General features: G+C 40.7%; 7 protein-coding genes, 4 long non-coding RNA genes and 1 pseudogene across 45 annotated transcripts in view; 7 read left to right on the top strand and 5 right to left on the bottom strand.

Moving 5' to 3' along the window:
* Positions 1–500: 500 nt before the first annotated feature.
* Positions 501–17,257, bottom strand: WEE1 (WEE1 G2 checkpoint kinase). Its single transcript, XM_083725152.1, has 11 exons — positions 16,402–17,257; positions 8,870–9,078; positions 7,584–7,650; positions 7,284–7,456; positions 6,847–6,968; positions 4,982–5,128; positions 4,536–4,631; positions 4,356–4,441; positions 3,890–4,060; positions 3,653–3,798; positions 501–2,036 (listed from the first exon to the last, which is right to left on the bottom strand). Exons 1-11 carry the CDS (start codon positions 16,990–16,992, stop codon positions 1,886–1,888), a joined length of 1,959 nt encoding a protein of 652 aa, XP_083581278.1. The 5' UTR covers positions 16,993–17,257; the 3' UTR covers positions 501–1,885.
* Positions 17,258–17,371: 114 nt separating this feature from the next.
* On the top strand, positions 17,372–21,709 carry LOC310838686. The gene is made up of 3 exons (XR_014561117.1): positions 17,372–18,571; positions 18,944–19,853; positions 19,894–21,709. It is a non-coding gene; the product is annotated as an uncharacterized lncRNA (long non-coding RNA).
* Positions 21,710–24,265: 2,556 nt separating this feature from the next.
* ZNF143 (zinc finger protein 143) lies at positions 24,266–50,526 on the bottom strand. 2 transcript variants are annotated; one of them, XM_083725166.1, is made up of 16 exons: positions 48,529–50,526; positions 42,057–42,175; positions 41,695–41,787; positions 40,300–40,383; positions 39,996–40,076; positions 39,181–39,377; positions 37,787–37,861; positions 35,247–35,366; positions 34,104–34,179; positions 33,327–33,452; positions 30,401–30,580; positions 28,560–28,787; positions 27,121–27,269; positions 26,213–26,374; positions 25,508–25,654; positions 24,266–25,014 (listed from the first exon to the last, which is right to left on the bottom strand). In XM_083725166.1, exons 2-16 carry the CDS (start codon positions 42,166–42,168, stop codon positions 24,931–24,933), a joined length of 1,914 nt encoding a protein of 637 aa, XP_083581292.1. In that variant the 5' UTR covers positions 42,169–42,175; positions 48,529–50,526; the 3' UTR covers positions 24,266–24,930. The 2 variants fall into 2 exon arrangements, with proteins under 2 accessions (XP_083581292.1, XP_083581291.1); XM_083725165.1 differs by having other exon boundaries at positions 39,996–40,082.
* LOC310838757 lies at positions 41,695–49,961 on the top strand. The gene is made up of 3 exons (XR_014561151.1): positions 41,695–42,852; positions 42,934–46,374; positions 46,754–49,961. It is a non-coding gene; the product is annotated as an uncharacterized lncRNA (long non-coding RNA).
* A 2,065-nt stretch (positions 50,527–52,591) lies between the features above and the next one.
* Positions 52,592–92,258, bottom strand: IPO7 (importin 7). 2 transcript variants are annotated; one of them, XM_083724746.1, is made up of 25 exons: positions 91,933–92,258; positions 80,119–80,200; positions 78,264–78,417; positions 77,654–77,812; positions 76,802–76,958; positions 76,451–76,540; positions 75,922–76,016; positions 75,730–75,814; positions 74,473–74,607; positions 73,447–73,546; positions 72,791–72,867; positions 71,395–71,511; positions 69,523–69,612; positions 68,511–68,676; positions 67,313–67,473; positions 66,390–66,518; positions 62,917–62,983; positions 62,697–62,822; positions 62,446–62,543; positions 59,468–59,563; positions 58,746–58,966; positions 58,274–58,479; positions 57,409–57,615; positions 55,516–55,632; positions 52,592–54,653 (listed from the first exon to the last, which is right to left on the bottom strand). In XM_083724746.1, the coding sequence occupies exons 1-25, from the start codon at positions 92,233–92,235 to the stop codon at positions 54,556–54,558; spliced, it is 3,336 nt and encodes a 1,111-aa protein (XP_083580872.1). In that variant the 5' UTR covers positions 92,236–92,258; the 3' UTR covers positions 52,592–54,555. The 2 variants fall into 2 exon arrangements, with proteins under 2 accessions (XP_083580872.1, XP_083580873.1); XM_083724747.1 differs by having other exon boundaries at positions 78,264–78,697; positions 79,050–80,200; positions 91,933–92,134.
* A 7,604-nt stretch (positions 92,259–99,862) lies between these two features.
* Positions 99,863–116,375, top strand: TMEM41B (transmembrane protein 41B). Its single transcript, XM_083725928.1, has 7 exons — positions 99,863–100,342; positions 105,266–105,383; positions 107,203–107,331; positions 110,046–110,139; positions 112,134–112,238; positions 113,557–113,695; positions 115,046–116,375. Exons 1-7 carry the CDS (start codon positions 100,225–100,227, stop codon positions 115,213–115,215), a joined length of 873 nt encoding a protein of 290 aa, XP_083582054.1. The 5' UTR covers positions 99,863–100,224; the 3' UTR covers positions 115,216–116,375.
* LOC310838647 lies at positions 115,929–123,670 on the bottom strand. 3 transcript variants are annotated; one of them, XR_014561097.1, is made up of 4 exons: positions 123,642–123,670; positions 120,207–120,400; positions 117,085–118,688; positions 115,929–116,709 (listed from the first exon to the last, which is right to left on the bottom strand). It is a non-coding gene; the product is annotated as an uncharacterized lncRNA (long non-coding RNA). The 3 variants fall into 3 exon arrangements; XR_014561098.1 differs by lacking the exon at positions 123,642–123,670 and adding an exon at positions 122,038–122,285; XR_014561099.1 differs by lacking the exon at positions 123,642–123,670 and having other exon boundaries at positions 120,207–120,436.
* Positions 123,671–123,928: 258 nt separating this feature from the next.
* DENND5A (DENN domain containing 5A) lies at positions 123,929–191,104 on the top strand. 7 transcript variants are annotated; one of them, XM_083724522.1, is made up of 25 exons: positions 124,037–124,428; positions 139,571–139,642; positions 140,194–140,303; positions 141,705–142,365; positions 146,344–146,531; positions 148,115–148,432; positions 149,727–149,945; positions 152,628–152,862; positions 153,244–153,394; positions 153,889–153,982; positions 155,732–155,836; positions 156,325–156,456; positions 160,024–160,176; positions 160,986–161,090; positions 166,434–166,518; positions 167,722–167,806; positions 176,360–176,488; positions 177,908–178,029; positions 178,763–178,908; positions 179,381–179,499; positions 181,915–182,096; positions 183,792–183,874; positions 186,255–186,378; positions 186,573–186,741; positions 188,796–191,104. In XM_083724522.1, the coding sequence occupies exons 1-25, from the start codon at positions 124,299–124,301 to the stop codon at positions 188,977–188,979; spliced, it is 4,101 nt and encodes a 1,366-aa protein (XP_083580648.1). In that variant the 5' UTR covers positions 124,037–124,298; the 3' UTR covers positions 188,980–191,104. The 7 variants fall into 7 exon arrangements, with proteins under 7 accessions (XP_083580650.1, XP_083580652.1, XP_083580648.1 ...); XM_083724524.1 differs by lacking the exon at positions 155,732–155,836 and having other exon boundaries at positions 123,929–124,428; XM_083724525.1 differs by lacking the exon at positions 160,986–161,090.
* A 6,363-nt stretch (positions 191,105–197,467) lies between these two features.
* SCUBE2 (signal peptide, CUB domain and EGF like domain containing 2) lies at positions 197,468–251,209 on the top strand. Of its 5 annotated transcripts, none has more exons than XM_083724846.1 (23): positions 197,468–197,768; positions 203,507–203,629; positions 205,686–205,811; positions 208,524–208,658; positions 214,529–214,654; positions 215,983–216,099; positions 217,833–217,922; positions 219,402–219,518; positions 220,677–220,799; positions 222,904–223,020; positions 228,174–228,296; positions 228,973–229,083; positions 229,447–229,533; positions 230,594–230,698; positions 232,100–232,258; positions 232,615–232,818; positions 236,054–236,224; positions 242,405–242,572; positions 243,542–243,703; positions 244,457–244,654; positions 248,201–248,353; positions 250,169–250,248; positions 250,911–251,209. In XM_083724846.1, the coding sequence occupies exons 1-23, from the start codon at positions 197,639–197,641 to the stop codon at positions 251,061–251,063; spliced, it is 3,078 nt and encodes a 1,025-aa protein (XP_083580972.1). In that variant the 5' UTR covers positions 197,468–197,638; the 3' UTR covers positions 251,064–251,209. The 5 variants fall into 5 exon arrangements, with proteins under 5 accessions (XP_083580972.1, XP_083580973.1, XP_083580975.1 ...); XM_083724848.1 differs by lacking the exon at positions 197,468–197,768 and adding an exon at positions 203,271–203,329; XM_083724847.1 differs by lacking the exon at positions 219,402–219,518 and having other exon boundaries at positions 197,532–197,768.
* Positions 247,697–288,358, bottom strand: part of LOC310838580 — a 51,579-nt gene continuing 10,917 nt past the window's right edge. For 11 of the 18 annotated variants that reach the window (XR_014561049.1, XR_014561050.1, XR_014561051.1 and 8 more), the window contains 3 exons: positions 254,876–255,003; positions 253,757–253,872; positions 247,697–247,949 (listed from right to left, as the gene is read on the bottom strand). This is a non-coding gene — a long non-coding RNA (uncharacterized lncRNA). Of the gene's footprint in view, positions 247,950–253,510; positions 253,609–253,756; positions 253,873–254,875; positions 255,004–257,052; positions 257,188–257,601; positions 257,831–259,465; positions 259,560–267,858; positions 268,380–271,483; positions 271,567–275,208; positions 275,383–288,358 lie in introns of those variants that run through there. The other 7 variants (XR_014561055.1, XR_014561057.1, XR_014561065.1 and 4 more) reach the window with 5 other exon arrangements.
* Positions 259,554–285,153, top strand: NRIP3 (nuclear receptor interacting protein 3). 3 transcript variants are annotated; one of them, XM_083725844.1, is made up of 8 exons: positions 259,554–259,772; positions 273,692–273,871; positions 274,447–274,529; positions 278,465–278,604; positions 280,405–280,457; positions 280,564–280,658; positions 281,473–281,556; positions 281,844–285,153. In XM_083725844.1, the coding sequence occupies exons 1-8, from the start codon at positions 259,605–259,607 to the stop codon at positions 281,857–281,859; spliced, it is 819 nt and encodes a 272-aa protein (XP_083581970.1). In that variant the 5' UTR covers positions 259,554–259,604; the 3' UTR covers positions 281,860–285,153. The 3 variants fall into 3 exon arrangements, with proteins under 3 accessions (XP_083581970.1, XP_083581971.1, XP_083581969.1); XM_083725845.1 differs by lacking the exon at positions 281,473–281,556; XM_083725843.1 differs by lacking the exon at positions 281,844–285,153 and having other exon boundaries at positions 281,473–281,824.
* LOC310838476 (cilia- and flagella-associated protein 77 pseudogene) lies at positions 263,361–264,460 on the top strand (annotated as a pseudogene). The gene has a single exon. The product of its transcript is annotated as a cilia- and flagella-associated protein 77 pseudogene (transcript).

Consider the following 288,358-nt stretch of genomic DNA (forward strand, 5'->3'; position numbering starts at 1 on the left):
GTGACATGAGCTTTTTTTGTGGCTGCTCCCAGGTTAGATATGTTCTCTTTTTGCTGGCAGGCCAAGACCTTCCTGCTTAGACAAGCCTTTGGAAACCAAGGTGTATATGATGCTGATTACTGGGCAAATGTTTAAATTGCTAGCTTTATGTGAATTATGTATTTGAATTACAGTACTTTATTTTATATTTTGTAATTGATGTTTTTAAATTCTGCAAGGTACCTTGGAATCCCAGCTTTGGAGAAAGGCAGTATATTAAATAAACAAACACTGAGCAACTACCACAATAAAGAGCTCATATTTATTGACAGACTGGAAAGCACTACACCCTTGTTTTGCCTCAAACGCAGACAGACAAGAGTTTCCTCAACAGGATTTAGATGAACAAGCAGGAATGACCAGCTCAGTGTGTGTGTGCGTGCACACAAAAATATTCTTCACAGGTAGATTTATAGACCATCAATGGGATATGATACTCAAGGCTGACAAAAACATGACAAAATTTCAAAATGTCACTTTAATAATCTGATTCAATACTAATTAAGAACAAAGTTAAACATTCATATAGAAAACGTTTGTTTAAGCCAAAAAGCCTGTAATTGGTAACATCTATTTTGGCAATATCAGAACAGATCATTAGGAGGGCCAATTATATTAATTTTGCAACTAAAATTGAAATAGATTTTAGCTGGAGCTTCTGGTGTCTCAAACTACAGCTTTCAGTATCGTACACTATAACACTTTTATACATTCAGTTTGAAAATGGTAACAGTATACTTATGTACAAGTTCTAAAAATATGCCAACAGGTACACTGAAATATTAACACATAAAGGGAAGATGAGGTGAAGGGGAGGAATTAACTTTTGGAGAACTTTATTAGAAAGAATGACAAACAAACATTTACACTAATAATGTAATTCAAATATAAAATTGGTGCACTGACTGTACACAATACACTAGCTTCAGAGAATGAAGCTGCTTTCAGCAGGGCAGCTTTGATATTTTTCACATAATTTTTTTTAAAAGCCCACTAACACAATGATTGTTTTAATGCTACAGTTTTACAGCAAATACAAACTAAAAATAGCAGCAGTTTCACATGGCATGTTTCCACAGGCTTTTTCCTGTGGTCTACGCAATGCCTAACAAAGTGCTCCCAGTTGAATACACAAGTAAAATTCACAATAGTTTACCTGACACCAGGTATGGTTCAGCCTGTTGGCCTTTGGCCTCTCCCCATGTCATTTTTTCCCTCCATTCCAAATAGAGTAGTTTACTCAAAAAAGCCCATTAGACTACTAGGAAAAGATCTTTCCCCTGAAATGCATTAAGAATGAGAAGCAGCAAACCACTATAGTGGTTAACTCTGGATGGTATACTATTCAGTGTAACTAAAAGGCTTGAAAGTTAGCGTCCTGGTTTCTTTAAGGAGCAGGAGGACACATAGGGTCAGATCCAGACTTGACATTCTGCAACAGAAGAGTTTCTTCCATTCACAGAAAAGCCTGATACCCATTGGAGGCTTCTGCTGGACAAAAGCAGCAATTTTCTCCAATTCCACCCACAGCTCCCACACCACCTCCCACCATTTTCTGGAGGGTCCCTTTATCCTCTGAAGAAGATTTTCAGGAGCTGCAGGGAGGGAGGGTTGGTGAAAAATCACATTTGCTCCTTCCTGTGGTGAGAGACCTCAATGAGCAGAGTGCCACTCATAGGAAGCCTGGATCCTACAGTTATTTAACTGCATTTGGCAAAACTAAAATTGTAAAAGATTTCTTTATAACACCAATGATAGTGATTTAAAGAAACAGAATCCTCTTCCTCTCCTAAACTAGTCCAGGAATATTCCACAATCTTCTTGAAAGCTTTCTGGAATGGCCAATTCAATATATTGTCAGGCTAACTGAACGGTTCATTTTCTTTCCATTAAGACGAGTTGTTCTAGTCTGTGCTGTAGATCTAGTTGTCATTCGATCTGTAATTTGAGCTCGCTCTTCTGCTGCTGCTTTTGCCATTTGTGCTTTCTTAAGTTCCCTGGAACATAGAAAAAAAGTCATTTTGCCACCAAATAACTTGCATCCAAAATCATTCTAAAGAGACAAGAACAGTAATTCAGGATGCAAACATTTTATTGTAACATTTTTTTCTGGTCTACCAGCACTATTAGCAGAATCACACAGCTTTCTACAAGAATACACTGCAGCAGCACTGCTGGATCAGACCAAAGGCCTATCTAGTCCAGCTTTCCATTCTAGTGGCCCACATTTCTAAGTGGTGCACATAAAAAAAATAATTCACAGAAAATTGGACAATAAAAATTTATCATAAAACCAAACACTACCTTAAAATGCATGCTGGAGCAAGGAATTCTGATATTTTATTGATATAAAATTCATCTGCTAATCCTGGGTTCAAGTATTAAGAGGGAGAAAACTACTTCCTGTCCACTTTCTCCCCACCTCTATCACATCTTTCACAATGAAAGCAGATACAAAGAATTCATTCCATTTTCTGCAATCTCATCTTCTATTAGTACCTTTCCCCCAACTTAACTAGATAACAGTCATTTCCTAAACTCTGATTTTGCCTGAATGGTAGTGTGTTTTAATATTTGATATTATGCTCTCTTCACCATCCTGTAAATATACTTATGTGTTTTCCCTTTAAAGGGAGGGAAGAGAATACCTTGCATTTTGACCTCCACTTTGTAGAACCAAAAGCTGAGACCTAGTAGCTGTATTCATTAGGCATATTTAATACATAAAGTTCCCCTAGTCCTCGTCAAACTTTGTAACGTCCACTTTTTGTTACTGGCATGTTTTGTCACCTCACAAACTAATTCTGGTCAAGTTCAATCTTAATACTGAGGTGTCACCCAATAGTTTGCAACAGCATCAACTGTTGCTGCGTGGATGCACAGGGACACACACACGACACAATGCTGAGGAAGTTGCAACTAGGGCTACTAAAAATGTCCACCAGTTGAAGCTTTCAGGGCAAATATGCTGTCAAAAAACCTCTGTTCTCCCCTTCAAAAAACCCAGTAAAAAGGTTTTCAGCAATCGTTTGCCAAGACAGGCATTCCGTCAGCACCACTGAACCACACCTTTCTGGTTTAGTAGTAAACTAGGAACTACATAGCTAATGTGACTTGCATATCATCTGAACACTTTGTATGGTCTCATACAAAGGGAGAATTTGCACATATCCTTCGCATTCAGAGATGTACATACTTTCTCCTCCTGGGAACGCAAAGCTCTCCCCATGGTAAATGTTACTATATGAACCTGTTTCCTCCCCCCTGCCCCTGAGTACTTAGAAGCAGTTTTTACCAAATCAAAGTAAACACTGTAAGAACCAGAGTTTCAAGCAGCTTCCATGCAGTGTTGGTATCTTGTTAAACAATACCTAAAGCAAAAAATATGGTGTCTGCTGTACTTCAGATCACTGGTGCTACGTTCAGTGTGCTTCAAGAGAAGTTGCAAAATGTTTTATTTTGTTGCTTATGTCTGGAGTTAAATTAAGAGGTTACATAATAAAGTCTAGGTTTTCTTTTTTGTAACAAGGAACAGAGTCTTCTGCTACTTGGCTCTTAATATTATTTCCTAGATTTCTGACACTGAAGTTGCCACAGTATGGATTCAACTTACTTCTGCAACAAAGAGTTTTTGAATTTTTCAGCATTCAGTTCTATTCGTAGTTGCTCAGCACTCTTTCTGGCAGTAGATAACAATGCAGAATGCTTGACTAGAGCTACTGCTGAGGGTCTTTTCTCTGGATCAGGGTTTATCATAAGCTGAAATAGGAAAGAGATTAAAATTAAGGCTGACCACCCTTCCCTTAAAGAACATGTAGCATGATGCCAGAAACACAGATCACCTTCTTACCTTCAGTAACTCTAATAGTTCTTGACAAAGGACTTGTGGAATTCTAGGGAGTTTTCCTTGTCGAATTTCATGCCAATGATCCCCATTGGCTGGCAGTGGTTCGGCACCAGCAGCACACACCACAGTTAATGCAAGAGCAAAAATATCTGCTTTTGGCAAGTAATTGTAGTTCTGCAAAGGAAATAAAAGTTTACAAAATCCCACCAGAACAATATATCAAGGCATAGATCCTAAGTTTTCACTTTGTTCATGCTTTTACTATGTTCGTTTAAGTCACTATGAGTTCACCTTGCTGGAAAGAAGTGACTATTAATAAAGAGTTCTGCTTTCAGAAGGGGCCCTCCTGTGAATGTAACTCTCCTTCAATGAAGGGAGGATCCTTCCATTCATAATCAGAGGACCCAAACCCTAGTCATTAGTAAGATACAATTAATTATTTAACTCCCATTAGCAAAACACTGTTTACCTCTTGTAAAACTTCATTGGCCAGGAAACGACTATCTCCTTCTTCTACTTGTGGACTAGATATTCTAGTTACATGACCAAGGTCACCTACATTAAAGAAGAATGGGAAGAAGGGTTATTTTCTCAAAAGCAAAAACAAATAAAAGGTTGCACAGGAAAATGTAACTCCATGCTCCCCTACCTATTTTGAAAACAACCCTGCTAGATGTCCATTCATCATCATCGCCTTCTTCAGATATAGTAGTTGGAATTGAAGTCCTAGATATGAAGATATTACCTGTCAAGGAATAAAAATAGACATTCGTCAAAATATAATCTAGTTTCAGAATTTGCACCATCTGCTGGCTTCTTTGAATAATTAACCCAACAGCCTTCTGGGAAAGAAGCCAAATTTCAGGACAGCCAGCAAACAAGCATAATCTAACACACACAAAAAGATCCAAAATAAACTGAACAGCAGTTGGCCAGCTGTATGTTTCAGAACTGATTTCTTTCATTGTTTTCTGTATTCAGAATGAAAAAGTTTCCGTTACTAAGGTGTGGTTCACTGGTTATTTTACTACCACATATTCAATCATCTCTAAAAACACTTTCAATGCAGGAAATACCAGATCTCTGAATACTTACTGGGCTTTATATCCATGTGCACCAAGGACATTGAATGGATATACTTTAAACCACGGGCAACTTGTAGAAGCAAATCTTTCAATTCTGGTTCACTGAAATAGCGCATACTTCTATAGTTTTCGCTTATAGCATCAGCTAAACTTCCACCTAGAAGCAAAATTAAGTAATGTAAAAGAAAATTCATTTTCTTGTAGGCCAGAGGTAGCCAAGGTGGTGCCCTCAGGACATTTTGGACTCTCATTTTGTGCACACACCCTCTTCTACATTGTCCCTACTATTGGCATGGGTGAAAAAAGATGTCTGGAAGTGGTCTGGTAGCTATGGCTTTGCACAGTTCATGAATTTGATTAAATTCATGCCAGCACATCTAATGGTATAGAATGATGGGAGCTATAGTCTTGCAACATTTGGAGGGCACCATATTGCTACCTTGGTTCTAAGGCCAATGCATGCTGTGTTTAACAATACTTAGCATTTGTATAACACTTTTAAAGTGCTCAAAGCACTTAATATGTATTACCTAGATGTAGTTCTTGCAACAATAATGTAAGGCACATATAGCCAACATGGTATCTTCCAGATGTTGTTGGGTTACAAATTCCATCAACCCCAACCGCTGTGGCCAATGATGACAGGAATTGTAGTCCCAAAAACATCTGGAATGCACTGCATTGTCAAGGAGCTAGTAGGCTGTAGGGGTTCTATCCAATTCCCTGGGCCACATGTTCGAGAGGTCTAGTCTAGGGTTAAGGGACAATAACAGACAAAAGAAAAGAGACTCTAAAAAAGATACATGAGTAAAGCTATATAAGTAAAGGTAAAGGTAAAGGTACCCCTGCCCGTACGGGCCAGTCTTGACAGACTCTGGGGTTGTGCGCCCATCTCACTCAAGAGGCCAGGGGCCAGCACTGTCCGGAGACACTTCCGGGTCACGTGGCCAGCGTGACAAAGCTGCATCTGACGAGCCAGAGCCGCACATGGAAACGCCGTTTACCTTCCCGCTGGTAAGCGGTCCCTATTTATCTACTTGCACCCGGAGGTGCTTTCGAACTGCTAGGTTGGCAGGCGCTGGGACCGAGCAGCGGGAACGCACCCCACCGCAGGGATTCAAACCGCCGACCTATCGATCGGCAAGTCCTAGGCGCTGAGGCTTTAACCCACAGCGCCACCATATTAAGCAAACCAGATTATTTATATTTTTGTTCTGAAATATTCTAGACTGGGTATTGAATTTTTTCTTGGAATGAAGATCCCCAATTTATGACTCAGGAAGGAAGTCTAGTTAATCAGCTGAAATGTTTGTAAGAACATTCACTTCCTGCCTATTTATGAAGCTCACAAATTATTTGAATTTTGTTGTATCATAAATTGTCTAAAATTCATCTGATCTTAACCACATGTGTTTGACATTAATATAAAATGCTACTGATTCAGAGACTAAGATGAACAGAGCACTGCTTGTACAAACTAAGCTCCAATCCCCACTTCTGCCTCTTGCACACACCACAAAAGCCACTTCTTAAAAGGTGAATGACCCTCCAGAACAGTGTGTGATGGGGCATGGGGGGCTTCAGCAGGATGTAGCAATCAAGAAAATTTGCTAGGTTGTTTTCTACAAGCACAAATGCCTTTCTGCTCATGTAAGACATACCTGGCTGGGTCCAAGCCAATGGCTGCAATCCTGTACCCATGCTTAAATTCCATTGAAAGAAAAAGGACTTAGCAAGTGCACCATTGACTTTGTTGGCAAATAAGTCAGCAGATCTCCCTCCCCTTTCCCAGACAAGTTTAGCATCTTACTACAACTATGTTCCCTTAATAACCAGAATTCATAGTAAGGTAAATTCAATAGGAGCTTTACTTACCATTACAATACTCATTCTGTATAAGCATATGATCATCTTCTGCCCAAGCAGAGAAATATCTGACTACATGTGAATGCTGTCCCAAAACTGCATGAGCATAGACTTCTCTAAGAGCATTTTGCCTGTGGTATTAAAACAAATTAAATAAAGCTTGAAACTGGTTTAAGGAAGCAAGCATAGAATGCTGGTCACATTACAAGAGCAGTTAAGTTTTTTGAGTTGGAAGAGGTATGAACTATGGCATAGGGGTGCTGTGTTTGTTATGTACAGGTGAATGAATGATAGTTTTGCAACTATAAACATTTCAGTATTGTAGCTGCAAAGACAATACGTGAACAAATCCTTACATGCCTTGATGGGATTATTTTAAAAATGAGTATGTGCAGAGGAGTGAAATACAAGGACATAGGATAGTTTACATTTAATTTTTTACTCACTCATCAATTGAGCCAGCCAAGGGTTTCTTAGAACGCTTTATTGCATAGATGCAACCATCAAGCCTTTTCACACATTTGAATACTGAACCAAATTCTCCAGATCCAATCTTTTCCAATTCATGAAATTCTGTTGCATATCGTGATTTCATATTACTTTCTGTTATGCTGATCCGCTAAAAGGATTGAGACAAACAAGTTTGAGGAAAAGGGCTTCTTAAAAGGTTAATCCTATGGATTTCAATGGAACTTTAAAAATGCTTACTTAGGAATAAATGGGGATTGTTTTTTATTTTTATTTACCTTGGCAGGTCTCGTAGTTTCATCTTCAGGCTCTCCATCACTTGCTTCCATATCTTCACCATAGGAGCTGTGACACAAACAATAAGTAAAAGAAATGCTATGAAACCTTCACTTTCATCGATAGGTTACATCGATAAGTTACATTTTACTTTCCAAGCAATTTAATCAAATTCATGAACTGTGCAAGCCATAGCTACCAGACCACGTCCAGACATCTTTTTTCACCCACGCCAATAGTAGGGACAATGTAGAAGAGGGTGTGTGCACAAAAAGTCATGAGGGAAGCTGTGCTGCATTGAGGTGATGTGACAGAACGATTGTTTGAATAGATTATGTCAATTAATAAACATCTCACCGCAGTAAGATGTGTGTTTGTGTCAAATGCAGGGAAGAGAGACTGCTAGGAGTCAGACTCCTAAAAAAAGGGAAGCAGAACAGGTATGTAAAAGGTTACGTTTAGGCTCAAATTAGACCTCATGCTAAAGGTGAAGCTGTCATAATTTACCGTATTTTTCGCTCTATAGGACGCAATTTTTCCCTCCAAAAATGAAGAGGAAATGTGTGTGCGTCCTATGGAGCGAATGCAGGCTTTCGCTGAAGCCTGGAGAGCGAGAGGGGTCGGTGTGCACTGACCCCTCTCGTTCTCCAGGCTTCAGGCAGCTATCCGCAATCTCCAGGAGTGGCAGCGAGGTTGCATGCAATCTTGCCGCCACTCCTGGACCTGTTTTAGGGGCTGGGGTCCCCGCAATGAAGCCAAGACAGCGAGCGGGATCCATCCTGCTCGGTGTCTTGACTTCTGCCAAAGCCGTGCACAGCCTCTCCCGGCTGGAGAGGTTGCATGCAGCTAAAGAGGAAGCCAAGACGGCCAGCCCCCTTTATTCCCCCCCCTAAAAACTAGGTGCGTCCTATGGTCCGGTGCACCCTATGGAGCAAAAAATACAGTACCCATGTTTCCCTGGGCCCCACTGTAGCAACAACCAAATGTGTAGAATGGAGATAAAGAAACTGAATATAACATCAGCAGAGAAAGAGCTATATTTGCAGCCCATGTTTAGCAATCTCTAGTTTCACCTCAAGATTTACAAACTAATATCTCACAATGTTAGGCAATGTTACAAGTTCTGCTGTACAATTTTAACCACTTGTGTTCTTAAAGCCTCCCTAACTGTATACCCAATTATTCATTTGAAAATAAGGATAGTTAAGTACAATCCCTTCATTGACAGGATTGCTATCAAAAGTTTATTTCTTAAGCAGTTTATCAATGACCAGCTCTAGACACTTACTCATTCCAGTGTGTTCTCTTTCTCCTACGACACTGCCCAACTGATGACTGAAGGAAGAGAGAGTCTGGAGTGAAGGGATTAATGTTCACGTGAGGTGCTTGCCCCACATCAGATTCCTGTTTTACTAGTTTTCCAACATTCATAAAGAGAGAGCCACCTCGGAGTTTAGCTGAACTTGATCCCATTCCTTCAGCTCTACAAAGTAAACTCTGAAAAATAAAGGAAACAAGTAAATTAACAGTTCTGTTCCATGTTGACTTAACAAGTTAATGATTATTTGGAATTTAAACGAATGAATAATCTTTCCAAATATAACATTTGTGCTTCCCCGATGGCAAATTACTATGGCATAAATGGGTTTCCTATTCATTGTTTCATATGTAAAATCTAACTGATTTTGGTTATCAGAGCAATGAGCAAAGCAGAACTAAACACACACACACACACACACACACACACACACACACACACACCCCTCGCCTCACCTGCAGGCTTCCTAAGTTCTATTAGACATATTGTTTAATCAGTTTTTATCTTGTTGTTCCTCCCAAAAGAGCCCAGAGTAGAAAACATATTAGTGTCATTTAAAGCATGCTAACAACACCTAAAAACTATTACATTCTCTCAGCTAATGATATGGACATAAATGGAAGTTGTCTCCACCCAGCTTTTCAGTGACCTGTTTTTAGCCACAACTCACCCTCACCCCCAGAAGCTTTCTGAAGTGTTTGGGGAGATGCCAAAGGAGGAAAGAGTCATCTTCTGACAATCCCCTTCTAGTGGAACTTCTTGGGATCCAAGGCAATAATTGGTGTGAAACGCTTTAAATCAACAGCATTTCTGAATCAAGAGTTTGTTAATAGAAAAGAAAAATAGTTCTGGCAAACAAACATCTCTCTCCCACCCTTTCTTTAAATCACAGCTAGTGTTGTAGGCATGCCACAAAATGCAACACAAGGTGTTGATCAGATAATACAACTATTAGTTCATAAAATCTTCACCTGGATGAAGAGCAAGACCTGATCACCTCCTAAATATAGAAGGCTAACTAAAGATGCTTCTGTCCAGCTCTTGCCATTACAAACTTAGTTATACATTGAAGTTGCCTACTTAAAATCAGCAGAACAGATGTACAACTCCAACCAGTAAAACACTGTAAGCTACACATTGTTGGCTTTGACCAGTTATTGACAGAAGGAATTGCTACAGTTTTTAGATAACAGCAATGTGCAAGACTAGTTGTCCATGCTTACTTTCATCTTGCAGTCAAGAACATGTACACATCAACCCATGTTAATCAAATCTGCCAACTAGGTGAAAGAATTAGGAGTAAGTATTAGTATTATTAAAATCTGTATACTGCCTTTGAGCTGTAGATCCCAGAGTGGTTCACAACATAAAATCATGATATGAAAACCACAAAACACATAGTAAAAAGTAAGAACAAACTAATAATCTCCTCTCCCACAACACATTTAAAAGAGCATCAGACGTTAATCAGCCAAAGGCCTGGTTGAAGAGGAATGTTCCACCTAGCAGCTGAAGGTGTATAATGAAGGCACCAGGTGAACTTCCCTGGGGAGAGCATTCCACAAGCAGGGAATAACAGCAGAAAAGGCCCGTTCTCGTATTGCCACCCTCAAGACCTCTCATGGAGGCACACAATAAGGGCCTCAGAGGATGACCTCAGGGTTCGGGTAGGTTCATATGGAAAGAGGTGTCCTTGAAGTATTGCAGTCCTGAGCCATTTAAGGTTTTATAGGTCAAAACCAGCACTTGAAATTGGGCCCAGAAACTAATTGGCAGCCAGTGCAGTCGGGCCAGGATTGGTATAATATGCTCAAACTGTCTTTCTCCAGTAAGCAACCTGGCTGCCGAATTCTGCACCAGCTGAAGTTTCTGAACCATCTTCAGAGGGAGCTCTGTGTACAACGTGTTGCTGTAATTTAACCTAGAGATTACAAGAGCATAGACAGCAGTAGTTAGGCAATCCCTGTGCAAGTAGGGGCACAGCTTAGCCACCAGTCAAAGCTGATGGAAGGCACTTCACACCACTAAGGCCACCTGAGCCTCAAGTGACAGAAATGCAACCACAAGTACCACCAAGCTATGTACTCGGTCGCTCAAAGGGAGTGTAACCCCATCAAGAGCAGGCAACCTCCCATCCATCCTGTTTAGGACAGCCCACTAACAATTCCTCAGTCTTATCTGATCTAGTCCATTACAGAGGCAAGACAATGGTCCAGCACATCCACTGCCACACCTGCAGATGTAAAGGAACAGAACTGTGTGTCATCAGCATATTGCTGACAACATACTCCGAAGCTCTAGAGGACCCCACTTAGTAGTTCCAAATATAAGTGAAAATACACTGAAGGCTTCATGGGACTGAAAAATACTCCCCAAACATCATACCCTGGAAATGTCCACCCATGTAGGACTGGAACCACAGCAAAGTGGTGCCACCCACCCACTATTAGGACTGCAAGCGTTAATCAATGAACTGGTAAATTTGACAATAAATAAATGGGAGTCTAGAAAGTCATACCTGAGTCCTGTTGATGTAGATGTCCTTTATCCTTCTTACCTCATTCAGGTTTACTAAAAATCACACAACTAAGAGATGACTTTTCTTTCCAGTTTGTAGTCAGAGCCAACAGTTTGCCATACACTGTGGAAGCTATTACAACTTTTGCTCAACCACAGGCAACAGAAGAACTCAACTGACACCATATACAGCAATACAGTACTGAAGTATCTTGACCTTTTTATTTTTTTGATCCATTATGACTCTCATGCCATATTCTAAACCAAAAGAAAGCAGACATCCAAAGCCCCCTCATACATACAAATAAACTGCCACCGTGCCACCAATAACCAAACTTTCAGTATTATACTTGGCCACTGACCGGTTGCTTCGATATAGTTTCAAAACTCTGATAAAAGCCAGGTTCTCAGAACATAAATGGTTTCATTTAGGCCCACACTGGCAACAGCAAATATTAAACATTGCTGAAATTGTGAAAACATACTTCTTTTTGTCTGGTTGATGGTGAAGAAGAATCACCAATAGAAATTAGCAGTATAGCATTTTAAAATAATAGTAATACGTAAGAAAACTGTGCTCTCTGTAAGATGTATTTGAAGTATAATATGCATAGTGCTCATAGAGCAGTGGTGTCCAAACTTTTCTCAAAGAGGACCAGATTTGATGAAGTGAAGGGCCGTGAGGGCTGACCAAAGTCACAGTGGACACTCGGGTTGCGAACGTGATCCGTGCGGGATGCATGTTTGCAACCCGAAGCGTTGGCAACCTGCAGCAGCACATCTGCGCATGCGCGGGTTGTGATTCAGCGCTTCTGTGCATAGTGCAATTTAGCGCTTCTGCGCATGCACGACCACTGAAACCCAGAAGTAGCCTGTTCTGGTACTTCCAGGTTTTGGTGGGTCCATAACGCGAAAAAACACAACCTGAAGAGCACCTGTAACCCGAGGTATGACTGTATTGACCTTTTTTGAGGATTGAAGTTGTTAAGCATTTTTTAGGATTTTGAGTTTTTGAGCTTTTTTATGGTTGATCTTGTTGAGCTTTTTTAGGGTTTTACCCCAGAAAATAAACTGGATCAAAGTGACCAGTGGGCCAGATTAGGCCCCCAAAACAGACTTTGGACATACCTGGCACAGAGGCTACTTAAAATAAAATGGGGATGAAAATTATATAGTTATTCACAGCAAAGTTCATATTGTATTGTTAACCAGAAAGTGTAATCCTATCTACCATGCAGTTAAATCTAATGAATAAAGAAACACCAGCTCCTTCAAAGGAGAGAAGGTGGTAGCCAATTTAGTCATTGTAGAATAGAACTTCCCTTCACTCTCAAACATAACCAAGAGAACGTAATGTTAATTGGTTAGATCCAAAGTTTTCATACCATATATACAGAGTTGGCTCTTCAGCTAGCCCATAGTAGCATGTGTGGTGAGGTCAATATCCCCTACCAAAACTAGTACTGCCACTGATTACTTGGACTGGGCTTAGTAGCAGGGATGTCAGGGCCTCATGGGCACATTAGTGTCAGTGTCAGATTAGGCCTCAACCTTGCTATCACTTTATCCCATCTATTATCAATAAATTATGACCCTCCCTTCACCAGACAATCCTAGGATGGGCTAAAATTAAAAATTCAGAATTAAAAACTGTTAAAACAAATAGTCACAAGAATATGGTGGTTGCTAAAAACATTTTTATGTGTCAAATGCCAAAGAGGTGCATCTTCAGCATGCACCCAAAGCTGTAGTGTGAAGGTGTCAGACGTACCCCTGTGGGGAGGGGATTCCACAACTCAGGGGCTGCCACAGAGAATGCCCTCTCCAAGGCCATCTTCATCTCCCCCCCATATACACAAACAAATAAATACAAACTTCTGAGGACAGCAGAACTACCAAAAGTGCTTCCTCCAAGGTGGTTTGTAGGAAAGGAAGCAGCCTTTCAAATATTTGGGGCCTAAATTGTTTAGGACTTTAAGCACTTTAAATATGAGTGTGACCAACTTGAATTAATCCCAGAAACAAACTGGCAGTCAATGATAGGCAGCAGCAATGGTGGTGGCAGGAGGGTGGCTCCCTAGTTCCACCCCATGCTGCTAAGACAATTACTACTTACTTGCATCCTGATTCTAAAGTTAGAAAACCCATATTCACTCTTACGACTGCAAAGCCAAAATATTTTTGGAGACACAATAAATTCAGCTTCACGTATGAAATTTTATTTATCTACAATACTGGCATTCTGCTTATCCAGTGCACTGATTGGCAACACTCAAGAGCAATTTTACGAAGTTTTTTTTTAAAAAAAAATCTTACAAAAAACCCAGTCTCCTCCTACATCCCAACCAGACATCAAAACATGAATAATAACCTCTCCATGATCTTAGGGAGTAAACATAATGGCACAGAAGGGAAAAGCCCTGTGTTCCATGGGCTGCACCATTTAGGGTTTTAAACTCAGAATCATAGCATTGTAGAGTTGGAAGGGACCCTGTGGACCATCTAGTCCAGCCCCTGAAATGCAGGGGCAACTAATTTGAGTGTTCCATTATCTTCTTTTGGAGCAACTTAAGTTGTGTTTCCCATGAAGTTCCATTGTATGTAACAGACCTTGCGCACATTTCTCTTGAAACAGAAGCCCCTTGTGTTTTCAGTGTTCCTCAGTGCTTAGCTCTGGAGCATACAGAACAATTCCAACTCATTGGTGTTCTTCTCCAGAGTGACCAAGGAGCCGATCCTCAGTGGCTGACTCACCTCCTTTTTTCCCCTCTGGCTCCAATCAGCACAAAGGGCGAGGAGACTCCTCCTCAGTGGCTAAAAAGCTCCTCTTTCATACTGATTCGAGCTCTATGAAGCGGAAGACAGACTCCACTGCAGAGATAACAACAGATATTCAACACCACCACCACCCAAAACCCCTGGACCACAACAACTTAATTACCAACACTTTGAATTGTGTGTAGAAATGGACTGAAAACAACTGCAGCTGTTTTAAGATAGGCATGCATGAGCACTTAGTAGCATCCTTACTTCTCAATATGGATCAATTTAAATGTCAAGAGCAAAGAAAGCCCTGTGTAGAGCACACTGCAACTAAGAAATTTGTCACCATGCCCAGGTCATAGATGTGAACATCCTGCAAATTTATCTGGCAAAGTGCTATATAGCACTCTCTTTTTTACTTATTATATTACTATTCCATCCTTTTATTCAAGAAGCTTAGTCACTGAAGCTGCAATTCTATGCCCATTTACCAGGGAATAGTTAAGTTCCTGGAACTTACTTCCAAGTACACATGCATAGTATTATGTTTCTTCTATTTATATGCCTCACTGTATATATTATACTCAAATTAGTTCAATGCAAAACATTGTCTCACTTTATCTTCACAGTAATTCAGTTGAGTAGCTTGCCCAGAGGCATCAGGTGAGCGTCATACTTGAGCAAAGATTTGAACAGAGAACTCACTGGCCTAGGCTCTACAATCCACCCACTATAACAAAGACAGTTATAAGACAACATTTAACAAAATGTATGCATGTATCATTAAAACAAGCAGATGGCCTTCCAATTCATTCAGTTATCCAATACTTCTATTCCTCTCAAGATTCTTTTACATGGACAATAATGGTATCATAATAATATTTATTATTATATATTATTACATTCATGAAAACGTTTAAAATTTAAAGCTGGAGTTTAAAAAAAGCTAGTGAAAAAGTTTTCTTCCCTCTCTCAACTGTTACAAAAGCAGTTTGATTTCATGATGTAAAGGTGAGTGTTTTTTAACTGCTCTTCTGAATGTAAACATTTCAATTTCACTAAGCAAACTGGAAGGACAGTCTCAGGGCTCAAAAGTGTCCAGAGTAGCTTTCTTGTGGGGACAACAAACAGCTGCGGCAAACTGGCCCTGCATCTTCCAATGTGGGTAAAAACTATTTTAGGCACAATTTGTAGCTCAGTTACATAATCTTAACGGACAATCTGTGGGCAGGGCTTACCAAAGTTGCCAATATTTCTGTAACAGGCAAGCTAGCTTGTTATGTAATAAGCATGATGTACAGGCTTGGAACTGGAAAAAATTATTCAAGTATTTGGCACCAACTTATGAAGTGTAGCTGAATGGAATTTATGTTTAAAAGGCTCTCCAACCAATGAAATCAAGCAGCAGCCATTGTTTAGTTGGGAGTATTCTGCACTTTACAGTGCTGGCTATTGTTAAAAGGGCAATCCACATGTAAACAGTGCAAAAAGGAGAAAATACGCAGGTACACCAACATGTTGCCTCTGTTTATTGACGATAACCTGCTTCACCAGCTGCATTTGGTATATACCTAGATACCAAGGCAGCCACTGAAATTTCATGGGGGCACACCACACTTTCAAAGCACTGGGCTTTACCTGCCAAGTATGGTTTGCATTTGGCAACAGTCTCTCATTTCAACTTTCAACATGTTTTGGAGAACGGTCTGATGGCAGCTCTTAATTTTAAACGAGCGAAAAAGGCTGCATGGGCGGACCATACGGATTCACTTCTCTCTAAGTTGCCAGTTATGGGGGGGAACCGACAAAGGCGAAAGGGGCGTGGCACCTATTCCTCAGAGCACCGCTAGTTGCATTGTCTTCCCTTTCCCCCGAAAATAACATTTTTGCTCTGATCAACCCAAAACGGTCTGCAACAAGCTTCTGAAAGTAAAAAAGCGAGGCAGCCTCTAACGCCTGTTTCACGGACTACATACTACGCGGGGTGGTCGGCCAAGGGAGCCGCCCGGAGACCTACCGAGCGCCCACGTGCTCAGACGGAAGCGAACCAAGCCGCCGCAGCGACTGAATGGAAACTCCCCGGCAGAGCCGACACGCCGGTGGGGTAGCCTAACCTTTCCACCCCCCCCCCCAAAAGCCCCGCAACCGCCACTGAGCCTCCGGATCCCCCCTCTTCCCCCCTCCTGCAAATGTCCTCCGCTCGTCCTTCCCCCTCCTCTCACCTTCGGCGTGTGCGGGGTGTCGAAGAGGCGCAGTTTGCGGAAAGTCTTGTGGGGCGGGGTGTCGGGATACTCGGGCAGCGCAGAAACGGGACCCTGGTGGCCCCGGCACGGCAGCACCCGGGAGCGCGGCGGCGACGGTCGGCCGCAGCAGCGGCGGGGTCCTTTCAGCGGCGGCGAGCCGGCCATGAAGTAAGCTCCGGGCGATTTCACGGGGGACGAGGAGCCGAAGCCCTCCTCTTCCCACGAGTCTCCCTCGTCGCCCGGCAGCGCGGGAGGCGCCAGTTCCATCGCGACCTCCTCGGGCGATCGCGGCGGCGGCGGCGGCTCCCTACGCCGAGCCGGGGTATGGCTCACGGAAAGCGGGGAGTCGGCCTCCTGGAAAGCCGAGTCTTCCCCGGTGCTGTTGCCGCTGCCGCCTTCCTCCTCCTCCTCTTCGTAGCAGTCTTCCTCCTCCTCCTCTTCCTCCTCGCAGTCGCTCCCGCCGCCCGAAAAAAGCAGCTTCTGCCGTATCGGGGCCGCTGCCCGACGCGCCGCCAGGCGCCGCGGTCCCGCGACCGGCTGCTGCTGCGGCTGCAGACTCAGGAAACTCATGGCCGAGATCCGCGGGAGGCCTTCCCTTGTTCAGACGGGACGCTGACAGGAGTAAACCACGCCTCCCTCCTCCTCCCTGCGCTGAAATGCCCGTTCACACGACGCGCGACCCGTGCCTCGCCTGCGCGCTCCTCCACGAAGCTCCGACTCTTGCCACAGCAGCAGTACACTCGCCCGTTCGGACTCCGCGGCTTTCCCGCGACCGTTAGTCACGTGCCAGGTCACGCCAGCCAATCACGCACGCCCCCTTCGTTTGAAAACATGGGAGGCGGGAGGCGGGACTGTGCGTGGTGGCGTCAGACGGCAATTTGGCGCGAATTCGGGGTTGGGAGTAGGAGGGGCGGGCGTATTCTAATACCGTTCTTATCCTGGAGGGGCTCGAGCTCCAGGGCGACGTTAGCTGCGCGTGCAGCAGGGCCAGCGTTTGAACTGGAGCTCGTGCAAGTCCGGAGGAGGAGGGGCAGCAGCAAGGGGGCTTCCCCAGGGTGGGGGATGGAGACAGTAGGAGCAGCAGCGCCTGCCCGTGCGCGACGTGACTCTTTCTGACTCAGCTGCAATTCTCGCCGTCTGTATTTGGTCGAAACTGGCTTGCTGCTGATGTAACTGTGTGTCAGCAACAGCCACCCGCTGGAGGGTCCCTTTTACCTACGGCCTGACAAACTGGTTTAGCAGTGAGCCCGAGGCTGTGATCTATAAATCATCCTGACAGTTTAAAGGCTGCAATCCTAGCCATGGGACACCTCCAATGCGCTTTCGGGAAGCGACACGCGGCCCGGTCTAAATCGGTTTGACCGCAGCTTCGCCGGGTCTGAATAACGTGTGGATCAATCGTCTGCTGCTCTTCAAAATTATCTGCCTGTGTACCCACCGTGTGGTATAAAGAGGCTAGCTGTCTCCGGGCGTCTCAGCCTCGCTCACCGCAAAGCTCATTCAAGACCCTCTGGACGGGTTGCTTTGCATCAATAAAAGCAAAATTGTTGGCGCCAACAGTTAAAAATATTCGGGTGGGGGGCGCGAGTTAGCTGTGGTTACATTAGATTCCAGAGGCCCCCTGGTACATGTATCCTCCGAAGGAGGTTCTCCTCAGAGGCGAGCGTACGCGCTGGGATTTTTAAATGGCTTCGCCCCAGTTAAAAGGAAACAACTCGCAGCCACCAAGGGAGGCAGGAGCATCGCCCGGCCTGCGCAGACAAGAATTCCCTGCGGCCAAACACTTCCACTGCGAAGGGAGGAGCGGAGCCGCCTCTCTCTCCCAACAGCAGGGTGGTGTTGGTTGCGGTAGAGAAAGATGGCCTTTGAGGAGGAATAAATCAAAAGGAGACAGGCTATTCTTCGAAAAGGAGCAGGGCATTTGAGTGTGAATTTCATCAAGCGTGTCATCTTTCAGGACACGTTAAAGAGAGGGAAAGAGAAACTGCTTGCAACACTGTCTTTTGATGACTCCGGTAGGAACCTTCTCCAAAGACACGCCCAAATGGGTTTAAATCTAAACACTGACAGATTTCCAAAAGGAGCACCTCACCCTTGCTGCTATCCCAGCTGAATAATTAGACACCTAATGTGTGTGCCTCGTAAAAAGGTAAAGGTACCCCTGCCCATACGGGCCAGTCGTGTCCGACTCTAGGGTTGTGCGCCCATCTCACTTAAGAGGCTGGGGGCCAGCGCTGTCCGAAGACACTTCCGGGTCACGTGGCCAGCGTGACAAGCTGCATCTGGCAAGCCAGCGCAGCACACGGAAACACCATTTACCTTCCCGCTAGTAAGCGGTCCCTATTTATCTACTTGCACCCGGGGGTGCTTTTGAACTGCTAGGTTGGCAGGCGCTGGGACTGAACGACTGGAGCACACCCTGCCACGGGGATTCGAACCGCCGACCATGCGATCGGCAAGTCCTAGGCGCTGAGGTTTTACCCACAGCGCCACCCGTGTCCCTTGTGTGCCTCGTACCTAGTGCTATTTTTCTATAAATGGTGGAACTTGCCACAAACACCTCTCTTGTTCTCTTATAATAGCAATGGCACCCACCTGAGAGGTGCCCAAACTGAGTTTTGACTGAAAAAAGCCCTGCTCCTACCACTGAATCACACTTCAGCATCTTGGGCTTCAGCCCTAGGCACATTTAGCAGAGAGTAGGCCCCAATGCACAGCCACAAAGTATTTTATAATCACACAAGGACCACAGTTGAAATCCCCCTTCAGCCAGGAAATATGGTCACTGTGTGATAAGTTACCATCTCTCAGCCTAAATTGCCTCACAGGGTTGTTTATATGGGAGGAAACAACTATAATTATCATGTTAACCTTGTCAAAAACATTAGATTTAAAAGCGGGTGGTGGTGTAGTCTAAACCACTGAGCCTCTTGGATTTACTGATTAGGTTGGCAGTTTGAATCTGTGCGACTGGTGAGCTCCCATTGCTCTGTCCCAGCTTCTGCCAACCTAGCAGTTCAAAAGCACACTGGTGCAAGTAGATAAATAGGTACTGCTGCAGCGGTAAGGTAAATACCGTTTCCATGCTTCTGTCATGGTGTTCTGTTGCGCCAGAAGCAGTTTAGTCATGCTGGGTGCAAGACCTGGAAAGCTGTCTGTGGACAAACACTGGCATAAGTCTGTTGCCTTCTTGACTCCTTGTTCTCAACCAATATATAGGAATGATGTGCAGCCTACACATGCTTCCTCAGGCATAAATCCCATAGAGTTCAATACAGGCTTGCTCCAAGTATATATGCATTGTGGCTTTATAAAAAGCCAATACATGCACAGTGTAATAATTGTTCTGCCCTCTTTTTGATCCTTTCTAATATCTCTATCAGTAGGTACTGCACTATTTGTTTATGGAATACAATTTTACATGGCTACGAGTGATCGCCAAAGAAGAAGAAGAAGAAGAAGAAGAAGAAGAAGAAGAAGAAGAAGAATTTTAAGACAGCACCTGCACATAATGGTTATGGGCTGCTCATATTTTGTAGGCTTCGTCTATAAGAAACAGCAACTTGCTGTTTAAAATAGGCGGGAGACTGGATGGAGAGCTGGCAGTGAGTGAGGGATGTGAGTTAACCTGGCTTTTGAGTGTGAGGTGAAATGTTGAGGAGCTCCGGTTGTGGTGAGAGTATGAATGCAGCTCACAAATGTGATTGGTGGGTATTTGGTGATTGTGCCATTTCAAATGTTACATTCTGCTTGGAGCACTAACCAACCTTGTTTCACAAACAGCTTGTGAACAAACAAAAAAAGGCACATTACACTAAACATTACAGATAGATACAAGTAATGTTATGACTGATAAGCTCTCATGGGCTAATTTGACCTTGGTGCTCTTAATTATCTGTTCATTATCCTGGTCAGTCTTTGCTGAATTGATAGCAATGTTTGCACCGGCCTTTTATTTAACCAAAGCTAATCATTTCAGCAATGTTGTGTATCCAACAACTACTCTCCTAACTAGAGGAAACTATAATGATGCATTTAGGACCTTTAGTCTGGAAAAACATCCAGGACTAGGAATGGAAGGATCTGATATTTTTTGTTCTTTCAATTTCTCATTCTTTCCATCTTAAATTAAATTCTCCACATTTCTGCAGCAATCTGCAGATTAAAAAACAACAACCATCATTAAAATTTGTCAGCATTGTACTGTGAATTCCACTCTTTGTGTCACTCCTGGTTTGGAAAGCACTGGGTTCCATACATCTAAAAACACTACTGGTCTTCCTCCTAACCATTAAAGAAGCAAGGAAGATGTGGCATCTCTTGGGTAGGCAATTTCAGTTTGATGCCTATGCCACACAAACTTTATCCTCTGAACCAGTCCTGCCCTTTGACTAGTTGGGAAGTCATTTATCAGGCATAACTGAGTGAGATGCAAGTTTTTACACTCTACCTGCTATTTGGGGACAATGGTTATTCTGTTTGTTGTACTGCAAATTCAATACAGCTTTGCAGTATTTGCAATTATAGCTCAGTTTGGTCAAGAGACCTTGGTTTCTTCTGAGTCTCCTACTACACCAGGCAATCCAATATGCCTACTCACCTTGCCAGGCTCTACCTTTGTCCTCTACAAATGGTTGCAGTAAGGTGTTCAGACAAACATATTCAGTGCAACACTGCTGGAAAGATACATTAGCAGATATTTAAACAGACCCCCCTAGACTGGAGTTAAAATTGTTACTAATCCAGCAAGTGTTAGTGTCCAGGATCTATGGGATGGCTCTCAGATTAGACTGGAAATAACATGTAGGTGTCACGGCTTGCATTTTTTAAGTACAGAAAGTATTGGTTTAAAGTGCAGAGATCTTTTCTATTCTGTTCTGGATAAGGTTCTGAAACTTTCTGTGATAGAAGCTGGAGGTTTCTAGCTGACAAGTCAAGTTTCTCTTCTGCCTGGTAAGCAAAAGGTTCCTGATGTTTGGGTTATTCCTTCAGAGAAGCTGAGTCAAGTTGATTCAAACTAGTCCTTTTATCTCTTTCTCCCAAGGTCATGCTTCCTATAATAATAGGCCTGAAGGAGCCTGGTTTGACTTTCTCTTTCCTTCTTGGTTCTCTCTGCTTTGTTTTTGTGTGGTGATCTGTACATAGTATGCTGAAGTGCCTAAGTTTTTAGTCTTAAGTTTAAGTTAAGGTTTTGCTGCAACTGGATTATTAATGACTATGCCAATCCTGAAGAGTTGGATTTGTGACTGTTATGCTATTTACCTTCAGTAAATAATTACTGGATGAAGTAGGTTGCGTATGGTTTATTTTTTGGAATCCTGCATTGTGCTTACTCTGCTAACTAACGTTGAGGTTTGCTCTGGATTGTTATGGAGCAAAACCACAACAGTAGGCGTCCAGTGCACTGATGCTGAAAGGCAGATAGGTGTAGGTTTTTGGGTACGTGTGGTGTGGAACTGCCTGATGACAGTCCTCTCATCAGATTTGCATTTAACCCAGTTTACAAATATCCACATACTGTAGAACTATATTCCTGCTGCCTTAGACATGCCAGATGGAAATAATGTTGGCCATTATGAAAGCTCTAGAGTCAGACTTGTCTTGCAGCTCTGGAAAGTACATCAGTGGACTAGTAACTTGACAGCTGCATTCACTTTTGAATGTACAGTATGACTTATAACAGACAGCAATACATGGATATTAATTTGGTCAATCTGTCCAGATAAATGACAAAATAAAGGAAAATACTCTCTTCTTTCATTAGTCAGTGTTTTTCCTGCTTACGCAACAACAAAAGATAATAAAAATTACTAAATACAGGTATACTTTAAATACCACCAAGTTGTAAATTTTCCCAGATATGAATAGGATTGCACTGTAAACTACTTACAGCACAATTCTCTGCCTTTACTCAGCAAGACAATCCTATTGAATTCAATTGGCCTTATTACAGGTAAGAATATATGACTGCAGCTGTAGTGTTCCGTTTTGCTGCTTAAAGTTTATTTTTATTCTTCTCAGACATCACAGCCTTCAATCCCTGACATCCTCCCACTGGCAAAATTGTCTCTTAAAATTTAGCATTTGCTCCTGTGGGTGCGTGTTCATGTGCCCATAATCTTGCAAAGTCAATATTGATATTCTCCCAACAGGAGGGAATGCTGACCTTTAACGATAACAAAGGCTATGGTTATAATCTGTTGACTTCTTTCTCAGCACTATATTGATTATAGTGCCTTCCCATATAAACATTACACAGATCCTAGAGGACTTTGTAAGGAACTTAGAAAAATCACAGATAACGTAAGTAATCTTCATTGACTACTCGCATATTTCTTCTCAGCAGAACTGTAGCAAGAGAAGTCTAGATTATTCCATTTTATTCCATTTGTATCTCCTTGCCCTAAATTATTATTGTAGAGGCAGAGATCTCTTTGGAACATTCATACCCCCAAAGAACACTTGTCACATAGTCAGCCATGTGATGTTTACACAACCAGAACCACAACAGTCACATTCCTTTGGGAGTAATCTGGTTTTTTTTGGGAGGGGGGGCTGTTGTCAGATGTATACTACTATGCTCTTATCTTGGTCTCTGGCACCACCCAAATTAAGGATTTCTTTTGGGGAGGGACCATAGAACAGTGATACAGCACATGTCAAGGTTCAATCTCTTGGCTCTCCAGTTAAAAAGGATCAGGTAGGTGATGGGATGAACCTCTGCCAGAGACCCTGAAGAGCAACTACTTGTCAGAGTTCACAGAATTGGGTTACATGGACTAATAGAGCTTTTATAAGGCAGCTTTATAGTGAATTTTATGTATGTCCAGCTTATTGTCCTTAATAAGCCTCCCAGCAAATGGATATCTACAATCTGAGAAGTATAATTCTTTCCAAACTAGGGAGGAAGACATCAAAGTAACTTTTGCTTTGCAAATTATATCACTAATAGGCATATAGTGGCATAGCCTGTATCTGGTCTTCCCCTGCTTCTTGGGATATTCCTGCTGCTTTATTACACTAATATTCTGCTAGTGCATTTTTACACTTGGCTTTTTTAAACAAAGTGGACCCAAAGTGTGCTGCCTAAGGGAACTAGCAATAGATCTTTCCTTCCTACTCTGCCATTGTCTAGTAAAAGTGCCCACTAATCTTGTGTGTTGACTGAGCAACTCACACAATCAGGTGCTTGATCAGTGACATGTAAGTTAATTCTCAGATGGTTTGAAAAGTATACACATCTTATAAAGACAGCAGGAGGTAGAAGGGCTTGCACCTTTGGATATCCTGCTCCAGAAGCAATTGTTTGCAAAATGTAGTACATAACCAGTAATTGCTCCACTACAGCTGTTATATCTTACTTACACCACATTTAAAGTTTAAACAGAAGTTTGGACTAGTTAATTCAGGCAGCAAATAAAAAAAGAACTATTTCATGCTATTATTTTAATTAGGTTAGTACATAATCTTGTTATACTTCTATCGTAAGTGGAATTTGATTTACAGAACAAGTGGGATCTGCAAAAAAATGTTGCAGTGTAGAGTGCTCCTGTTCAGGTTACCAGTCAGCTGTTCCTATAATAATCCCTCCCATTCTTGTTTTATGTTTCACTCCCCAATAATCAGTCAGGATTCTGTGGCCACAGAGCATGCTATCTTCACTGAGCTGTTTTGATTCTTCACCACCCAAGGGTTTATTCCTTAAATACTTTCATAAACCTGCTGATACCTCTTCCTCCTGTGTGTGAATGGTACCATTTTGGCAATATATAGATCCACACTTGGAGAACTGAGTTCAAAATTAGTAAATAGGGTAATGATGCTGGGGAAAAATGCAGAAACATTAGATTTACATCCCTTTAATATTGAACAACAAAGCTTCTCTTTGTACATAATCCAATCCAAATGTATTATAATTAGCACTTCCAGCATGAACAGTCTTTATTTACAATCTGTGAGTTGGGATGGGAAAGCTAAAGAAGATGAATCTTCAGATTGTGTATGAAACACACTTCAAAATGTATTATTTACAAAGGTCTCAAAATTCAGAACTCTTCTGTATGTGAGAAACATTTAAAATTGTTCTGCTTCCAAATGATTTTTGAAATGATTACTGTTGTTACAGTTTAAACTCATGAAATCTTCAGCAATGCCTTCATTGTTTTTGAGTGACTTCAAAACTCATCCCAGTATTTCTATAGTAGCTGCTGCTTCCCTGTAATCTAGTTTGAAATCTGATGTAAGTATAAGCAAGAAAATTTAACATAAAATCCTAATTCTGTTGTCCTGGGCAGAGAAAGAGTCTAAGAGGTGGACATCATATATTCCCAAGGTTCATGTACAGAGACATTATACACATGAAATGTTCTTCACTCTTGCGTAAGGTGTGTGCAGAGTATTAGTAAGCAAGAATATGTCAAACTTTTTATAGATTTCAGCTGGCGTGGACCTTTGTTGATTGAAAATAAAATGTAAATAAGTCTATTGTTCCTTTAGCCATATTAGGAGTTAATCATCCATTCCTGGTGTTTCACCTTGTTGTATTCTGGAAGCTATTCTAATGGCTTCTTCCAAAGATTGCTGCTCTCCAAGCTGAAATAAACAAAATGTTGTACTGAAATACATTTTCTGCTGCAAATTAAAAACATTAAAAAAAAATACTATACTGTGTGAGCTAGTTTTCTGTGGGGAAGTAGTGCATGCAGCTAAATTGAGCAGGTTTTAACCTCTATTCATCAGCTCATCAGAATTCAATGTAAATCTCTCCCTGAAAAACAGGGTGGGGGTTGCAATGAAACCCCAGGCTAAAGCAGATTCCCCCCTTTAGTGTGGTGCTTTGAAGTCCTGATTCTGGGATTTCAAAGTGCTAATTCACCTGACATCACAATGATTTCACTGTGACATCAGGTGACTGACAGGCAGGCAGCCCCACCTACCAGTTAAATTTGGCTGGGAAGGCCAATCCTGATAAGGATCTGGATGGTGCAAAAAAGGTTCCCCGCCTCTGCCATAGATTGTAAAGCATAGGGACAAAATAAATAAATCTGTATTAAAAATAACTATCTGAAGTTTATTCCATACTTACCTGCACTGCAATTTGTGTTCCATTGGATGTTGCCAGCAATGTAACAGGTCTAGAATCTGCAGTTACTAAATGATGCCCATGTTGCTGATGTCCAATTTCTGGTGAAGCACTATGGAATGCTGCTAAATCTTGAGCCACAATGGCAACCTTTGAAATAAAAATACAAAATTTGCTAAACATTGGAATATAAAAAACAATTACTCCTTTAAATGCTCTCTTGCAAAGTGCCTCTCATTCTTAATATTCTTTAAGAAGTAGATTGGGCATTACACTTACTTCTGTAAAACAAGAAAATATTTAATAAAAAAAAAGTAGTAGTAGTAGATCAGGCTTATCTGACAATTGTTTAAAAACCCCTGTTATCTGCGGCATGATTTAATCATACATGGACAAACTGAACAAGCTCCAGTTAAGCCTTGGGCTCCACCCCTCTATCTTAAGGGCCTGGAGGAGGACTTCTGCTGAGTTTTGTTTCACTAATACAATCTGGGCTTAGTGTTATGTTCAAACCAAAGATCCTGGTTTAAAATGAACTTTGGCTAGTTTAATGAAGTTGGCTTATAATGAGGCTGAGCATGCTTATTTGCTTGGGTTCATTCAAGTTTGTCCATGTAATGCTAAGTAGCATTTCACTGAGTACTTAATACTTAGTAGAATTTCCATATATACAAATACATCCTTACATATATTTAGTAGCAATATTACCTGCTGCCCTTCAGTGCCCTCTGCTGTGACCATTGCAACGGAATGTGTTCCCGCAGAAGAAATAACTGCATCGTGGGCAGGGACTGTGATTGTGGTGCCATCTTGTGTTACCATAGTGATAGTATTTCCAATGGCCTGCATGTCAGCCTGAGATATGTTAACCTTAAATAAAACATAATTGTTGAATTAAATGGAAAGAATTATATTTGAGTTACAGACCTTTATCATACAGTATTGTGCATTTTTAGCAAGCAAGATGTTAACCTGTCCAGGTAGCATTGAAGATAAACACCACCAAGTTTAAACAAGCTAAGTAGAAGTTAAAGCATTAAAAAAAAAAAAGAATTCAAGCTTCCATAGTAATTTTAAATTGTTCAATGACCATACTACGTTTTTTCTATTACAATGGTCCCATGTTTATTTATTTGCTTAACGTGTCAGATGTTAATTACAAAATTAAAATAAATCTTAACATCTTCTGCCCATTCATAAACTGTCCAAAGGTTAAAGAAGAGGGGAAATGGAAACTAGATTCTTGGGGCATTTTCTGCTGCATCAAAACCAATAGTTTTCTCCCCTTTTCTTCAGTCCTATGTGTTTGATTGGAGCCTGTCCTAATGGTAGAAGTCAATAGGTAGGAACAAAATTTATTTCTGCAACTTGTAACTACTAGAGATACTCACTCTAGCTTTCTGCCAGACAATGTCAGTAATTAGTGCTTACGATATTACTACATCAGAATTAGTTGTATGCCTGACGCTTTAAAATAGAACCAACATAATACCAATTGAGTTTTATGTAGGTATTTTAATATTTGTAAGCATAATCAAATGGGGTGACTAAATGGAAAGATCTCCACTTTTGAAAGCCATTTTGTAGGGATAGCATTAATATGCTAAAATACTCACATGCTGAGTTCCATCTTGGGAAATAAGGGCCACTTGCTGACCCAGTCCTGTTTGAGTCACTGTAGCAACCTGTGCAGAAACGACATCCTCTCCTTCTACACCTGTTACATAAGTTATCTGAGATCCTTTGAGAACATCTTCACCTTGACCTGTTTAATTAAAAAAAAGATGGGCTTAGTTCATATGCAATCTACAGTAAAAATGAAATGAAGAATTATGCCAGCTATCCTTTGTGATTTACATTCATATCATGTTTGCATAGGTTATAATCTAAAAGAAAGACTGTGATTTAGCTTTAGTTAAATATTAATCTTTGCCTGCCAGAACTGGGATACAACTATCATCAATGGACCATTCAAAGAATTATTCATTAACTAACACACTTTCCTTCCAAGGAAAAAGAGAGACTCCATTGTGTAACAAGTGATGAAACAGTGTAGTATCTAAAGAAATGTTTAACCCCAGCTAAATATAAACTTTCATCCTAATCTCCTTTTTTGTATGTAGTAATTAGGAATCCCAGAGTTTACTTAAAAGGGCTTAAATTGTATTGTATCAGCAATGGGGCAAGGAGCCAGAGAAATGAAAGTCCCTTCCACCAGTCCAATGAGTTTGAAGACAAACCTTACAGACAAAACCAATTAAGAAGCTAGACAGCAAGCAGGGGTGGCTCATAATGGAGAAAAAAGGTCAGCTTTAACTATGGTGGGAAGCAAGAGGTAGGCTCTACCCAAGATCTATATTGGGACCAATGTTATTTCATGTATTAATAAATTATCTGGAGTGAGGGTTGAGTAGTGAAATGGTTAAGCTTTTAGATTAATCAAGACCAAAATTATTCCAGGTGGTGAAAACCCAAGCAGATTTAAGAACTCCAAAAACTCTCTCAAAACTGGATGAATTAGCAACTAAGTGACAATTTATGTTGCTAACAAAGTAACAAACATCAAGACAACAAGAATATTGATGGGGCTGAACTGGCAGTGACTTTTCCTAAAAGAGATCTTGGGGTTGTGGTGGACAGCGCCATGTAAGCATCAGTTTAGTATATTGCATTAATGGCTAGTGTAACGAGGCACAGCAGAATAGCCACACACCCATTACCGGATTTGAAACATGGGGCATTCAAAATAGAAGGCCACACAGGTCAAAGAATCTGCATCACAAGGACAAAAAGAAACACAATATGATCTAAAACCAGTTTGGTGGAAGCAAGCACTGCTTTGGAAGTACTAAATTGTCTACTACTTCATACCTCACCCAACAAACAAACAAACAAACAAACAAACAAACCCTTGCTGCTAAATACAAGTAAAGTTTTTTAAAAAAAAAAAAAAAATCCTTAGTTTCAGTGCTTTAGTTCCTCCTCTGGTTAAGATGTAAGAAGTCTTTGAAAGGTGTAACAGTTTAGGTTGCTAATATGAGATATAGTCACATACCTGGAGGTGGCTCAAAAAATGCTTCTTGCTCCTCCTCTATTGGCTCTGTGTCATTGTGTGCTGTCCGCTTGTGCATCGCAAGCGTGGAAATCTGCTTGTACGTTTTCCCACAGTGATTACAGTTATATGGTTTGGAATGTGTATGTACGACATGATGTTTATATAAACTGGAATACTCTGTAAAACGTTTATCACAGCCAGGGACTGTACATACATACGGCTTCTCCCCTAGACAGAAAGATGACAAAAGTAGTAAGGAAAACAGAATAAGAGAAAAACAACTACCAGACTTTTAGAAGACATCTGAAGGCAGCCCTGTTTAGGGAAGCTTTTAGTGTTTAATAGACTATTGTATTTTAATATTCTGTTGGAAACTGCCCAAAGTGGCTGGGAAAACCCAGCCAGATGGGCGGGGTATAAATAATAAAATTATTATCATCACCATCTAACCTTGCTTTCCTACACTCCGGCTACTCTGTCTCTTCTTTCCTAACCTTCTGTTTGCCTTACCACACTACAGGATCAGAAAAGGACAGCCAGTGGCAAACAGCACCCCTTAGATCACAGTAACTCAGCCAATGGCAGCCAGAAGCAGCTTTCTTATAGCCTCGCCCCTTCTATACAACCAGGCAGCTGGACTATTCATTATCAGAAATGCTTTCTCTGTTACAAAATATCCTTAGCACATGACAATGCATCTAATTGCCAAACACTGTTCTGTTTATTAGATCTGCAAGTCTGTTATATGGGATGTGTGCACAATTTAAAATGTTATTGTTCCTTTAACTGAAAAGAACACACACACAAAATAACCTCTGTCTCTACTGCCACTGCCACTCACAATGTTTGAGAAATATAAACATTATTGAATGCCAAATATGTAAAAGAATGTACTTGAGCTATGGAATTAGAAGAACAGTTGTGGGTTCATCATAACAAGAGATGGGACCAAACTAAATGTTATGTTAATCATACAATTTAAAAAGTATGTTTGGTCTCCCTCCCACTCTATTGACATGTGGGAAGGAGGGTTATTTTTCAGTAAACAGTAGGGTTGTGTGCCAGCTCTGGACAAATCCCAGACCCCAAACTGAATCAGGCCAATCAAGGGTTTGTCCCAAGTTAGTTTAGACAGCTATCAAAAGGGATGGTGGTGGTTGGGTGACTGAATGTTTCACCAGGGTTTTAAACGTGGTTGGTGGTGAAAAGGAGACAAAGGCAGAGACTCTGGTCTGTCCTTCTCCTCCTATCTCCTTATGCAAACACATGTTTATACAGGGTTTTTTGTATTTTTAAAACTAATTAAACTCAGGGCTATACAAGCCCCTCTCCTGAATTCGGTTTGGGACCTGGTTCAGGGCTGCCCTATGTCTAACCCAAGATGCCAAACTATGTCATGACCTGGACTGGGGCGAGGCATAAACAGTACCTTTGGAGGAAACAGCAACTTTGAAGATTTTTGTTGGGAAACCAGTAGGGGGAGCAAAGGATGAAAGCCCCATTCCCACCTGTGTGGCTAAGTTTTCTCAAGAAACGAAGTGGCCAGTGCTAAAGACACCCTTGAAACTATGTGCGTAACATTACATGTGATTTCAACCTATGTGAATTCTATTGTTTATAAAATTTCCTTCACTATAATGTTCCAGGATGCATTACAATATAATCATACAATTAAAAACAATTTATACAATCAAAAATATTCCAAGCAAAAGCAGCACAGTATAGTTTGAACAAAACAGAATAGGTCCCACACAGAATAAATAGATACATTTTCAAAACTATAACTGGAAGTCTTTGTCACATCTAAAATTATTATAAGTAAAATTCTATCTTTCAGATACCTGTATGTATTCTCACATGATTCTTGTAATTAGTTGCACTGGCAAATGCTCTTCCACATCCTGGCTCTGTACAATAATAGGGTCTTTCCCCTGTATGTGTCCTGATGTGAACCTTCCTTATGTTCGATGTTGTGAACGACCTACCACATCCTTCAAAGGGGCACTTGAAAGGTCTTTCACCTAGGAAAACAAAAATAGAAATAGGCTAATCAGTACACTTGCTTTAAAGCATCTTACGACTCCCTCACTTCAGTTATATGTAAAAAATTGGTACTAAGTTATATGTTTAAAAATTCATAGTAAGTTTGTTACTAAGCAGTACCTCCAATCTTATCTTCTTTTGTCTATTTTTATTATGAGCTATACGTTTTGGCGGAGATTTAGGTAAATATCTGTTTCTAATGCCTGATTTGTAACTATATTTATACCAAAACATACTTTTTAAACTTGGGGAAGCTTAAGTATGCAGGGTCAGAACCATAAACAGTTGCAGCAACAGGGGAGGAACTTCAGGGTGTGCTACTGTTTGCTTCTGCATCATTACTCTCATTCGACACGCAAAGGGTAGGAACCCACTAGAAGCTGCTGAGTGTATGTATTTGCAACAACCCATCAACATCATTATTCAGATTGTGTATGCATAATATATAATTCATAAAAACAATCAAAAGGTAATTTTGGTACTCAACAAAACATTTTTAAAAGGGTAGTTGGGATACCCTCAAGGCAAAACATTTTGTATATATTATGCAACGCAGGGAGCTCTTTAACAAACGCTGGCATTTCTGCCTTTCAGTTTGCTAGTTATTTGGAAACTACATTCTTCAGATACAAACCACAATCCAGAGTGCTAATTCAGGGAGTTTATGGGACTGTGCACCCCCCAACAAATAATTGATTCCCGCCCCCCCCCCCTTCTGTCACACACCACCACAATGTCTGAATATCCCCAAGGCTTCAAAAGTGATTTGTCACAGAGTATGAAGAGCTGCTGCTTGAGAAAGAAAAAGTCAAAAAGTCTCATTTTGCTAGCTTTAGGGTTCTCTGGATTGTGGCTGGAATTTATGAAGTAAAGTTTTAGTTATTCACCTGTAAGTACACCACTAGACATGTTCAAATGTCAAGTATCAAATTCACCTATGAAGTAATTTTAAAAATAAAAATGCATCTGTTCCCTACTGTTTAACTTACACACAACTATCTTAAATATGGCTATACTGATCAATATTAAAAACCCTTCAATGAATGTTATATTGCTGGCGTACCCTCATGCTGATGTGCTGTATTTTCTCATGTGCTTTTGCTAAGAACTGTCGAATCTCTGTATACTTTCATGCCACAGAGAGAAGCCTAAGAGGGATGGGTGAAAGCACAATTTTTATAATTCAATGTATTACTGAGATATTTATCTAATACCCCATCACTATTATACAACACTGGAAGCTAAAAAACCTTCAAGGGTAACTATTCAGAAAGGTAACTATTAGCTTTTTGGTGGGGGGGGACACCCTCTGCACATCACTCCTTAGTATGTTTTGTCAGTTTTCTGCCAAACAGATGTATGAGATTTTAAGTGTACATGCTATAGTGTTATGTTGCCATAGCTTCTGTAATCCTTACTTAATGCTGTGTATCAAATTACAGGCAGAAAACAAGTGAAACAGACTTAGATCCGCCCAGCAACACCCTTTCCAGTCTTAAACATAAGGAATGGAACGTCCGGAAGAATGTCACACAACCGGTTTATAAATCCTGCCGTTGATATTTATCACTTTTTTCAGAAAGCAAGTAGCTGGGTTATGGTTACTTTAGAGTAGAGGTGGGGAACCTAGGATTCTCCAAATGCTGTTGGGCTCAAACTCCCACCATCAGTCCCAGTCAGCACGGCCAACCGTCAGGAATGATGGGAGTTGCATTACAACATCTGTAGAGCAGATGGGAGGGGGAGGTTGCCTGGGGACATGACGTCACCACAGGAAAAAATGCCCCCTTTTACACAAGGCTTGGGGGAAGAAGGGAGGGGCCAGAACTACATGCAGGGCTGGTTGAGAGAGGTTACAGTGGTACCTTGGGTTAAGAACTTAATTCATTCCGGAGGTTTGTTCTTAACTTGAAACTGTTCTTAACTTGAGGTACCACTTTAGCTAATGGTGACTCCCGCTGCCGCTGCACAATTTCTGTTCTCATCCTGAAGCAAAGTTCTTAACCTGAAGTACTATTTCTGGGTTAGCGGAGTCTGTAACCTGAAGCGTCTGTAACCCGAGGTACCACTGTATATGCAAAGACTGGCTTCTGCTCTGGACTAAAGCTTGCAACAAGAGACACTCTTGGGATGTAATGTTCTGCACTCCCTCCATCAAAGCTCCGGTATAAATATGTGTAAATAAACTTAAAGATACTACAGTCTCTAGCATGCCTCATTCCAAAGGTACACAAACCCTGGTTAAGTGCAAGGACCTCTGCAATCTCATGCACTGCTCAGCAGAGATTGTATGAGTAACTTTGTTCTAGGGTCAGCAAAATAGAGTAAAGTTTTAGATTCAAGAATACATGCCATTTCACACATTACGTTTTTATAGTTACTTATGAGACAGAAAGTTCAGTTGCTGCAAAATGCAGCAGCTAGATTTTTAACCAAAACTATCTATACAGAGCACATTTTGCTAGTGTCAGAACAGCTACAGAAATATCAGTATTTTTGCTCAATATTTTGTGTAAAGAGTAAAGGAGTTGCAATTTCAAAATATTGAAGGCTTCAAAATAGATTGTTAGACCACTTAAGAGCTCAACAGAGAGCATGCTTACCATGATTGCAGAAGTCAAACTGTGATCAATCAGTTAGATTCCATAAAAACCCTCCATTTTCTATACATGAACTGTTATTATCAGAATAATAGACAATGGCTACAATAAATATGCCATGTACCTGTGTGTGTTCTGATGTGCTTCTGTAGGTCTCCTGAAGTCTTGAAGGACTTAGTACAGTTTTCTTCTGAACACCGATATGGCTTCTCTCCGGTGTGGGTTCGGACATGGCTTTTTAATCCATAACCTTGAAAAATACAGTATAAATAATGTTTTAAAATCTAAGACTATCTGGATGATCATAACCATCTTGTCTCAAATTTTAAACATCTTTAGTTCTACACAGACTTTATTTTCCATTGATCTCCATGTTTTATATCTATTTATTTCACACTAGCAAAATGGAAGACTGTCATAAGTCCTGCTCTTGAGACCTGAAACACTGGCAGCTTTTAAAAACAATGAACCAAACTGAAACACCTGAAGGCAAACTGCTTCAGAATATAAATTTTACTGTAGTATTAATTAGTGGTTAATCATCCCCTTAAAGTCGAATGGCTTTATATCTAGAAAACCTCAAAATCTCTTTTTATGTTGTTTTCCTCTATGAAGACCTGTATCATTGAAATACCTCCTCCTTTTGAATGATAAACTATTTAAAAAGTTAAATGCTTAACCTAGTCTTCATGACATATATTTACCCAATCACAAAACCTATTTTATATCTAAAAGTTCCCAAAATAAGCAGTTATGTCTTCTTAACTAGACATGTGCAATTTCTGCTAGTATTCTTTTCATTCATGCAAAAAGTCATCAGTCAATCTATAAGAAACCTAGTCACAACTTCTCATTTAAAAAAATTAAAGGTGGGAGGCATGAAGGAATCCCACGACCCTACCTGTTGCAAATGCTTTTCCACAACCTGGATGGTCACATTGATATGGTCTGTCTCCCGTGTGTGACCTTTCATGTACCTGTTGAAAAAGGCCAATCATTTCAGGCTGTGATATGTATTTTTCAATATAAGTTTTCACTGCTCCACAACTGGGGCCTTATGAGGCAGTCATCTCAAAGAGTCCTTACAGACATATAATCAGACCACAAAAGCTTTTGATCCAGCAAACAAATGCTGTTGGTGTGGATGGTGGGTAAGTGACTGTTTGCCGGTTCCCTCCTTCCCCTTGCAATCCCCAGTGCCCCAACCCTACGCAACAGTGTGGGAGGTGACACTAGAGGCTGCAGAGGGAAGGAAGAATCAGCAAAAGTCAGAGGGACTTTCCCCGAGTAGCAGTCTGCTCAGGAGACATGAGCAAAGTGTATATTCAATCTTATTTGTACAGAGCGGTGGGAGGCCACAGCAGAAATCTAGTTGGTTATGCCTGACAACAGGAATTAGCTATGCCAGACCTATGTCCCCTGTGCAACTTGGTTGCTATCTAAAAAACACAGAAGTACTGTGCATGTAAGAATGCTTGGAAGGCACTTGGTGGTTTTTAAAAATAGGGACAATCATAACAATGTTGTAGTCAAAATATCTAAAAGGAAAGATAGCTCCCTCTGCCCCCAAATCAAGAAAACATCTTCCTCTACAGAATTAGCAAAAAAGCTCTATGCCTTAAATATACATTGTGAGGCACCAGGTTTAAAATATTCACATTATTTTGTTTGCAAGTTACCAGCTGAAGGAGCAAACAAAATCAGAAGCTCTATCACGACACACAACTCCTTTAAAACTATCAGCAATTCAACATTATCCCGTTTGGACCACAGCCCCATTACCCAGAGAAGCTAGAGATATAAAGAGTCTCAGTCAGAAACACAGATACAAATACACAATTATTGTGCTTTACAGAATCATCTATCTAATAAGGTCACCAATGGAGAAAACAATGAAAACTGTGCCACTTAACATGTCAGTGGTATAAGTGGTATTAAGGACACAAATTCAGATTGCAACCTGGACAACTGATATACAATTGCATGACTTTATGGCCAGCATTATATTGCCAAAAACAAGCTTTGATACTATTTCAGTGAATACCTTAAGATGATGAGCAGTGGTGTACAGTTTTCCACACCCATCATAGTCGCACCGAAAAGCCTTGTCTCCACTTGACTGTGATTTACTTGTCACTCTTGCACTATGGCTTTGCAAGACAATCTAAGATGAAAGAAATGACATCATGAACATTTCAGACATATATTGAAACATAAAACTTTCTATGAAATGTGGATATCTGTGTTTCCCATGTGATTTAATTGCTAAATGCTAAAATAATTAGCTTTGTATAGGGGTGCACTGCTATGAGTTCCCTGAAATGTTGAAAATAATCCCAGGAATTATATTAAAAGATCTGTAACATGGCATATCACCATGTAACATGGAATATCTCTTCAGGGAAATTTGCTTATAACCATACTATAAATCCTTTGTCAATTTAACGCATGTACCTACATTCTTCTCTCAAGCAATGTTGAGATAGTGTGAGGGCTAAGATTAACATAAGAACACAACATCAGATAAGCCTACTAAAGGTAAAGGTAAAGGTACCCCTGCCCGTACGGGCCAGTCTTGACAGACTCTGGGGTTGTGCGCCCATCTCACTCAAGAGGCCAGGGGCCAGCGCTGTCCGGAGACACTTCCGGGTCACGTGGCCAGCGTGACAAAGCTGCATCTGGCGAGCCAGAGCCGCACACGGAAACGCCGTTTACCTTCCCGCTGGTAAGCGGTCCCTATTTATCTACTTGCACCCGGAGGTGCTTTCGAACTGCTAGGTTGGCAGGCGCTGGGACCGAGCAGTGGGAGCGCACCCCGCCGCAGGGATTCGAACCGCCGACCTTTCGATCGGCAAGTCCTAGGCGCTGAGGCTTTAACCCACAGCGCCACCTGCGTCCCGGATGAGGCCAATTGCCCATCTAGTCCAGCTTCCTGTTTTCACAGTGGCCACACAAGATGCCTGTAGGAAACTCTGAAGCAGCCCCAGAGCACAAGAGCCCTCTTCCCTCCTGTGGTTTCCAGCAACTGGTATTTAGAAGCATTACACAACTGTATTGACAACTGTATCCAAGGCTTCTCTGATGCACCACCCTGGAGTTGACACAGCAACACCCCCACCCAAAGTCCCCATTTCAGCCCTGATCAGGGTCTGGCAGGATCTGTTGTAAACAGCAGATCATCCCCTGGCAGGGTAAGAATTGATCTGAAAAGAGATTGTCTGATTTGTATTTCTTCTGTTGTGAAATGGTACCAGGTGCCTATGGCCAGAAGATTGGGGTATAAATAAAAACCTTGCATATTCTTGCATTCTATATTTAGATTTGTTTTTAACTGTCAAGAGAATGTGTGTTTGCTTGACTACAAATATATCGGTACCTTTCTTTCATAGAAACAGAATTATTTCCAAAGAGAGAAAGAGCACATCCAGGTGTGCATCTAATAATGGAAGTATAGGGTACTGCTGTTATAAGCAAGGTAATAATTGTAATTACTCATAACTTATAATACTTCAAACACTTTCACCTACTTTAATTAATTAACACTCATTTAGTTTCCTCACTACTTAGTTTTGACATAACTTTGGCAATGAAACTTCTCTCTCCAAATAAATACCTCTTCAGAACAATCCTATGCTGGTTTATTTGGAAGTAAATTCCACAAACAGGGTAATGGTAACCCTCAAGCCACAGTGCTAGAGAGGGTTAGGATGAGGCAGAATTGTCTCTCTGAAAGGCTCCATTGGTGGTGGTGCTCAGCCATTGTGGAGATCCCCATTGTGCCTGCTGAAAGCCCAGCAGAATAGCCACCCTGCCCCACCTTCTGTGCTGGCCAGCTCAAGCTGTACTAAACCCAGCATTGCAGATTAAGTTGATAATATATCAAAAGGCACAAAAGTGAATAGTTAAACTAGCGGGGCCCAATCTACCCCTATAGATTTTGTGTTAGACAAAGCTTTTGGAATGTGATACCAAAGCAAGTTATTTTTAATGTTAAACTGGAGTCATTTTGAAATTTAATCATATTTTTTATTTCCAGTTAGCACTTTAAAGGGGTTCAGTGGACCCCAATAGCAGATTTATAGTGTAAAAAAATAAGATGTTGAAGGTTAGAGGTGCAGGAAGCCCATCTTATTTTGCATATGCCCAACTTATTCATAAACCAACTGGATGGAGACACATTTTTATGAGCAGCCGTCCTGCACACAGAAGGGGCCTCACTCCAGTTAGCAGCTTCCCCACACATTGCAAATTAACCCATTCACTGTGGTCCCCCTATGCTGGAGAGGCTTTTCAAGAAGAAGAGGGAACAGGAAAATGTAACCTGATGCCAATTCCCTTCCACCAATGCTTCTCAATATCCAAATGATTAAAACCCCTCTAGTTAGGTGGATTTTATTCTCTGCAAGATAGTTCAGGAGGCAGATGACTCTGGCTATGCTGTCAAGTATATTCCTCCCTATCTAAAATGCATTTCTTAGATACAGAAACAGAAACATTCAAAATGAAATAAGGCAGCTTATGAAGAATAATAATAATATTTATACCCCACCCATCAATTCAGTTCAATTATATCATGATACATACCTGCATTTTTTTATCTTGTTCATTGTCTCCTATCATCCCAGTACTACTAACATTGTCACTTCCTTCAATAGACACCTAAAATAAAGAAAAAGCAGAAATATATTTTGAAATAAAGCTATGGGATGCCGGGCACCATTTTGAATCAAAATGGTGAACCAAAACATCACTTGGGCCTCCTCTCAAGATATTGTTGCTAAACTTGGCACAAGGGTTCCCAGGGTGGGGCCTTCATCTGTCTGGATGCCAGGGGCCATTTTAAATCAAGACAGTGGATTGAACTGTGACTCCATCCATTTTTTGGCACAAATTTCACCACCACTCAAGATATCGTTGCCAAACTTGGCATGATGATTCCTGAGGTAGGGATAGTAGCCTTGTTGAAGCTTTGACAAGATGGCGGACCAGAATGTGACTCTGGCATGACTTCACCTGATTTTTGGTGTGATGGGTCCAAACTCCCAAATTACACTATCAATTTTAAAAAGACAAAAATTATTGTGTTTTTTAAAAATCCTGGGTATTGCCAGGAAATCCCCACTAGTGGTAAAGGATTAGAATTACTTCCTCCTAAATGCAGTACCTCCTACTTTTCACTTTGCCTCACATGCTGCACTACTTCTCAACATTCACTAAATTAGATTTTATTACGTTCAGTCAAATACCTTCTTCACTTTTAACAGATTGTGTTACTTTTCTTCAGCATCTAGATAAAGGTCTGTCATCAACTTCCATCTCTCACTAGCTTCAAAGGAATCTACCGTATTTTTCGCCCTATAGGATGTACTTTTTCCCCTCCAAAAATGAAGGAGAAATGTGTGTGCGTCCTATGGGGCAAATGCAGGCTTTCGATGAAGCCTGGAGAGCGAGAGGGGTCGGTGCTCTCCAGGCTTCAGGAAGCTATCCGCAAGCCGTGGGAGAGCTGCGCAACTTCATGCAGCTCTCCCACGGCTAGCGGAGAGCTTGCCTGCACCCAGAAGCTTGGGGCGCACTGAGCTCAGCACGCCCCAGGCTTCCAGCTTCGCGCAGCTCTCCCAAGGCTTGCGGATAGCAGCCTGTTCTGGGGGCTGGGGAAGCTCGGGCTTCCCCCGCCCCAGCCCCGCACCTGGGGGGGGGAATAATTTTTTTCTTCTTTATTCCCCCCCCCCAAAAAAAAACTAGGTGCGTCCTATGGGCCGGTGCATCCTATGGGGCGAAAAATACGGTAATACTTTCTTCTGCCTTTAATCATCTCTCCTACTGTCTACTCTTTGATTACAGCCAACCTGCCTTTTGCTTTGCTTTGAATTAATCTGATTCTCATCCCATCCAGTGTAGTAAACATTTAGTTTGATTATATGTTCTATTAAATTTCACAAAGCAAATACCATACAAAATTAGGTGTCCTTCAAATTTACCTTGGCTGCATACTGTTCCAAAGCAGAGATGGTATCTGGATCAATAGTAGCATCTCCCGTATGAAGGCCTGCCACTGTGCCATCAGCCTGAATGGCTAAGATGGTATCCGATTGTGGAACCTGCACTGTATGGTGAATATAAGCAGTGGTACCATCTTCTAGCTGTACAGCTTGCAGGGCACTCTGGTCATAACTGTCTGAGAAATTATTTAAAGACAGGAGACAATTGTAATTAAATTGTGTATAAACTGTTGAAATGTCATCAGCCCAGTCCTGTGGAACACCCTGCCACCAGTGATTCAATGGGCACCTTGTACGCCAGCTTTTAAATACCTGCTGAAACCTTTTCTGTTCCACCAGGCCTATGCAGGCAATTAAGAGTATATTCCTCATAATTATCTACCGATGCTTGTTTTTAATTCTTTTGCTTTTAACTTGCTTTTAACTTTTTAAGATTTTACTGCATGGTTTTATATTGTAAACTGCTGTGATATATTTCTATGATACAGCAGTATATATTTAGACCAACCAACCGATCAACCAACCAACCAACCAACCAACCAAGAGCATATAGACCACATTTTTGTGTGTATTTATTTCAAAGGATGGACATGGTTAATCAAGTAATACTGTTTTGAAACCTCCCTTCACTTGTATGGAACAAAAGGTTTGAATATTGAAGCAGCTGACAATTTACTATATAATGTTTAAGACAATGACAAAAAATGATTCAGTTATTTGTTTATTGTTAGTTGGCAAAAATGTGGAGTTGGAAATTAAACATAATAGAAATGACTATTCCAAATGCATTTTACCTTTTGAAGTGTGATGAATGAAAGCTGTAGTTCCATCCTCAAGCTGAACTGCCTGTCCATCTTCTAAACGAAGACTATCTCCTGTATCAGGAAAATAAAATTTCACTTCAATTACTTAATGCATTTATGATTTGCAAGACCAATTTTAACATTTTATCACCATTAGAAAATAAATTTGCTAAAAAGAGTAAACTTCAAAAAATAACAATATTTTAATTTTAAAGTTACAATTAAATCATTTATTATATTGCACTCTGTCATTAAGTCAACAGCTTTAAACTTGTATTCACTGTAATATACTTACTACTTTTAGACATGGGAACATGTTGAACGTAGGCAGCTGAGCCATCTTCTAGCTGAATCACCTGACCGTCCATTAATTTGCCATCTGGAATATATGCACATTAAAAATTCAAGTGACTATAACCTCAGTGAAGAAAGAGTGAACCACATGCAGAAGCAATTTTCTTTTACTTTTATTTACATTTTATAACAAACAAATTTATATAAAACAATCAACACATTCCAAAGGTCACAGCTAAAGTAGCATCTTATACAATTCAAGCAGGACAGACCTGCTCCTTAAAATACCATGGTACATTTTTACACATCTACATCATTTCAAGGTCTTGCTTGCGGCAAACCCCTCTCATGATCCTTAGCATCCCACAGCATGTGCTAGTATTCCAGTATTTCTTGCACTATAAAAGATCCTTGTAGGGCTCACCTGCACCATAAAAAGCTTTTCCAGAACACACCAGATAATAATGACTGCTGCCTTGTTTCAGGGAATGAAACATGTTCCAAGTTTTGGAGCAGCGTGATAAGGCCCATTTACTATCTTGAGTACAGGATCAGTATCCTACAATGCAACACTGTATGCATCCACTCAGAAGTATATTCCATGAAGTTCAAAGAAACTGACTTCCATGTAGGTGTGTACAGAAGTGTAGCCCAAGTCATTCTAAAGGTATGTACGTTAAGCACTTTTTCCTACTTATTTAAAATGATTAAACAGTGAGTCCAGAGATACTTGCTTATGGAGACTTTTCTCTCTCATGCCTGTTAAGACACGGAGCAGGCATTAAGAGTCGTCTGCGACCATGAGCACAGTTACAAGGGTGCTGTGTCTTCAGTGTTAACAACTAATGTATTAAATGTATTCTGTATTAAAAAATGAGTAGAATCCAGCTGTGCCCCTCTGATCACCGGAAGGAGTTTTGACTAGTGGACACCTTGTGTTTTTATATTGTAAACTGCCCTATGATCTTCAGATGAAGGGCAGTACATGTATAGAAATTTAATAAACAATAACAAAACTGAAAAAAGAAGGGAGGCAATTCCCCTTTCTCCTGTAGCTCCCCTGAATATCCATTCAAGTGGGATGGGGTACCTCCAGAACAGCTTGAAATATGGCACGGGGGACTGCAGTAGGAAGGCTGAATTGGCAAAAACTCCCCCTCCCATTAGCACAGCTGTCTGCTGGATTAAAAAGCCCTTCCCATGAGAACAAGTGCGCCAGTTGGATTTCACCTTTAGACAAAAAAATGTGTGATCTTCTGTTCAAGCCTGTATTGATATTTACATAGAAACACAATTCAACTTTGTAAGGTGATATTGGTATGAAATGGCAAACATCTATGATATTATTTGGTTTAAACAGCTAGTTAGTTGTAGCAATTTTAAACTCGAAATATACCTTTAGAATTATGTTGAATGTAGGCTGTGGACCCATCTGAGAGCGTAACTGCTTGTAAGCTTACTCCTTCCATGTTGTCCAGGTTGTCTCCATCTAACAACAACAAAATTCTCAGCATTACTTGATGTTCATAACACATATTTGTCCACAATGTAATGACTGTTTAATGCATAAACTATGGAAAATAAATTTTAGGGTCAAGGAAAAATGGTTCAGGCATTTGCTATAGGTTCCAATTATCTTATGTGATGCATTTCAAAACCCAAAATGTCATAGTATGCTTTATAAATTCATCAAGATAGCCATTTTCTTGTCCTGAATGCCACACTGATTGCCACTGGGATATTAATCCAATTACTCACCTTGCACAGCTACAGCCTCTGTTAAACAGAGTGTTACATGCTGAGCCTCCATCCCCCCTCCTGAAAATTCTGTCATTCCCTGAGAGTCTCGATTTATCTGGGCTAATAACATTGTCTACCTAAAGGGAAAAGAAAGAGAAATTTTAAAATATTAACAATGGATTCAAGACACTCAGAATTTTTTTTAATAGTATTCCTCACACCAAGTAATATTTCTGATGAATTTTTCATTGGAAAACATATTGTTTTGCCAGTTCTTATAATTACAGTGCATACTTTGTTAGGGAGAGCATGCAGAAACTTCAAACCACAATCCTTGCTATATTGTAAGGATGTTGTTACAATTCTCACAAAAGCTCTCACAAAAGTATAGTCCTAGTTGTTGTTTTTAAGTTCTAGTACTCAAAGAATGTTTTGAAGGTTCAGAGTGTAATGAGTAAATTAACGGAAGTGTTTTTAAAAATATTTTGATAATTGTGTGCAGAAGTGCCAATATAACAACCTCTAAGATTCAGTGCTGCCTTCTATTATGGTAACAATCAATGGCAATGGACACTTTGGGAGCTTTCAATGAGCACCTCAGCTGCTCCAAAGCTACCGCCATTTCAGGGTGTCCAGCACTACCACCTTGGCACCTACCGCCATTGTTGCTGCACCTCTCTCTCTCTCAAACACACACACACACACACACACACACCTCCCCTTACCATCCCCGCTTTTCTGAGCCACTCAAGTGCTCCCTCTACTTGGAAGACAGCTGCAGGTGCAACCAGGGGTATGGAACCTTTTTACACCAGTGGGCACATTTCAAATTTTCAATGTGTCATATAAGCCAGTCACAAAACGGCTGTATGACATGTGTAGTGTAAAACATTAGAGAGAATACGCTCATTGCTGCTCTCCGCCCCCTACTTTCCAGGGAAGTCAACTATGTTCTGCCTGTTCTGATTATCCCCCCCCCCCCCCAAAATGAGGCTGTTGTTTAAAAACAGCATTCTCCAGTATCAGGAAAGATATGAAAGGTCGACACACCACACTTTCTCTAACACATGCACACACAGCATTCATGTGCACTCACCATAAAACATGCAATCAGGCACAAATGCCTCTGCCTCTCTCACACACATGCACCCCACACCTACATCTACCCCTCTCTCACATACAGAAATCACACATACTTCTATCAAACCCCATGCCTGCCATATTTAATAAATATGGCTATTCTCATTGTTCCTTCTTCTGCCATTTTTTTTCTAACCAAGGGGCAAAGGAAGCGCATCCACACCAGGTCCACATGGCTAGCAAACAACATAGCTGAGCAAAGCCCTGTTGATCTTTCCTCCCCCCCCCCCCCCCGAAGAAAAGTCACACCATGCAGCGAAGGAGCCACATGCACCATCTCTACGTGGCCGGTAGGTCACAAAGCTAAGCAATGACCTATTTGCCTGTACTTGTGCAGAAGAAGCCTCACGCAACCACAGACCACTACAAATATATATATGGGGGGGGAAGGCTTTTATTTATGCTACCCATCTTCAATTACTTTTGTTTGGATGAGTGCGCAAAGGAAGAGCATTTTTCCTTTCCCAATCTCTGCAGATAGAACATGCTGCTCCTGGCTCTCTGATGTGTATGTGGTGCAGTATATTGCCAGCTTTAACCTTAGAAACCTGAAATAATATAATGTAGTATTACTAGTGTACCAGGAAGTCTTTAATGCCGCCATACAGTGTCCTTGCTAGAGTGATCAGATCACAAAATAATTAACCTTATTTGAAATCTAATATAATAATGATGCACATAACAGAGTGCCAGTGTGAATATTTGTATGAGACATTGAAGTATGGTTCAGATTTCTTAAAGAATATAGTAAAGCCAGCTATCTCTAATATGTCCCTGGTGACTTAACAGAACAAATATTAGTAAACATTGCTATTCCCCTTTGGAACAGACAATTATTTCACTTTTGAAACTGATATCCAGGCACTGTACCTTAATAAAGAAAACCCTGCTATTAATTTTAAGGCTTGGGACAGAATCCACAGAAGCAGGAGTGGAACATGCCCTTATCTTTTTTCTCCTCACCTATGCATGCCTCCAAAATCTCCTCCAGAGTCCTTGAACCTTCTTGGCAGATTTGAAGGCACAGAGGGCTGAAGGAGAAGCACGTGAAGACCAGCTGCATGAGCAGAACAGGTCGGTGTTTTCCTTGCACAGAAACATATTTTATTCTTAACATGGTTGAGAATTACATGTTTGCTTTTTAACACAAGAGCATTTCCCTAAGTTAATAACCTAAGTGTAGTGACTTGCCTTAGGTCACCTTGTAACTTTGTGGCAGATTTCTGTAATCATTTCCCACATTCCACAAAAGCCCAACTAGAGAATAGTGGTAGTTGAATCTGGCCCAATGATGCAGAAATTGGTGTAAGATTTTGAGAGCCAGAAGGGGTGTGGGTGATGGGCACTGAACCCAGCATGCTGCTTACCTGTCTGCACGCTGAATGTACATTACTGGGGCTCTGCTGAAGAGAAGCTGTGGGCAAGGAAAGGGTTCTGTGCTCATTATTATTATGCCCTTTGTCTATAAAACCAGAAACCTCCCAAGTTGCCCATTCTACACGATTGGGGTGCTTCCATTTTTCAACACATGTAACTGCTACCATCACATCCAGTTTGACTTTTGAGCTCAGGAACATATCACTTTTATCAGGACAATGGAAAAGTTTGTGTATATTAGAGAACTGCTTCAATTCAGATGCTGACAGAGCATCCCTCTATTCAACAAGACTAATACAAGCAATCTGTCATATCAATCTCGTTTTAATAAATATTATTAGGAAAATGAAGAATAAATGAAAGTTCAGTTTTAGAAACAACTTCAGAGTCTAAAGGCAAGTTCAGAGACTATGTAATGAATATATGTGCGAGCCACCCTGAGATCTACAGATGAAGGATGGTATACAAATATAATAAAGAAGTAAATAAGCAAGGGGTCATATAAACAGATTGCCTTGTATGTTTTGTATATATCCGTGACTGTTGGAAGTGGTATGTCTTCAAAACAGAGTTTGTTTGTTTTTCCTACTTGTGAATAGCTGGGGAGAAAACAAACTCTGGTATCAAAGAAAAACTGTGTGGTATGAACAAACTTCTTGACATACTCCCATAACAAAGTAGTAAAACAATTTAATTTTTACTTTGTGGTGCCTTGTCATCAGTATTCGCATGCAGGGTTTGTATCCTTCTGAAGAACTGGTATCATGAAAGTTGTGCTTTACAGAGTTATAGAGAAGTTACTCAACAGTTAAGAGTGCCACTTAAGCTTTGCCATGATTCAAGAATGCCCTTAACCTACTTATTGTAATTATAGTAAACTATTTAATTTTCCAATTAATAAATATATATATTTATAATGTATAAATATAAGTGAAATATTTCTCTGATATTATGGAATTAAGCTATGTGAAATATTTAGACTTCTCAAAGCATAATTTAGGCTTAGAAAACTCATGTGGCACATAAGAGTATATGCTTGTATGTTGCCCACCCTTGGCTTACACCCAGCTGCGGTGATACTTTTTGGGGATATCAGCATGCCTCTCCTCTGACAACTATTAGAAAATGCACTAGCATTGTTTAAATGGACTGGAAATATTGGTGTAAAATATGCCATATCATTCTTTCTAAACATCTGAATTTGTTTTATGATCATATTTGAACAATTTAAATCTGAAGCCATAGGGAGGAAAACTCACCCATGAAAGCAAGTCGTTGTAAGGCTGTGCCCAGAACATTCTATAGTTTAGAGATACGTGAAGACTGGAGTCTCAGCTCATCCACTCTCTCCTCCTGTCTGCCATCTAGGGCAAGGCAGCGCCTTGCTATTCTCTTTTTGCAAACAGAGCTTGAATTTGATGTTCTTTTAATTTGGTGCCTTTTTATGTAACCATGCAGGCCAACAGAAAAAGGTGCCTAATGGAAACAGCACCACATTTTGGCTCCAAGTAAAGAATTGAGCATACTAGATTGCTCTCGATTCTTCCTTTGCAGCCATGGCTTGAAATTTCCCCACCTGACATCATATGATATAAGACACAAGAAAGGTAGATGTAGTTCACCCGAAGTGTTATCACAAGCAATATCTGGCAGCATGGAAGGTCTAATCAGGCCTATGGTCTGGAGGTTCCCCACCACTGGTTTAGTACAATGTGGATGAGGCCACATTAAGCCTTGAGCTCATGTGCTCCCATGTAGACAGGACACATCAAATTAAGTTTTGCTTTTAAAAATTCTCAGCTGAGTATTCAGTATGAAGGTAAAGGTAAAGGTACCCCTGCCTGTATGGGCCAGTCTTGACAGACTCTGGGGTTGTGCGCCCATCTCACTTAAGAGGCCAGGGGCCAGCGCTGTCCGGAGACACTTCCGGGTCACGTGGCCAGCGTGACAAAGCTGCATCTGGTGAGCCAGAGCCACACACGGAAACGCCGTTTACCTTCCCGCTGGTAAGCGGTCCCTATTTATCTACTTGCACCCGGAGGTGCTTTCGAACTGCTAGGTTGGCAGGCGCTGGGACCGAGCAGCGGGAGTGCACCCCGCCGCAGGGATTCGAACCGCCAACCTTTCGATCGGCAAGTCCTAGGCGCTGAGGCTTTAACCCACAGTGCCACCTGCGTCCCCTATTCAGTATGAAACAGTGGTCCTAATTTCTAAATAAGCCGAATACAAACCATTGGTTATGGAGTTGGGTTAACTAACCATTGATAATAATCAATTTTAAACCAGGACCCCTGGTTTGTATGTAGCACTAAACCAAGATTCTTTGAAAGTAAAACTAAATTTGGTGAGAGTAGAGGGTTTGTGTATTTGGGCTCATGAAGGCTTGTCAATGTGCTGCTAAACAATGGTTTTGCCTCAAGTGCAAACTGGGTCACTCTAACAGATATGGGAACTTTCTTCTAAGTTCTTATGCTGGTTCTTGATCCTTTGTAATTAGCATCCTTTAGTTCTTATGCTGCCTCTTGAACTTCTCTTGTCCTTCTTATGTTTTATTATCTTGCCAGCATTGTGAACTTCCAAATTGTATCCTGCTTTGGGAATCAATCTGATTGAAAATAAATCAATGCATGCATGCTTAAAAATACAGCATTCTGTGTTCAGGTGCATTTTAAGTTAAAAGGTCTTGTAAAATACATCATAAAAGTTTCTGTGAAGTTTTCCCCAAACACAGAATATATGCAGAAGATTAGTAATGTTTATTTTATATAGCTATGCTATCGCTAAACAGCATGCATGTTATTACGTAAGTTTCAAATGCTATTATGTTTTCCTTCAAGTCTCTCAAGTGACATTTGTTAAAGTTACACTTATGCCACAACATACCTCCATGAACTTAAAATTTCTATTGAAATCATGAAAGTGAGTCTCTAAATCCCATTCACTTGGGACCTGCTTCCTAGCAAACATGTGCATGACTAGGTTGCACATTTTTCTTGGATGCTGGCCAAACAATGTGCAGTGTGGAAGAAAATCCCGCCTGCCCTCAACGTTTAGTATTGTTGTAACTGAATTTTAACCACAGAACCGAATGAGGATTTCAAAAACCCAGGTCTGTAGCAGACAGGCATCACTTTAGAGGAGGCATTTCTTTCCATAGCAGGGAATGCCTCTTCCCAGAGGATCCTTGTTGTAATCCACGCATGCATAACATAAAACAAATAAGCTACTCTGCTTTCTTTGGAATCTGCCACCCTTAAATCTGCATTTATTTGCTTGTTAGCCAACCCAAACTTGCGTGTATTATTTAACCGGTCGCTAACCGATTGAAAAGCGATCGATTAAGGCTGCCATCCTAAACATGCTTCCTCGGGAATGAGTCTAGCGGGTTCCAACCACCCCCGTGTTTGCACTGCGCGTGTGAATCGCCCCACGCAGCACGAAGGGCTTTATAGGGACCGCAGCCCCATCTGCTCGATGCTGGAGGAGGCACGGAGGGGGCCGCACGAGGCGCCTCCCGCGCAGCTACGCAGATGCTGTGGGAAGACGAGCCCCGTCCAGTGACGCAGCCGCCAAAAGGAGGCGCCCCCCCCCCGCAGCCCACGCCCCGCGAAAGTGGCCTGACCGCCCCCGTGGCCCGAGTTTATTGTTTCATGTGAGAACTCTCTCCCTCCTCGGGGACAAAAGCATCGCGGGAGAAAAGAGCGGGAAGCACCGAGGCCTATAAGGCGGGAATATGGAGGAAGAGGGAGGCGGGGGAGAAAGCGCGGGCGGCGGCGGCGACGCCTCGGCTTTTATTATTATTGTGAGCCGCGATACGAACGCGGGCTGCCCCCTTTTCCCCCTCACTTTCCCCTGCATACAACGCCGCCGCAGGGGGACTAAGGCAGGCCGAACCCAAGAGTGAAGCGTCCCAGCCGGAGATGGCGGCGGTTAGAATAAGGCACACTGGGTAAAAACACATTTATATACGAACCTCGCCGAGAAATTTTCCAACAATTCCTCCGTCCGACCACCATGCACCAGGACAGGAAACGGCCGTCTCAGCGCCCGCCCGCCTACTCCAGCGCCGCCCAGAGCCGTGCGGGCGGGCCCCGCCACCAGCACTTGTATAAGGCTCCATTGGACAGGCTGCGGCAGAAAATACCGCCCACGGCCACGATTGGGTCACCGACCTACAGGTTTCATTGTCTATTGGCTGTTGCCGGATAAGCCCGCCTCCGCGCCACATTGACTCTCCTCTGCTGGGTTTGGGGCCTCTGGAGGCGCCATTTTGTATCACGTCGCACGAGGCGCTAGTGTGTCTGCGAGGGAAAGAAGGACGGGCGCCATTTTCCCCTTTTGTTAGCAAAGCGGGAGGATGCGCTCGCAGAGAGGATATCGGCTGGCCTTCGAAAATGTCCCGTCCCCCCCTCCCCCGGCGGTAGTGGTTTTCAAGGGAACACCCCCCCTCCCGGTTAGGCAGATTCTAACATGGGGAAGGCGAGTGAGGAAGAGACGGGTGTTACGGATTTAGAGTGACCAACGCCGTCATTCGCCCTCGGGACTCGGTGGTGATGGCAGTCGTGGGGGGTAGGCTGGTCTGAGCTTTTCACGCTGAGAAAGGCCACCGGGGGTGGGAATTGAACGGTCCTAAGGAAGTCCTTTAATCACCTCCCGCCCCCGTAAATCGACATCATGCATATTGAAGTTATATTTCGCTGGAGCCATTTCGTATATAGGTAAAACCTCTTTTAGCAGCATGGACGACTTCCCACGTTACAGACAACGTAGCAGGGGCCTGCTTTGCAAGATGCATCGGAATCCTGTAATATAAGGCAACTTGGCTGCCCCCGCGCCAAATCCATCTCGTATCCTGGCCAAGCGTCACTTTAGAAGGGAAGAGGTATCTCTTAAAGCGGCTGTCGCACCTTCACAGTTCACAGAGGGGGCAGTTTTCCACCATTGCAGTTCTGTCTTGCACAAGCAGACATTCCAGGAAAGATTTATAACTCACATCTTACAAAACGCTCAAGCTAGCATCTTATGCTTCCCTCTCCTCCTGGTTTTACCTCAGAATAATCCTGTGATGTAGGTTAGGCTGGGGAAAAAATAGTGATTGGACCAAAATCACTCAGCAAAATTTATTCCCCAATTCCAGATTGTAAAACTGAATGTTTCAATTGTGACTACAGCCAATACTACCAAGATTAAACATTCTATAAAATTAGAAAGAAAACTGCCATAGCTGCTTTATGCCTTGCTTCAGGAGCCATTGCATGCTATTTTGTACACAAAGCATGCATTTGTGAAGGGCCACCTTCATTAATGAAGAAAGGACACCAGGGCAGAGACATTTGGTAAAACAAGTGTCAGAACAACCAAAGAGTATCCATATATTTGTGAAGTGGGATCATGGTGCTACTTGCATACAAAAAAATAATAAATCCCTATGCATCCTTTCCATCTGGGTGGAAATAACTAGACTGCAAAGAGCCTTGTGGCAGTTCAAAGATGTTCAGGTTAATTGTTGACAAGGGAATTAATAAATTATGGTATTGTTGCTGAGTCAGTGGGCTGTGATCTTACAACGGTCATAGCAGCTCTATAGTTTCTACTACCACATATTGAGAGCATCTTCATGCACTGCTGCTGTAGCATGCGTATTCCCATACAACATGATGTTTGGCAATTGAAACCAAGAGGATGGTGTTTGTCACATAGGTCTTTTAATACGAAAAAGCTCCAAAATGTTTGCACCCACACTTTGGAACTCCCTGCTTATTGAAATCAGGCAGGTACCTTCAACTGTGATTTCTCAGTGCATTTTTGATTAGACAAGCCTAGCCAGCAATACAGGATGTTGAGGTGTTTTGTTTTTAGCTTATTGCTTCTCTTTTATTTTTAAATGTTTTACTGGTACTTTTATTGTTTTTGTAAACCACTGAGATTTTTCACAAGCAGTATAAAATTTTATGAAATAAAGGCGTAAAAAACTTTTGGCATTACTATAGTGTATTGAGTTATAAGCAAATAATTAAGTGAAGTTTGCATGTATTATGAATAGGTGTGTGTGTCAATTTGAACTTACCCTATAGTTTATTACTGTAGATCATGGCAGAGGAAAGTTGACATAACTTAAATATGACATGAGATTCCCCACTATGAACCTTCCTTGACCCTAGTACCGGCCTTATCACAAACATTCTGAAGGCATTCTGGAAATGTATTTAGTTCCCTACACCTTGTAAGGGTCCACACATGTGAAAAAAAGTTGGGAGAAGTGCAGAGAGAAGAAATACTATGGTGCATCTGTACCAGTGCAATAAAATATACCTCCTGTATTGGCCTCTACAGCAGGTGCTCTATCTCTCTAACCATTTGATTTTATTCCCAAAGGCACATTCCATTGGCATCCCTCTGTCTCAAGAACACTTATTTCATATAATAAAACAAGCTTTCTTTATTCCTTTGGTGTAAGAACTTTTTGTGGGCATAAGGTTAAGGGTAAAACATATTCATAAATGGAGGCATGTTATAACTCGAGCAAAAGATCCCAAACTTCTTTGATAGTGTATGTATGGATACACAAGTGCCGGACAGGCATGAGTTCAGACATATACCTTTAAGAGTATTAACACCTTTTTATATCCATATGTGTCAAACAGCAGAATTTTGCTCCCCAAGTTTTTCTCCCCATGCCGAAAAGCTGCCTAGGGTTCTCATGAAGGACATACATAGCCCTAAACATATGAACATCAGCCTTGCTGGATCAGATCAGACTTACTGTTTTTTTGTTATTGTAGTGGCCAACTAGGAGCCTATGGGAAGCCCAGAAATGGCATAAGTGCACTGCTGATTCACAGCAACCAGCACAGTGGTATCTCAGTTTACAAACTTAATCCATTCTGGAAGTCTGTTCCTAAACCGAAACCATTCTTAAACCGAGGCGTGGTTTCCCTAATGAGGCCTCCCACCACCGGTGCCCTTCCACCATTCGGGTTCCATTCTTAGACAGAGGTAAAGTTCACAAACCGGGAAACTACTACTGGTTTTGTTGAGTTTGTAAACTGAATAGTTCGTAAACATAAACCGAGGTACCACCGTAGTCAGAAGCAAATGGCTGTCTGCTATTGGAGGTAATACAAACATTGTGGCTAGTAGCCATTGAGACCTTCCCCATGAGTTGTCTAATCTCCTTTTTAAAGCTCTCCAAGTTGCTGGGCATCAATCTTCTGTAACAAATGGCAGTTTTACTTGCATGCTGTGTGAAGTAGTGCCAACTTTTGTCCATCTTCAGGTCCACCATTCAACTTAATTGGATGACCCTGAGTTTTAAAAGTATTGCAAGCCTCCCTAAGTTACTCAGCTTTGCAATGTAAACTAAGCTACCACACACTATATGGGATTTGTATAAATATATTAGGGTAGCCGATGGGGTAGCATTCAGCTTCCATAGGGGCAGAGTCCATTGGCCATGCTGGCTGTGGCTGATGGGAATTCAGTCCAATTAACAAACCACATTAACCCTACTCAACAAGTTTGTGCTGCAACTAACTGTTTGCTGTTAGGAGCTGTGGTGCTAAGTCCAAGGAGGAAAAATCTTACTACAGCAACCCAAGCGGCCCAGTTCTCTAAATACCAGAACATTACCAGAGATGTCAAAATCAGAACAAAGCATTTGCAAAGTTGTACCCACTACAAAAAAGAAAGAAAGAAAATCCGCAGGACATGAAATTTTAAAAAGCTCAAAAGACGGAATGGCAATGAAATGTCTACAGGACAGGTTCAGGAATCCAACTTTATTATGCTAGTCTGACCAGAACCTGAATAAAAAGATAGATGGAAGATCGTCCTCTCTCAAGCAATTTGGATGCTACATAAGCCTGCCTTAATCAAATCCACATTGAAGACCAAAGTCAAGAATGAACCCATGAGTGAAAAGGGAAAGCCCTTTGTCTGGCTTGAGACAAGTGAGAGGTAGGTATTCTGTTAGGAACCCTTACATTCCAAGCACCCCCCAAAATAGATACATACAAAACAAACACGCATCACACAAATTGTTTTTCCGAAGACTGCATTTTTGAATATCATAATATATATGTTCATTTCAGTTTCATTTTATAGATATAAATCAGATCATTTTTCAACCTGCCTTTAAAGTTCTGGAGGTTTACACTTAAATTAAGGTAGCTTGTTCAGCATCAATTGTAACAGCAGATGACATTGAATAAAAAAAACAGCCAGGAGGGGTAAAACATTTTACTTAAAATATTTGACACCAGTGATCTCAAGGCAAGATCAAGAACCTCAGCATTTAAGATTTTATATATGTGTTTTATAGATGGGCCCTAAGCCAGGCCAAACACATCATTTTGATGTTGGCTTTTTCACTGAATCATTTTAATAGTGGTCCCAGTAGGGAGGACTTTGTTACCTTTCTAGTTAATATACTAACTAATATACCACCTGGAGGCAAGGGAGAACAAATTGTAGCTTCAAAAATGAGACTTGGTAACTGTAAGGCCATGTTCACATGATCATACCTTAGCTTTATAAGCTAGAATATGAGCAAATCTTTTTGCCCAAGCATGCAGCCCCTTTGTGCAAGCCACAACTAAACCAGGAAGTCTCTGATTAGCCATAGTTATCCATCAAACAAGCCAATCTCAAACACTGTTCGTGATCCTGGCTTATTCTGAAACTGTAACCACCATTTCTCAGTTCAGATATAAAGAGAAACCCCAGTTAGAGTCTCCCTGCTTTAATCACAGCTTACGTGAAAGGGTTATGTGCTCAGGCAAAATATGAACCAAGCCACTGATATAGCTGGATCAGGCAAATGAAAGAATGTCTGCTTTTGGACATCACAAGGCCAGGGTGGGGTGGGTATGAAAACAAGAGACAGAATAGAGATGTTAAAACCTCTACCCAGGTCCTAGAAAAGGAGCAAAAGGATGAGAATAATAATATTCCCAAATATGGGAATAAACTTCAATCAGATCCAACCCAAGTTAGCCAAATTACTTTTTTTAATAGATTGCATATGTAGATGTTCACCACCACACTTCAAAATACACTCCTGTAAGAGCAAATCTTCATGTCAGATTTCACATGCTGCTGAGAAAATGAACTCCCCTCTCAGCACTTTAAAACATGAAGGTTTCTGTATCCAAATTTCCACTTGTACATTGACAGCTTTAAGAAAAAACAAAGGACACAGAGGGTGTTGCCATTTTTTTTCTTTTTTAGCAGCAATGAAATACCACTAACCCCTTTTGTACATAACCAAATTCAAGTCACAACCAGTGGTGACTGCACCACAAAGTCACCAGGTACAAAACTGCTAGTTTTAAATAACTTGAAATTTTTCCCCAGAACATCCCTTTTTTATAAACAAACATTTTGCTATTTTTGTACATAGGCTAGCAGGCTTGTTTCAATATGAAAATGCTAAATCATTTACAGATTTAATCAGTTATGTAGTGCTACAATAAGTGTCCGATATTCTACATATGAACAATCTTGATAAATGGAAATGATGAAGTGTTAAGTAAGGCTATCCAATTACCTTTATGTACATTAAAAGAATAGATACCCAGCAGGAGAAGGGGTAAGGGGAAAAGATTGGGCAAATACTCATAGTCCCACAGGTGTAAAAATTAAATTGGCCTTCTAGCTTGTGTACTGTAAATGAGACCTTTCCGACAGTCCTGCAGCCAATGCCTTTTTTTCTTCATAGAAAGGAAGCTGTCTTCATGACATTACCTCTTGATTTCTGATTTCCACAGCGTGTCATTTGAAGCTCAAGTGTCAGGTTCTTCCTATCTTCATAAAACCTTTCCAGTATTCGGTTGCATGATCAAGTCCCACTTTCCTGGGTTGGCTTTTCTTTTTTAAATGTTCAATCTACCAATTCATTTAGAGTGAGCTGTAGATAACATGAACCAGTTCTGGAACCACTATTGGGAGGAACACAAGCTCTTCACTACAATCACACAGTAGGAGGAAAAGTAGTGATAATTCAATTCATTCCTGGGGCTGGACCACCAAAATTGAATGAACTTGGCACAACTGGAGCATTGAATTTGTATCCACCATGCTTTTCAATCATTTTGGATTCTGAAAGGGAGAGAAAAATATAATTATCTGAAAGTCACAATCTATGTCTTGTCACAGCTGTATCAAGCTCTTGATGTGCACATTCATGCAATGAAGAGCTTCCATTTTTTAAATAAAAAATTATATTTTCAAATATCTTCAGAGACAAAGTGAATTTCAAGCGGAATACTAGGACATGAAATATCAGAGTTGAAATTCCCAAAAATGGGGGGTGGGGGGAATGTGCATGCCACCTTGAGTTCCTTGGAAGAAAGGAGAGTTATAAAAGCAGTAATAAATACATAATCCAAGCTTTATTTTTTAACTACTGCATTACAGGAGGTTGGACTAGATGACCCTCAGCAGGGTTCCTTCCAACTCTACAATTCTGAATGTACAAGGTGTTACAAAATCTGAATGGTGAACGTTGACTTTGTTAATCCTATGCAAAGACCCACTTGTATCAGGGGCAAGAAAGAGAAACAGGGCGTGCAAACTTGAAATATATACCAGCTGCCAAAAGGAAAAGAAAGAGAATTCTAACATTTTTACAAAAAAACAAAAAACACTTGGAAGACAGGCAGGTCCACAGCCATGCCCTTTCTCCATCTGAATTGCTAGAAAACACATACACATGCATATGTGGCTTCCAAGAAAAATCAGTGGTCAATTAGGTGGCATCAAGCCCAGAAATTTCCGTTTCAAGAATTGGTACTTCAATAAGCTGCAAGATCAACGCAAAGCTTGTCCCCTACAAGCAGGTGCTCTTTTTTCTTAGAACAGGCTGAGACAGAGAACTTTTAGGTCCCTTAATAAAATGCTAATACTATAGCAAGCACTTAATAGTAACGGATTATATCAAACATAGTGAAAATATGCATACCATGGGCTGCTCTTCGCTGATCTGCTAAAGTTGCTACATCCTGTAACTGTTTTCTTTGTTCTTCATTAAGACCACGTGTCAATGCTTGGTACCAAACAGGGTTACGATTCTGAATTGCTACAGAACAAAGAGACATGTAGACATTTAACAGACAGACTAAAGATAGGCTAAGAGTTCAGCAAGGTAATGATTTCTTTGCTCTGCAAAGCTTCTCACTCCGCCACTACCCAGGCTTCTGGTAATACTTTCTCTCAAGTCCAAATATTTCCCTCTGTACCAATTACTGACCTAGTTCTTTCCAAAATACTCCACATTCCACTAAAATGGAAGTACAGTGGTATCCCGGTGTAAGAGTAGCTGTGTTTATGAACTATTCGGTTTAAGAACTCCACAAAACCGGAAGTAGTGTCCTGGTTTGCGAACTTTATCTCGGTCTAAGAACAGAATCCGAACAGTGGAAGGGCACAGGTGGCGGGAGGCCTCATTAGGGAAAGCGCGCCTCGGTTTAAGAACAGTTTTGGTTTAAGAACAGACCTCTGGAACGGATTAAGTTCAAAAACAGAGGTACCACTGTATTGTTATTAGAATTACATGGCAAATTAACATTCTGAGAGGAAGAAAGGAGCAGATGGAATCTCAATAATTGCATTAGCCCAACATACAGATAAAAGTATACTATTAAAACAAATTGCAATGGAGTTAACTGAAATACCAATTAAGAAAAAGGGTCAACAGTTTTTGTAACACATACAAAACCCAGTTTGGATCTATATTATTTCACTGATACCACCCATTATGTAAGCCCATGGAGACTTGAAAATGCAACAAAAAGGTAAATTCCCTTACAACTCTACAACGTGTGATGTCTATGGTTTTTAGTGCCTAAAGTAGATTATGTAAGACTCATTGTAGCCAGACCTTCAGTTCAGTTAGAGCACGTAACAGGGAACACGATGACATGCTTTTAAAGGTCAGGAACTCTTTTAATGGTCAGGAACAATTTTTAAACATTAGTTTAATTCCTACACATAATGAGAAATGTATCTAGGTGTTACAAAAGTTTAAGATATTTGCAGTCATTTTGATTCAAATTTAAATATTAGTTTCACCCTTTTATTTATTTTAATACAATTGTTTTAATATCTATATACCACAATTTCTAAGTGGGGTACAACAGGGGCATAGCATATATCATAAAATCAGTTAAAAGGAGCCATATGATCACAAAGCTCACTTAAAATGCCTGCTAAAATAAAAGAAAGTCTCCACCAAGCACCACAAGTTCAACATAGAGCGGAATGTCTGATCCCAGCTAATTGGGAGTTCCATAGATTGGGCCCACAACACTGAACACACAGCTCCTGATGGAAACTGGCCATGCAACTGAGTCATAAGAGACCACTAACAGTGACTCCTGCAAACACCTCAATAATTGGGAAGGGATATAGGACAGGGGTTGCCAACCTTTTCGGATTAGTGGGTACATTTTGAATTTTGAGAGGATGTTGGGGACACCAGTCACAAAATGGGCTCCATGAGGAGTACAACATAACAAAAAAGCAGAATGTTAACCATCCTCGACAACCTTAGGTTGCTTCACTGAGGTAACCGAACCACACTGAGGTACAGACACATTCAAGGATGTGCCACAACATGAAAAGTAAGATTTCTTCACTCACAGACCCAAAAAAACATGCCCACTTTCAAACTTAACCCATATCATGCTTGGCGTGTGGTGGAATACCTCAGCTGCAGTTTTAAATCATATTCCTCCCTGAACTCTAATTGCACGCCTAATTGCTACCCCATTTCCCAATTCCAATGGGAGTCCCCTCCCACGCAAAAAAAGAGAATACCAGTTTGCTATGCAAGATAAACAGTAGTTGGACTTACTCTGAAAAATTGCTTTAAATATCTGATATTCATCAACAGGATTATCTTCATCATCAATAATGGTTGAATATCCCTCCAAAGCAGTCTCTTCAGCATCATCTTCTTCCCAATCTTCATCATCGCCATCTTCTCCAGCCTGCTTTGCCAGAATCTCTAAATATTCCTGTCCATCTTCATCAATATCATCTTCATCACTCCCAAGTTCCTCTGTAAGAAGATATGGCTCAAGGATAAAAAACAGCAGTGTACTTTTCTCCATTAATTTATGTAATATTTGTACTTCATAACAATTCCACAGTTTTAACCTAGGGCTAGGCTCTAGGATTCTGTTTTGCTTTTATCTGGGAAAATTCGATGCATTTACAATGCCTTAGATGAAAACTTTCTCATTTTGAACTACACAGCTTGAAATAAGAAATAAAAGCCCAACACAGAGACATAAAAGAAAAAATACAAAAATTGGACAAAGTGAAGAGCAATGAAGCAACAGTGACGTCTGATTAGGTTTGCTTTTCAAAAAGCAAACTGAAAAGTAAAGATACTTGGCACGAAAAACTAAGCTACTTGGTCTGATATTAAAAGTGTTCATAATACAAGGATAAAGCAGAGGAAACACTAAATGAGTGACCATAGCAAATATAGTGTGTAACATAGGAAACAAAACACTAGTTGAAAAAGAAGGAAATGACAGGCCAAGATACAAACATCTGAATCCTATTTGGAAGAGAATGAATAAAGCAAGGAGGTAAAAGCAAGAACAGGAAAATCGAAAGACAGACGTACCAGGATTGAAAGTTCATTGAGAAGCTGTCACCAGAACATGATAAATATTGGTGAACTGCTACCAGAGGGGTCAATGCTTTACCTGCTTCCTCGTCATCTTCTGCTTCATCATCATCATCACTATCATTTTCATGCTCAGCATGGCAAGCATATGCTCTTTTCAAGCCATTAAATAAAAGGATGAAAGCTGGCAGGATTTGGCCCGAAACCTGATTTAAAACCTGTGGTATTTGTTCCAGATCAATAAGTGCACACAAGCCTAGGACACACATTTTTCTGTCATGAAGCCTGAAATGCAAGAGGAAATTTCATATTACATTATTTTTCAGCTTTAGGAAAAAGAAGGCAAGTAGTATACAACCCAATGGAGCCCTTAATTTAGAGAAGTGCAAGAGCAAATAGGTCTTAAATGTACAATAAAGCTTCTTTTCACTTATCCCCAATAGATGTAGCCCTGCAGAAGCCATATGAAAAGGTGGATGAGACATGCACTGAGTGCACACAATTTCAGAGCACCGTGCATCAGAACTGTGACCCGCAAGACACAAACTTACCCCAAGAAACAGTCCACATCATTAAGCCACTGTGTAATGAAGTGATTTGTAACGGGCTCCACATTATTAGGGAAGCGTAGATTTTCCAAAGTATTCAGAAGTAGATGAGGATTGTAATACAGAGCAGCTATGGCAACCTGGAGGCACATCGTTCGCAGTTCGCTTGTTTTAACTTCTCTGGTCAACCGCTCTAAAGCAGCTTCCACAAATAAAGGTATACACTGCAAAACATTTATAGTGACAACATTGAGTAATAACCTGATTTTTACATTCATTAATAATCCCAACCAGATGCAACTTTTAACTCAGGGCAGCTCAACTTTTCATACTAAGTGGGCCACCAGAGTACTTTGATGAAGAACTCATGGGCCGCACACTGTCTTGACACCGGGGGTGGGGAGCAAGCCCAAAATTTGACACCTCCCAGCCCTTGTGCTACCTTCCCAAAGCTGGCTAAGCGAGGCACTGGGCTTTAGGAAGGGGATGCAAGGCTTTGGCAGGATCCAAGAGCCCCCCACCTCCTCCTCAAAGCTGGGAAAGCACAAACTAGGTTTTGGGAAAGAGGTGGGGGGACCCTAGAACCCTGTTAGAGACCTCAGGCCTACTTCCCAAAGCCCAGCACATCACTTTTGATTAAACATGAAAAGGGTAGGTGACTGTGTCTCCTCTAGAGAGTTGCAGCTATCATATATTTTTGGCAGTCAAAAGTCCATTCCACTTACCTGATCAATGCCACGACCTTTACACTGTAGAATGATCACCTCTAACAGTTTTGCTGCATGACATTCTGCATCTTCTCCTGCCACACCTGTAAGGACCTAAGAAATACAATTATACCCCATCAGTTTCAGTACTGGATATTTAGTAACATTTATTCTTTATATTTTCAAAGGAACAAAATTGTTAAGGAAACTCTCAGTCATTCTACCTCCCATCTGCACAGGCAGGCTGCACTGTGTATCAGAACCATATGAAAAAAATATTAATTGCGTAAAGAAGTTACTGGCTGAAATCCCAATACTACTGTTCCATTTGCAGAATGGCTTTGATCCAGTGCTGATATCTGCTAATGTAAGTGGAGGGGATTTTCACTGATTTCTCCTTCCTGCTGCCGCCTTCTATAACTTCCAAAAAAATCTGTTCCAGAGGATTGGGGGGCCCTCCAGACCACTGTGGAGGGTGGTGGTGGGGGACTGCAGGCGGAAAATGGTAAAGACTGTTTCCTCTTCTCTGTTATGGTGGGTGCCTCTGCAAGATCAAAAGCTGTTCTACAAGTAGAACAGCAGTGTTGGATTTCACCTAGGGAATGTTACTTTACATCCACAAAACTGAATTCCTGGTTAGGTTAGCCAGTAAAGGGGCTGAATGTGACTGACCGTTTTTATACATTCAACTGTAACTTAGGTAAACATTTGTCGGTAATTATCATATCACAAAACTTAATGACATGTGAGCGTTTCTGTCCCTCTCACCAACATAATTTGCTGTGTATTTCAGTGGAAATAGAAAACATTCTGCCAACTGAAATGAGCACAAAGCTACACAAAATGCAAGCCTAATCAAGCACTGGTGATCCAGGTGAAGAAACAGGCTTGTATAAACAGATTCTTCTTCCAGATTTCAGACAGACATAGCATTTTGTGCCTGACTGTGGAAGGGGAAGGAAAAACTGAATCATCTAGCACCTAGGAATGTTGCCCCATTCTGGAGATTCTTCTACACAGAAGCAAGCAGCTGTGTGCATGTTAATGTGTAGGAATATGCCTTAGTGTGAAAATACATTATTAGTACGTATCACTAAAACTTGCAGCACCAATCACCAAGTTAAATGAAAGCCAGTATATACGTAAGAGCTCATTTTTAATGGTTGCATTAAAATTGGGAGTCTCTGTTTTAAAAGTGTATATAGGTATGTAGGGCACAATTCAAGGAACCTCCTTTGCATGCATATAAGTGCATACATTTCAATTTTTCTTCTCGACTGAAGTTCCCTGAAACTTGGGAGTAGGTTGGGGACAGACACCTGCCCCATCTTAGCAAGGAATCACAGGTATTAGACCTAACTGCTCTAATAATCTGTTTAGCAGAGCGAAATTGAGAAGGCACTGGGATTTCTGTAGTCAGCCACAGCATGAATAATTTTCCAGTTCAGCTCAGCTGCAAAATCACTGTGAGGTCATGTACAAAAACAGCTGTAATGGAAACTGGTGTGTTCATGTTTAATCCAACTAAAATCATCCACCACTTTTTAATAACCTGACTTTGAAGGCAAGGTTATGATAAAAAACCAACCACAATACCACACAGTAGTAAGCCGAAGCCTGAATACAAAGAGATGTGTTTAAATTACACTTAGTATGAGTCCAGCCCACATTCAATCTCCATGTTTGAGAGTTTGGAGGCTGGTCAGTGGTAAGCTTGTCTTTCGACATCACTGCACCAGTACTATGATCTCAAGTTGCTCTTTGGCCACAATGCTGTATGTGAGCAACACAGTCTAAATGCAAAACACAATTGGACTGTATTACTAGGCACAGATTAGAAACTATGCACACACATGACTGTAGCCATTTTAATCCACTTCAGGGGAAGAGTAATACAACTGTATGACTGGTTACTGCATGGTTACACGCATGGGAGCTTTCAGAAGAGGTTATGGACTAATACAGGATTAGGAAATGTGTGGCACTTCATATGGTGCTCAGTTATTACTCCCATCATATCTGACCATTGGCTATGATGGCTGGAGCTGATGGGAGTTGTCCAACAATATCTGGAAGGCCACAGGTTTCCCACCCCTGGTCTACTGATTCTCTGTATAGTTGGATCCACCATGTATTTTTTAAGCAAAATGGATATGCAATTACAGAGGTCCCTATAATTTAGCTTATCTAGGTCTGTGTAGAGTTGCTGGACCTTGCAGTCTCTTGAATGTGAATTTGGATTAGCTGCTGGAAAGGCACAAGTCTTTCTTTCCTAGATCTATACTGCATAAGGGATATCTACAGGATTTATTTATTCAGCAAAATTTATCTACTGCTTATGTGTAATAAAACATCTAAGTGGTTTACAAAAGTAAACAAAACATTAAAATTCCAAACACACCCTAGTGAAAGACAGGTATTAAAAAACTTTCAAAAGAAAGGTGCCTGGATAGGTTTCTCTAAACAATGATTTAAACAAGCACTGAAAAGAACACAGAAGAAGAAGAAGAAGAAGAAGAAGAAGAAGAAGAAGAAGAAGAAGAAGAGTAGTAGTAGTAGTAGTAGTAGTAGTAGTAGTAGTAGTAGTAGTTTGGATTTGATATCCCGCCTTATCACTACCCTAAGGAGTCTCAAAGCGGCTAACATTCTCCTTTCCCTTCCTCCCCCACAACAAACACTCTGTGAGGTGAGTGGGGCTGAGAGACTTCACAGAAGTGTGACTGGCCCAAGGTCACCCAGCAGCTGCATGTGGAGGAGCAGAGACGCAAACCCGGTTCCCCAGATTACGAGTCTACCACACTACACCACGCTGGCTCTCAAAGGCAAAGGCACTTGCCTTATGTCAATGGGCAAGAAGCTCCAAATGAAATGAATGATTTCTCACAAATGTGGAATAAATATTTTTTGGCACCTGTAGCAGTGCCAGTTCTGCAGATCAAAGCACTCCAATGGTATAAGTTTAGCTACAATGATAGGAGGATTAGTGAGTTACTTACCTTTTTGCACATACTGTAGATCATTTCTAGGTATTTTGTATCAGACAGGAGTGTATCGGTATCAACAGTTACATAATTATGCAACAGTGGCATCATATCTGCAGTAAAAATATTATTCAACAGTTGTTATTTATGTGTTCTCTTGGTCAATATGAAAAGCTGCAAGGTACAAAAAGGTATCCTTATCATTCAGTTCTGCAGTGGCCTGCCTATGCTCAATGAAGGAAGACAGACCTAACAAGGAAGTTCACCTGTAAAGTAGTCAAAGCCGTCCTGCTGGAATACTTCAAAGACCAGAGGCAAAAGCTGCCACATCTGTGCTGAGACCTGCTGACAAGTCAGACTGTGAGCCAAGGAGAAGATTTCCTCATAGAATTCTGGAACAGAAAAAAAAGATGTCATGAACCTTGGCTTGATCCAATCAGTGCACCACATGCAAAGTAATAGCTGAAGGGTGGGGAGACCTCTTACCCAGAACATGCTGTTGTAACACTGTTCCTATTACTTGCAAACAGATACCTTCCAACTGCTGGGTAATCTGAAAGGAATGGTTTAAAGGAAACATGGTCAATGTCATAAATTGCTTGTGTTAAGTATTGGAGGACGAATTTGGGTCTTCAGAAGTAGAGTACAGGAAAACTATAAATTAGATGGGATTATAAATTATGAGGGTGGGTGGACAAGGTTTCTAATAGGACCTTATCTTTGCTGCTTTTGTCTAACTTGGCTAGTAAGCCATAGGATCGATACAGAATAGCTGAAACTTTCCCTGAACTTAGATTAGGATAAGTTTTAAATATTGGAAATGGTCCTAATTGGTAGCAGCTTCTTGAGGAGCCTTAAATATGAGTACAGACAGGAAATAGTTAAGAGAAATTTGAGTGAAATCACAACCTTGGAGACAGAGAGAAATTTGGAAGGAAGGAGGGCTGAAATTGGGAATTGTTCTAATGGGAAGCCTCTTCCGGAGGAGATTTAAATATGCCAAAGTAAGAAAAAAGAATGGGTAACAGTCTGGGAAATGGTTTTTATTTAGGGGCCAGCGGTTGCATATAAATAGGGACATCAGCAGACATGGATTAAACGCTTGCAAAAAGCAACAATAAGGATAATTTTTAAAGGGGAAATAGTCTGTAAGCACAGGTGTGTAATGTATAAAGCGGTTTGAATGTTTCAAATATCTGTGCAGTATATCACAAGTTTAATTGTTTAGTAGTTGGGAAATTGGGTAAAGGGACCTGGAATGTAAGATGATTTGGTTTATTTAAAGAACCAGAAGAGGGGGTGGAAGGAAGTCTGGGGATTTTTTTTGGGGGGGGGAAGGAGTAAAAATGTGTTCTTTTTGGTTATTTTTTAATGTTAATGAGAAATGTGCGGAGTAATCTGGTATTGATACAATGTAGCATATACTGGATTTCTGTAATTGAGAATTAATGAAAATTATTTAACGAAAAAAGGGTAAGTTTTAAATAAAACACACAACCACAAAATACTTGGGTGGGTGGCCTGTTTCAAAAAGCACAATCAGAGGCAAAGCACATTTACAAAGGTGGTCACTCCATTATTTGAAGTGTTTAATACTAGGACTGTTTTATAAGCATCAGAACAAAAAGAGTGACGTTCTGATCAAATTTATGTCTTTAATAGATGTTTGAGTACTAAAGGGTTAAGAATATTGCCTTCTTATCTCTGTCACAGAGAAGGTTGTTCAACAAAGTTCTCATCCATTTCACTGAACACACTTGCTAGGTTCATATGTCCTAAAGCACACATGTCGACTCTGAAGCCACTGGTCTCAAATACAAGGCAGGCAGAGAAATTAGATATTGCAGTGTCACCACCTATCTATTGTTTATTTATATATCTGAAACATTTTGAACCTGCTCTTCAGCCAAAAGAGGTTCCCAGAGCAGCTTACAAAGATCAGACTTGCAATCTAAAAAGTCACAACACAATAGGAAAAGGAAGGAAGGATTCTAGTCAACATGGCTGTGTGCCATGAAATGGAGAGCCTGGGAGATTCATGTGTTTCCCTCCTTTACAACTGAATACTTTGCTGTTTAATTAATTTGTTACAAGCATTTTAATTATTTCTGGCTTTCTACTATTTGATTGTTTTACCCACTGCTTTTTATATATCTAGCTTTCTGGTTTATTTTCACAGCTTTGTTTTTATGTTGATATGAACTGCCTGGAGCTTTTCTTTGGAGCTGGAACAGCATGATAGAAATTCTGCAAAGTCAGTCTTTAAATCGGCTCTTAATTGTACTCCTGTCTTGTTCATACCTGCTGTGTCATCCGGCACGGCTGAATAACTCTGGAGCTGCAAGCTAGCCAGGAACCCCTTTCTGAACCTAGAGTCATATCCTAATTAGCTACAATAGGGATGGAGGGAGCTGGATGGATGGATGGATGGATTAATTAATTAATTAATTAATTATAGGGATAGTTTGTGAGGAAGCTTCAGTAACAAAGCATTAAGATAAAATGCAAAGGAGAAGGAACAAGACAAAAAAACAGACTGTCCACTAGCACTAAAGCACAGCCAACAAGCTTAACAAAGCTCCCTTTGCTATTTTTACATATAACAAGCTAGTTTTCTGAGTAAAATTATCAGTCATAGGATTCAAAGATGGGTCCTCTTACAGATCAGTAACTAGCTAAAACAGGGCAGTCCAACACATAGCCCAAGGGGTGTATGCGACCCTTGAGGCCTTTTTGGTGGCCCTCAGCAACAATGGCACACACACCCCACGCAGCCTTCACACTGCCTTCCTAAAGCCAGGTAAGCAAGGCACTGGGCTTTGGGAAGGAGGACTGAGAGCTCTAACGGGGTCCTAGAGTCCTCCCACCTCCTTCCCAAAGGACTTAGTCCTTTCACAGCTTTGGGAAGGAGGTAGGAGGGCTCTAGGACCCTGCCAGAGCCTTGCACCTCCTTCCTAAAGCCCAGCGACTCACTTAGCCACTTTTGGAAAGGTAGCATGAGGACTGGGTTTGTGTGTCAAATTTTGACCTCTCTCCCTGCCCCCATGGCCAACAGGGCAACGTGCGTCCCATGGGTTCCATGCTGAAGTACTCTTGCAGCCCACTTGGTAGGAAAAGTTGGACTACTCCGATCTAAAAGAATAGGAAGTTCAACGGAACCTTCATTTTCAGAAGCATGGTACCCCTGAACACCAGATACTGGGGACATACAATTGCTTTTTGCTGTGATTCTATGCTTCTTGAAGGCATTTGGCTGCCAACTAGACTATACAGATCAGTTTTGATCCAGCAAGGCTCTCTTGTATTCCTATGAAATCCCATGAACCAGAGAGAGGGCTGTGAAGTATTGTTATCTGTTCTATGGATGACATCAAAGTGAATGTTCCCAGCAGGGATCAGACCCTATGACCCTCCTGATGTTGGATTACAACTCTCATCAGCCCCAGCCAGCATGGCCAGTGTTCAGGGAGTTGAAGTTCCCCATCTCTGCCTTAAAAGCTTTCAGCCTTTCACCATTGCTAGGAGCAGAATCATATTAAGAAAGGTATGAAAATATACTTGTTTCATATCATAAATACAGGTCAGGTTTTTAACTTTGGGTCTATTTTTAAAGCACAGCAGGCCCACACATAGTTTCTCACAAAAATGAATTCTACTAAGTATTGATTCCCTCTGGAATATGCAAAGCGCTGAGGTACTTAGAATAGCAGGTGCTTGTCTTGTGACCTCTATCTTTCTTCAAAAATCATTTGTATAAAAGTGCAAAGCAGTTTTGTAAAACTCAGTCAGGACTAGAGTTTGTTTTTACTGTTTAACAAAGGTTAACAACAAAACAGTAATGTATTTCCAATAAAAATAGGTTCACAGAATTTAAATACTGATGCTGGCTTCCTACCAACCCTCTTAAAACAAGGCTATTTTGCAGCTTTTCCTGGATACAAGCAAAATAAATTTCTTACCTCTTTGTGATCTTCAACAACACTGAGGAGCGTATCAATGGTATTCAAGATGCCCATTGCTGTTACTGCTTTATCATCACTGCCTTCTTCATCTGGCCCTGTCTGAATCACCTGGTTAAAAGTCATTGCCTACAAAGAGAAAGAATAAAATCTCAGTTAAGAGTTAATAGGAAGCTCAACAGCAGACTAAAGAATCATAGTGTAACAAACAACATTTTCAGGACTGTTTGCAAAAGAACATTATCAAATATGACTTTGTATCAGGGTGGGGTGGGGAAGAACTCAACCCTGATGTATAATTTGGGCTTCCTTTTTAAAAAAACTTTTTTAAAAAATACAATTAATCAGGGATGCATACTGATAAAAATGCAAAAAACTATTTTTTAATAAAAAACAGCTAAGCTAAGCGGTTGCAGGGGGTGGGGTGGGGACTGCTAAATAAAGGAGGAGGGTAGGAGATTTTTGCTTTCTACCCAAAGGCCCCAGCACCACTTCCCAAGCTTTATCCCCCTGGAGCAGCTTTCCAGGGAAAGGAGAAAATGGCAAATATTACCTCCTCCTGCCCGCCAGCAGAGAGTCCCAAGAGCAGACTTCTGCTTCTTGTAACCCTGGCTCCAACCCCAAATCTTTAAAATAGCCCAACAACGCTACAGTATTTGGGATTTTTGTGGTATTAACTAAGTCATTTTTCTTTGAAAAATTCAGAGCATCCCAAATATGTATAATTAAATCTTCTCTATTATGCTTTTATAAAAAATATTATTTCTTGTCTATGTTTTGCTACCACCAACACACTACCTTTGGCAGCAAACTAAGCAGGTTAGAATATGTAATTGACTGTCTACATTAGCACAACATCAGGATATTAAACAGTAGCCAGCATACTATACAGGCCATGCACATGGTAAAATAGTGTGACTTACCAAATGCTGGGTCATTTCTACTGCTATAGGAGTAACCTCTTCACTATATTCACAGATCATTTTCTGAATCACATTGGTAAGATCATCATTCTCAGTCTCTCGAATAATATGAAGAAGAGCCTGCATTACAGGTCTAATGAATGGGGTAATATATTCCTTAGCTGCAAAAAAGAAGAAGCAGGAGAACAGATTACTTTACTATAATTTACAGGAAAACAGCAAGTACTTTAAACAAGAGGTAGTCAATGTGGTGCCCTCCAGCTGTTGTTCAACCACCACTCCCATCAGTTTCCAGCCAATGGGGCCAAAGGTCAGGAATTATGTCACCTGTAGCCCCAACAACATCTGGAAGGCACCAAGTTGGCCACCCCTACTTTAGGCATTCTTTTACAAAGCCACACTCTGATAAAGGCCATTTCAAGTAATGCTCAGCTTCTTGGCATGAATGTAGCTTTCAATCATCTTTTCAAATGTATGTACAAATTGTAATCTGCAAAACACCACTACCACTTCCCCCACACTTTCCCCCCTCCCTGGTCTGGTTCAGTTGTGCTCAGTTTCTTGATATGGAAAACAGATTGCCAATCCTGGACCATGTGCCGCTGCTACCCACTACCCTATCCTTATTATGGATGTTACTCTAGGAATATTACTTCCCCAGCATTAAGATGCCTCAGCCTCCAAGGAGAGAATCCAAAAGGCTCCTTCAGTCTGAATCGTGCACCTGCCGTTCGATCTGGTGTGCAACCCCCAATCCCAGTGAAGCTGTTAGATTTAGGAAAAAAGCTGCCAGTGAAAGTATTTTTTTGAAGCCTATTCGCTGTGGAGTGTTGAGAAGAAGTTTTCAGGGGGAATTGAAGCACATGTGGAGGTTAATGTTTTTCTCTTCAGCTGCAACCTCCTTGAGAAATCCCCTCCCAACCACAGAAAACTTAGGCTTGGGGGGAAGGCCTTCATTGTCACTATTGGGAGCTTTTTACTTAAGACTAATTGCTGCACAGGGAAGAGGGAGAAGGGGAGGCAGAAAGAGCACAGAAATGCAGGGGGAGATAGTGGGGTGGCCCCACACACCACTGGCCGCAACCCCACTCTCCTGGGACGGTGCCCCAAGGAAATCCAGCCCTCCAAATAAAAAAGGTTGCCACTCCTACACAACACTGTAAGGTTATTTGATAGGTCAAAGGGTAGGAAAAAGCACCTCTCTCTTGATTACTAATCAAAACCTGCAGTGCTATGGCAGCTTCCACCTTCACAGGCATCTCTCTGTCATCAATTAGGCATCTTCTTGTCAGTTCAAGGGCTGTCTGCAGATTCTGGTCACTTTTAAACTTTACTTCACAGAAATAGTGAAGCACCCAGCAAGCCTGGAGAAGATGATATGCAATTTTAGGTAATTATGGACATACCTATCCCACACAACAGTTGGGAAAAGCACGAATGCAAGACAGAAATGTGAGAATCACACTGAAATGTTTATTTCCCCTTTAGATAGACATGTATGAGAGTTTGGAGGCTGATCAGTGGTACGCTTGTCTTTCGACATCACTAGACCAGTACTATGATCTCAAGTTGCTCTTTGGCCGCAGGTTGTATGTGAGCAACATGGTCTATAAGCAGAACGCAAATGGACCATGCCACTAGACATAGATTTGAAGCTACGCACACAAATGCCTACAGCCTTTCATTGGGAGAAGTCAGGAGTCAAGTGACAAACTGCATGACGGTCTCTTAAAAAAGGAAACTTATCACATGGTGGCTTTAATTGCATGAAGAACTGACTGCCTCACTTTCAGGTTGTACCATTGCTAAACTGCTCTTAAAATTTACAAACCAAAGCACCCCTATCCCACTCTCACAGAGGAGTTATACTAACAGGGAACTTGTGAGAAAAGCTGTGATCATGAATTCCAGGATATTGAGACATGGCATCTTCAAGATCATTGCCACTGTTAGTGTGGCCTCTTTAAAAAAAATTGGGAACCCAGATAACAACTTCCACAAGATATTACACCACCCCTTCTGCAAAAGCCCTGGCCACAACCCACACACCATCCAAAACCACTTGCTAGAAATCATATGCTCCTCACGATTTCACATAGCCCTTTTGTGAAAGAAGCTATGCCATGTTAGCCCTCCCCTTCACTAGACATCTTCACCAAGAGGCTACCAATGGAAAGAGCAGATGAGACTGGACCTGGTTTTACACTTACCCGTGCTCTCATGTAGCCTAGCTCACTGCTGAAGAGAGGAAACACGTGATTCTGCAGCATGTACTCCATCTGATCTTTGTATATCTTTTTCTATTGGAATACAAGACAACGGAATGTAAGACAATTAGAGATCAATCTAGCTTGTAAGAAAGGGCGGGTGAATGGAAATAATTCCTGTTAAGATTGCTAACCCTTCTGCTAAGGTAATTTTAAAGTAAGAGTATGTCAAGATGAAGTTAAATTTAAAAAAGAACTTACGACAAAACTACCAATTCCCAGATTTAACAGCAGCAACAGCTGCCAAAAACTGGACTATCAAAACAAAGAGAAGAACCTGTGACAGACAGGCGCAAACATTTAAATGATTCATAGTTACAGAGTGTCAAAATGCAATCATGGAAAAATTATTCTCCAGCTTCAACTTAACAAAAGCCTGTTATTGAAAGTGTCAAAAATTAGATGAGTGCTAAAGTTTATTGTCAATTCATAAGATTCTAGAAATCCAATAGGAAAACCCAGTATCTGGGTCAAGAGGTAGATAAGATATCTACACCACAGCATCTCCTACATTGGCAGTTAATGTAAAGTGTGCAAATTCAAGACCGGCAATATACTGCACTCCTGTCCCAGTCCTGATAGGATTAACCCTCTCTCAAATAGCCTAATACACCCAAATCGCAAATGTTTGTTTGGGAAGGTAGGGTTGCCCACCTGGTCAGTTACAGCAACACAATTCCACCTTTCACAGATGGTCAGAGATCTCACTGCTAAAGGTTCACATTTTGGCTTGGCTTAGCAGTCAGGCATCATTTGTGACTGGCACTGACTGCCCTCCCTACTTCTCTGCAGGCATGCACAAGCGCACACACAGAGAGAGCCTCTTAAGGGGAGTAATACTTTCTCTCATTTTCTTTTGGGATTTGGAATAAGCACGCAACAGCATCTTGCTGTTTCCCACCTGTCATGAAGCCTACTGCAAAAGACACACACACTCCATATCTTCTACACATAGAAAAACTAGTAAAAGGTGTGGGGTCATGTTACACTTCACACTGAGCTTTGAAGAAGGGAAGTAGCTGAAAATGTGAACAAGTTGTGTGTGCCTGTCAGAGGGTTCAGTATTGAGGAAATATGGATCATCCAACCAATGGACTGGATCTAATTTAGCCAGGCAATATAGATTTTTTGTTAACCACTGCCTGGAAATATTGGGTCTCCATCTTCGAAAGGTGACAAATAAGTCACAAAACTTGGCCAGGAATTAACATTCCTCTAACAATAGCAAAATACAAATTGATACTAGTGCCAGTCATGTCATCATGTCACACTTCGAAAATATGCTAACAAAGGATTTTAGTAAATATAGTTGTTGCCATGGGAGAAGATACCACTGTAATTACTTGAGTTAACAAGATTTATGTGTTGCTACAAGATTTTTACGGGACGCAGGTGGCGCTGTGGGTTAAAGCCTCAGCACCTAGGACTTGCCGATCGAAAGGTCGGTGGTTCGAATCCCTGCGGCGGGGTGCGCTCCCGCTGCTCGGTCCCAGCGCCTGCCAACCTAGCAGTTCGAAAGCACCTCCGGGTGCAAGTAGATAAATAGGGACCGCTTACCAGCGGGAAGGTAAACGGCGTTTCCGTGTGCAGCTCTGGCTCGCCAGATGCAGCTTTGTCACGCTGGCCACGTGACCCGGAAGTGTCTCTGGACAGCGCTGGCCCCTGGCCTCTTGAGTGAGATGGGCGCACAACCCCAGAGTCTGTCAAGACTGGCCCGTACGGGCAGGGGTACCTTTACCTTTACCTTTTACAAGATTTTTAAAGTGTCTTCTTCATATGGCAAAAATTAGGCAGAGAAGTTTTGAGTGCACTTACTTTCAGAAGTATTTCAGCCAAAGAACCAATCATATGCAAAGCACCATCTTTTTTACGAGGATCAGCATTTGGCTCTGTGAGGATCTGATAACAAAAGCCCATAGTCTTTTGCAGAACCTAGTATAAAGAGACAATTTGAGATATTTCAGTTATTATTCAAAATATTAGAAAATATCCTTATGTCTATGATGTCATTTGTGGCTTTCTTTTCATTTTTCTAATAAATGAACACTGCTCAGTTACCTTATAGGTATTCAGATGCTACATGGCTGTTTGAGGTGGTAAATGGCCAGTTAAGTACAGCCCAGATTTAAGAACATTGTTCTCCTCCAACAAATTTCCTAATCACTTTTAGGGCAAAATCATTTCTAATTACTCTGAATTTGATATCACAATTGAAACAGATCTTGGTGAGATTCGGGAGCACCATCTTGTGGGATCCATTTATTATTTGTTCACTGCATAATCAAATAAATATATTTATACAGTTTGAGTTGCTGTGTCTTGATGTAGACAGGATATCTGTAGGGGTTTTGCGGACCACCTGTCTTCTCAATCCTTCTTGGCATGTGCAAACTAGCTGTGATGGATTGACAGGGTAGGTCCAGAGAATGATTAATGCTGCAGTATAGGATGGTGTAGTGCCTTCCATCTAGAAGAAAGCAGTTGTGTGGCTTCTCCTGAACAGGCCTGTCCGTGTGTGTGGACAGGTAGATGATTGATAAATAGATATAGTATATAGATATAGTATATAGATATTGTGTGTGCGCGCGTGTGTGTACACCCCCCCCACACCACCTGATATGGTCATGTTTGCCCTGAACAGCTATGTGAGCATTGTGTTTTAAATACTTGTTCCTTTATGAATATAAAGTGGTACCTCGGGTTAAGTACTTAATTTGTTCCGGAGGTCCGTTCTTAACATGAAACTGTTCTTAACCTGAAGCACCACTTTAGCTAATGGGGCCTCCTGCTGCCGCTGCACCGCCGGAGCCCGATTTCTGTTCTCATCCTGAAGCAAAGTTCTTAACCCGAGGTACTATTTCTGGGTTAGCAGAGTCTGTAACCTGAAGCGTATGTAACCCAAGGTACCACTGTACTAGTTGTGCGTTTGTTTTCATCAGTGATTTAATTTTGTTGTCAGCTTTGTTGTGCATCACCCTGGGCTCTGCTCAAGCAGTGATGATTCATTAAACAAACAAACAAAATTCTAACAACAGCAGCAGCATTAAAACTGTTTGTTAGAATTCAATTTAAACATGACAATAACATGTAAATTGTAGTGGCTAAGTATTAATCATTGGAAACATTTGGACCTGAAACCTATATGAGGGCCCACACAAATACCAGAAAAAGTTACTGTTCTTGGATTACAGGTAATCCTTAAAAAGCATACCTCTTTCCTTTTGCCACATGCTGTAAACAACAATGTTTGTGCAGCAGTTGTGGGGGAAATGAAGTCTTCAAACACATCTATTAAGCAAAACACAGAAGTCTAAATGTTTGGTCTTTGAAGCATAAAAGGAACTAGTGCAAAAGAAGAAGTGAATTCAGACAACAGAGCCACTTTAGTCCTCTCTCACCAGGTTTTGTTATTTAAGTGCAGCAATTTCCTCTTTCAACTTATGCAAGGAGTTTTTAAAAACACAAACAATAACATAAAGATCCCAATACTGTAAAACGCCTAACATGTTGGAAGTAGTAACTGGAAGTAGTAAACATATTAATTTTGTTTTCAAAACCTAAGTATTGTAAAATATATCCAGAAAGTACTTTCTGCGTTAGGATTAACCTCTGAATGTTACAAACTAGTTTGTGCAAGGGGTGGAGAGAGGCATTTCCTTTATTGTGAAGGTTTCCTGTACAAGACAAGCAGAACAGACCTGTCCAGTTATGTTCTGTGTTCCTCGTACAGGATGCCACAGTAAAAGTTGTGGTGCAAAGCTCTCTTACAACAGCTAGAGGGATGGGATTGAATGTCCCTAACATATGCAGCATCTCCTCATTAGTACTACCTAGCTGGAAAAATAAACTTAGTTTTGAACTACTTACCAAACTTCATACGTATATATTCATATGGATCTTCCTGCCATAGCTCTTCGTCAGCATCTGTGTAGCACATCAGTGGGAAAATAACATCTTGGATAATTCCCTGCAAATAATAAGGAATATAATTTGTTAGAAGCATGTTCGGCATTTATAGGCTGCCCTATCAAAAAAAAAAAAAAGGTTCTCAGGGCAGTCTACAACATAAACTGAACAAGTTATATCAGAATTTTAAATACATCAAATGAAAACTTGAATAAGCCGTTATTACGCCGGTGCTTACCAACAGTTTTTGTGCAACCTGATAATTGCATAATACCTAAAAGAACATCATTTGGATGCGTATTTGATCGTCTGCCACACTGTTTTAAGACACTGTCCAGATGCAGACTCACAGCAATACCATTGGTTATATATTCTTCACCACCTTAGATGGTAATCTAGTGCAATGAAGAGTTCTCAATATCTTGAAAGCTTGCACTTTATTTTGTGACAATTTGGTTGGCCTACTCAAAGTACTGCCCCAATATGGATTTTCAGTGTTTTCTATGGCCAACATAGTTACTTTTACTTTATGTAAATTTGATTTATTTTGGCTTCATATGACACCATGGTATGAAATCGCTGAGAAATATATCATTATTTATTAAATATCTATGCCAATACCTTTAAAAAAAAATTAAGGGAAAATAAAAATAATCTAATGAACTCTGAAGTTTTACTGCTGTGGAAAAAATATACAATTGTCTCAAATATGCAAAAAATAAATAAAAAATCACAAAGATACCTAGAATCAAAAGATTCCTGTAGTTAATTTCTCTGGCTCACCAAGTTTCTTCTAATTGATGGCTTTCAAAGCAACTATGGGTATTTACTGAGCATTATCTTCAATACAACCAAATTTAAAACCGCTTAACATAGCAAGCAGTTCAAGCTCAAGTTCAAGTTCAAAATACACAGGGCTAGAAAAAGGCTTAGGTTATTCATGCTGTTATGCAGTCACCGTTCAGAGAGGATGGGAAAAGAACTTACTTGGATATGGGGCTTCAGATTCTTCCAAGTGACTGCATGCGACACCCCCTGATTGATATAGTTCAGTGTCTGCTGCAGAACTCTAGGAGCCATGTACTGCTTTTCCTTATACTGATATAACACTTTCAGCAAAACCTTTAAAAAAGGGGGGAAAGGAAAAAAAATCTGCTGTTGGTTGATTCTAAAGATTAATGCATCTTGCTGATAACTGCTAAAAACTAACCTTAGCTTGTGTTTAGGTCACAGCTTTCTGCACACATGATTTAGAAAGTACCTATTAGCATGGGAAGGAATTAGGAAACAAGAGCTTGTACCTTTTGGAGTGTGCCAGTAACACCAGTTCTGGTAGTTTATATAAACCAGCACATCCCTACATGATTTGCAAGTAACAGGAGCACTGAAACAATTCATGTGGAAGGAACCTTGATTATGGTCTCACAAATTATGTTCCCCTTTGGAGATGGGACATAGCTCAGTGGTAGAGCCCATCTTTTGCCGGCAGAAGATCCTACATTCAATATCCAATATCACAATACAGTCATTCCTTGGTTTTCGAACAGAATGCATTCCGGAAGTCTGTTCAAACATTTGGAAACCAAGGCATGGCTTCCTATTGTGCAGGCATGCCGGAAACAATAGCGGAAGCAGCATTGGATGTTTGGCTTCCAAAAAAAGTTCGAAAACCAGAACACTCATTTCCAGGTTTTGATTGTTCGGGAGCTGACACATACAAGTACCAAGGTGTTTGACAACCAAGGTACAGCTGTATTAGAGAAAAGACATCCCTCTCACAATTTGAAACTTAGAGGTTTGCCAGGTGGGCAAATAGTCTGACTTGATATATGGCCTCAGGTCACTCAAGCTTCATTCAATACCAGGAATGGAAAACCTGTAGTCCACATGTCGTTGGACTTTCAACACCTATCATTAACCACAGTCAGCAGGACCAATGGTGGGGGGTATTGTAGTCCAAAAATATCTGGAGGGCAACAGGCTCACCTCTAATCTATACCATCATTAAAGACCTTGGTAATCCAAAAATAAATGGTGCAAAACACCAAGAACAAGGGATCAAACCCTTTTAAGCGGTAGCAGTTCCTACTTTTTTTGGGGGGTGGGACAGAACTTTTATTTCAAGTGTTTTCTTAGCAAGCTTAGTATGATCTTTCATAGTTGGATAAAAATAAGAGGGGGAAAAGGATGTTAAACCACAAGTAATTATTAATCAAGCATGTGACTTGAAAGAGAATTTCCTACCTGCTGGACACCAACAGCAAATGCCTTTAGGAAAACTTCTGCAAACTCATTGTACTCCTTGGAAACATTTCCAGGACTTCCATACCTGTTGGATTAGTGAGAAGTCCAATATAATACTGCAATATATTGTGCACATCATCACAAAAGTTACATTTTTAAAAAATGAAAAGGAATATTGTGGAAAAGCATTACCTTTCAAAAAGTCTAGCCAATATATGCAATGCCCACTTCTTACATTTCCACCATGGTAATTCAGGTCGATCATCTTCATCCACTTGAAGGGTTTCCTTTAGGAACCAATAGCAGATTAACAGAATGAGTACTTCACATTATTTGGGGGGTTCTGAGAAATTAGGATCTTTGCTTAAAGTATACCATGCATTTATACCAAGGCAAAATACTGTGTATCTTCTAGTGGAAAAAATAGCATATAGAAAAGGGCCCCCAAATACCTTCAAATTCATACATGTTTTCAGATGATCCAAAAGGAACAGGTCCCATGAAAGCAAGGGAACCACAAACATGTTGGGAACACTGTTTGCAGTTCCAGCACTGCAATACCCACTTCCGACAAGACAAGCAATAGTTCCACTTGAAAAGTAGCTTACCACATCGGATGTGGGAAATACGGAAGCAAAAACTATAAAGAAAGCTTCAGCTTACACATATGGTTTCTTTGCATGCTCATAAACTGACTGGCCTGAATGTAACAAGCACTTACAGCTGGTACATCTCGATCCACAACTGTTTTCAGAATCTCAATCCATTCTGCTAGATTTTGCTGATTGATCAGTTCCATGGGTAATGTGTACTATTAAACAAACAAACAAAAAAGCAATGGTTACAAAATATGCTCAAAATATATGCCATGTGAATATATTCTTTGGAGGCATTCAGTTGATAGAGACCAAAATAAGCTCAAAACGAACTAGTCTACAAAACCCACTCTGGATCAAAATAATCCCAAATGAGTCATTGACTTCCTTAGCTAAGCACTGATGAAAAATAGCTTCAGACAGTAGCTACATTATTTAAGGCAATATTGCACTAGGAATGAAAAAAATGTTCTTACCTGAACAAGAGCATAGAAAATTTTGAAGATCTGTTTCTGGATAAGGACAGACTGATCAGATTGATCAGGGAGAAGCTGGATAAAACGATCCTTCAGAACAGGCAAAAAGTGTTGCATTGCTGCTATCAAAGGAGTCCGCTCCTCCGGTTTCTTATATCTTTAAGGAGGAGGAGAACTGACATTAGAAAGAATTTAGATGCCACACTGATTAAAATAAAGATGTCAAGGGACACCATTAGATTGGTGGGTTAGTGCAACGGAGTGTGGCAGTCAGACTTCCTTAATGTTTGGGAGAAGCATGACTTTGAAGAAGTGAGCACCTGCAATTAGACAAGTTACATCCCAGTCCTCCTCCAAGGACCTCAAGCGTCTTAATTAAAGTTCCCAGGAAATGTCCCAAGGACAAACCCGTGTAGCTTCAACAATAAAACTCTGCAATGTGCTCCAATCCATGCTCTGTGCCAGACATTTAAACTTTTAAAATCACCTCTCATGACCCCTTAAGTGAAAGCAGGTTAGACACTTGTAAATCATCTAGGATTATAAAATTTGAGTAAAATGGTGGGACACAGAACAAGGACTTTGGGAGGAGAGTAGGAGACTAGGGAGCAGCATCCACCATGTTCTGAACTTTAAGACACTTTAAATAAAAGGCTAGTACAGGGATCCTGATAGAAGTAGTCTTTGCAACCTTCCCTTCAATTATCAAAATGGGCCGATTCCACAGCTTGCTCATTTTGACAATTCAAACAACTCTACTGTCTAGGAACTAGCTGTGTAAACTACAAGAACTGGGACCACACATCACTGATGTGGCTCTTCTATGGGTTTATAAGACAGACAGGAACTTACTCATAGTTCTTCACAAGTTGATAAAGACAGAGAAGAATTCCAAGCCAACAGGCGCTATTATCTGCCTGAAGATAAAAGCCAATTTTCTCTACAACTGCAGTCCAACGATTTGGATAATCATGCTTGATAATGTGGTGAATGCAAGTAGTAAGCTGTACCCTGGAACACAAGAAGTTACAAAAATATTGTTACAATGCATTAGCTGGGATTTTTTTTTTTTAGGATAACCGAATTCTTAATTAAAATGAGCAAGCAATGTTGTACTAAATGAAATTTCAAGTTTATTATTAATGAATTAATAATCAAGTAAAAAAAAAATTTCTAAACCACCCTTCATCCAAGGATCACAGGGCAGTTTACAATAGTTTTAGGCGCACAAATGAATTTATTTAAATAGCCATGCTTCTCCAAAGTGATACTGCTAGATTGCCTCCCTTGCCTCATTACCAAATTACAAGGGTGTCATGTTCATACCTTTTTCAGCACCTACCTAGATTTATTTGAGATCATAGCAACATCAACGTTAAAATTTCTAGTGACAATGAAGGCTTAAAATAACAAGGAAAGAGTTGGGAAAGAGTGTGCTCTGTGATCATGACTCAGAGTATACCTAATGAGCTCAGGAGAATGAATAATGGCTTCTACAATATTCTCACGAATGCAATGTCTATCTTCTTCCGGTATTGAGTAAGGTGGGATGTCTCCTGGTGTAGTTTCCCGGTCAGGCCAATACTGAGTTATCATATTTTTCAAGTAGATAACACCTGCCAAGAGAAGCATTCAATATTAATATTGTCCAAGCCCATTTTTAAGATTATGATGTCTCTGTCGTAATACTGATTAACACATATTAAAAACAAACAAACCCAAATGAAACATTATTTTGAGATTAAGCAGCAGCTTGTGACTAACATGTCTCAGAACATATCTAAGGGAGAGTGTCAGTGTGATTAAGTGGTCACAGTGTCACAACTGACACCTGTGTACCAACTTCCTACTCAGATATGAAGCTCCCTTGGTGATCTTATGCCACTCACAATCAGTCTAACCCAGGGGTGTCAAACTCAAATTCATCGGGGGCCACATCAGCAGTTTGGTCACCCTCAAAGGGCCGGTTGTATCTATAGGACTCAATATGTGCTCAATATAAAAACAAGTGGAGGTTTCCTGAATGCATGTAAAGTGGAGGTTTCCTGTGTAGAACGGCCGGCGCCGCTAGAGGGCAGACGTTCTCTGGCTTGTAGGCTGCCGTGCATGTGCTGAAGAGGCGGCTTTCTTGTGTCAAAAAAAAAAAAAAAAGAATAAAAGGTGAAGGCTGGCAGCCAGCGGCAGCTACACGGGCCACATGACGAGGTCTGGCGGGCCGGATTCGGCCCACGGGCCTTGTGTTTGACACCCGTGGTCTAACCTATTTCATAGGGCAACTGTACAGCTAAGATGAGACAAGCCCCCTATAAGCTCTTTGATGGAATTATGGGATACAGGTCTGATGTCTGATGGATATCCTCAAGACTGACTTTGAGCACTCTTTTATGCTATGATCATCACCGTGTCACCTTTGGACAAAAGTGAATCCTTTGGAGGGGTATGAAATTTCTTCACTGTCAAACCTACCCAACTTCACATAATCTTTCAGAATTACTCTGAACTTTCTCATTTGCGCTGATGTTTGGTGACTGAGGTTAAGGTGAAAGTGACTGAGTTGTCAATACTACTGAATTCAACAAATCATTATTTTATCCATGTTTATATTTCCAATTCATCATATTGGTATCAAACAAGATTTTATGAAGTATAAACCAACTGTAAAAACAAAGTATTTCAAATGTAACTGTACCATGATGCAAAAATATAATACAGCTGCAGGCCATGCAAACAAAGCCTTCAGAATGCTATGGAACTTACTTTAGCTCAGCTTATATCACAAGAGAACCATAGAATAGTATTTCCCTTGTGCACCACAGCTGGCATGAAGCAAATCTTTATGCCTACATTCATGACTGGACTCCAAATAATGTGCAAAGCCTGCTGTTATTCCAACAGTCAAATTAGTAATGCATGCATCTCAAACACAATTAGCTTGAAGAGTCTGGTATTATCCCAGCAGTACTATTTCTAGCAAATAGGTTACTTCAGCAGCCATTATGTACTTTTTAAAGAAATGAAATGGCAAAGAAGGATGAGTTGAACTTTCATCTCAAAATATCAACACACCATTGTCATGTAACCATAAGCACACTGAAGACACAGAGCTTTGTATGGAGAAATGTGTATGTTAGTTCTACCACTGGTAGTACAAGCGTTTCCCCCCACCAAAACACCCATACCTATTTTCTAAGACCGTATGGGTTCTCTTCATATTATCTAGGTTACAACAGCTTTAAAATCTACTTATCATTACGTATTTTTGCCCACGGTCAAATAATATTAGCATACATACTATAATAAATAAATAAAATACTTGCCTGCCTGTCTCACTGGTAAATCCAGTTGCTCCGACATAGTGATTTGAAGGAGAGTTGAAACGAAGTTCACTGATTTGTGAGCCTGTAAAGTAAGTGAATACGGTGTAGTCAGATGTCAAAATAATTTGTGGAAACCATTACAAATAAAGCTTTGTAGTTTTCAGAGTGCTGTATGTTCTTCAACTAAAGCTAGACAGCAGGAGGTGGGGGCCCAACTCTTTAAGAAACAGCACCCAGAGCCTCTTAGCAGAGGACACACTTCTGGTTTCCCCCCTCTTTCATTTCCTATGGGCGTGCTTCCCTTCTGTTTTCCTCCCGCTCCCAGACCACTTTCCCATTTGGGAGAAGAGATGCCTATCACATTTAATGCCCTTTACTCTGGCATAATCTTATTAAGAGCTGCTATGTGAGATGTTATCAGCTTTAATACAGGAAGTGGAAATATATGCATCACTTTCTCTTGCTCCATTACCTGCATTTTCAGCTTTATACACTTAGCAAAAAAAAAAAAAAAAAAAAAAACCCACTTTACAGAATTAAGGAGGAGGCAGAAAGGGGACAAGCATCTGGGGGGAAAGACTTTGGCAATCCTAACCACCACTGCACCCAATGTGTTTTGACTACATGTGATTTTGGCTTTATGTGCTATCCCTGGAACATAACCCCCCACATAATTTGAGAATTGACTGTACTCAAGATTTCTCTACCTCCCACACAGCATGTCTGGAAAGATGGCAGCTCAGGAATCCTTCCCCTCTACCCTCTTTTACAGTTTGATTTTTGAGCTGCAGACTATTCCTTCTTCCCCTCCACATTTTCACAAACCAAGGTGCTCTTCTCTCCTTCCTGGTTTGAGAACACTGTGCCTGTGGCTAGGACCTTATCTCTATCTCAAGAGCATGACACTCCACTCTTATGAATCTGCCAATGTTTATTAGGAACATGCTGTTTATCAGAAACATGAAACACAAATCTATGCAGAATGAATCAAAGTTGAGTTTAAAGTCCTAGGGTGTGTGTAAGAGACAATTCCTGCTGTTCACTGCAAGTGACTTACACGCTTGTAGTGCCAGGAAACATTTTGTAAGCATGCTATCTTCCTCCTCATCAAATTTATAGAATTTAAGATGAGACTACTAAAAAGAGCTTGAACAGCAATTTAGAAAACCAACACAATCTTATTCTTGATGGGGTGGGGGAAGTCTCAGACTACACCTATCAACCATGAGTACTGATTAAGAGATCTTGTCACAGAGGGATATTTGCTTTAGAGGAACATCACAGAAATGGAAAAGCTAACGGCTCCAAGGTTTGCTTTAAAAGTTTCTCCAAAGAGATCACAGGGGAAATTGTTCTTAAAAGTCCTGCTACAAATAAATAGGGAATGGCAGCAGAGAGAATGCCCACAGCCACTCAGACTGGATTTAAAAGGGGACATAAAAGTAGCAAGCAGATATTCAGAATCCCTAGCCCTATAAACACACACAATTGGCAGCAAATATTAAAAAGAAAAATACATCTCCAAGCACCTGCCTGCCCCTTTTTAAAGAAGTCCCAGCACTCACTTTAGGAAAGTCACATGTTAGAGTACTGAAGGAGGGGAAGAGTATACAGATCAATGGCTATAAGCCTAAGCCCTTAGTTTCATTAAAGTCCAAACTACAATGATCAGCCCTCTTGCAACAAAGGTGTCAGCTGTAGTGGAAACACGGGTATCTTTTGATTGTTGTAAGAATTTTAAGGATTCAAATATAGAATAAATATTAATATCCATAAATGCATACATATATGGTGCATTTAATACATACAGGGTGAGTCTTTTAAAAGAGGCCCCGTGGAACATGTGTACTCGGTATCCACGGGGCCTCTTTTAAAGGACTCACCCTGTATATATTAAAAGCACCATACACACACAAACACACACACACACACACACAAACCACGTGTCTGAAATAGTATGGGAGAGCAATCCTGAAACCATTTTGTCTCTCCCAATTAGCTCAAATATTCCTCTGCAGTAAGGGAGGCAAATGGAGAAAGCCTTCCCACTGTCTTTTTGCTTCCAAGCAAAAAGGCCACATTTGTGGGGTGAGCTTCTGACCTGGATTCAGGAACTAAAGTATTGACCATCACAAAAGAATGGCCAGACTGCCCAGGTAATGCAATCAGTGACTATTATCAAGTATCCTGGCAGACAGGATTTCTGCTGTAGACCACCTTCTTCCGTGATGTATATATGATGTTTCAGGGGGGTGGTCTTGGACTACAGGGTGGACAATTTCAAGTGCATATATAAGGGCTTGTGCACCATTGTTCAGGGTTCTCCTCCCTCCTGCATTGGTGAGTGGGGACCCTGTTGCAACAGTTCCTTTAATAAAGATCAGGCTTCCAAGCTGCTTTGCTTCTCAGTAAAGTATACTCTGGCTGGCCTCTGTTACTTTCTCCTGCAGATAGGGAACCTTAGAAGGGCTCTATACAGGCTCTGGAATACCCTATAAGGGAAAAGCAGCAGTTTTTTCTTATAACATGGTGTTGTGACCACTACAGCTGTCACCTTTGCTACAAATGGACTGATAAATCAACAACTGTAGTTTAGGTGCTAATGAAACCATTAATCTGCATCTTTTAAAGCTCTTAATTTGTACAATACCAAAATTAATCATCCAGGAAAAGAAAATATAGAACTGGAAGATCACCTTCTGCCACCTAACATTGAAGGGGCCTTAGCCCTATGGATGAGACAAGTTTTTCTATTGCATTGTGGCACTACTCTTTGACTACTATTGACTTTATATTTCATTCACATTTCATTCACTGTCTAAAATTCATCTCCAGCTTTGCTAGTGTAAGGACTGCCATCAGTACTCCACTTATGTTCTCTACCTTACAAGTGTTAAAATTAGTGCTAAAAACAGATCTGAATAATTGTCTTCTTTATTTTTTATCTTACACTGGGGAAGGGCTGTAATTCAACAGTAGAACATCTGTTTTGCATGCTAAAGGTCCCAGGTTCAAGTTCCATCATCTCCAGGTAGGGTTTGGAACATCCTTTGTCTAAAATGCCAGAGAGGTGCTGCAAGTCTACTGTAGACAATACTGAGCTAGATAGATCATTTGTCTGACTCAGTATAAGGCAGCTTCTTAATGTTCCTATTTTTCAAAAGAGATCAGTAGCTATTGCTTCACCATATCATGCTGCAACCAGAAATCCCCTTTACAAGCAGGTACTGTCTAACCCAATTAAATCTGCACAATATGTACTCCATTCTATTGCAAACTATGTATTTTGGTTTTTCATCACATTCAAGAATACGTCCTTCTATATCACGGGTGTCAAACACAAGGCCCGTGGGCCGAATCCGGCCCGCCAGACCTTGTCATGTGGCCCGTGTAGCTGCCGCTGGCTGCCAGCCTTCACCTTTTATTCTTTTTTTTTTTGACACAAGAAAGCCGCCTCTTCAGCACATGCGCGGCAGCCTACAAGCCAGAGAACGTCTGCCCTCTAGCGGCGCCGGCCGTTCTACACAGGAAACCTCCACTTTACATGCATTCAGGAAACCTCCACTTGTTTTTATATTGAGCGCATATTGAGTCCTATAGATACAACCGGCCCTTTGAGGGTGACAAAACTGCTGATGTGGCCCCCGATGAATTTGAGTTTGACACCCCTGTTCTATATCTTTTTTTTCTCATAACATCTAGCCTGCTGAAGAGTTCTGGTGAATTTGAAAGATGCTCAAATAGGCCACTATTTTTGGTCTATTGCAGGTGTAAGGAATTGTTGGATCTCCAGGTGTTGCTGAACTATATATTCCATCATCACTGACTATTAGCTATGCTTGCTTGAGCTGGTGTGAACTGCAGTTCAGCAATGTCTGGAGGGCCAGAGGTCCCTGACACCTGGTTTAATAGATCAATAGGGTGACAACTTCTTCCTTCTCTTACTAGAGGCATGTATAGATCAGTAGATTCTACTGTACTGGCAAGAACAGTTTCTAAAGCAGAATGATTTTTTCATCGCACCTTCTAAAAGCACCATTCACCCTCATTGTGTGTATGGAGAAACTAGGACAACTCATTGTAAAATATTTTCCCTTTAACCACCAGACAAAGCCGAGTCATCTTAGGAGCCGATTACAAATCCAAGTTGTTTGAACATAATGAACTACTCACTGGTGACTCACTTTTAGTTCACTGCCAATATAAAAAAAATTGGCATAGTGACAAACAGGCATGACATAAAAAGAAACCTATTCAGCAGAACAGCATGAACCCAGAACAATCTAATCTTGGTTCAAATATGCTACCTAAAGAGGTGTGATATCATCATGCTACAGATACAAATTTGGAAAAAGATGCATTAGCTTTAAGCCAACCACTTCTCTTTAATAGAGGATGCATTCATTCATCAGACTTGGTTGCTGTTTTATTATTGTTACTAACTTAAGACATGAAGTCTTGGTAAGTCATAACTGAGAGAAAATGAGACAATGCTTCTGATCTGATCTGCATGGAAATATTGCTCTCTTCCAAGGTGCTGCCTTACTTAACTTGTTAGAATTATAATCAGAAAGACTGCCCTTGTAAACAAACTGCAAGGCTGGGAAATGCAAACACGTTAAAGCAAGAGGTGCAAAATGGCATGCAATGGATGCTGTTATTTAGGAATTCAGTTCAAGCAAAAAGGTGACATTGTATCATCTGCTATTTGTGTCAGTGTACATGAAGCTCTCTCATTATAAAATGCTTAATAAGGTACAATTACAGCCTCAACTACAACTATAAGGTACAACTACAACCTTTAACCATATTAAAGGTTAGGGATTTTTATTAATGTAACTTCAGGCAGACTTTGGTATAATCACATTTTTAAGAAAAAAAAATAGTTTTAAACTATATTGCATATAAACAACATGCCTGTCTAAAATTGGAAAGCTGAGAACAGGGAATAAAATGGAAGGTGGACACTTCTTTGAATTTCAATCAATATTTCCATTCCAATCTTCTGTACACATGTTTTTCAAGAACATCATGAATGCTTGCTAGATTTCTCTGGATCATATTCCAATTTCTAACCAACATTCAATATGGAGACTACTTAATTTTTCAAGGTTTTCTTTCTCATTGTCCCATTTTTCACTCTTTCACCTTCTTCCTTCCACATGCTGCTTATTAAGCATCCTCAGAACAGCTGCTGTAATACTACTGTCCAGCAGTATTTCAAATTGCCACATTTGTGTGTGCTTTCCTTCCTTTATACCAGCCTTTTATTCTCACAATTTAAGAGAGAAAGACTTGAACAAATTGTGGCTTATCACTGGTGTGGCACAAATTACATCATAATGCAACCCAATTGTCTCTCTTAGTTCATCAACAGAGAAGATAGTGAAACTTCTCTTATAAAACCCTTCCATGCAAAAGCTCGTGTTATGCTAAGTTTTAAAAACACTTCTTATTTTACTACACAGGTAACTTGCATCTTACAGTTATTTAACTTATAAGCTTTGCACGAGTGGTGAAGCAATAAATAATAAACGGAGAGCAGAGGGAAAGCACTATCCATTTATTTATTTATTTATTTATTTCCACCCACCCACCTGTCTGGCAGCACCTAGTGGATAAGTTTGGGAAGGAGGCATGTGGTCTCTGGAAGGGCCCTCCCTCCTCATTCCCAAAGCAGGGCAAGCACTTAAATGACTTTGCAAAGTAAGCGGGAGGGTTCCCAAAGCTGGGCAAGCAGTCCTCCACATTGCAAGGGGCTTGGTTCCAGGGGTTCCTGGCTTTACACATTTTTGTGTATATGCATGGACCCCTGGAACCGAACCCTCGTATAAGAAGTTACCTGTATTGTACTTCTTGGTTTGCGATTACTGACAAGAACCAGAACTGAAATGCAATGATGTCTGAAGGCAAGAATAAATCCTACATATTCAAGTCCTTCAAATAGGTTAATACAGTATGGTAACAATGGAGGGAAGCTACTTCCTAAGACTTGCCATTTCATATTGTATTGATATTCACATGCGTGCAGAAGAACCTGAAACTAACTGAAAAATATCTAACATTTTAAAGCAAGCCTATTTATCTTGTTTAAGAGTAAACAAGATAAAACACCCTGCCTTGTCCTCAAAATGCTGTGTCATGGGCATGACTTCCTAGTTGTTTAAGAGCCAAGGAATCCAGTGACATTTCTAAAATCTATGTTTGCTATGCAACCTTATTAACAGAGTTGTTCTTACCACTCCACCGCATGTTACATTACTCTTTCAGGAACTAAACACACTTTGAAGTATTATTTCTTATCAAAGTTCACTTACTCAAAAGTTATGTAAGATCATATTTAATGTTTTAAGCAAAGCTTAAGCCACACACACCACTTTGCTCACTCTGGGTCATTCCAATTTTACAGCAACATAATAGATATAACACACCAGCTTCCTAAAAATAAAAAAGAAGCTCAATCACAGGCAATCTAAAAATATTTATCATAATTTGGTAACATACAAGCAAGTCACTTAAGCCATAAGAATGTTTCAAGGAAAAGGCATTTCAACTAAACTTCTTTTATAAGAGGATGGTAAAGTAAGTGTTATTAATATGTTCCTGTAGATAATAGAAGGTGGGATACTGCAAAAAACTAAAAGAACCATTATCACCGCTTTTAGTTGCCATGGTTTACCGACATTTTAACTAAGCAACAAAAAACTGCAACAGATTTTTAAATGTTCTATTTTGGCATCTTTTGATGGCAGTAATCACTTCAAGTCATTATTTACTTCTTAACACAGACCTCCAAAACCTTTAAACGGGTTAGAATGTCTGAAGATAGGGGAAAGAGGAATGAGATTATTAGGATGCATTCTTCAACTAGAAATCAGATGGATTACTACTAATAAGCATTTTCTTTTTCTAGTTGGAAGAAATCTGGAAAACCAAAGCAAATGTATAATTGCTTCCTAGGTATTCTTCTGAAGTTTGTGGAAGAATTAATAGTGACCTCTCTTTCTTCTGCACTAACATTTCACCAAGCAAGCAAAAAAACAAAAAACCCAAACAAACAGCAAAAGAGGCATAAACATTTAAAACAAAATTAAATGCAACTGCATTCTATCCAGCCACTAGCAGGACAGTAGGGAGTCTAGGATCCAATGAAGAACGATGGTGCTTCCTATCTCCTAGTAGGAAACTAGGCTGTGGCAGTACACATAAAGGCAATTTTGACAGCTGGCACTAGCCCAACATTTTGTGGAGGCTGGAGATAAGCTAGGAGGGAGGAGGAGGAGGAGGGGTTAAGAAACCTCTGCTCTCTATCACTGAAGCTTTTCTTCTTTAGACTAGGACTAGGAGGACACATTACACTGGAGAAATCCAGTAGCTCTCAGAAAGTAATGTGCTCTAGATTCCTTACATTGTAGGACTCTACACAATATGCAAAAATTAGCATTCAATTGCTAACAAAAGGCACACTCCACACCAACTATATGAATCTTGAAAACTGAAGCGCAATTCTCAACACTTACAAATAAGTTCTGCTGAACTCAATGAGGATAATGTCTGAATAGGCAGACACATATGAGGTTGTAATATAAGTTATATTTAAATAAGACCGCTATTCACAGTGCACAACTATGCACTTCATCAATAATCTTAAACCGGGGTGGGGAGCCTGTGAACCTCAAGAAGTTGCTGGACTACAACTCCCATTATCCCTGATCAATGACCATAATGGTTGGGGATGATGGAAGCTCAAGGGTCACAGATTTTCCACATCCTAAACTTTGAGACTTATGTATTGCACATCTGTTTAGCTACCTATTGCATTTATCTCTCACACTTCAACTAAATAACCCAGGACAGCATTTTAACCTCACAACTCCATGATGGATGGATGGATGTATTTCATAAAACTTATACTCCTGTCTGCAGAAAACCTCAAAGTGATTTACAAAAAGAATGATGTACGTTAAACTGATATACTGGTGGCCTTCAGTAGCACTAATGGCAGAGTGGTAATTTTCCTCATTGAAGTCTAATACTTGATACATGCTTTTCAACCAAAGTGCAACCAGTCCGGCAATGGACACCCACTTTATTCCAGCTGCAACTGTCTACAGCTCAGTTGTTGTTGGCCAGCTGTAAACTGATTATGAGTTGCATCCAACACTGTCAGAGCCCAAGAATGCACTTCTGCTGATGCAAAAATATGTCACAAGCCTCTCCTCCCACTCCTGCCCTCAAGATCTACTTGGGGAACCCTCCAGAACAAATTATGGGAGCACAAAGGGGGGGGGGAGAGGAAATGAAGTCATACAGCACAAGCAGGTGTGCATTGCTGAATTTCACCTTATAATTTTATTTTGCTCAAATGTGATGTGATGACATGACATCTACTCCAATCACATATAAAAGGCTGTTTAGTGAAGGCCTGTGGCTCAGTATTAGGGCACATGTTTTGCATGAGAAAGGATGCATTCTTCAACTAGAAATCAGATGGATGCTCATTTCTTGATGTTACCAGGAAAGACTCTCAACTGAAACCCAGAGCACTACTGTCAGCCTGTGATACAAGATTGAACTAGATGGACTAACACTGTTGCATGATATAAGACTGCTTCCTATACAGTATTCCTATGTTAAGGAGCAGATGAGAGCCCATTTTTAAGAGTAAGATAGGTAAGGTAACTGAACCCTTCATTGTACGTGATCAGCTACCTAGTTCCCATTACTAAGAACATATTGGAGTTTCGTTTTACCACATATAAGCATAACTCAAAGATCCACAAGCACCATAGTTAGAACGTATTAATATCATTAAATACTGAATGAATTACTTATAACAATATACAACCTAATATATGAACAAAGCTCTAGTCTAGGGTCAATGCATGTTTTTCAGATTAAGACTTATTGAACAAATCATGCACAATATACACAAGTCTTTTTATTTAGCTATATTGATGGACATCTCACAACTTTGAGAATTAAAAAAATTAAATGACAAGAAACTTTCCAAAAAAATTTTTAATATATACATGAGAAAAAGGATAAAAAGTTTCAACCTGTATACACAGTACTTCTCTGTAATCTTTTTATTAGCATTATTTATCAGGACAAAAATCCTAAACGTGCATTTACTGTATATAAAAGACCTACATTTGAAGAACAATGTTGTTAACATTTGGCCATTACCTATAGAGCTCAGACAAGAGGCAAGGACTTTGCTATTTAAACATATGCCAGGAAAACTATGGGCTGTGCTTTCAAAATGATATAATGCAAGTCTGATTAAAGCTTACAATATAATATCATGTTTCAATGCCCAAAAAGCAAGCCTAGACCATTAAGTGAACTGGTACCAGTTATAATGCAGTATTTCACTCAATTGTATCACAATATTTCCTCTGGCAAAAGCTTCAAATTATAAGCACATTTTGCACTTATGCTGAATATGATCGTAATTCCAAATTTCTGCTTATCACATGTTGTGTAGCAGCCATACTAGTGATCTTTTTGATACTACAATATTAATGTGAATATTACTTTTGTTCAAAAAACCCAAAATGTTGCATATTAGCCATATATTAGCATATTTCCCAGAACTGTATGCAACTGTTAGTTTATTAATTCAGTTTCACGCCACAAGCAAAATATGATGGAACATTGGAATGTGTAATTTTTTAAAACCTATGTAGATAAATAGACTGAACATGTTTGTTCACAAACAGCAATAATTTTAAAACCACAATATAAAAATAGACCTAGAAAAGCAGCTTTCCCCAATTCCTCTTGAAGCCATGATACAATCATTTCATTTTCAACACTGCAGGCTACATGACCACATCTGTTGACAAGTCCAAGCCCCAGTCTTAATTGGTCAATTAGTATGTCTCTTTTATACCTCCATAGTGATGTCACTTCCTACACTTTCTGGGTTCTAAAGCCATTGTTACCTATGGTGACTCAGGTATCGCCATTCTACCTCTCCAGAAAGAGTGATTTACCTTATCATAAATCACCTACATCTGTTCTGAACCATGTGTGTAGTACAGGCCAGATGACCTACTGCACACCAAAGAATATGAAAAGCATAGCAGACTCTCCTAGTGTCAGCAATATAATACAAGCTGCCACTGGAAGAGTACTACCATCCTCAATTATGTGACTGTTGCCACATAGGCCCAAGTCAATTCAGATAAGGTATTAGTCAGTCAGCCATACAAATATATGAGGTGATAGCCCATTTGGGCATAATTTTACTGTCTATATGAAGCCTCCTTCCATTCTAATATTTACAATGTAGGTCTTTCAAATGTTTCAGTACTGTACATTCATCTTCAGTTAGCTTAATTGATGGAAAACCAAGGGAAAGCATGGTGTGCAAGAAAGTCCCACAAACCATGTGCCGAAAACAGTCTTGTACACCCTTCTCCTGCTGCTTTCTGCAGCCTCAAAGCTTTCAGGCTATGTTTGGACGTTGTCTGTTTAAAAGAACACCACACTTTTCAAAGCAGGCACCACGTTTTTGAAATTATACCAAACATTAGCATCTAGTTAGTCTTTATTCTTTTAATAAAAACACTGTAGTTTGAAATGCCATTAGAAAGTCCATCAGCTGTTCACTCAAACACACAGCATCATACTGATGTTTTGTTACTCCTTTCAATTTGAGACGCATGTTAGCTAGTTTATGAGTAATAGTAACTATTACTCCTTAGGAATTATTTGAGAAGACTTGTTTTGGTAAAGAGTAGGTTTCTCTGGCCTAACTAGATTTCAAGTCTCAAGGAACAACCTGAACAGAAAGGAGCCCAGAAACTGTCCCAACTGCAGTTTCTGAGTTACGAAGTTCGCTAACCTGCAGTCAAGCTGACAGTTCGGAGCTGAAGTCTGTGTGCTGCATTACTTATGAAACCATTAATTCCAAAAGCCTTAACAGGCTTTCCCTTCCGATCACTAGACCGTCTCAGATCTCTTACAGGGCTCTATTACCCACCAACCTCCTTTCAGCTTGCCTAACCTAAAAACTCTGAAACTGCGCCCATATATGGGCTAACAGCATCCTAGGCTACAGCTTTAAAAAACCACTTTTCGAAAGGGGCAGTTTAAAAACTCCGTCGGTGCCACGATCGGGCACTCCTGCCTCGTTGCCCAGAGGCGGCGGTGGCGGCACTGGAGCGGCTTCAGCCCCTGCCACGCTTCCCCCCGGGGTGGAGGAGGCTGCCATGTGCCTGAGGACAATGCTGGAGGGAGCGCGAAGGCGGCCTGACAGCGGGGCCGACCACGGGCAAGGCCTTCCCTTCCGCCCCGTCCACACTTCGTCAGCAAGGCCTCTCCGCTCTCCCTCCACGCCGCCTACTTCCCTCTTCCTGCCCACGTTTCGCACAAGGCAGCTCGGCGCGGCGGGGCGGCTCTCCTGCTGCCACCGGCCTCCTCCCGCAGCAGCCCCTCCGCGTGTGCGTGTGAACGGGGAAAGTGACACGCGCGACAACCCAGTTTCACCCCCCTCCGGCCAAGTTTCCCTTCACTCCGGAGCTTGGAGGTGACCTCCCTTGTACCCTTCACAGGGCTCCCCCCGCCAGGCTCCCTTCCCCTCGCCAGACCCACCGCGCACGTAGCCTTCCCCTCACCCCGCCCGGCCCCGCATGGCTGTTTCTCGGCTCCCACGCCCAATCTGCCCTCCGTCGGCGCCTGCGGGCCTAGGGCTGCCTCCTGCCGCCCGCCCGCCCGCCGCCCGGCCTGGTCGCGGGGGTTGCCCCTGTTGGCGCGCTCCGCTCCCGCCCCGGGCCGGGCCGCGCTGGCGCCTTGGCCGCTCACCTCGTTGAGCTGCCTCTCGGCCGTCTCCCGCAGCGTGGAGTCCATGGTGCCCCGCAGGGCCTCGATGATGGTGTTGGGATCCATGGCGGGAGGGTCGAGGCCCGGCGAGGCGAGGCGACGCGGAGGAGAGCAGGGGCAGCAGCGCCGCTCGATGCGCACATGGACCCGCCGCTCCACAGCGGCAGCCGGCGGCGCGAAAGGAGGAGAGACGCGCCAAGGCCCCGGATAGAGCTGCTGCTCGCGGCCGCTGGGAGGCCCGACGCCTTCCGCTCGGCTCTTGCCGCCGCCGCTGACGGGCATCATGGGAATTGTAGTCCGTTCGGAGCGCTTCCCACTCAAACGGTGGTGGCGCAAGCATTGGTCGTGCAGAAGGGGGAAACGAGGACAAAGTGTAACGTGTGGATGCTACGTGTGTAGAATAAGGATCAGGAAATATAGTGCTCTCACTGGTTCCATTAGTGCAAATATAAACGACTCTCCCTTGTATGTTTTCGGATAAGGCAGATGCGAAGGAGGGTGCTAAGAGACAGCAAAAAAGTGATGGATCGAGCCTTGAAGCGCTCTTGTTTCTTCCTTGGGTTTTCTGTCCGCCCGCGTTTTCTACTGCTGTAACGTTGGACAACCAACCGTCAGCATCCGTGTGAGGTATTGAACACTGGCCGCATATATGCAAACACAAGCTATTGACCACTATATTAATCCTATAGTGTTTTTATGGCTATGCCCAAGTACATATTCATGGTTTTATAGTCTTGGGTAATCAAATTCACCCCAACGCTCATCCTACTGATTTGCAGCCCTTTTGACCTGTTATATCTCTTATTCTCCCAAGAAAAGATCCAGTCGAGCTGGAGCCTGCAGGCCAACTTTGATAGGTGAGCAGGACATCCTCGTCAATCAGACAAATGTACAGAGTGCAAATTGCCTTTCAGAATATTCTACAAGACCTAACCATTAGCTAATAGGGGGCTTTGGGGGCACTTTAAAAGGGGCTTTGCGATGCCTGACAGTCAGCTGATCTGACACATATATATGTATATGTATGTATATATGATATTAGGCACTCACAGCTTGCCTGCAACACTAAAACATGGTTTGTTTAGCTTTCCCATGGTTTGTTTGTTCCTAACAAACAACAGTCATAAGCCATGGTTTGTTGTTGGGTTATGAACCTTGGCTTGTTCCATCATTTCAAGAGCAAATGAAATGGAAAGAGAGACAGAGCTGCACACGAACTTCAGATGTGCCTCAGTACAGTCCTCCCTAGATTTCTTCCATTAAAGTTTTGGAGTTGCAGACCTCCTAATCCATACACCAGGGGAGCCTCTTGTAACACATAACTCTAGTCTCTGGGGTTCATGATGTACATTTTCTAAAACAATTTTAATATATTCAAAAATTATTCATTCAGATCAGTTTAATATGTAAAATCTGCTGCCAGAATAATCTCCTACAATATTTTCAGTTTGAATAGGACTGCCTGCTACTCAGAGTCTCACCAGTTTAGTGTTGGAAGTAGGCAAGTCTTTTGCAAGCGATGAGTCAACACTTAGATGAACTTTAAACAGTCAACAGACTAATGCAAGGAGGGAGGAACCAAGACAATGAGAGCCTGGGGAGAAACAGCATGATGAAAGATGAAAGAGACAGAGGAAGTATGTAATGAATGTGAAAGTATAGGTAGGAAATTATTGTAGTATAGAACAGAATATAATTATATGTAAATTGCTTTGCTTTGGTATAATTACACCATAGATAAATAAATCTGGAACAATTAATACAAACAGTATTTGCAGATCATTTAAACATAGAAAATTAGTTATTGTTCAAATCGTATAGAAGTCTATCTTATTCAGTCTTTTGAGAAGTCACCTTGCATCTACCGATACGACGTTGTGAAATCTACCCCTTTTATGACAAAGAAGATGAAACCCAAAATCTTCATTGTATGGAGGTGTGGTGTGCACAATCTCACTCTCCACTAATTTGGAAATGGGTTCTTATGAAACACTCCACTTCCACGTCTATACATTGAGTATCCTCCTCATGCACTTCCAGTTCTGTAAATTATTTGTCCTTGACACTAAGTTTTCCAACAGCCTATCTCTCTGCCCTTCTTCCTTGCTGTATCCCTTCCTGCCTCTTTACTCTCCAACCTAACCATAGTTAGCCTCTGAAAGTCTCCTGATATGTTACTCTGCCTATTACTCCTTTGTGATCCTTACACATAAAATATACAGTACGTACAAGAAAAGATAACACCTTCCAGAACACCTGTGTGAAACCTCTTTTATTCATTTTAATATATACCACCTTGATAATGTTAGGTTGAATAATATTTTTATTGTATTTATTTAGCAGCATGAGTTTGACCAAACTGCGGGAGGCAGTGGAAGACAGGAGTGCCTGGCGTGCTCTGGTCCATGGGGTCACAAAGAGTCGGACATGACTAAACAACCAAACAACAACATTATTATTATTATTATTAATAATATTTACATTCACAAACCTTGTAAGTAATTTTGGATGTAATCATGATGTTTCTTGTAGTAACTAAAGATGTTAGGGGGACCACCCAAAAAGTATGTTTTTTTAAGAATACCCTGAGTCCTTCAAAAGTCATCTTAAAAGGATCAGAGCAGGTGATAAAATTGTAAATGATAAAATTATTATTATTATTATAAATAAATAAAATAAACATAAAAAGTTCTCTGCCAGAGGTCATTCAAGTGTTGAGGCAACATCTTAGTTTGTGCCTAGCCATGTACTGTATCTTCAAAAGTTCTACTTTTGAGATACGGTAAGTTCCAGTGAATTCTGATATCACATAGTTGAGGGTTTGTGGTTATTCCTCTTTCCTCGACTACAAGAAACCATCACAGTTCTGTTAGGAACCAAAGTTAAAATATCCAGATCAAAATAAATATCTGACCTGCAGTGTTCAAGATGAATGCACAGATTTCATGCAGATCGTTGCTTGTGGGGTAAAATTAGTGCAGTACTCATAATATCCACACCACCCTCCCAAATAAAACACTAATCCTGTTTAGCAGCTAAGTCCACAGTGGCTTTTCATCCTCACATTAACTGCTGTAAGTGACACTATGTGCTTTCCAGGACAGACCTTTGGGCTAGTTCTGTTTACTAATCTCATTATAAGAAATGCTCCATCAAGTGTTGGGAGTATTCTGCTAGTGATAATTCATATGTAACTATAGTGCTCTTTTACAATGGAAAATAAACTTCAGACTATCAAAGGAAGAAAGTTCAAGTAGAGGAAATAAGGGAATTAAAGTGTGGAGATGCAGCATAATAAAGAAAAAAGCAGAGACAAATTAATAAGGGTATATATGGAGAGGAATTAATCTATCATAATTGCATAATGCCATTTTATTTACTTTGAACTAGTGTGTTTATACATCAAAATGATTCTTAAATAATAAAGAAAAGTGGAATTTACAGATAATTTAGAATGACCAATTCTTTTAGCCTTTTAGCTGCAAACTCCATTTTAAACCCTTGCTGATTTTATCTTGTCTCTACAGAAATACCTTTCAATAACTTAACATTTGTAGCAGGCTTCCTCAAACTTGGCCCTCCAGATGTTTTTGGCCTACAACTCCCATGATCCCTAGCTAGCAGGACCAGTGGCCAGGGATGATGGGAATTGTAGTCACAAAACATCTGGAAAGCTGAGTTTGAGGAAGCCTGAAAATTTTGTAGGAAGGTTCTGCAAGAGAAAAAACCTGCTTTAAGGGTAGAAGAGTTGTAACTCAAAATGTTGATCTTTTGAACCAAACAGATACATTTCACTGAAATATCAAAATGTAGTGGGGAATCTCATTTTTCAGTTGAATTAGTTGAATTAGAGGCCTGATCATGCATCCCACTTTCTCCTATCAATGCCAAGAATGAACCATACCTGAAATGCCTTTGTTTCATTGGTCCTTTCAAGCGGCATAATTCAATGCCACTATTCCAACTACATAGTGTCATGCCATGAAAGGGCCTCATGGCTTCCTGCAGGATCAGATATTCTGGTGATGGTGGTGCTGTTAAAACATAGAAGCATAGCCAGGAAAAAGGTAGCAAGTGGAAATCTTAATTATCTCAATAGGGATTAAACTGGTTTACATTTTCATTCAGTTTGCTTGAGGATCAGGTAGTAAATCTATTGGTGATCTATTTTACTGAAGTAAAATTTATAGTTTAAGATTACTTTAGATTAGAACTTATTCCTGGAACATTGATACCACTGAGAACAATCACTTCAGACTGAATAGTCAACTATAACATGTGCTGAAGCTGTTAGTCTTTCAGCTTGTACTTTCATTTCTGTTTGGTATACCGTAACAAAGATACAGTCTTAAATAACAGAAGACCCAATTACCAAGTCTGATCTAATTTGCGACAAGGTATTATTAGGCAGAGAAACTTTTATACACAGCGTATGTCACTTTTCACGTTTAATTTAATCACAACTTTGTAGAGCCTAGTGGGCTGTGTTCACAGCTAACAGTTTACAGAACTGTAGCTGGAAGTGCCCGTACCACTATAGTCATCGTATTTAATAATGTGTTAAATGGGCACTGAAAGATCTAACAATAGTTCCAAAAGAAAGAGTTGTTCAGCGAGAAGGTCCTTGATATCTGCTTTAGCTCTGGTGTGAAGATTTGGGGGACTCTTGTGGTGGGGTATCTGTCTGCATACCTAAATCCACTATAGTGGAACAACAGTTGTTGAACGCTTCGGAAGCTGAACAATTCAGAACCCAAATGCCAACTACCAGGAAGTGAATGCTTCTGTTTTTGAACGTTCTTTGGAAGTCGAACTGCTTCCTGAGAGTTTTTTAAATTTTTGCTCCATTGACTTTGCCGACTGGCAATTGCGCCTCAGTTGTTGAATGTTTCGGAAGTCAAACCGTCTTCTGGAATGGTTTATGTTCGACAACCGAGGTTCCACTGTATATTGTTCGCTGTACTCATTTTGGAAGGTACTATAAATGAAGAGAAGACTGTGGAACTATGCAGTGGAAAATAGAGCAGGGGTGGCTAACTTGCCAACATAACCAACAATCAAAGATGATGGCAGCTGAAGTCCAACAACATCCAGAGGGTGACAAGTTAGTCACCCCAGTCTTATTACCTCTCCTTCTTCTCCATTCTTGACTCCTCCCCCCACTCCCATATTAAAGCTTTTGAGTTAAGGCTGTTAAAAATCATACTGTGCAGGACTATTTACAAAAATATTGTAAATTGTATGAGTGTTAAGAAAGATGTAAGATTATTAACAATAGGACACCATTAAGATAGTTAAAAGGAATATGAAGATAAATGAAAATATAAGAAAAGATAAATTTTGGATAAATATTATGCTAAAATTAAGCTTTTAAGGTTTGGGTAAAATTATCTAAAATTAGGGACACAATACTGGAAAATTATAATATAAGAATTGAAACAAGGTGATAAATTGCTGGGTAAAGCTCGGAAAACTTGGAATGCAGGAACGAGAGATGCGAGGAAGTCCAAAGAAATGAAGAAAATGTGGTTATTGAAAAATTATATGTTATTTTGTTTGTTTTTTCTATTGTATTAAGAAAATCTTTAATAAATATTAAAAAAAATAAAAAATAAAAATCATACTGTGCATGTTTGGCATACATAGAACAAGGAAAAATCCTGCACAGGACCTTTAATTCTGAATGCCCCTAGATGATGCTGCCAGATTACATGGCTTCAGCGGGAACATATTATGATTGTGGCAGTTATGGCTTAGTGGTGTTTGATTCGGTCTTACTGAGGTTATTCAGCTCTAGGTCTGGTCAATGCTTGGATGAAATACTTTCAAGGAACCCCAAGTATGCCACCTTGAGTTCAGTTTAGTGGATTGGCCAGCATTTTGCTGAAGTGTCCAATTTGACTGCCTGCTACATCTTGTTATGAGTTGGGGAGGGGTAGGCTACAGTATATGCCTGAGCCCTGCTTCTGTTTACTGGATCCAGAGATTCAACTGCTGGAAAAGCCAGGCCAGTCAATGGTCCGTGGGCCTCCCTCCCTGGTTAGTTAGAAAGACAAAAGGCCTGAGGCAAGCTGGGAAGCCAGAGAGACAAAACAAGATGTTTGATTTCTGTTCAAATCCAAGGTTGTGGCTATGGGAGAAACAAGACCCTTTTGGGGTGCTAATGCTGTGAACCCCTCCATCGTAGGCTCATGTTGTATTTATGTAAATAAACTATATTATCATAAAGACACCAGTCTCCACTGTCCCTCATTCCAAAGAAACCGAATCCAGGGTAAGTGCCTGGAACCCTTAGAATCTCACACCGCTTGGAGTAGCATGAAACAATATTAACATTATAGACATTCTGTAATGTTTAGAACTTAGCAGCTAATGCTGCTTTTTAAATATTTGAATGCACTTGGCCTTCAGTGTTGTGTTTCACAACCCACACACAGATATGCTGCATAAGGTTGCCATATTTTAAAAAATAAAAACCAGGACACTTCAAAAGTTGAGCTTTTTTAAAGCAAACCCCCAAAATTGCTAAGCTTTTTAAAAGAAAACCCAAAGTTGTTGAGATTTTTTTTTTTTTTACAAAAACACCTATGGCCCTAATGCCACATCATTAACCAAGTCGTGTACACCCTGTTGTGGTTTTCTCAGTACAGGAACTTCCTTCAGTTTTGTATCAAAACGAATTTGAAGTAAATGTCATGGTGGTATATAATTAGGGTTTCTGCTTGGCTGGTTTTAAACTGGCTATTTAAAGTAGCTAGTTTTACTGGACAGTCTTTTTGACAAGGGGAAGGTAGGTTGTACGCCATTCACTGTTCTGTATATATTGGGAGGAAGTGATATCCCTTTGAGGAAATATTGGGGAAAAGAGGCACACAAAGAAGCACAAATCTACAAAGTTCAACAAATAAGTTTTACTAGCATGTTTTATTTAAGTACTACCGTCCAAGCTCATAATACAACATTTTGCATTCCTGCTTGTGAAGAAATCCCATACATTTCAATCAAGTTGCAGCCTGCAGCCCATTGAACTCTGTGGCTTATTTTCAGAAAAGTGTGCCGATAAAAAGCCTGCTCCTCTTTTGTCCTGGAGCCAATTGTACACCACTATCACTCTATGCATATTGCATGAGAACACGGGAAGCTGCCTTGTACTGAGCCTGACCTTTTAGTCCACCTAGCAGTATTTTCGACCCTGACTTGGCAGTGGCTTTCCAGGATTTCATGCAGCGATCTTTCTCAGCCTGATCTAGAGATGAACCTGAGATTGTGTACATGCAAAGCACATGCTCTACTCCTGAGCTACCGCCCTTACTTGGAAGGAAGTGCCACAGTGTGAGATTGGACTTACTCCCAGCCAAGAAAAGATAAAACCCTGGGTTTCATAAGAAGAGCCCTGCCGGATCAGACCAAAGGCCTATAGCGCAGCATCCTGTTTTCTGCAGCAGCCAACCAGATGCATGTGAGAAGCTCATGAGCAGACAGCCATCATAACTAGCAGCCACTTAGTGAAATGTCCCGCAGCGCTTATACTCGGTGGAACCAGTGCTGGATTTACGTGTAAACTAAACAAGCTACAGCTTAGGGTCCCACTCTCTTGGGGGCCACAAAAAAAACTAAAGAAAAAAAACACCTGGATGTACATTTCCATAATATAAGGGGGGAAAAAACAAATAAAATAAAACCTACATACAGCAACAGTGTTTTGTGTTGTATATGGACCTATAGCATATATTCAACACAAAAACAGCAACAATTTGACAAAGGACAGCTGGACATATAAAGGGCCCCATTACCTTCAGTAGCTTAGGGCCTCATCAAACCTAAATCCGACCCTGGGTGGAACCCATGGGCGCTGCTGCCCTTCTCCCCGCCCCCAAATCCATAAATACATAGCAAACTGAGGTTCTGCCCCCCCCCCCCAACAAAAATCCTGCCTACGCCCATGGTGGAACCACTGCGTTCCTTCTGAATCGGCGTCTTTTGGAGAAAGAACCGACTTCCACGGTATTTACTAGAAAACGTGGGCAGCCCTTCCAGGAAACCAAGAGCAAAGGTGTTGGCAGAGGGGCGGCGGGGGAGCCTCGGCGGGCGGGGCGGAATCACAGAGTCCGCGCCTGCGGCCTACGGAGCCGGCGAGCGGGTGGCGTCGGCGCTGAGGGGAGGGCTGCGGCCGATCCCGCCTCCTCTCGCGGTTCTTGGCGCCGGCGGAGGCTGAGCCGGGCCTGTGTGTTGCCGGCCGGCGAAGGGGCTGGTGGCGTCGCCGAAGGGGCTACCATGGCGCAGCCGGGCACGAGCCAGCGAGGGTCCGGGAGGACGTCGGAGAAGGAAGAGGCGGCGGCGGCAGCGAAGGAGGCGGAGGCTGCCTTGGAAAGGCATCAGGAGCTGCTTGCAGGTGGGAAGCAGAAGCGGCAGGAGGCGAACGCGTGAGAGATTCATGGGTGGATGGATGGATGGATTGGGGGGGACGCTGGAACCAAGCCGGCGGTCTGCCTAGAGGTGTTCTGGGGTCACTGGAGAATGGAGGATAGGAGACGCGGGAAGGGAGAGGAGGAGGAAGGGGAAGGAGGAGGGTGGCTCAGAGGGAAAATGCACATGCTCCGAAGCAGCGTTTAATGCCACAAAACAAGAAGTGCCGGGGTTCAAATTCGCCTAGATCCCGAACTGAACAGTCTTCCCACATAATCCGTGGCTGGCCGGTTCTCGGTTTTCTTGGGCACTCTGCAGATGCTCAAAGGGACGCACTTTTAAGTCGAGACCTTTTGAAAACAAGTTCTGGGGGGCCCGAGGCCTGTCAGGAGCCCTACTTGGGAAGTTTGCTGTGCTCTCATGGGTGTGGAGGCCCATATGGCGTGATGTGGGGCTGTTCTTCCACGTTGGACCTCAAAGCAGATAATTCAGGTTCAAGACTCATTAGTCACAAATCTCTGAAGGTGATGTTGGGCAATTGGGATATTGTGGGTGGCCTGTGGCATTCAGCAGTAAAGTTGTGTTCATTCCTATTGGACAAGTTGCTGTTAGCCTGCTTTATGTATTTATTTACGTTTATTTCACCGTGGAACCCAAGGTTCCCAGGCAGTCATCCCTCTGGACACTGACCAGATCAATACCAGTTTAGCTTCATGCATTGTGGTGGCTTCAGAGTTTGAATCATAGCCATTGTTGTTCTGAGAACAGATTTCCTATAACAAGAAGTGCTTTTAATATGATAAATACGTGATGAGCATTATGCATGAAGGAAACCAGTTGTTAGGGGCCTAGGAAAGTGGTGCGGAGTAAGGAATGTAGTTCAGGAGTACAAAAATGCATTAACTTTCAGCTGTTGTATTCAAAGTGTAATATTCACAGTGTATAGTTCCAGCTGTGAGGTTATGGCAGGTCCCATTGATTCTTAAGGTCTTAGAGACAATAGTGAATAACTTCTTGCAAGTCTTTCCAAACCTTCAGGTGAATAAAATTGGCACAGTAGTTGTGATTGAATTAGAAAGGGATGTTTGCAATGTCATATGTGATGCCTGCCAGACAGTTATCAGTGATGGGGTATGTCTAGCCTCTTCAGCAAAGATTCCTTGGGAACATATGTTGAATGTGTATCCCAAATCTGAGGTGTCTTTCACTATCCACTTGCAATCTCTGTAGACTTATTTGGAAGGATGTCCAATTGTTCTTGGTGGGATTAAGTTGCTTCCTCTAGGCTGTATGAAAGACTGTCTTCTGGGAGATTTGCCACCTTCCACATTTCCCACCTGGAATAGATAGCTGATAGTTGAAAATGAAGTAGGATTATGTGTTGTGTTTTGTGGGAGTGGTTTGCTTGGAAAGAGAAGTTGTTTTATTAGAATAACCTTGTGATGACCTAGTGTGTCTGGTTCTGAGTGAAAATTCATTTTACTGATACAGAGCAAAGTTGAACTGCGTAAGGCAGAGCAAACTGCTCACAAGTGAGAAAATGCTTCTCTCCAAAAACATTTTTCTCCCAGCGTATTAGTCAAGCATGTTTTTGTGTGTGAAATGTTCTCTTTGCCATATTTGCCATAATTTTCATGTCTTCAGATAGACAGGTCTCCCAACATCTTTCTCATGCTTTTCTGTCAGGTTACATTTTAGATGGGAACACTGCTAATGATGGCATTAGTTTTAAGACTTAAGATACTGTTCATGCAGGGCTGCTCAGAAAGGACGGAGCCTATTCCTAGCCTCCCAAGTTTCTTACTTGCCTGCTTTTTTTATTAAGAGAGGCCCTACTTATTGTACGCTAGAAACACAACAACCTGACAGTGGAAAAACTTGGGTTGTCTGTTTCTTCTTCACCAGTCCACTGTATTTCTGTGGTGGCTGCAGAGGAAGTGAAGCCCCTTTCTTTTAGCCAGAATGGGTGCTGTACAGGCTGGCAAAAGAGAAACAAGTACTCTGGTTCTCTTTGCTAGTCCACTCACCCATCCATCTGTGTTGAGTTCCTAGTTGGCAGTGGAAACCAGGTGAGTGGTTAAATACAAAACTGGGGTAACTACATTTATTTGAGGGGGTGAAGGAAACCATACGGCTGTATTCAACTAACTTGGTTTGCTAGTGGAAGTCAGTGCAACAGGGCTTATCCCATCTCCTCTGTCTGCACCCTCCCCAGATCTGTTCCAGAGGATTGAAGGATCCCCCAGAACAGCACATGGGATATCATTCTCTCGGGAAAGCAGAAATGATACATTAAATTCATAGGTTGGATACAGCCCATTTTAGTACTTTTTTGCATGTACTGTATAGCCTGCCTTTCTTGTGTCTTGGAACCCAAGGCAGCACATGTGTGGTTTTGAGAGGATTACCATCCACAGACTGACCAGACCCACATGTACTTAGGTTCCCTAAGATGATGGTCTTGTAGCACTTCAAATTTTATCCTGGGTAACCAGTCCTGTCTTTTGCCTTTTAAAATTGGGAGCCCTAGTAGCTTGGTACAAGTAAGGACGTTTTGACATTTACAGCCTGAAAGAGCAGAGTATTCAAACATGTAATTGGTCTAAGCTGGCATGGCAACATTGTTGTAGCCACATTAATTAGATGCTTTGGAAATAATTGTTATTTCAGAACTTGACATAGTTATTCAGAGTTGCTGCACTTCGAATTTTAAAGCCTATTCTATAAATTTGCTATGTTATCCGGTTTAGATATAAGTGGGTAAGGAATAGAGGAAGTACAGTAAATGCTACTTTATGATTACGTGTTCTTACTCTGACTCTTAACTGGCTGTGGCAAACTCCTGTAAGTGAAATGACTTGTGTCAAAGACATTTAAAAAGTTGGCTTTGTCACAAGGACTTTAAAATGAAGGTATATAGTACATTCTAGTTTTAACATAATTCTTTTGGTTCACTGGGCTTATCACAACAGTGCATCAAAATAATGTTCAGTATCACTTTTATATTGAACCGTTTTTTATGTTGGAATAGTAATTGAAGTGCCTTTGCCAAATTGAAGTTGTAATTACAGATATCTACTGTACTTGAGATGATTGAGTGCAGTTAAATGTTAACTCTCAGTTCTGCGCATATAATGTCACTTGAGTGGTCCTAATGATTTTTTTGAATTTATTTGCAATAGAATTTGTTCCAGATTGAATCATGAAATACTCCCTGTGCAAAAAGCACTCTAATCAAAGTAAAATTTAAAAGTGTAATGCATTGGAAACTTGTAAGCTTTGTTTAGCCTCCAATGCAATAGCAGTTGTTAGAAATTGGCATGTAATGTGGAAATTGAACTTTTAAAATGAGCATAATTTCAAGAGCTTAAAAAAAATGTAATGGCAGGGGGGGAAAATCAGGTAAAAATGGTTATCAACTTATCTTCTCAAAACCCTTGTTGAGTTTGGCATTTTAAAATTTCATATGTCTTTGTGGGTTGTGTGCTTATTTCAGACTTAACATGAATGCACATTCATACAATTAACTGTAGGCATAGCTGCCTACAGCACAGATACAATGCCATGATTTGTGATGTTGGCTTGCTGGAATAGCAGTGTGACACCCAGAGTGTACATTTGCTGCTGTAAGAAATATGAAGTTCAACTGCTACTAAACAATTATCTTTCTTTCTGCTGACAGTAATGATTTTATACAGATTCTTCCTGGGAGGCACTGATTTTAAGAGGAGTAATGAAACTTCAGGTGTAGCTGTGCAGATGGTTTGCCTTCTGTTAGACATATGAGGCTTTACGAAAGCATGATACACAAGTGTAGTAACTTCAAGGCAAATTGCTAAATTCAGAACACTTGTTATGCCACGTCATATGATTTTCATACTTATATGGCAGTTTCATCATCTCTGTACTCCTCCTGCCAGCTCATAATCATGTAACATCACAAGAGGGAATATTCAGTACACATTGCATAATCATGGCACCACCAATTGTAATAAACACTCTGGGATTATTATTATTCTTGACAGATAAGCAGGGTGGGTGATCTAGCCAGTTTACTATGTAGTAGCAGTCTCACACAGTTGCCTGCCTGAGTGAAATAGTTGTTTCAGGCAAGTTGGTCATGGGCATGTTTCCTTTATCCATCAATAGAAGCAAATTTAAGAAGAGATGGACTTATTGCTTGATTATCATCACTAAAGTAAGCTAGGGAAGTAGACTTGAGTGAGCTCTAGTTACCTTGTCAAACTCCATTTCTTTTACAGGATTCTTGCCCACAGTAGTAGATATGATGGTCATCCGAACTGAATTTGCCCATTTCTGTCCATTTTAGTTCACTGATGCCCAGGATGTCAATATTTATTATTGCCATCTCATTTTTTACTACATCCAACTCACCAAGGTTCATGGTTCTTACATTCCAGGTTCCTATGCGATATTTTTCTTTACAGTATTGGACTTTCCTTTCGCTTCCAGGCATATCCGCAACTGAGCGACCTTTCGGCTTTGGCTCAGCCGCTTCATCCACTCTGAATCTACTTGTACTTGTCCTCCGCTCTTCCTCAGTAGCATGTTGGATGCCTTCTGACCTGAGGGGTTCATCTTCCAGCGTCATAACTTTTATATGCCTGTTGTCTTTGTCCATGGAGTTTTCTTGGCTGGGATACTGGAGCGGCTTGCCAGTTCCTGCTCCAGGTGGATCACGTTTGGTCAAAACTCTCCACCATGACCTGTCCATCTTGGGTGGCCCTGCATGGCATAGCTCATAGCTTCTCTGAGTTATTCAAGCCCCTTCGCCACGGCAAGGCAGTGATCCATGAAGGGGTGAAGTCTAAGCGCCCTTCCTCAATTCAACCCCTCAAATATGATTTGTAAGAACTCATGAATTAATTATATTTTTGTTCCATTTCAGGAAAGGCCCATAAAGAAGGTGGATCTGCACGAATGTCCCTTCTCATATTATTGTCCATCTTCTTAATAGCTGCATCTGTTATGTTTCTGGTATATAAAAACTTTCCACAGCTGAGTGAGTAAGTATGACCAAGAATTTGCTTTGTTTCCAGCAAATGTACCTAAAGAACCTTACAAACCTATAGAACTCAGAAGTGAAGGACACAGTTCATTAAGTTTTCAGAAAGGAACCATGTGTATAAATGTCTAGTTTTGATATCAGAATTTACCAGTAAGCTGCAAGGTACGTTACCTGGCTCATTCCTGTCAGAAATTTGACGTAACCATTTAAAGATTACTGACAAATATTTTTTGTTCAGACAATACATTATGGAAGCTTGTTGTACTACTATATCAAAACACTTCATATTGCTGGTTAACCCCAATCTTAGTTTTAATATGTCACAGTGTGCAAATTTCCCAGGTGGATAGTTGTATATCCTGGGATTAGAGGTTAAACTAACCACCTGTTAATGTCTGGCAGAGCTGAGCTGTCCATTTCAAAATTATGTCATCAGACAAAACTTGGACAAATGCTCATTTCACTACACATTCACACTACGAAAAGCTGTTACGATACTGGGTTCAAAGTAGTTTTTAACTATTGGAGCTCCCCTCTCCAAAAAACCAAAGAAACTCTGGAATTGTAGATTTCTGATTGTGCTGAGCACTGCTGTTTCAAGGATTTGTGATAGTTGTTACTGTTTAATTGACGTGGAAGCAGTGTTAAAAACTCAGATATATAAGCTAAGTGCCAAATGGCACCTTAAACTTAGGTTATGGTTGCCGCAATGGAATATCTGTTTGCTAGGGGTTTGCCAGATTGTCTTTGGGGTCTCTTTCAATGCTATAATCCTATGATTCTATGATATCAACTACATTGATTGACTGTAGCTTGCTCTTACAACAATTCACTTGTCCCAGTATGCAAGAAGGAGAAACACACACAGTGGAAATGAAAATGGTATTAACTATGGACTAAGCCAGAGGTTTTTAAATTGTGGTTTGTGATGATGGAGGACTAAGATGACTAGCAATGGCTCCATGATTCACAGGGCAATACAGAAGCACAAGATGTATGTCTTTTGCTGTGCACAAGTCAGCAGACTCAGTGCAGATAGCAATCACCAACCTGTCACCCAGAAATCTCCACTTAGTCACAGCTGAACCAGCTCCAGTAGCAAAACACACCTGGCACTTGGGGAATTCCAAACACTGTGTGGAAGTGGCTTACATTTGTAGTGTAGATGTGGCCATAGAGCTTCTTTGTATGTTCTGCTAAGAATCACCCAAGCGTTTTCCAAAAAATAATATCTACAGGTATTTGAAAGGAGTTACTTGCTTCCAAAGATGCAGAGATTTGGGGTATTCTCTGTATATGTGTTATGTCTTGAAGCCCTTCTCTATCTCTGAAGGAATGTTTTGTCCAGTTTGAAAGCAAAGTGGATAAAAAGTCTAAACACCACAAACAATTACTCTTCTCTCCTAAAGCAATGAACATGTGTTCCATCTGCTTGGATTAAAAGTTATTAAGTTGTGCCTGGATATTATGTTGAATACGATGTGTGGCCTTGCTTTGAACATTGACTTTGATTAATAATTGCTGGAGCGGAGGCAAAGGTTTTGATAATATCAAACTGTCTAGTAATTTCTGAACAACTGATGTTTTGATGTAGTACCTTTGATACCTCAACAGGTTACAGAATAACATCAAGTAGTAGTTAAAGCTGGCTGTATGTATTACAAAATCCAATAAGTCAAACAGTGTAATTAGTATTTTACATGAAATCTTAAGAGTGCATGATACATATGTCACAGTGCCATTAGTATCCCTGCTGTTTGGGGCAAGCATCTGCTGTTTATGCTGGTAACTTCATCTGATTTCTTTTTCCCCTACAGAGAGGAGAGAGAATGTATAAAGGTTCCCAGAGACATGGATGATGCCAAAGCCTTAGGAAAAGTTCTCTCTAAATACAAGGACAACTTCTATGTACAAGTCCTAGTGGCCTATTTTGCTACTTACGTTTTGTATCCTTATTTGAAAAATACACATAGCTATGGTTTTCTGGAATATGACATGAAGTAGTTTCCAGGCTCTTTTTTCTGTGTGGTGGTGATGGACACTCTTGATTACATGGTTTGGGTTCATAGAAGAAAAGGTACCCATCCCCTGTACCTCCTGAAGGGATCGGGGGGGGGGGTGGGCTTTTGAACAACGTGGAATGGAATGTGGGGAACAACTTTAAGAGCCATTAAGAATTTGTGTGACCGTACTTGGCATCTTTCAATATGGAACTGCTGGTAGTTAACAGTGTGTGGTTTTCATTGGTTTGTATAAGAAGGCCCTTTCCCCACTTCAGCATTGAACATGTTTATTTCAGAATTTTCACATGTAAGATTGGACCAGAAAGGTAGAAAAAAAGAAAAACAGAGTACGTTGTATTGTTGGGGGATTAAATTCAAGAAGCCAAGGCTGCATTCCTAAATATACATTACTTACGAAAGAATATGCTTCATTGTAGGCAATGGAAGCTACATCTAAGTGAACATAGGTTTCCTTTGCAAATGATTTTGTTTTGAAACTATAAAATGATTTATGAAATAAGTTGATTTCATCCTTAATAACACTCCTGTGAGTTAAATCATTTAATCCTAGAGCATAATGAAAGCCACTGCCTTTGGAATCTGAGCAAGGATTATCCTGCATTACCCTGGCTTGATTTATTCAATGAAAGGGGAACCTGTGGTCTTCCAGATGTTAGACGACAACTTGTGATGTTCCTAACCATTAGCCATGCTTGCTGGACGAGTGAGTCCAGTAACTTCCCAAAGGCAGAACATTAAGTGTAATAATCAATAATTGAAGGAACTTCTGAAACTGATTTTAAGAAGCAACCTAACTTGGTTTAATCCTGTATTTTTAAGATGTGAAAACTGCATAAGAAGTCAAAGGGGTTAAGAGCATTTAGGAAGACTTGACTTATTTGCATAAAGGAATATTTTTGTGCTGTGAAGTTGTTAAAAAAATTCTTAACGCATAGGCAACCTGTTAAAACAAGCAGCTTTATTTTTATTGGTGGTTATTCACCCTGTGGGGATAAAATATGCTAATTTGCTATTGCTAGGTTGTTAACAACACTTGGATAGAAATGAGTCTTTGATTCACTTAGCTATTTAAAAGTTGTTTGAGGCATGCTCCATTAGTGCTATGTGAACAACTTTTAGCAGCTGTAAACAAGGCTATTTAATGGTACCATTGAATAGCACTTCATAGTACAAAATTATGTTTTGTAAGAGTTTGGTTCACAGAACTTACGGTAAGTAGCCTATGCAGAGGTAAAGCTGAGATTCATTTATTATATTCCTGCCCTGGGACCCAATAAAGCTTAGAAATACCACAGATTTTTTTTAAAAAAACACCCAATGTGAACCTTTATTGGTATCTAAATTAGTAGAACAGCATAGTCTGTGAACCACCATGACACCTCCAGGTATAAGGCAGTGTATAAATTCAGTGAATAATAATAATAGTCTGTTCTATACATTGCAGAATGAATGTTTCAGATTTATGACAAAAAAAATTCCTTCCAGTAGCACCTTAAAGACCAACTAAGTCAGTTCTTGGTATGAGCTTTCGTGTGTATGCACACTTCTTCAGATACACACACGAAAGCTCATACCAAGAACTGACTTAGTTGGTCTTTAAGGTGCTACTGGAAGGAATTTTTTTTGTTTTGACTACGGCAGACCAACACGGCTACCTATCTGTAATCAGATTTATGACTGAGAGCCAGGTACCAGCACAAGTCCTGCTAATACATTGGGGCTTTCCCCTCTCTCCCCCCCCCCCCAATTGACTGTGGGGAAGGGAGAGCATGTCAGAGGATCCTGCAGAAACACACACAGGGGAGAGGGGAGATTTTTCCATCTGGCAAGCTGAAATGTTTGTGTTGACAAAACGACGATTGTGAAAGTCCCCAACACGTTTGAATGCTCTTTTCCTGACAATCCTCTCCAGGCTGCAGTCATCCTTGATGCTTGTGCACCTATTTCTTCCACACTTTCCCCTTCCTTTCCATTAATGTGCTTTGATACATCACTTTGGGAACATCCAACTTCTTCTGCAATTGGCTTTTGAGGCTTTCCATCCTTATGGAGGGTCTCAATGATGGCTTTCTGCATAACTGTCAGGCCAGCAGCTTTCCCCATGATTGTGTTTCCTACTAAACCAGACTGAGAGACCATTTAAAGGCTCAGGAACCCATTGCAGGTGTTATGGATTGAATAGCTACTGCACCTTTTCATAATATTATAATTTTCTGAGATTGTTAATTTGGGGTTTTCATCAGCTGTACACCATAATCATCACAATTATAACAAATAAAGGCTTGACATATCTCGCTTTGCATGTCATGAGTCTATCTCAGATATTAGTTTCACCTTTTAAGTTGAATTACTGAAATAAATGAACTTTTCCACACTATTCTAATTTTTTGAGTTTCACCTGTATATGCATATTTCAAATATTAAACCATCTTTTAAACTGTTTTCATTGGCAATACTTTTGATATATAAATTATTTAAAATTGTATTGGTTTTAAATTTCTAAGGTTGCAATTCTATGTACCTTGGGGAAAGTTTTATTAAAAACAGTCAGACCTAACATCTGAGTAAATATGCATTAGTTTACTCTGCATGTTCAAAACAGTGAAGTAATGTCCTTAACTAAACCTACCATCCAGTTTGCAAACCTTTGCTATTCCTGGATCAATATTTCTGAGTATACTTTCAGGATTTCTCTACCCTTTCCCCCTAGCTCTATTTCTTGTTTGTTTGGTAAGTATTAATTACAAATACAGAATGCTTTTCTTCAAAATATTTGTTTAAGGTACTTGCTATTTAGTGCAGCAGCAGATGATGTGAATAGTACAGGCCTAACCTTTTAATATGTAACAATTGAAGTAATGAACAGGGGAGTTCTTATTAATTAAATGTTTAGCTATTAAATGTTTACCTGTTACTTTCTTAGGAGGTTCAGAGCTGTTTACAATAAGACAGTAACAAACAAAATAGTAGTATAACTGAAAAACAACATAGAAACAGACACAGAAAGAATGTTGAAAGCAACCTAAAAACCTGCTGGCAGAGGTTTGCCTCAGGGCCAAAATACACATTACTTACTCTAAATAGATTTTCCCCATTTAATTGCAAGTGTCTCTTCCCTGGTGTGCTGTGAGACTGCAGCATAAGGAGAAGTTTAATTTAACCTTTCCGTTATGCTGCAGTGGGTGCCAACGGGAACTTTACCCTTAAGCCTAATTGAGGTGCATTGGGGTCATTGGTAGGGAGAGAAGACCCAAACTTCCCTCCCCAGTGAAGCCCACATCTCTAAGGAGAGAAGAATTGTTCTGCTTCTGTACACTATCACTTGTGTATTTATCTTTTTTATTGGATTTAAAAAGGTGTCCTCAGGTTGTATCCAATGTTAGTCATATTCAGAGGAGACCCACTGAAATGAATGGACCCAACTTAAACACGTACATTAATTTCATTGTGTCTACTCTGAGCAGTTGGGTGCACTGATTAGAAGATAGGATAAGAATATTTTAAATATATTCAGCTGGCTCTGTTAAATTAGTGCCCAATAGCAATAATTGTTTTGTGTAAAGTAGGACTGGCTTTTCCTCCACTGAATTTTAACGCTAACAAAGAAATAGAATAGTTAATAGAAATGTAGCATTTACTAGTGAGGACAGTATACTAAATCTTGCCCTCCTGGGGCAGGTGAAATTTGCTTTTGACATAAGGGGTGGTAGTGATGAATCAGCTCTCAGAAAGGAGTACTTTCTAATGGACAAAGTTGAATAAGTGATAGCAAAATAATAATTTTACTAGATAGTGTTCAACTAAGTTTAGCCTGGAGTAGACCTGATGAAATTACTGAAAGTGACTAAATTAGGTCCATTAATTTCAATGGGTTTACTCTGAGTAAAACAGAAACATTGGGTGGGATTCACATAACACAACCTGCTTCTGCAACAGGGCTTACGCCTTAATTCCCCTGTTCTCCCAAATTCCTTGAAATTGGATGGGGGGGGGGTCAGTATAGTCCCCAGAACAGTGGGCGGGAGGAGGATTGTTCAGTCTGGCAAGTTAATATGCTTGTGCAGACAGAATGTTTGTAATAGTGCAATGTTCAATTCCACCCACTTTTTCTCTGGTGGTATAAAAGCAACTGGAAACCAATTTAAATGCATTAATTAGGGTGTGATGTACATCCCTTTCCAAGACTTGAAACAACTTCTTCGGAAAAAGGAAGGGCGTTATGGTTAGGGTCATTTGCAAAACGCTATGTGAAGGTAATTTGGAAATGGTGGCCTCAGTGTACCATGTTGTGGACAGCTAGTCACTTGTAACAACAGATGGCCCCAGATGCAGACACACGAACACCCTTGTATAATAAAAGTCCAATTCAAATCAGTTTAAAAAGAGTTTTCTGTAGTTACTACTATTTTGAAGCTTCTTGTACTGGAGTTGAAGTGTGTTCAGCAGAATCATACAGACAACTCATACATGGTAAGAGAGGTTCTAGACTAGTTTTCTCCCAGATGTACTAGTTTTCTGCATGAAAGATTTTCTTTTTAACATAAAGGGGAGTACTAACAAAGCAGTCCCCTATAGGTGGTCTGAGGTGATACAGTTCTAACTAAGAGAGAGTAATATTGAATGTATAGATAAATGCTTAACTACATTGATTATTTGAAACCCCATTGCATGTTAATCATGTGAAGGATGAATATATGAGAGTCTCATTTTCCATTCATTTGCAGTGCTCTGGACTTGGGGCCTCTTTCTGTTATATGCTGTCCTATTTAGTTGGAAGACCTGTTGTTTATAGATATTTAACAGAGAAAGCCGTGAAATGGTCACAACAGGTAAAGTCACTCTGGTGGAACATCTGTCCTAAATGCTTACATTTAAGTATAAGAGGATAGGAATTACACAAATACAGTGGTACCTTGGTACTTGAACCGCTTGGCTCCTGAACAAATTGGCTCCCAAACACCGCAAGCCCAGAAGTAAGTGTTCTGGGTTGTGAACATTTTTCGGAAGCTGAACTTCCGACGTGGCTTCTGCTTGAGTGCAAGAAGTTCCTGCAGCTGCTGCAGCCAATTAAAAGCTGCGCCTTGGTTTTCAAATGGTTTTGGGAGTTGAACGGACTCCGGGAACGGGTCAAGTTCAAGAATCAAGGTACCACTGTATCCATTTCCCCCCACACCTGGTCACAACCTGGATTTCATGCTAAACCTTAGTTCAGTGTGTCAGGAGTGAGTCTAGAAGTAAATTTTGGGCTTGCATACCGTTCGTGCTAAACCATAGCTTGTGTCGTCTGATTTGACAAACACTGGTTAATGTTAATTTCAAGCAAGCCAACTTGAAACCAGTTGCAGCATATCTCTTTCCACCCCTACTTCCCCCAAAGTAACAGCAAATATGGGAATTTGGCAATATGTCAACCACAGGTTCTCTTTGTTGACAATGAAATGAGTTGCTAGTGGGCTGTTATGTCTGTGCCCTCAAGCCTGGAAACTCTCAGGTGCTTTCTGGGCTGTTTTCTTCTTCTTCTTCTTCTTCTTCTTCTTCTTCTTCTTCTTCTTCTTCTTCATAGAAGTAACAGCAGTGATAGTAGTAATAATAATAAATTTTATTGTTTTATTTTTCTGTACATACTTTCACACCCCTACCTAGAGAATCCCCTATGTAGAAATTGCTTCCTTATTTTGGGATAGCCCAGTTTAACCCTCAGCCACCTGAGTTCACTATTAGAGGGGTAAAGTTGGACCTACAACAAAGCATTGCAGTATAGGGTATTCCTGTTCCCTGTTCCAGTCAGTCAGCCATGCTCCTCCATGATGCTCTATTTTGTTCTCTCTCTTACCCAGTTTGGGGAGAGGTTTTTCATCCAACAGTCAGCATTCCTTGGCCACTCCGTCCTCATTTGGCTTTTTTGGGGGTCTGCCAACATCCTTAGTTCCTCCCCAAAGGTTTTGTTGTTGTAATTCTGTGAACCTTGGGGGTTCAACCAAACTTGCTGCTTTCTCCCTCCTGTGTGTGAATGGCTCCATTTTAGCTATGTGAAAACCAGCACTCGCAAGTAAACTTTGGAAATAGAGGGAATGATTATGCAATTAAGATTGCTGCTATATTGCTAAAATAGGATTCTTTTAATTCGGAATTTTTATATCCCAACAGGTTGAACGACACAGAGAACACCTCATTAACTACATAATATTTTTGAGAATAACTCCTTTCCTTCCTAATTGGTTTATCAATATAACATCTCCCGTAATAAATGTACCATTGAAAGTATTTTTTATTGGTACTTTTCTAGGTAAGAATTCAGATTAATATTAAAGATTTGCTAAATGTGACTTCATCCTGCATGCTTCACTAGTACACAGCCCCATCTCTTGGGCAGTTGTATAAAGTTTGAATAACTGTTTTTGCATATTCTTATTTTAGTGCTTTATTTATTTTTAGTTGTTAAGGAATGCAGGCTGTAAATTTCACAGCTAAATAAAAATGAGCTGAAATTCTACATATCTATCATAGGATACATTCCATTTTAGAGCCTACTCTGTGGCATGATTGTGGTGAAGAAATCCTACATCACCACCATTGTTTTGTCTGCTCATTTGATCTGTTCAGAATAGTAAAAAGGCCTGTTGCACTCTGGCCAGCAGGGGGATGGTGACTGCTTTGCAAGAAGCTTTTCAGATAAAGTTGCTAGCATCCACTACAGTATGGATGCTATGGTTATTTCTGAATCAGTGCCAGTGATCACACAGGACTCCTGACTGTTCACTTTGTATTGAATACCTTTCAACTTGCACAACCTGAAGTTGTGAAAAAGTTATCTGGAGAACCAAGACCCATGATAGGTGCTTTGGATCCTTGGCTTCTCTGGCTTATTAAATCTGCAAGGCTTGGTTGGGCTAGTCAAGCTGAGTCACAGAAGTAGAGAAGGCAAAGTGCCAGTGACACAGAAGCAGACAGAAGTGAAATCCTGGGTTGTAGCTTTCAGAAGGTGGACCTTGGTGACTACTGATTTGGCCTGTAGCTTTTGGCCTGCAGGATGCCACAAGGTTCTGTCTTGACCCCATGCTTATTAATGCCTGCTTTTAAGCAAAACAAAAAAAAATCCTTCCAGTAGCATCTTAAAGACCAACTAAGTCAGTTCTTGGTATGAGCTTTCGTGTGCATGCACACTTCTTCAGATACCTGCATGCACACGAAAGCTCATACCAAGAACTGACTTAGTTGGTCTTTAAGGTGCTACTGGAAGGAATTTTTTTTTGTTTTGACTATGGCAGACCAACACGGCTACCTATCTGCTTTTAAGCAGGCAGCAAATACATTTTTATTTAGGCTGGTTGTTTTGGAATCTCCGTTTTTCATTCTTGATTGCTTTAGTTATTGGGGGGTTTATAAGCAATATTTTATTGTATAAACTATCTTGTACATGTTAGTTACAAGCTGGAATATAGATAATACTTTAGTGTGGTAACCTAAATAAAAATGCTTTAAAAATAGAATCATAGAATTGCAAAGTTGGGGGAGAACAGGTTCTTCCTTCATGACTTCTGAATCATTTATAAGATTGGGTGACATTAAAACAACACACAACTGTTTTGTGTTTAATTTTTCTCCCCTGATCCATTTTTTTGTCTTTTATTTCCAGGTGTTGCACCACCATCTTTTGTAGCAATTAAAGCTGGAACAACACTCTACCAGCTTACAACAGCAGGTGAAGCAGTCTCCTGGAACTCTGTTTTCATTCTCATGATTCTAGCTATTCTCTCCATTCTGCCAGCTATTTTTCAGAAGAAACTTAAACAAAAGTTTGAATGAGAATTAGCCTGGATCTTCATGTCCCATATTTCATCTCAGGATCAGCACTATTTCTATGGTCACTTTTCTATCGCATCTTTCACAATTTGAAAGGAGAGAAATATAAGAGATAAAAATGTTTCTGGACTTCTTGCTGAGTTTTATTTATGGGGCACAAAGACAAAATAACTGCTGTCAGAAGAAATTAAGATGAACCATATACTTTTTTAAAAGCATTGTTCATTCTAACTAATCAGTAATATATGTAATATACATATACATATGTATACATATGTATATGTATATGTGTATGTATGCCTTATCTGATTTTGTTTGTGTAGGCTTAACGTGATAAATTCATTCCTGTTTCCCCCCTCATCTTTGCACCATCATTCATAATTCTGAAAAAGTAATAGACTGCACAGTTGTTTCTACAGCCCAGTGGGTAATGGATTGTATGGAATCTTTATTAATGAGCTCCTTGTGGGAGAGCAGGAAGAGATATTTTGACCAGTGTTTCAGAAATTCCTGGGTTTCATTTTGCTTCATGCCAACTGGAGACACTGAAAAACATTGAGTGACTTTCCTGTCATATGAATGTTTTTGCTGGGGTTGGGATTGATCAGACTTTTATCTATCATGGCACATGAAAAATGCTAACTTTTATATATATATTTTGCCAGTATTTCATATGGATGGCAGCTGTTTCCAAAATTGCTAATATTTTATTAAACTAATTAATCAGCTGTCAAAAATAATTATTTGCATGCATTTATAAGTGCATGCAAAAATGTGGGAAACACTTTGAGGAATTATCAATTTCAGTTAGTAAGCAGAAACAATCTGTCATTATAATTAATTAAGTATATAATGTTTGCTAGGTTTTTATTTATGCAGCATGGCCATATAGCATAACCTCTGGTGTAAAGATCCATTGGTGCTCCAAGTGCCCAAACAGTGGTCCTTCAGGCACGGAATCCCTCATTGGTTTTCATGCCCCTGCAGCTGAAACATTTTGTAAGTGCCTCACTATGAGGAAGCTCCATGCCTACATGCATACTTTCGTTGGGTTAAGGTTATCATGTACAAATTGTACATCTTGTAAATAGACGTGCTAGGAAGATGTGTCCCTGTTTTGATGGAAGGCTAACTGATGATTAAATTTATTTTTGAAATTTTAAGAGCTCTGTTATGGTTTTTACTCCCCAAGGTAATGATACCTTTCCTTGAATAATTATTGTTGCTAGGGGTATTTTGTTTCTGTTTCTGGGCTTCATTATATTGTTCTAGTTCAGAATGCCACTCAAGTGTGTCCATCTCTAGGCCTGATTACTCTGTGCGGTTATTTTTGTTACGAAACAATTTTAGCCATTTTACAGTTCTTACAAACAAAGCAGACTACAGTGCTTGCCAGCTTCTGCTGTCCTCCTTTGAATCAATGCTAGTATGCCAAATTTAGTCTGTAGACAGTTAAGTACTACATGCCCGCTAATCTGAAGAACTACCGTATAGTACCTGTTCCATGGGACGCAGGTGGCGCTGTGGGTTAAAGCCTCAGCGCCTAGGACTTGCCGATCGAAAGGTCGGCGGTTCGAATCCCTGCGGCGGGGTGCGTTCCCGCTGCTCGGTCCCAGCGCCTGCCAACCTAGCAGTTCGAAAGCACCTCCGGGTGCAAGTAGATAAATAGGGACCGCTTACCAGCGGGAAGGTAAACGGCGTTTCCGTGTGCGGCTCTGGCTCGCCAGAGCAGCGATGTCACGCTGGCCACGTGACCCGGAAGTGTCTCCGGACAGCGCTGGCCCCTGGCCTCTTGAGTGAGATGGGCGCACAACCCCAGAGTCTGTCAAGACTGGCCCGTACGGGCAGGGGTACCTTTACCTTTTACCTTACCTGTTCCATTCCCATATGTTGGCACTCCTTCCCTCTCAAAATGGCATTCTCCTACCTGGTTCACTACTCATCTAAGGTACACAGTGTTCTTCAGTCTGTAATCAAAGACCCTTTGCAGTTCCCTTGAGCTATGCAGCTCTTCAGCAGATAAGCATTGACTGAAGAATGTTACAGGTCTCTTCTGTGATTGCTCAAAAGCGGTGGTGAACAGACATGAGTAGACATTGGCGGTGTGGGTGGATGATGGCTCCAGTAGCGAAAGACTCTGAGGTCCATAGATGTTTGGCAAGCAATCTGATGTACAAGAGGCAAAATTATGCTGTTTGAAATGCAGAAATAGTTATTCACTAAAATGGTACAATCCATTAAAAGCTAGTTGCAAGCGCCATTGAAAGCAATGGAATGGGTAACCTTTGCTGTAATGTGCCCTTTTTGAGTTTAAAGCAAGACAAGGGCACACTCTAAAACTCAGCTGGTAAAAGTGGAGATTACTTTACATGGTTGAAATTGCCCATAAGTCTGTTTTTGAAGTTGCATGGTGCTTAGTGCTCAAGTGCATTGGGTTATTAGGAATAAAATCATTCTAATATTTTTCTGCAATCTTGTAAAATAGCTTTTCTCTCATCCTGAAAAGCACCACTTTTCAGAGGAGCTTTTGAAATGTAAGAGTATATGTGAATATTGGCAGGTACCAATACCTACTGCAGCCTTGTTCTTTTGTAATATAATATGGATTGAATCATTTTATTACAGTATTATGTGTAAATGCAACAACACAGAAGATACATTAATATACTTCGTCATTTGTGTTCTGCATATGCAGTTTTTGTTGCTTTTTGCCTATTTTTTAAAAAGTGTTGATCTGACCTCATAATAAATGGTATAGTGGCATAACCAAATGCTATCTTACTAGGTATATTGTTATTACTGGTTAGATTTTTTCAGAGGTTGGTTCAGAAATGTCTAAAAGTACACCTGTCACAACAAATGCCACATTATAATGCTGAACCATTTTGACCTTAGTAAAACTGTGGCAGGTGATTTGTGTAGTTGATACTCCTGCTCTGCCGGGTCCAAACTGTGTAGTATTCTTGTTGATTTGAGACAACATAAGAGGTAATCTTCATTCTGCCTTTGCTGTTCAAGATACAGTACAATGAACTGGTTGAATTAAGTTTTCAGACATCGTTTTGCACTATGTAACAGCCTAGGTTTTACAGAGCTGTAAGGTTTTAATTCTATGTAATAAACTGAAAATAGAACAGTTTTGGTTATGAAATTTGCTCCATAAACACAGTAACTTTTTATTTTGCACATTTATCATTGCTGTATTGTCAACATACATGGCTCTTCACAGTGGAACATAAACAAAAAATTCCATACAATATTTGTCCACTGAGGTCCTCTGAAGAAGCTCTTCTGTGGTATGGTTGGTAATAGAATGGAAGATCTTGGTTGCATCATCTTGCCTTTGGAATCCTGAAATATCTGTTTGACCTTCTCCCTAATGGTATTCTGCTGCCACCCGGACACTTTCTTCTGGTAAGGCTTTATCTGATCATTGTTTCATTATGATTGGCTCCCTTGTTATTGTTTTTTATTTGCTACTTGGGAAGAGAAAAGCAGGAAGGGGAGATGCAAGGGTTACAAGGGATGAATTTAATAAGACACATTGGCTGTGTTTGGAGAATAAAATCTCAGCTAAATAAGCTAAGATACACGCATGCTTCAGGAATCTGAATGCAGCTGCAAACAAGCCAGCAAACCACAAAACTATTGCTGTTATGTCCAACCTGGAACTAGTTTATGGCTTCCAGCCATGGCAGAATATGAAGCCATGTTTTAAAGCTGGCTTCTATATCCTGGCTTATTTGGACACTATTACCTGTAGCACTTGATTTGCACATAACAGAAAGCTATGGTTTAACTATGACTTCCTGGCTTCTGTCACTGCTTGGTGCAAGAGGAAAAGCAACATTTGTATATCTTGTCTTATCATCCAAATTACATATTACTTTGGTAAGATTTTGTTTCATTATTTGTATTTACTAGGGAACATAACATGCCTCATAGAAACCTAATAAATGGAGACAGTTCTCTATGATCTCAATTCTTCCCACATGTGGGTTCAGTTTTCTGTGCAGAGCAACATTCACAATTGCCCAAATATTTGTTTTATTTCTTTAATTTTATTCCCATTTGTCTCAAGAGAACAGGATGAACATAGTAGCACGTGGTATGCATCATGCCCTTCTTTCAAACTGATTAAATTCTGATTCAGAAAATTATATGTTGAGTATGGTTGAGAGATTTATATCCATGCAGAAAGCAGCTTTCCCAAAGATGAAGTTCCATCTGCTTAGTTAAATGTATGTGACCTAATTCTTCAAATGCAGAGTACTACGCTCACTGGAAGTCTTGTGAAAATGCTTTTTAAAAAATCAGCGTTGTTTTTCAACAAAGTATAACAAATCAAGATAGTGACAGCACCATAAAACAGCCAAACATACATAAGAAGAGCCTGATGAATCAGGCCAGTGGGACATCTATTCCTGAATCCTGTTGTCACAGTGGCCAGCCAGGTGCCTGTGAGAAGCACACAAGCAGGAGCTGAGCACAACTCCCCTTCTGCGGTTTCCAACAACTGGTTTGTATGGGCTCAAGTGTAACTCAAATAGTATCCCTCAGTCCCCATCAAAGGTGTCTCTAAACACCCAGGTCTACTTGACACCTAAATGGCACATTGTGTTGAGCCTAGGCAGGCTTCCTAAGGGAGGGCATTCCATAAAGTCAACAACTTCCTGTTCCTGGCAGAATTTGTCTTGTAGAATTGTAGAATTAATGTAATACACTGTAAATGCTAATTGTACTTCAGGCAACAGGCATGTAGAGTGTCAGATGTTTGTTAAAGTGCTAAGGGAGAATCATGGGGCGGGGGAGAGCAGGCTTAAAGTACGTTTAAAGCCTTAAACAGCATGCAATCTGAGTAAGAATCAACATATTCTGTTGGGTCTGAAAATCAATAGTTAAACACTACAGATATAATCTGACTACAGACTAGACATGAAAAAACTTCATTTAAACTGCTTACCCTGTGAGTAGGGTAAGAAAACTGTACTTGCCTTTATATGTTTCTACTTGGAACAGATAAAGCAATCTTTTCTTGAAATGAAAACAATGTGCAGTCTCATCGGCTGTATATATGTGATAAAGTGTTTCTTTTTTATTGGGTTTCCTAGTCACCTCACATTCAACGTAATAGCCTTTAAATCAGCCATCTCTTCACATCTATATAGGAAACTTGAAGACATTCATCCTGTTCAGCCAAATGTACAATTCTTAGTTTTACTGCCTCAGTCTTAATGTGCATTTTCATACTGTTAACAAAACTAATTTAAAAGATGAAGAGAAAACATAAGAAGGACTAGACAAAACTAAGAGGAAAGGGGGGGAAGAAAAAATTTAGTAGTGAGAAATTTAAAAAATAACAAAAAGAATAGAGATAAACATAACCTGGACCACTGAGCACCTTGCATGATCCCAACTTTCTGCTGGTATAATGGATACCTTCATGCCTCTTATGGTGAGGAGGAACCAGTGAAGCTTCACTAAACATGCCCAAGGAACTTGATGCAGAAGAGTGTAACAATGATAGCATCATGAATAACAATTTCAACAATAGGACTAAGATTTTTTTTGGGGGGGTGTAAAAATTTTAATACAAAAATAACCTAAATTCTCCTCCTTTGCCACCTATTAATATTTGGGTTCACTTTGAAATTGCTTAAATATTAGCTGTTTTGAAAGGGCAGCAGTGAGGGGATGCAATAAATAATTGACAAGCAACATATTATAGAACAAAAAAAGGGAAGAAGAAAAAGAGGGAAAAATGGGTGCAAATAATAATAATATAATAATAATTTATTATTTATACCACGCCCATCTGGCTGGGCCTCCCCAGCCACAGCACATAATATAGATAAAGTATAGAGGCAATTGATCTAATCAAATGATTTAAATATATATGAGCCAGGAGGGTGGGAATCAAGATAATAATCAATAGGGTCCTTTCCAACTCTACCAATTCTATGAAAGAATGGAGGGGTAGAAACGGGAGAAGGCGAAAGCTTGAAGGAACTATAAAAAAAAGGAGATGGAGGGAGTTGCTATGTTTATGGGAAATGCTGTGCTATTCAATCAAATAAGAGCTGCCTCGAACACCACGTTGTAGAACAATATTCATATTTAACCCTTAATGGTGGTCTGCGATTGAGAATACACACACACACACACACACACACACACACACGTGTGTGTGTGTTAAATTAGGCAAGGCCACTAAGTGCTGAGATACTTTTTGTGGGTATCTGGTTTTTAAATTTGGGGGGGTTCATTTTCTTGCCCCCTCCCCATTATTACTGTACTGGTGCCCACCCTTTTCCTTGCACCTTAGTAAAGGGCTGTATTGACTACCCCAGCCCCATCCTTGCACCCTTGGCAATCACCATTTTTTCCACCTTTCTTTGCAATTTTTCACTCCCTCCTGGGCCTGCGCTTCAGTTTAGGCCACTCCTAGGTACACCCCTGTTGGGCACTGAGACTGAAATATTACTTTTATACCCCTTTGAAAAGCAGACCCCCATGTTATATCTCAGAATATTTTTGAAACTTCTGTCAGGTTCAGGGGCTACTGTTAAATAAATCCATGTTCAAAGTTCCCCTGCCTGTATGGAGCTAGATGTGTGGTTCTTTGGATCCAGGCTAAATAAATGGAACTAAGAGTTTCCTCCTAATTCCACATTTTGTTTTGTTTTATTTTATAGCATGTGAGCTTTTGTATGGAATATCTCAATCTGTATTAAACAGAAGGGTGATTGAAAACTCACCCCTCTTCACTCTTTTCTCCACAATACAAATATTACAAAACTTTTCGTAACACTATTGCATGTGTACCTGCATGTTGAGTCAAATACATTTTGTACTTTTTTTATGTGTGAGAAGTCTCAGGTAACCTTCAGAATGCAAATCAATGCAGTGACTGCAGAGAGTATGAAGCAATAGAATTGGCTGGGAAAGAAATGACCCAGGAGAATTTTCTTGTTCTTGTGTGTAGCATTTAGGTGTAAAATGGCATCTGTTCCTATTTGAAATAAGAAACATTAGAACGATAGAGAAAAACCTGAATAACAATTGTCATGTAGAGCAAAGGCTTGAAACAATCTGCCAGTGTTATTATATTGGAGTACTGTGAGCATTTGCTACAATAGATTTTTGACATACACATACAACACAGGATGAATATCCCAAAGTGTAGCTAATTGTGTTGTACTAATAAAGTTCTGATTTTCTACTTGTTGGGAGTTGGATGCTATCCAGCTACTGAGGCTTCTACTTAGCCCTTGGTATTTACAGCATTTTGAAGAAAGTTACATGTGAAACACTTTAATAGTTAAGGTAGCCAAATTTAAAATTCTGAAACTTTCAGTTTAAGAGCTGGGGTGAGTTGTTGAGAGGATTTGCAGCAATAAAGGCTTCTGCCTCACTGCTACCTTAATTTACTCATCTCTCCTGTCCGCTAGAGCAAGAAAAACTCTATCTCTTGGGCTCACAAAAAGGCCTGTTTGAATTGCAGAGCAGAAGTCTGAATCTCTGCGTTAGCATCCAGCAACATTAGCCCTGGTCCCCTTTTCTTATTTGCTGCATTTGATTCTACTCCTCCGGTAATTACCATGGTAACTCTTTGCATCTGTTTCAGTTGACTGCTGCCAGGAGCCTCATGTACCGTCACTTTAATACTGGCCCTATGGGATACTTGGAACAAGTGCAGAATGTTCCTGCAGCAATTCAGCCAGTTTTAACACACAGCTACTGTTGAAAAAAGCGTGAAGTATATAGCAGCAGGGGCACTTTAGAGTGGAGTAAGCTGGAAGCCTAGTGCTCATGTGAATGCAGACTTCAGCATAGGGCTGTGCATAGAACTTTGTGCCTGCCATTCTCACAACCCTGATTAGTTCCAAATGAGTTCTACATTTTAACGGCTTTTAAAGGGTCTGTTGGAAAGCAAAATTAATTTTCAATCAGTTAATGGTAAACAGCTTCTTATGCTTCTGTTTAATTATTTGCAGAAAACTGCTTTTTGGAGGCAGGGAGGGGGAAATGTTGTTGTCCACATTATCTGCCACACTAGGTGGTATTGCCCTCCACCTGCATGCTTTGACCCCAAGCAACAAGCCTAGCTGATCTACTGCCCACAGCTGCCCCCTGGACCTGCTCTTCCTCCTATTACTATTGGCAGATTGATGGTCTGCCAAGGCCCTGTGTACAACTCTTTTGGGGCCAGTTTCCTAACACTACCTAAATGTAGCTATGTTAAAATTAGGGTAAGAATCATGTTTCAAATTAGATAACAATCATGTTTCTGTCTTCGCACTGTGCTCTCTCCGCGAAAAAACAATTTGGGAACAATCCCTGCTGTGGGCCAAGAAGGAGGAGGAGGACAGTAATAAGAAAGCAAAACCTTTGGAACAATCAAAGAAAAATGTGATAATAACTATAACCTCCATTTCTGCCATGCGGCCAAACAACATGAGCACAAATCCAGGAGGTGTTAATAATGATGATGCTCCCTCTCCCTCCAGATATATGGTACAAAGGAAGCAGGGTTTAAAAGTGAAGAAGGGGCGACGAGGGCAACAACTCAAAAGGGGAGGGAGAAGCAGAGAGGCGGAAATGTCCGTTGAGAGAAAAGACTGGGCTCTAACTCTATCCGGTGCTAAGGAAAGAACCAACAGCGGGCGAGGAAATGGGCTTTATCCCCTCGCGCCGCTCCTCCCAGAGTCTTCTCAAGAAACCACACTGCAAGGAGCATCACGTCATCCTTTCTGCTCACTGCGCCTGCGCAGCATTGCGGTCCTCGCTTCTATTCCTCCTTCTCTCCCGCCTCCCCCCCCTTGAAAACATCTGGGAAGAGAGGAGCTGAGGGGGGAGAGCGCCCTGTTATGTGTGTTCCCTCGCCCGAGTGTCAGGCCTTGCTACCCACAATGCCATGCGGCCCTGGCCGCTCCGTCATGGAGGCAACAGCGGGGGCCCCTGAAGCAGCCGCGTCCGCCGCAGCTGGGCGGCCAGGAGCCTCGGCGGTAGCGCCCCGAAACGCTCCCTCTCGCTGCTGCTGGGCGGCTTGAGCCGTCCCGCCTCGCTGGGGGGCCCCGTCCAGCATGAGCGGCGACGGCGGCAGCAGCGGCAGCGGCAGCGGCTCCTCTTCGTCCGCTCCTGGCCGCTTCGCCGACTACTTCGTGATCTGCGGGCTGGACACCGAGACTGGTCTGGAGCCGGACGAGCTCTCGGGTGAGTCAGACGGCAGCCCCGCCAACCTCCCTCCGAGAGACCGAGGGCTGCTCTGGGGCCCGGCGTCGACGTGCTCTGCCCTCCAGGGAGGGAGGCGGCGGAGGGGAGAGTAAATCAGCCCAGCCGGGGCATCATCATCATCATCATCATCATCATTTTATTTACGCCTGGAAGGGGGGGGCGCTTTTACAGCGGCTTCACTTCAGCCCCTGCCTGGCGCGGGTGAGGGGCGACCCAGTTCGGGGCTGAGGGGTTGCCGTCGGTCCCCTTGGAGAAGCGGCTTCTTTCGCGTCTGCTGAGGCGAGAGGGGCTTCATGGATGTCGTCTCCCCTCCTTGCCAGTAGGAGCTGTTGTGCCTGGGCTACTTGGCGGCGGCGGCGGGTGGAAGCAGCCACTGCTTTGTTTTGGCAGCAACAGGACCCTCATTCTCTCTCCTCCTCCCTCCCTCCCTCCTCTTCTCTCTGCTCCCAGAGCACTTGGCCTTCATAATAAGGAGATGTTGCATCTTGCTATCGCTGTGGGATGCAAAAGCAGTTTTAAGGGTCATGTGGCAGCGGTTGCCACAGCAGTGGCATTAATTTCACTGCGGGGAGGTGAAATCTAGTGCAATTTATTTTTGTGTGTGTTTACACTGTTGTTCCTCTAACCTCTTCCTGAAATGCTGCCCTGACTTCAGATTAACATCCTTCTGCCCACTTATTCCTGACAGTGGAAACTGGTACGGTATTTATTTTTGTAATCCTGCAAAATAAATAATCGTTTAAAAGATGTGGTAGGAGGCAAAGGGCTGCTCACGGAGATGGAAGAGGAGGAAAAAGAAGACACTCGGCCACAAGATGACACCATTGGTAGCAACAATTTAGGAACCATATTTGCAGAAGTATAAGGAATGGTTGCAGGTCTAGAACTCTTGCCTTTCATAGTCTTTTGGCACAACTTAATAATTTCCCCATTCAAAACCTATATAACTGGTAATTGTTGTTTAGTCGTTTAGTCGTGTTCGACTCTTTGTGACCCCATGGACCAGAGCACACCAGGCACTCCTGTCTTCCGCTGCCTCCAGCAGTTTGGTCAAACTCATGTTGGTAACTTTGAGAACACTGTCCAACCATCTTGTCCTGTGTCGTCTCCTACTCCTTGTGCCCTCAATCTTTCCCAACATAAGGGTCTTTTCCAGGGAGACTTCTCTTCTCATGAGGTGGCCAAAGTATTGGAGCCTCAGCTTCAGGATCTGTCCTTCCAGTGAGCCCTCAGGGCTGATTTCCTTAAGAATGGATAGTTTTGATCTTCTTGCAGTCCATGAGACGCTTGAGAGTCCCATAATTGCTAATACTTCATGCATATAAGGGACGCGGGTGCCTCTGTGGTCTAAATCACTGAGCCTCTTGGGTTTGCTGATCAGAAGGTTGGCAGTTTGAAACCGTGTGACGGGGTGAGCTCCTGTTGCTCTGTTCCAGCTTTTGCCAACATAGCAGTTCGAAAGCATGCCAGTGCAAGTAGATAAATAGGTACCGTTGTGGCGGGATGGTAAACAGCATTTAAGTGTGCTTTGGCTTCCATTATGGTGTCTTGTTGCACCAGACTTCAGTTTCAGTGTACCTGAAGAAGTGTGCATGTACATGAAAGCTCATACCAAGAACAAACTAAGTTGGTCTTTAAGGTGCTACTAGACAATTTTTAATTTTTTTAAATATATTTTACCAGATCAGTGTTAACTTTTTCTGTTTTGGCACTGGTAGTAGATTGGTACATATAAACTGCTGTACAGATCTTAGCATCTACTTTAATAAGGTATCTGTAATTCCTTGGAGGATTAAACTAACTGCATAATTTCGTCTGTAAAATAAATGGTTGAAAATGAAGAATATTTGCATGACTGGGAGTTTATGTTTACTTGTTGTTTTTCCATATTGCCTCATAGACTTCGAGGCATAGATTTCATATAAAATGGTGAAGTATTTTGTACTAAGCTTTCCATATAGTGTGCTACTTAGTGTGAACAAAGCTATGGAAATACTAATCTCTGGATTATCTGGAATAAAGTCTGGTGTGATCTTGTGTTAAGTGATATATAACATTCCAGTCTAGTATGCAGACTTATATGTCAGGAGAGTCTGTGTATCCCCATATCCAATTTTTCCTTGTTATCCTGATCTGTTTCCCCAAAACTCCTAAAATTATGCTAGCCATGGAACTTGCATAGTTTATTTCCTTCCATAGGCTGCAATGGGCAGGTGTGCCTTGCAAAATGATAAACTACTGTAGTTGTCTTATGCACTATGAGACAGTAGGACTCTGAAGAAGTTGGTGACTCCACCACAGAGTTCCCCACAGGTTAGATTGCTTTGCCCATGTTATTTTGTTAGGGATCCTGAAGTAGAAAGTTATATTATATTATGTACCTCTTCTTTATTTATCTAAATGATACATGTAAGATGCTAGAAGTTTCACAATTGCTCATTTAACAGCTTAACAACTCTGAGTGGGAGCTCATATTATTTTTACCCTGCTACTTATTAATTCTATTATTATTTACTTTGGAACAGATTGAGAAATAGTGACTTACCCAAAACTATCCAGGAAGCCCATGACTGAGCTTGGATTTGAATGAACTCAGTTCATCACTCACCAAACCATGAGTCAGTTCACATATGAGGTGTCCCCCATGCAATTGCTTTATAAACAGGTCTTCCCAGAGGGTTATGGAACCTGAAGCAGGCATGATGCTTGGGGCCCTGCTGCTACCCTTTAAAATGGCTTATGAACCTGTGTACAACATTGGCTGGAGCACATCAGCTGCTCCTTACCTTGGGAACAAGCAGACTTTCTGCTTGTTCCTGTGGCATGTACAGCTGGGCATTGACTTTGAGACACATTTGTAAGGCAAAATGACATTAATAGTTGACAAGTGAAAAAATTATTTTATTTACATTACAAAGTTAAGACCCAAAAGACAAAATGAGAAGTACAAAGTCAGGGATAATTTTTGCCTTTAGATGCATGCAAGGGGAATGGAAGCCTCTTGGAGGAAAGGAATGAATAGAGACCCCTGCTGTGTAAAACGAGTCAGGGTGGAATAAAGCATTGTTATTTTTTAGATGACAAAGAATTAAGCCAGATGACAAAAGTGATGTAGTCTGGTGAGGCCACTATATTTTAAAGGAAAAATTTCTAAGAGTAAGTTTAGGATGAACTTCAAGTCCAAATAAATTAGGTGAGGTTATTTCCATCTTGCTTTATGCTTTTTGCAAACTATAATTGTGATGTGTGTTGTGTATTAAAGCAGTTTCAACAGTTTTCATACCTTGGTCCTTAGATTTAAAATTGACACAGCTCCTACTGCAATTCCTCTGAGATCTACAATTTGAATTTAGCAGACTTTTAAAATTTTGGTGTTTCCTGAAAGATATATTTACTGGAGTAAAAAGGGATATTGTGTAGACTTTCCTCTGCTGAATGCATTTTTAGCTATAAAGGCATCTTTGTTCTGCTGAAACAATTTGTCTAATAAGTGGCAATTGTTCAAATAAAGCACTGGTATTACAGTGTAGAGAGGCGGAGGGAAGGAAAATAGGATTCCTAAATAAAAGCTATTCTTAAAAACACTAACAGTAATTTGCTGCACACTGCAGTTTTCCTCAGAGTTAAGATTGCCTTGAGCACAATCTCTCTGGATGGTATTCAACTACTTTTACTCAGAGTAGATCCATTAATTTAGTGAATATGACTAAGTTAAGTCCATTAATTTTAATGGATCGTCTCTGAGTAAAACTTGTTTTAACACTACCCATAGTTCACTGGGAAACTGACAGTTGTTGCTGGAACACTTAGCAATACTATAGACAAATTTATTCTAGGAAATAAATGTTGTGTTGCCTTCTAGGGTTTATTCAAGAATATAACTTACAAATGGTAGTTGTATATAATAACAGTTTTCATATATGTAATTTTATGATTATAAACTTTAAAGTGATATCATTTACAGTAAAGCAATGGTGCGTAACTTGTGAGCTTTGGCCCAATTTCAGACAACCTCTGTAAGTGATCAGCTGAGACCTTCTGCAAGAGTGAACTGTCATTCATGGGAGGAGAATTTGTAATAAGGCAGAACACAGAGAACTTTTATGGGAGAGAGCATCCAAAGCCAAAATATTCCCCTCCCTATACCCACTTAAAGGTAAAGGTACCCCTGCCCGTACGGGCCAGTCTTGACAGACTCTAGGGTTGTGCGCTCATCTCACTCTAAAGGCCGGGAGCCAGCGCTGTCCGCAGACACTTCCGGGTCACGTGGCCAGCGTGACAAGCTGCATCTGGCGAGCCAGATAGTAAGCGGTCCCTATTTATCTACTTGCATCCGAGGGTGCTTTCGAACTGCTAGGTTGGCAGGCGCTGGGACCGAGCGACGGGAGTGCACCCCGCCGCGGGGATTCGAACCGCCAACCTTTCGATCAGCAAGTCCTAGGCGCTGAGGCTTTAACCCACAGCGCCACCCGCGTCCCGCATATACCCACTTTTAAGGAGCTAAATGGGTGGTGATGGGAGAGAAGGGGCTTGTGTCCTGCCTCCCACTGTGCTAACTCACTTGCAGCTATTTGGTGGCCTCTTTCTTGCTGCCTTGGGCTGTAGGGGAAGAGAGGTCAGGTATAGGTATGGACAAAGGCTGGCAGAGTGGGTCAATACCAGTGGGTGTGAGGCAGAAAGAAGGGTGGAGTCACTGCTCAGTCACCTGCTCCTGTTGGCATAGATTGTCACTCCACCCTGAGCAGTGTTCGAAACTCCCATTGTTCTAGGCGCATTTTGCAACAGGGAATTTCATTAGTGCACACAGTTTTTCAGCTCTGGGCGCAGTACTGTGCCTAAGATTTCAGATCAAAACTGCAGAGTGGAAGGAAAGGAGGACCTTTTTCTGCCTACCTACTTACAGCTACTCTCTGAAGACTGGAGAAGAGACCCTCTTAAGAATATTAGTGGGGTGGGCAGGGGAAGGACTAGACCATGTGAAAAATGAACTTAATATTTTAGCTGCAGTTCATTCATTTTCAGCTTTGTATTCTTGTTATTAAAAAAATGCGCCTAGACATTCCATTGTTGCGCCCATAACCTAGGTTTAAGGTGCCATTTAGCTCCTAGCTTTCATATCTCAGTTTCTAACACTGACCTAGAGTGAAGCAGAGGCACCATGGATATCTTTTCCAAGTGAAAAGTTATCAGGTGGCCTCCTTCCTCCCTATGCTGCCCACCGAGTGAACCAGCACGTCACAGGCACCATAGATGCCTTTGCTGGGTGGATCATTTGTTTTCTCTCCACCCTTCCTGAGTGAAATGACACAGCCACAAAAACTATGTGTGCCTTTCCCCACCTCCGCTTGCCAATGATATGGTGTCCTATTGGGCCTTTACTCCATGTCTGGGAATGGACTCTACTCATTAAGCAAGTCCTTTTTGTTATTTTTCTTGTTCTGTGCTTGAGCTGTGTCAGCAATTCAAACTCCAGTCTCCTGCTTGGGTAACTCCCTCTCTCAACACCTTCAGTTTCATATAAACTTAAGAACAGCCTGCTGGATCATGACAATGTTCCATTCTAGCATCCAGTTCTCACCATGGTCAGCCAAGTACTCATGAGAAACCATAACAGGACCTCAGTGCAGCAACATTCTATCACTTGTCAATCTGAGCAACTGATATTTGGAGGCTTATTGCCTCTGACACAGCTTGATGTCTTCTATTCCAGTGGCTTCCCATTCCCAACTTCTTTATCAACAATAGTATGTCAGCTTTCTTATATACACTTATTTTGGATATAGTCTTAATGGACTCCGTATGATGTATTTCTAAGCAAACATGTATAGCATTGTACTGTTCATTTCCATGGCATTTTAGTATTTTTATTGAACTGGTTTTCCCCCTACCTCCTTTTATTTGTTATTATTTATATTATATTTTAAAGTTTTCTTGTTCTATAAGCCTGAACATTTTTTGGCAAGGCAAGCTAGAAATAATAAAATAAAATTGGATTGTGAGAAAAATAAATAAATAAATAAATAAATAAATAAATAAATAAATAACGGTATACACCGCTCATCTGACTGGGTTGCCCCAGCTACTCTGGGAGGCTTCCAACAAATTAAAAACTTTAAGCACAGTAAAATATTAAAAACATTAAACATTAAAAACATTAAAAAGTTAGAATGTTGGGTAGAGAAAGGTCTGAGCTCCGTTCTTTTTCCCTACCCCTGCTGGCCTCTAGAATGACTACTTGTTTTCAAGAGCATCTGTTGGGTTTTCAGTAGATACTTGCATGTAATGATGAACAAAAATGCTTAAACATGAATGTTCTATATCTATATGCAAGCTTGACTGTGTGGCCACACCTCACCAACTTCTCCACACAAAACCTTCCAGGATTGCCAGTGTGAATTTTGGGGTGGGAGAAGCATAGCTGCAGACTTCAGTGAGCTAAATCCTGTTTTATGTGGTGTATGTGAGTAGACCACTAATGGGAGCAGTTATTTCCAAAGGCCAGTTAGCTGCAGTACATCTGCACTAAATTAAATGGATCCTAGTTCTTTCCCAAATTATGTAAAGTGCAAATAGAGTTCTTAGTGACTAAACGTATTCATTGACTGGTATCAAAAATGATGGAGAAGCCATTATGTTATGTGAAATGGCTTTTATTTCATAAATTCTGCGGCGATAGGGCAAGAATTTGAGGTTGAGGTTTGCAATGGCACTTGTGAAATCCTCTGTACATGTTGCTGCCCTATATCACCCAGTTTTCTTTCTCCCCCTGAAGAAGCTTATGCTGCTTGCCATGTTGCAGAATACCAAAGAGCTCTTTTGTTTCTTTGGGAGCTGAGCAGACGTGCTGTGGTAGCTGATATTGCAGTGAAGAATGGAGTAGCTGATGTAAGTAAGAGCAGCTGTGAAGCTTCTTTGGAGTCTGCAGGCTGATATGATAGGCTGCTTTATGGCTGATGTTGTGATACCATGTTTTTGTATTTGGCTGTATATTTACAACCCTGAGTAGGAGAGCATAATTTATAAAACCTGAGTAAACAAGTCACTCCTTTGTTTCTCTAAGCAGCCTTTAAAAGTCTGTCTGTTAGGTTTACAATGTGTGTCTGCAAAACTCAAAATTGACAGCAATAATTGACTCCGCTCAATATTGAGGCAAATATTTAGATCATAGTTAACTTCAGAAATGTCTCAAGTTGTTTAAATAGTATGTTAGCTAATCCACAAATGAACAATTAACTTTTAAAACTTCAGCTGTATGCATAATATTAAACTTTACCTGGTTACATCTTGTGCTACTAGCTAAATAGTAACTCATTTTGTATTTAAATATTGTGAACCCCCTTGTGATCTTCAGCTCAAGGGTGGTATACAAATTTAATAACAAACAAACAAACAAACAAACAACTGTTTCCCCTGACCACTCATCAGATTTGAAAGTCTATGAAAATGTTGTTGTTGTTTTTTTGTTAGTACCTTAGGATACTCAATCTTGCCTGCAAGAGTTTGTATGGAAAAAATAATTGATATAATGCAACATTGTCAGGAATATTAATTTAACTGTACATGGCAAATTGATTATTCTTCTCAGATTTGAGGTTGTCAGACAGACAGTAGCGACTGGCAGGGCAGTGTGGGTGGGGTCATGTTGCTGTCCTATCTTCTCAATGCCATATGTTGATGTCAGTTACCAAGAGAGGGAGAGACAAGGAAGTGGGGAACTTGATGTGGGTGCAATGGCAGGAGCATCAGATTGTTCTACCACTGCGCCCATGCTGCATTCCTCACTGCCTTGTGCCTCCCCTTCTTGGTAACTGTCAGTGACACATGACACAGGAAAGCCAGGTCAGCAACACTGTTTTCCCCCACAGGCCACTACTGCAGGTAGATAGTGTTATTTCCTTTTCTTTTTAAAACTGTTGTGCTTTGTTCCACAAATAGGTAAAGGTAAAGGGACCCTTGACTGTTAAAGTCCAGTCATGGACGACACTGGGGTTGCAGCGCTCATCTCGCTTTACTGGCTGAGGGGGCTGGTGTTTGTCTGCAGACAGCTTCCGGGTCATGTGGCCAGCATGACTAAGCCGCTTCTGGCGAACCAGAGCAGCGCACGGAAATGCCATTTACCTTCCTGCCAGAGTGGTACCTATTTATCTACTTGCACTTTGACGTGCTTTCAAACTGCTAGGTTAGCAGGAGTAGGGACTGAACAATGGGAGCTCACCCCGTCACGGGAATTCGAATTGCCGACCTTCTGATTGGCAAGCCCTAGGCTCTGTGGTTTAGACCACAGTGCCACCCGCGTCCCATGTTCCACAAATAGGCCATAGTTATTTGCAAAGTTATTTGCAAAGTTGTCATTTAGAGTCAGTTGCTTCCTTTATAAGATATATGGCTACTTAGTAATACCTTGCATTATTTTGGGCTTTACATATTATAAATTGAAATATTTTAAATAAGTTAGATAGGATATTGGCCTAAAAACATGAATTGTATTAGTTTCCCTACATTTGCTGATCCTTGAAGTAATTTAGTTCTTTTTTATTATTATTATTCACGAACTTAATCAAATTGCCAAAGGTTATTGCTTTATCCTCAGGCATAAATCATAAAATGGGAGAAACTGCCCAATAGAGTCCAGATTATGGTGTATATTTAACTGCCCTGTGCTGCCTTAGGAAATTGAATGTTGCTAGAATTCAGCATCTTACCAGTTAATAAGAGATGAAAGCTAAAATGGGGTACTGCCATTACTAAACATTTTAACAGTATACAAACCCTCTGGACTGCATGCACAAGTCATGGGAAGGGGAAGGACTGGGAATACTGAGGATGCAATAGAAAAAGTTACAGGAGGGAAGTGCAGAAAAGATGATGAGGCTATGGTGGTCAAGACAAACAAAACCCCACAATGGAAGATATAGGAGTTTGATGGGGTTTTTTACACATTCAGAAGTGGGTAGACGCTTGATTGCAGTTAGTGAAATGTAGATAAGTCGAACTCGTGGAATAAATTACCGGTAGTCACAATTTGATGCACAGGTATGATAGGGATGTGGAACCTGTGGCCCTCCAGACTCCAGCTCTTATTCTTGTTGTTGTTATAATAATTATACCCCACCTTTCCTCCAAGGAACTCAATGTGACATACATGGTTCTCCCTTTTTCCATTTTATCCATACAACAACATTGTGAGTTAGGTTAGTCCTTGGCCAATTGTCACGAATAGTCTTATCCAGATATTCAGTTGAATGTTTGAGGGCACATACTATGTAGGGAGTGTGGGTTGCTGTCCCCGTTCATTTCCTTCTGAACCTTTGCACATTTAGTGTGCAGGACTGGTGGCATAAGTGGGGCTGCACTGCTGACCTAGCTTCCCAACACTGCACATTGCTGCCAGTTACCAAGAGGGAAACTGCCACTGCACCTGTGCCTATACCAAGCTCCCTGCTGCCTTATCCCTCCCCTTCCCTGTAACCAACAGAAATGTGCAGCATTGGGAAACCAGGTCAGCAATGTACCCCTACCTGTGGTGCCACTCCATTCACTACTGGATTCTGCATGTGATTGAGCACTTAGAATCCCCCTACTGACTTTTAGCAAATGAATGAAGGCTGGGTGCAGAGGCAGTCAAGGCATACATAGGGACATTAGGAGCAGCATGGTCCACACACCCTTTAGGAGCTGGGGCTCTCATGCATTTGACTGAATATCTGACTAGGGTTATTTCAGGCTAATAAAGTTAAACACATACTAATGCTGTGTTAAATTTTGAAAAACTCTCTTGGGTGTTTTCATCCAACTTGTAAGACTCATGAATGTCATTATAGATGGGTGGCAGTAGTAAGTTATTTTTAGGTGTACTTCACCCTCCCCTCTAGCGTCAGACAACCTCCCAGTTTGCTCCACCTTCCCACCCTACACTCTTGTCTTCTGTGTGCAGTTACCCCCCTCTCTGCCCAGCAGTGAAGAGTCCTCAAGATGGTATCGGATGTCCAGAACATCTAGTTTAATACCTTGTTCAGGATAACCACATTCTGCAGGAACCAAAGAAGCTGTCATTAGTAGCAGAGCAAGGTGCAAGCATAAAGAAGTAGAGCAGGGCTTCCTGTTATTTCTCTCTTGGCTGCCTGCCTAAAACTTGCTGCTAATGACAAGGTCACTAACAAATTAGCTTGTCTTGTTAATTGGTATCATCTCATTCAGTAATGGGGTTAAGAAGTAATTGGTCACTCTTGAAACTTTTTGTGTGTGGGAGAGAAGAATGTTTTTGATAGGCAGAAATTGCATAAATATTGCTGATCATGTTGCTAGTATTTATAGTGTGTCTTGGGAAACCCAAGCTTGGCTTTTTAGTTCAATGTTGCTACCAGTTTGATTTTGAAAACAAGACTTAATCAGCTGTATACTGAAAGACTAACTTGGATCAATAGTTGTCTGCTTTACGGATAGCTTAATACAGAAACAATTAGATGACAGAAGGTTGGATGATATATTTCTTTTTATTGCTATTTTACGTAGATTGAATTTATTGGGAGTCAGTGGATAGATAAAGATCATGCTTATTTAAGGTCATTGTTGTGGGAGCTAGCAACTTTTTTTTGCATCTTCATGTGTTTATAACTGCATTTTCCTAAAAATGTGCTGTTAGTGCATTCGTGAGCAAAAGGGGAACAACTGATACATTTCCTCTCAAATCGTCCTTCAGGCATTGTTCTAACTAGCTGGGCTTGAGCCTTTTTATGCAAACCCAAATTTTACACAAGTTAGGTGGAAGAGTACCGTAAGTTTACCATGGCCAAACAGATGTTTTGGCTCTCTGGACGCTTCTGTCGCCTTTATTATCTGCCTTTTTATTTTATTTATTTGAAGTAGATTGCTATTATGGTGTAAGTTTAACACTGGATATTAAACAATGTACAAATAAAACTCAATTATCTGGGTGTATGTCTAAATGTAGTTAAGACAGCAGTATCTATATGTAAGAGGGAGGTATTGAGAGGCTTAGGGGAGCCCTAAGGTTTGCAGACCTACAAAAAAGATAGGTGAGTGTGATTTCTATGGGTTCCTTACAAAGTACAGTGGTACCTCGGGTTAAGAACTTAATTTGTTCCGGAGGTCCGTTCTTAACCTGAAACTGTTCTTAACCTGAAGCACCACTTTAGCTATTGGGGCCTCCCGCTGCTGCTGCGCCACCAGAACACGATTTCTGTTCTCATCCTGAAGCAAAGTTCTTAACCCGAGGTAATATTTCTGGGTTAGCGGAGTCTGTAACCTGAAGCGTATGTAACCCGAGGTACTACTGTAAATAATTTGGCTGGTCTGCTGAGTCCAAACTTCCCTTAATAGTCCTTGCAGCACCTGCTGCCACCAGATGCTTACCATGGGATGTCAGCTACGTGCTGCTGTTCTTGATTGTGGATACCACACAATATTGATTCCCCCCTACACAATGTTACTGAGAGCCAATGTGGTGTAGTGTTTAAGAGCTGTAGTCTCGTAATCTGGGGAACCGGGTTCGCGTCTCCGCTCCTCCACATGCAGCTGCTGGGTGACCTTGGGCTAGTCACACTTCTTTGAAGTCTCTCAGCCCCACTCACCTCACAGAGTGTTTGTTGTGGGGGAGGAAGGGAAAGGAGAATGTTAGCCGCTTTGAGACTCCTTAAAGGGAGTGAAAGGCGGCATATCAAATCCAAACTCCTCCTCTTCTCTTCTTCTTGATGTCTAGTAAAAACAGAGTTACCAGGAAAAATATGCAAAGTTGTCACCCCACACACACACACACACACACACACACACACACAAAAGTTCTTTCTCTGGCATTTCACATATACATAGCCACACATACACCTCTTTCTCACAGCATCTTACAGTGCTCTGGAGATAATTTAGAGGCTGCAAAGGGGCCTGAAGGAGATTTGAGATGAAGTTCCATTACATACATGGTAGTCCATTGTGACAGTAAAGGTGCAGTGCTGGATGCAACCTGTAGAGCCCCTTTATTGGGTGAAGCAAGTGCCCACTACTAGCACTCATGGCTGGCAGGCAACAAACAAGCAAACAAGATTCCTGTCACTTCTCCCCTCCTGAAAAAAGAATCATTCAAAACCAAGTTAGCTCAGAGCAATAGGGTAGGCTCTTCTACGAACTGCTCTGTGTTATTCTGTTATTCCTTTCACCCCCAATAGTTGGCATTGGATTGGTAACGTTGGATCAATCTATCAACTTCTGATAGATCATTTAGAAGGATTGGGTGCGGCAACACTTTCACTGCGCGTGTGTGCCAGTATCCATACTCAGCAGCGTTACATCTCAACGCAGCTCCTTCCTTGGAAGTGTCTTTGGGGATGAAGGTACAGTAGGCAATAAACACTCATGGACGCCATAAAGATTCAGTGAAGTATAGAAGTTTACTTGATAGGCCTAAAACCATAATGATACATAAAGACATTCACCACTGCCATGGTCAAGGCATGCTTAGAGTCCAACAAGAGTCCAAGACTCTTTCTCTGCTACTTTCATCGCAACACGCAAGCAAGAGACTCACAACAAGATACACAGGACTATTGTTGTCAGTACTTCTTGTAACACTGTGCATGGCTAAAGAACAGTTCCCACAGAAAACATCCTTGCATAGACAAAACAATCTCAGCCTTCTGCTGTTTCTTGAAACTTTTTCTCTGTTCTTCTTTGTTTCTGGAACAAATTATTCTCTCTCACACAGAGATAATATCCAACAGGTAAGCCCAGCATTATTCCTATATGTGAGCTACCTGGTGGGCCTAGTTGAGGCTGCAAGATGGAATGTAACACATTTATATTTCATCCTTCTTTCAGGAATCTTTGTGGTGTATAGGGGGGTCACACATTTCATCTCTAAACCTTTTACTTTTCCAAACATTTTATAAAATCGACCTCACTGTGCGTGTTCTGTATTGTCATGAATCTCAAGTCCAATGTTGACAACATTTTTTTGTAGAATGAGTGTGCCCTAAAGAGTAAACACTAAAGTATAATCTGGAATCATTTTCCATTGATGAGTAGAACACAGTGAAATCAGCTTCTTTTGCCATTTAATTACTGTGTATTTGAGAATAAATGAAGTATTGAAATGGCTTCCCCCATCTCATTTTGCAGGTGGTGATGAAAGCTTTGCTTTTATTTGAATCATGTTAATTCATGTAATTTTGGTTTATTGTTATAGCAGCTGTCACCCTCTACATGCTCATTTTCCTATTCATTTGATGAAGGTTTATTTCTGGAGTAAAAATCCCCCCCTTCTTTATTTAGAAAGCATTTATATCTGCATGAAGTGTAGTGAGAGAAGTACTGCCATTAAAATCTATTCGGCCATTGCTCATAGTCCTTAGGTTTATTAAATACTCTGTAGTAAACTACTTGATTAAGATCCTCAAATGGCATTTGAAGCTGCTATTAGTTTTGAATTTGAAATCTTCATTGCACAGCAGTATACCTTTCTGATTATCAGATGCTGGAAGCAACCAAGGGTGAGGAATCCTTTCCAGACCAAGGGCTGTGTTCTCTTCTGGACAACGTATTGAGGGCCATGCCAGTGCTAGGCATGGTCAGATGCAAACGTGGATGAGGCAACAAATGTAAATTGTACCTTTATACAGTAGGCTAGTTTCTACACTCTCTGACCACGCTCTGACCACTCTCTGTCTTTCATCCAAGGAAGCAAGAGGCTTTCAGTTCAAGGAAGCACTCTAACCAGGTAAAAGTACTTGGAGTGTAAAGCGGAGCCAATGGGGGGGATTGCATTGACGAGAGACGATGTCACCTTGGTAGAGTTCAGAGGCCCGGAGGGGCCTGGAAGTAGAGAATGTAGCTTTAATAGGCTTGTGGTATGATGTAGCATAGCAATTTTGACCATTTTGTTTGACCTTTAGCACAGTAAAATTCTTGGTGTTCGGAGCGTTAATAGTATACTTGCAAGTTATTCATCTTTTGACTTACATTATTTTTGCATGGAATGGCAACTTTTAAAAGGAGCCTCATCTTGAATTCTATAATTATTTAATGAATTTAATGAAAGTTGTTTATTTGTCACCTGAATACAAAGTATAGTTATACCAGAATAATTAACAGCAATATGTTCTTTGAGGTTCTTTTTTTGGCAGGGTACAGTATTCATATGTCTCCAGTAGAAAGAAGCATAGTTTACTCAATATTAAACTACATTTGCCTGAGGCAGCAATCCTATACATTCTCATGCAGGGGTGGGGTTGGAAGTCCCATTGAACTCAATGGTGCTTTTTCTGAGTACCAATGCGTAGGACTGTGTTGTGAAATCACTGGTAGTCTCTCAGTCCTTCCAGTTTGTGGGCCATTTGGCCTAGGAATAAACCTTATCAACATTCCTGTTGCTTTAAATATCTTTTGTTGTTGTTAGTGTTGCCTTATTGCTTGGAAGCTCTACATAAGCTTCCTAGGTCTAGGTAGCCCCAGTCATGGCTAGTCACCATGGTGAGAACTTAATGGTTAAGCACTCTTGACCCTGCCTCTCTTACTTCTACTGTTCATTATACTTTACATTCTTATGGTCACTTCGAGCCTAGCCTAGCTATGCCAGGGCAGCCATGATAATAGCTCCACGGCAATTTCTAATGCTAAAATTTATCCGATTGAGTGCACATCTATGTGAATTAGCCAGCATCCTGTTTTGAGAAGAGTGCCTTATCTGTAGAATGGGGAAAGCTCTACCAAGAAGATGATCCCACAAGAAGCTGGCACTTGTCTTTTCTTGTTTGAAATTATACTTTGAGCACAAAACCATCACAGTTCCTCCAGAAACAGTATATCCATATCAACTAACCAATTCCAATTCCTGTTTCTCTTAAAGGAACTATTCGAACCTAATCCTTTTACTAAATATGAATGTTTATTTAGGTGACTGACCTTGATGTTTCTCATTTGCTGCTCAGAGGTCTGTTGCTATCCAGTTTGAAAAGGGATTTTTAATGTAACGCTTGTTTGATATCCTGAATGCATTTGGAAAATATGGAGATAGACCTGTTGAGTGAAATTATTTTTGAAGGAGATTTAAAGTTATAATAAGAGTTAACACTTACTTAATCATAATACAGTGTTCTTTTTATTTGTTATATAGCATTATGCCAGTATATACAGGCCTCTAAAGCTCAAGATGGTGGTAGCCGTTTCATTTCAAGTTCAGCAGAAGGTAAAACAAAAACACAGGGACAACTGATCAAAACTTTAATTCATATGGATATTTCTCTTCTAGTATTTCTGTTCCTTGACCATTTTGTGCCTTCTAGCTTTCCCTTCTCAGCTGATTTCTCTAACAGATGATGGATTCTAGGTATAAATACTTAACAAAGCTATTAACATTGATCTTGTATACACTAATTTTTGCTTAACTTTAGCATCTGTTACCTATGTGTGCATTTCCTGGATTACTTTTAAAATGGGGTTTGGTTTGGTGAACAAATAAACATGCTCATGATTAACTTTTGAAATAAATGAAGCAAATAAAATAATTTGGGCTGAACCTATTTAAGAAAAGGCACACATAGTTAATTGTATGTTAGATACAACCAATATTATAACCTCATTTTGCTTACTTTCTTGCTAACCACTACTTTCCATTTCCTGTTTCTCTTTAAGGAACTATTTGAACCTGTTCCTTTTACTACTCAGTGTGCTTTCTGGCATCTACACAAAAAAAAACCTTGAAGTGAAACTATTTTGATTCATGTATTCATTTTTCAGGTGAAAACTTTGAACAAACTCCATTAAGACGCACATTCAAGTCCAAAGTTCTTGCTCGTTATCCAGAAAATGTTGAATGGAATCCTTTTGATCAGGATGCAGTGGGAATGGTTGGTTCTTAATTTTCTTTGTTGCACTTGCACTAATGGTCTGGTGCTATAATATTCATATTTGTATGTTGGACCAGGATGCATACATTTATGTAGATTAGCTTCTAGAAAGTTTGTTCTCATTCAGAAATCAGGCCAAAGTATGAAGACTTAACTAAGAGCAACTTTTATTCCAACTTCAGCATAGCCTAGAATAGCCATTCTCAGTACGGAGCCTATCAGGTGTTATTCAGTTCCAGCTCCCATGAGCTCCAGCTAGCATGGCCAATGAATAGGGGTGATGGGAGTTGGAGTCCAGCAACATCTGGATAACACTAGGCTTGGGAAGACTGACCTACAACGTGGCTGATTGGGAGACACACTTACACATGCACATGAATTCACAGAGAGATTAAGAAGGGACAGGAAATGGACTACTTAAAGTTACTTATAAACATATATCACATAGGCATATTGTTTCCTAAGCCTATATCATGAAGGCATATTGTTTCCTGTCCTCTTACCCATGATGTCTACTTCTATATGTTCTTTTGACCCTCTCTCCTACTGTCCTAGCTCCCGCTCCAGGCATGATGACAGAGGCAATCTGAGAGTGAAAAAAGAATGTTAATTAAAGCAGAGTACAATATAGGCGCAGCAACAGATAAAAGCTAACTCAAACAGAGCTTCTACAAACAGGGTGGAGGAGTTAACTGAACTAGAAGCAAAGCCATAATTCCAAAGTCCAATATTCAGGGCACGGTGTTCAAAACTATACAAGAGCAGCAAAGTTGTCCCAACCCAAGTGCCCCCAACCCAAGCTTTATAGCCAAAAGAGAGCACATGCATTACTTGCGAAAATTAGTCTTTTGAGAATGTCTAGACTGCAGGCGCATACACTGTTGGGGTGGGAGTGTCTGTTCCCATTGGTGGATCCTTTATTTGGCCTTGAAAGACAATACTAAACCCTCTTTCTTGGAATTCTGTTCCGCCACCCCAGGCTGCAGCTCTGAGGTTTTCCCAGCCTCCAACAGTGTACCCTCACAGGGAGGGAAGCAGCAGCTGGGACTCCTACCCCAGCTTCCCCTCCCTAATCCTCCTCATCTGCTTCTTCATCTTCCTCTAGAGTCTGCTCTCTCAGGTTTGTGCCTGAAGGCACTGAGTAACTCATGACACCTACCCAAGTAAATATATTTTCAATAAGACAGCTGCAGGGGAGATAGCTTAGCTACCAGTGTCATAAGCACCACTGTCAGTATAGAAACCCAATAGTGGCTGGCCTCTGAGCAGCTCACAAAAAACTAAAATGCAGTACAAAATAAAAGCAGCATAAAAGCACAAGTTTTTTATTGTGTGTTTTCGTCTAATAAAATACCTGGCTGAATAAAAATAAACATTTCTATTTCTTCATTTCTCCCACAGCTATGTATGCCTAAGGGTCTGTCTTTCAAGACACAAGCTGATGCCAGAGAACCTCAGTTCCATTCTTTTATCATTACCCGTGAAGATGGCTCTCGGACATTTGGGTTTTCTCTCACATTTTATGAGGAAGTTACCAGCAAACAAATCTGTAGCGCAATGCAGACATTATATCACATGCACAATGCGGAATATGATATTCTTCATACTCCACCTACCAATGACAAAGATATCTGTAGCACCATAGAAGACTGTAATGGCACCTCTGTAACAAAGCTACAACGATTTAACTCCTATGATATTAGCAGAGACACTCTTTATGTCTCTAAGTGCATTTGTCTGATAACCCCAATGTCTTTCATGAAGGCGTGTAGGAGAGTGCTTGAGCAACTTCACCAAGCTGTAACTTCACCTCAACCACCACCATTACCTTTGGAAAGCTTTATCTACAATATACTCTATGAAGTTCCCCTACCACCTGCAGGGAGATCACTAAAATTTTCAGGAGTTTATGGACCAATTATCTGCCAGAGGCCAAGCACCAGTGAATTGCCATTATTTGACTTTCCAGTTAAAGAAGTTTTTGAGTTACTTGGAGTAGAGAATATGGTTCAGCTCTTCACATGTGCTCTTTTGGAATTTCAGATATTGCTCTATTCACAGCGTGAGTATAGCCTTTTATATTATAAAAGATGGTCAAAGTGGTAAAGATAACCTGTTCTTGATGCATTGGATCCACACTAAAGTACGCATAGCAGGGCTGGCAGAAGCTGACTTTCCTACTCCTGCTCCCCAGGCCTTCAAAATGCTTCACTGAGGGTTGGAAAGCACTGATGAATGGGAGCAAGCTATAGCATAGGAGCTTAGACAATATGGGGTATCCCTAAAAATCAAGGGGAGGTATCTTCCATGAGTGGAGCTCCACATGGATGTGGTCTCTGTCCAGTTTTTCAATAAGGAGAATGCTTTGTTCTAAATTTTGACTGTCTTAAATAAATAAATAAAACCCTTATCTGTATAATTGGTGATATGTGTGCTTGACTATCCCTGTATAATTGGTGATAAAAGCTACCCTAAAGCTTAAAATGCTATTGTCTCTCTTCAGACCTGTAAAAACCTTTATACTATTGAAAGTTATACTGTGCTTGCAGATATTTTCCAGCTAGATAAAACAATTTTCTGCATCAGTACCAGGTAACTGAAAAAGTAATTAATTAAATGCTTACTGTGCAATCCTGTGGCTGTTTAACTGAAGCAAGTTCCACTGAATTCAGTGAAACTTGCTGCCAGATATGTGGGTATAAGATCACAGCTTTATTATAAAATAATAAAGCGTCATTGGGCTGGTTCCAGAGACCCCATGAATAAAGTTGCCACCACAGGCGCATAATGGCCATGGCAGGTGAAGGTAAGGCAACAAAAATGACACAGGAAACTGGTATTGGATTGAATTATGCCACAACTTTATTGATAACAGGAAAGAGTAGATTTGGCTGAGGCATTGGGTATGTAGCTTGCCTGCTACCTGATAGGATACTTGGTGGGATCAAACCTGTGCTGGGGAGTCACCCCCAACATTGATTAGATGCTACAATCCTGCATAGGCCACCACTGGGAGAGTTTTATTGACCCCTTGGCCCCACAATGGACTCATAGACACAATCACCCCTCCTGGACCCCTCTAACGGGGTACCTCTGAGACTAAGGATGCAGCCCAATGCCTTATCTGCCAAAGTTGTGACGGTTGCTATGAGGTAAGTGAAAACCTACAAGCCTGCCAATTTGCTTATAGGATAAAATTTCTCCCTGACCCCAAATATGGTGACTGAATAAACCATAGCAAGGTTCATAGCAAGGCAATGTGTCTGTCCATGCCCCGCCCCCCCAGCTGGCCGGGCCCTTTAAGACTGGGTGGGTGGGTGGAAAAATCCCACAACAATCCTCCAAAAGGGCGGCCAACACCTGGCCACTCCCTTAAATAGGCTAGGAGTGGGCTGCTTGCAGCCCACAAGCCCCAGCCTCTGATTGGCTGAGTGGACACTGCCTGTCCTTACCTGGGATCCTGACATGGCCAGAGGTGGGCAGTGCCAGCAATCCCCTTCCCCGGCCGCACTGGAAGATGGCAGCTTCCCTGAACCCACCATGGCCACGCTGTGCGGCAATGGCCGTCCACCTGGAGTCCCAGGTGAGCAGATATTCTGCTCCATGCAGCCTCCTGCTCACAGAATAATACGGTTATTTTAACTCATTTCCCCTTGCATTTTCTAAAAATTATGGTATATAAATATCTACCAAAAAAAAAATTGTTCGGGTATGTTGGATAATCCTTTAGCATAGTGTGGGAGATAACATGGTACTTAGCAGGGGGATGGGGGAACTGGTGAAAATTACCTCCAACATGTGTGAGTAGGAAGACCCTCAGTCCAGTTTCCAGCCTTTTGTTTATGGAACACCTGCTCTGGGTATGCCTGTAAACATTTCCAAAGGATATAAATGCCCTAGAGACCCCTGAGGGACCATTTGTAATCTTTGGGATGGCGCTTCTCTCTAGATCACTTAAGCAGGACCGTTCTGGTGTTGACCTTTAAAGCCCTAAATGGCCTTGGCCCTATATACCTGAAAAAGTTTCTCCACACCCATCATCCAGTCCAGACACTGAGGTCCAACACCAAGAGCCTTCTGGTGGTTCCCTCACTGTGAGCCATGAAGCTACAGGCAGAGAATCTTCTCGGTAGTGGCACCCTCCCTGTGGAACACTCTCCTATCATATGTCAAGGAGATAAACAACTGTTTGACTTTTAGAAGACATTTGGAGGCAGCCCTGTTCAGGGAAGTTTTCAATGATTGACGTTTTAGTGTTTTTAATCTTTTGCTGGGAGCCACCCGGAGTTGCTGGGGCAACCCAGTCAGATGGGTGCCATATAAATAATAAAATTATTATTATTATTAATTTTGAAAATTGCTTCCCCAGAGGGGAGGGGCCACCCAGCTTTCAGACTAAGGACAGGAGTCACCTAACCAGCGCCGTTGGCAACTCCGTGGAAGTTCTGCACAGGGACTTTTCCACGTGCAATGGGGCTTTCCCACTCCCTTGCTACCCCCAAAAAATTGACTTTGAGGGGCTTGGGGAAACCCCCCAGAACAGTGCATGGGGGAAGGAGAGGGAGGATCATGCCAACTGGCAATAGTGGGACACTGAATTCCACCCATAGTCTGTGTAACAAAGCATTTAGTCAGGCTGAGTTCCTTCTCAGAGCTTCGATAAGATTCTTCACAAGGTGCTGAAATAGTAGTGTTTGGTCCTCAGCCGTTTTCCCTGCCCCCCTGTTCAGGTATGTCACAAGAATTAGTAATGCTCTTTTGGAGGCTCTGGGGGAAAATATTTATATATTTTTACTGAGAATTTCTGATCAGAATCCTCTGGAGGGTGTTCCATCCACATCATCTCCTGAATTGCTTGTTCCTCCTGTATTGCTTGCTCTTCCAATCTAGTCTGGGAGTTGGGTAGTCCTTTCACCTGGAGAAGCAATTTAGAATGCCCCGGCCTAAGTGCTCCAGAGGGAGGCACCATCCTGAGGATTAGGAATATGAGGACTGAGAACAAAAATTTGTGGTAAGAAAATGACTGTTTTTTCTTTCTCCCTGAAACATTCAAACTAAGTTTATAAACAGCCTTTTTAATAAACATGCTGATCATAATAATGGTTGATAGACAACATAAGCCATACTTCGAGTGAAATAAATGACTCCTTTGACCTGATGAGTCTACTCTGAGAATGACTTATTCAACTATCACTCAATATAGTAAGCTATCAAATCATAGTAAGTCAACCTAGTTTGGATAAAAAAGCTGGAAGTTGTTTTTTGCAGGTTCAATAGTTCCTCTTCTGTCCATCCCTCATGGTCTTTCTTCACGTTGTTATAAAGTTCCTATTCAAAATAAAGTTTAAATATGGTCTGCTCTTGTTCAGATTCCTTCTGCTGTTAAGTACCCAAAAATCTTAAGGCTTGAAAATTAAATATAGCCTTTTTGGCTCAGCTAAGCCACATTAACAATTGGTGATTATCTGAACTGAATCAACGACTGTTCTTGAATTATTTTTTTTACTGTGATAATTTATGTAGACTTTGTAAATACTACACCTGGTTAACCTGAAGTGATAAAACCTTTCTGTGGAAACAAATTGCCTATGAGTATCAACGGTTTAATATCATATTGAATAAAAAGTTCATTATAAAAGTTCAAGCTGCAACAGAGTTTGCTGAAGATGCAATGGCCATATGTGTCGGATTTTAGCAGGCTCAATATAGCGCTATTTCCCCTCTTCTCAATCCCATGTATTGGGGAGAATGGAAGGTTGGTCTGTGGCTCATATATCCTTTTCCTTTCTACTGGGTGCAACTTATTTTTAAAATAATAATAAAAACTTCTCTGCATGATATCTGGTAGAAAGCTATGTTTTACTTTATCTTTCATTTCCACAGAGACTAAGCAACTGATATTTTTAGAATATGTATTGTGCAATGCCTTGTGTTTGTTTCTTAGTGCTCCTTATAGGAAGCCTCTAGGTTTGTGCTGATGGTTGCATTTTCATGGTGTCTCTCTAAGTGTGTTCTCTTCTTCACTACTTCCTGTTTTTAGATTACCAGAGACTGATGACTGTGGCAGAGACAATCACAGCACTGATGTTTCCATTCCAATGGCAGCATGTCTATGTTCCCATCCTTCCAGCCTCTCTCCTGCATTTTTTAGATGCTCCTGTCCCATATTTGATGGGCTTGCACTCCAATGGACTAGATGACCGGTCTAAGCTGGAGCTCCCTCAAGAGGTGAGAAATTTTACTCGAGTCAGGCTTCACTGCTTGCTAAACTGTTTCCAAAGGAGAGAATTTTGAATTAGTGTTATTCCTGCTCTTCCACTATAAAAGTCTCTCTAGAACAATGTGTGATTTGGTTTGGGGTAGATTGGGAAAGGACTAGTTAAGAAGAAAAAAAAGCTGACATTCTTTCAAATTGTTGTAACTTTAAAATTTAGAAATTGCTTTAAAAATTAAATGTGATTCTCAGGATATTGAATCTTTTCCTAATATGACCTACACTTGAGATTGTAAGATGAAGGTATTGCTTTTGACTATATATTTTACTTAGCAGCATCCCTTAGCCATATTTCTTTTGCTAGGAATAGTTTCTCAATGGTAATTTTAAAGTATGTTAACAAAAATGGAACAGAACTCATCCAGGGAATTATAACAGGTAATGTGTGTTGAGTGGTTAATGTGCAGTACAGCCAACCACTGTGCACATAATTTATCCATAAAGAATTATACGTATTGTCCAGTTAATAGGCCTTCTCTACAAAAGAACTTAGGTATGTAGACTCCATTTTGTACATTCTCTGGCCAGTATGCACATTCTCCTGCAATCGCCTTAGCACTACTTTGAATTCAACCCACTATATATTGCCACAGCAGTTCATGAATAAGATGAAAGTGACTCTTGTAGATGCTTCAGTGTTGGAGTTGGCCTCTATGATTCAGGCTCCTGTGGATGAGGATGAGTTTTTAAGAAATTCAGACAATAAAAAGGGAACAAATTCATAGGTCATGTTATGAAACTTCAGCACCTAGCTATTAGAGTAACAGCAGCTGCCACCTTCATAGCACATGTGTCCATATTATGGGCCAGGATCTTACTTAAGAAAAAGCCTTAGGCTGACATTCATGTTAAGAAGGACCTTAATAAATTGGCCAAGGCTGTTGCTTTCATAGTGTATGCAAGCTTAGATGCCCTTCAGTTCTCTTCTAAAGCACTGGATGCTGGTATTGCTGTCCAGCATCAGTTGTGGCTTTGGAACTGGAATGTTGACACCATATTTAAGTCTAATGCAAATATGTTTGCCCTCTGCAATTCTCTGAATTGTTTGCTACAGTAAGGAATTGTTGTTGAGGGCATAAACAATTATTACGTGTCTTACAAGTTTCCTTTACGGAAATGCAGATTACTTTCCTTCCTGCATTTCAAGCACAGCTGAAAAGAACAGGATATGTGTGTTTCCTCTTAATCCACTGTGACCAAGCATTGTAAATAATCTGACGCTGTATAAAGGAGTCAAGAAAATATATCAGAAATAAGGCCTTCTAATTTTGGTAAGACTTATTCCAAAGTGTGCCTAGGACTTCAGCCTTAATCCTTTCCAGTTGGGCAGTTATCCTACTTTCTAATTCAAATTATTCTCTCTCAAGTTGTTATATACATTTCCAGTTTTTAATGAGTGTGTGTTTACACATTACGATGCCTAGGATTTCTTTGCACATTGCAAAACAACAACACAGGCATTTTACATGTGCAATGTGTGTCAATGTTTTACATATGCTCATGATTTCTCTAATATCTCTCCTGATTTAATTCTCAGGCAAATTTGTGCTTTGTGGACATAGACAACCACTATGTTGAATTGCCAGAAGACTTGCCTCAATTTCCAAATAAACTTGAATTCATTCAGGAAGTCTCTGAGATCCTTACGGCTTTTGGGATTTCACCCGAGGGAAACTTGCATTGTAGTGAAAGTGCCTCCAAGATGAAGAGCCTCAGAACATGTGACATAGTCTCTGATAAGAGAAATGGTAACCTAGGAGGAACAACTTTAAATTCATATGAACTGTTGAAAGAAAATGAGACCATAGCAAGACTTCAAGCACTTGTTAAAAGAACAGGTGTGAGCCTAGAAAAGGTAATTTCATAATACTTATGGAAGCTTCACACTAGAATATTGTGTAGCTGATACTGGATTGCTAAGGAACTTTACTCTGAATCTGCGTTACTACTTGGTTCTAATCCCAGTTTTGTTGCATGCCACCCTGACACTATGACTGTGTAATTTTGAGAGAGACTTGTCTGCTACAGAGATGTATGGAGTTTATTTTATGTATGGAGCAAATATGTTTGCCAACATTCACAGTTGTAGTGCAGCTTGGCTGCCTATGAGTTTTTGTTTTAATTTGTGGTGCTCTAGTACCACTGATCTAATACCAGGTCTTTAATGAGTATTGCTTAAATTGTGCCATTGATTTATTAATTTGTCATTTTCATTACCTTATTGCAGTACAGTATTTGAATTGTATCCCATAACTCTTCTCCTTTAAGTTTGATTTCTGTTTGTGTGGTCAGAATATTTTTTTGCAATTTTTTTTAGTAGTCATGACAGCAGGCATGATGGTAAGCTTTTGATGTTGGCAAGCTTCTGATATTGAAATGCCTATGCTATAAATGTTCCTCACCTTGATTTTCCTTTTTTTTTGGTGAAGATATACTTGAAGCTTGATATGGAATAGTATTTGGAAACTGGGTGTTAGTTATGCCAACAAACCAATTATTTCTTTTTTTCCTTTTGGAGTTACAAAAATTAAGTCATATTGGTAAAAACGTAACATACATACAGCATCATCAAATCTATTATTCTAAACCTTGGTAAACAAAGAGAATGTTTGTATAAAACAGTTTACCAAGTTTGACTATTATAAATGAGTTTAGACATTAGTCTGATTATTATTATTATTATCATTATTATTATTCTTATTCTTATTCTTATTATTATAGTGGGTTGCTCCATATCCTGTGAAATCACTTAGTTACAGGATATGGATACATATTCCCCCTAATAATAAGTAATTTGTGATTTTACTGGCAGATGATATTAGTCAATATTTTTTAAAAATGACTGTGAACAGGTCTGTTCCTTTCCCCTAAACCTGAAATAATTTTTAGCAGATTCAACTGGTTTACTTGTTTGTAGAAACAATTTCACTTAGAAAACAATTTACTCAAAATGCATTAGGAAAAAGCTACTGTTGTTGTTCCACTCTTGCCATGAATATAAACACAGCACCATCCTGTATCAGCTCTTGTAATTCCAGAAAATATTCATCGTGGACGTAACCCTAGTCTTTGACAGGCTTAACCTAACATAAGTCAAATGCAGAATTTCTATGTGAATAATTATAGCTTCAAGATCTTTTTCCTTATAGCTTGAAGTTCGAGAAGAGACTGGTAGCAGCAAGAAGGATCTCAAAGTGCAATGTGATGAAGAAGAGTTCAGAATTTACCAGCTGAATATTCAAGTGCGGGAAGTTTTTGCTAATCGTTTCACTCAGATGTTTGCAGATTATGAAGTATTTGTTATTCAGCCCAGTCAAGACAAAGAGTCATGGTTCACCAATAGAGAGCAGATGCAGAACTTTGATAAAGTGAGTATAAAGATGAACACCATGAAAGCAGAGGACAGGGGATCCATATGCATGATGGGAAGGAGAGTAGGGCAAATGAAGCATCATGGCGCAGTCCCAATCATACAAACCGTGGTTTGGAGGACTGGGAACTGAGGCACCAAAAGAGTGTTCATTTGTAAAGTAGCCCTTTATATCAGCCAGAATTAGCTCTAATTTTGTTAAGATCAATGTGGTAAATTGTGAGAAGGATACTGTATGATGACTTAATTCCTTGGAATGTTTAATGGGTGGTGTGAATCAGATCTTGTTATAAAGATAAATCAGAAACAAAATACTACTTTTGTAAACTGACTTATTAGTCACAGGTTATTCTCTTCGCTATAAACTGATAGTCGCCTCCCCCACTACGTTTCCTTTGTGCATAGCTGTTTGCCTATGATGATTCTAGCTGGTAAGGGCCAAATTAGACAACCACTGAGTGACGGGGTGAGCTCCCATGGCTCTGTCCCAGCTCCTGCCAACCTAGCAGTTCATTTTTTTAAAATAATATTTATTGAACATTTTCAAATATAACAGAAAAAAGAAAAAAATAAAACATCCATTTTATAACCTTATTTTCATTGGCATCTTTCCAGGACTTCCCCACCCCACCCCCTCTTGTATTCCAATTCCTTCAAATAGATTCAGCAAGTTCTTACCCCAAATTTTAAACTTATTATAATTAACCCAATGTTGAGAATATTTTTCCCTCCCCTAAAATCGACCCCGCTCCCTTCCACGAGTTCCCCTCTTTAATATGCAGAACAGATTAAAATAAAAGAAAATAGTAAAAAGAATAAAGTATAATTTAACACCCTTTGGATTCCAAATTTCCCTCCCCCCTTTCCCGGTTGCGTTCCCCAATGTCCATCAATGCCTGTTGTCATCCTGGAGATCCCACATCTAGGCCGAAATCCTTCACAAGTCCACTTTGCCGTCTTTTTAATAGTCTTTGCCGTCTTTTTGATCATCTTTAGTTTCGAGCGTCCAATCTTGGAAAAACTCTGTCTCAAAAAGGTCCATTTTTTCCATCCAGATCTCTGTATTTAAGAGTAAAAACTCCAATTTTGTTTCTTTATACCTTTCAAATCTGGATGTCCCAAATGTTCCCACTTCCAGCTTTATCCAATTCTTGTTGTTCATGTTGTTCTTATTATTCTCTCTCCTCACTTTCCTCTGGTTTCTTTTCCTGCTCCACTGCAAAAATGTTCCAATTCCAAAAGCTTCTAAATCCCCTACAGAGGCTTTGTTATTCAGGAACAAAACTTTACGTCAAGTCCCTTCCATTCTTCAATAGATAAATCTATTGTCTCCTTTAGTGTAGAGACCTCTGTAGACAAAATAGTGTTCCATTTCTGCAGTTTCCCAGGAGATAAAAAGTCCAATTCAAATTCCATGCCAGCAATACTTGTAGTGTCCCACAGCCCCTCTAGAGGGATTATAGTAACTCAGTTTCCTTCCAGATCACACCCAACAGTCAAAGTAACTTGTTATTCCTTGTTTTAAACAATTTATATCTAATTTGTAACAAATGTAACCGGCAAAGTCCTCATAACAAAGTTCTCTTTTTATTCTTCAGCTTTGACAGCTCCTTTGACAGCTGTCAAAGCCTCTGTTTCTCCTCTCCCGACGCTCTCGCAGATCGCTCCCGGTTCCCGGGGGGGGGGGGGTTGCATTTTAGCTCACATTCTACTTTTCTCCTCCAGCCCAGTCTTATAATTTTCCATCGTGAAATTAGTAACTTTATCAAACCAAGGTAGCACTTGATCTTAGTTGTTAAATCCTTTGCTTTAAATCCTCTACGACAGGGGGGAGACGGACTTCCTTTTTGCACCTCCCCCGCTCGCTCCGAATTTAATTTTTTTTCCCTTTTTAAGTCCAGTTTCCAATTACTCACGGGTTGTTCTTTTTAATCCGAATTTTCAATGGAAGAAGTCAGCGCTCTCCGCCAAATGGCATGCGGCTTCGCTCGGAAGGGGAAGCGGAGGACTCATAGCACCACACCCCCCCCCCGGCACCCGCTCCGTAGCCTTTAAAAAGGCTCCTTTGCGGGTCGGGGGGGCGCAAACGGTGCTCGCCGAGTCACCATGCCCATGGGTTTCAGCGCCCATGGTTTTTGAGGGTCCCTGCAACGCCGACGCGGTAGAACCCAGCCCCTGCCGAGCAGGCTCCCTCCGGAGCTCGGAGGGAGTCCGCCATTCGGCGATGGCGCCAACCCGGAAGTCCAACCTAGCAGTTCAAAAGCATGCCAGTGCAAGTAGATAAATAGGTACCTCTGCAGTGGGATGGCAAATGGCATTTAAGTGCGCTCTGGTTTCCATCACGGTGTTCTGTTGCACCAGAATCGGTTTAGTCATGCTGGTCACATGACCCGGAAAGCTGTCTGTGGACAAATGCTGGCTCACTCGGCCCGAAAGCGAGATGAGTGCTGCAACCGCATAGTGGCCTTTGACTGGACTTGACTGTCCAGGGGTACTTTACCTTGTTACCTGTATATCTGTTTCAAAACAGAGTGTATATTAAAATATATAATAAACAGTACATTTAAAATATAGTAAAATAGAAAATAATTTGATTGTGTTGATAATTGAAAGTATTCTTCATATCCTTCAGAAATCATTTAACATGGGGAGACAAACACATTTTCTTTCAATTTACTAGGCATCATTCTTGTCTGACCAGCCAGAACCTTATTTGCCTTTCCTCTCAAGATTTTTGGAGACACAGATGTTTGCTTCTTTTATCGACAACAAGATTATGTGCCATGATGATGATGATAAAGACCCTATTTTGAGAGTGTTTGATTCTAGAGTGGATAAAATTAGACTGTTAAATGTTCGAACACCAACTTTGCGCACTTCCATGTATCAAAAGTGTACTACCATTGATGAGGCTGGTAAGCACTGAAATATTATCTTTAAAGGCACTATAGTTATGTCTACTGGTAAAACCAAGTTAATGCACAGCTAGGAGCAGATAGAATGAAGATCTTCAGAAATGCAGCAGTTTTAAAATACTATTAATAAATGACACTATTTAAGAGATGGGTTCAAATGGAAATATGAATGCTTTGCTCTCAAGGGGGTTCTTTATACTCCGTTAGCACTCTGAACAGGATACATATTTCTGACAGTAGCTTTCTAACTTGTGTTTCATAGACTTGGGGTTCCTGTCTTCCCACTTGCCTCTTTTATTCTCCTTTTTAATCGCGCATGACAACCTCTTGTCAGAATGATACGGTTTAAGATGTATATGTAATGGTTTTGTTTTTCTTCAGAGAAAGCTATTGAATTAAGGCTTGCAAAAATAGACCATACTGCAGTCCATCCCCACTTGCTAGATATGAAGATTGGACAAGGAAAATATGAACCTGGATTCTTCCCCAAACTTCAGTCTGATGTTCTTTCTACGGGGCCAGCAAGCAATAAGTGAGTAAACTATGTTTGGAAGATCTGCTTAACAAATTGTACAATTTGGGGGCCATTCAGCTTTTGAATTGGGAGTTGGTTGTGATAACTATATGATGTAGTATACTGGTGACAGTTGAGACTTGGATGTAATGGTGACAGTCATGAACATATGATGAACTTACAGATGATATGCTAACCATTCTAGAGTTAAGTTTTGAAACTACATACTAGATCAGGGAACAAAAGTGAGAAGTGAGAAATTAAGCATCCATTTTTTTCTTGTAATCTCCACTTCCACAAATAAACTTTGACTATCATGGTCAGTTTTCAAATATTAATAACAAAAATATGTTGAGTGGGGTTTGACCTAGTATAGGTTTCTGGTTAAACTGTATGTTGTACTATTTTGACCCTATCTCCTTATTAGATACAGTTCAGAATGGCTATATATATTCCCTATTTCAGTCTGTGAGCTAGAATACATTTTTAAAATGTCGATTATAATTTTCTAGATGGACCAAACGAAATGCACCTGCACAGTGGAGGCGGAAAGACAGGCAGAAGCAGCACACAGAGCACCTTCGTCTTGACAATGATCAGAGAGAGGTGAAAACTGTTGAGCACAATTTCCAATCTAATGCCTTTATTTTCTACAGAATAATGACGTAGGTTATCAGACTGTATGTATAAGATGCTTTTCCCAACCCCATGAAAAAGCATAGTCCAGTTCTTCATCTGATATAAATGGTAACCTCTTCTAAAAATAAAGCTCTTTGCCAGGGGTTGTCTGTCTTTGGGGGCCTTTGGGCACATTTGAAATAGGAGAAACTATTGTAGATCTCTCTCTCTCTCTCTCTCTCTCTCTCTCTCTCTCTCTCACACACACACACACACACACACACACACACACAAAACAAACACTGCAAGCATGGCTACATATATTTGCTGTCCTTCCCACCAGCAGTTAGGCTTTCAAAAATGTGTTTGCTTTTTTTCAAGCTAGTTGGGAGGTGGTGTGAACTTCCTGGAGAATGCAGCTGCAGTCTACAGGAAGGTCACTCTCCACAGCAATGAGACTTAGAGGAGTTGATGGTCCCTTCCCCAGCTCTAATTCCCCAAAATTGCCCTCCTGACATAGTTGACCTTGAAACACAGCCTCATATTGGTTGCAATAGAAGGCTTCTTGCAAGCATAATTTCATCAGAGAAGGGGTGGAGCAATGGGATCTTGTGGGTGCCAAGAAGGCCTCTCTGGTCCATATACACCTATGGGCATTACATTGGCAAGCCTTGTTTTGTGCCAAATGCAATTGTGCTCAGCAGCCTAAGACATCGTGGACTTATACCCTTTAAGGTTCCCTAAACCTTCCATGAACTGCCAACTCCATTTCTGCAGGACCGTCTGGTGATGGTTGCATAACCCCAGCTTTCTCATCTCAGTCCATAGGATGGGTCTTTATCTTGCAAAATCTGCCTGGAAGAAGAAGAAGAAGAAGTGTCTCACAAATTTACCTCTTTCCTTCCCACATTTCTGTATTGGCAAGTGTAAATTTACACTGTCACATCAATTTACACCCTCACCTGCCCTATGTGAGGGTTGGATTGCACACTCCTTACCCCTTCCTGATTAGTGACATTCCGCTGAACTACCAATTCACACCCATGACACAGAGTAAAGGTGGGCTGGACATCTTCTTGACATCTATGAGGACCCATGTTGTTTGCATGTATGTTTTGGGGAAACAGCCTTACAGTGTGGTTATATTGTTTGTTTTTTGTTGTGGTTTGTACTCTGTTTGCTTTCTTTCTCATGCCTTCCCTCTAGCCTTGATAATGACTTCTCCACTAGACTTTCTGAGGTTTGGTTGTCATCTTCCGATACCCAAAGGATAATCTCCCACTTTGCCAAATTACTTGATTTGTATTACACCAAGGATGCAGAGGAATCCTGTAAACTTTTCGTATAGAGCCAAAAGTATCAATATGCCATTGATGTCAATAGGGGGGGGGGCAGTTATATAATCACTGAAGAACAGTCTTCTGCTACCCCAAATATGTAAAAACTGAGTTCTAAGCTTCTGTCATTTTCTTTTTTTAAAAAAAAATGTCTTATGTGTTGATGCATGCATTTTATTATTTTCTCTGTTGAAATCTGTTATTTATAAATTGCATTACATCATTATTCTTTCTCACTTTGGAAAGACATAAATTGTCTTAAGCAGCCTCTGTCCTGTTTTTGCATGTGTGCTCTCATTATTTCATGTCTGCTTACCATGCTTTCATCTAACATGAGCTATATGATTTTTGGTTTGTTTTTTGTTTCTTGTTTTGCTGTCTTTCCTGTTTTTGCCAGCAGCTGGATTTTCCTTTGCCAGACCTTCAGTTGCAATTTTGTTTAGACTTGGACCAGCATGATTGGCCTTTCAGGCACTCTTTTAAATCTGTTTCAGAACTATACCTGGTATGTTGTGTTTATGTAGGTACATTGTGTGTGTGCGTGTGTGTGTCTTGTTGTATATAATATGAAAACATGGTGTTTGGTTATGGTACTGAACAAAAATACATAGTTAAGTATGTATTTCAGAGTCCAAAGAGAATTTCTCTTGCAGTGGCTGAAAAGTTCAGCCCAAATGTGTTTTATTTGATATAAACCTGGGATCATCATATTATTATGCTATTACAAATATATCGGATAGTGTAATCAGTGCAGTGGTTCTCTATTCATGCAATAAAATGCTTCAGGTTTTTCCCCTGAACAATAACAATAGCCAATTACTGATCTCCAGTACAATAAAATAAAAAGCATTAACCCTTTGAGAACTCAATATGCCATTATTTTTTAAGATATTTCTTTGACAAAAGAGCAAAACATATACTTCCACATATAAGTGCTTTAAGTGTTTTAAAAGTTGTGCATTTCTATATATGTATGTTCCTCTTTGTTTATAGAAGTATATCCAAGAAGCTCGGAATCTTGGCAGCACTATTCGGCAGCCCAAATTGTCTAACCTTTCGCCATCAGTAATTGCCCAGACCAACTGGAAATTTGTTGAAGGTTTGCTGAAGGAATGTCGAAATAAGGTATTGTGCTGGTCTTTATTGAGGCAGCCTTTGCTAGTACTATGGAGCTAGGTAGTAAACTGTGTCCTAATCTTATTGTGCCTTGATGATATTTTATATTGAGATGGAAGGCTCCTCTATTTACTTCAGTGGAGGGAGGGATTTCATGTATAGAAAGGGATTTGCCTCAAAATTGCTCCCTCTTGTGTAAAGTATGGAGAAGTCCCCTTATACAGGAATTTTGTGGATAGTCAAGTTTAAACATATGTTTAATCATAAAAGAGTACAGTTCAGATAATGTACTCTTTCCTCCATATTGTGGTCATGGTTTCTTCTTTTTTGGTCTCAGAGCCACAACTGATGCAATTCTTCTTAAGGCTGTTTTATGGTCCCATAAATGTTGCAATTTTCTGTACATGATTGTACATGCAGGGAGTTGGACTAGATGACCCTTGGGGTTCCTTCCAACTCTACAGTTCTATGTAGGAACAGGGAGAAACATCTAACCTTGGTTTTCTGGTACTTGTATCTGTCTGATGTAGGTTTCTGCTGTATCCACATATCAGTATTAAATGTTTTGCATGTATCCATAACTGTGAAGTTTTGAAACAGATCTTACCTTAAAGAATTCTGTTGATTTAGCAGTGCCCAAGGGTTAGCCTTAAGTAATCTGCTATTAGTCAGCTAGAGGAAGATGGATTGAACAGTGTGTGTGAAATAATGCTTATATTTCAGCTGAGCCCATCTATTAGCTAAGCCCATCTTTCAAGACTGATAAATTGGAATTGTCAAATGATAGCAACAGTGGGTATAAGAAGTAAAGTCTGCAGTGTGAGATGATTAAGGATAAACCTTAGAGGCAAATAATGTATCTGTAAGAAAAGACAGAGACACAGCACTCTCTCTGCTTTAAAGTTGTTACCTGAGAAAGATGAGATGCTTTTATTGATAGTGGCAAAGACCTGTCTAAAAAATGAGCTGAAACTGTATCATATTCTGTTCCTGTTACAATTGCTCTATAGCTCTAGCATTTTATACCATCTTACAAGAAAAGCTGTAAAGTCTATTATCAATTGTTTAATTTTTCCTGGGGCATTTGGAGGAAAATGTGTTGCTGTGTCAGATTGTCAACCAAGGTCCTATTGTTAAAGTTGTCTGCTGTAGCACACAATGTAAATTAATTTACTGAAATGGAAAGGCACATTCCTTAAGCCTAGAAGAAAAACTGCTTCTGTAATGATTTATAGATAAAGAGATTTGCTACTGTAATGATGAGATTGTTGATAACTACTGAATATTTCTAAAACATAATCTTAACAGGTGAGGAACCTTAAAGTGGTCCCTTTTCTCCCTGTTTCATCATTTATCCTTTTTTGAGGGCACCATTTCAGGTGAATCCTGAAACAGAGAGGTAGGGTGTGACACAGTGATGTTTGCTGTTTTGGGGAGATGAAAAAGGGCTTAAAATTGTGACATTTTAGAAGCTGCTGGTTGTGCTGGCAACTTTGGTAGCAGAGGCAGAACTATCCCTACTACAGTGACCACTGTAAGCCCTTCCTCTTCTCCACAAAGTGGGGAGGGGAGCTTCTTTGGTCCACCCCTATAGAAATTATGGAATGCTATATAGGGAGAGGATTTTGATGCTTTTGAATTATGGTGCTGGAGGAGACTCTTGAGAGTCCCATGGACTGCAAGAAGATCAAACCTCTCCATACTGAAGGAAATCAACCCTGAGTGCTCACTGGAAGGACAGATTGTGAAGCTGAGGCTCCAGTACTTTGGCCTCCTCATGAGAAGAGAAGACTCCCTGGAGAAGACCCTGATGTTGGGAAAGATGGAGGGCACAAGGAGAAGGGGACGGCAGAGGACAAGATGGTTGGATAGTGTTTTCGAGGTTACCAGCATGAGTTTGACCAAACTGCGGGAGGCAGTGGAAGACAGAGGTGCCTGGCGTTCTCTGGTCCATGGGGTCATGAAGAGTCGGACACGACTAAATGACTAAACAACAAATATAGGGAGAGGAACAGGACAGAGGATGCCTTTTATTTTTCCTTTGAACTCACCCTGTTGGTTTCCTATGATGGATTAATGTATAAATTTCAACCATGGAGACAATTTGAACAAGCAGCCAGTAGTCATCCAGCCCAATGAGACAGGAGATTTCCAGTGGTTGCTTCTTGCCACAGCACAGCCAATCTGACAACAGATATCCCTCTGAAGAAAAGAGAGCAAAGAAAACATCTTAAACTACAGAGCAGGAAGCATTGGACTGGCAGTTTCTCCCATATTAACATATCTGTATCACAGTTTTGTTCTAGCACATGCATGTTGTGAGCTCCCTAGTATCACATAACAATGCATGCTAGGAAAAGGGCAGTTATTTTTGGTTGGAGGCAGGTAAATAATTTTTCGTGAACATAGATAATTTCTACAGAGTGGAGAATCCCCAAACAGCATCATCATGAGTGCAGTTTCCTAATAATTCATAAACATACCACAACTTTTTTTCTCTTTGAACCTGAAGTTACCGGTACTTTACACAAGCAGACATGCACAAATGTGCAAAGTATAACCTTTGTTAATTAGAAATTCTAGATTGTATGTAGACATGTCCTCCCAGAATTATTCCAGTTTAATCTATGATTTTCTACCCAAGGGTTAGATGGGGTGCAGGAATCCTGAGATCTTTAATTGTATTTTCCTAATACAGATAGGTAGCCGTGTTGGTCTGCCATAGTCAAAACAAAAAAAAATAATCCTTCCAGTAGCACCTTAAAGACCAACTTTTTTCCTAATTCAAAGATGAGAAATATGGGGCACTCGCAGTAATTTTCATCTACAGAGGTAATGTGTTTAGGATTATCAACTTTCCATTGGGGGGGGAAAAATTCCGACAAGTATAGTTGCAGAGTAGTTTTTGCAGGACAATGGCAACATACGTTCTACAGATTAGAAATAAGTCATATAATGCTTGAACTCAGAGGAGGATACAGAGTGCCTATAGTATGCGCAGAACACACGTTTGTTTTCCAAGCAGGGATGTTTCCAAATGCCTTTTCTGGCTGTAACCACCTGTGCTACACTCCATGACATGCCAGTGGGGCCCATGATGCTCATGTATGGATATGGGGGGAACAAGGGCTTCAGCAGGAAGAGGGTGGGCGGGAAAGCCCTGTTCAGCAAGTATAATTCTCTGTTCACATTTCTTTTTGATATTCTAGACCATTGTGTTTTGAATCTCCGGTTTTCTTATTATCTGATTTCTGACATAAATATTGCAGAACAGGTGTTGTAGATTTGCACACACAGGCAAACCATAGACTTAAATTCACTTGCTGTCAGCAACTTTTCCATTGTGCTGAACAAGTTTGCCATGTCTGATTTCTATAGAAAAACAAGGCAGAAAAGGGAACAATGCTGGCAGTATGTCACAGATAATCATTGCCAGTTAAAACAACACATTTTATAATTAAAATCACTGTATTTTACTCAGCTAACACGTTGCTCACATGATGTGAAGGCTATTTAATATTCTGGTGGTTTCATCTGACAAATAGTAACTGTCCATTTCTCTTTCTGTCTCAAAAGACAAAGAGAATGCTAGTGGAAAAAATGGGTCGTGAAGCGGTCGAACTTGGTCATGGTGAGGTGAACATTACAGGTGTAGAAGAGAATACATTAATAGCTAGTCTCTGTGATCTCTTGGAAAGGATATGGAGCCATGGTCTGCAGGTGAAGCAGGTAAGAATTGAAATTACCACTCTACAATTTTTCAAATATTTACTTACCTTTTAAAAATGTGCCATCTTTTTGTATTGTTTTCAGATATAAAGAATGAGTGGTGCTGATACATGCTTGAATTTTTTTGAATGAGATTTAAATATTTTATTTAAATTAGAATTTGCATTTTAGGTAGAGCTGCTTAATTTAATACTAAGGGTTGGATCCAGCAGGGGATCTTCTCAATGGAGGAGGTAGAGATAATTTTGACAGATTCCTCTTTCAGTACTCATGGTTGCCTCCTACACTTCTGAATGCTTCCCCAATACCCCAAGGAAAGTTTTTGGGGGGTTGCTGGGGAAAGGAGAAACTCAAAAAATTACCTCTTCCCCAATCCATCAACAGGACAGAGAACACATTTTCTGTGAGCAAAGCTATGCTCACGGGATTTCTGGATCCAGTGCAAGAAGTCCTGACTCTTATTTTCCCTTGTTTTTTTTAACCTTTACTTTGAGCTTTTAACTAGAAAATGATGAAGTAAGGCACAAAGTCTCATTCCTTTAAAGAGAAACTGCACTGATGGATTTCCTGTATGAAATTGCCGTTACTTATACATAAGTTCAAAAGAGAACAAAAAAATTGAATTTTGGTTATCTAAGGAGCTTTGGTGGCCTTTGTATCTTGTTTTGTAAATTAGAACTTCCTGGTTTTTTTTGTTGATAACTTAGGTAGAGCTACCTTTGCCCAAATCCACTTCTAGACTGTAACAGTTTCTGTGTGTGCAGGTATATGCTGTCTGACTCTTACCTTCCCTCTTATATACTACATAGGATAGAAGCTGTACTACTTTCATCCTAGAAGATAGAGCATCAGTATACTCTGCTACAACTCAGATTTGGGCCTTTCAGACCAGCAAGCGGCCAACCCTACATAAGGTTAATTCTTTGAATTGATTGAAGATGTTGGCAAACAGTGCTGAACGGTCTGTTGTGGTAGAGTATTTAGGAATCTGATGGAAGAAGTGCAGTATATCCAAGCACTTCTGAAATAAAAGTGTAAAAAAAAGAATCACAATTCCTCCTTGTAAAACCAGTTTTGGTTTTCAACCACAGAAGCCTGTTTCTGTAAATTTGTTGTTTGAGAAATCATCAGTAGAAGATTATACCCCCAGCTCCCTCCATACTACACCCAGCTTTTGCCCCCCCCCCCCCCCCCCGCTGCTGGATCGTCTTAGCCCTGCCTAGCTACCAACTTGCTCTTCCATTTGTGATTGCGGCCTCATATTTATCAACCCAGTTAATGTTGCAAGATGTATGATACTGCTTACCTGTCAGCTTTGAGAGTATTTTTCCTTCTTTGTTGTCATCTCTTGTACACATGCCATTCTTCTCCCTTCACTTTGTCCATATCTCAGCATGCAGTTCAAGGAAATGAATTGTTACCTTTCATGTGAGCTTTTCATTCATAATTCCACACAATGTGATTTTCATTTACTATAAGCTCACTTGGGCTTTTGTGCTCTTTACTTGATCTGTTCCAGCACTGGAGCCAGCATATATGTTGTTCATCATGTAAGTGTAATATTGAGAGAGATGTTTACAATGATGTCTTTATTTACGCATTAAATCTCTTTTGTATTGTCTGCCTGCCTTATTGTTTACAGGGCCATCAGTACCATAAGTCCTAAACCAGAATTTAAAAGGGTCTTCTAATCCAGTCTCCTACTGCAAGGCAGGATCATTTACTCTCTAGCTTTTCACAAATCAGGCAGTGAAATCCAGGCCACAATGGGCCACAGGCAGGGGGTAGGTGTATTGCAGAAAGTGCATGCTGATTTTCTTGAGTCATAAGTTAAGCCAGGGGTAAAGAAAAATAAGTGGTCAAAAATCCAAACATCTTGAGGGGAAAAATCTTTCTTGGCTCCAGTTTGATGGATAAGAATGAGAAAAATCTATTCATTGCATATTCTTGTCCTGATACCTGTATGAGTGAGCCACCAGAGCAGAAATGCCAATACAGCTTACATTAATCTGATTGAGCCTATTCAGTTTCTTTATTCCTATTTTAGAATATACCAGTTAAATGAAAATTGTTTTAATTAATAATGTGAGAATAATTTCAATATTTACTATAAATCAAATGATGTTTGTTAGAAATAATGAACTTGAATAATTATTTGCTTCAACATTCCTTAGTAGCCTATGCATTTTTCTGTGTGTCTCCAATAATGTTCACCTATAACAATTAAAAACTACATTTTGATTCCTGACCATACATTAGTGAATTTTTAGCTGTCAGTATTTATACTCATACACTTCTTGCCCTAAGTAACTTTTATTAGTAATATGTTACCCTCCCTGATAAATGATCAGTTGTAAAAGGCACTTCACATTTTGCAAACACTCAAGAAATCCTTGGACTAAAAAGCTTGAAGTCAACAACAATAATTATAATAAATTTTGTTATAAATCTCTGGCAATTTCTGCTGTGTTGTTATTAAATCAGGTGTATTTATAAGATGCGCTGGTTTCCATGTTAGCCTTTCTTTAACTTCTCAGCAAATTCTTTATAGCGAGTCTGGGATGTGACCCAATTTTTTTTTCTGTCACCATCTTTTTTAATTCTGATATCATCAGTGTTACCCAGATCTTCCTTGGCTCATGGTATATCTCACCTAAACAAAATAAAGAAGGGAAAGGTTAATGAGCACTGATTCCTTCCCTCCCAGCAGCTCTCCACCTTCTCTGGTTGCTGCTTCCTCAACTCTCTGTTTTGGTCTTGGTAACCTTAAATAACAGCAACTCTATCCAACACTAGGAATGAAGTTCAATGGCAGCTGGGTGAGAATTACTTAGATTGAGAAAGGCATTTTTTAATTCTCCTGCTATATGTACAATAATCAGTAATATGATATTAATTCCCATGTTTGCTTGAAATATAGCAATGGGAGACAATGAATTTTAATAGTTATATATTTAATGTAACTTTTTTCTGTGTCTAAATATCAATGCAAATCTTTTTGCATGTTAAATACATTTTTGGTGTTAGTTATAAAATGGAATATGCAAATACTTTAATCCACTCTTCAAGACTTAACACATGCACACTTATCTGGGAGAAAACCGTACTGGAAACACTGGCGGTTACCGATGAATAAACATGCTGAAGACTAGGCTGCAGTTGTATAACATTCATGATCTGCACTCATCCAGTATGGTTATAAGCAGCTATAAACTTGAATTAGTTTAGTTTTTGTACAGTCTGCCTTTTATCTAATTTGTACAAGTATATAATTTTACTGGAATGCCAAGTCAGAAGTTTAACATCTGAAGGATCCTATCTGAATATTTGAATATTTGAGGTCATATGTATCAACCACTATTCATTAATTTTCTCAATATTATCTGCTATAACAATCTTTAGCATTCATCAGTCAATTTATAGATGCTCTTTAGTGTCTCACATTTTTTATACTCCAGAATAATGCTATATCCTAAATTTATTTAGCTAATGTATAGTAGTATTTGTTTTATGTTTTGTTTTTTGACCAGCATTCTCAAAATAACTCTTAAAATTTATTAAATACATTGAGATATTAAAAACCATATACAAGCCAAACTTAATACAAGCCTAACAGAGAGTCATCTGATACTGACTTTACCTGTCTCCAGCTTTCCCTTTGTTCTTCCCATCCCATGTTAATGATAAAAGGTCTTGGAGTAGGAAGGGAGAGCTCAGTTGGAGCAGAAGGCAAACCTGGTTTTTATCTTTACCTGATTCCCTCCTTCACCTTTAATGCTTCAAAGATACAGCCTACACAGGTTTTATTTCTGTACAATAAGTTGTTTAATTCATTTGCCATCATATTTTATGAATGCTTTGTTGCCCCTCACATCTGGTGAGAAGTACTGGCTTTCTGCCAGATCCTTGTGTGTGTATGATAGAACATGTTAATTTTGACATTTATGACAGTGTCAGATTTAATTAATGGATCCCACTGGTGGAAACTTGTGTGAGTTCAACTAGCACAACAGGATTTCCCACCCTCTCCTCCCCCTGTGTCTCCCACTCCTATATTGGCTTGAAGGGGTCAGGAGAATCCCCATAACAGTGCACGGGGGGGAGGGGGGGCGAAGGGAGATTGTTCCATCAGGCAAGCAGAAACTGACAAAGTGATCTCCTTAGGGCTGAATTCCTGATTTTGGTTACATGGTGGTGATCTCCATGGAGGAAATAACTTATGTGTGGAGTTGCACTTATTCTTATGCTTCTTTTCATTTATCTATAGCTTACCCACGTTTTATATTTGGTGGTTATTAGCCCTATGTGAACTAGTCCTTTAGGGTATTCTCTTCCACATGCCTTGCAAACTATGTTGCAGTCATAATAGGTTATAGCATGTTTCTCTTTGAAATAATGAGTTCTCTCTTACAGATATAATCACCCTGCTGCTATTAACCTGAACACTTAGTCTGGAATGCTGGGGAAGGGTGACAGGAGCCAAATTGGGTCCTATTACAACAAATGAGTGAATGGGTTTCATTATGTCCTATTATGCTAGGTAGATATCAGCTTTCAGATAGTATTTTTGATGATCTGTAGATTGCTCTGGACAAACCCACGTGCTGGTTGGTCTTTGTGCCACTCAGGAATTAAATTTGTAACAATCATGAGAGACTAGGCCATCCAGTTCTTGCTTAGGAGTCATTTTAGTAGCTGCTACCACTTTTTTTACATCCAGTTATGCAAGGATTTCTGAAAGGTTGTCTAGAATTCTGTTGTTCTGGGCGATAGAAAGAGCCAGGACACTGGTACCTAATGTGTTAAGATTGGACTCAGCATCTGGCAGCCCAAGCCACGATCTGGAAGACAACTTCTCTACAAGAAAGACATGGATGCTTTAAAGCAGGACAGAAGGGTTTGGGGAGCATGCATGGGTTGCCATGCGTTGTTTACAAGGGAAAGTATCTGGCTGATAAGGAACAGCTCCATGATTTGGTTCAAGGTCAAGAATCAAATTTTGGAAGCTGGCGACAACATAGATGAAGTGCAGACTTTCCTTTCTATATCTGAGGCCAGTGGGGATTCATTGAATCTGCAGCTAGGAAATGGTGCCCCAGTTTTATCAGGGTTTCATAAAGAATGAGAAGCTTAGCTGTAGTAAGATTATGCACATGCGTTACCTCTGTATTGTACTGTACAGTATTTTATTATATCCAAATTCAAGTGTCTTGGCAAGACTTTGAGATTTGACCAGAGCTTTGGACAAACCAGGAGCAAACAAATTCTGTTAAAACAGCCCGTTCAGGAAAACAGAAGATAAATTCAGGAATATAGAAAATAAACATAAAATTGGACTTTAATTAGAAGTCTGTCCTAGAATAAATGTAGTGGCATTTGGTAGGATTGCATGCGGGTACCTGTGAATGTATATTGGGAATAAGTCCCATTAAATCCAGTGGGCCTTATTCCCAAGTTTGAGTAGACATAGGGTTGTAGCCTTGGATTTATAAAGAATAACCCAAATATCAGAGTAAATTAAGTCTGTCAAAAACAGCATAGTAAAATCTGCCCAGCTCAGCAGAGACTGGCAGTAGAATTTAAGTTGGTCTGTCAACATTACCATGTCCCTTATTGAGGGATGGGTTTCCTTTTGATTATGATCTGACGGGAATGGGGAATCTATAGCTCTCCAGCTGTTGCTGGACTACAACTTGCATAAATCTCTGACTATAGGCCATTCTGGCCGGGGCTGATAGGACAAGTGGAGGACACCCACGTGTGGGTCATAAGAACACAACACTAGTATTGCCACACATGTTGGTGATAGCTTATTAAATTTCTCTTTATCAAAGGCAGGTTACAGTAAAGTTGAGAACCTTTTCAACAAAGTCTAGGTTAAGCTGGATAACATACCAGTTTTGCATGCCTTTGAATACTGCATTTTATATTTATATTTATATTGCTTTCTCAGACTTCTTGTGATATGAAATGACTGGGTAATGGAGTACACAATAGAGGCTCAGCTATGAGAATATGTGGTCGGAATGGAAGTAGTTGATGTGTATAGCTTGCTTTAGGCTGATTGGCAGTTTAATGGAATCATTTAGTGAATATAGGAAAAGGTTGGTGTGTAGATTTGTTTTAGAGATTTTGTCTCGGTACAGTAGTATCTGATGATTTAATATGGAACATTTTTGAAATAAAACTAAAGATATGAATAATGCTCAAAATTAGTAATTTATGCTGCATTTGACAATCTTTCTTTTAAATCTTAGGGGAAATCTGCTTTGTGGTCACATTTGTTACATTACCAAGAAAATAGACAGCGAAAACCTACATCCGGAAGCTTCAGTACCTCAGGTATTGTTAGTTTGTATGAAGGTTATGAACAGTGTTCTCCATTTTGAGAAAGAAAAAGTCACAAAAGAGTGATTGCACCAAACACAGATTTATTAAGTTTTATTTATTTATTAATTAACTTCAACAATGTATATTATTATTTCACACCAAGTCTTTTAAGTGTTGCACAATAAGAATACAAAAAAAATACAAATGAGATAAAATCAGTTAAACTTAACCATAAAATCAGAAAAATGCCTGCTGAAATAAAAAGGTATTCACTAAGTGCCAGAAGTTAACAGAGAATAGGTTTGTTCGATCGTGACTGGGAGGGAGCTGCACAGAGTTAGATCCACAGCACACAAGCTGTATGTCTGACTCATGGGGATAACTAATAGTGACTCCTCTGAGGATGTCCTTGATTGGGCAGAGGAACAAGGAATCAGCTGGTCTTTAAGGTGGGCATATGAACAGTCAGTGCAAGCTATGTGCTGGTGGAAGTCTGTCCCCAGGAACAGTCTAGCTGCAGCATTTTGCTCCAGGTGAGCTTCTGGACCTGGCTCCTGGGTAACCACACATAGAGTGCACTGCAATAACTGAGTCTTGAGATTAGCAGTGCATGCATAACTGTGTCCAGGCTATCCCTGTCCAAGAATGTCCATAGCTTTAGCTGGTAAAAGGCATTCCTAGCCACTGAGACTGCCTGAGCTTACAGCAACAAATATGTATCCAGGAGCACCCCCAACTATGAACATGCTCTTTCTGAAGGAGTACACAAGCTGAAGCCAAGTCACCTGATCACAATACATTTCATCCATCAGGGTGACTAAGTGTGATTCAGTCTCAAAATCTGCCACAACCTTCCCTATAGTGAGAATATTTGGAACTGGGTCCAGGGCTATATTTTTTAAGAGTGGCCATAGGCGGCAGTGATCACTCCCTCATGCAATTACACATTAACTATCATCTGGATCCAAGATGGGCAGGGGTCATATCTAGAAGCATATCATCTAGAGCTCCAGGGATTCTTCCTCCACAGTGGGAGTCAGCAACCTCCAGACTATCCAAAAGAGCCCTGTGGGCTGGCTGCTAGGTTCTTGTGAATGTTTGCAGTAAGCCCAAATATTCATTTGCTGACTAAGTGCATAGCTAAAATGGAAAGCATTTACCAATGTAAATACAAATCAATATTTGTACTAATACAAAATGTTATCTTTAATTTAGGAATACTACTTGATTCAGAAAGAAGGAAGTCGGATGCCAGCCCAGCAATGTCTCCCTTAAGAGTATCTCTCATCCAAGACATGAGGTTGGTTTTAAAAAACAACAAAAACACAAAACTTTCATGAAAGGTTTATCAATATTTTAAGTACAGCTGACTTTAAAATAGCTCCTGTTACCTTTTTTAGTTAGCCTCTTTTTCCTGATTTGAGATGGACAGTACAATCCTTTTTTTTTATAATATTTTTTATTAGTTTTATAAAATACAGAAAAAAGAATAGAGAACGTATTATAAAAGTAAAAAAGAAAGGTTACAAATTTTTCTTACTCTTTTTTCCAAATCTATTGGACTTCCCCACGTCCTCCCAACCCTGCATTCTCTGTGATACATAACGTCTGCAATTTGTTAACTTATTTCAATACTTATTGTATCTTCCTTTTTATCATGTTACCCAATTTCAAGTGTACTACAACCCAAATCATGTACATTTTCATTTTAACACAATAAAGTTGTTTCATTATTCTATCTCTGACTCCTTGTACCTTAATTTCCATTTCTTTAATTTAACATTACTGAAGCTAGGATTTCCTAAAAGGTGCGTTTTTTAACATTCATACAACTTATAATGTTTTTCCAAATAGTCTTTAAATTTTCTCCAATCCTCCTCGAATGTTTCTTCTCCCAAGTCTCGGATTCTGCCAGTCATTTCGGCCAGTTCCATATAGTCCATCAACTGCGTGTGCCATTCCTCCAGTGTGGGTAAATCTTGTGTCTTCCAATATTTTGCAATCAGAATCCTTGCTGCTGTAGTAGCATACATAAAAAAGGTTCTGTCCTTCTTAAACACTCTCCGGTCCACCATGCCCAGAAGGAAGGCCTCTGGTTTCTTAGGTAAGGTAAATCTCAGTACCTTTTTTAGTTCATTATGAATCATTTCCCAGAAGGCCTTCACTTTCGGGCAGGTCCACCAGAGGTGAAAGAATGTCCCTTCCGCCTCTTTACATTTCCAACATTTATTATCAGACAGGTGATATATCTTAGCAAGCTTGACTGGGGTCATGTACCACCGGTATATCATTTTCATAATGTTTTCCTTCAAGGCACTACATGCCGTAAATTTCATTCCGGTGTTCCATAACCTTTCCCAGTCTTCAAACATAATGTTATGCCCCAAGTCCTGCGCCCACTTTATCATGGCGGATTTGACTGTCTCATCCTGAGTATTCCATTTAAGCAGCAGGTTATACATTCTCGAAAGTAGTTTACTTTTTGGTTCTAACAATTCTGTCTCTAGTTTTGATTTTTCCACCTGGAATCCAACCTTCTTATCTACTTTAAAGACCTCTTGAATTTGTGCATAGTGCAACCAATCTCGCACCTTGTTTTTTAGTTTTTCCAAGCTCTGCAACCTCCAATTGTCTCCAATCTTTTCAATAATTTCCCCATATTTAGGCCAATTGGCTTCCATATTAGGTCTCTTACGTGCCTTGGCCTCCACCGGTGAGAGCCACCTCGGAGTCTTACTCTCCAATAAGTCTTTATATTTTGTCCAGACCATTAAAATTGCTCTCCTCACAATGTGGTTTTTGAACAATATGTGCACTTTAACCTTGTCATACCACAAATATGCATGCCACCCAAAGGCATTGTCAAACCCTTCCAGATCTAGGACATCAGTGTTTTCCAGTAAAATCCAATCTTTCAACCAGCAGAAGGCTGCAGCTTCGTAATATAACCTCAAGTCTGGCAGGGCAAATCCCCCTCTTTCTTTCGCATCAGTTAGTATCTTAAACTTTATTCGGGGCTTTTTGCCCTGCCAAACAAACTTAGAAATATCCCTCTGCCACTTTCCAAAGCATTCCACCTTGTCCACGACCTGTAGGGTCTGAAACAAAAATAGCATTTTTGGCAATACATTCATCTTTATAGCTGCTATTCGGCCCAACAAGGAAAGTTTCAGTCTTGACCATGTTTCCAAATCTCTTTTGATTTCTAACCAACATTTCTCGTAGTTGTCCTTGAACAGATTCAAATTTTTGGAGGTCAGATACACCCCTAGGTATTTTACTTTTCTAACCACATTTAATTCTGTTTCTTTCACAAACTCATCTGATTCTGTACTTGTCAAATTTTTTACTATAACCTTAGTTTTTTGCTTGTTCAGCTTAAATCCCGCCACCCGACCAAAGTCCGAAATTAATTCTAACACTCTTTTAGTACTAGAGACAGGCTCCTGCAATGTTAATACCAGGTCATCTGCAAATGCTTTCAATTTATATTGTTTCACTCCGACCTCAATTCCCTGTACCAACCGGTCCTTTCTAATCATGTTCAATAGCACCTCCAGAACTGAAATAAACAATAGGGGGGATAGGGGGCACCCCTGCCGTGTCCCTTTTTCAATTTTAAACTCCTCTGTCACCACATTGTTTACTATCAATTTCGCTTTTTGTTCTGAATATATTGCTTCTATTCCATTTTCAAACCCCCGCCCCACTCCCATCCCTTCCAAGTTTTTCTTCATAAACATCCAGGAAATATTGTCAAAGGCTTTCTCCGCATCAATAAAAATTAACACCGCTCTAGTGTTTAGTTTTGTTTGTAAAAGTTCCAAAATGTCGATAATGTTTCTTGTGTTGCCAAACAAATGCCTACCAGGGAGAAAGCCAGCCTGGTCTTTATGGATCACTTCATTAAGCACTTTTTTAAACCTACTTGCCAAAATGTCTGCAAAAATTTTGTAATCCACATTTAGGAGTGAGATGGGGCGGTAGTTCTTCAGCTGAGTCTTTTCAGTTTCTAGTTTGGGTATCAATGTGATGAAGGCTTCTTTCCACGTTTCCGGTGCCTTCCTCCCCTCCATAATCTGGTTACAAACCTCCAACAAAGGTTGTATCAAATAGTCCTTCAAAACCTTATAGTATTTGGAGGTAAGTCCGTCGGGGCCTGGAGATTTGCCTAATTGGAGGTTCTGAATGGCGCTTTCAATTTCTTGCTGTGTGATATTACTATTCAGGGTTGTTCTCATTTCCTGAGGTATTTTCTGTAATCCGTTGGTTTTAAGAAATTGGTCCACCTCCGAATCCTTCTGTGGCCCTTGTGAATAAAGTTCTTTGAAATATCTCTGGAAGCACTTTCTAATTTCCTCGGGTTTCTGAACCATTCTCCCTTCAATCTCTAGATTTGTAACAGTATTAAGTTTTTGTCTCTTTTTCAACTGCCATGCTAGCAGTTTCCCACACTTATTTGCTGATTCAAAGGATCTTTGTTTCATTTGTTTAATTTTCCATTCCACCTCTTGATTTATCAGTTTCAAATATTGTGCTTGGAAAAATTTCACTTCTCTCAGCACCTCCTTCGACTTAGGCCTGGATCTTAGTTTTTTCTCTCCATCTCTTATTTTTTCCAATATCTTCTCCTTCTTTTCATTCCAGAATTTTTTCTTGATCGTATTTTGTTGTATTAGAAATCCTCTCATGACTGCTTTACTTGCGTCCCAGATTATTCTTTTTTCCACAGTGGTATTTAAATTTATCTCAAAATAGTCCTTTAAAGTTTTTTGGGCCTTCTTAACAATCTTCTCGTCCCTTAATAAGGTGTCATTCATTTTCCATCTAAAGGATCCGGTTGTATTTAGTCTCAATTCCATTTTCAAAGCATTATGGTCGGAGCAGGTTTTTGGGCAGATTTCCACCTTTCTAGTCTTGGGTGCCAGTCCTCTAGTTATCCATATTTGGTCGATTCGTGTCCATGTCAGATGAGCTTCAGAAAAGAAAGTCCCTTCTTTTCCTAGGGGGTTCTTAACCCTCCATATGTCAATTAAGTCCACATTGTCAGTCATTTCAAAAAAAGTTTTAGGTAGTCTGCCATCTTTCGTTATGTTAGCACTTTGCGACTTGTCCATATTTACAGACACAACCCCATTCATGTCACCCATCATGATGATGTTGTTATAGTCTAAGTAATCCAGCATAATCTCATGCAGCTTCCTGAAAAATTCCGATTTTCCTTCATTTGGGGCGTATATTCCTAATATCAGAAATTTTTCTCCTTGTGTCTGAATTTCAATCGCCAAAATTCTGCCGTGTTCATCTTTAAATAAGAATTTCGGTGACAGGCTCTCCTTTGCATATATCACCACTCCTCTTTTCTTCACTTTGTCCGAAGAGATAAATTCTTGGCCTAGTCTTTTATTAATTAGCACTTTTCTGTGGAGCCTTGTCACATGCGTTTCTTGCAGGCAAATAATGTCCAATTGTTCTTTTTTCAAAATATGAAATACTTTTCTTCTTTTTTCCAGAGAATTTCCGCCATTTATATTCCAACTAAGAAGCTGCAGCGACATCCTGGTCTAATTGGTGGGTCTACAATGGGGTGTCTAGGCTTCCCTCCGATCCCGGAGGTGGTAATGTTGGTCCAGATCCAGGCAGTGTAGGCTTTGGAGATGGTCCCGGTGGTGGTGGAGGCCAAGAAGCTGCGGCTCCTTTCTGGAGGTCCTCCTCGTGGTCGTGTAGGAACTTCTGTTGGTCCTCCGGTGTTTTAATTCTTACTTTCCTTCCTTTGTAGGTAAATGATAGTCCTTGCGGAAACTCCCACCTATAAGGGATTGTGTTATATCTCAACAATTTGGTCAAATCTGTATAAGTAGTCCTAAGATCCAAAAGGTGTTTAGGTATATCTCTGTAAATTTCAGCCTTTTTTCCTTCTATCTCCAAGGATTTTCTGAAGTGTAGGCCTAGTATCTTGTCTCTTTCCTCTCTCGATCTCAAAATAACCAAACAGTCTCTGGACTTGTCCTTCTTTATCAATTTTCCCAGTCTAAAGGCAGTCACAATTTTAAAGTCCTTATCTTCCTCTATCCCCCAGAATTTGGAGAACAAAAGTGTTAAAAATCCCTGTAGGTTTCCTTCCTCCAATTCTGGGATAGCCCTTAATCTGAGATTATTTTCCTTACTTTTCAATTCAACCAATGACAGGTAGGCTTGTTGTTCCCCTACCTGTCTTTTCAGAGGCCTTACTTCCCCCCTAATCTCATCAACCTTTTTGTTCGCCTGTTCTGCTTTTTGACAAGCTTCCACCGCAAGCTTATAATTTTCAGTCGTTGCCCCTTGTAATTTTTCAATTGCCTGAGTATGATGGGAAACTTGCTCAGATAATTTAGTAATAGAGGATGTAGCTTGGTCAATTTTTGATGATTGATTGTCCACTTTTTGATTTAAAATTCTAAGTTGTTCCAAGATTTGCTTCAGAACTATTTCAGATCCTCCAGTTGCCATATCTTCTGCAACAGGCTCTGCAGCAGGCTCTTCAAATTCCACCTCCTGTGCTGTCAGCACAGTTGGGACGGATGATCTTCGTTGATGAGATAGGGTTGTTTGAACAAGTTGCCCTGGTTTCTTTTCTTTCTCTTTAGCTTTAGCTGCTCTTGTTCTCCCTGTGCCACTCATTCCACACCTGCCTCTGTTCAAGGTCAAATTTTCTTTTGTTTCATAAGTTAGACAAAGTCCAGAGTGTAAACAATTTAACCACAGAGAATCACAATAAAGTACAGTTCCCAGGCCTCTATATCTCCACAATCCTCTAGGTGGGGGTATTTCAAAGTTTCAAGGAAGGAGAGAGCTCTTGTCCGCCATTGAAGTTCTTATATTCCCTATGTTAAGTCTTTAATAGTTCCAGAGCACAAAAGGAAGTTTCCACAGGCTTTCTTTGTCTTAAAGAAAAGCCACAAGGTGTCAAGAAGGGTCCCAGCAGCAATGTTTAAACGTTAATGTCTCAGTCTATGTATCAGTTAAGCTCCAATAACAGTATCAGCAGTTTGACAGTTCTCCTTTGCACGCTGACAGCCCGATCGCTGGGTTGTCTCTTTTAACTCCACATAGCTCAAAATTAGGAAGAAGGTCCCAAGAATAAAATCCACAACTTTTACAAAAATTTCCTGCTTGTCTTTTCGCTACAAAGTCTGTCAAATACACCCTCGTTTTACTTTTACAGTCCCTTTTCAACGCTTCAGCGCTCTTCTGCGCAATTGCTTTAATCTGGTTAGCAGGATCGGGAGACGGACTTCCTGTTACTCGCCTCCCGTTTTCAGCCGAATTTCAACCAAATTCCCAAATTTTCCGATGTTTAGCTCCCCTTACTCACAGGTATGTAGCAGCCAATTTTGATGTTTTCAAGAAGAAAGGTCGGCGCTCATCAGCAGCAGCAGCGCGGCTTTGCATCCACGAAAAGAGCGATGAACTCACAGCGCCGCTCCCCCTTTCGCGTTCCGGAGCCCCTTACGGAGCCCCTTCTTCGTTTCCGGGGGGGCTTTAGGCGCCCGCCGAGTCCCACGGCCGCAGGCTCGCTCTGCCTGCGGTTTTTCTTAATGGGTCTCCGCTTTGCCGTAGCGGACGACCCTTTTTCGCGGAGCCCCTCTTCACCAGGTAAAGAGGACCGCCATTGCTATTTTGCGCCGCCTCCGGAAGTACAATCCTAAGAATGGTTACTGAGAAGCAGGTCCCATTGTGTTCAGTGGGTTTTACTTCCTAGTAAGCAAGCTGAGGATTGCAGTTCTAGTTCTTCTCTTCCAAAGTTCTCCTTAAGTGATTAAAAGTCAGTGTCTGTTTTTCTTTTTACAGTGAAATGACTTCTTGTAAATTAAACTCACTCTGTGGAGAAAAGGCCTAATTCAAAATTGTGTGAAGCTGTAGGAATTGGATAGGTTAAGTTTATTTTATCAGAAGCATTTATAGGCAAGTCTATTCCATTGGATGCATGGAATGAACTTAAAAGGGTAGTTTATTATTATATTTGTTAAATTTCTGCCCTGTCCTCTGTCCCAAAGGAGCCAGGGCTGGTGTGTCTGCATGTATGTGTGTACTGTGGAAGAGAAACCCAGTTAACAAGTTGAGCTTGAAAGTTAAAAAGTGGCATCCAACTGACTAACTAACTAACTAACTAACTAACTTGTTCCATCAACACAGAGATTTCCACTTGCACAGTAGAACTTCCTCCCCATCTCTGTGTGCACCCCCCAAAGCTGCTCCACAGACTTTGGAGAATACCCAGACCAGATTTAGGGGGCGCAGGAGGGGGAAAGTTCTGCTGAGCAAGCAGAAATCCTTCCACTGATGGAATGAGTTAGTTGAGTGCCTGTCCATTTCATGCATTTTAAGTAGACTTTAGCATATGTAGTACATTAATATGGCAACTACTCTCAAGTGGCAAGTATTAAGATTGTCTTATTTTACCTTTAGTAATTAAGCAGTATATAAAATAGCTTAAATATATGAATAAGCACAGAATGCAAAAAAAAAAAGAGTGCTTTATCTTTTGTAGCAGTTAGATTCAGTAGGTATATATGCTGAGCAGGAAGAAGTGAATGGTTTCAGAACAAACTAATAATCTATTGAGCATTTGTTGTATGATAGAGAAATATAGACAGGTACACTTTTTATGTCATATGACATTGCTGTTGTAGTCATTGCTGATAAATATTTTATTACAGGGAGGGAAAACCGAGACATGGGGGCTACCAGAAGGCTCTCTATCCAGCCCCCAGGTCTCTGTCTGGCCATCCCTGTCTCTCCAGTCCACCCCCCCCCCGACTTTGCTTCATACCTTCCTTGTCCGGGAGGAATTTACAAAGCTAGCAGCTTTCTAATAACGTTCTCTCTTCTGGAAATAATGATTAATGCTGAGGCCTAGAAGTCAAACATTTCATGAATATGATTACCAATTTGCTGTGTGTATATCTAACAAGTCACTCAGCCTTTCTGAATACAACATTCTCGCATAGTTCCTAGCCATTAATGAAAACAAAGCAAATTCTCATTATTTTTAATTATTATCCTCGATATCAACTGTGCTAAAGATAGATAGTAAGATCACCTAGGTATATCTTGTGTTTTTTGAGGGAGAGGGATGTTCATCCTGCACAATTTTATATTCCTTTCACTGGTTAGTAAAACCTCTTTAAATCCTACTTCAATATTTACTTGCACTTACGGTTATTTCTGCTACTTTAGTTGCTTCTTGATGTCATCTTAGGGCCAAACTAAAGAGGGCAGCAGTATTTATTCATGGGTTTGCTCCATAAAGGAGTGTGTGGAGCAATCAGTCTTTCTTTTTCTTCGACATGCAGTGGAGCACATGGGTGTGGGGAACTAAACCCTGCCCTCTCTCCCACTTTTCCTCACTGAGTTTCATTGCTTCATTCAATTTTTCTTGCAGCTCAGTTCTGCTACCTAGGCTCATGAGAAGATTGTTTGAAGCAATGGAATGCAATGATGTAAGAGATAGGCAGGGGCAGTGCCAAGTTCTCTTTACCCACTAGCTTAATTTGAATAAAATCTAAACACTCTGACTTTATAGGTGAATGGGGCAGACTTGTAAAAAAATTACTAGACTGTAATGTCTATTACAGTGGTAGCCAGTGTATGCCTGCTAGATATGGTTGGACTATAATTCCTATAATTCCTATAATTCCTATCAATCCTGGCCGGCATAGCTAATAATCAAGGATAATGGGAGTTGTAGTTCAGCAATATCTGGAAGGCTTTCTGTTGGTTCGCCTGGGGTACTGTGCAATGCATTCCTGTCAGCTTCTTTTCTAACTCAGTAAAAAGTAGGACAGCACAATAACCTGCTTTTCCTTCTCAGGCATATCCAGAATATAAGTGAGATCAAAACTGATGTTGGTAAGGCTCGAGCTTGGGTTCGGCTCTCTATGGAAAAGAAATTACTTTCCCGCCACCTGAAACACCTTCTTTCTGATCATGAACTTACAAAGTAAGTTGAGTCCAGCTTGAGGTTAACGGAGATCTGTTGGCTTGTGGTAGTTGTTTTTTAAATAGACTTGCCATAGCCTTTAGCAAGGAAAATAGATAACACAGTATATGATTTTATCAGGTACTGATAAAGCTGCTTGAGAAACAGAATAATCTTGAAAAAGGATAGGCTTGGAACAAAGAGGGCATGCATAAGTTTGCATTCAGAAAATTTGGGTTCATTCCCTTTGCTACATATTTTGTATAGTGATGGTCAGAAAGTCCAAAATAAACTAGATGAAGACATCTCCAAAACAGTATTTCTTTCAGCTATCTTAAACTGGAAGACTGTTGGTTTCAACTTTGAAAAATATAACTCTTATGAAAAATGACTATAATGGGATAATCCTGATGTGAGCTATTGTGAGCACCTTAGAGGCAGGGTAGGATCTAAACACATTATAGCCGAGGAATTCCCTTAGCATCTGTTCTGGTAATATAGGAATGAATTTTTACATTTTTCTCACTTCTTAATTACATCAGCACATTGTTCAAGGCAATGAATGGGGGTAAATATAACTAGAAAATTAAGGTAACAAACAATGCTTGTGCATGGTGGTTTGCATTCCATAAAAACTCTGATGACTGAATAAGATTGCATTCCTATATTCACTTACCTGGGAATACACATAATCCTGAGTACACATAAAGGATTGTGCTATAAATTGTGTACAATTATTTTATATATTTGGATACTCTGATTTTCTTCCTAAACTCAACTTTTCCAATAACATTAAATCTTTTGATGAGGACTGTGGTGAAGGAAAGTAGGAAAAGGGAATGGAAAGAGCAGGAAATTGTGAATACTCATCGGTATAAGGCACTATATTTCCTGTGGCCTTTCCTTCTGCTTCCCCTGGTTTTTGAGCCTTCATCAGCTTTGCTTCCAAACTATTCAAACCACAGGGGGCTAAAATCATGATAATTTTAAAAAGAAAATTTAAATTATTTTTTTGTACAGCAAAGGTGTGGGGAATAGTACAGTGGTACCTTGGTCTATGAACAGCCCTGTTAACGACAATGAACTCCGCAAAACCGGAAGTAGGTGTTCCAGTTAGTGAACTTTGCCCTGGAAGACAAATGGAAGCTGAACACTGGCGGTGGGAGGCTTCATTAGGGAAAGCACACACTTCGGTTTAAGAACGCTTCGGTCTAAGAACGGACCTAAGTTCGTAAACCGAGATACCACTGTATTCCTAATTGAAACGTTGTCTGTAAGGTGGGTGCAAACCTACATGAAACATCTGTGGAGTAAGGTAGTTAGAAGTCAAAACTTTAGTGGTTACATGATACACATATTGATTGGTTCATTGTAAATGCCAGCAACCCTCTGTCTGGGAAGTCTTATTATAGTAATATATAATTTTGTTTTCTTTGTCAGAAAACTCTACAAGCGCTATGCATTCCTCCGCTGTGATGATGAAAAAGAGCAATTTCTGTATCACCTCCTGTCATTCAACGCTGTTGATTACTTTTGTTTTACCAATGTTTTTACAACTATCTGTAAGTATAGCTTTTAATTGTTGTGTTACTTTTCAAAGGGTTTAAAGCATGTTTGACACATGCATATAGCCTCATTTATTTTATAACAGTGTACAGATATCTCATGCTGGGAGTCTACCAATACAATTTTGTCCGCAGGAAATATATTTCAAACAAATTTCTGTTTTATAACACTAAGCATGATTCTGTGTGGTAAATTAGCAGTGAGACCTCATCAATACATTCTAGTATTTTTGATTAGCATATTGAAATGCATTTGAAATCTTCCCTACCTCCAACACTGCCTATTTTGTATTCTTCCTTTTAAGTTCTCTGCATTATCCTTCTCCTACCTGCCTTTTTATGTTCTTCTTCATACTCAGCATTGTCTGCCTGCAACTAATTTTTGACCTGTTCTTTTTCTTAAGTTTCCTATGCTCTCTTCTGAGCTCCCCTTGTGAGAGATCCGTCATTAGTTCTCAGTTCTCTTTTGAAAGACATGCTGCTTTTGGAGCCATAGTTGGACCTCTTTTAGCATCACTAGACTCCATTGGTACGCTTCTGTCTGTCTGTCCAAAATAAGCTTTCAGTGATTTTTGTTTCACTCCCTGGGAGTCTGAGATCAAGCCTAGCGGATGATATTTCTGCCTAAGAATATAGTATAATGGGTATTTGTTATTCTGTTTCAATTGTATTTGCATTTGTTCTTGGACAACTTGTTTCAGCCAAATTGTTTTTTTGTTCTGTTTTACAGTGATTCCATACCATATATTGATCATTCCTAGCAAAAAACTTGGTGGCTCAATGTTCACAGCCAACCCATGGATCTGCATTTCAGGAGAACTGGGTGAAACAGGAGTCCTACACATTCCAAGGAATACACTGGAGATGACATTTGAGGTATGGCCTTACCTAAAGATAAAATTAAAAAGAAGTCAAAAATCAGAAGATTGCTGGGGACTTTTTCTATTATTTTACTATTATTATTAATTAAATATGCATATCGCCCTTCATCTGAAGATCACAGGGCAGTTCACAACCTAAAATATGTGTGCACCTGTATAATACAAATTGCATGTATCTTCCTTTTTGGAATCCTTCTATGAGAGCCCAGCGAACCTATAGAAAATTATGATCAAAATATGTTAGCTGGAGAGGGACGTGTAAAGCTATCTCTATAGACTTTCTATTGTGTTATTTTAAAAGTTCCCTTACCATTTGGTTTGTAAACTTGCTTTTTCTCTAAAATGTGGCATTGTGTTTAGTCATTGCTAAGTTTGGATATTATTGCTCTGTTCATTAGACTATAGTCATTGTGATGTTTTCTGTTTTGATTCAGCAGATTTCCCCCCACCCCTTTTTTAATTTTCAGTGTCAGAACCTGGGAAAGCTTACCACAGTACAAATAGGACATGATAATTCTGGACTGTATGCAAAGTGGCTTGTGGAATATGTCATGGTGAGAAATGAAGTAACGGGTCACACTTACAAGTAAGCAACATTTCAGCTTTTTTATGGATTGCCTGAAAGGATGTATTGAAAATGTTGTATCATAACTGCATCAACTTCCTTTGTAAAATCAGCCTGTTGCTGCTCAAAATACTTAAGTCTGATAGGTATTCCTTTTCTTGCCCTGTGGGACCAAATCAGTTACTGATACATATTCTAATGTCGCACAAGACTTGTTTCTCATAAAGCTCATCTGTAAATAAAAATATACACTGTTTTACAGAGTATGATTTGATGCCCCTTCTTGTTTATATCCACTATAAGCTTATGTTCGCTGAAATTGGAATTAAGCTGAATTATCTATTGACTTGTATGATTTAGAGTGCTTTCTTGTCCATTTAAACACACAAATTTATATACGGTACTGTCAATGTACAATAGATATTTATTTGTATACACTAGTAAAGCTATGAAACCCCCCCACACACACACAGTACTGTGTGAGTGCCTGGAGGCAGTTGGAGGATGGATGGCGGCTAACAGATTGAGGTTGAATCCTGACAAGATAGAAGTACTGTTTTGGGGGGACAGGGGGAGGCCGGGTGTGGGGGACTCCCTGGTCCTGAATGGGGCAACTGTGCCCTTGAAGGAGCAGGTGCGCAGCCTGGGAGTCATTTTGGACTCACAGCTGTCCATGGAGACACAGGTTAATTCTGTGTCCAGGGTGGTTGTCTACCAGCTCCATCTGGTACGCAGGCTGAGACCCTATCTGCCCGCGGACTGTCGCCAGAGTAATGCATGCTCTAGTTATCTCCCGCTTGGACTACTGCAATGCGCTCTACAAGGGGCTACCTTTGATGGTGACCTAGAAACTGTAATTAATCCAGAATGCGGCAGCTAGGCAGGTGACTGGGAGTGGCCGCCGGGACCATATAACACCGGACCTGAGAGATCTGCATTGGCTCCCAGTACGTTTCCAAGCACAATTCAAAGTGTTGGTGCTGACTTTAAAGCCCTAAATGGCCTTAGTTCTGTATACGTGAAGGAGCGTCTCCACCCCCATCGTTCAGCCTGGAAACTGAGATCCAGTGCCGAGGGCCTTCTGGCGGTTCCCTCATTGCGAGAAGTGAGGTTACAGAGAACCAGACAGAGGGCCTTCTCAGTAGTGGCACCCGCCCTGTGGAACGCCCTCCCATCAGATGTCAAGGAAATAAGCAGCTATCCTATTTTTAAAAGACATCTGAAGGCAGCCCTGTTTAGGGAAGTTTTTAATATTTAATGCTGTATTGTTTTTAACACTCAATTGGGAGCCGCCCAGAGTGGCTGGGGAAACTCAGCCAGATGGGCAGGGTATAAATAATAAATTACAGTGGTACCTCGGGTTACAGATGCTTCAGGTTACAGACTCCACTAACCCAGAAATTGTACCTCGGGTTAAGAACTTTGCTTCAGGATGAGAACAGAAATCGTTCAGCAGCGGCACGGCAGCAGCAGGAGGCCCCATTAGCTAAAGTGGTGCTTCAGGTTAAGAACAGTTTCAGGTTAAGAACAGACCTCCAGAATGAATTAAGTTCTTAACCCGAGGTATCACTGTATTATTATTATTATTATTATTATTGTTATTATTATTATTATTATTCTAGAAAAAGGTGCCAGAACTCAACATAAATGCCTCCCCTGTTCTCCCCTGGCACCCACCTGAGAACTGCCAGAACTTAGTTCTGGTGAGTTCTGAAAAAAAAGCCCTGTCTCAAAGAAGTTTCATATCTAATGAACATTATTAATTACATTTGGTTGCATCCAGAGAAACATTAGCCAAAGGGGGTTGGTGGAAGGTGACTCTCCCACCTCTCCAAGACCCAGCAGCCCCCAGGTTCCCTTGAAACGCCTCTTCTGAGGGTCATGGGCTGTGGCACAGGGGAGCTGGAAGGGAATGCTGAAAATTGGGTGGAGGCATCATCTGTCAGTGGGAGTTCCTGCTTACAAATGGTGACTCCACCTAAATGCCAAGAAACCCCTCCTTTCCTCTCAGCCCCCCCCCCCCCAGTCGGCCCCATTTTTCAGGGTCCTCTGACTCTTGTGATAGGTCTTGTGGGAGTGGGAAAGTCATTGGTTTGTGTTCCTTTGGTTCAGATCCAATTTGGTCAATAAATCCAATCAATCTGTTGGCTGTCCAAAATATCTGTTTGCTTATGATCCAGAAGATTCAGATTTCTGTTTCCAACAGCACATGTATGTGGCCCCTGTGGATTAGTCAGTTACATAACTCCTCCTGTGATTAATACTGTTCAATTCTAGTGCTGCACCAGTCTTGCAGGGATGAGAAACTTTAGTAAATGGAACATGCCCAGCATGAAATAAAAGCCATTTTACTGATTCACTTAATGTATAGCCTCTTGCTAAAATCTGGGATTAAGAGCTGCATCATGTGTCTTTTTTCTTATTTCATGTCTTTAGGTTTCCATGTGGGAGGTGGCTTGGAAAAGGGATGGATGATGGCAGTTTAGAGAGGATCCTGGTTGGAGAATTGCTGACATCCCATTCTGAGGTAGATGAAAGGCAGTGCAGAACTCCGCCTTTGCAGCAGTCCCCAAGTATGATTAGAAGATTCGTTACAATATCACCAAACAACAAACCAAGTAAGCTGGTTAAATTGAAAAAAACATTTTACTAGTAATCTTACATATAGTAATAGCAAACTCAGTTCTCTGAGTGTAGTTATTTATGTAGCCAAAACATCATCCATACACATATTAGTAGACTTGGGGGAGCCCCACAGTTTGTGGAAGTACAAAAAGTCTATGGGGGGGATCCTATGGGGGACAAACCCAAAAATAGCTCAGTGAGAATGAAATGTTGACTGACTGACTTGTGGGAGGTGGGGATGATTATCCTGAAAAAAGGGAATGGCTGACAGGTTGGAATTTTGAACAGGTCTCCACTCTGCAACATTTTGTTGCATGTCGTGCTTCCACCATCTCAAAAGCAATGAAGTACTCTGGTTTTAAATCTTCATTAGGTTACTTAAATATTCTTTTGTCTTGTTGCAGCTTGTTTGACAATATGTCAGTCAGTCTCATTCCTGGTGATGGGGGAAAGGGAGAAGGAAAGGATGAGAACACTTACTGTATTTTTTCCTCTATTGGACGCACCATAGGAGGGGGAGAATAGGGGGAAAATTTTTTTTCTTGTTCTCCCCCTCAAAAACAAGGTGCGTTCAAGGTGTGTTCAAGAGCAGGCCTTGCCGCTGCCCCCCAAGCTTGTGGGGCTGGTGGTGGTGGGAAGCGCTGCTTTCCCCCACCACCAGCCTCAAAGATCCCTGAAGCCTTTGGAGCGCAGCTGCACTCCAAAGGCTTGAGGCTTCGGGGATATCATTTGTAGCCTCCGCAGGGCGGCGGGGTGCCTTCACCCCGCCGCCCTGCGGAGGCTTTGCGCAGCCGTCCCGAAGCTGGAACAGCGAGACGGAGGGCTGCGCTGGCCAAAGCCCAGGGTGCACAGCGCCGCGCTCCCCGGGCTTCGGGCTGCAGGCAGCTGTCCGCAAGCCCTGCGGAGCCTGGTGGGAACTCCCGCTGGACTCTGCAGGCTTGCAGAGAGCGGCCCGAAGCCCGGGGTGCACAGCGCCGCGCTCCCCGGGCTTCGGGCTGCAGGCAGCTGTCCGCAAGCCCTGCGGAGCCTGGTGGGAACTCCCGCTGGACTCTGCAGGCTTGCAGAGAGCGGCCCGAAGCCCGGGGTGCACAGCGCCGCGCTCCCCGGGCTTCGGGCTGCAGGCAGCTATCCGCAAACCTGCAGAGCCCAGCAGGAGTTCCCGCCGGGCTCCGCAGGCTTGCGGCTAGCTTTCTTGAAGCTTGGAACGCGAGAAGGGTCAGTGCGCATGACCCCTCTTGCTCACCAGGCTTCAGCGAAAGCCTGTACTCGCTCCATAGGACGCACACACTTTCACCCTTCATTTTTGGAGGGGAAAAGTGCGTCCTATAGAGCGAAAAATACGGTAAGTTGATTTTAATCTACAAACTACTGTTGTAACCAGTGCTTGCTGTTGGAGGCTTTCTCATTTAATTTATCAAGATTTCAACCTCTGTGTAATGTTTCCCCCTTCACCTTTAAACATTATTTACCCAAGTAGCTGTAGCTGTTCCCTATATGGCAGCTTGGTGGGTTTTGCTCATTACTTCCAAAACCCTATATTACAAAAGATAAATGCACAAATGTTGATAAATCTGTCCTATTTTATAATGTAAAAAGCAGAAGCCTGGATCTAGTTCCTTTCTAAAGTCCCTGGCCAAGTGAAAAACAAATAATTGCTTAAACAAATACATGTTTTCCTTCTTGCACAGAGTTAAACACAGGTCAAATACAAGAATCTATTGGTGAAGCAGTAAATGGAATTGTCAAACACTTCCACAAGCCAGAGAAAGAGGTGAGCATTGTCATTGAGCTTGATAATATTTCTCTGTTTATATTTATGTGTTCGCTAGTTAGTTTATGAAAGACCATAGCTACAATTGACAAGAATGTTGGTTCAGCAGAACAGTGTGTCACAGATGTGCACATGCAGCTGACGAGTTGAAGGGAATTATGTATAGCCAAATACAGACTCTTGCAGCTACATTTCTTCTTGATGTCAGTTTTAATCAGAGTTCTTCAGTAAATTTGTAATACAAAATTGTGTTTGTCTTAACCAGGATTAACAAAGGTCATAAATAACTTTGGACCCAGGTGAAAGGGGGCAGGAAAATTTGCATGTGAGAATAGAATGCACTCCTGTAGTCTGCAGTCAGTCGCTTAACCCTGGATCCAGTATTATATCAGAACCAACCCTTAGAATTAAGTCTGATAAAACAGTATGCCAATTGTTTGAATTTGTCAGCTGTGCCTTGATCACAAAGATCATAGTATCCCATTTGGTACTTTTTTGGACAACCCCTTCTCTATTTGTTCTGATTTGTAGTACTAGATATGCTGTCTTGTGATATCCAGTAGATTGGGTTTTGTTTAACATTTGTACCTCATATTTATGCTCCTAGTCTAGATTACAAATATATATATATTGTATGTATTGTATATATTGTGTATATATACACACACACACACAATATATATATATATATATATATATATATATATATATATATATGCTTTCGTAGATTTTCACGGGTACAGGAATGCAGGTTTTGGTGTCCTCGGGTGTCTTCCCGTGTAAAAGTTGGGGTGTCTAGGCGACGTTTCGACGAGGTCTCACTCGTCATCTTCAGGCTGGTGCTTTCGGCTTCTTGTTACTGGAACAGAGCGGGATCTCAATGTTTGAGTTCCTATAAATACTGTAGAGGGGGTGTGGTGTCTAGCCTCCAATGTTCTGGGCAGAGAGGAAGTTCCCAGGCTAGTGGGAACTTCCTCTCTGCCCAGAACATTGGAGGCTAGACACCACACCCCCTCTACAGTATTTATAGGAACTCAAACATTGAGATCCCGCTCTGTTCCAGTAACAAGAAGCCGAAAGCACCAGCCTGAAGATGACGAGTGAGACCTCGTCGAAACGTCGCCTAGACACCCCAACTTTTACACGGGAAGACACCCGAGGACACCAAAACCTGCATATATATATATATATATATATATATATATATAGTGTGTGTGTACACACACACAACCAGTAGCATTACAAATTAAAAACTGTTTCATATAAAAGCAGTAACAGAAATTACATATTAAAAGGCTGTCAAATATATTTCCAGTTTCTAACTAAAGACCAGTAAAAAGGAGGGCTATTGAATCTCCAACTGGAGGGCATTCCAGAGCCATGAGACCACCATCCAGAAGGCCCCGTCTCGTGTGCTTACTTACATCTGAGATGTTGATGACACAGAGTACAGGGCCTGTGAGGCAGATGGTCCTTGCAGTAATCTGGTCCAAGTCCATTTGGGGTTTTAAAGGCTAAGACCAGTACTTCAAACCGAGCAAACAAATAAGTAGCCAGTGAAGTTAAACAACATTAGAATTACATGTTCCAATAAGGATGTTTGAGGCATCTTCTTCCAGATCTTCAAAACTCCTGAACAACAGTACCTCTGCCTTGTTTGGATTAAGGTTCAATTCACTTCAGAACCGATGCCAGACACTAATTTATTATTTCCTTTGCCTCTCTGGGTTTTCAGTGATGGAAAAAATGAAATGTCATCAGCAAATTGATGGCATCTTACCCTAAACCTCTGGATGACCTTCCCCGGTGGTTTCATGTATAAGTAAAAGCACTAGGGGACAAAATTTGGAATTTTACATGCCAAAGGCCACAAAGTGGAACAGCAGTCTTGTGTTATACTTATACTGTAGTACTCATTTTATAAATAACAGTGTCCTTTCCTGATCAAGGCACCTAATTTTCTCCAGCTCTTCATCAAACAGAAGTGAAGGTCCAAGGATGGGTGCTTTGTTATCTGTTGCTCTGCACAGAGAGAGCTTCTTATCCATGTTGAGCAGCAGTGAACAAAGGTGTGTTTTTGTGTGTGTGTGTGTGTGTGTGTGTGTGTGTGAACATAATCAGGGTGGAAAGGTATTTCATCAGTAATAATGCTGACTTGTAATTTCATAAAGTGAGTAAATGGTAGCTGCTGTGAGATCTGATTGTCGTTGAAATCTTATTATTGAGCGTTTTTCTAATGGGTGCCACTAACTGATAAACTCAGTCAGTGCAGACTATTGGTAGTCTGTTTTTAAAAGCCACAGTAATTTGACAGATATATTCATAATATACCATGGGTAAACATCTCAAAACTATTATTTATTTTATATCCCATTGGCAGAGAGGCAGTTTAACACTTTTGCTGTGTGGTGAAGGTGGGCTTGTCTCAGCTCTTGAGCAGGTGTTTCAGCATGGATTTAAATCCCCCAGGCTCTTCAAAAATGTCTTCATTTGGGACTTTCTAGGTAAGTACAGAAAACCTTCTTATGGGAAAAGGTTGAAGGAGTGGGTATGTTTAGACTGGAAAATAGAAGTGAAATTATAGCCATCTTCAAATATTTTATTAATTGTATAAATAATTATACTGCCACCAATATGTGAGGAAGGTTTTGAGTTTTTCTACTGATCTGATCATTATGCTATATGACTCTGTCTCCAGAAAAAGCACAAGGATATTATGAGGCTCTAGAGCAAAATGAATTGGTCCCAGAGGAAAACTGGCAGAAAAGGGCCAGGAGTTTCTGTCGCTTTGTCACGGCCATCAACAACACTCCTAGAAACATTGGGAAAGATGGCAAGTTTCAGATGTTGGTGTGCCTTGGAGCCAGGTATTGTATTTCCATAAGCATATTTTCATTTGTATATAATTGCCTGGTCTAATGTGACAGAGTTGCTTTCACACTGATCAGTTTTCTTTTATTACTGTTTTGATGTCCAGATTTTGAGTCCTTTGACCAAATTACATATCCTTACACTTATTCTGACACTTTGGAAATCTGAAATTAGAACATGATCACTGGGATTTATCTTGACAGGAGATTAAAAGTGCTTGATCCACTTAGTTTACAAAAACAAAAACAAAAAAAAAACAAGGCTGAGAGGGGATATGAAAGTATTTTAGTACTTTAGTAGAAGAATTAATCTGAAGAGGGAGATGAACTATTTTATATTAGAGGCTAGATTTATTTATTTATTACATGTATATATACAGCGGTACCTCGGGTTACATACGCTTCAGGTTACAGACTCCACTAACCCAAAAATATTACCTAAAGTTAAGAACTTTGCTTCAGGATGAGAACAGAAATCATGCTCCGGCGACGCGGCAGCAGCAGGAGGCCCTATTAGCTAAAGTGGTGCTTCAGGTTAAGAACAGTTTCAGGTTAAGTACGGACCTCCGGAACAAATTAAGTACTTAACCTGAGGTACCACTGTACTACAGTTTCTTCCAAGGAGCTCAAGATGGTCACATGGTTCTCCAACTCCCCATTTTATCCTCACTACTTCCCTGTGAGGTAGATTAGGCTGAGACACAATGACTGTCCCAAGGTCACCCAGTAAGCTTCATAACTGAGTAGGAATTTGAACCCTGGTCATCCAGGTCATAGTCCAACACTCTCTCTATTATACCACACTGGCTCAGATGTACAATAAACACCAGCTACAAAACAAAAATTGACAAATCAGAAATTTTTGTGAAACAGTCTTTCCTGGAACCACAGAAGCAGCAAATAAGCTCTTTGGTTTCAGGGCACAATTATAAGAAATTTATGGAAAATGGTGTGGCATTTTCTATACCTTAGTTGTAGCCCTTTGAAATCAGAAAGCGCCTTTCACATGCATAGGCCTTGATTTCTGCATCCCTCCTCATTGGGAAAATCAGGGTCATCACAACAAGGATCAAGGCATGGAGATGCACCCAGTTAAATTTTCCATAAGATTGCTTCATGGCTGCAAATTTTGTACAACTGAGCATTTCCCAATCAAACTAGCAGTGCCCCTAATGGTTTCCAGTATGTGGCTTGGGCCGTTTTAACGCATTTGCCTTGTAAACACCTTTTGGAAGCTCCCCTGAGTCTGTCTGTGGTACATTGTGGTCTGAATTGTGTAAGTTGATTGGTGAATGAGATGACGCTTTCTTGGGAGAATTTGGCTACAGGATTGTTTTTAAAATCCTTTCTAGCTCTCTAATTGTCACTGACGTAGGGCAGCCTAGTGCTGTGGATTCCTGCAGCAGCAAAGGTATAGCCAAGACACGGCCTCAGGCTGATCTAGAATGCCAGTGCAACAAAATGCATGCCAGTTCTGCTGTGCTGGCAACACAGCAGAACTGATGTTGCCTGATGTGGCTTCTGTAAAGGTCATTATGGAGCCTAGAAATCAGCAGAAAGGAGACATGGCAGGGTAAGACTGGTGTTCTATGCAACTAACAATTCAGTCAGTATGGAGGCTTCTAATTTGCATACTGGCCGTTTAGTAGTAACCTATAATAATGGGATTGCTATTGAATAAGAATAGCAAGATAGGCCTGCCCTAACTGTATTGCATTAGATGCCCCTGTAGTTGCCAGTCCTTCTGTACCACCACAGCTAGGTATAGCTTTGGCATCAAGTGCCAGTCATTTTGGATAGAGCGAGTGGCCATGTTTTTCCAAGTTATTTCAGATATGAAGCAAATAAGGAATGATACTGAGCCAAAAGATTGACCTAGAGTTCAGTTTTTATAAACTCACACCAGTTAAACCTAGTGTTGTCAATACTAACTGGTAGTGGTATTAAGAGGAATTGTGATACTAAAATATCAGGAAATGTGATAAGTTTCTTTTTTAAAGAATTAAAAAGATTTTATAAGTTGTTTGAAATTTCAAAACATTCCCTTACAGAGATCACCTCTTGCACCATTGGATTGCCTTGCTGGCAGACTGCCCCATCACAGCTCAGATGTATGAGGATACAGCGCTCATAAAGGATCATACCCTAGTGAATTCCTTGATTCGTGTGTTGCAGACTTTGCAGGAGTTCAACATCACATTGGAGGCATCCCTCGTTAAAGGAATAGACATCTGATCCGTCTCTTGCTACAAGCACTGTAAAAAAGCAACAAGGAACAAACCATTATTAGTATGCAGAAATTCAATCGGCTAATACATTGCATCCAAACATTTACATCACTTGCTACAACTCTTCTGGAAAGAAGTTCGAAACAGAGAACGGAAATGTGGATGAAAGCTCTACGCCCAACGTGTAATAGGGAAAATATAACCTATAAATCACTTTTAGAATTTATTTGCTGATTTGCTTTTACACACTTTCATGTGAAAGGGTTAAGATAATGAGTATTGTGCAGCTTATTTTAAAGCTGTAATATTTCTTTGCCATTGAAAATGGCACAGTGAGAAGCTATTGGCATTCTCTCAACTTGCCTTCAGACTGTATGTTGAAAAGTATAGTTCACACATTCCATTTCCGCTAAGGGTCATTCAGCAATTGAAAATTTAATAGTTTATTATAAACATTTTCATCATTGGCTTTTACGTGTTGGGTCACTGTTCTGCAAGAAAAACTAAAAGTTTAAATATTATTTTTAATAGCCTTGAAGCACTGAATTCATTAGCAAATTTTTTTTTCTTTAATTTTTGTTGTCAGTATTATTTTGGCAGAGTTTTGAGGGGTGACTCATGCAGATGTGCAGAGATCAGTGATATTTTTCATATGGGTACGAAATTGCACAGAGAAAATTATAAATGTGTTTTTAACTGGCATTTATTTATTTAACTTTTCATCATGTTGTAATGTCTTTGTCTAAGAAAAGAATACTATATACAGTACTTAACAGGCTATATTACATGTCTGTTGTGTTTTCAATTTAGAACCTAATTAGAGTACAGCCCACCTAAATACAAGTCCAGAATAAGAGTGTCTGTTAGCAAAATATGTCTTGGCATGAACCTGCCTTTCAATTTATTAGTCATTACTAACAAGTCCATTGATTTCAGTGGGTCTGCTCTGAGTATGAAATAGTTGGATACCACCATAAGTGATTATCCTAAGCCATGTGTACTCTATGTAATGGCTAACAGTCTAATCAAATACTAGATGTAACATTGACCTGGTTTGCATTTAACACTAAGCCAAACCATGACTTAGTGCAAAAGAGCAAACATTCAGGTTCCTGAAGTGAAGATTGCGCTGCAGCAATCCTCCCTCAGTGTTTGCAGCTAAAAGGGTTCAGCCATAAATTGGCTTTGTGTTACATCCAAACCCAAACTCATGGTTTGTCTTGTCCTTGATTTACCTCTTGAGGTTTGTCTGCAGCAGATAAACTATGGTTCAGGCATAACATTGTCAAACCATGGTCAAAGGCATAGGTTAAGCATCAGCAAGATTTGAGGAGTGCTGTGGCATAATAGATATGCTCCAGAAAGCAAATGTTTGTTTGTTTGCACTAAGCCATGTTTTGGCTTGGCATTATGTGCAAACTGGGCCAGTCTATAAATGTGTAAGGATCAGGTACAGCAGCAGTTGTATCACAGTTTTGTCATCTTGCAATGCTAGCACTACCTTACAACAGCTTCACAAGCACATGTGCTGGTGCAAATACTTCAGGTTGGCTGTAAGTGAGAGCAGTATTACTGTGACCAATTTATGCTGCTACTCGATATAATGCTATGTTAAGGTTTCAAATCTTTCCCTTGGTAACCCAGTTCACAGGCAGAACATATGGAACATTTTTATTTGAAATGCTGAGCATTCGTGTGCTAATTTTTGTATATGTTAAAGGCTGGAGGTTTTGGATGCTTGTGAACACGGTGTAAAAATATTAGAATACCCTCATAATGTTCAGAATTTGTGGACTTTTTAAATAGTAAAATTCCAATTGGAAAAATCTAGTGAATGCCTAGAAGCAACTGTTCTTGTTAGAATTCTCAGCAAAAATCCCTAGGAGATGCATAATGAGCTAAGGAAACACTAAGATATACTATACAAGCATTAGGTCTCTGTATTAAGATTCAAGATTCTACAGGCCTTTGCTGTATACATGTCTGAAGTTAGCCTCTTTAACTTCTGATAAAGACGTTTTCAACTGTCAGTCTCCAACAAGTAGCATTATTCTTTATTTCCTACATCTTGTGGTCATTTTTATTCCAGTAACTTAAAAATATAGCACATGTATTAAATTTTACTATTTTTACTTTTCTTGTGTTTTATTTCGTTATTACTTTGAAAAGTTGCTATTATTGCTTCTGTACTTTGTTTCTAATTTGAATTGGTTGAACTTGAGAAAATCATACTGGAGACTGAAAAGGATGCAGCCCACATTATCACAACATACACGATGGATAAACATACTCATGCTGGTCTTGAGGTGCATGGCTCTACTGACATTAGTTCTGCAATAACAGAATGTTATTTTCTGTTATCTCACTTAAAAGTATATTACACAACTGCACAAAGAATCCGGAAAAATGAAAAAGCCTGTTGTTTTTCTGAAGACTTCCTTTTACAGAATAGTATTATGAAAAATTTGCATTGAACAGAATAACAGCATCATCTGTATTGGGTATCTACCCAAGATAAGACTTGCTTCTAATAGTAGATGACACAGTTAACTACTTCACTGCAGAACTGAATAACAAAAGTATGTGTGTAGACATCATGGCTAGCTATACTGCCTTCTGGAGCAGTTAACCATCAGTGATAATATTCATGAACTGGAGATCAGAGGAGGTAGGTGGACACTAGCACTCAAACCTGCCCCTGTGTTCTCCAGTGAAGATGGCTAGGAATGCCCAAGAGCAGTGGAAGTCACTGAGAGCTCCTGGGTGGTACCACCCCAGCCAGTCTGATTTTTTTTTAAAGCAGTACCTCCACCACCAATGCTTTCTCAGATGCCACTAGGAAATACAGGAGGAGACTGGCTGACCATTGGGAAAGGTTTTGCTGCACAGTTCTGGAACTTCAAGACTCTTGTGATAGATCATTGCCAGGCAAGATATATCAAACAACTACAAAACAAATCTGTTTATTCAAGATAGCTGTAAATTTGAAGTTTTCAGATATGAAGCCCCATATGTCACTGTCCATCTACGGGAGATCGAAGTCCCGGCTGAGGACGTTGGAACCAGGGGCAAGATGGCAGGGTGGGAGCAGGAACAGGAGTCCAGAAGCCAGGGGTCTGAGGGTCAGGAAGCAGGGAGTCACAAAGTCAAGGGTCCGAGGGTCGAGAAGCAAGGAGTCTAAAAGCCGAGGTCCGAGGATCAGGAAGCAAGAAGCCAAACGTAGCAAGGCAGGAAATGTGTTGCTGTGGCCAAGAGCTGAAGGGAAATGCTGACCTTATATCCCTACCTGGCTCTTGCCACCAGGTGTAGTGAGTTACCAAGCGGCCTCACCTGTGCGGCCGTGCCTTGCCTCTCCAGAACAAACTTAGGAAGGCCCCAGTCCTGCGAAGCCCTACTGGTCACAGGGCCTGGCTCCTGCACGCACTTCTGACACCATGCTGCCTAGCAAACTGCTTTTAAAACTGATATAACTTTTCAAAAATTACATTCAGCTGCTCAAACAGAAAATTATGAATGTGGGAAAGTTATTTGTTTCAAATTTGGTGTACTGTATGTAGTTGCATTTTTAAATGTGAGTCGTAACAGATGTAGAATTGGCTCAAACATGGTTGTCCTCCCACAACTGCAAGCATGCCTAAGAGAAGTAAGTGCAGTAGATGAGCTATTCTCTTTAATGCCCTCCCAATTCACAAATTCTGACAATGCAGTTGCTGTAGGCTGCAAAATCATTCCTGTCAAAACATAAAGGCTAACAAAATTCCTCTTCATAACTCTGTTTTTATCCAAGCACCTGCATAGATTTATATGAAAATGCAAAAACTGCTTTGTATTTAATTAGCAAGCCTTATCCCATAGTTAAAATGGGTCATTTTTATTTAACTTTAAGGTAGTGATGTTCAATTCTCTTTAATTAAAGAGCTTCTCTTTCATAGCTCATAGTCTTTTAAATCATATCAACATTTAACATGCTTATGAACTCAGCTATATTTCTGCATTGCAAAGTAATTTTTAGGCTGTTTGTAATTTAGACTATTAAGTCATTTTTAGACTATACTATGAACTCTAATAGTCTATTGCTGTGTGTGTGTGTGTGTGTGAGAGAGAGAGAGAGAGAGAGAGAGATAGCAGGATCAACCTGGTTCGCACATCATGTTAATCCAAACCACAGTTTAGTGAAAATGCATGAGCACCTAGGCTCCTAAGGAGGAAAGTGGCTGCTTTGCTCTTATCCAGTCATTTTGCTGCTGCACTGTGCTTCGCTAAGCCATAGCTTGGCCTGGTGTGTTGTGTGAACAAGGGTTGTGGTTTAGCTCTCTAGAGACTAAACGAGCTGAAATGAAGGTTTGTTCTTTGTTTCTGACTTATGGTTTATGTCAAAGAGCTAAATCACAAGCCCAAGTTCATATGACACACTAAGCCAAGCCATGACTCAGCTTAGCACAGTGCAGCCGCAAAACAACCAAGCAGTAGCAAAGTGGCAGTGATTTCCTCTCCATGCATATACCCTAGGTCATTGTTTGGCTTAGTGTGATGTGTGAACCAGGCCAGAGAGCAAAACAGACAGACCATAATTGCTTTTGCCGATTAAGTTCTTAGCAAGAATGAATATATTTTGGAAGATTTCTGTTGCCATAGTTCAAGATGGAGAGTTGACAAATTAGCTGGAAATTGTTTACTTCTCATGTTTGTAGTTCCTTTTATACCTAGAGATTGGTAGTTTATCTTCAAAATGCAGAATCAAGTTTAATAATGCTAATAATAACCTGTTTTAAAATTAGTCATTGTAGTTTATAGAACTAGAAAAGAAAATGCAGTATATTATTTTTCTAATTTTTCTATTTTTCGGGTTGTAAATCTAAACGTATGTCCAGATGCAGCTTACTTTGCTGTACTACAATAAAGCTTTCTTTTGATAGGACCAACAGAATTAATCTACCGTGCCATCCTTGGCAGCTGTTTATTCTAATTAGACTTTACAATCTGCTCTAATATTTTCACCTTGTGCTGGTTAGGATTGCTAGAAACATTGTTTTTCAAATGACATCAGTGTTCAGCATATGGAAACTGGTGTTTTAATACATTCTTACCTTAAGCAAAGAGCTACTTCACATAATTGTTGCTTTCCCTGCTCTAATAGCATTACAATAGGAACTAATTCATATTCAACATGCAAATGTTTAATAACAATATACGGTAATACTGTACTTGTATTTATCAAAGAAAATGTTCTAGCTAGATGGCGCTGTTGAACAGGTGCTTGTATAGATTCTGGGAATGTAAAGCACTTTGCAGTGTGACACCCCCCTCCCATGCTTATTTTGCCAGTATACTGGCATCTTCACACTTTGAACAAAACATCTCTCCCCATACCCGGGCAATTATTTTTTAATCCTGGTTCAGGTAGATCCTACTTTGCCTTGTCTAAAAGAAGATGGTGTCTCATTTACCCTTTTCATAGCTGGAAGCATGCTGAATGTTGTGTTGCAGTCTTAGAGCAATCACTATCCTGCATTTTGCTAAGCAACAGCTATCTACCCAGCCTTCCTATAACTACCGAGATCTGCTATGTTTTACCTCTCCTACTAGAATACTTTGCCTGTTGCTCACTACTTTCAACATTATCAAGTTCTCAATCCGTCCCATCTATGTGAATAGTGCTGCTGTTCTTGATTATGGAAATATGTGTCTTAGGAGGGGTGATCTGAATAAAAGCAGTGTACTGCAAGCACCATTTTCAGTGACACCCTATCCATGTAAACAAATTAGAGGTGACATTCTAGATAACAAGCTCATACAAACAACCTTGGAACCACTGGATTATGTAAACAAGTCTGGGTAGTTCTGAATCTTTCTCTCATCTGAGCTTGAAGAATTCTTAGAACTGCAATTAAGGAAGAGGAAAAATATTACTAAGAAGAGAATGTGTTCCATTTTGTATTGGTTACATTTGATTAAACATCCCCTGTGAGGTTTGAGAGTTGTGGAATACTTTTAAGTGCTTTAGGCAACACAATAGAATAAATCTACTGTGAAATCTATGTGGACCATTTAAGATTTATGCATGAAGGGGGTCAGCCCTACTATGTTCATGGAAGTACATGTCCGATCATAAACAGCAAAATATATGCACATCACACTGATTTACTATATAGTTCATTGCTGCTGATTCCCTGCACTTTTTAATGCCATTATATCCAAGGGAGGAATGCTGGTACAAAGGTACTGTGTTGTCAGTTTATGGCCTCAGGGAAAAGTTGGATTAAAATAGCTAGTCAAAACTGATTAGCCTGTTTTGTTTTTTAACACTGGGTGCTTTAACTATAATGGTACAAACCTCTGGGTTTGCTCCACATCTGAGATAGCACCACAGAATTAGGAACCTCTTAAGATATAATGGAAACATGAAAATACCATACAGAGAAAAGCTTTCAAATATGGAAGAAACAAAGCACAAGCATAAGGGAAATTATTATAGTTGTCTTTCACAAAACACCCAATAGGCTTAGGTCTCATCTGCACCATACATTTAAAGCAGTATCATACCATTTTAAATAGTCATCCCCTCAAGAATCCAGGGAATTGTAGTTTATTATGTATGACTTGTTAGAACCCTGTTCACATCATAGAGCTGCAGTTCTTTGGGTGGTTTAACAATCAATTCCTCTTCCTAGGAAACTCTGGGAAATGTAGCTTTGTAAGAATAAAATGGGAACTATATTTCTCACAGAAAATGTGTCTTTGATGATGTTTAGAAGGAAGGAAGAGGTTGCTTCACACAGATGTCTGGAAGTTCTAAACATAAGGGGCAGCAGGGGGGGGGGAGTGTCTTTTGAGGAAACAGGAAACCTTTCAGATGAATGAGTGGCACTGCAGTTTAGGACTGAAAGTCACAGGCAGGGATGTACCTGGTCAGTGTAGGGATTTAAGGAGGGTGTCATGAGATTAGTGCAGTGAGAGAGATTAATTATTTTGGCAACGGAGTATTGTATGGATGTGAGAGGACCAAGCTGAGGGGACAGTGACAAGCCAATGTTGTACATGACTTGGCTACTCAATATGGGGGACAAAGGAGAGAGAAGAGTCTAAGGCTACGTGCCTGTTCAACAGGATGGCTAGCAATTCAATGCATAAGGAAAGCAAGCTAGGAGAGGAGGGTTGGGGAGGAAAGATAAGTTCATGTTGGATCTATTGAACTTGAAATGATGGTGCATGCAAGTAGAGCTATCAGAGGGCAGTTGGAGATGTGGGATTGAAATGAAGGGAACAAGTTGGTGGAGGGGAGAAGGGAGTGCCATCTGTGGCTAGATGGTACTGAAAGCTATGGGATTTGATGAGATCAACCAATAATAATAATAATAATAATAATAATAATAATAATAATTTATACCCTGTCCATGTGGCTGGGCTTCCCCAGCCACTCTGGGCAGCTTCCAACCAAATATTAAAATACAGTAATACATCAAACATTAAAAGCTTCCCTAAACAGGGCTGCCTTCAGATGTCTTCTAAAAGTTTGATAGTTGTTGTTCTCTTTGACATCTGGTGGGAGGGCTTAGCATGTAGATTGGACAGGAGCAGAGGGGCAAGAGCAGATCCTTGAGGACCCCCAACAGAAAGAGGTTGAAAGCAGGGGGTTTCTACCTATGGAAACACTTGAGAGAATGATTAGGTAGGTATGAGAAGAATCAGGAAAGAACATAATGTAGACACTTAGGGCATAAAGGCAGTAAGGCAGAAGTGATCCAGCTGCCTCGAAGGAAGAAAAATGACGATAGAGAACATTTTAAGAGTTTGCATTGGGGAATTGTGAGGGCAATTTCAGTAAAATGCAGAGGGCAGAAAGCAGACTGTCTTGGATTCCAGTCTAAAGGGAGAAGCAACGTATTGTGCAAAGAGTAAGAAAGGGGAAGAAACAGGACAGGCCTTAGAGCAGACAGAACCAAGGCGCGGCCGTCCAGACGTTGTGGACAACTCCCTGGACTACAACCCCCATTATCTCTGACCACTGGCCACGATGGGAGAATCCAAGACCTCTGGAGAGCACCACATTGGCTACCCCTTCCTTGAGGACTATCAATGGCAGACAACAGGCACCGAGAAATCCTAGAGCTGCGGTAATGCTTCTTGCCCAAGTAGATGCCAAACAAGGTGCGCTTCCGTTTATGGCGTCCTAAGTCAGCTACAGTATTTTGTTTTTCTCCGGCTGCAGTGGCGTGATTCCCCGCCTCCCGCCTTTTGCATGCCATTCACGTCGTAGGATAATACCCAACACCTGCCTTTTAAACACATTTTAAAGTCCGGCCACCAGCTCAAAGTGGCTTGCATTGTGAGCCAGGCATGCACAAGGAGGGGGGTGGTGTCGTTTTGTTCAGGTGCCCCGATACAAATATATTAAGTATCTGGCCACCTTTTCCCCACAGTCCGTAGGCCCTTTCACGTATAAGAGCGGGAAAGAGCAGAGGCAGCGGCGCCGGTGCTCCCACACCCGGCGCGTGCGCGCTGCCTCTCCTTCGCACGTGAGGGCAGGCCGACGCTCGGGGCGGGCCAGGCGCCTGCAGACGCCTCCCCTTGTGGACGCGCGCAGGGCCGGGCCCCAGGGGGCGGCAGCCGCACGAGCAACGGCGGCGGCGGCAGCAGCAGCAGCAACGACTGGCGTCGGCAGCTCGATGGGGTCCGGGCGCTGCTGCTGCTCTGTGGCGAAGGCGCTGCTGCTCTTCCTGCTGCTGCTGTCGCCGCCGCCGTTGTTCGACGCGCCCCCCCAAGGACAGGTCCGCGCAGCCGGGCTCCTCTTCCCCGGTTCGTATGCGCAGCAGGGTGCCATTCCCCCTTCTCCTCCCAGGTTGAAGGCGTCCGACGGGGCTGGCGCGGGTGGTTTGGGGTGTGTGTGTGTGTGTGTTTGTAGGGCAGGATTCCAAAAGGCTTTTTGGCTGCGGTGGGCAAAGCTGAGGGGAAGGGATGTTTCCCAACGGCGCGCGCCCCTTCTGCGAATTCGACGCCCCGTCGGGAGTTTAAAAAAGTTTAAGCTCGTTTTGTCCACCAGCGCACGCACAGGCTTGGCGGGATAGTTGGCAAAGCCTAACTTCATCTCTGCATACGATGGGCATTATCGTTGGCCGCGCTCCACCACACAAACAACACGAGTTGTTCCGCTGGCTGCAGCTGCTGTTGCTGCTGCAAGAGCCTGTGCTGGTGTTTACAGTACACAGTCATTTGCAGTCAAGTTCCATTGATTTCAGTGTCTCTAACTTCCAGTAATTCAGGAGATTAGACCTGTCAGTTTGCTGCTGCTGCTGCCACAAAATGCCGTGGCACGCTGGAGAAGGAGAAGCGGTGGTGGTGGTATGAGCTGTTGTATGTTACAGTAGGCTCATAGCTCTGATAAATGGGCTGCGTTCTTCCCAGAAAATTAAGCTCTTGGGGAGCAAGACAATAGGTTTTTTCCCCCTTATATGCAGGTATAAATGTTTACACATATTGTAACTTTTCTTAAATTGTAGAGAAGGGCTCGTCCCATCTACCATTCGTTTTTTTAAAGCAATTGACTAAAATTAGTAGGAAAAGCTAAGGCTGCAATCCATAGTATACATGGTTACCTGAAAGAGCGCCATTGAATGCAGCGGGGGAGGGGGCTTACTTTTGAGTACACATATACGGACTGTAGTGTTAATAGTACAGTGCACCCAAAGGTTTTCAGTTGCGGTACTTTTTAGAATTGAGTTCTCAGTGTGTGTTGCATAATGAATAATGCATAAAATACACTTGGTGTTGTACAAATAGATGTGATAACTTTTAACTGGGAAAAATTATTGGCTTACATTGATTTGTAACGTGGGCTATAATATACAATTTTTGGCTTTATGGGAGAAATAGTATTTGTTTTAATGTTTTCACCCTACTAGAAAGTAAGTATTGCTAAAACATATACCAAACAACTGAAAAATGTAAAGATGTTGATATAGAATAATAAAATTAGATTAAACATTAAGTTTATTTTTTACACTGTTGCCACTACCATACTTAAAGCCTGTTGTATTTTATTGAGTTTTTAAAAAAATTACTGTGAGTAAACATCTTTCATAGGAAAAAAGTATCACCAAGTAGGTAGAATAACTAGATTTACATTTGCTGCACTTTTATGAGGTATTTCATGCATTTTTTTTGTAATTGTTGCTTTTTAAGTAGACTTACATGGAAATATACTTTAATAGATTATCTTTTAGATTTAAATGAAATTTGCATATTGCAAAAATATACATTTTTCTGTGGTGATCATGGCCCATGATAGATACACTTAGTGATGGAAGTTGAAATAAAAAGTATTCTAGGGTATTGGTGCAAATTCTTTTTTGTACTTTATTTGCAGAGTAGTATACTGATCCTGAACACATTCACTTGAAAACACGTTTGTGGATTTAAAGGAAAAACACTTTCAAGTAAATCCTGGTGACTTAAATAAAGTCAGTGTTTTGAGAATTGGAATGCCATTCATTGGAAGCTATGATGTGAATGTTTGCAGTTTGATATAAAATTGTTTTGCGGTTGGTGCATATGCTACATAAGCAGACTATATTGTTTCCTGCTAGTATTTCTGCTTCGTTTTCTTGCCTATCAATTTTATATAGATCCTTTTTTCTGTTTTGCTCCTGCTGCTAAGACGTTGGGACTCTTGTCAGTGATGGTTCTAGGGCAAATTCACCTGATCAAATTGTCATGATGCAAACTGAGTTTAATTCAGTGTGTGACGAGAACTGATCATGAAGGGGTCTCATTAATTTTCAGTTTGCAACTAAATGCATTCTTTGGGACACCAGCATCAATTATTTATTTTTTTAGCGGCTGAGTGACTAAATACTTGCAGTTTTCTGGCTACATCTAAGAGGATAGTTCTATTTCTTAATTTGGTTACACTTTTTTGTGTTATTGCCTTCTAAATCTTCTCTTTTACCACAGTGATTTTAATTCTCCAACCCTCTTTTCTGTGATATTTATCTGCCCCCTGGATTGTTCCTTTTTCCTGCTAGTTACTACTTTGGCTGGGCCTTAACTACTTTCTGTTTTCACCACTTGTGACAATTGAGATCTATTTTAGCTTTTGAGGGACTCCTTAGTGTGTGTGACATCAGATTATAACTGCACAATCATACAGCACACTTATTGGCATGAAAATTGGAATAAGTGTAATTTGAAATATAGTGCATTCTCAGCATGCTTGCAAGAACAATGCTAATGAAGAACCTATGGCATTACCGGATTTGTTCTGTACAAAACCAAAAAAGAGTGTGTGCCATTTATTTAAAAGAAGAGCAACTGTTTTACTTATTTATTTTATTAAATAGGCATTCAATAGAATTCCCCCTAGTGATCTATATTAAAACAGGCTTCCTCAACCTCGGCCCTCTAGATGTTTTGAGACTACAATTCCCACCATCCCTGACCACTGGTCCTGCTAGCTAGGGATCATGGGAGTTGGAGGGCCGAGGTAGAGGAAGCATGTATTAAAGGAAAATCGTGTGGGAGGAATTCAACATAGCACCATGGCACTGGCAAATGTGCATCAGCGTAAGCATTTCAGCTTGCCAGATGGCGTGATCCCTCCTCTTGTGCCCTCACATGCTGTTCTGGAGGTTGTCTTAACCCTCGTAGCCAATTGAGGGGCGCATGGAGAGAAGAGGGGAGAAGCCCATTATCACTAATGGTAGCCCTTGTTCACACTTTTGCTAATGAAACTCATTAGCTGAATCCGGCTCTATATATTAAGCTACAGCTAAAGCAAATATAAGGGACACGGGTGGCGCTGTAGGTTAAACCACAGAGCCTAGGACTTGCCAATCAGAGGTTGGCGGTTCAAATCCCCGTGACAGGGTGAGCTCCCGTTGCTCGGTCCCTGCTCCTGCCGACCTAGCAGTTCGAAAGCACATCAAAGTGAAAGTAGATAAATACGCTCCAGCGGGAAGGTAAACGGCGTTTCCATGCGCTGCTCTGGTTCGCCAGAAGCAGCTTAGTCATGCTGGCCACATGACCTGGAAGTTGTACGCCAGTTCCCTCGGCCAATAAAGTGAGATGAACACTGCAACCCCAAAGTCGGTCACAACTGGACCTAATGTTCAGGGGTCCCTTTACCTTTAAAGCAAATATAAAAACATCAGTAGTGGTAAAATTAAGTATGAAAGGTGTGGGAGAAAAGATCTTTGTTTAGTACTAAAAATAAAACAAAGAAGTAGCCAGGCGGCCCTCTCTTGGGAGACCATTCTATGTGCAACCACTTTGAAGGGTTGTGAAGGCCTGGTGGCACAATAATAAATGTCTCCTAATAAGTAATTTTTTTGTATCAAAAAGCAAATATTGCAAAAGTTTGGTGCCTTGCTAGGTATGTGTTATTTCTGTTTGGTACACTTTTTTTTCCTTCCTGAAGTTTTCATGCATCCCAGAAATTTTCAGCATCCTATACACAGACATTTCCATCCTTTCTTTGAGAATTGTGCATCTTCCTAGCTGTCCTGCTCTGAAATTCCTGCCTGGATCATTTAGCTGTGAACATCCTTTGTGAGTTGTTGTTTTTGGAAAGGTGACTGCTGACTATGTGCTTGAGTGATGCTTCTTACCAGATGAGACTTCTGGTTTTCAGTGCAAAAAGCTAATTTTGGAACAGTTTTAAAAAACACACACCATTGAATAAGCATCTGTTTAATGGAAAGTAAAAGTTTAATGTTTCTGTGGCCCTGACTTGCCTAAATGTTCATTTCTATAAAACGCTATTTGTTAGTATTTCTTTCCAATCACATTTTATGACAGTGATGTCACAGTAATAAAGTTGTATTTCTTCAGTAACTGGTTAGTATACTGCAGTTGAAATGTATTTACTTTTCAGGGCTCCCCCCCCCCCCTTGGAAATCAGTACTCCTATCTCTGTAGGGAACTGTGCTATGTAGGGAACTGCTCACAAGCTATGAAAATATGGTAGGTAGCTTGAAAACCCTGCATGTGTTGACTGCCTGAATATGGCCAGCTGGTAATGTATCTACTATGAAACCACTGCTAGGTGTGGGGGGCTGAAGTTTTTTTCTATGCACCTGCTTTAATCTCATGCATATCAGTAAGTAAATGCACATTGACATCTGGGTTACATTCAGGAAACTTCATTTCTGGCCTAGCTCTTCCAGCTGGGTGAGGTCCACAAAGATGCCATTTTGCTAACCAGGGGCCTAGTCCAGCGAGCTAAATTTATGAACAACAAAATGTTAAATGGTGTTTAACATATGTAAGTGTAAAGTGATAATGCACACTGGGACAACAAATCATAGCCTCATGTAGACAAGGATTGGGTTTTAAATGTCTGACTAAACAGTGAAGAGTTATTGATGTCATGCTGAGTAGCTAAATGAAAATTGCAGTAGTGCGCAGCAGTGGTGAAAAGGCAAATTCATGCTAGGTATTACTAGGAAAGGGACAGAAAATAAAACTGCTGGTATTGTAACATATCTGTTGGTGCCACATTTGGAACACTGCAGAACGGACTAGCTGTCCATTCTCAAGAAATAGTATAGCCGGAAAATATGCAGACCTGAGCTTCCAAAATGGGAATGTGATAGAGTCGCTTATCTATGAAGAAAGGCAAGAGCATTTGAAGCTTGTTTGTCTGGGGTGGGCGGTGGGGAGAAGTCAACTGAGGAGGATACGATGGTGGTTTAGTAATCCAAGCTGCTTCTGTTCACTTTGCTCTGACACAGAACAGCCAAGACATAAAAGGGCCTTGCAGTGGGAGTAGAAGGAGTTTACTATGGTCCAAATGAGTGCTGTTTTTTTCCTGAAATTGTAGAGGCAAGTCGGCACTTCGCGAGTGGGTGGCTTGGATAGGACTGCTGCCAGTGCCATACGAAGAACAGGCATGTTTCTGAAACAGTTGAGTAGGGAAAGGACGCTTACTAGGTACAATTAAAAGTGAGGACTTCTAGAAAAGTACCAGCTAGAGATTTGTGAGCAATTTCATTTCCTAACTCCTTTTGCCCTACATCTCTGTAGCGTAGTCAGCATCTCGAGTGGGGCAGCCAAACAAACGGTAGTTAAATAAGGCTGTTGGGTTCTGATCTAATGCCAACCCATGGTTAAAGCAAGCCACAATTTGTCAGCCAACAAACCATAACTTGCTGCTAGAAAGTAAACCATGGTTACTCATGGTTGGTCCACACATTATCTAAACAAACCATGGCTTAGCATTACATGTGAATGCTGCCATAGAGTGGTGTCTTTGCTAGTGCTAAATATTCTGGCTGTGGTTGGCTCTGATCTCATTAAGACGGGAAAGGATTCGTGCAGAAGTACCTTCAAGCTGTTCTAGTATGATAAAAAGTTTTGTAAAAGTAAATGAGTCATTTGTATATTATGCTTTGTATTTATTTAGCAGTTCTATATGAGAGGAAGATGCTACTGTAATAAGCAGAACCATCTTACAATCATAAGGTGACATTTTGTCTGTGAACTTCTGATTGGGACACATCACTGCATGTATTTTTACTGTGTTGCATTTCTTTTCACAGATGTGGACGAATGTACCCAAGGGATTGATGACTGCCACCCAGATGCAATTTGTCAGAATACTCCAAAGTTGTACAAGTGTACATGTAAACCAGGTTACAGTGGAGAAGGAAAGACGTGTGAAGGTATGCATGTGCTTTGTAGTTTTACACTAAGTATGCTTAGTCTCCCTCTTTACTAGCTAAAGCTGAATAAACTATGCTGAAGAAGCAAATATATGTATGTTTGTACTTTAAGTTGCTGACTGCAGTTTAAACTTTTTCACAATGGGTACAGGAAGCACTGTCAACACCAGTCAGACAGCTGTGTAATGCAAATTGGTACATGATTATAATAACAACCAAAGGCAGGTAAATCAGTTCAAAACATAATCCAATGAATAGCATAGTTGTATTAGATGAACAATGCAACACTTAAAATAACCATAAAACAATCTGTTAAAATATACAAATTAATAAGATATAATAACCATACTAATACAATAGGAAGCAGCCACTGCATGGTAATTTTATACCAAATTGTACAAAAACTAACAAATTTTCATAGAGACTAAATTGAATTATATGCTCACAGTTCCTATCAGCTTGATCATATAGTATAAAATGCATTGCAATTAATAAATCCATACTATAATATGTATAATAATTTGTAGAGGCTAAAAATTAAAGTGCATATATTTCAGAGCAGCTTGATCATATAAAGTTTATAGAAAACATACCCCCTTCTTCTGTCCTCACATGAAACTACTTTTATTTCAGTGAAAAGTGGCTTTGACCACCTCCTTCTCTGTGGCCACTTGCCCCAGATTCCCATTAAATCCACCCAGTAGCCTTATTATACATAGAGATGTTTTCTTAAGGATTTGTTCCGGTTACTTTAAAAAGATAATATTCTTGTTCAAGCCTTGAGGGAATTGGGTAAGTTTAGCCTAGAAAAGAGGAGACTGAGAGAAAATATGATAGCCATCTTCAAATATCTAAACTGGGCTGTCACATGGAAGATGGAGCAAGCTTGTTTTCTCCTGCTCCAGAGGGTAGGACTCGAACCAATGGATTTAGGTTAAAAGAAAGGAGATTCTGACTAAACATTAGGAAGAACTTTCTGGCAGTAAGAGCTGCTCAACAGTGGAATGGACTTCATTGGGAGATAGAGGACTCTTTTTCGTTGGAGGTTTTTAAACAGAGGCTGGATATCCATCTGTCATGGATGCTTTAGTTGAGCTTCCTGCGTTGCAGAGGGTTAGACTACATGACCCTTGAGATCCCTTTCAACTCTACAATTCTAAGTGATTAATGGTGATTTTAATTAGACAGGAAAATAATTCAATAAGGTTGGTTAGGTAGATGGAGGTAGTCCATGCTTAATAAGTAAATTGAGTCAAGAGTTCATTCAGGTTCCTTAAATACAAAGGAGGTGAATAAGGATTAATTAGTTAGTTTATTCAGAAATTCATTAAATGAAGAGCAAAGAATAAATCCAACATGGGTTAGTTTATAGAAAAGGGCGTGAGCCAAAAAAATTAGTGTATGGCAATCAAAAGTTCATAAAGGTTCATTAATTGCCTGAGGGTGGTTCTATATTTTTGTTTAGAGTTTTTAAAGAGTTGATCATTTCGTAGAGAAGAAATCCACTTCCTTTCGTATAAGAAATCCACTTCTAAGCATATAAGAAATTCACTGTATTAAGATTATATACATACACATATGTTCATACAAACATGAATATTTGAATCTGATGGTTTCACTTTTATCTTGCCTGTGCATGTTTTGCATGGAAACTTTCTTTGAGAAGAATTTGGTTTCCAGATTTTAGACTGATCCTGGGATTTCTACAAGATCTTACTTGGCTGAAAGGGAGGGGAGACAGGTGATTGCTACAGCAGAAGCCTGTAGTAACTTATTTTTTCTCCCTCTGTGCACCATATAATGGAGTGTGGTGCAGGACATTCCCAGCTGGATATGTAAAACTCTTAAAATAATATCAGAGCAGCACATAAAAAGGTTAATGCTTTATGTTACTGCTGAGAAATTGTCAATACTCTGTTGAACTTGCTTTATTTGAAAGGCAAATATGATCTAAGATAGCAGTAACTGCTAGCATTTATATAATATAGTCATGTCATGACCTGTCTACATCAAACAAGCAGGCATCCATCATATTGACTTTTGCTTTATTTCTCAGACATTGATGAATGTGATAATGACTTCAATGGAGGCTGCGTGCACGAATGTTTCAACATTCCAGGCAATTATCGCTGCATGTGTTATGATGGCTTCATGTTGGCTCAGGATGGCCATAATTGTCTTGGTAAGGATTGTGCTACAATGAGTTCCAGCCTCAGTGCCGAATGCCACCTATATTTTCTTATGAGCATGAAAAAAATTAAGATGGTTGAATAAAAGCAATGTTATTTTATTGAGAAAAATCTAAAAGGTGGTTTGGTCATTTGGAATTTTGCCATCTCTGAAATGGAGGTGCTACTGTTTGAATGCATATCTAGAAATATATGACAGAAAGGAACCAGAAGATCATTGTTTCCAAACCAAAGGCCTAAGCAGTATGCTTCATGCACAGTTGACTCATTATTACAAAATGTTTGGGGGAAGTATTTGGGTTGTATTCAATGTAATACTGCTGCTAAGGTTTTGTCAGTGCAAAGATTTCTCCTTGCACCACAGAATGTTCTCCCCCTCTCTTCCCCCACAAATCTGTTCTGGTGGTTTCTCTAACCCTCTGGAAGAGCTTTTTGGGGACAGCACTGGGTGTGCTAAGCAAGACGGACTACACTTACACTAGTGCTAATACTTGCTCTAGTGGCAAAAGTTAGTTGAATATTGCCCTGAAAAAGTATAATGGTCTCATTTCTCTCCCCCACAATTCTGTACTTTTAAGAGTATGGCTCCTGGGTTCTTGTATGCAAAGGGTTGCAGAAAGATTTAAATGCACTGGAAGGTCATAGCCATTGTGCCTCCTAACCTGTTGACTCACCAGTCCGTTTGTCCACATTCGTCTCCTGTCCACTGTTAACAGCCCTATTTAAGAAGTGCTGCTGTCCTTGGTTGAAATTGATGTAGCTGTTGAAACCTGTCAGAAGAAAATGGTAGCAATACTCTTAGCAAGTATAAGACACAGCATATCACAAACACGCACATATACACACATGTGTTTTGTGTGTGTGAGGGAGGGATGCCTAATGTTTTGAATAATCACTCAAGACTTGGGAGGTCCAGAATACCTTATGAGCTTCTCTCTCCTATCCTCTCCCCACCTTCCCCCTAAGATTCAATTAATTCAATTAATTTAATTTCTCCGGTCTTCTTCCTTACTTCCTAAGGATATTTTGAGGGAGAATGCATTACAGGATTGTTGCTACTTGTAATGACTCGCTGCTTGAAGTTGTTTCAGTGCCAGACCCTAAGGTTTGCCATAGAGTTTGCGGCCAACCACTTTGGAGACAGGTGTGTGGGAAGCTCGAGAGAAGATCGCCAGAGAGTCAAAAGGCAATGAGACTCTCCTAAAGCTGCTGGGGAGGGTTAGGTTCAGGGATCAGTGAAGCCAAAGGGAACACAGAATGAAAGAAAAAGAACATTTATCTACATAGAACCTTTCACAGATTTAGCTTCCTTTCCTGTAGTTTATATTCCAGGGAAACGTGGTTTTCATTTTTTAAAGGAAAACAAGCCTTTATTCTTTTCATTGTTTGTGGTTTGATTTATTCTTTTCTTGGTTTGGAATATGGTTGGAAACACGCAGAAAGGTCTTAAAAGCCTACTTGTCTCTCTTGGTTTCCATTACATTCTTTGACCTTTATTCAACAACTTCACTCTTCACTTCCCTGTTACCATTCCTCCTCTTTACGTACTCCCTCCCTGCTAACATATTCTCAAGCTCTACAACAAGTACAGATATTAGGTTGACACTAAACTATATAGATATTGAGCACCCAAGTAAAATAAGCCTTTGCATGGTTTAGTGTTGCAGCAGAATGCTGTCAGTCTTTTGAACTCTAATGGTTCCTTTTCACAGAAAGCTTACCAAACGTCAAGTGCATTTTTAATATTCAATCAGAATTTTATGTTATGAGGCTACATGCAAATGTCAGAAATAATTCCATATTTTGGGTCTAGATAATATGTCAAACTAACACATAAAGAATTGGAGCATTGCCTGACTTACCAGGGGCCAATCTAAGGATTTGCTTCTCCTTCCCACTCTTACCTGAAACAGATGTTTCAGACAATGAATGAGGGATTAAAAGTGAGAGTGAGAGATGTGGCAGTGCTGCTTAGAGAGAGAAGAGAAGACCTACTTTCAGAAGGTGAGAGGCAGCGGCATTTAGGTCATCACCCTTCATTCTGTCCTCAGAATATCCTCCCAGCCAATCCAACTATTGACTTGTATTGTGCAGTACTGAGTATCACAAAACTGCATTAAATTGCTTTTTTTTTTTTTACTGAATCCCATATTTATCAGTTCATCAGATAATAGGGAGTCAAATGTTGCTCAAGTGGGTATTATGAAGTTGCCATTGGTCAGATGCTAGTACATTATTGTAAAAAGAAAAGCGGAATGAAGTGTAATGGAGTCCTAATGTAAGGAAGACTTGTGAACTGAATCTACAATTTAAGACTGCTTCCTTAAGTAGGAATAGTTTAAAACACTGAAAGCTGCTCAAATATTTTTATTTAAGTATGGTATTTTTTTAAAGAGTTACATAAAAATGGCACATTAGGAAATGTTCATTAAGAGTATTTGATCATCATCACCATCATCATCATCATTATCATTATCATCATCACCACCACCACCACCATCATCATTATATTGATCAGGCCTGTAGTATTGAATTCTGTTGTGCCCATCCTACCAGTGAGGAGAAAGGGAGAATAAAGACAACCGGCCAACCTGTTGGGTGTTTTATTATCATCATGGCTTAATTGTCCTTTCCTATGTGGTTAGTACAGGCTGCCGTGTTGACCAATAACAGCTGGTACAAATCTGCTGCCTCTTATTTTTCAGATATGGATGAATGCTTGCTCAACAATGGAGGCTGTCAGCATCTTTGTGTCAATACAGTAGGGAGCTACGAATGTATTTGCAATGATGGATTTTTCCTCAGTGATAACCAGCATACCTGTATTCACCGTTTAGAAGGTAAAGTCTCTCTTCCACCAAACAGAAAGTGTGCCCCACCCTCCCTCCCTCACAAAGTATCCTGAATTGAGCCCTCTAGGTGGTTGGCTCAGTAATGATCTTTACTTGAGTATGCTTCTGCATGTTGTTCCCATGAGTCACATTGTAACTTGGGTATGTTATATCTGAGTCTTTCAGCAAGTCATATTGGGCATGCTCAAAATTCAAGGGCTAATCCCAGCCTTTAAGATCTCTGGTTTACATGGGACGTAATATACGTAAACATCAACAACAGCAACAAACACCAAAACCTGCCAGACTTACCTGCTTGGTGTTTTTTTGCACTCAGGTTTATGTTTAAACCAAGTTGCTGTTGCTGAATTATGTGGAACAGAAGCTGCTGAAAGGCACTCCTGAGCAGCTACTGAAATAGTGAGAGGTCTCATATCCTTGCTGGTGGACATCTTTGTCCACCAGGGGCAGCTGGGGCTGCATTGCACAGTTACCGTACATGGTTGTTGAAATGCAAGCAATACCCACTATAGGTCAGTGACATTCTACCCCTTCATCCCACAAAGTACGAGCCATAACTGGCTATGTCCTACTGCATTTGCATAGTGCCAGAGGGGACAGGGGACTGACTGTGAGAACTTTTCCTTTATACGGGAAATATCCTAGTGTAAAGAAAGGCTGAATCAACCCAGTGGTAGATAAGTGATTCTGCTTGATAGGCGAGGAAGAGGGTTTGCTTTCTCTTAAGCATGCCCATTGAAATGAAGAATGGAAGCAACAGAATACTGCCATTGTCCATTTCCATGAAGCTACATGACCTAAGCATTTGGTAAGGAGAGTTATTTAAAACTCCTAGTTTTAAGACCATGAGTAAATCCTCCACACAGAAATGAAACTGGATTCCTGATTAGAGGCTGCAGTGAACAAAAGTTTAATAGAGACCCTGGGGGCAATAACTTGAAAGTGGTAGTTTTAAATCGGGGAGTTTCCACTGTCTGTGGTTAGTCAGTAGGGCCCAACTGGGTTTAACACAGTGAAAATTTGTATAGGTTTGCAAAGTTGGCAAAGATAAATATAGAATGAAGCCATTCTTTAATAAACCAAAACATTTTTTAAAAAAGAAAACAAACCAGGAGACCAGCCTTTATAGTGTTCAGTCTTCAACTAAAGTGTGTGTTGAGATAATACAACTAGAAGTATTTAAATGGCCAATGGAAGTACAGTAAATATAACATAGCTTGTGGAATAGCAGAAACATGGACCAAAGGAAAATTCTGTGTATAGGTAAATGTGAAGTTGGTGAGAGTAGAAGACAGAGCAAAATAATTCAGATAAATTGTGGACATCACATGAACATCTATCCCCATGAATAATTGATTCACATTTTGAGTTGATTGAAGTTTGTCAGAAGTTAAACTGTTTTCAGGTCAGTGAATGGATTATTTTATTTGCAACCAAGGCCCCACCTTAACCTAATGTCTTGAATCTGGTTGCTGATACCCAGAAGAAATGGACTGAGACACAAGTTCTACTTGATGTAAATAGCTCAAACAGTGCTGAATTAGGCATTTTTGATGCCTTTTATCCTTTCCTAATCTTGGCATAGTTTGTGCTAGAATCCAGAGCATTTTGCTTTAAATTATGTATCCATCACATAACAAGTTATCTGATTCTCATAGTACTTTCCAAATACATACTGTACGTTTGAAATGCTGACGCTGCAGTCATCATCTCATTCAAGTTGATATCAGATTTATAAATTTAACTTACAGGTATTGATGCTGGTGTACAAAGCCCTGTACATCTTCAGACCCAAGCATGTGAAGGAGGGCCTCCCCAATGCTCTTTGATCCATTCTGTAGCATCTGCAGGAGAAGTCCACAGAAAAGTAGCACAGTCCCCCATTTCTGGAGCTTCCTTCTTATGGAGATTCAGTTGTCTCCTACACTGTTGACACTAAGACAGGCATAGGCAAACTCAGCCCTCCAGTTGTTTTGGGACTGCAACTCCCATCATCCCTGACCACTGGTCCTGATAGCTAGGGATGATGGGAGTTGTAGTCCCAAAACATCTGGAGGGCCAAGATTGAGGAAGCCTGCACTAAGATGTCAATCAATATGTATTTATTTTGCCAAGCTTTTGGTAGTTAGCTATATGAAATGGGTTTTCTTTGTGACCTATTGCAGTGGTTGGTTTGTTGATGAACTTTACTTGTTTTAATGATTTTTATGTTGCTTTTAACAGTTTTGTTACCTGCCCTAGACTCCATTAGGAGGAAGGACTGGATGGAAATACAATAAACATTCTTTCATTTCTCTTTTTTAAATTGTTCATAAATAAAGATAGAAACACTTAATCAATGATTAAATAAGCTTTCAACTTCAGCAACTTAGTAGATTTTACATTTATTTTACATTTCAAATAAAGTGTGTTTAACTAGTCTGGCAAAGGGTATATAGTATGTTGTTATTTAATTGTAGTGTTTCGGAATGTGCTGCCCCCACTCAATAGCTTTCAGTAGAAGAGTGCAAGACAATGCCCCCCCTCCCCATGCAAAACTAAACAAGTCTCTATTCAGCATTTGAAGTGTTTGTTTGAGTTCAGTGAACTTTACCAAAGTACCTGCTTGAATGATGTCTCCATTGGTTTCTGAATGGCACAAAGAAGTTACACTGTTAGCAGAAATCTAAAGCTGTTAATTCTCTTAATGCTTCTTAAACACCTCTTAGCTAACAGACAGATCACATGGCGTGTTGAAGCTTCCAAATGCCACAAAACACTAGAGTTTAATAAGGCTAATTTGTGATCTTCTGGGATGCAAAGAGTTTGACTGACAGCATAATAGTGATTGCCAGTTTTCATGTGGATATTTTGTGTATTCTGAAGGGTTGGAGGCATCATTGTCTTGTTAGTTTTCTCACTCTGGGAAAGGAATCAAGAAGCCAGCAGAGCAGAATAATCAAAGCCCTTGTAGGCACTCTCCTTTGTTGTCCAAAGCTGCAGCCTTAGAAGGAGTCTATCTGTACCATAAATAGAGGTGTTAAGAAGACAGCATGCCTAATTAAAATGTTACAGAGCCTTCAGAGGCCATGTTGTCAGTTCACATTCGTCTTCTTGGAATAATAACGTGGCTGCAGAGCAGAGTTGGGTGAAATCCTGCGAGGAGCAATTCTGCAAATAAATCTGTATACTTACCTCCAAGCCAAGGCCTTTCATGCCTGATTGACAATTGTGGCATCAGGGGTATGTGTGGACTACAGCAGGCATGTCCAAAGTCTGCCTCAGGGGCCTAATTTGGCCTGCTGGTTGGTTTAATCCGGCCCCTGTGGCAGTTTATTTCCTGGGGTAAAATCCCCCCAAAATCTCAACAACTTGAATTCTTAACGCTCAACACCATCAATCCTAAAAAAAGGTCTACAATTTCGGTTGTCCCTTTGGTCAGCCCCCACGGCCCTTCACTTCATCAAATCTGGCCCTCTTTGGAAAAAAATTGGACACCACTACAGCATCCATGAGGCAGTGTGGTTGTTAATGCACAAGTCACTGACATGTGGCATTTGGGGATAGAGGATCTAGCAGAAATGTGGGTTTCAGTAGGTGTCCTGGTATTAGTTCCTTTGGCCACAGTAGATGCTGCTGCCCCCCGCCCCCTTTGATTTTATGTTTCAGTAGCAGACCTACCACAGAGGAATAATATTTAACTGCATTGCATACAGAAGTTCTGTTTGTGCATTTGAACTTACTGCTGTAGCAAAGCCTTTCAGCTGCAGTGGTACCTAGAAATGTGTGTTACCAACTGGTGGAAAAACTGCAACTGGATGTTGCTGAGTTTTGCTTGTTTGCATATGTTTGCTGCTTTGTGAGGTATGGAGGTCTCATTGCAACCTGTCAATTTTTATTTATTTATGAAAGTGTTCCGTTTCCCAGCACTCAAGCAACTAAAGTTGCGGGGAAACAATTATTCTTGGCCCAGATAGAATGATTATTTTACCAGATGACATTGTGGTTGTGTAAGCGTCAGAGGTATGGCGTCAGAGTGTATGGTGTTACTTAAAGGCAATTCATATGTTTACTCTCATATCCGCCCACAACTTTCTGAATATTCTTGTAATGCCTGTTTAAAATGCACTTTCCCCCAATTGCTATTTTCTTTAAAGAAAAATGAAGTATTGGGGGCTCCATTTTGCATGCGCGTGCATGTGTGAGAGAGGCAGAGAATGAATTCTGCAACTTGGAGGGATAGCATCTCCATCTTCTGTTATGTAGGTATGGCAGTTGCTTGCATGGATGAAATGCTGAAAAGGGGAAATATTCCCTGTGCCCCGCGCCCAATCTCAAGAATGGATGTTTTTACATCGAAAACTCCTAAAAGAAAGGTTAAATGGGTAGTTTTTATTATGATTGTTATCGCTGCTACTACTGCTATTACTACTACTACAATTTGTTACCTTCACCCCAAAGTCTTAGGACAAGTTAACAATTAAAATGCAACATTAATATTAAAACACTGCAGAAACCCTTGTAACGTGCAGGCAGTGAATGACGAACATGCAGGTATTCCTTGGCAGGTGAATAGATACGGAAAGGGTTTTCCGAGTGTAAAAAAGGGGAAAGTTGACCTGAATGGAACAAGAATTTTTTTATGGCTCTTGGCAGGGACCTTTTTTTTTTAAGAAAGGGATAGGTTCTGATGGTTCTGAGGTTGCTCTGCAGCCTGAAGCAAGGGATTTGGCCAGTAAAACTGTCCAAGCATTTATTTAAAACCAGTAATGGCCTATTATTGCTACCTAGATTTATTTTTATACTAGCTAGTAAAATGTTAGTATAGTATAGGTTAATCCCATGCAAGCATAGGTTAATCACAGTACGATTCAGTATTTAAAACACCAAAGAGGGCTATAGATTGCTGCTAATTAGTGGCACACTGAATCAAGCCGAAAGAGGGTCTTTAAAACTGTTACCCGGGGAATGATTATTCATCGTTTAATTGACTTCAGGTTTTGGCAGCATGATTTTGGAAGACAATCCCTGTTGCCTCCAGGTAACTGAGTGTTAAGAGTGTGAACAGCTTGCAACTGTTGGAGACAAATTACAAAATGGTTTTATGAGGTGTCCGGAAAGGGCAAAGAAGTCAACTAATGGGACATTATTCATTGTCATCAAGAACACGTTGGTTTGTACTGAATTCTGGTCAGCCATTGCTATGTGAAGCATAGATACCTGAATCACAGGAAATTAAATTTAATACTTAGTAATGGTCCCATTAAAATAAATAATGTTTAATAGACACGTAAAACAAATTAGATCACAAAAAGGTTTAACTATTTTAAAACAATTTCTTTAACCTCTCCCTTAGGACCATAGCTGGGTATGAGTCCCGGTGGGATATGGTTGCCCTGGTCAGCAATCTGGTTGCAGCTCTTTGAGCCGGTTGAAGTTCCTGAGCACTTTTCAAAGGCAGCCCCATTACAGTAATCCAAATGGGATGTAATCAAGGCATGTGTCACTGAGGCCAATCAGACAACTCAAGGGACGGGATGAACTGGTGCACTAGCTTTAACTTCATGCTCAGGGCTGAGTGCAGAAGCACACCCAAACTGCAAACTTGTGTCTTCAGGGGGAGTGTTACCTTGTGTTATCCAGCACAGCACAGAGAAAAATATTAAGTGGTGGTGTTGCATATTAAGGTTTTACTCTTGCTGTACAAATATTCAGAATTCTTTGTTTGAATAAGATAGATTGTTTCAAGGCCACCTGGTACTTATTTAAATAGTTCACATCTAGAATGTGTCACCTATTTAAACAGTTTTTGTCTAGAATGTGTCATCTGCATTTAAAGTCACAAAGAACACTGATGCATCCTCTTGTTGTTTTTGCAGAAGGTATGAGCTGTATGAATAAAAATCATGGCTGTGCCCATATCTGCAAAGAAGCACCGAAAGGAGGAGTGGCCTGCGAATGCAGACCTGGATTTGAACTGGCCAGAAACCAGAGAGGCTGCATTTGTATGCAACATTCTACACTTACTTACGGTTTCTCAAGGCGAACAAGTAGAATTATGGCATTCCTGTAGCTGTTAGTTAATGTGAGGCTTCGTTTGCAAGCATGACGCTATCTAAAATTCAGTTTGGTGGGATAAGGTATTAAACTGGTAGATATTCAAAATGCCACTGTACAAAAACATCATTTCAGAGATTGTGATGAAATGGCTTTTAATTAATAGCAATTCCTAGAACAGTATCTACTTTACAGCCAGGCTCGCCCCAAGAGGGGCTGGGGAAACCCAGCCAGATGGGTGGGGTATAAATAAATAAATAATAATAATAATAATAATTATTATTATTATTATTATTATTACAAGACAGCAGCCTAGTTCTGCCTGTTGGGAATTCTTAGGCCCAGCCAACTCTCCCACCCCAGAGAACAACCTATAAGCAGATAAAGCTTATAGCCCACCTACTTCCTGGCTCCTAGGGAAACTGTGGGCTGTTCTCAGAGTGTTCTATGGTCTGTTACTGCAAAAATAGCAGAGCTCCTTGAGGCACTTTTAAAGGAAGAACAGATTTAAGGTGCATCCAATGAAGTTCTTTCTGCAGCAGACCATGGCACCAAAATTCTCATAGTCTTTAATGTACTGCAATATTTTATAACTGACAAAAAGTTAGTGTTGAGTTTTGACTAGCTCTTGATCAGAGCTACCTTCTGGCAATGGATTTTTGCCAAATATAAAATTAGGAGCTACCTGTGTTCAGCTTTGAATTCAGATACACTGTTTTTAAGGTGAACTTCTGATCAGATAATTAGTTGCCCATGCTGTTTAGCTGTGTTAAACTACTATTCTTGGATCAAATATTCCTAGAAATATCACCTACTGAATTATCATGATAGTTGTTTTTCAGTGGTTCATCAATTATGAACCATTTAAATGAAATCAGTTCAAATGTAAGACTAGTATAATTAATTTAATTTCATTTAATTGATTTAAATTGCTTCATCAATTATGAACTATTTATATAAAAACAATATAAATGTAAGACTAGTAAAGTATAATTAATTTAATTTTGTTAATTTAATTTAAATTGTTAAGTCAGTTAAAAGCAGGCATGTCAATGAGTGTTTAATTTCTTTGTTGCTCGTGGTTATAATTAACTTTGGTTTGGTAATTGTGTCAAAGTACATACACAACAGATGAAAATCTTGATAAAATAGTTCATAGGCATGCCAAATGCATGGAGGGCAAAGATATAATATTCAAGATACAATCTCCCTGAGCTGCAGATTTCCATAGGCTTTGCAAACGCTTCTGAAGCTCAGTTTTATGTCTTCTTTTTAGTGACTTGCAACCATGGGAATGGTGGTTGCCAGCATACATGTGAAGATGCTGATGATGGACCTGTTTGTGGATGTCATCCAGAATACATGCTGCATTCCAATGGAAAAACTTGCCTTGGTATGTAAGCACTTGAATTCTTTTCAATTAGACGAAATATGTATGACATCAGCCTTTAGCCATCTCTGCGTATTTTGCTCAAAAATGGCTGGCTGGTCAAACTGTACCTTTCAAAGTGAGAAACATGCCCCACATCTGATTAGGCAACTTTGAATGGTTGGTTTTGGAAGGAAAGGAGGTCTGCTTATAATAATATATATATATATATATATATTGATCCTCCAGACTTCAATTGAGAAAAGAACTTTGCTGGAGTTATATGTTGTCCCTTTTGTTTCCCTTTAAAATATTTCTCAGGAGCAATTGCAGAGTTTTCATTGGCTTTACTGGTGTTTTCATTGGTGTTTGCATAACATAAGAAGCTGCTTTCAACTAAGTCAGATCATTGGTCCAACTTGCTCAGTATTGCTTGCACTGACTGGCAGACGCTCTCCAGAGTTTCAGGCAGGGGACCTTCCCAGGCCTTGCTGGCGATGCCTGGGATTGAACCTGAGACCTTCTCTGGGCAAAACAGACACTCTATCCTTGAGCTACAGACCTTTCCTTAGAAAATTACCGTACCTAAACCACTTTGTGACGAAGATGTAAATTGTGCATTGACTAGTCTGTACATCTCATTGCTCTTCTGCATTCAGTTCTGCATTAACAATGTTCTCAATGCAAGTCAAATGGAAGGAGAGAGACTCAAAAGATACTTTTAAAAAGTGTTATTCATTTTGAACAAGGTATACTCTTCAGTTGCTATATTCCAGTTATGCATCTCATTCCACCAAGTCATGATGATGATACCTATCAGATCACACATGTCTTTCTACATTAGGATTTCAAGTTCATCCTGGCTTCCTATAATGGTTTGTTTGGGAGAAAAACACCATGAGCACTTTTAAGCCATGCCATTTCCCATTGGGAGAAAGGGACAGGTGAAGTGAGCGTATTGAGGCTGCTTGCACTAGCACATAGTTCATGCACAAATGAATTTACCTAACAATAGTTAATGACAGGCTTTATACAGTGGTGCCTCGCAAGACGAAATTAATTCGTTCCACAAGTTTTTTCTTCTTGCGAGTTTTTCGTCTTGCGAAGCACGGTTTCCCATAGGAATGCATTGAAAATCAATCAATGCGTTCCTATGGAGACCATCCGGGGACAGAGGGGAAGCGCCGCACACCTTCCCCTCTGTCCCCGGACCTGTTTTAAAGCAAGGGAAGGGGCAGCGGGGAGAATTGCCTCTCCCCGTTGCTGCCCCTTGGTTCAAAAGGGGTCCGGGGACAGAGGGGAAGGCGCGCGCGCCTTCTCCTCTGTCCCCAGAGATTGCGGGGCTGGCAACGGGGAGAAGCGATCTTCTCCCCACCGCCCCTTGCTTCAAAAGAGGTCCGGGGACACTGGGGAAGACGCGCTGCGCTTCCCCGCTATCCCCGGAGCTTGCGGGGCAAGCTTCGTTTTGCGGGGCAAGCCCGTAGGGAAATGCGTCTTGCGAAGCGGCTAAGAAAACGAAAAACTCCTTCGTCTAGCGAGTTTTTCGTCTTCCGAGGCGTTCGTCTTGCGGGGTACCACTGTACTTGAACACGGCCATTGTGAATTGGACTCCTGTATGTTGACATAGGATTCAAGCAAACACAGCTCAAAGTTACCCATGAGTTGGAGGAAATGGTGGAGATTCTTTCCTGAACCAAAATGTAGTACCTACTGCATTTAGGACCAATTATGATACTACTTTTCTTTCGCTTTTAAAGAGAGAGAGGAGGCTACAACTGAGCTCTCTGAAAACAATGCAACAGCGGGAGCTGATGTAGACAAGCGAGTGAAACGGCGACTGCTCATGGGTAAGAAGTGCTCTAGTCTGATAGTTGACACTGATAACCTACCAAACCTTCCTTTGTGAAATACCGTTTCCCCAGTTTTACGTGTTGTAGCTTATATGATTATTTTCAGCATCAGGAAACACTTTTACCCATTCTACTGAATAAAGTCAATGGGAATTTTGCCTGCTTTCATGCTGGTACAGTTTAGCATAGGAAATTCTCGGCAAGAGGGTTCAATATTCCATTGAACCATATATCATGTTCTTTCCCTTTGTCAAGTATCTCACAGATTCATGCAAATGCACTTATGCATTTGCACAGGGGATTATACCTTTCCTACTTGCGCTAAGTTTGAAATCTGTAGTAGCATATAGAGTTTAATCTTATCTTTATGAAAGGAGGTTATTGGCAACTTAAGAGAGAATTTCCCCCCAGTCGTGTCATGTGTTTAAGCATGTAGAAATCATGTACAATGGGGAAAGATCAAACACCCTTGATTAAAATGAAATTCTCTTGAAATAAAATAGGACTTGCCTTCAAATATTGTGCTTCAGTTAGTGTCCCAGACAAGGAGACTTTGTAAAGATGCAGAGGATCCAGTCCTAAGATTGTGATTTTGAATCCATTCCACTTTCCAGTCTGCTGGTCTGCCTCAGGGGGAGGAATAGCCATATTTTGGGCCATAGCTGCAGTTCTGCACAAAGGCCAGGAATTGAGTTCATTCACATTAATTTAAATTTCAAGCCTATTCATCTATACTGCAGGATATGAGAATCCCTATCTTAAAGACCTTAAAATGTTATTTTCCTAATTAAGGCATGTTCTTTCTCTTAATTTACTCCAAAAAACCCTGTGGCCTGCTGAGGATAACGTGGTTAAGCACACCCTCTTCTTTGATACATCCATTCACCTTCATTTGACTTAGAGTGCTCTTTTACATTTGAGTGAACAGGGTGCACCTTCTGTCATGGAAACATGAAGTCTGAGTCCATATCCTTTGGGTGAATGTAGTCAGTTGTCCACCCCACAGGACCTTATGCAGGCATCATGCCTTCACGTAGTTACCAACACGTGAAGTGAAGAGCAGGATGAGCTCCTTGGCCCTGCCCTCCCTGTAATATCTCCCATTGCCCAAACAGGAGTCTAAATTACAAAGTTCCTGACATGAGCATAGTAGGTTCCCTACTGCAGTCCTTTGCCCTCCAAAATGTGGAGGATGGCAGGACCAGCAACGGGGACCCAGCAGATGGAGTTGATCCAGTGAGCATGGCTTTGCTTTTCCCCTTCTTTACATTTGGCTACAGTTGTCACATCTTCTGTTAAAAAATTTTGAAGCTATAATTTAAGTTTTCTGTAACAGAGTTGTCCATATCTTAATTTAAAATTGGCAAGTTAGAATGGAAGTAATTCAGTTGGAAAAGATCAAATACCACATGCTGCTTTTGAATTCTCTTTTAGTTTTTCCTTCTGCAAATGCCAGATTTTATTTCCTTTCCTTAGAAACATGTGCAGTAAATAATGGTGGCTGTGATCGCACTTGTAAAGACACCTCAACAGGTGTTCATTGCAGCTGTCCTCTTGGATTTACCCTTCAGTTTGATGGGAAGACATGCAAAGGTAGAGTTTAGACCTTTTTTTTTTTTGCAATGTTCATATAGAAATTGCTGCTTTTGCAGCATCCCAATGAAAACCTTGCCATTTGTAAATTATTAAGAAAACAAGCAAAAAAATTGAAATGGGAAGCTCAGCTGTAATTTGCATATGGTCCTTTAAATAGCCTCCACTTTCAAACAGTTAGAAATGGGTGTTTAGGGTGTTCATACAGGGAGACACACAGGTCTAAAATACATAGTAAACATAACCCAGGATTGGCAATTGGCTGGGGGAATCTTCGGCATGTGCATCACATTTTCTGACTTTTCTTCTGTTCATGTAGAACCAAAATGGGTTGCAAGAAGAATGTGTAAGAATGAACTACCCACCTTCCATTATTTAATTTACGGCACTATATTTATAAGGCAAACCAATATGTCACAAAACAACATGCAAGGTTTTTTTTAGTTCCCCTTAACCTCTTGTTTCTGCATGTGTCACTGGTTCTGTGGGCACCTCCTCTTGAGGGCAGATTAATCTGCTTCCTCCGTGCCCCAGGAGTCATAAAAACGATCCTGCCATACCTAATTCAGCAGAGCTGCCCAGCCGTGCCAGAGACTGATAGACCAGAACAGTGAATCACTGAGAATTGTCACAGGCAGCCTCCTTTGTAGCTGTGTATTCTGGCCGCATAGGAACCTTTAATAAATTTATTTTATTACTTTATTGTCTTCATGCACACAGTGTATGAACTACAGGTTTAATCAGTGGGAATCTGACTTAAGCCTAGCGTGATAGTACTTTTAAAACTATTTTTAAACAACAACAATTTATTATTAGTACCCGCCCATCTGACTGGGTTGCCCCAGCCACTCTGGGCGGCTTCCAGCATATATAAAAGCATAATAAAACATTAAAGCTTCCCTATACAGGGCTGCCTTCAGATGTTTCCTAAATGTTATATAATTTAAATGTTAAAATGTTATATAATTACTTGAAACTAGAATCCTCATGGCTTAGCAGGGTATTTTTTTTATAGAAAAGATAGAGAATCTAATGGTTGCTGTATAAGGAGATGGGAGGAGCACTCAGAAAATGGTTGAAATTTACGGTATTTACCTGTTTTAGGATCTGTCAAGAAAAGGAAATCAAACTTTGTATCCTTTGTTTCTTTATTTACAGATATTGATGAATGTCAGGCCAGTAACGGTGGATGTGATCACTTTTGCAGAAACACCATTGGTAGTTTTGATTGCAGCTGCAAAAAAGGCTATAAATTATTAACTGATGAAAAGTCTTGTCAAGGTATGTGCAGGGGCAAGCAATAAAAATATAAATATGTTTGGAACAGTTTGAGCATGTAGGTAGTAATGAGGTGCTAAAGAATTCCAGAAATAATGTTCTGGAGTTGAATTTATTTCATGACTCAGCTTCTGTCAGCTTTAGTAGATGCATTAATCCATTTTTCTAGAGAACAATTTATGAAGCCATCATTGACAATGACTTCTGCAAAGCAGAACTGATTAACAAAAACCCAAAACTCAATCCACTGTTCTTTATCTTTTGGTTTTGTGTTTTTCTTTAAGATCAGATGTAGCATGACAAATAGGAAATGTAGAATTTATGAGAGTTCAAGTGAAGGTACCATTTGAATACAGTTTGTTTTAGTATTAAGTCTCTCATCTTTCCACCTAATCTGTTTAGCAACCAGTAGTTAGCTCATTATTTAATTAAAATTGTGCTACTATTCAAATTTGTGTTTGAAGTAGGCTATTTTTTTAAAGAAAAATAATAATATGTTAACAGTTTAAAAACCTATACAAGTGCTAGTTGAATACAGTATTTGTGCACCTACCTATTATTCATTTTTCTACCAATTACTTATCTTTTAATCCCTGATCTCAACCTCCATTTGTGTGTTGTCTATGTACAATGTTCACCTTCTTGCCTATGTATGGCTGGGTTATTTCTAGAAAATGTAAAAGTAAGGTAAAAAGTTAAAGGGTCCCTGGATGGTTAAGTCCAGTCAAATTGCACTATGGGGTGCGGCACTCATCTCTCTTCAGGCTGAGGGAGCTGGCATTTGTCCACAGACAGCTTTCTGGGTCTAGTGGCCAGCATGACTAAACCACTTCTGGCACAATGGGACACCATGAGGAGTGCCAGAGCGCATGGAAACACCGTTTACCATCCTGCCACAGTGGTACCTATTTATCTACTCACTCTAGTATGCTTTTTCGAACTGCTTGGTTGTCAGGAGCTGGGACAGAGCAACGGGAGCTCACCCCGTTGCACATATTTGAACTGCCGACCTTACGCTTGGCAAACCCAAGACGCTCAGTGGTTTACACCACAGCGCCACCCACGTCCTGTTATTTCTAGAACAATGATTTCAGTATTAAATGTCATATAGCAGTTGTATTAAGTACCAACAAGATGGTGTATTCGGGATAAACCAAGGCTTTCCACACAAAAATGTATGGATGCCGATTGCCCTATTAAAATGGGAAGAGCCACTTCTAGGGAGTGGTTGGGATTAGAGAACTGATAGAGGGGGTGCTTACCCCCTTCCCTGCTGATTTTTCCAAATTTCCTTCAGAGCAGTGGCCTCCTTTTTAAATTCAAGAAAATATTTATTAAAATCTGTATTGGAGGAAGGAGCTGTTTTAAGAGGCAATGTGGAGAGTGGAAATAGCAGGTGAGAAAAGGCACTCCCTTACAGCTATTTCAGTCTCACCTCCCCACACCTGCCTCCAAACTGTCTTTCCCACCTTTTAAAGGACAATCAGAATGATGCTACATGCATCTGTGTGTAATGTTTAGTTTGGCCCTTGCAATGCAAAAAATACTACTTTTTTATTTTCCTCTGAGCAACTGCACCTTCCTTCCTTGCTGTCCCCTCCCTGCTTGGAATATTAGGAAGGTTGGTTGGCTAGGGAAGGTTTCTAAAGAACCTCAAGTTCCAACACCTCTATTTTTAGAAAATACCTGCTGGCTATCGACTTACTATATTTTGCCTGCCCAGAGATACAAAGAACCACTTTATTATTCTGCAGTCAGTGGCATTTTAATCAGTAAGTAGACCAATGGTTTATACCGTTGTTAAGTCAGTAGGAAAGAGAAGTAGGAAAGTTAAGTATTGCTTGATAAATATTGCGTCCTCTTTGCCTGGTCTCGGCTACCTTATAACAAAATGCTTTCAGTGGTCTAAAAAAGCATAAGAATTCACTTGAACAGCAGTTCTACTCTTTGGTTTGCCACATTTGATATACTAACTGCCTCATGGTGTTTTAAAATCCAGTACTTTTTCAAAAAAATCCAGTACTTTTCTTTTCATCCAGCTTTCCTAGTATATAAATGTCTCCTAATCATAAAGTGAAATAATGAAGTGTCCCTTTAAAAATTGCAGACATTGATGAATGTACATTTGAAAGAACATGTGACCATATATGCATCAATCATCCAGGCACTTTTGAGTGTACTTGCAACAAAGGATACACACTCTATGGCTTCACACATTGTGGAGGTGAGTGTATATATAAAGTTCTTGCTGGCATGCTTATTGCTTGTGCTATCTTTAACAGCAATTGGAAATATGGGTTTTAAACCCAGTGCTGCAGATTTTTCAGATGTTTGCCTTTCTCCTTTTTGGTCAGTTTGAAACAGAAAACTACTAACTGTGTATTTATCATACTTTTGCTGAAGTAACTTTTCCTTCTCACTTTTACTGGAAGGCAACTATGTCTATTAGAACAAACAGTTGCATTCCACACTTGGGTACTAAGAGAGAGGTTTTGCAGAATGGCTGCCTGCAAAACACCCATTGGTTTCAGCTGGTATTATGCACGGTAGCTGCCTCCAAGGCTAGCCCTAATTCGAAAAGGTTTCAAAAAACAGATTATGTTTGTAATTTAGTTTTTTTTCTAACTGAAATACGTAGCCGTAGCTTTGACAAGCTAAGTAAGTCATTTACAGTCTCGTATGGTTTTAAAATGTTCCTGTGGGGAAAGCCTGTGCCTTCAAGTCATTTTATTTTGATTCCGACATAACATTAAACCAAACCGTGACACATTACTCCACCTCTGGCTCTTCTGCTGTTAGTTAAGTCATGGTTTGGCTTAGCATGTTGTCCAAACCTAGACTTCTGGTTTGTTTTGTTCCAGACAAAGCACCCGCTCTAAACCAATAAGAAACATTGGTTGCGGCTTGTGGTTTATCTAGAGCAGTGTTTCCCAACCGGTGTTCCGCGGCACACTAGTGTGCCGCGAGACGTTGCCTGGTGTGCCGTGGGAGGGAGGCGGGCGAGTCGGGCGGCGAGAGGCGGGGTGGCGGCGGCGAGCACACGCGGGGCGGTGAGCGATCTCCCTCCCACATCCCATCGCCACTCGCTTCGGCCGGCCTACTGGGCTGTTGCCTTTTGCCTCGTCGTCTCACAGTTTGGAAGATAGCAGCTCTCCAAATTAATAGTCCTCTTTTTTTTTTTTATAATAATTTTTATTAAGATTTTCCAAATTAAAACAAATCAAAACAAATTAAATCCAATCTATAAACTTTTTGCCAATAACTAGGACTTCCCCTCCCTACCCCCTCTTGTGTTCCAAATCTTCCAAATAAGCAATTAAATTCAACAAGTTCTTATCCCCAAATTACACTCTTCATCAATAACCCAATTTATCCAAATTCCCATCCCCTAAGATCGATCTATACCCTTCCACGAGTTTCCCCCTTTCAAACATAGTACAGATGGAAATAAGATAAATATGAATAGTAATTTTACAGCCTTTGGATTCCAATTTTCCCTCCCCTCTTTCCCCTTTGCGTTTCACCTATCCCTCCACTTCTAATATCTTCCTGGAGTTCCCACATTACACTATGTCCCTCAGGTTCTTTGCCAGTCTTTAATTACGGATGTCCAATCATAGAAGGAGTCTATCAGATAAGGGCCCATTTCTTCTATCCAGGTTTTTATATCCAGGAGTAAAAACTCCAATTTTGTATCCATAAGCTTGTCAAACCTGAATATCCCAAATGTTCCCCCAGTTCTGTCCAGTTCTTGTTATTTCCTTGTTCTTGTCAATCATTCTCCTCCTTTTTATTTCTCTGTTCTCCCACAGAAATGTTCTTTTTCCAAAAGTTTCTAATGTCTCTGCAGAGGCTTGTTATTCATGGAGCAAAGCATTGCATCATGTTCCTTTCATTTTCCAACAAATAGTTCCATTGTTTCCTGTAGTGTGTAGACCTCTGTAGACAAAATAATGTTCCATTCCTGCAGTTTCCCAGGAGATTAAAAGTTCCATTCAACTGTTCAAGTTTCCTGTGAAAAACACATGCAATATCCCTCGGCTCCTCTAGGTGGATTGCAGTAACAAAGTTCCCTTCCAGAATCACATCCACCAGACCAAATAGCTTGTTGACCGATATTTAAAACACTTTATATTCAATTTATAACAAATATAACCGGCAAAGTCCTCATAACAAAGTCTCTATTTTAATCTTCCTTTTTGACAGCTCTTTGACAGCTGTCAAAACCTCCATCGCTTTTCTCCAGGCAGTTTCACAAATCGCTCCAGGGATTCCGGGGGGGGGGGGGGGGGTTGCTTTTTTAAAACAATTCCACTTTTCTCCTCCAGCTCAATCTTATAATTTTCCCTCGCGAAGTTGCTGATTCGGCAAGATAAGGTTACACTCGATCTTAGTTGTCCAGTCCTTTGTTTTGGCTCTTCTACAATTTAGGGGTGGGCTGACTTCCTTTTTTCCGCCTCCCCCGTTCGCTCCGAATTTTAAAAATTTATCCCCTTTTTTTAGTCCATATTCCAATTACTCACGGGTTCTTCTTTAGAGCCGAATTTTCAATAGAAGAAGTCAGCGCTCTCTGCCGGATGGCATGCGGCTGCGCTCGGCAGGGATAGCAGAGAACTCAAAGCACCACGCTTCTCCCCGGCACCCGATCCGTAGCCTTTAAAAAGGCTCCTTCACGAGTCGGGAGAGCGCTAACGGTGCCAGCCGAGTCTCCATGTCCACGGCCTCCTCTGGCTGTGGTTTTTAAGGGTCCCCGCATCGCCGGTGCGGTAGGACCCAGCCCCTGCCAAGCCGGCTCCCTCCGGAGCTCGGAGGGAGCCCGCCATTCGGCGATGGCGCCGACCCGGAAGTCTAATAGTCCTCTTTGAATAGGCGGGGCGTGAGCGTTCCACCAATTTAGGCCTCCTGCCGGGATGTGATATGGCTCCACCTTCCTCAAGGTGGTTCTGCTTTTAAATATTTTCCACTCTGTCACCATGAGGACTAGCGACTTCTTTTCGTAAAATATAAAATCGCTGCTCCTTGCTCTCGTGAGACTGTGTGTTTTAATTCGAAAAGGGTGTTCCGTGTACATTTGTGTGAGCTGTGCTGTAAAAAAAAGGGGTCTGTATCCGTTTGTCAGTGGCAATTGGATGGCCGGATACTGCAGTGATGGAAAGGTTTTTGAAAAGAAAAGAACTGGACTCTGAACAAAATTTGGAGCCAGATGAGAGCCCAAGTATGAGTGGGCATGAAAAGAAAGCAAAGATGGTTAGTTCAAGCAAATTCTCTGGCACAAGGCAATATAGCGAAAGCTATATTTCATTTGGATTTACTTTCACCGGAGATGCAAACCAACCAACTCCACTGTGTGTGGTGTGTGGTGAAAAGCTAGCTAACAGTGCTATGGTCCCAAGCAAACTTAAACGCCATCTCCAAACGAAACACCCTTCGCTTCAAAACAAGAATGCGGACTATTTTGTTCACCTGCGTGAAAACACGGAGAAACAGGCAACTTTCATGAGACAAACCTCAAAGGTAAATGAAAGAGGTCTTAAAGCTAGCTATCACATTGCTGAACTTATAGCCAAGTCAAAAAAGTCGCACACTGTGGCAGAGACATTAATACTTCCCGCCTGCAAAGCTATTGTAGAGGAGATGCTCGGACCAGAAGCAGCTAAGGAAATAGCCAAAGTCCGTCTCTCAAACAACACAATTTCCAGACGTATTGGAGATGGGAGCGAAGCATAAAACCTTGCTGTTTCATACGGAGGTCCGGTGGTTGTCGCGTGGCAAGGTCTTGGTTCATGTGTATGAGCTGCGGGAGGAACTTAAAGTGTTTCTGACAAATGAGAGGTCAGATTACGCAAAGCTGCTTGCAAGTGATGAGTGGTGTGCAAGGCTGGCATACCTGGCAGATATATTTCATCATCTGAATGAACTGAACACACGAATGCAAGGCCGAAATGAAAACCTGCTTACAAGTACAGATAAAATAAATGGATTCCGTTCAAAGGTGCAAGTCTGGCATCAACACGTGGAAAGTGGCAATCCTGAAATGTTCACACTCACCAAGCAATGGCAAGGTGTTCACACTGCTGCACTGTGTGAGATAATAGGTAAACATTTAAAAACTCTCGAGGGGAAGTTGTCATTTTATTTCTCTTCAGTCTCCACTGAATGCCTTGACTGGGTTAGGGACCCTTATAGCTCAGCATCAGTTGGTGGAAAGGACATGACTTTACAGGAGCAGGAGGAACTAACTGAACTGAGACAAAATCGTGGTTTCAAGCTAAGATTTGCTGATCTACCTTTGGACAGTTTTTGGTTGGAAACTGCCAAGGAGTTCCCCCTTCTGGCAAACAAAGCTATTTTGACATTGCTCCCATTTTCCACTACATATCTCTGTGAGTTGAGCTTTTCAAGCATGATTGCTATAAAAACTAAATACAGAGAGAGACTGAGAGCTGTTGACAAAGAGCTACGTGTGTGTCTTTCTTCGATTCCAGCCAGAATATCAGCTTTGTGTTCAGCCAAACAGACCCAGGTTGCGCACTGAATAAAGTATTTTATAATTTTTCATATTTCTGTTTACTTACTATTTCATAATAAAGTAATTATAAAATACTTTCTTTGTGTTTATTTGATTCCTATTAAAGAGAGTTACTTTATATATAGTCAATATAGGCACAGAGTTAATTTTTTAAACATTTTCTAATGGTGGTGTGCCTCGAGATTTTTTTCATGAAACAAGTGTGCCTTTGCCCAAAAAAGGTTGGGAAACACTGATCTAGAGCAAGACAAATCATGAGTTTGGGTTTTGACAGTTGTTATTTTGTAATATTTTAGTTCTGTATGCATTTTATTTAGTAATGTATTTTGTTGTTTATCTTGTGCTATGCATCCTGGGTTCTTATGCCCTGGGCTCTTAGAAGAAAGGGTGATTAATAAAATAATATATATGCATATTTAGGTTCCCCAGGTTTCAGAACTAAGCTCACTTATTTGGCCCAAAATTCTATTGACTTTCACAAGCTTACAATTAAGTGTGTGTGTGTGTGTGTGTGTGTGTGTGAGAGAGAGAGAGAGAGAGAGAGAGAGAGAGAGAGAGAAATCTTGCCACACTTTCTATATATACCATAGTCCAGCAGTAGCCAACTTGTGCCCTCCAGATTTTGTTGGACTCCAACTCCCAGCCAACATATCCAAAGGGGTCAGGGATATGGGTGGAGCTGGAATCCAGTAACATCTGGCAGGTGCCACATTGGTTACCCCTAGCATAGTGAATGTATTATTGTACCCAGCAGTAGTTTTGCATGTGCTACTCTACGCTGAGCACAGTAGGAACTGCACTAATTTTTTGGTTAAATGTCTCTCTCCCTCCATCCCATTCTGCTATAGATGTCAATGAGTGTAGCATCAACAATGGTGGCTGCCAACATACCTGCGTAAACACACTGGGGGATTATGAATGCCACTGTGATGCTGGCCACAAATTACACTGGAACAAAAAGGACTGTGTTGGTAAGATTCAAGAACCCCCAATGGTTTTTGCAACTTTGGTTTCCTGCGCATTTGAAGCAATTTTGATAGCAATGATCCATTGAGCACAGCAGTGTGGATCCGCATTATCATGGCCGAAGACAGACAGTACTTTTTAAGAGCTGGAAGTGATCTGAAAGAGAGTGCACTTCTCTTATCATACATCCATGTTTCTTTTATCTCACCATTGCATCTGGTGAATCAGGTTTCTGAAGCAGTCAAATATCTTTAGAATCTGCTTACCATGAGGTGAAAGTGTGATACTAAGAGCAGTGATCCATCTTTCAAATTGCAGGCAGTTCTCTGAAAAATCTATTGTATGTCTTCAGCCTGCAGTACTATTTTGTTTCTAACTGGCCATCATGGCTGTCTGTCAAAGCTGGCTTAAAAACAAAACAAAACAGGAGATACTTTCAGGTCTTTGATGCTTTCTTTCCTGTGCTTTTAATCTGGGCTGTTTTTTCCTTTTGTGGTTGCCTGCATTAAAAAAAACCCAATTTCAGTATTTTATAGAAAAGAGGAAATGTATATATACTGTTTGTGCCTTCCTCCTTCAGCAATATTGATTTTGTGCCATGCATAACTTCACATTTGCATTTTAGAACCATATCTGTCATTAGTTTTCTTCTCCTGTGTGTATCTGTATTTTGCCCTATAGAAAGGTCCATGCCTGATGTCAGTTTACCCAAAATATCTCTGCACTGCATTAAGACTGATGGAAGCAATAGGTGTTTTTTAATCTGCCCCTCTGACATTCATCTGACCTCTGGTAAGTCATGCCGAACACAGTGATTATAATGTTGTTGTTATTTCTAAGTAAAAGAATAGAACCCTTAGAAAAATTCTGGAAATATTCATTAAATCATATGTCACTATCCATATGCACATTCTGTAGTAACTATCTCCTGCTATACGAATTTATACCAGATTTCCCTTGTGAAAATCACTTGGCAGACAAAATATTCAAAATAAATAAATATGTGTTCTAGACTTAGTGATGCGTCACTTGTGCCTTAGTACTGTAAGCTTGAGAGTCTATTCAGAAACTGGATTGAGCTTCCAGGAATATATTTCAGTAGTATTCTAGTATGTGTTTCTGTTTTATTGTATAGCTTTATGATCTGTCTCTTAGGCCTTGAAGATTCCTACAATATAAAATGTGGCAGCCCTTCTCCACTTAAGAAAAAAAAACAAAATGCCAGTGAGTCAACTGCTCTAGGTAAATTATCTGCTATATATTTTTCCATGTTGGGCTTGGGCTGGTTTATATCTTTTAAGGGTTCTGCTTAATTAAAGAAATTGTGGTCAATTAATTTACTAATCTGCCTAAATTTGCATCTGAATAAAACAGTTATGCAGAAAACACTCCCTTTATTGTAGCAGGTACCCTCATAGAAGAGGCATTTCCTTGTGAGGGAAAAAAAGAGGGGTGTTTTTTAAGATGGCACTGCCAACCTTGGATTCTGCAAGTTCTTTTATTGGCAATTTTTTGGAAAAAAACCAATCTGCTTCCCAGTTAATCGGGGGCACTTTTTAAAACTGACCCTAAGGTTTTTAATCCATTAACTGAATAAATGTTGCAACCCAAGTTTTGTGCTGCTGTTTTGTTAAAAAGGGCAACCAAACTAGAGTAGCCTTTTGTAGATTCTTGAAGACAGTGCATAGTTCAGTGGCCGAGGGGAAGATCTCAGCTTTATTCATAGGTATCTCTTGTAAAATCATCTCAGGTTAGCAGGGTATGGAGCAGTCTTTGGCAGTGACTTGTGCTCAGGACGCACAATGCTGGTCTAGGTGGATTATTAGTGTGTCTCAGTGTAAGGCAGAGTTTACAAGTGGCACCTTTAACAAAACATGTTCCTATTCAGTCCTACAGGATTGTCATTGCTACCATTTTCTGTTCTCCATGCTCACTTAGCATCCCATGGCCATTAAGCACACTCAGTCCTTGTTAAGCTGTTTCCCCACCCCAACATAACCCATCGTTCTCCCCATAGAATGTTAATCAGCCAAAGGCCTGGTTGAAGAGGAACATTTTCCCCTGGCACCTAACAGTGTATAATGAAGGCACCTGGCGAGTCTCCCTGGGAAGAGCATTCCACAAACTGCTTATTGCCTTGCTTTCACTTTATGTGAAAGTTCTTTCTTTTGGAGAGAGAAGCAGGTGGTCACTTTTTATTTTCAAAGTATTGATGATGCAGTGTTTGAAAGCCACCTGAGTTACCTGCTTGGTTTTACGTCCTTGCATAGGAAAGTAACAATTTTAATGTTTCTTCCTGAAGATCTTTCTACCATCAGGACAAGTGTAACCTTTAAATTTAATGAAGGAAAATGTAACTTGAGAAAGAGTAAGATGTTTCAAGATGCCCTTCATCGTATAATACCAGGTATGGATGAATATGCGTGATTAAAGCGGGTTAATTTTGTAGATCAGTAAATGCCAGAGGCCCCCAATGGTGTGTGGTGTGTAGTTGTAGTTACTTTTTGAAGGACCTTGGTAATGTTTGGTCATGATCATGCACTATAGATACATGATTAGTCAGAACAATATTATTCTGCTTCCCTGCAACCGCTCTGTCCAACGGTAGGGCCATAGGACAGGTCCAGGCCTCCTTTCACTTCTGCTGCTGTGTGGTGCTCCAGACCTCCTCACCTAATAACCCATTGTTAGGTGCCAGGTGGGATACGGCGCCAGCACCCATCATGGAACGGAATGCATATATAGCCTAAGGTGATCAGAGGTGGAAAATAGCTGCAGAAGAATCCAATGAGAGACGTTTAAGATAATTTTTCTATAGTTTGATAGTCTACAATAATTTCTGTAGCCAGCCATAGGCAAGGCTGCGTGAGGGATGGTACAGTGTTAATGTCAGTAACTAGGTTGGAGCAAGGCTGCCCTGACCAATATAGGTCAGGTGAAGAAATGGACTTTTGAGTCCAAGACAAAAGAGAACGGGGGCCGTGGCAAGAGTGCAAAATAGACAGGAACCTTTGCAGTCAGAATGTGTGCTTGTACATCAGGTGTGTAATGGGGAAGCCTTAAAGATTAGAAAGCATTACAGCTTAAAGAACCATGGTTGGAGAATTACCTATCAAGTTATGTTACAGGGCAATTAAGGGGGAAGGGGGACATATGGGCAGTCTAAATGGGATGTGTCCCAAAGGCTAGTGATTATGCATGTGCATCAGCAGGAAAAGTGTTGAATACATCTTGACTGACTTGATTTCTTGTTGATGCAAGGGTACACAGCTCAGCCCATGTTTTAGGTGCCACTGTAAATTTTTTCAGATTAGTTTGCTGACAAGTGACACAGTAAATGTCTGGACTCCCAGACACTGTACCTAATCACAAGCCTAGGGCTACCTGGATATGTTTCCTTTCATTCTTAACACAAACACAATATGTGAGCAAATGCTTAGAACTATAGCCATGTAAAATCTTCCTAGTAGCAAACTGACTGAGGTTCTGGCAGTCCAGCTTTGAACTTTTAATGGTGTAGAGCTTTGTCATAGCTGGTTTAAGCGTGTAAAAGGAACAATGGAGCTAATTTTCAATAAACTAATTTGGGCAGCATTAAGACCTCGGCACTGGTTTTAGTCTAATAAAATAGAAAATGTGTCCAAATACCAGACTGTACCATACACCATCGAGTGCAGTTGCTTGTCGTTTGTTAGCATCTTGAATGAATCATACAGCCCCATAACCATTTTCTCAGCAACATTTATCAAGCCTTAGAAAGGCCCTACAGCATAGATGGCTCTTGCTTCCTTTAATTTTCTTCACACAGAGAAACATAATTCAGTAATGGAGAAGAACTTCTACTATGTAAATCTGACGTGCAGTTCTGGCAAGAGAACTCTTGGAGACCTCAGCAGCTTGAAGGCAGCTAGAGAAATGTTTATATCTGCAGACTTTGAGCTTGAAACAAACCAAAAGGAGGTGACAGGTTGGTTGGAAAGGAACCCACAATACAATTGAAAGATTATGGTTTTGAGGGAGCTTTGTTGCAGTTTGTTCCTTGATTTCTCTCTCTTTCACTTTCACCTTCATGCAAAAAGAAAAAAAGTATCTCCTGTTTTAAAGCTTTAATATTCATTTCCCCTATGGTCAGAAAGCTACTATCACTAGATGTTCACCATTTAATTGCTGTCTGTTTTGGGTATATTGAAAAGTTTAATACAGAATAATGTATTGCCGTAGTTAATACAGTCTACCATTATTGCACTGACAACTCTTTTGAATCTAGTATTGTTGCACTTTAGTGCTTTCTGCTCTTGATCGCGACCACCTGTACCTTTCTAGAAACATGCAATCTGAGCTGCGCACGTAAGAGGACTGAGAAAAGACTTCGTAAAGCAATTAGAACGTTGCGGAAGGTGATAAATAAAGAACAATTCCATATTCGCCTGTCTGGTGTGAATCATGATGTGGCCAGGAAATCTGCCAGGGTGCTGGAAACACAAGAAGTCTGTGGCCTGGGTCAAAGGCATGTGGGCAACAAATGTGGTGAGCATGGATGTGATCAGATGCATTGATCTAACACGTATGTAACGGTGACAGAAAGCTAAGAAAGACCAGAGTCTGGTGATGCAGTGCAGTGGAATTCCACCAGAGTGGAGCGTCTCGTAAAGTGCTGGGTGGGAAACCTCACTTTGATTGGCTGTGGGTACAGCTAGCCCAAGTGGAGTGGAGACAGGGAAAAGAAACCATGATTTAGCTTTACGGGCATTAGCAGGAAGATGCCACCATGAGTCTTGGGCTCACACATTTCTACCTTCCTCTTTTTCTTCTTCTTCCTGCACAGCTGAGAGGTGACCTTCAACAGTGTTTAACTTCCAGTGGTGTCGCGTGGGGGGTGCGGGGGGGGGGGCTGGCCGCACTGGGTGCAACACCTGGGGGTTAGGGGCGCAAATCCACGGGTTAGGAGGTGCAAATTACTTGCCTTGCCCCGGGTGCTGACAACCCACGCTACGCCACTGTTAACTTCACTTTCCATAAAACCTCATATGACCTTATGTATGGATCAGAAACTTTTCAAACTGCAAATTCTAGTCAGTTTCAGAGCAAGCCATCTTCAAACCACGAGTGCAACATGACAAGCGAGGGTTAGTGGAAAGTGAGAATAAGTTCTGCTAAGGTCCTCATTGTGCCCAATTGCAGGGGAGAATGCAGGGGAAGTGTGTGAGCACAAGACTCAGGGTGACTCTTTCCTTTTCATTTCTGTAATGCTCAGCTGTGGCATCCAGTGGGCTGGCTGCATGAGGACTAATAAACCGTGTAAATAGGTTGTATTTGTATCCTTCTGAACTCCATAAATTTAGAAGGGCAAGTGTTTCCCAGTTTTTACCCTCTCTATATTCATAAACGAATCTCCCTTTCACACAGTAAGTTGTTAACTGTATAGGCATGTGAAGCACACATTAGGCATTTGCACAGACTTTAAATGTTTAGTAAATCTGATGCTGTTATTATAGTTTTTATTATCTATATTATGATGTTGTTAGGATGGTGTTTTCAGTGTTTGCATTTTAATGTTGTTTGATTTTAACTTCCATCATCAGTGCTGATTTTTTAAAAATTGCGTTACGGGGCACAAATGCATCTTTCAGTCAGTCTTCGTTGTACTGTAAGCATATAAAGTGACACTTCACCAAAAGAACATTAATTTGCAATGTGGCTCAGTTTTCTTTTTTTCCTAAAAAGAAGAAAAAATGACACAAAGACCTTTCTGTTTAGAATTCCCCCCCCTGCTGTCCCCCCCCCCCCCCGTATCTGATTCCCAACATCTTGCAACTTTCTTTCCTTTCAAATGAAAAGATCTTGAAAGAGGTGCTGGGGGAGAGGGGAATAAATTTTCCAAACCAGAGATAAATAGCTAGCTATTCTGCCAACCTGCTGCTTAAGTAATAATAGACTTAAGACCTAACTCCTAATGCGCATAATTTACCCATATGACCACAGCTTGTGAACCAATAAACACCAAAACAAAAAGATCCTAAAACAATACAGAGGGCTGCTTAGAAATAAGTTTCCATCGGGTTTTTGTGTTTTTCTTATAAAGTCAAGGCATGGCTCTTAGGGGAACAGTTAGTTGTGGATCACGACCTCTTTTATGAGGCTCACCTTTTTCCATCATGGAGACACTATAGAGTTTGTCCATGGCATCAAAATCTTAAAGACTAAAAGTATTGAATAGAGTGAAAGAGCCTTTAAATGTCCTTATAACTACTATTCCTGGCGCCCTGGAGTTGCCTTTCTCCCCCTCTTTCTTTTGCATCAGAATAGCTTTCACTTTTTCAAAGAGTTGCAGTGATTAAGAATAGGATTTTAATGGTCACTGAAGACAAACAAAGACAGTGGTTATAGGAATGAATCCCGCTGAAGGCAAATGGTTCTTCAGCTCATTTGAAGGAAAACAAGCAGGTTGTGGGGAAATAAAAAGCAGGCAAAGAAAGCTTGCTGAATCCTTGATGTAGTGCCATTATTTCCAAGTCGTTGCTCTTTGTTGTGAAAACAGACTTTTTGTACTGTGTGGCACACCTTGTGCTTTATTCTGTGGGACTAAAACTTTGCAGCTTAATTTTTAAACTAATATTTGTACAGAAGAAATTAAGGCTGCGGAGACATTTTTATTTCAGTTTTTGCTCCATACAGAGTGATCAGTTGTGCTTCAGTAGCTTTAAAAATGTGCACACTGACACACCCACCCTTTGATTTTCAGGGAACTGGACATATCATAGAGGGTAACATTTCACAAGCAAGCACTGACCTTAAATATTTCTGGAAAGACTTAACTCATTTATAGTTTGGCCATTCTAATGAATGCTGCACAAGGGTCTCTTTTAATAGGATGGAGATGGAAAGGGATATATTTTACAGCCATGGAAAGAAGTAGTAAGGACTATCTGACTGGGAACCAGTCCTCTGATAGGATACATAACTCTGCAAAGAATGGTCAGAAATATATAGTCCTTATTTTGAGGGGCGGGGAGGAGTGAGAGAAGGAGATGGGCGGGGTACTAATAATATAAACAAACAAACAAACAATTTTAGGTCTCTTTCCCAAACATACCAATGAAAGATTGTTTGTGCTGCTTCTGTTCAAACTATTAAATATGCAAAAGCCCAGACAGTAGCTGTGGATAGTTAGTCAAAGAACTTTGAAATCCCACTGATTTTGGTGGGAGAGGATCACTCTGCTTCCTTTCACTGAAGTGAAATTAAACAGGAAGTTGACTTATACTTCAGTAGTCTAGTTAGCAAAGTATTCTATGCTGTAATTATCCCAGAGAAGAGGACTTTATCAATCAGTTCTGTTACCAGTTATTTAACTTGAAACATTTTCACTAACCTATGCTTCTGCCACCATCAGAGAGCAAAAAGACTTAAAGTCCATGTAAGCCAACCCCTCACAAAGTAGGACAGTCCATTTGGGTTTCTGTAGATGGTTTTTAAAAACTCGAGAGCAGTCTTCTTGAAATAGAACAGATGATCAAGCCTTTACTTGAGGGTCAATTTTTCTATCCATAGGGAAAGCAGAAGCCTTCCCCTGTATGTGACCAGACAGAAAATTTACTTCCTGACCCTAAATATGACCACGAGGCACACAGCATGAAAAAAAATCCCAAAGTAAAAAATAATTGAACTCAATTCTCTGCCTCCTGGTATCCCCATTTCCACCCACCCCATAGAAGATGATCACAGATTCATTGTTGCTGACAGTTTTCTCTTCTCTTCTCAGCTAGCTGCAGTGTTGGAACATATTACGATGGGGAGCAAGAAAGCTGCATTCTATGTCCGAATGGAACTTACCAAGACAACGAAGGCCAAATAACTTGTGAACCTTGCCCAAACCCACAGAATCCCGGAAACCAAAAAACAGCTGGAGCTCACAGTATATCTGAATGTGGAGGTGAGGATATTGCACCTTACAGAGTCATGAACACTATTGCTTCTTCCTCCTTGGTATGATTTGAAAGCACCCATTAGTTCAGCCTTCTTTTCTCACATGCCATGTTTACATTGGTCTGGACAGTGTCTGCACTGCATGTGTGTGCAGGTTTGGAGTAGACAGCGATCAATATGGATATGGGTGTGGAGGTGTAGATACATTTCATTACTGTTCTCACCTTCCCAGTGTGGTCTGCACTGATGCATCTGAAGATAACATGGAATTTCTATAGAATGCAGCCTGAAGAGAGGTAAAGTTGCCAGCTTCCAGTATATCCTTGCCATGTGCTTCTTTGATCAGTTCGGTATCAGATTCTTGCACCAGTTTGGGGGAAAGTGGAAATAAAGGAAAACCAAGGAACAGTCTTAGGCGGAAGGAAGATGATCCGTGCTGGCCATAGCACATTTTCCATTGATCTAAATTTGTCAACTATTTTACGATACTTCAGACACTATAATCTGTGCAACATTCTGTATCTGGAAAATGTAGTTTACTAAGAGGAATAAGACATTTCACTTTTTCTCTCTTTTTTTGCCAGACATTTAGAACTGTGGGCAATGATAAAATATTCTCCTATACAGTTTATACAATTATGTCAACATTCTTTTAAAGTGTAGCTAACCAAGGATGCTATAGTAGCAGATTTCCTGCATTGGCAGAGATTACCTTTTGGTTTCCTCCCACATCTATGATTCTTAGTCATACCTTAACACATATGAGTCAGTTTGATTTTAAAAAATGTAGAGGAATATAAAATATAGAGGAAAGGGGATCCTGTAAGAGCTCTCGGCTCTCCTAAGATAATTACTGATTTTCTTACATTATTTGTACAATGGCAAGATTTGCATTACCAAATTCCCCTGAAGTTCTGCTTTTAGGAAATATCCAGGGAGCAGTCAGGAAGAAAAAATATATTCAGAATTTAATTGTGGCTGCCAGTATGTATGCATGCCCAGACTCTGGAAACGATCAAACTGTGTCTGATGTCAAAAGTTGGTTAATAAGAATCTGGAATGTTGCACTTTGGGAAAATGAGCAAGCTCTATTATATTAAGGAAGCTCAGAATTCCTTTGTATAAATAAAACTGCATCCTTTTATATAGAAGGATCACAGACATGAATTTGGTTTTGAGAAGGCGCTTCCTACTGTTGGGAAAAATGTTTAGCATAAATATTTGAAGAGCTACAGTAGTGATAAATTTTTATTTATATATTTTTCTTGTGCTTATATATGCTTAATATATTATGAATAAAAAGGTCATTCACCAATTATTATTAATAAGAAAAAGGAAGGCTTGCTTAAAATGTTTCTCTGTGGCATTCTAAATTTCTGTGATCCTGGGAGCTTACGGCAAGGAGATGCAGTCAGTCATGAAGTTCTCTACTCTACAGTGGTACCTCAGGTTAAATACACTTCAGGTTATATACGCTTCAGGTTACAGACTCTGCTAACCCAGAAATAGTACCTTGGGTTAAGAACTTTGCTTCAGGATGAGAACAGCAATCGTGCGGTGGAGGCGCAGCAGCAGCAGGAGGCCCCATTAGCTAAAGTGGTGCTTCAGGTTAAGAACAGTTTCAAGTTAAGAACAGACCTCCAGAGCGAATTAAGTTCTTAACCCAAGTTACCACTGTATAGTAGTCTCCAGAAATTTTCTACAGTATGTTGTTTTAGTATAATGTAGTTTGCCTCTTTATTGATAGAGCAAATGGATATTGGTAGCTGAGGTGGCACGTCTTAAAACTCTCATCACAGAACAAAAGAAGAAACCCATATCCATTAGATATTTCACATTTTAACAGCTCTGTAACATGCATTGGCTATATTTACAACCTCAAAAGTGTTGGAGGAAAAAAATTGGGTTTTTGATGTCATGACCTACGGGTCAGTATTTAAGCATGCAATTTTCTTTCTTCCTTGGTGCATTAAGCACATACAGCTCCATGCTTCTTCTTTATTCAGAAGCCAAGGCGGCACTCCCTATTAAACTCAGTTCATTAGCTGTAAACAAAATTCCTCATCCCTGATCATGACCAGTTAATGCCTTATTTGCTGCAAACTTAAATAACTTGAAATGATGCCAGGGCCAATTTAACCCCCCCTAACAAAAACAACCATTCATTGAAGTGATTTATCAGAGCTATAAACCAAAGCTAACAGCTTTAGTTTTACCAGCTCTTTAAAAGGACAGAACTTCACAGCTTAGCCAAACAGCTGCAGCAGTAATCCCATGTCTTGCAGAACAGTTCTAATCATTTGGCCTGCCATGGCAATCAGCTTGCTGCAAGTTTGGAAGACATATTGCTTGGAGATTTACATAAAGAAGCTGCAGAGGATGGATATGTGTATACAGTAGGTTAGCTCTGTCTGTATAGTAGTATATCAGTACCAAAGCAGTTTAGGAATGGAGGAGATAATACTAAAGGCTCAGTGATAGGGCCTGGACCTAATTTTTTCTACATGGCTTATTAGGTATTCCATGACTGTGTCTGAAAGGTATGTTGCATGGGGATATGAAAGGTACATGAAGAGGTCCTATTCCTCATAGTAGCCTGTTGTGGTGCCTGGGTGCAGGTGGGGAGGAGAGGGGGGGCACTGGGCCCCATTTTGCCTGACAGAATTCCTCTGTATGTGGGTGCTGTGCCCATGATAAAGTGAATGCATTTCTAATACTTTGATTAGTAATGCCAGTTTAGTTCAGAAGTGTGCTTTACAGACTCTAAAAGGAGGCTTTTCAACTAAATTCACAACGTAGTCAGTTAAGTGGTTGGATTTGGATTTTGCCTTAATGGAACATCATAAATACATTATACATTATACATTATTAGTACTTTCTAAAAAGAAATACAAGAATTAGCTATGTATCTACAATGTAATAGAATGGCAACTGCTGATTTCTAGTTCCAGGATTAGGTAACTCTCAGAATTGGATGCATGTCAGTGGCCAGATTATGACACCTATTTAGCTGCAAGTTCCTATTTTTATTTTGAACTGCATTTAGTTCAGATTTTTAATAACTATCATTTTCTATCTTGCAATAGGACTTTCCACCAACTGAGGCTCCAGTATGAAAGCATATATATATATATATATATATATATATATATATATATATATATATGCTTTCGTAGATTTTCACGGGTACAGGAATGCAGGTTTTGGTGTCCTCGGGTGTCTTCCCGTGTAAAAGTTGGGGTGTCTAGGCGACGTTTCGACGAGGTCTCACTCGTCATCTTCAGGCTGGTGCTTTCGGCTTCTTGTTACTGGAACAGAGCGGGATCTCAATGTTTCCTCTCTGCCCAGAACATTGGAGGCTAGACACCACACCCCCTCTACAGTATTTATAGGAACTCAAACATTGAGATCCCGCTCTGTTCCAGTAACAAGAAGCCGAAAGCACCAGCCTGAAGATGACGAGTGAGACCTCGTCGAAACGTCGCCTAGACACCCCAACTTTTACACGGGAAGACACCCGAGGACACCAAAACCTGCATATATATATATTATATATATATATATATTTGCTTTCGTAGATTTTCACGGGTACAGGAATGCAGGTTTTGGTGTCCTCGGGTGTCTTCCCGTGTAAAAGTTGGGGTGTCTAACTTCCTCTCTGCCCAGAACATTGGAGGCTAGACACCACACCCCCTCTACAGTATTTATAGGAACTCAAACATTGAGATCCCGCTCTGTTCCAGTAACAAGAAGCCGAAAGCACCAGCCTGAAGATGACGAGTGAGACCTCGTCGAAACGTCGCCTAGACACCCCAACTTTTACACGGGAAGACACCCGAGGACACCAAAACCTGCATATATATATATATATATATATAAATAAAACATATTTATTGAAATTTTCAAAAAATCCAAAAGAAAAGGAAAAAGAAAAAAGAAAACATTTACATTTAAACCTTCCTTTCAATAACATCTTTCCAAGACTTCCCCACCCCTCCCCTTCTTGTATTCCATTTCCATTTGTTTATTTCAACAAGTTCTTATCCCAAATTTTAACCTTATTGTATTTAGCCCATTATTCAATTTAATTCAATTTATATAGCCACTTTCCCCTTATAGTCCACAATCTTTAAACATTAGAATCTGTTTCTAAGGTCGACCCCAATTCCCTTCCATGAATTCCCCCTTTTTTATACTCATAACAAAACAAAATAAAGAAGGAAGAAAAATTCAAAATATAATTGTACACCCTTTGGATTCCCAAACTCCAGCCCCCCTTTGCCGGTTTCGATCCCCTGTATCCATCAGTCTATCTGCTATCCATCAGTCTATCTGCTATCAGCCTGGAGACCTCACATCCGAGGCCCTTAATTCTCTCTCAGTTCCTCTTTGCCGGTTTTTTTGGTAGTCCTTTATATCAAACGCCAGGTCTCGGAGAAGTTCTGTCTCAAAAATGTTCATTTTTCTTCGATCCAGACCTTTATATTTAAAAGTAGAACTCAAATCTTGTTTCTTAATCCTTTTAAGTCTGGATGTTCCAAATGCTCCAACTTCCATCTTGGTCAAATTTGTAATCCATAGATCCTCAGATCTCCCCATCAGGAGATCTCTCCAATCTTCATTGTCCAATTCAAGCCAAATTTTCATAATCCAATTCTTGTTTTCCTTTATATCTTTCCTGTCAGGCCTCTGGCCTTCCTTAATATTCTGCTGTAATGTAACTCCTCCTTCATTCCCTTCCAGATCATCATGTATTTCTTGTTCCCTTTCATCACATTTCTCAGGTTTTTTTTCCTGCTCAGCTGCAAAAATTTCTGATTCCGCTACAGGGGCTTTTTGTTCAGGAACTAAACCTTGAGTCAAGTCCCTTCCATTTTCAATAGATTTATCTACTGTCTCCTTCAGTGTTGAAACCCCTGTAGTCAAAATATTGCTCTGTTCTTGAAGCTTTCCCAGGAGATAAAAAGTCCTGTTTAGCTCAATGAGTATTTTTCCACTTGCAGCCATTCTTGTAATGTCCCAAAACCCCCTCTAGAGGGGTTATGGTTACTTAGTATCCTTCCAGTTCCAACCCAAAAGTCAAACTAACTTGTTATTCCTTGTTTTCAACACTTTATATCCAAATTGTATCAAATCTCGCCAGCAAAGACACCAGAAACAATGTTCTCTTTTTATTCCCCAACTTTGACAGCTACTTTGACAGCTGTCAAAATCTTCTGTATCTCTTCACCAGGCTCTCTCACGGATCACCCCCGGTTACCGGGGGGTTGCACTTCAGCTCACAAAATCCACTCTTATCCTCCAGCAAAATTATGTACTTTCCAATCGTGAAATTAATAACTTTTATCCAATAAAGAAAGAATATTCTTTCAACCTTAGTTATCTAGTCCTTGCTTTAAATTGTTTACAAGGCGGGGAGAAGGACTTCCTCTTTACGTCTTCCCCGATCGTGCCAAATTCAAAGAAGAAAATTTTCCTTTTAAATCCAATTTCCGTATTACTCACGGGTTGTTGCTTTTAGTACAGATGTTCAAAGGAAGAAGTCAGCGCTCTCCGTCCATGGCATGCGGCTTCACTCAGCAGGGGAGGCAGAGGACTCTCAGCACCGCGCCGCTCCCCGTCCCCCGTTCCGTAGCCTTTAAAAAGGCTCCTTCGCGGGTCAGGGGGCCGCAAATGGTGCCACCGAGTCACCACGTCCACAGGCTTCCACGCCTGTGGTTTTTAAGGGTCCCCGCGTCGCCGGCGCGGCAGGACCCAGTCCCTGCTGAGCTAATTCCCTCCGGAGATCGGAGGGAATCCGCCATTAGACAATGGCGCTAACCCGGAAGTCCGAGGCTCCAGTATATTATAGGCTTGCACAGCTGTTTGCTGCAACGGCCCTGGCTACAAGCTCCCTAGGTGAATGGTGCCTCTGGGGCTGACCAGGGGGTGCTTCCCAGGCCCCTGTGGGGCAGTAGGAGAAGGCACCTCTCTTGGGTGGGGCAGCTCAGAGACTGGGGTGGGCCCAGAGGACTCCCAAGGAGAGGAGGCTGAGGGTGAGAGGCTGCAGGCAAGAGGTGACATAACTGGGCTTCTGAGCCCCACAGGGTACCACAGAAAGAATGCACTTGGTCACGGAAGCCGTGGAATAAAAAAGGTTGAAAACCTCTGGCTTACAGTAATGTATATTCTCTCCCCTCTCCCACAGGACAGTGCTCACCAGGTGAATACTCAGTTGATGGATTTAAGCCTTGTCTTGCATGTCCTTTGGGGACATATCAGCCTGAGCCAGGTCGAACATCTTGTTTTACCTGTGGTGGAGGTTTGATGACGAAACTTACCGGTGCAACAGTGTTTCAGAATTGTGAGACTAAAGGTAAGAACCACGGGTGCACGAGGAACATAGGCAACCACACTTTTCATTTCTACCTTTTAAGGGTGAAAGCATTCCTTTCACCTGCAAATATGAAAGTTGGCGATCTAGTCTATTCATTTACTTAGAATACTGATCCTGTTTAATAGCCAGAAGAAGTGCTCATTCTTACAATAAAACTCACATTCACATCCAGTGTCAGGAGCAACATGGTGTCGCCATGGTGGCAATAGCCGTGCCTTAGATAACCTCATTGGCTACGATGCTGCCACTGTGCAAAGCAGGTGACATTTCCTGCCGTGGACCTTGGTATTACCTTTAGGCCTCACTCTGATAAGTAGCAGAGCTGCTGATGAGCTCTGAGGCAAGGGAGTGGGGCGGAGCAGCTGGAAACCCCTCAAAGCATGCTGGAGGCAAGTCCTCCCTTTTCCATTCATACACATGGCCCAAAGTGCTTGTTGGGCAGGGACTAATTGGAAAGAACATATTCAAGCAGGATAGACTTAATTCTCAGGACTTTTTACTTTATCAAAAGTGGGAAACCTGAAGCTGTCCAGATGTTGTTGGGACTCCAACTCCCAGCACCCCTAGCCAGCATAAACAATGGGAAGGAATTTGGGGAGTTGTAGTCAAGGTCGTAGGTTCTCTAACCCTGCCCTACCTATATGGACCTCACTTTCTTAAAGGAATTGCATGCACACATACCTTCTTGTGTGGTGAATACATATTTATTTTGCCAGATTCGACGTGCACTGAAACTTCCTGCTAAGTGATAGATGCCCACAGTGTGACCTCCCAAGTGAAATTAGCATATACATTATTCATCTGTGGCAGTGTGCATGCCAGATGTACGCAGTTTTTCTGTGCAGAAAATTAGTCTTGGATGAAATGTCATTCAGTGGAATGGCTGCAGTTAATCATGTCACAGTTTACCAAAGCTATTGTAGCATGTTGCTTGTTCACCTTCTACAGTGCAGTGCTCACCTGGTCATTTCTACAACACTACAACACATCGTTGTATCCGCTGCTCTGTTGGAACATACCAGCCTGAGTTTGGACAGAATTACTGCATTTCATGCCCTGGAAACACAACCACTGATTATGATGGATCAACAAATGTAACTCATTGCAAAGGTAAATATTGATAATGTATGTTGTAGTCAGTCCAGAATGAAAGGACCTAGTACCAACTGCAGTGGGGATAGATGCTATTGGTCTTTCCTTAAGTGAGCAGAAGCCATACCCCCACCCAACAGCAATCACCCCTTGTTAGCCATATCCTGCTTTGGGATGTAGGCTTTCCTAACCTGACTTCATTGCTTTCTTTGGTGTCAGTCTCCAAGTAGCCCTTATCAGTGGACATAGGAAGGAGCTGTTGGTGTCCTCTCCAACAGCCTCTGCTCCAGTTGTGCCAAGTTCTAGACCCTAAGCCTAAGGCAATTCTTCCAGGCCAGGCTTTCTCTAAACACTAAACCAGCCTTTCCCAAACTGATGCCCTCCAGATGTTTTGAACTGCAGCTCCTATTGTCCGTGACCATTGGCCATGCTGGCTGGGGCTGATAGGAGTTGTAGTCCAAAAATCTGAAAGGACACTAGGTTGGAAAAGGCAGCTGTAAATGCCTCCCAGATAATACCAATTTCCTGCTTTTTCTGCCATTTATTTCCACAGACAAAGCTGTACTGTATATGGATTTTGCTCCTTTGTTTTTAGTCATCTTGAAGCAGCTACTCAATAAAAATGGTCTAAGGAATAAAAGATATGCATGATTCCTAAATAGTAGCCAAAGTAATTGTATCAGTTGTGATTGCTGCTGGTGGCATTGCACAGGTGTGAATATTGCTTTCCCCTCTTCCCTGACTATGGGTAACATATTTCCTTTTTTCCAGACAGGCACTGTGGTGGTGAGCTTGGAGAGTATACTGGATACATTGAATCCCCAAACTATCCTGGAAATTATCCTGCAAACACAGAATGTACTTGGAGTATAAATCCTCCTCCTAAACGCCGCATCCTGATTGTGGTTCCGGAAATATTTTTGCCAATAGAAGATGAATGTGGAGACTACCTGGTGATGAGAAAAAGCTGTAAGTTAAACTAGGTTTCTGTGTCAGGTCTATGAATGTATTTCTCCTGATGGATCTTTGCTACATTTTGTCTGTGCCAAAGCAAGTCCCGTGAAAATCTAGCTCTAACAGGCTTCGTAACAATAAATTCCACCCATCATGGGTGAAACACACATACACACCCCGATCAGACATATTTTAGATTTAGTGGGGAACTACAGTGATTTGTGGTGGGTGAAGGAGGTAGGGAATTCATCTTACTTTTTTACACAAACATGCTTGCCTTTCCTGGGGTGTACATCTGCCAGCTGGTTGAGTGGAGCCAGAGAGCAAATGATCTGCTGATGGCTGCAGTCACAAGACCACTAAGTCCTAAGATGAATGGGCTTTTGGCAGCAGCAAGCAGAGTCAACCATTGAAAAATGACTGCTTTTGTAGAATAGTTCATGTGGGAAGAGAAATAAGAATCCCTGTCACCTACATGTGTGGGGTGAATAATGAAAGAACCGGGGCGCCTGAATTCAAAATGCAAGGCTAAATTCAGTCTCCAGCAGGAGTTCCAAGTAGCAGAGTTTAAACTCACCAAGTCAAGCAGCACAGTGAAGTGTTAGGAATGTAGGCTGTTAAACTTTTTGCAAATCCAGTTTAGTTCGCTTTGTGAAGTGGTTCCCTCTTTCTACCACTCTTAGCATTGAACAGACTATATATACACTGTTAAGTAAGTTTTAAATGCTTTTCTTACAAAACATTCGAAAGGTCAGATTCATGCATTTATCCAAGCAGCAGCAAGCAGTGGCGTAGCGTGGGTTGTCAGCACCCGGGGCAAGGCAAGTAATTTGTGCCCCCTAACCCATGGATTTGCGCCCCCTAACCCTAACCCCCAGATGTTGTGCCCAGTGCGGCCGGGCCCCCCTGCACCCCCCACGCTACGCCACTGGCAGCAAGAACACAGGCAGAATATTATTGGATAAAAACATTCTGTTACAAGCTGTGGAAAGAAAGGGAACAGGAAAAGAAGGTGTGATGGGATAATGAGCTGCTTGTGCGTAAAAGCTTGATCCCTCTGGGGTTTGGCTGGTCACCCAAACCTAGGCACTAACAGAGCCCCCAAAGCATGACTCCGTCAGTCGCTGGTAGAATCCGACAGTGGGCGTCTACGGAACTTACTCCAACATAAAAGCTGTTTGACGGACATACGCCTCCTGGACTCTCTGCGTGACAGCTTCCGGCGAGGGGTGGGGGTTGCTAAAGGGGGTCTTGTTACCTCCTCACTGTTCTCACTAGAAGTATCCCAGAGCCTCTCCCCCGATTCCCTTTCCGCTGGAACTCCTGCTCTCCCCCTACTGGTTCCTTCTTCTGCTGTAGAGTCTCTCCTATTCTCCTGGAGCCTCTCCACCACCTGTCCCTCCGATGGCAGTTCCCTGACAGAAGGCTTCACTTCCTCCCTGTTTGGAGAAGGGGCATGACCTAGCTGAGTCTAGGAATCCAGCTCTATTGTAGTAACCCCTTAAGCACTCATGCATATTTGTGTTTGGCAGCAATTTCCCACTATTCAGCCTTTGCAAATCTAATGGCTCTCCATGCTCGTAGCAGCTTTCAATCCACCAGCTTCTTGCTGCCACTAGTTTTGTTGAGCTCAGGAGATCCTGAAATCTAGTGGCCTTACAGCACTGCTATCATGCCTTTCCATTCAATGGGCATACTTTGGCTATGTACACATTAGCTCCCCCCCCCAGCTGCATTTCATGCTGCATTTGCACATTGCTATACACACCAGAGGGGGCATTACCTGTTTGGTTTCCTTATAATTTTCACACCTCAGCTAAACTGCAGAGTGAAAGTAGCTTCTGTTTTCAAACTGAATGGAAGCTGGTTTGAGGAGAAATGCATTAAACAGTATTTCTCAAGAAACTACAGGAGAGATGGATTGTGGCTAATGTCATGTGTGCACAGCTTCAGACACCTGCAACAGGAATGCACAGCCTTAGTATAACTTACTAAAAACAATACCATTGTTTTTGGCATTAACTAAGTTTCATATACACATCCAAGAGCAGCTTTTCTGAATGTACTGTACTCAGTTAGTAATCTAAGCATTTAGGGAGGCGTAGAACATTTTACTCCTGCTGAATTAAGTGAGTTTGGAAATAATATGATATTTTTACTGCTTCAGTCATGGCTTGCTACATGCTGGGCCTGTTCTTGTTGATGCAACACTTCATTTTCTTGTGCTGATGGCTTGGCACAGTTCCTAGGCAATAGATCTTTAAAAGCTAAAAATAGCATGTTTATGGAGCCAAATTGTATCTTTGGAGTGTAATCTTGACGTGTGCTTTGCCAATGACCTCAACAGAGCCAAAGGTTCTCTTTTTGGTGCATTGAAACAGGAATATTGATTGCAAACCTGAATTCTATTATACCACCTTTTCTATACTGTTTCTTCTAATACTACCTTTAATAATAAACACTTATATTTCGCTTTCAGTTGCCCATGGTGTTCACATGCATTATTTAGTTGCAATCTTTACAAAAACCCTGCATTTTTATTATTTCCTCCATACTGAAAATTATAATTATTCCTCTTGTATTGTAGAATGGGTGAGAACTGGGTTGAGAGAAAATAGCTTGGGAAAAGCCACATAGCACATTCAAAGCAGAGTCAATATTCCATCTAGAAGATTTGTTCAGTTTCTTAGCTTCTATGCAACCCACAAAGCAGGGCATTAAGCATGCGCTTGGGATCGGTTTTGCTACTGAACAAAAAAGGATTTAGTGTTCTCTTTTCCTTGTGCAATGAGCTAGTTTATTATTATTTCAAAAAAATTATATGCTGCTTGTTTTTTTAAAAAGCCCCTCAAAGCAGATGATGATGATGATTATTATTATCATCATTATTATTTTGTGTTTTTTATCTTGTATTTTTATGTTGTGAACTATGGATCTATGGTTGTGGGGTAGGATAAATAAAGCATAAAACGATAAAATCAAGAAAAAATCACAGTACTTTAAAACATACAAGAAGTGAAAATACTAAAAAAAATCACAGCAAATTTAGAGAAGTAATGTGTCTGAAATGTACGTTTTATTTTTTATTTGTATTTATTGTCAGATTGTCAGCAAAACCATAGACTTGTGATAGGACCTCAGTAGAATTAGAAAGCTGCTCAGTGCTCCAGTGTTGAGGCGTGGTCCATCTTTCTTCATTGAGATATCCCACTCAATAGCTTTTTCTGTTGCAGCTTGCGGTGGGGGTGTTGTTCCTGGGCTGGAGGTGGCAGTTCCCTGGAAACATTGTCCCACAATGCTTTTAAACCATCTGGAAGTAATGGGAGGGACATATTAGGGTATGACATGTAGCCATCAAGTAAATAATCTGCCCTTTACTAGGATGGATCCTAGCAATGGAGAAGCAGAAAGAAAACTTCAGGGCAATTAATGTTGGGGTGACGGTAGATAGTTGGCTGGGTTGGTGAGAAGAGAATAAAAGAAAAGTATTTTGTTGTTCAAAAGAAAAATCCTAAGGTAACAGGTGTGTGATACCTTTCTTTTGTCCATTTTGTTTTGAAGCTTCCTCCAATTCTGTGACCACATACGAAACCTGTCAAACCTACGAACGCCCTATAGCTTTCACTTCCAGGTCTAAGAAGCTCTGGGTCCAGTTCAAGTCCAATGAAGGAAATAGTGCCAAAGGATTCCAGGTCCCTTATGTAACATACGATGGTAAGGAAACCTTAAAAACTGCTGGAACTAAAGTGTGGGTGTTTCAATGTGTAAATTTGTGTTTTTACTTTCCATCTCAAAGTCTGGGAGTAGGGGATATCAACATTTTATATAGGTAGAATATTTTATATAAGTGAATTTTTATGTGTCAGGTAAGGACAGGCTTCCACACAAAATAACATGGGTATTATCCATGTCCCTTATGAGATTAAATGTGAAAATATTTTGGAGATGGTAAGGGGTGGGGGACAGATGTCTGTTGGGGGTATAACTCTCAAATTGTATCAGATTTTGTCTTTTATGTGCCAGTTCACATTTTTACACAAAATTGTATATTTGTGTATTTGAGATAAGTTAGGTTCTGAACACCTCCAAGTTGCTTTGCTGCAATGTAGGTTTTATTTTTTGATTTAGCAAAGCTGTAACTGGTTTATTGCTGTATCCCAAGAAGTGTCTTTTCTCATAATGGTACAAATGGCTTCACAGTTTCTACTTTGAAGTTGAATCTGGGACTAATCAGTGTTTCAGGCAGACACAGAGAAAATTAGAAGTTTCATCTTCCTTGTACGTCCGATCTCTTTGACACAATTATCCCAAGCTACCCTGGGGTAACAATCTGATGCGCTTATGGCATGATGGATTCCAAAGGCCTGCAAGTGCAGCACTTAAAGGCCTAAATCCTTTGGCTTTGCTGCCAGTCGGTGGCAACTTAACCACCCTCCTTAGCTGGAAACAGGATTTGTTCCACATTTTAAAAACCTGATTTCCATCCTGAAAACACACCAGTGGAAACAGGCTAATACATTTGATACCAAAATAGTAAATGCTGTTTGCTTATTATACAAAAAAAGTGAAAGGGAAAAAAGCAGGAGTGATGTAGGCAGATTTTAACATAAAAGAGTAGATTTATTTAGCAAAGCTGTATTTGAAGTTTGCCACATAGCCAGCATTTATATATGTTTCCAAGGCTGCTTATGATTTCTGCCATGGACCAATTACCGTATATACTCGAATTTAAGCCGACTTTTTCAGCATATTTTTAATGCTTAAAATGCTTCCCTCGGCTTATACTCGAGTGAGGCAGGCGGCGGTGGAGGGATGAGCCCTTCTCGCCGCTCGTCCCTCCACTGCCGCTGGCCTCTTGCAAGGGCAGGCACAGGAGCCGTGGCTGGGAGAGGCGCTGTGCCTCTCCCAGCCAGGCTCCTATGCCTGCTCTTGCGAGCAGCAGAGGTGGCGGTGGAGGAACGAGCAGCCCAAAGGATCTCTTTTGGGCTGCTCCTTCCTCCTCCTCCCCCCTTGCTGCTGTCTGCAGAGAAGGAGGAGCAAGCAGCCCGAAAGCAGCTCTTTTGGGCTGCTTGTTCTTCTTCCTCCACTGCCGCCACCACCAGGTTTGTGGTGTGGTGAACCGGCTTATACTCAAGTCAATAAGTTTTCCCAGTTTTTTGTGGTAAAATTTGGTGCCTCGGCTTACATTCGGGTTGGCTTATACTCAAGTATATAAAGTAATAGTAAGCAGGTATGGAACACTTTGTCTCTTTGTCTAAACAGTATAGTTTTTCTTGAAGGCTGTTTAGAATAGGTATTAAATCTGCTAATCTAAAATTTGTAGTCTTGGTTATAGATGGGTACATGCAAATGCATGATGAGTACATTCTGTTTGGGAGCATTTTCAGCCAAAGAATGGGAAATGCTAACAAAGTGACTTGCCAAAAGGAGTAGTAAGTATCCCTCCTGTTCAGCCTAGAGATACATGTATGTGCTGCTGATGTAACTCAAATGAATATTTTGCAAGTCGTGTGTGTGTGTCTCCAACAGAGGATTATCAGGAGCTAATAGAAGACATAGTCAGAGATGGTAGACTGTATGCATCAGAAAATCATCAAGAGATCCTTAAGGTAAACTTGCTCAGTTAATCTCCTGAAAGAAAACATCCATTCATGAGTGACTGCTGTTTGTAAACAAAGCATTAAAGCTTTATTTTCACAATCTACTGTGGCAGAGAGGAAGCTAAACAAGAGGAGGATCAGCAGGCATATCTCCCAAACAAGAAGCAACATGCTGCTATCGCTCTGTTTCCCAAGAACCAAAACTAGTCTGAAGGGAGTGGTGGAGGCAATGTTGACTCAAGATGTGTTGATAACTGATGCAGTAAACATGCAGCTTATATGTTAAATAACTGACAATATGCTACCTATTAATATTGCCGTAAATCAGCTACCTGAAGCTGCTGTCTCAGCCTGCTGCCTAACAGTAGTGCTGATGGCAAATGCTGATGTTTCTAATTTGTGAACTTGAGCATTAGTAATTGCCTAGCAATCATACATGCCTTCTGTTCCAACTTCTGGAAGCACAGGAATGATGATAGCAATGATATGTGGGTAACATGGCCTAAGCATTAGCATTTTGGTGGGTTGCACTTTGAATTACAGGAAAATGCTAATAGGAAGGCCCTTTACCTTAATATGTAATAGAAACTGGACCAAGAAGTGCTTGCACTAATTTTTTTCTCAAACTACAGTATATTAAATGACAACTGAGTTCTTTCTTACACTTTCAGGATAAGAAGCTGATAAAGGCATTGTTTGATGTCTTGGCACACCCACAGAACTACTTCAAGTACACAGCACAAGAGTCCAGAGAGATGTTTCCAAGGTCTTTTATTCGATTGTTGCGCTCTAAAGTCTCCAGATTTTTGAGGCCTTACAAATAGTGAACACTATATTTTGAAAACTTAAAAAGTTACTGACTGTACAGCAGATTTGTTTTGTATTCTCTAAGATGGGGAAATTTTCAGGAAGCTGCCCAGTCAGTTGTATACAGTGTGTAAATTTTTTTTATTAAAAATATAATTATTTCCTTGCCATCTGTTTTATTTTCTGCCATTACGTTAGTAGCCAACATGGTGCCCTCCAGCTGTTGTGGAGTAAAACTCCTACCATCAAATAACCTTTGGCCATGTAGGCAGGGTCTGATGGAAGTTCGTAACATCTGGAGGGCACCATGTTGGCTATCCCTGATATACTAGTAGTTATGAATGAAGGTTGCAAGTGGTTTGTTCCTTTTTATATATAACAATATTGGTCCTATGATTTAAGCAGCTTTCTCGAATTGTAGAAATCTTCCCTCAATTTCCCACAAGAGGGCACCATGTTGCATCAATTTAAAAGTACAGCGAAGCAGTTTCTACTATTATGTCTCCCAGGACCAGTTAAAAAGGATAGCACTCAAACATTGGAGAGGGGAGCAGAGTCAGTGAACTTTCTTCTTGTGACAATACACTTATATTGTCTAGAGGAAAAAGAGCTGACAATAAGTGTCTATAAAAAAAAAATTACCAGATATTTTCTATATAAACCACAAAAAGCCATTAATTTAATTGAAATCTCGTTTTACCTGGCTTTATGTTGTTTGTGAATCTGAGAGTGATGAAAGTTTATAGGGGGGAGCTCTAATATAACCTGCTACTTCCTGGATTGCAAATCCTTACTTTTGCTCTCCCAATGTGTTATACACAGGTTGGGCACTGAAGCACTGAATTAGAAGTGGGGCTGTGCTGCTGGCCCTAGCCACCACCACCCCACACATGACCTCTGAACATCAGGTGTGCACACGCAAAGAGGAAATCCTACAGCTGCTCTCAAGTAGGGATTCCTCTTCAGACATGCTCACTAGGACTCTGGGCACACAAGAGCAGAGCAGCCTCATCCCTCTTTCAATGCACGTGTGTAAATACATGAATAGGACCTGTATTTTCAGCGTTGTCAATTTGGCTACAAACAAGCCTGCATTTTTAACATGCGTACTGGAATCAAATTGAGAAAGGGACAAAAATGAGGGTTTATACACACTGCAATTCCAGTGGAAAGGGCTAATGTAGAAGACACCTAGCTTTATATTAGGAGAATGGGCTGTGTCTATAAGCAAGCCCACCCAAAACCAGTGAGGAGGAAGGATCATATTCCAGGACTGACTGTTGACCTTTGATTTGATTTTGATTTAATATTTGCATGCTGCTATTCAAACAATGATCTTGAGCTCAAAGCAGCTCACAATAATAAGAATAAGCAAGCAACATTTCCCTCAATATAACTGTATCCAAAAGTACAACAGCATATAAGTAAAGCAAAAACAAACCATTTAATAAACAAGTAATGCAGGCAAATGCAAGCTCATAATAATTCAAAAATAACTTTTCCCAGGCAGCAGGTTCGCTGTTCGACAGTGGAATTTGCTGCCAAGGAGTGTGGTGGAGTCTCCTTCTTTGGAGGTCTTTAAGCAGAGGCTTGACAACCATATGTCAGGAGTGCTCTGATGGTGTTTCCTGCTTGGCAGGGGGTTGGACTCAATGGCCCTTGTGGTCTCTTCCAACTCTATGATTCTAGGGTCTTTCAAAAATTCAGCCACAAAACTGAGCTCAAAGTAGCAACAAAATTTGTTCTCTTTTTTCCTGCTGAGTCTGTTCCATAGAAAGTTTCCTGGATACCCATCCAGCCTTGTCTATCTATTTACAGTGGTGCCTCGCAAGACAAAATTAATTTCTTCCGTGACGCTCTTCGTATAGCGGTTTTTTCGTCTTGCGAAGCAAGCCCATTGACAGCTTAGCGGATTAGCACTATTAGCGGTTTAGCGGCTTTTAGCGATCAGCTGTTAAGCGGCTTATCAGCGGATCAGTTGATAAGCGGCTTAGGAAAAGGGGGGGAAAGGGAAAACCCCCCCGAAGGAACTCGCAAGACTTTTTCGTCTTGCGAAGCAAGCCCATAGGGAAATTCATTTTGCGAAGCGCCTCCAAAACGGAAAACCCTTTCGTCTAGCGGGTTTTCCGTCTTGCAAGGCGTTCGTCTTGCGGGGCACCACTGTATTTACTTCCAAAGGAACTTCCTTACAGGTAGGCCTAAGTTTACAGTCTGGAAAATGCTAGTGGTATCCAGCTTGAAAACTAGTTCTATAAGATACTGGGCTCCCTGCTGTTGCTGTAGCAATCATCACAATTTTGAATGCCACATGGAATGTTTCATGGAGCGGAATGAGTTGTCCATACTCAATTTTCCAGTTAATTTTAACATCTGAAATTTTAGAGTTAAAAAACTGGATAGGCCACATCTCTCATTTTTTAGAAAAGGTCCTCAACGGAACAACAGTTTCACCAACTTCCAGTACCTGGGCAGGTTCTTGTGGGACCATTTAGTCTCCAGTGGCATGGAGGGGACTCCTGAAGTGAAGTGAAGGTCATCAATTATCCAGCATTTCTAATGGTCCTAATAAATAATAGACAGGCCCGTGCTTACGATCTCATTGATGTGAGAAGGTAACTGTTAAGCTTCATCCAAGACAAAGGAATACACTGTCCTTGTCCTAGATGTGTTGATAGGGGTTGCAATTAGAGCTGCCAGGTTTTGAACTTACCCCTGTGGTGGTAAAACCTTTAGCAGTGGTTTTATCGGCAGGTGTTATCGGGTGAAGGCATTTATCTCCACATCATGAAAAGCTCCAGCAGCCAATTCCTGCAGATCAACCTGCAACTAAAGGTACAGAAACACATTAGCCTATATTTTTCCCAGTTTAGCCGGCAACCCCTAGTGCAGTTCACCAAACACTTGCTGTGTACAACTTCCTTTCATGTCAGTGAGGCTCATATGGCTCTCCCGGGCAAACTCCATTGAAATAAATAGAATACAGCAGCAGTACTTGATTATGCCAATCCTGATGGAAGGCTTTGTGTACAAGCACAGACAATTTGGGAGGATTGGGCATGGGGCTAGCAGCTGTAATTTATTGTATTGGACCAATCTGTGCTGGGCAAGGCTATCTGGAGTAACAACCTCCAGTTTTAGGTTGCTTCTATACTAAAGCCCAATGGTGCTGCCAAGGCATTGCTTTTCCACAATTATCAAGAAGTGGAACTAAAACAAAAGGTTCCAAACAAGCAATTAGTCTAGGTTTGACTTCCCATATATTCCCTCTTAATCAAATAGTCTCTGCAATTTTGACTACCATTTTCTTCCTTGAAGGTTCATCCAGCTTTATTGCTTTCTGAGGAGCAAAGATGGGTGATTATTTGGAAATAGCCTACTAATGGTCCCTCTGTTAATTGTCCGTTATGTCCTATCCTTGTGGTGTGGGTAATTTAGCCAAACAGAACTACCGGTACTTGACTATATAAAATGGAAAGGAAGCCAATAATTGAAACCTCCACCCCCCACAAGAACAGAAACTGGCATAGGAACAATTAACAGCAGCCGTTCAAGGGATAATTAATTCTAGTTATACTAATCAGGAAGAAATAAAAGGGTCTAGGAAAGGTTTAAAAGTATGACCCCTAAAAGCCTCCATAGTCCTTTCCTGTTCGTTGGCTGCTGATTGGCTGCTGTTGCAACTGTGTTTTACCACGAAAAACCTGTGTAAAAAAAAACCACAGAAGATACTGGAATGCACGGGCTGACTGGTGTTATCTGGATGCCCCATAAAAAAGAGAGAGAAGAAAGGATGGCATTTCTAGTGTAAAGGGGCTAATGTGAAAGTCACCTTAGGAAGATCTTTCCCCAAAACAGTTTTCATTTCCCAGAGTTCTTTAGTTCCCGTGGTAACTTGTCTGTTGGATGGATGAGCCTTTGGCCTGATCCAGCAGGACTCTTTCTTTCTAGTTTAAGAACCTAAGTAAAGAAAATAAGACTATTGAGGTTTCTTCAATACTAGGTCCAAAAAAAGCTACAAATTCAGTACCAATGATAACTGGTTAAACATAACGTAACATGACATAAGAATAGCCTGCTGGATCAGACCAATGGCCTATCTAGTCCAACATCCTGTTCTCAGAGTGGCCAATCAGATTCCTATGGGAAACCAGGGAGCAGAACATGATCAAAAGGGCCCTCCACCCTCCTGTTGTTTCCAGCAACTGGTATTCAGAAGCCCAGGCTGCTTCCAGCTGTGGAGGTAGAGCAGAGCCATCATGACTAGCAGCCATTGACAGCCTCCTCCACCATGAATTTGTCAACCCTCTTTTAAAGCCATCCTGCTTTGCGGCCATCAGTGCCTCTGGGGGGAGTGAGTTCTATAGTTGGACCATGTGATGCATTTATAGGTACTTTCTATTATCTGTCCTAAATTTTCCAACATTCAGCTTCATTGGATGGCCACAAGTTCTAGTGTTATGAGGGTGAGAAACTTTCTCTAGTGTTTTTCTCCATGCCTTGCAATAATTTTATAAATTTCTACCATGTCACCTATTACTTGCTATTTCTCCAAGCTAAAAAGTCTCAAGCGTACAACCTTTCTTCACAGAGGAGTCAGGCCCTTGATTAGTTTAGTTGCCCCTTTCTGAACCTTTGCCATCTCTAAAATATTCTCTTAAGAGATGAGGGGATCAGAACTGTACACAAGTAAGGTCACACCATATATTTGCATAACAGCATTATCCCAGTAGTGATATATGGAAGTGAGAGCTGGACCATAAAGAAGGCTGATCACTGAAGAATTGATGTTTTGGAATTCTGGTGCTGGAGGAGACTCTTTAGAGTCCCATGGACTGCAAGAAGATCAAACCTATCCATTTTTGTACTTTTGTACTTTTGTATTTTTGTACCAATATTTTGTACTATTTCTTAAGGAAATCAGTCCTGTGTGCTCACTGGAAGGACAGATCCTGAAGCTGAGGCTCCAATACTTTGGCCACCTCATGAGAAGAGAAGACTCCCTAGAAAAGACCCTGATGTTGGGAAAGATTGAGGGCACAAGGAGAAGGGGACGACGGAGGACGAGATGGTTGGACAGTGTTCTCAAAGCTACTAAAATGAGTTTGAGCAAACTGTGGGAGACAGTGGAAGACAGGAGTGCCTGGCGTGCTCTGGTCCATGGGGTCACGAAGAGTCGGACACGACTAAACGACTAAACAACTAAACAACAACAACAATTATTATATTGACATTTTTATTTTTCTTTCCTTTCCTAATGATGCCTAGAATAGAATTTGGCTTTGTCATGACCACCACACACTGGGCTGACATCTTCATTGAGCTATATACTATGACCCCAAGATCTCACTCCTGGTCCGACACCACCAGTTCAGACCCCATGAGCATGTATGTAAAATTTAAGATCTTTTTGCTGCAACATGCATTCACTTTATTCTTGTTTACACTGAATTGCATTTGCCATTTTATTGCCTATTCACTCAGTTTGGAGAGGTCCTTTTGGAGCTCTTCGCAATCTTTTTTTACTTTAAGAATCCTGAACAATTTAGGTCATCTGCAGACTTGGCCACCTCACTGCCTGCTCCTAACTCAATATTATTTGCAAATAAGCTAAAAAGCACAGCTCCCAATACCAATCCTTAAGGGACACCATTTTCTACTTCTCTCTGCTGTACCTCATTCCAAGGAAACTGAACCCTGGGTAAATGCCTGGAACCCTTGGAATCTCGCACTGTTTGGGGATTGGGGTGGTGTGCAACAGTGTGTGTGTGTGTGTGTGTGTGTGTGTGGACACACACACACATCTACATTTTTATATCTACATTCTTCTCAATACAAGATAGAAGGTATTTATGATGCAAATCATTGCACCATCTTTAAATATGCATATAGTAATTGTTGAGAAAGCATGAGGTTTATTTTATGCACTTAGCACAATATTTTGTACTATTTCTTAATGTATTAAAAATAAATTTAAAAATGATTTTCGTAAAGTGTAAGATTACCTACCTAGCTCCATTACTACACCAAGATTTATTGTATTTGACTGTTTTTAATACCACTGTGGCCTGTAATGCAATTAGAAAAGCTTTTCTATGGATGATGCAAAACTTCAAGGCCACCAAATTCTTCTTCATTTGCATGCTGAAATAGATGACACTTTTACCCTTGGGCAGTACTCAAAAAGAAGGATTGCATTTTCATAGCACTCCTCTACCTCAGCTTTGATATAGCCACTAGTCCTGCTGTGAATAAGAGCTTATTGAACCTTTGCTAATGCGAGACGAGATGCAAGGCTTCTGTCCTATAGCTCTTCCTTTCTATTACATAAAAGAGACAGCATCCATTTAGGGGGAGGGGTTTGTTTTTGCTCTCTGTTTTCTCTCCCTTAGCCCAGAGATGAGGTGAACAAACCAAGCATCTTTATTTAATCAACTGGCTAAGTGCCAAATGCCTCCAAAGGTGAAAAAGAGATTGCTCTTACCCTCAGAGTTCTGTATGTTTGTAATGATTCATTACATAATGGGCTATTCTAAAAGAAAAGGGGACAGGACAAACCTCTCCTGTGTTTAAACTGCTAGGACGCAGTTGCATTTTGGCCTTTTGGTGTCTGAATGAAAGTATAATTCCAAGCCTTGCGGTAGTTCCAACTCTACTTGGATGACCATCTTCAGAGGGAGTTTTGTTCAGCCCTGTGTGGGGTTCTGCAGGGTTCGATTTTATCCCCCATGCTGCTTAACAACTACATGAAACTGCTGGCAGGAGTCATCTGGAATTTTGGAGTGCACTGTCAAGAAAACGTGTACAGTGGTACCTCGGGTTACAGACGCTTCAGGTTACAGATGCTTCAAGTTACAGACTCTGCTAACCCAGAAATAGTACCTCGGGTTAGGAACTTTGCTTCAGGATGAGAACATAAATTGTGCTCCGGCGGCGCGGCGGCAGCAGGATACCCCATTAGCTAAAGTGGTACCTCAGGTTAAGAACAGTTTCACGTTAAGAACAGACCTCCGGAATGAATTAAGTTCTTAACCTGAGGTATCACATTGATGATACACTGCTCTACCCTTCCTTTACACCTGCAGGTGTGGCACTGGCTGCACTAGATCCATGTCTGGCCTTGATATTGGATTGGATGGGAACAATTCCTTGCCTTGGCAAGGGTGGGAACAGCATCAAAACTAAAGGTGTGATCATGATACATTGCGAGGCTGGCTCCCTGAAATTACTCTTAACATTCATATGTCAGGAATGGGAAACCTCCGGCCCGTAGCCCAAATTTCATAATATTATCATTATTAATATTATCATCATTATTAAATTAACATATCACCCTTCTACTGGTGATCACAGGGCAGTTTACAATATAAAACACAAAAACACTTATACATACATACACACAAACAAAACAATATCTCTCTCTCTCACACACACACACTGCCACACACAATTTGCAAGGGCAAAGATGGTATACTTAGCCAAAGACCTGGGAGGAGAAGAATGGTTTTGCTTGGCACTTAAAGATATGTAACGAAGGCACCAGGCAAATCTCCCTGGGGAATGTTCAGAGGCCCTAATTTGGGCCATAAGCCAGTTTTTCACCAGCCCTACCCATCTGCCCCACATGGGGTGTCCTACCACCTGTGTGGCGGGTAAAGCCATGGTTATAAGGAACAATTGGAAGCCTTTGATTGTGCTTCCTCTGCAAGTGGGGCTTTTAAATTTGGTGCTAAAAGCACTGGTATTGCTTCCACCTGGAAACAGGGTGGAAAACTGAGTGTGAGGTGAAATGGAATGGAATATTGTGAAAAAGGCTGGCTGGCTGGCCGGCTGGAACACTGGAATATCGGCTGGCATACTGAATAAGTTCCACTTGTTTATCCTATTTCCAGTATCATATCCAAGCAGCACTGAGTTTGGTGCGATAAGCATGCACCCAAAGCTGCCTTAAATGACTTGCACGTGTGCTGTATATTGGCAGCGTTAACTAAGCTATATTGTGTCTGAGGATTCTTGCAGGGAAGCCAGTATATGCACACAGCCTTTTGATTTTGAAAGCACACTTTAGTCGGTGGTTTATACATCTGCAGCAGATGGTTCTGCTTTTAAATATATATACATACATATTAAACATATACCAGACTGCCTTTAAAAATAAAATAAAATTAGAAGGTCACATCTGTTTATTTTGAAAGAAAATGCTAGCTCATTTTAACAAGAGTTCTTTCCTTGAAAAGCCCAAGCTGCGAGTGAAAGATGCAAGACAGACAGCCTAGTACAGCAAAACATTGCTTTCCGCCCCCTCAAAAGGAAGCTGGTAACTCCTAGACTGATTGTGAGCAGACTCATGCCATATTTGATGTGTGTAACATATTGCAGTGTACATAACCCCTCCTTTACTACGCCGCACTGGCTGGGATACCTGCTGTTCTCAAAAACGTCACGCGGATTCTGTTATAAAGTCCACCACAATAGATCGCCGGGGCATTTGTTTCCATATAGACGCTTGGCAGCAGCTTTGGAAAGAAAGAAAGGCAGACAAGAGGAGGCAGATCGGAAAGATGTTTTACTCAGGGCTCCTAACAGACAGAAAGGATGTGGACCTGAGGGAAGCTGCATCTCTCCGACAACAGAGGAGAATGAAGCAGGCAGTGCAGTTTAACCACAAGGACTCGGCTGACCTGCTACCATTAGATGGGCTGAAAAAGCTGGGGACTTCGAAAGACACCGTAAGACGCTGTTTGTGTGTGTACGTGTGTGTGTGTGTGTGTGTGTAAAAATCTGTATCGAGAAAACATAAGATTAAAAGGATGGATTTAAAACATTTTGGTCTGTTGATTCTAGTGGTGTTTTAAAAATGTTTTGAAGATAATGATCTCTGTTGCCTTTGGAAGCCATAGAAAATTAGCATTTTAATTAAGCTGTTGGGGATGCAGAGGGAGGATAAAGACTGAGGAAATGGTGGGGGGAAGAGCTTTACATGAGATATGTTTTCTGTTTTTGTTATCAAAAATAGTTTATATTTGGCAGTGCAGCTAGGTAATTCTGAACTCTGGACTTTATGGTCTTATGGCTGGTTTTTCAGATGGAAATGTATAATTAAAACGCATCCTTCAAAATGTGGTAATAAGCCACTCCAGCTCATTCTGTTGAGCAGGACCCTGGACTTCTATCCCAAAGTCCTGTCCCTGACGTAACGTTTATATAGCCATGCTGGAAAGTGCAATCAAGCATCCTTTACATTGTGATTTTAAAAAGAAAAGAAAAGATGGCCTTATTCAGCCATATTGATATATAGTCAATTCAATGCATTCTGTACAAATGTTAGATATGTGAATTGGTCAGTTGGTGAGTTGATCAGATTAGGCGTAGTTTTGTAATAAGGAAACTGGAGATCAAACACAGGTGATGACTTCCTGAGTTTGTACTTTAACTTCTCTTTATTAAGGTAAATTCCAGTCCTGCTACTTCAACATGGTTCCAGTTGATTTCAGTGAAACTTCCTTACAGGGAACTGTGTTCAGAACTGCAGCTTTGGGGCCTTATTGCTGCATTGCCTGTCTTGTCTTTTACTGATAGCAGTTTCAGAATGGTACTAAGCAGTAAAAGCTGTGTTGGGGAGAGGGTTTTTAAAATTATTCCCTTAGCTTCATGACCTTGATAGAATATTTTTTTGGGGGCAGGGGAGGAGTACTGTGGCTGCGTTCCTGATGATGTTCATCTGTTTGGCCCTCAGTCAAGTCTATTGTCTCCCACATAAGGGGAAGCTACATTCCTTCGAGATCTACAACATACATCTGTAAAGCTTTCTAGCTTTTGAAAATAGAAGCATACATCAGAGACACAAAACAGGATGAAAATCTATTTGAGCAAGAAGTTGTGTCCATTCTGATTTTTACCCCCCCCTCCCGCCCGAGTTCTATATGTTGTCTACTCACAACATTTGACGATAAGATGAATAATGTGATTCTTTTTAAAAAACAAAAAAACTTTAACCTTGTATAGTTTTTATGTCACCAGAATTTAGGATTAGATGTTTAACAGTGAAAATGGAAAGTGGCAGTGTTTTGCTTAATATATAGGAGGCGTTTCTAAAAACCATACCAGTCTTTAGCCTCAGAACAAGTACTGGTCAAAACTATGATTTCTGCTCCAACTTAAAACTCTGGAATTCCCACTCCAGTCCAACCTTCACAACGTATAGTCTGACCACCACAGAGGAGAAAATTGCACCCCATATACTGTCAGTCCATTCCTCATATCATTTGGGGTAAATACTGCATCAAGGATATGCCATTCCCCCCGAGCTGGACCAGTAGCCATTTGACACAACCCCATTGAAGTGAAGTCTTACAATGCACTTGCTAGAGCCCTACACATCAAATCACCCTGTAGTAATCACAATATACTCAGAGGTGAACAATAGTGTTTGAAATATATAACTAGTAAAGGGAGAGGGATGGAGCATTTAATGCTATACCGTATCTATGGCTTTGCATAAAACTCCTGTACAAAGATTACAACTTAGTGGTGTAAAGACTTCTTTAGCATTTTCTAGAGCAGGGGTGGTAAACCAATGGCCTGTAGCTGTATCCAGCATCCAGAATACATTTTTGTGCCCCCTCCAGAGATCCCCTCCCAAATTTTGGTGGTTGCAGATCACCGAATCATAGAATTGAAAGGGACCCTAAGGATCATGTAGTCCCAGCCCCTGAAATGCAGGAATCTCAACTAAAGCAGCCAACAGGTAGCCATCCAACCTCTGCTTAAAACCTCCAGTGAAGGAGAGCCCACCACCTTCCAAGGGAGTTCATACCACTGTTGAACAGCTCTTACTGTCAGAAGGTTCTTCCTGATGTTTAGCCGGAATCTCCTATCTTGTAACATGAATCTGTTGGTCCGGGTCCTGCCCTCCAGAGCAAGAGAAAACATGTGGCAGCCCTTTAGATATTTGAAGATGGCTATCCTATCTCCTGTGGGTTAAACCACAGAGCCTAGGGCTTGCCGATCAGAAGGTCGGTGGTTTGAATCCCCACAACGGGGTGAGCTCCCATTGCTCGGTCCCTGCTCCTGCCAACCTAGCAGTTTGAAAGCACGTCAAAGTTCAAGTAGATAAATAGGTACCGCTCTGGCGGGAAGGTAAACGGCGTTTCCGTGTGCTGCTCTGGTTTGCCAGAAGCAGCTTAGTCATGCTGGCCACATGACCCGGAAGCTGTATGCCGGCTCCCTCGGCCAATAAAGCGAGATGAGCACCGCAACCCCAGAGTCGGTCACAACTGGACCTAATGGTCAGGGGTCCCTTTACCTTTACTTTATCCTATCTCCTCTTAGTCTCTTTTTTCCAGCCTAAGTATACCCACCTCCCTTAACCACTCCTCATAACTGTTCCTTGATAATATTGGTCGCCATCCTCTGCACATGTCCCAGCTTGTCAATATCTTTTTAAAATTGTTTTGCCCAGAAATAAACATAGTATGCCAGATGCGGTCTGACCAAGGCAGAATAGAGCAGTGCTTTTACTTCTCTTGATTAGGACACTATACTTCTGTTGACCTGGAATACAATATTTCTTGAACTGATGGTTGTGTTGTGCAAGTCCTAAAAATGTTTTCATTGTGTCACCAAACAATTCCCCCAAATTTCTTTATAGAGGGCCCTTCTGCAGTACTTTGCAATCTTTGTGAGCAGCACTTCCTGTACACTGATGGCTTCCAAACAGAGCTGGCTTCTCACCGTCATTTTTAAGAGCAGCTGAAGTTATGAAACTATAGAAAGCACAGAGTGCTTCACCTGTGTAGTCGTGAGAGTTCAGAGCCAGAAGGCAGAGAGACAGAGTACAAACTAGAGAGCATGTGGCAGTTTGAAAGGGGAGGAATGCTTATTGCTCCATGAATTTAATAAGGAATAATAAATGAGTTTAAATAATTTAATATTTAATAGAGCCCACTTTTACACTTTAGCCACATCCACTTGCTTTGTCCATGCCCACATTTACACTTGCCCACTTTGATAAAAAGTACCCAGAAGCTTAGCAATGGGTCAATGTAGTTCTTGTCCTGAAAAGTGTTAGCCACCTATGCTTTAGAAATTAAGTGTTAACTTTCCTAAAAACGGAAGTCAAACACCAGAGAGAACCATCCTCCTGTTTAACAAACATCATTTCGTTTGAAAATGCCCTCCTCCCTCCTCTCCAACCACACACACACACACACACACACACACCATATTGAGTGACTTACTGACATCTACTGAATGAATAGATCAGGGTTTGATGACACAGTGAATCACAACAATAAATTTTGCATGGTTTGTGATGTCACCCCAAGGCTTCAGGTTACACTCAAGTGGCCACAGAGGCCTACATCAAATATTTGTTTGGAAAGAGAGAGAGAGAGAGAGAGAGAGAGAGAGAGAGCATGAAGTGTTTGATTACTACTTATTGATCAGCAATGGAATCATTCGTAAGAAGGTACCTTGATAAGCAGAAGAGGAGGGCCAGCGTTAGTGACATTTGCCCACCCCCACTGCTACCACTGACCAGGGATGATATCAAGCCAGGGACAGAAAATGACAGGCTTGGACTGGTGAGAGACACCATGTTTCAGAACCACCTCATTCTAAAACCAGAGCTAGGAAGGACCCTCAGAAGGTGTGCAAAGATTCCTGGTTCAGATTTTGTGTATGGATTAACTCTACGCGGGACCGATGGAGGAATGCCTGAAGCAATAGGGAACTGGCGGGTAATGACACCCACTGTCACCAAAAAGAAGGAGAAGCCAAAGGACTACATAGTCATGAACTATAGAGGAATAAAAGCTGGTCTTTTCACAGCAAAGGAACACTACCTGTATCGCCAACACCATGATGTGCGCCGCAAAGGAGCTGATGGGGATAGGTTCCCAAGGGATCCACCTCGTCTTCCCGATGCCATGACCTATGGGAGGCCCTATCGTCCTTCCACCCCCTTCATAGATGTCTTTCAACATAAGTTTGGGGACCAATGGGTGGAGGAGAATCGAAAACACTGTGTATATGTTAAAGAAAACAAGCATAAGAAAAGGCGAGGAAAGATATATGATACACGGGCTGTCATGCTGAGGAAATATCAAATGCCAGTAAAGAAAGATCCTCTGTGGATCATGCCACAATTTCGGAAAATTGCTCCCCATCTTAACACCTTTCCAAGTCTAGAAGATCGAGTGAAGGCGTTCAAAGCCAAGGAAATGGAAGCTCCAGTTCGACATGGCCAGCTAGCTCAGGGCATTTATACACATTTGTAGGATTCAGCTTTTATCAATATGCAACCTCTTTGTATGTCTCAAAAGTAACACTTGCTATGTTATGATTAAAAAAAGAAAGGTTGTGATTTGTTCTTGCTACTGACAATATAGTATTAAAATGAAGTTTCCAGCAAGAAGTTGCAATTGCTTTTCTTGTAACAGAACATACTCACTGCCAGTGAGAAAGATGGAATACATGGCTGCCACCAAAGAACCACATCACAACCTGCGGAATCTGCATGCTGCCACAATTTAACACAGTGCAATACCCACCTGCTACATTAGCAGCGGTTGGCTTCAGTAAATAAAAGTGTGGCAGTGTTATGCAAAACTGTTAACTATAGAAGAGGTCAGAGAAGGGGCAGAGCAGAGACAGGACTGGGGATAAATTGTTTAAACATCACAGCACCCTCTATTTTCATGCAAAACTGCATTCTTAATAAATGGGAGTAACCAGGCATATGATTCTATGATTGCAGCCAACATCCAGCACAGTCAGGTATATAGCTCTACTGGCACAAAGAAAACCGCTGTAAAGAATTGTAACGGCACACATCTTTGGAATTAGTGTTTCTGACTGATATAAATCCGATATTGCAATTCTTCAACACAGGTTCTTAATATATAATAATCAATTTATAGGTACACAAATAATGATACTTTTGCCACATATCTATGCCTCCTGATGTAAATTATGTCCCCCAGTTTTGTCACAGCATTTATTGTGATTTACTGTATCAGAAGGTTTATTTCCTTTATATAAATGAAGCTGTGGTGTTTGCTTTCTCTCCTCCCACCCAGAGCTACCTACTTGCACACATCTCCAAACCACATATAAATAATAATAATAGGCACATTAAACAAAAGAGAGAAAACATGTTTAAGGCTAAAGTACATGTGACATTATAATCTACCAGTATTTCTTTTTAAAAAAATGCTTACATTTGTTACTTTTTAAAAAGAAAAAGGCAGTTACAGGGCTGCAATCTGAAACATGTTTCCATTCCAGAATGAGCTCTTAAAAGGCCAATGGCAGCCAGGCAGGCGGGATTTCCAGCAAGAAAGAGGTTTGGGCCCCTGAACTAATAATTCCATGTTAGTGGAACATCCAGTCGATTGCAGAAACTCACCTGACTTTCCCTGCCACAATACCACTAACCAGACAGACCTCTCCATCTTTCTTATCAACATTGGCAGCGTTTCTAGGACAGCACTATAATGCTCAGGTCAAATGGGTTTTAGCACAATTGTGAAGCAGAGCTCATGCCTTGTATGCAAAAAGTTATTGCCCAGGTTCAATAACTGCCATCTCCTGTCAAAAACCTTGGAGAATCACCACCAGTCAGTATTGACAATACTGATCTTGATGAGCCAATTGTTTGGCTCAATATAAGGCTTCACATGTCCCTATGTTGTCATTCCCAACAGCCACTGGTAGCAATCTGAAGGGCAGGGGGGGCACCAGAAAAATGTGAGGAGACCATACCCCCTATTTTTTACCTGAACCTATAACCATGGCCCACTTTGTTCTCACAGAGACCTAACAGGAGGTACTCGGGAGAAGTTATTGCCTGACGCCTATTCCCTTATCCCCATGTAAGAGAAAAATGAAGCACACCTATCTATCATTCAGCTTGATCCCAAGGCAAGGAGCTGCAGCCAAGAATTTGTAGTCTATGCATTCAACAATTCTCGCATGTGGCCTCCCGCTTTGTACACATAGAATCATAGAGTTGTAGACTTGGAAGGGACCCCAAGGGCAATCTGGTCCAATCCCTTGCAACACAGGAATCACAGCAAAAGAATCCCTAACAGATGGCCCTCCAACTTCTGCTTAAAATCCTCCAATGAAGGAGAGTCCACCACCTTCCAAGGTAATCCAATCCAGTGTTGAATAGTCCTTACTATTACACCAGAAATTTATTCCTAATGTTTAATTGTATTTGAATCCATTGGTTCAGGTCCTACCCTCTGGAGCAGCTGAAAACAAGCTTGCTCCATCTTCCATGTGACAGACCTTCAGATATCTGAAGATGGCTATCCTATCACCTCTCAGTCTTTTCGTCTTCAGGCTAAACAAACCCAGCTCCCTCCATCAATCCTCATGTAGCTTGGTTTCCAGACCCTTTATCATCTTGGTCAGCCTCTTTTGCACACATTCCAGGTTCTCAATATACTTAAATTGTGATACCCAGAACTGGACATTAGCTACCCCTCCCAGTTTAGTGTCATCTACAAATTTGATTTCATCCAAGTAATTTATAAAGATGTTGAACGAACACTGGGCACAGGACCCAACCCTACAGCACCCCACTTATCACTTTTTCCCAGGCTGACAAAAACTGTTTGTGAGCATTTGTTGCGTTTTGTCAGTCAACCAGCAACAAATCCACCTAACTCCTTGTAGCCACATTTTACCAGCTTCTGCACAAGAATATCACGGGGGATTTTATCAAAGCCCTCACTAAAATAAAGAAAAATTATATCCTGAGCCTTTCTCCATGAAAAACACCCAAAGGGGATATTGTACAACTAGTGTTTAGATTGAAGCTAGTTAACATAGTGGTAAAAATAAAATCCAGGGTTGTAAAGATCATTTGGGAAGGCCTTTTCTGCATATAAATTCCATGTTTTATGAATTCTGGCTGTGTGGTAGAGGGATGCTAGCAGAAATATCAAAGTATAATTTAACTAAAAATTTGAGGCAAAGACAGATGGTCTCACCCCTTAGTTTTTGCCAGGGAAAAAGATCACTTCCTTGGAAACAACCCGCTGATGGACTGTGTTTCCTCGCCAGATTATTTTATCCACTTCCTTTACTGTCCAACCTTCTCCATTCTTATAGTCCATTCCTGCAGAACATTCAGAATGCATAAACTAATGCATGATATTCCCTTTTTATTTAAAACATCACACATCTTGATAAATGGTATTGCTGTTTTAGATTTGCTGTTATTAACATGTTGTATGTGCAACATATGTATACATATATAATCTGGAGATTCAGATAATCTGAAGATTCAGATAAAGGGAGTTCTAAGCTTTTCCAAAGTGCAAATCTTCCTTTTCAGGAAGCCTCTGTTAGATGATTTTTTACTGCGGTTCTTATATCTTTCTGGTTTTCACTGCCCAGTTTCTTCTTGTTTGCATTTTTTTGTATCTTGCTCATATTTTCTAATTGTATTTCCTCTAGAGAGACAGTTATTTGTGTGTGTTAGCAGCATTGAACTTTCTGGAAAGATGGGTTATGTCTAGAATAACTAAAAGGTCAAACAAGATAGTGCAGATATGCAAGACAGTATGAAATATTGCTTTAAATGTTACATTACACATACTGATTTTTAGCAATTACTGCCTGTTCATTGTGCTGATTGCTAGTTAACTAAAATATGTTACTTGTCTATCATGACTCATAATCTAATATATACAGTATATATTGGCTTCTTGCATTTTACTTCCATGGCTTTTTCAGCATTTCCCCCCTGAAGTTTATTTCATTTGCAAGGCTCCAGCTCTCTACCTATATACTTCTGCTATCTATTTCTAGGTCATGCTAAAGTTAATGGTTGCATGACAAGCTACTCTACTGAATGTCACTCCTCATACAACCTTTAAGGGTCCAGGAACATTGTCCTCTTTTGCATCTTACCAACCTACACTAAAGTACTCAGGAATAAGTTATATAATTAGGAAAATGCCCATTGTTGTGAAAAAAGTGTATGCATGGGCTTAGGATGGGGAAGAAACAGGGGTCACTTCACATTTTAGTGCAAACCTACCTAATTCACACTTCTCAAAACAATATGCAAAACTAGGACAAAGCTTTTCTTTGAAATTCACACTTCTCCGAATGCTGCAATGTAGTTATCCACTCAAAAATATGTCACCAAAAATAGGTGTATTGGGGAAGTCATGCATAAAGAGGCAAGCATTAGTGAAAAATGTGTATTTTACCACCTTATGTATCTATGATTCCCCTTCAGGTCCAAAGAACTATAAGCAGAGCTGTGTAAAAGGTTTTCTGTAAAAGCCACTGGAAATATTTCTGAGCTATCTCTGCAAAGGACAATGAGAAGGAGAATAGGAATGGGGAACATGTGACTATCCAAATGTTGGACTCCAACTCCCATCACCCCCAGCCAGCAAGGCATGGGCCAGTCTCTTTCACCAGCTCAGCAGAGGTGGTTGTTTGAAATAGATATAGTGTGTTCCTATTGTACAACTAGGGAGTAATGATATTATTTATAGCTTTGCCCTCTGTCCTTTCATCGTCTAATGTATATTTGCTGAGTGCTTAGTTTGTTGATGCCTGCAGAAACACAAAAGAATTCCCCAATCTTGCCTTAAGGCCTGTGCAGTCTAGTTCTGTCAAGAGTAACTGCAAGATACCAGTGGTTCTCACAGAAGTGGATTGCAAAGAAAAAGAAGCTGGTGCTGGGAATGCTTTGTGGAATATTTATGTTAGATGCAGACACAAAATGAATCTTGCTAGATAATATAGCTTGAACCAGGAGGGTCCATGGGAAATTTAGGAATAGCAGATGAAGAGAGAACCACAGCAGGCACAGCCATCCTATAAACTTATCATAGTAGCTTAACTGTCATGGTTTCCTCCAAAGAACTTCAAATCTGACAAGGATCCTGAGGGTTCCATTGCGTGGACAGGTGGAGTCCCCAGATCCCGAGTGGTCCCCCCGTCATGTGGAATAACGACTCTAGACAACGTGCTATGGGATTAAATTGGCCACAACTTTATTAAATTTCAAATGTGGGTAGACCTTGGCTCAGGCATTGGGCGTTCTCCCTCCCTAGTCCCCAGCCGGGGACCTAGGGAGCATCAGGGTTATCCAGTGTGTGGGGGGGGGGATGGGCCGGCTCTGGAGAACATATGTTCAAGCAGAGATAGCCGCCCCCGTTACGCCGCCGCAGGGGAGAGCAATGACGACCTTTCGGCGTACGGCCAAAGCCTCCCTTCAAAACCCCTTTAATGGGGAACCCTGGTATCGCCGCCGCAAAGAGGAAGATGGACTAAAGGATTCCGCCCAAGGCCTGATACCGCCAAAGTTGTGACGTTTTGCTACGGGAAAGGCGAAACCTGCCAATGCAGGGAAATTCCTTTCCGGCCCTTTAACAGCGACCTTATCGTAGCAGCGCCCGCATACCTGTGGAGACAGGTTAACCTGCAAAACCTATGAAGAAAAGTTAACCTGCAAAAGAAGACATTAACTGAGGGTGGGTAGGGTGGGAGAAGCTCTGGAGCCAAGTGAGGATTACCAATTAAGATCCACCCTCTATTGTGTGGGCAGGTAATCCCTCCCCCTACCTGGCCTGGTTTCCCTGGCAACGCTTCCCCCAGGTGGGATTGGACAACTCACTGGGGTAGGCGGGGACCTCCAGGTATCCCACCTGAGGGAAGGCAAAGCCTATGCTGATGGGGCCTCTCCAGATCCAGGGCTGCACGCGTCCCCGCAAAGGGCACCCCCCGTTTTAAGTGGGGAGCGGTCATTATGGAAATGGTTAGTTACTTCACAGAAATACAGTTTTCCTTAAATTGGAGAGAGTATGTATTGTATTCAGACCTGAGGCTTCAATTGGTGTTTTATGTGAATGCGAAGGCTGCCTTGATTCTGGGGCATATGTTTGATTCCACTTCCGAATTTTCCTTTCTATTAACATCTTTAACTGACGTGAGATGTGAGAGAGACTCCAGTGTGCTTTTTAGTATTGTTCCATACAGTGCTCAGAGAGTAAGTTTGTTTTATTATCACTCTCTGTCGTTATGTTGGCTTACCCCTTTAAGTATAATTTACTGCTTTATGATGTAGCGGCTAACGTTCTTTATGTGATCGCTTGGGTCATTTCTTTCTCAATTGTTTCCCTTGTGATGTAATAAGCATGGCATGCTCACACCCACAACCCTACCCCAGGTGTTAATATTCAAAGGCTTCAAAACAGTGCTATGTCACAGATTACAGAAAGGGCAGGGGCATTAAATAGGAATGTGTGTTTTTTATATATAAAAAGTCAGCGTCATGATATTTAAACACTTCTACTTTGTGAAGAAAGGACAGAAAGCAGGATAGAGGGAAGAAAAAAAAGCTCGTTGAATTTAAAAGAGTACTCTCTATGATTCTCACAATGATTATTGATGTGTGTTTTTCAGTGTCAAAAGAGCCTGGTGAATATTCCCTTGTTCCATCTTATGATTCACAACACCCCCTTAGTTCATTCTACTTTCAGGAGGTGGTGAGTTGCAGTCAATTAGAACATGCACTGCAACATTCATGAGGCTGATTCTGGTTCAAACCACCCAAATCTGCTTAACAACACATTCTTCCACATGAGGGATGTGAAAATTGTTCAATGGGCTGATCTTAAAACTGCATAAAATTGGTTCTTATATGGAGGGTGTTTACCAAATGATGAAGCAGCTCAATACAGTATTCCCAAAAGTCCCTTCCAGTGCTATGAGGCGGGGTGGGGGGGGTGGGGCAGGAAGAAAGTGCATTGATGTGGGTAGTCAGGTGAAACAGCGGAAAGGAAGCTCCTGCACCTTTAACAGTTGCATAGAAGACTGAATTTCAACAGCTGCAAGCTGTCATACAAGCTGTATTTGCTCTTATATGCATCTATTAAAGGTGCATGTCTCTCTTTCTCTCACCCCCCCAGCCAAAATTCAAACTACTAAAAAAATGGTTTATGACGACAAAAAAAGTTATATGAAAACAAAAAGTTCTTCTGGGAGTGGGGGGTTAGTTGGTTGGGTTTTTAAATCTTCACTGCCATCATATCAGACAATGTGGTGCTGCAGTTTCAGGAACTGTATGTTCAGCAGCCCACTGCTACAGGCACATATAATTGGATCCCATTAAGTATTCTGTTTTTCATATAAATGTAATGAATACAACTTTGGAATCACTACTTCGCATCTGAGAAGCTTATGGCTGCAATCCTATGTGCACTTACTTGAGATTAAGCACCACTGAACAAAGCGGAACTTATTTCCAAGTAAACATGGCTAGACTTGATCTGCACAAATATGTGAGATTATTTGGATGATTGCGAGTGCTGCTGCTTTGTTTTTCCAATAATATTCATCATCCTACCCTTGGTATATAGCAGAGTATTTTGAAGGAAAGAGTATCAACAGTATTTCCAACCTTCTCTTATTTCCATGGTGATGACACTGTCTGAATGTTGTGACAGCCAACCTGTTTCAGAATCCCTCAGAATTTATGGTAAACTGTACAATGGTGTCATGCATGAGATTAAAAATAAATCAAGTTTGTAATGCTAGAGAGTTCTGTATAGTAAAACTCAACAAATAAACATTAAAAGCCACTGGATTGACATGGGTTGATTTACTATAAGAGTTTAAGACAAAATAACACAATCAACAGTGAAGATGGAAGAAAGAGAGAGTAGAAGTGGATAGAATGAGGAACTTCATCCTAAAGAAGGAAAGAGGGAGGAGGATGAAAAGAGAGTCCAAGGAAGAAGGAAGGGATTGGGGAAAGCCCACAGCTACAAAGTCTTGGCACTAAGAGTAATAATTGCTCAATAGTAATTTATTTGGCCAAATCAAATAAACATTGTCTGGACTTTGCATTTAGTCTTTATTTAGAATTATTGCAACCATTGCATTGCATTCCAAGTCCCAAGAAATGGGGAGTCCCAAGGTTGAGAGAATGTTCATCCTGTCATGTACTACCAAGCAGAAAATGGAAATACTAGACCCCCTGATTCTTTATAGTATATCTTCATCCTGGTCTGGCTTTTGCACTCATAGTCCCTGTTCCAGTACTATAAGACTACTTATGTAGGATATACAGTATTACAATTAGAGCAGCCTCACTTTTGTTCAGGGAAGCTCTATGTCTTTAATGGCTATGGCTTTTTCCGGTATGGAAATGCAGCAGTTGGAAAGCAACACAATTGGAATTTGAATGTCATGAAGTTGTTAAAGGCATGTGACATCCCTAATAATAAATGCAGTTCAACCTAATACATATTTACTCAGAAGCTTCAAGGCTGCGAGTGTCTGCATGCCTTCAGAACTGAGCAAAATATCTTCAGCATCCCAGAGCCAAAGGCAAAATGAAAAATCTGCCCAGGAAGTCCACAGAACTCAACTGAACTTTTTAAATTTTCCACATAAAATCCCAGATATACCTGTGATTGGAGCTGTTCTAATTCAGAGAAAACAGTGAATGGGCATCACAAAACCACATTCTCAAAAATTATTCCCCCAATATCTCTGACATTAGCCTACCATGTTTGTGCACACATTAAAATAATAGCAACATATTTATGCCACTTACTAAATTTTACATGCTGCTTCGCTCTTTAGAGATAAATATACTCTCATTTAGAAAATGAGTGATAATGCTTTTTTCCCAAATTGCACTCCTGTCCCCTGTATGTGAAATTGTTTTCCTCATCCAAGCAACTAAATATGTCAAAATGTCCTGAAATATCTTTGAACCACCATTTGTAAATACTGAATGACAACAGAAATTATCCACTCCTTTATAAATTTCAGCCTGCCATTTTCTCCATGCAGAACCTTTGGGATGAGGACTTTGTTGACTGCAAGAAAAAAAAATAGGTATAAAAGGAGAATTCCCTAGATGGCAAGATTCAGGTTTGGGGAAAGTACTCTTCAGTGAGAGAACCCAAGCAGAGTTTTAAAAACACAAAATATGTAGCAAAGTAAAGCGTGGAAATATAGGCAATTAGACCTTTAAAATATGTTCATGTGAGTTGCAAAATGCTCCTCTTCCCCAATATAGGAAAATACCACATGTTTGATAAGTTAAAAATTAGGTTACTTACAAACTCTTCGAAGGTCTGGTTCATGTGCTTTTCCATATAGTTAGTTACAGTGGTTCAAGTTCCTAAATTATTGATAGGGGAACTCAAGAGTTGCTTTTAAGAGCCATTCAGCTAAACTGAAGTAATGAGTTTAGACTCTTCACATGCTGAGCTTCTCAGATAGACTAAGGGGAACAAAGTCTTGATTACCTACTTTCTCCCAAGCTGAGCTACACCTGCCAGGACAGCTAACTCTATGGTCTTAACCCCTTCATGCATTAATTAGACTTAACCTTGTTGGTTATAGGAGGCTGGTTATCAAACAGATTTTAGGCTGAGTCCTGTTCTTTGACTTTTCAACAACAAAGGGCCACATACTTTGTCACTCTGTATGTGTGTGTTTAGATACAAACATACATATTTAATGCTGCCAAAATATTTTTTTCTTGAGTTGCATAAATAATGCATGTATTTAAAGGACAGCATTATTCAACTGTTTGGTTTCAATCAACCTATATTTCCCCCTACCCTAATTTTCTTTTTCTTTTTTTAAGCAACCACACAACATCCTCCAGAGACGGTTGATGGAGACAAACATGTCCAGGTTGCGCCACAACCGGGGCAGCTGCTCTCAGAAGAACGAACTCTCACTCCAGACAAATAAACTGAATCAAATGAAACTGGATGTCCCAAAGAAAACAGAGCAAGAAGACCTCATCCTGGTGTGTTGCCAGGTATGCTACATGGGCCTACATTTGATATTTCAGCCAGTCTTCCACTACAGTGAGAATGCTGCACCCAATTCCCTATGTGGCTGAACCCAAATACAGCCAAAGCTTTATGTGGCGGCAATATCTGTGCTCACAGCAGCATTTTTAAGAATCCATTGTGACCATGGGGGATCATTCTTAGTAGCTGCATCTGTCCCCACAGTGTGTGGTGAGGTTACATTTCATGTTTGCTGGATGAATACATGCCTGGAGCCATCATGTGGAGGAAAAAATGCACAGTGTGAACCAAGCCATACGTAAGATAGGCAGATAAAATTGATGAGATTATGAAAAGCATATCCTGGCTGATGGAATACTGAACTTGAATGAGTGTTCACATGTAAAGCTGGAGAATGAATTTCTTCAAGAGTAGAATTAGTAACTGAGAAATCAGCCCTCCACTGGTGATACAAAAAAAGGGTTCCACAGATAGATCACAATGGGGGGATGGTGTTTGTTTCCAGAATTCTACACTATAGCACAAATAAAAATTGAAGCTGTCATTTGATTCTTTCAAATACTCTGTTTTGCCCCTACAGTGCGCTGGGAAGGAACTGGAAGTTGTGGTTGATACTGGATGTCAGAGCAATATCATATCATCTGCATGTCTCGAGCGACTAGGGTAAGGAGTTTGTTTTCTAGACTGTTAGTTAAAAGCATGTGACAGTGTTCACCTGACCTCACTGCTGCACACCAAGATGGACAGGGGAAGGGAGCAGGTCAGTGAATTGCAAATCCACCAGTGGGAGTGCCAGATCTGCTTCACTAATGCAGTCAGATGCAAATGAGATTATAAGCTGTATCTGCAGAAATTCCCTCTTCTATACAACTATTAAAAGTGCAGGAGATCTGCCCTCTATATCACCTGCCTGGCCACTCTAAAACCAATTGCTAGGAGGCCGAGTTGCCTGCTTTTGATCTGGCCCCTGCTAAGGTGCCTTAACCTTAAAAGGAGGAATACAAGCTCACAGCTTGTATTGATTTGATCTGCAGCGAATTAGCAGATGATGATGTGTGTTTCCATCTTGTGAAAAACTTGCTAATTCCTGCTTTTCAAGATGCTATGAAAGAGACAAGAGCAGGTCAGGCCCATTTCTTTTTCTCTTTTTCTCGGCCAGCTGGCAATCCACTCAGATGCATTGTTTGGTATGTCAGCAGCTAAAATCCATGTTGCTAATTGCAAAGGTGATGATAGATGCCTTTGCTAATTATTTATAGCTGTGAGCTTGTATTCCTCCTTTTTGGATATGATATTGTCTATTTTTTCTGATTGTTACAGCCTTTGGCTGCATAGCATGATGTTGATTGAACTGATAAAAGGTTTATTCTGTTTTACTGTTAATCTTAACATCCTTCAAATTCAAGTCCTCTTCCAGTGCACCAGTCAGAGGTGGGACCACCCTAGTCATTTAAGAAAGACTTCCAAGGCCTCCTCCTCTCTTGAAATAATGTCATACCTTTTGGTGAATTTTTTCCTTAAAAAAACCTGAGCAAAGTAGTGTGTTGCAGTGTGGAGTACTGTTGTTCAGGGTTTGGGGCAAGATACTCAATTTTATCCCCCACCTCCCTTGTTCTGCTTCCCATCAAAACAAACACAACACCCTATGGCCCCTGAGCATTGGGCCCTCCCTTAGGCTTTTCTCTTGTTTCTTTTTCTGTATTTTTGCAAATGTTGGGAGTTATTTCAAGCTTGCTGATGCCTCCCTTGTGTGTGGATGGTGCTATTTTGGCTAAATAAAGAGCTGTATGCAGATTATTAGTTTGTTATTGGTACATGATGAATTCTCGGAAGGTCATGCACTCTTCCTACTAACTGAGTCTTAATTTGCATATAGTTGCACCTCTATTCAACCCTTGCGCTTAAGCTGAGCCATTTTCAGTATCAGTGCCCTATCTTGAAACATGTGAAATACAAATGAAAGAAGTGCCTCTGAGCATATAAGGAGTGTGTAAGCCTTGCCACAACCCAGCACATGAATGTGGGCCTTTGTCAGAAGAGTTTTTATATTCAGTTGTTGTGACACAGTGGGGAGAGATGAACCCCTGTCTGCTCTAATTTTTGAAATTATCTTAAAACCTTGTGGGCTCAGGCTGTGCAATCTTAACTTGTGCCAGGAAAACTGGAGCCTATATTTCTTGGGGAGGAGGGACAGAAGGAGAGGGAACATTGAATGTAGTACTCGCCATATGGTGATCTGTTCTCTGGCCATGTATCTCAGCCAGAAGTACTGTCTACCAACCAGGGCAGCACAGACCATGCTTCCATGCCAACACACTGATAAATGTTTAAACTTTAGCTAACCAAATGAGATCTTCCTTGACAAGGCAATAAAAATTAACATGGGTTCATACACTGACTTGTTTAACTAAAAGGCAGGCACGAGTGCATTGTGATCAATGCCCATGTCATAGAAGCATTCATATCTCCTATAAGCAGATCTTAATAATCTGAAGTATAGAAGGTCGGGCCCAAACTAGTTATCTTAGAGACTGCCTGCCAAGTAACAGGATTGCTGTTCTGAATTCTTTGCATGGAGGGTGGGAGACAATTTAATTATCAAGCACAAAATACACATTAAGTAACTGGAATGTACTTTGCAGAAAAGGGCTCTAGAAATTATTAACATGTTAATCAGAATATTTAACGATGGCAAATTATATAAAGGACTGGGCGTTTTAGCTATCGGAACTGGTCATACACTGTACTATATTTAACTTGTTGGAAGATCAAAGGAAGAAAAAGTTGAGGAAATGGATAGAGCATTTTTCTCGTCTTTTGCTCTGATCCATCTAGCTCATTTAATAGATAGGAGAATGGGTTCTTCAAAGTAACCGTATCAAAGTGCCTTTAGCATTGACTCATCTCTGCATAGGTCATAAATCAGTCACTGATGACTCATATTGCAAAGCAGTGCAGTAGAAAAATACCACAAAGAGGCACAAATGAAAGTAGGTTCTCATGGAAAATGAAAGGAATTATAGCTGTTGGACAGACTGTTTTTAAAAAAACAAAAAACTGTCAGTCCAGTACAGGCACACTGTTAGGACAAAGCTAAGGGTGAGGAGGAAAGAATAGCAAGCATTGTGGAATTGTGAGTTCCCTCAGAAGTACTTGGTTTGACCCTATGGAATGTCACAAATCCACTGAGACACTGTCTCCTGTGTAGGCCCCACTGAAAGAAAATGAAAAGGAAGGATTCTGTAAGAGCCCAGCCAATAGTATGTTGTGATATCAGAAGCATATTTTTTTTAAAAAAACCCTTTAAAAAATAAATAACTAAATGTTTATATAACCAACATTTTAAATGTAACATCTAATTTTAAAAGATCCCTGAGATGTATACATTTCCCCCAGCTCTCTCTGTCTCATCTAATTGCCTGCCTAATTCCATCATGCTCAGCTTTTCTTTTCCCTATAGAAACTCTGCTCTGGTCATCCTAGGAAGGTCCAAACATGGTGGTTGCCCATAACCCTGTTTGGATGCTGTAAGAGCATGCCTGAAAGCATGGGATGCAGCCCTGGAAGAGATTTATTATTCAATGACACCTCTAGAGGTGCTGCAGGAAAGTGGGTGTCCAGAACGCACCATCCCGACCTTGTCTATTATGTAATGGGGCAAGAAATCAGCACAGACTAAACTCCCCAGTGGGTTTGATCCAAAGGGATTAGATATCCTATCCAAGCTCATCCAATTGCTGAAATAAGCACGGTGATGAAAATGCCCTAAGAAAAAACAAGTCTAAGAAACAGAGGGAAGAATTCTCATTTTTAGCTGAATGGTAGTTCTGGTAGATCAGAAAAATCGCTAGACTCTTTTTGAGCACTCCCCAGACGTGGACTTGGTTTAGCGTAAAGAGGGGCTATGTAAGAAATGAAAAGAATCCAAATAATCCTCAAATGTTACTTGACAGAGCAGTAGAACATTGTGTATTAGCGAAAGACAAAAGGCTTGCCAGGTTTTAATGTCTTACTAATTTGTTCCTTTTTCCCACGAGTCAGGCTAGCACAATCTGCCACTGAGCAAAAACATCCGTGCTTTCTTCTTTCTGTAAAAGTGCCCGTTGTCACCCTTGTTGTTCATATGAATTTTAGACATATTGGCACAAAGAATAAGATGTAACCAAGAAATTAAAAGTATAAGAGTGGGACTGAGACAATATAAATTAAAAGCATTTGCAGACAATGTAGTGATATCTGTAGAAGAACAAACAGAGTCAATCCCGAAAGTCTTACAAGAGTTAAAAAACGGGGGGGGGGGGTAGCAGGATTTAAGATTAATAAAGACAAATCAAACTCTTGGTAAAAAATATGAATAATGAGAACAAAAATTACAAGATGTGTCAGGACTAAAGATTGAAAGAAAGGTAAAGTATCTAGGTGTATAGTTAACAGCAAATAATATAAAGCTGTATAAAAATAATTATTTATCTGTATCAGATACTAATTACAGAATAGGAATGACTATGCTCAGTTCCAGGATACAACACAACACAAGTACTGGCATCCTAAAATGAACAAACTCCTGATGTAAACCCAGTGACTTTTTCCTTGTGCAGATTAAAGGAGCACATGAAACCCTATAAGTCCGAAGGTGAGAAGATTTCATTGCTACACAGTATGAAAGTGATTGGCCACATAGAACACCTGGTTCTTACCATGGGGACTATTCACGTGGACTGTTCAGCAATTGTGGCAGGTGAGTGTTCAGGCAGGTTAGATGCCATACAAGTATAGTACTTGTCAAACCTATTTTTGTACATTATGGTGCAATTTGTAAGTTTATTTGGTAAACAGGTTTGGGAGGCTTTTGACTTGTTTCTAAAATCTGTTGGATTGAGATTACAAAAATATGTTGTGGTTGTACCCTGAAAAGCCAAACCTCTCTCAATTCACTGTCAGTTTCCTTTTTTAAAAAAAATCTATTTGGTTGGATCCAGACTAAATTAATCGAGCTTAGGGGAGTTAGTGTGGCATACTTGTTAGAGTATCTTTCACCATGACTACTGGCTCTTCAGGTTAGGGCAGATGGAAGCTGCAGTCTAGAAGCATCTGAAGGACATTAGGTTAGGGAAGGTGGGCTAAAACAGTCTTAGCCAATCTGGTGCCCTCCAACTGTTTTGGACTACAACTCCCATTAGAGCTGTTAAGCATGTTGGACTAGGACTGGGAAGACAGGTTCAAATACCCACTCAGCCATGAAGTTAACTGGATGGCTTAGGGTCAATCACTGCCTTGCAACGTAACAGGGTTCTTGTGAGGATAAAATGGGATAAAGAACCATGTTTGCTTTCCTGAGATCCTCAGTGGAATGGTAGGATATAAACTCTTTGTAAAAGGAAAACGCAAAAGCCTTACTTGCCACTGATTTCAATGAGAACTAACTAACATTAATTCCAATCCTCTAAGTGCAACTAACTCACTCTGGGCCCAACCCTATTGGATTAAAGTGACTCACAGTGGAAGGATCCATCCTCAGTAACGGAACACATGCTTGGAATGTACGAGAACACAGCTTAAATCCCAACTTTCTCAAGTTTAAAAGGATCCAAGAATCCTTTTCTCTAGTTGAGAAAACTCTATTTAGCCTCACTGTTGCCTCTGGTCAAAAACAGTTTGTAGGTTTCTGAAACAATATGAAGTCCTGCAAAACCCATTTACCAGAGATAAAAGTGGGATAAGTACATATACCAGAAGTTGAAATTCCTTTTTCCAATTGCCCTTTAAAACTATCTTTCAGCTGTCTCCAGCCAGCTACTTTATAATTTCAGTTTCATACATTTCTGTGTGAATTTAAGCTTGTGCTTTGGACAGGAATGCTTTGGGGACTGACCAAGAAAGGGATTATAGTTAGTACATCATTTTTCCTAGCTTAATTTGGGCATGCAGAATCATGTTCTCTTAGAACAAGTGAAAGTATTAAAGTTATTAAGCACCTCTCAGACTACAAAGTTCTGGGATTAAGCGGCAGGGTTACAAACTCAGAGTACTATATAACTGTATTAGAAATATCAGTACTGGCACCTCTCATGTATAAATGACAGCCTTTACAATTCTAAATTTGGCTCAAAAGAAACTACCCTGAGATCACTAAGAATTTTTTTTCCATCGGCAATGATTTCTTATCACTGTTCTACAGAGGAATCAATTCAGTGACTTAGATATAAGGAACAGGTCACAGAAAGAACAGTTACTTGCATAAAAAGAAAATTCAGAAAAGAAAAGAAATTAATACATCCTTCAGCACTATTGATTAATACTTGGTTTCACAGAACAAGCAAAGGATTAGATTTACATAGTGGCTAAACTATTAAGAAGGGTAAAGTTGAGGGAAGAGCAGGTTCTTCTCCAGCTGCTTTAGACAAATTGAGTTGGCAGGAACCCCTTCACCGCACTAAGGGTCCTAACACATCTCATGGTAATATGAGCTTGTGTATGTGTTAGATTGATTCATCATAGCATTTTATCTCTCTCTGAACATGTTTATCTCCCTTTCCAGAAGATAATGATAAAAACTTCTCCCTGGGGTTACAGACACTGAAATCTTTGAAGGTAAAACTCTGTTCCCCTCCCTACTTTTGGTATCCCCTATTTTCTTTTACTGTGGTGATCTTAACCTGTTGTCTAATTTGTTTTCTTATATTTCCTCTAATTCTAGTGTGTGATAAACCTTGAAAAGTATCACTTGATCTTGGGGAAGACAGACAGGGTAGAAATTCCTTTTGTCAGTAATGCCTCTGCACACGAAGAGAAGTGAGTATTGAACTCTAAAGCTGCACAGATATATTTAGTGTGACAATATCCAGTCAAATCAGTGGCATAGTGAATGTGTGGAGGAAATGGATCCTGACTAGGGATGGCATATAATTTGAGGGTTTCATGGTAGTTTACCATGTGCTATCCAAAGTATGTTTAGTGCAGCACGGAAAAGCTGCTGTAAGTAGAGAACTAAACGGTGAAACTGTCACATTATTAAACTCACCCCTAGATGTGAGTGAAGATATGAATATTTTTAAAGGTTTTTTTTAACACCAATCAGACTGAATATGGTTTAAAACATTGGTTCTGATTACCAAAGCCTATCATACAGGCAATGTGTATATTTTCTGCTTCATTTGGTGGGTTTGCACTGGGATATCCTGCTTTCAATAAGTGCTTAGGACACACTCCTGCATTTTAGTCAGGGAAGTTTCCAAGAAAGGGAGAAAGAAAGAGAAAATGAGACAATGGTATACCATTCAGCATTTTTAATGTTGATGGGGACCATATTGCTCCTGGGCATGTGTGTTAACTGTACCATGGGAGGTTTATTTCTGGAATTCCCCCCCCCCCCAAAGAGGTATAGTATTACAAAGGTGATGAAATAGGCTCCTTTACACCAAGAATATAATAAATTAGGCTTTCAGTTGCCCCAAGTGCATTTGTGCCCCCTTTCCCCAATTTAAGTGCTGATTAGGAGTTTGATAAATAATATATATAGGATCTATGAAATCAGAGGTTTTAGGTAAGGAAATATATTTTACACACAGTTATGAGGTGCCTTGCTTGCTAAACAGTTATTTTCTAGGGCACATCCTCATGGCAGCCACCTGCGCTCCTGGTTCAGAGCTGTAGGACACAGCTGGAAGCCTGGGAAGTGTCCCTGGAAAAGGCAGGTACCTTTTTCCTCCAGGATATCCTGTGCTGGCCATACAGGTGGCACAGCCCAGGCTGGTCTTATAGTCATCCCTGTCAGGAGAGTGGGCAGGCTGGGAAGCAGCATGGGTTGCATGCAGCCCCTGGTGCTTATGGAGTGTGGGGTTGAACGACTGCATGAGCACATCCAGCCCCCAAGTTAGCGCTATGTGCATATGTATTTGCTATAATGAGATTGAGCTTGGCAAAAAACCAAAACAGAGCCAACTCTTTTGTCACACTGGTTTATGCTTCTCATTTCAGCACTTCTGAGGCCTGAAGAGAATGCACTGCTGGCTTCAGAGAATAAGGCTTTGTGGTTGAAAGGAGAGTCGGCAATACTGATAACCCCACCTTGCTAGACTGTAGCTAGCTTGTAGCTAAATGAAGGAAGGAGTCTAGGGCAACTTCAGGCATTCACTCACCATGCCAAGAGTGTGGACAGTGGACTTCTAAAAGCACATCTGAGTCCACTCTTAAAAATGATGTCCTCTTTATGGTCATCTAAATAGGAAAATATTTCTTTTACATCTTTTTTGTTATGAATGGATTATTGAAATGAATTGCCTCTTGTGAGACTGAAAAAGACATTTTTTATAACTTTTGAACTAATTGTATTTAGCTGCAATGAGAGGCTGTGAGAATCAGATTTTTAGAATTATTTTTAAATAGAGAATGATTAATAATTGAACATGATTGGGTTCAAACCAGAGCTTATTTACAATTAAATAAGTTCATCCAAATGCTCACATAAATTGAAGAGAATATATTTTTTTCAAGGGTACTGAAGGTGATATGATGGAACTATTGTTGCTTGTATTATTAGATATTTTCCAAATTTCAGTATCTCAGAAAATGTTGTTCTTAATTTCTCATTATGAAATATTGATGTCAACAGTAAGAAGGTGGAGCACAATTTAAATCTATATAATACTCAGCTTTTCATAGTAGCATAAGTAACTGGATTTCCAGATTTTAAACAAATTATCTAGAACCACAGTGTAGCATACATAAGAATTTTAATGTCTACTTGTTCAGCATTAATATTTTAGTTTATTTTCTTCAAATTTTGTTGCATAATTTTCTCAGTTGTGATTGTTTTAAACTGTATCTGTGAGCCTTTTATTAGCCCATAACTCCTGGCAAAAAGATATTATCAGTAGACATGGACAGACCTCTAAATAGTTACCAACATTTTGGCATAATAATTTTCATCACTCCTTAAGGCTGGTTATGAGATAATTTTGGAAAAAAACATTTCATTCTTGGTTTAAATATCATCATCTTAATGCCCAGATACTTGTTGCCTTTGTATCTCCAAGGTATTCTACAATATATATATTACTAGAATTTCAGGTGTATTTACCTTTATCTTGTAAGCAGCAAACTCACCAAATAATCTAAAAACATTGAGTTCTGGACTGATTCTTCAGCATGGTTATTGTTTTATAGTATAAAACCAGATTGAGAAATGAGAGAAAGAGAGAATGAGTGTACTGTATATAAAAATACACTGTGGGAAACAATGTTGCTATGGCAGCCCCTTCCATTTTCTCTAAAAAAAATGAATATCCGTGTCCTGTCATACTCCCTTTGGGGTCATTCTCACTAATGGCATGACTGCTTGATTCCCAAGAAGAGCAATTATCACTCAATATTATCCACTGAACAGGGAATTTTAACACTTACCACCAGAGACAATATTACAGTAATGATATATATTCAAGCAGGCTCTCCACTGTTCTAAACATCATACGATGAGCCACAGGGAAAGACAGAACCACTTCCTCCCTGCTCCTGGGACAGCACCTTGTTTCTTTTATTCCCTTAGAGCAGGGCAGTCCAACACATGTGACCCTTGAGGCCTTTTTTGGCGGCTCTCAGCAATATTTGATGACCCGCCTCAGCCCTTGCGCTGCCCTTGCAAAGCTGGCTAAGCAAGGCTTGGGGAGAGAGGCATGAAGACTCCCCCAGCCTCCTTCCCAAAGCCTAGGAGCTAGGAGGGCTCTAGGTACCTCTCAGAGCCTCATGGTGCCTCCCCAAAGTCCACCTCACTTAGCCAGCTTTGGGAAAGCAGTGTGAGGGCTGGGGGAGCCTCAGATTTTGGCCAGGCTCCCCCTCCCTGCACATGCGTGACAAGGCAGTGTGCAGCCCATGGGCTCCATGTTGAATCACGCTTGCAGCCCACTTGGAATGAAAAGTTGGACTACTCGGCCTTAGAGTCTCATAAGTCAATAATGCTGTATGCTATGACACACTCTTCAGCGAACTATCTGGTTTTCTCCCTTAGGCTGATAATACCACAGACAATTCCTGTCCTATAATTTCTTGGCACTGCTTTCTATAATGGTCTTGAGCTTTTTGCTACCAGCAATAGGTATTTTTCAAATGGTTCTGGGTGATACGTTTAGTTGTGCAAATTTACTCAAAAATAAGTGTGTTGTGGCCGCAGTGTGGATTAACAACATGTGTAGCACATAATTGTCTGATTCTTTCAACATGCAGTTCAACTTGCACTAGCAGCTACGTTACAAATGTGTTGAGCTGCAAACTGAAGTGTGCTCAAGCAATCGTAAAATTTATATAGTATGTGCTAAAGTCTGCATATATCTGCTTAACCCATATTCACAACAGGCTAGGGTGGTCATACTTGTGCACCAATCCATATAAACAAAAATAGCAAGCAATATATACAGGAAAATGATCTTACACACATGCACTCTCTTCCTTCCTGAGAACATGGGGAGCTGTTTTGTATATAGACACCCCTCTCCCTTGCTCCTTGTTCAAGCTATTTTCTCTAAGCTTCTATCCATAGTACACCTCAAGCCACCATAACAAGCTCCCATATATGGAGCTGTATGGTTAGCTATACGACTATATGATTAGCATCACAGATGTGCTTCTAATTACACCAGTTAATTAAATGCTTTGCAGGAAAGAAGCTTTGGTAGACTTGGGTGTGGCTGGGTGTTGTCAAACCAACAGGATGCAATACACACTTTAGACACAACAGATCCCTTTTAAAACTTATCTAGTAGACTTTGTACTGAATATGCACTTACATTTTGAAGAACCCTAATTAAATTCAATGGAAATAAGTACTGGCGTTGAAAAAAAAGGGGTAGAGAACCAACGCTTTTAGGCTAGCGTTAGTTTTCAATATTTGATCTGGTTTGGTCATTCTGGCAGTGACCACAAAGAATATGCAATGGCTACAACATCTTTAGCACTCCCAAACTAGTATATATATATTAATAATTTGTGGTTTGGCTTTTTGCAATGGGTTTGATAACATCCATGTACAGCGCTGGTGTTGCTCACAGATTTGAAGTATAGGTGTTTGGATATATTTTTATCTTTCTGTGCATCATTGCCCTCAATACTTATATATCTATATTTACAAAACAAAACTTTTATGTGTTTGCGAGGTGAACTGCACTGTGTGTATACCTGCCAACATGTAGTTGAAAAATAAAATACGGTATATTTGTCTATGCTACTTATGTGGCATTTGGCTACTTTAGTGTTTATTACTGTGATGATTATGAAAATAAATAAAATGTAAAACTTCTATTAAGGTGTTTTAATTTCTGCTTTATCTTCTCTCATGGTATGTTTTGCCAAATACACACCCTGATCCAGAACCCTCGGTGCTTTCTGGTGCAAATATGGTGGGCCTTGTGTCCTACATTACTAAGGGCAGTCCTAGATTAGTAGCAGTAGTAGTATTTCAATACCATCCTTCATCCAAGAAACACAGGGCAGTTTACAATATAAAAAGACAAAAATTCATACCATAGTATATCTGAATGGCAGTGTGGTCTGAGCCCAGTTAAAAGATAAAGAACCATAACAAGGGAAAGCTGTAGCCTTTAAGTTGCTCTTTAACTTTTAGCACCTGGGAAGCAGACTGAACAGCTAACCTGCTCACATCTTCCCCACTACGGTGAAATGTATTGTATTTCTATTTAAATTTTAGTAATTATCTTCAAATTTAAATATATACAAATAAATTAGCATATGTAAAATTTATATTAATCTGCATCATCTTTTGTTCTCTCTTTTTCTTTTTGGTAAAGCCACCCTAAAATATGGAGCTGCTGTGTAAAGGGTGGCTCTGACTGAGATCAAGTTCTGCAAGTGCAAGTGCAGGGGCTTCTCATTCTTCTAGAACAGATTGCACCCCGTATAGCAGAATGTATAGTAGATAAAAGTGAATGGGAAATGTATGTGTGTGGAGGGGGGTCCAAAAAGTCACTGGAGGGGAAAAAGCAAGTAACAGAAATTATTAGCGCCCCAACAGCACTAATAAAGGTATTTGGATCCCCTCTGGTTACATCTGACCGACAACATGTGACCCCATTATTAAAGCATTTGAACTGGCTGCTCATCTACTACTGTCAGGTTCCTGGTCCTTGTATTAATTTTCAAAGGTCCAGACAACTTCAGTCTAGGGTACTCCAAGGGCTGCCTGAAACCTTATATTCCAGCTCCATCACTGAAATAATCTGCTGGAGCATTATTGGCCGTTTCCTGAGTTGGCAAGGCTCATTTCACAAGGAACCAAGCTTTTAGGGTCATCAGTCCAGGATTGTGAAATACTCTTCCCACCAAGATTCAGAAGGCATCTTCTATTTCAACTTTCAAATGGCCACTGAAAACTTTTCTATTCCATCAGGCCTATGCAGGCAATAAAGAATACATATTTCTTATAAACAAGTGTCTGGCCTCATGCTGTGGGACCACCAACTCTCAAACATGAAAATCAGACCACATAGAGCAGAGCAAAATACCCACCGACTCAATCAGGTTATCCGAGGCGCATGATGCAAATGGGCATTTGTATTGAATGTTAGTATTCTAATGTTATTTATTTCTTTTATATACTTAAAAGCGATTTTATCCCACACTTCATCCCAGTAATGATAGGCTACAACCACATATGCTGCTGCTGCTGTTAATAACTAGCAATTTATCTCCTGGTCATTATATATCAGAACATAGTTATCTTTCTATATGAAACATTTTGATGCTGAGTTCCGGGAGACAAATGAGGGGAACTTTTGCAGACTTCTTTCCTACATAATTACGCTCTCAGGGGAGCATGTTGTCCTGGCTTTTATTTATGGCATTGGTATACTAATGGATCTCAGATATTTGAACATAGCAAGGGCACCTTATTTCATGTTTTTGTCAACATCTAATTGGCTGCCTTATTTTAAAAGGCGTCATGATGAAAGCAGGATGTACATTGCCTGTGTTCTTCTGTCTTTCTTCTTCTGCGTAATGAGTGGTGCATTGGCCTTTCATCAGCATGAAAGTCTACTGCCATTTCAGAATCCACTTTTTCCATCCTGAGGAGATATTCTACATTTAGGGTCGGGCTTTTTTTAATGGGTATTGACAATGCTTTCACATTGATTCTCTCACATGATACAGTCAGTTATATTTGTGCCTTTACAGGATCTAGGCTTAACTGCTACAAATGAAAGTCTTTGCTGGACTTGCTTTACTGAGAGAACAATTCAAGCAAAACTGAATTTTAGTGGCTTAATTCCAGGCCAGTCGATACTGAATATGACAAAGTCACGGCACAATGCCTCACAACCAAGTAGATACTATAGTAGTCTGACATTTACTTCAGAAAGAAGTTGGTCAATACTTTTCCAGTCAACAAACACCACCTTTTAGATATTCTGACAACTCAAGTTCCAAGAATGAGACAGCTGTAGCCATATCACATACACCTGGTTCTTATGTCTCAAGTTAGTCAACCAGGTTTAAGTTTATTTAATTCTTGGGGGGGGGAGGGAATACAGATCTGTCTAAGGTTATTGCTAGGCATTTAAAGGACTCAGGGCACAGGGTACAAATCTGCATACAGTAAGCCTGCAACTTATGCAAGGGTTATGTTCTGGGGATCACGCCTGAAGCCAACACTGCATATAGTCAAAACCCAATGGGTTCAATGGCAGGTGGGATTGCCAAAGTCATTTCCCCTAGAAACCCACCCCTTTTCTAGCCCTTAATTATTATTGTTTTAAATTTGCCATGCATATATAGTTGTATGCGCACAAGTTAAATATGCTTACGTTGTGGGCTTACAGTACATTAATTCATACAGACATTTAGACTGACTTTTAGAGGAGGGAAGGTAACCCTTGCTCTCATTCAGAGGACTCACTCTGAACCCTGAAGGAGCAGCAGGATTTTTACACCCAGTATACTGTATGTAGATTGGGTCCTCCACCCACGATATATTAGCAAGAACTGCTGCTTGTGTACATGTTAAAACTAAAACAAGTCATGTCTAATCTTACATGATTCCTCTCACACACATATACTTCTCTGCCCTCCCCCCAACCTGCTTAGTGCATGTTCTAACAAGTCCCCTGTTATCAGTCAGTACCATCCAAACATGATATCCAGCAACCATAAAATCAACAAAAGCTCCCTTCAGTCATTCTACTCATAAAGCCAACACGTGAATGTAGAGAGCTCTGTCCCATCACCATCTTGTTCCCTGCACAATTTAGAACCTTGAAAGATCAGAGTTCTGAATCACCCAAAGGTCTCCAGCAGTAGGCCTGGGTGACATACTGGTACATTGTGCAAAAATGGTTTTACGTCCAGATCATGATAACAGTTTCAAAATTCCTGATCTCACAATATATCACCCCAGGCTACTTATCTCCATAAAGGCTTGACAATTTGAGGCAGCTTTACTGAAGAGCTTCCAGTCCTAGGTACTGCCTCAGGCAGTGCCTTTATTGAGT

Source organism: Podarcis gaigeae (genome assembly GCF_964106915.1).
Source record: "Podarcis gaigeae genome assembly, chromosome: 1".
In the NCBI taxonomy this organism is placed as follows: Eukaryota; Metazoa; Chordata; class Lepidosauria; order Squamata; family Lacertidae; genus Podarcis; species Podarcis gaigeae.

Coding starts and splice junctions, on each gene's coding strand:
- SCUBE2 (XM_083724846.1), top strand. CDS start 197,639: ATGGGGTCCGGGCGCTGCTGCTGCTCTGTGGCGAAGGCGCTGCTGCTC. Junction 232,259..232,614: donor AAACCAAAAGGAGGTGACAG/GTTGGTTGGAAA, acceptor GTACCTTTCTAG/AAACATGCAATCTGAGCTGC. Junction 244,655..248,200: donor CCTGGTGATGAGAAAAAGCT/GTAAGTTAAACT, acceptor TTTGTTTTGAAG/CTTCCTCCAATTCTGTGACC.
- DENND5A (XM_083724522.1), top strand. CDS start 124,299: ATGAGCGGCGACGGCGGCAGCAGCGGCAGCGGCAGCGGCTCCTCTTCG. Junction 149,946..152,627: donor AGATGCAGAACTTTGATAAA/GTGAGTATAAAG, acceptor TCAATTTACTAG/GCATCATTCTTGTCTGACCA. Junction 183,875..186,254: donor TCCACAAGCCAGAGAAAGAG/GTGAGCATTGTC, acceptor TCCCATTGGCAG/AGAGGCAGTTTAACACTTTT.
- ZNF143 (XM_083725165.1), bottom strand. CDS start 42,168: ATGTTATTAGCCCAGATAAATCGAGACTCTCAGGGAATGACAGAATTT. Junction 25,655..26,212: donor AGGGCACTGAAGGGCAGCAG/GTAATATTGCTA, acceptor TTTATTTCAAAG/GTTGCCATTGTGGCTCAAGA. Junction 25,015..25,507: donor GAACACAAATTGCAGTGCAG/GTAAGTATGGAA, acceptor TGTTTATTTCAG/CTTGGAGAGCAGCAATCTTT.
- IPO7 (XM_083724746.1), bottom strand. CDS start 92,235: ATGATGCCCGTCAGCGGCGGCGGCAAGAGCCGAGCGGAAGGCGTCGGG. Junction 67,474..68,510: donor GATTAGTAATCAAGAGAGAG/GTGCTTTTTCCT, acceptor TCTTTTTTGCAG/CTAAGGAATATATTACCCCA. Junction 55,633..57,408: donor ATTTAAAGCAATTTTTCAGA/GTAAGTCCAACT, acceptor TTTGTTCTGTAG/CAATTCAGAATCGTAACCCT.
- WEE1 (XM_083725152.1), bottom strand. CDS start 16,992: ATGAGTTTCCTGAGTCTGCAGCCGCAGCAGCAGCCGGTCGCGGGACCG. Junction 4,632..4,981: donor GCACATGGATATAAAGCCCA/GTAAGTATTCAG, acceptor ATTCCTTGACAG/GTAATATCTTCATATCTAGG. Junction 4,442..4,535: donor CAGGGTTGTTTTCAAAATAG/GTAGGGGAGCAT, acceptor TCTTTAATGTAG/GTGACCTTGGTCATGTAACT.
- TMEM41B (XM_083725928.1), top strand. CDS start 100,225: ATGGCGCAGCCGGGCACGAGCCAGCGAGGGTCCGGGAGGACGTCGGAG. Junction 105,384..107,202: donor AACTTTCCACAGCTGAGTGA/GTAAGTATGACC, acceptor TTTCCCCTACAG/AGAGGAGAGAGAATGTATAA. Junction 110,140..112,133: donor CTCTATTTCTTGTTTGTTTG/GTAAGTATTAAT, acceptor ATTCATTTGCAG/TGCTCTGGACTTGGGGCCTC.
- NRIP3 (XM_083725843.1), top strand. CDS start 259,605: ATGTTTTACTCAGGGCTCCTAACAGACAGAAAGGATGTGGACCTGAGG. Junction 259,773..273,691: donor TGGGGACTTCGAAAGACACC/GTAAGACGCTGT, acceptor TCTTTTTTTAAG/CAACCACACAACATCCTCCA. Junction 280,659..281,472: donor GCCTCTGCACACGAAGAGAA/GTGAGTATTGAA, acceptor GTTATTTTCTAG/GGCACATCCTCATGGCAGCC.